At 42.9% G+C, this 232,239-nt stretch overlaps 4 protein-coding genes across 6 annotated transcripts; 1 reads left to right on the top strand and 3 right to left on the bottom strand.

Annotated features, from left to right (window-relative positions):
- Positions 1-12,531: 12,531 nt before the first annotated feature.
- LOC124406617 (gram-negative bacteria-binding protein 3-like) lies at positions 12,532-13,404 on the bottom strand. 2 transcript variants are annotated; one of them, XM_046882085.1, is made up of 2 exons: positions 13,046-13,404; positions 12,532-12,843 (listed from the first exon to the last, which is right to left on the bottom strand). In XM_046882085.1, the coding sequence occupies exons 1-2, from the start codon at positions 13,234-13,236 to the stop codon at positions 12,594-12,596; spliced, it is 441 nt and encodes a 146-aa protein (XP_046738041.1). In that variant the 5' UTR covers positions 13,237-13,404; the 3' UTR covers positions 12,532-12,593. The 2 variants fall into 2 exon arrangements, with proteins under 2 accessions (XP_046738041.1, XP_046738040.1); XM_046882084.1 differs by having other exon boundaries at positions 12,533-12,847; positions 13,050-13,401.
- A 5,170-nt stretch (positions 13,405-18,574) lies between these two features.
- Positions 18,575-19,070, bottom strand: LOC124406551 (gram-negative bacteria-binding protein 3-like). The gene is made up of 2 exons (XM_046881987.1): positions 18,956-19,070; positions 18,575-18,762 (listed from the first exon to the last, which is right to left on the bottom strand). Exons 1-2 carry the CDS (start codon positions 19,068-19,070, stop codon positions 18,575-18,577), a joined length of 303 nt encoding a protein of 100 aa, XP_046737943.1.
- Positions 19,071-40,269: 21,199 nt separating this feature from the next.
- On the bottom strand, positions 40,270-206,302 carry LOC124407019 (protein O-mannosyl-transferase TMTC2). Of its 2 annotated transcripts, XM_046882795.1 has the most exons (10): positions 206,187-206,302; positions 125,540-125,780; positions 123,934-124,227; positions 118,279-119,065; positions 115,590-115,704; positions 80,900-80,985; positions 67,208-67,452; positions 47,896-48,036; positions 47,182-47,266; positions 40,270-40,799 (listed from the first exon to the last, which is right to left on the bottom strand). In XM_046882795.1, exons 1-10 carry the CDS (start codon positions 206,270-206,272, stop codon positions 40,468-40,470), a joined length of 2,412 nt encoding a protein of 803 aa, XP_046738751.1. In that variant the 5' UTR covers positions 206,273-206,302; the 3' UTR covers positions 40,270-40,467. The 2 variants fall into 2 exon arrangements, with proteins under 2 accessions (XP_046738751.1, XP_046738752.1); XM_046882796.1 differs by lacking the exon at positions 123,934-124,227.
- A 21,617-nt stretch (positions 206,303-227,919) lies between these two features.
- Positions 227,920-231,447, top strand: LOC124406683 (nose resistant to fluoxetine protein 6-like). Its single transcript, XM_046882206.1, has 10 exons — positions 227,920-228,181; positions 228,343-228,706; positions 228,788-229,064; positions 229,331-229,491; positions 229,644-229,812; positions 230,060-230,262; positions 230,333-230,453; positions 230,548-230,737; positions 230,896-231,038; positions 231,108-231,447. Exons 1-10 carry the CDS (start codon positions 227,920-227,922, stop codon positions 231,312-231,314), a joined length of 2,097 nt encoding a protein of 698 aa, XP_046738162.1. The 3' UTR covers positions 231,315-231,447.
- The last annotated feature ends 792 nt before the right edge of the window (positions 231,448-232,239 follow it).

Genomic DNA, 232,239 nt, shown 5'->3' with positions numbered 1-232,239 from the left:
CCCATTTCTCACTTTCAGTAATATATGTATAAATATATCTTTATCTGAACCTTGTATATACAGATTTTCATGTTTCTGTTCATAAAAATTGTATAAAATAATCCCATCAACTATGTATTCGTGACAGTATTTTAATTACTGCCTATCTTTTAAAAAAAATTCCAATGGTACCGGTTCAGATGTCCCAGAAATAACAATCCAAATAAAAGTAACTGGTAATAAAAATGTCACACTTAAAATTTGATTGAATTAATTGTAATTTATGTTTCAGCAATTTTTTTCATGGTTTTTTTTTATCATTAGTTATTCTTGATAGTGTAATTTTTTACGCGAGACATTAAAGTCGGGCACCAATTGGAACAATCTGAACATGATTTATATCTACAACTGCTAAGGAACGCATGATATGGATATGATGAAAGATTGTACTGTATTAATCATTAAATACATGTGCAAGTAAACAAAAACATAGGTATAAACAACAGTGATTATTCATTTGCACACGGTTACTAATCTCATACGATAAAACAGTTGTCTTTATCCGATACTGCATCAAGACGTAATCAACTTAAATTACTGTATTGTATATAATTTATATTAATATATGTAGAAAATTGTATGTCTAGTTGACAAGTTTATTTGCGACAGTGATTTCTGTCGTATTTTTAAACGCGGGTCTTAGAAATTATATTTATTACTAACTAATATTATATAATTGAACAAACTCGACATATTTTTTTTCTGATGAAATGCTAAATTTGTTAAAGCATCATTTTACCGATCCTTTCAAGCTAGAAGTGCAAAGTGATCTCAAATTTTCATTCGAAATTCACAGACAAAAATTCAATCGAATAAATAGAAGCGATAAAGTTTATCCTGCGTTTTAGCTGCCGGACGTGAAAAATCACCGACGACGTGAAAACCCGTTGACGTCTATCGTAGTCGACCCTCGCAGAAATATAGCGAACACTTTTTGACGAAAAGTAATAGTGCTTCTGAACTATACAGGTGACTTTTCCCAGCATGACTGCTGATACAATCGAGTTAAGTATGCCGACAAATAACCTGGAGATAACAGGTCACGAATATTCGTCTGGAAACTTTAAGGAACTGTAGGTAAATGTGATTGGATGTAGGACGATAGTGTTATTTATACACACATTTTGGATTAAAGTGAACATTGCACAACGGACAGGACAGCTTGATTCATCTGTTCCGACTTGCGCAACGTTGCAGTGTGAATTTTTTAATATCCAAATGGCTCACGTCTCGTGACGCGAAGTCGTTCGCTGCATACTATGCAGGAATAAGTCGGAAGGTGTCGGTTATATTCACGGTACTTCACGTGCAACACGTACTTCGCGATTGACTTTCAGGAGAGTTTCGTGACCTAGGATCGTGAGTGGGTAAAGAACGGATTGAAATTCAGTAGCGAGAATGCCCGATGCGGATTATAGTTCTCTTTTAACCGCATGCGATATGCGACTGGGGTGAAATGAATATGTCTGAACTGAGAAAACGATGAGCGACAAATCTCGATCCGATTTCCACCCCCAATTTTTACGACAATCAGCAAATTCGGACGGACGATCGAAGGCTCGAAACCTGATTACCTCGAAGAACCTTACCTGAAAGAACCAGTTCAAGAATCAATTTTCTCAAATACAGCTGTCAGTCAGCACCGACCTGTTTAAATGTAATTTCCATCCATCGATTGCACGTTGGATGCTATGAGGGGTATTTTTCTGCTTTTGCAATAGTCCCGTGAGAGCGTTGAATAAATTACGCATCGGACTCTTATCTTCGACCACTCGGTACTTAGAGCGTAAGAACTCTATCCGATAAAAAAAGTGCGGCTGTCATCGAGGTTCAATTTTGTGGACATCGACTGGCGTCGCTGGTAAATGGTAAATTCCGCTCGATTTATACCACCGCAAAAATAGCGGCGTTGAATTTTCTTCTACCGCACGGCTGTCGGGAGTCGAAAATTTGATTCGTAGCCGTCACCGCAAATGTCAGACAATTTGGATCGAACGATTGGATATAATTTTTGATTGGCAGTTGCAGAAAGGGATTCTATTTCGCGAAGTATAATCATAGAGCTCGATCTCAACTCAACGTTCGATTGTATAATTAATTCTATACTATTTATTATGAGCCTTTTTACGACTGCGGGAATAATCGAGCGGTAAAGTTTTTGCGATCGTTGTTTGCACGATGCCACGCGGAGATAAAATTGCGGAGAATTGCGCCGCGGCGCGTTATCTTATCGAAAGTCGAACACGAGGCGCTTTTATACCTACCAACTTCTTCGGGTCTAGGAGGTGTACAAGTTGTTTTCTTAGACTGCGATTAAAACGTCTGGCGAAACGACTTTGGAAAGAATAAGAGGGGACCGCCTGTGTGTTACGCCGTTTCGGAGCTCCGCGCAGTGCTGCAACGACATGGGTATAGAGGTTTAACAGGTATGGGTACCCACGTGCTTTAATGCCCTCTCGTAAAATATATTTAGCAATAAACTTGGCTTCGCAAAGTCTTCCAGGGTCGAACATCCTCCCCAATCAATAAAGGGGGATAACGGGAACACATGTGCTCGCTATCATAAATCCTTGTTTACTAATTATATGGTCTTCAGGGTGGTGCGTCCGACTTCCTAGATTCCGAAACAACTTGCGATATTAATTTTATACGTTTTTCGCAATATCAAGGCAAATAAATAAAAGTTCCCCGACCTGCCGCGGAGACAACTTCAATTTATTACGATCGAGGAATAGGAGTAATCTTCGAAGTATAAATAACCAACGGGGTGAAAGTACGCGTACCTAAATAGCGAAAGGCAATTTTAAAACTGCACATCGCGAAACCGTGGAACAGCAACGTTTCACCGTAAAATACGTACCTCTCAGCACGTTCCGAGTTTCCGTGTTCTTTGTTTTTTCCCCATTGGTTCTATTGTAGCAAAGCCAAGCAAGCATCGATTTGAACTTCAAACTACCTACTGAACGTCAATTTACAACCCTCAAGTTGGTGCAAACAGAGCCTCATTCAAGCAGGTACGTATATATGTATATACCGCCGCTGTGTAGAATCGAGAAGCGCACTCAGGCAAATGAATATCCAACAATGTGCAACTATAGGAAGTCTCAAACTTGCGCCTGCAGATCTTTAGCACATTAGAATTCATGCGGCTCATTCTCGGTCGGTGTACTAATCTCTGTGCGTTCGCCATTTCGATGCGATCGATCTGTACTAAAGGACGCAGATAATTCGATGGCTGCGATCTATATTATGCGGTGGTAAGACGAGTCAATTTCAAACATAGTTTCTGTTTCTTAGTTCCAACCCTGGTGCAGTTTTCATTGCGTTATTTACGCATCAATCTTACTCACAGACTAATATAGAGTTCCGCATCTCAAAGTTCAAACTACGAGTTATTAAACTGATCTACGATCGTGATGGATTGCAGATTCTGCTGGTTATATCAGCTGCAGCTCGCCTCTGCAGGTGGTACCGTTCAGATAGTTAAGTAAGTTTCCAGATCAACAATTTTTGTTCAATTCTTAGTTCAGCAGATTAAGATGAAATATTCTTTGAATTGGGATTGTCGATAATTTGGTTTTATTTTGAGCCCCATGCATATGACTTTTTAAAATATCAGGAGAACATGAAAGATATTTGACAGCCGGAGCGAGTTACTGAGATATACTGAATATTACTAAAAACATACTAATTAACGTTCAACTCAGTCTATTCATCGCAGAGTTATATCATCAAGCAGAGGAAAATTTGTTGTGTGCGTTCACATTTTGTAACATTGTTAACTAAAATTTCGTCTGCAAACTCGGCTAATAATATTACCGCGAGCAGCATCCAAAGCAAAAGTGTAACTCCGGGCTGAGCTGATGAATAGTGTAGGTACTATACGAAATTGCGCATACTCAGTCCAGGATCCATTGAAACAGCTTTGAAGTTTACAATATTATATAAATAAAGCCTACGGCAGTGCTGTAATATGCACACGGAGGGAAAAAATAGAACAGATTTTTCTCAAAACCACAGGAAAAGAGAGACACAAAGGTTTTTGGTGAGAAATATGACTGTCGACTGTATTTTTTTACTACAAACGTAGCAGATTTTAGTCCGAATACAGTAGTTTTCACTGTTCTTGTTCAGTAAGTTGTGCATTTTAGAAAGTATATTTTATACTTGGGGTTTGGGGTTTGGGGAGAATCTAAAATCTGCTCTTTCATTCTCTTCGTGCATATGATATACCGTGTGTAATGTTTGGACAAGAACATAGTGATCGTCGAATGAAGAGTCGAAGGGGCAAAACAGGAGCAAAGCGTCGCCGAGGGAATGAAAATAACGTGAAAATCCTTCGTGTTCCCGGTATTATTCCATGGTTTAGTGACTCTCGAAAGAGGAGAGAGAGAAGGAAAGAAAGCTAGCTTTGCGGGCATTAGACGTATTTCCCAGGTGGCCCGAGCACCGTCGAGTCGCGACGGTGACGCCGACGGCGGCCGTCTCTCCGACGACAGAGACGGATGACGTCAGGCATCGCGAGATTAAACGCAGTCACGCGCCCGTCTGCGTTCTCTCTTACCTCTTTGTCGTATTTACCATACACAGGTGTAGCACACTTTCCAGTCTCTGTGTGAGATAAAAGACGAGCCGGGGTGGTTCAACCCTCCAACCGCTGCGGAATCCGCCCTCGATCTAGCTCCAAAATTAAAACGAGGAAAATTACACGGCTAGAGGGTGATTTTCGTTCGATAATTGGAGGACAAAAGGGGAAGTGACAACGTTAAATAAGTCAAAGGAGGTCCTCCTCGTTTTGGGATTCAAGCCCGGACAATGCCGCCGGGTATCAAGCCCAGTTTGGTACTCAGGTTGAACCGCGTCCTTCGACTTTAATCAAACACTCTTTAATGACACGGGCCGCAAGGGAGAAAAGTCCGCCCGACGAATCGGAAGATACTTCAGGAGTAATTGGCGCTCTAATTGGCCGATGAACCATCCCGGGAATCTTATCGTTCTGGAGAATTTTACACAGTGGTAAAATTCCCGCGTTCCGTTCATCCCCGTTTTAATATTCCCGAAAGAAGGAAAGGAATATAGATACAGCAAAGGAAACACGCCGTTATTGGCATACATCTCGGTATGTATTATTTTCCCTTTGAATTCAAACAGAAACGATCGCCTTTGATTAACTCGATATCTGATCAGAAACTCGGCCGTCAGCGTCACGTCAGCGATGTTGAAAAATGAAGGAAAAAATGGTAAAACCGCGTGCAGAGTGGACGATATTGTGCGTCGTGTAGATCTATACAAAAACGCCCCTCGAGGGGATTCGTTTAAATCGTAAAAGGATTACTGTCACCGATAATTTCTGGCATGGATTAATACGTTTCCTCTGTCGTTCGGTAAATCGCTGACTTTTTCAACCCCCGGTCTTTTCTGGCCCCAGGAAATTTCCGTTCCGGGGGTCGCAGATATCCTCGCACCCCTGGAGGTTCGATCGCGCGCGTTGGGGAGCCGCATCATTTCGCGCTCGCTTTAACTTCGCTGATTGAATCATGAATGTGGTTTGCCCTCTCAGCGTGAACCTGGGCTATGGTTGCCCGCAGGAAAACCATTCGTTATATAACTACCATCGAGTGCTCGCCGCTCGCTATTCACTACGTGCCGTGCAACCGGCATGTACCGCGAGTCCGAGGGGGAAACACGCATCCTGTTCACCCGACTGACTCGCTTTTCAATACTAATTTTCCATGCTCGCCATCTCCGTCGGCGCCCTTCGTCTATGGAGGGTATAGCAAAAGGGTCGCGCGCTTTCGACGCCGTTAATTATTCCAGAATTCAGTGGCGTGCTGCAGCCACTGGCCACTCAGCGACATCGTAATTATCCTTGGAGGAAGCAGGTATCTTCTCTTTGTTTCATACTTCATATTTGCGGACTTGATTTATATTCCTGGTCCGATTTTCTCAGCATCAGGTACGCCGCTTTGGTGGCTCCTTCATATTTTTCAATTCCTCGGGAAATATCTTAGCGGAGTGCTGTATAGTATAGTATAGTATATAGTATAGTAAACGTATATTTCTCGGGCTCTTTTCAAATACTCCGTGAAAGGAAACTCGGGGAAAATATTCGCCATTAGTATGCCGGGCTGCATATCCAGCCAACTCGTGGGTAAGTACTCGCTACCCATTTGTTGGCTTTCCAGTTACCAATCGATTGTCTACTATACCCCTCAGTCCCTCTCCGGCTATACTTACGCTTTGTCATTTACTTCTCAACACACAAAACGCAGTCTCTTCGCTTCGATTTCAATTTCCATTTGTGTGGCGTTAAGTCGATTGATCGACGACGTGTAATCCCTATAGTACGTTATGAGAAAGCACATTATGGCCATTATTTTCGCCGAATGAGTGGGTAAGTGATATCCAAGCTCCAAGGTGCTGCTTTTTCTTACCTGCCTTGCTCGGCTTAAAGTTACAAAGACGTCAACATAATTATTTCAAGATGAAAGTGTGCAACGATTAAACTTGGGGGAAGCTTGAGTCTCAATTAAAATGTAAATCCGGTGGCAACAGGTGCCCAGTGTTGGCTGAGTGACGAGCTGATGTTCATAATTATTATTGACTAAATAGAATTTTCAGTTTACTGTGTATAAATTGAGAGCTGGGTCAACGTTGACCTCGATCAGCTACTGCAAGTCACCGATACCATTGAGACGGTGACGCTCAATCTCATTGACATTGGATATTCACGGGTACAGGTTGGAACAATGACGTGATTACCAAATTTTAGTTCAAAGGTATTTTTCTGCTATGGAAGTAAAATCGATCAACGATAATGCCGGCAGCTCCGGGTAAAAACACGTTGAAGACTTCGAATTGGATGGACTTGGCTTGATGTTGGAGATGAACTGCTTTGGGTGATTCGAGATGCTGATAAACAACATAAAGTTTCGGATCTCCGAGCCCCGTCTCGAACCTTGTGTATAATGACTTAAGCGTGTTGAATAATTGACGATGAGCTGTGCCGAAAACTTTTCGGGTAGGTTTGCCGTCAGTGGAAGAGTTACGTCGCTGGCGTGTAACGCTCCTAAATTCCGTCACGTGCAGTTGGAACTCGTCAACTCAAAGACTTCCAAGCTTGTGGATATACTGAATAAATAACAATGTAACATTTTGTACTCTAACGCTCGACTACGACGATCGACGTTTTCTGCTCTTGACAGGCACCGGCGTCTTGTCAGTAGAAAACAGAAACAGATACGGAGAACAAAGGGATAGCAGGAAGAAGAAAGGGCCCGATCTCTTGCCGAGAAATAAGAACTTTGACGGCCGAATAAGGTGTCAGATACAACGACAGATAAAAGGCGAATCAATTTCATTCGAAGATGTCATTCATATTATATTCCAATTCGGGAAGGAGCAAACAATCTCGCTTGGTGAGATGTGCGACTTGCTTTTATGGGGCGTATAATGGTGTTTCAAAAAGACGGGCAAGAAATTTTTGCAGTCGCAGAAGTTGATAATTCACGCATAATTTTGGTTAACTCGGTTAGCTTCCACGACGTTCGTTATCGAGGGTTCCAAGTTCAGGAGGCAGGGAGAGCCTGTCATGTTCGATCGATTGGATTAAATCACGACTCACCGCTGACACTAACGGCATTTGTTGGCAGAACGCACGTGGAGAATGCACAATTGGGTCAGCCAGAGAATAGTCCGCTATACTCGAAAGAGGGAAATTGTTGTAATCAAACTTTGCCGCAGTGGAACTGCATCGCGAACGAGGTTCGTTCTGAATGTACACATTCACCTTTCTGCATCGGACTTGTCGATAGTTATCCCTGTTCGTCGAAGTCTATTCATCCAATGTTTATAAATTCAAGGGAACTTTGAGCTACAATCTCTAAATTCCAAGCTCACCTGAACGAGGTTTAGAATTAACGATTAGCTTCCTGAGCTGGCGGCTGGGAGTTCGTTAAAGGTCACGAGTCGAAACGAACTTCCCGGAAGTGACTGTTTATTCAAAAGTTGCTCTTCCACAGGCTTCGCAGAAGGAAAAGGTAACTCGCGTTGGGTCCAAGCTGGAAGCAGGAATGCTCGGATGGACCAACGACAACCGAGACCGAGGGTGAAAGACACTTTTGGTTACGGCGAGAGCTGTTACGTCGAATATCAAAGTTATAGATGGTCAAGAAGGAGCGTCCTAGTCTAAGTTTTCTACTTCGTTCGACTCGGTGCGCAATTTTCTTCCTAACTTCGGTTCACCAAGTCCTCATCGAGGCATTGAAGTACTCAACTGTGAGTATGCCCATATCCTGATAATTTCAGAAGAGTTGCTTCCTTTTCGGAGTTTTCAGATACCGTTGACTTGCACAGGTAATGCATGATAGTGATCAATGAACGTTTCGCGAATGACTTTGATCCTAGATGAAGGGGTTTCCTGGATCATTGAAGGCTCATTTTATGTGGACATGAAAGCGGAAGTGGCCCATCTGAAAAGGAGGCCTGGACGAAAGAGGACCAATCCCCTTGTGTATATAGACACACCGGGATGAGTCAAGAGCTTAATATGACAGGGAAAGGACGAAAGTGGATGGGTGGGGTTCTTCTCATATCCCCGAATGATGTACTACTAACTCAGTTTGGTCCCAACTTATGAGATGAGATGTTGCGTCGCAAAATCCTCGCTAGGCTTTAAGAGGTTATTTACAGCTACGCATCTGGTTCTCAAATATTTTCTGCGAACTTTCACCGAGTCCTTTAGTTTTCCATCCGTATTTTCTATGGCCAACCTTTCAACTACCTAGCTGCATATTTTTCCCACCACATCGACATTCTACAATGTATAATCCGGACGGTTTCACACCGTGAATTATTCTCAACAAATTTGAATCTATACTCGTATAACAATTCATCAATGAAAACTTCTAGTTAACAATAAATCACGTTTATTGTTATATTAATTATGATCAACTTCCATTCAAACCTGCATACCTGTAATTCTCTAATCGGTATATCACGGGGAGTGAACGTGATATCCGAAGCTCACAGCACAGAAGGGTAGGTAAATATGGACATGAGAAAATGAGGTTTTTTTATCATCATTTTTTTGTTGCGAAAGTTGATGGCTGGGATTCGAGATGAAATCTTTTCAGCTCGGGAGGCGAATGATGCGCGTGGGTTGAGTCGCGGGCCATGAAATACGTCTCGAATCCTCACAGCGCAGCCTATCATCGGTGCAAGAGCCGAACCGCAAAAGTGGAACGGGAGACGAACCGGTAAACCGTCGCACGAACCATGACTACATATCGTCTTCCGCTAGGTCTGTCCTCTTCCGCCTTATTCCCCGTGTCTCTTCATACTATAGGTATACACCCGCGCGTGGCTCCGCCCCAAACTTGAATCCAATTTTCCACATCACATCCCGCAAAAGTTACTCCTCCTTGCCGGGAGGCAAGCTGAACATTTTTATCTTTTCTTTGCCGGGGTAAAACAATTTCGGAACATATTGTTCACTCGCTACTTCTTCTCTACACTTGCTCGATGTAATATCACATGTACTTGCGCCCACCTTCTACGCCTTGTTCCCCGACCTTCGCTGCGTTTCTACACTCTCCGGCTCTCCCTGCAGTCTTTGCACTTTTATCCACCTCCAGATCCTTTTCACCTCACTTTCTATGCCGCCTCTCGGAAATAAGAGGGACCTTGGAATCCAATCCTTCAACTTTTAGGACTCACTCTATCAAGATCAGAGGACGAAACTCCACTCCCAAAAAAAGACCCTGTCAGCTTTCGATTTCCTCTTTTATTCCATCCTTCACGAGTAATTGTTCTTGTATACTCATAATCCACGAATGCCTTTCGCCCGCTCGACTATAACTCGAACTTTCAAAGATCTGTGAATGTCAGTGATCACGTCACTCCTCCATCTCTGCACGTTACTCCAGCGTCGGACAAGTAACGTGTTGTTGTAGAGATGGGTAGAGGGTCATAGAGAGAGGCCCAACGGGGTGGGGGGATGAAAGCTTTTGGCTTGAGTTTGGCTCGTGGCTCGCGTGGAGTGAGCTAGGTTGGAATTCAAGGGGTTCTCGACGCGTGGCAGCGGAAGGGTGTCGGAAGGACGGTGGCGGCACGAAGGGTTGCTCAGGGATAATTAGCTCGTTAGTGGTGCTTTGACGCGGCGCTTTAGCCAGTCCACGAGTCGGTCAAATGACAAGGACGAGAGCACAATGCCGGGCTGGTGAATGGCCGATATAATAAAAAGGCTGTACAGGGTGGTGCGAGACGCGGTCATTTTTGATTTCCCGTTGTGTGCAAGCTCGAAGAGTCCCAACGAATTCGCCCTCTTCCAAACTGGGATGCGCAAATCCTTCAATGACAAACTGCGCTACGAAGGCAGGTTACGCGTGTACCTGAAACGTGCAAGCAGCATGCCGGACGGGGTTAACAAGCGGAACCGGGGTCATTTGTCCCGATGAGAAATGGGGCTGAGTCATTCAACCGAGCCACGCAAGACGCTTCTGTCACCCAACGACGAGGACGGGGCCAGTGCACTTTGGCCCGTGTCGTGCACGCGTCCCGCGAAGCTTTGCAATATCGTCTTCGCCCTAAGCCACGAAAGCCAAATAAATGACCGTCGTTGTCTCGCGGTTTCATCCTGCGGGGATTCCCGTGACACCTCATTGTCTCCATCCACCAATTTCTTAATATTGCATTTGAAAAAACAGTAGAACGATCAGTCTTGTACCCCGGTGGAAGCTGGGGTGTAAAAAGCTAGCTCGGTTGCTCAGCGAGCTTCCGCTGAAATTGAAAGACCGATGAAAATGACGGGGGTTTCGTGACACGGAATTCCAAAAATGGAACAAAACCCGCCATATACGAATTAAACCTGCACCACACTTCTGCCAAGGTGTTCCAAAACCCGGAATTCCCAGAGTGTAGAAGAGGTCGGATCTTCGTGGGCCGCATTCCTGAAGACAGCCACGCGTCTACCTCGGGGGGAATCTTCGCCGGGAGGCGAGATCTCGGTGAGGGTGGAATCGGGATGGAAGGGAAGGTACGCGAGAAGAAGCCTGCACATGGTTCTCCTTCAGCATACGCGGAGCAAGGAAGATTACCCGGTGACGTGGGCAAATATTGGCTCTTATTCGAGTCAGTTATACAACGGTTAAATACGTGCGGGTTTCCGGGGGCGGCGGCGCCGCACTGCGGTTATATGTAATCGAAAGGTATTCGTGCCACCCCCGAGCTACGTGCGGAAGATGGTCGACTAGCACGGAGTGGAAGATGACGGTTGAAGGGGGGGGGGGGGGAGGGGGGGGGGGATTATGTGCATGGTGCTGGTAGAGCTGAGTTATTTTTCCACAAAACGCGAGCCTCTTCCGTTGTGCAGGTAGACGTGGACAAATTGAAGCGGAAACGGATGCCGAAGGTCGATCAGTGACGTCGGTTTTTTGCTCCTTCTGTTCCTCGCTCCTCGCGTTCCTCCATGCATTTGTCGTTCACGGGCGTCTCGCCTTGTCGAATTTAACGAAACGAGCTGCTGCTGCTGCTGTTGCTGCCGCTGTTGCATCGGGGCCGAGCACTCCTCGACGCGATCCTTGTTTATGCGAAATTGCTGCGCAATGCAGAGGCGGAGACGAAGTCTGCATGGATCGGACCGAGAGGTGGAAGAGCCGGGCTGTTTATGGTGGTGTGCAAATTGAATTCCGATTCAGTCTCCTTCTTGTTGTCGCACCTCGTCGATCATTGATTAAAATCCTCTCAGAACGAGCTCTGTTGTACCGAACACCGAATGATACATAGCCTACCTGAGAATCGGGAAATTGGACGGTCCATCACCTGCCCGACGTTGATTGGCCCTCGGGCCCCGTTGTTGCCTGTTGGCTGAACGTTCAGTCGTCGGAGGAAGAGAGTCGCATGCGACTTGCAGTTTAATTCCACTTAACGTTATGAGAAAGTCTCGGGACAGTATTAATTCGATACGGTATTCTGTTTTATGCTGACTCCGAGGGAAAGAGGAACGAGAGACAGCGAGAGAGAGAGCGTGATAGAGAGAAAGAGAGAGAGAGAGAGTGACTGAGGTTCCTTTGGGCGCGTGCGTCAAAGTTCGTACCTTTCATCTCCGCTTCAATATTTCCCAGCCCAACTCAAAAAGCTCAAAGCTAAGACAGAGTGAGTGAGCAGTAGACACTCCAAACCCCTCATCAGCTGAACGAGAGAGGAGTTGGCGTATCGCAACTCCGAAGACACAGTCAAGTATTTCCTACCAATATGCCTAATTGAGTTACGGGCTTTCATCCCCATGGCGACCTGTAGTATTACGACGTATTCACGTAAGTATTCTCTGGTTATCAAATCCACGTGGATGGTTAGAGAAGAGAACGAATTTACAACGTTAGGCAAGATGTACGAATTTTCATATCATTCAATGTCGAAAATGCCATATCTATTAATGTTGAAATTATTTTATTCCTTTGAGCCGTAAAAAAAGATTACACATTCAAGGAGTAATTAAGGGAATCAATAATGTGCAGTAATAATTGTTCGTAACTTCAGATCACAATCGATGATTCTTACGGAGAAAAAGTGAATACATCTTCATCTTCTGACTGAGGTTTGTCATCGTTTGAGTCACCATCATTCTCAGGAGTCTCCTCGGGCACGTGAAATTCTTGAAATAGTTTCTCGTATCCGACTCCATTGACACGCACGTGGGTCCAGAAGTACAGAGTGTCTCCTGGATTCAGCGAGGCCGTCGGATTAGTGTAGGTCCATCGTCCGTTTTTTTTTGTAGTGATGTCCACGGAGTACGTCCCGGCTTCGTTGCCTAGTCAAAATACATACTTCATTAGCGGAAATTGTTCGCTGGTAAAGAATGTCCACGCTTTAGTGCTCGTCCGTTTAAAATCCACCTCAATCGGAAGGTGGAAGGTAAGATATTCTGCAGAATAGTCCAACTCACTGACTCAGCGATTCTAATTCTGAATTAATACGTAACTCTGTTCTAGACTAGACGTCGTGTTACTTACCAACCATTTTCTCGTTGATGTTGCCGTGGAAAGCAAACAGCTCAACGCCAGGCGAGTCAGGAATTGATACGCGAAATCCGTAAGGCTTCAATACTTCAATAAGAGGCGTGGGCGTATCGTAACTGTCAACGTTTACGATAATGCTCGTGACCAATACCGCCATAAGGGCAAACCTTTTCCTCCCCATGATGATCGGCTGGATCGTCAAACCGCGATGATAAACAGCAGGAATCGAGAGACAAGCACTGGCTGATTCGCAGTCCGTCGAGCAGAGCGTGGATAACTGATCCCTGGTTCACAGATCACCGCAACTTGTCAGTTCGCCGCTTTTAATTATCGCTTCTGCCATCTCTCACGCAACAGAGACGTTATCAATTCGTGAAACCGGATTATTAATCTTCTCCGTTTACCAGTCAACCGTCTATGGACGATACTTCTGAAGCCGAAGGTCAAGTCGCCTGATATGAATTTCTGACGAGGCTCGTTAAGCGAGTTGGCAGATAATGTGCTGCTTCTTGACTTGCGATCAAACATATCTTGAGGCGAGAATCAATCTCTATTCGAGAATCAGGTTTCACAGTGATTTTCCAATAGAGATATAATCAAGTTCATTGGGAATGCAAATTGTCTATGAATATTTATTAATTATTTTTTCGACTCGCATTACTTCGAAAGCGGTCAAGGTTGGAAGTTAGCACAGGAGTTAGAAATGTTTGTGACTTTTGACCGCGGTGAATGAGATTAGACCAAAAGACAGATAGGAACAACGCACTCGAAAATTCTGGATAACAATCCAGCAGTGAAGTGGCGCAGTCGACGTAAAAGACTTGATGTAATCTTTTGATTACTTGATGATATCTTTGTCGAGTTTTGGTAACCCGGCTTAAATGAACGATATTGCAATTCGTGGAACTACAGTGAAAACGATGAGCAGGAATCAAGTCAATTTGTGGGATTCAACAGGTCAGGTGAACAACATACTACGAAGAAACAGCATTTATTTCATATTTATTATAAGCAGGCTAATAGCCCAGCGTTGGTTTAAGTGCCGGTGTCTTCCGGCCGGTAAAAAGCAGGCACTGTCTGACGTAATCCTTACTTGGCACTCCTCCGGAAATACAGATAGGCCATGGGTTGTACAGCTGGCTTCGCTTTTCTGCAACAGCTATATAATCCAGTCTCGTCGAATAAGTAACGGGTATTCGGTCCTATCGCAGGTCATTCAGCTAATTTTGTGAGCATCGTTTCCCGCTGCTCACAATCCGGTAGTTTATATTGATGCCTGAGTAGGATTTCGGGTATCCCGAGTACCTAACGAATACGCCTGCAACTACCGGGGGAATTTAACATGTACATCTCAGGGCGTTACAAGCATGCACGTTACTATATTGATTATGTTCTTAGCTGGCGGTGATCATACGGGTATCATGTGACGAGCTGTGACTCTAATTATGTAAGATTATTTATGAATTCGTATTATTATTCACTTGTTACCAACAATAAGTTAGCTTGGAATTTAATTTTGTAATCGCTATTTCGCTAGGCAGTTAGATAGTGAATTCACAATGAAATAGGGCAAAGGTTTGTAATGAGCGAAGCTTTGATGGAACTTGGAATTCTCAAACGGAAATACCAACACCAATGTTCTAAGAACAGTAAAACTATGACGGGACAAAATTAAATCCGGAGAGAATGAATTCCGCAACATCTTTACCCATCTCATGTTTCGTAACGTGTTAAATAATAAGAGCGAGGATGAATCATGCACAATTACAGATGCAAGAGCGGAGTAAACTGATGCGAAGTGCCTTCTGCAGACGTCGTAAGGTTGGAGCGTTGGGCAAGGAGAATTACGGAGAAAGAAAGAGCAATCGAGGGAGTGAAAAAACAGAGGGAGAAAGAGAGAGAGAATGACAGTCATATATCTTGATAAATTGAATACAAAGAGAAGAGGCTGTAGCGAGAAAAGAATGCAATCTGTTTTAGAGTCCAGGAGCAAAGGCAGTCGGCGAATCTGGTTGCCGAAAACTCAGAATGATGGCAAGTCTGGCGTCGTTGGGACGAGGACCACGAAACCAATATTACTTGAAGGAATTTATAGCGAGGTATTTAGAATAAAATTCCATGAAGCAAGGCTGTAACTTTCACCGTGACAACCGTCGCCCGGCTCGCTTCTCCTGCAACAACGAAGAGTGCAAATCCTATGGCTGAATCCGGCCTGCAGGTCCATGGCGATATTCGCGGTAGCATCGCGTCGTTCGGTACATCGGGATAATTATATAAGTGACGTGGTTCGTTGCAACAAGTTGGAATGAGAATAATTACCTCCGGTGAACGAGGGAATGCCACCCCTGAAATCACACATGGGAACGAGGTTTCTGATTCACGTCGCAAAGTCGAGGGGAAAAAAGGTACACGATGGATAAGCATGTGATCAGAATTTTTACGACGTAATCACAGATCGTCGTACCTTATACCGCAATTTCAAATCCAAAAGACCCCTCTGAGGCGTGGTACGTGATATTGTAGCCTTATGGAGAGAACTCGAGTCTTCGAGTATGTTGGCAAATTTTCTTTCCATTAATTATTATTCCCCCTGCTCGATGTAACGATCGTTTTCTCGGTTACGTTTCCGTCTGGTTTCCAGTCGCGTATTTCTTCCTCAAGTCGTTTATAAAAATAAACCAAGGTTGCACCCTGTGTTTGTTCAGCGATCACCAGGCTGGGTTGTTTTAATATAAGAATACAGCACTGTGCACAGTGCCCCGGGTATTTGCCCGGTTTTGCACCAGCGCGAAGAGAACCCGCTGGACCCCGTGCAATGTTGATTTTCATTATAAAATGAACAGCTCGTTCCTCGGCCGCAGACGAGAACGGACTTCGATGTACAATCTCGAGTCTCCGCGGCTGCAAACACCGGAACTATACCTGCGAACCGCTTTTCTACCTTTTCCTCATTCCATAATAAAATGTATACAACTCGTGTATATTTTACGCGAAACCGTCGGTCCAACGTACTCAGAGGGCTGCGAACATTGACCTGGATTTGAATTTCCCGCGCGCGCTTGTTTTGAACGGTTTCAAGTTGCAGGGCGAGAAAAGCGACGGCCCGTTTGAAACAAGACAACGGAGGGGTTGAGCGAGCGAGCTAGCGACGGAATCCCCGACGGGATGTAGATCACTCTAAGATAAACTTTCAAGTGAGTACAACGAAGCTTCGCAGAGCTTGCCCTCCCCCGCAGTTTGTATCTCGAAAGGTTCCCGTTCACCCCTTGCGCGAGGGGATCCAGGTGATCCGGAGACGGCTTTCCGAATACACGAATTTTACTTTTATCCTAGCTAAGTCGGGGGCGGCGCGTGACACTGGCGTTAAATCTGCGAGCCTGTTTATCAATCCTCGGGGGATACGGACGGGAATCCGGGTGAATGACGAGCAAGGAACTTCCGACGAGACTCGGCAAGGCTCGAATAATTCAGTCCCGCGGCGATTGATCACCGCTTGATTGATTTGCCCTCTGGGCTGATTCCCACTCCAACGATACGTAGAACGATATCTCGCCGGGTCGTATGAGAGCCGCGGAGGGTTGGAGATGAGAGAAAAAAGCGAGCGGATTAAAAAGGCAGCAAACAAAGACAGGGCGGGGGCGAAACTGTGATAAATAACGATCCCGAGGAAAGTAACGAATGGACGAAGATATTGGAAACGAGAAAGATATTCTCAGGGGATTTACACCTCCGTTTTCTTAAACTTGCGAATGCACTTTTTTGCCAGTTTCTCACTTTCCCGGGTAGTTGATGGACGGTACAAATGGCGCGTGTTTCTGCAAAAACACAACCGAGGTCGAGAAATAATAATTGCTGGAACAGGCGCCGCGGTCTTATGTATACCTATTATTCAGATCGCGCGACAAGGGGTAGTAGAACAGGGTGTAGAGATAATAGCTGTCAATGTCGATGCGCAGCTCGTTTCTCTCACGCTTTCCATTCGCTTCTTCTCCGGCTACCGCTGCCCCTGCCCGGTTCTTATGACTCATCAATGTCACTGCAGGGACCTGATACAAATGGCCAACAGCTGACGTTTGCATCGTAAAGTGGGTACCTGAGCCTAATTTACAACTAACGCGTAGAGAATTAGCCCCAGACAAGTCGTGCAGGAAATGCGGTTCCGGAATGTACCTGCATTGAATAAACTAGCTGCATGGACAAAAAAGCTCCGCATGAAACCTAATGAAAAATTGTGCAAAGGCTTAAGAAGGTCCGCCGATATTGGAATCAGACGTTAGTAATTTTCAAATTAAAAATAATATATATAAAAATAAACATAAAGTAATATTGAAGGATTTGGTAATTCGTTATTATAAATTAAAATGCATCGAACTACTGTTACACATCCTGTACACGTATTATGTAAATGTTTTTGTTATTTGAGAAAAAAGAATAATCAATTTTTCAGAATACAATAATATGTTATATATATATATATATATATATATATATATATATATATATATATATATATATATATATTATTTTTCCACTGACTGACACACACTATATTTTAATTTATTCAACGTACAGAAGAACGGACTGCAAATATACATATTTTTTTTTTTGATGTTCATAATTGTCGGACCAGCCGATTTCACAAAAAAAAAATGCATAAACCTGCTCTTCGACAAGAAACACCAATTTGAAAAATTTCACGAAAATTTTAGACAAATACTGTAAGACAAAATAAAATTTTTGAGCATTAACACACAGTGGGATTATGTTCTGCAATATTATAAGGTAGTACACGACGCTGGAAGACTGATTTTTTTTCAGAATTTCATGTCGTCCGTATTCTCCACAAGCAGAAAACGGTTTGACAAATACCGTTTCATCTGCTTGTGGAAGTACGCAATGTATTATTTGAGCTTCCGGTATCAGTATAGCACTTTTGAATCGGTTCTCGAGCATATCTTTGGCCGTGCGGTAATCGCGTTTCGTATTAAATGTGACCACAATATTCGGAAAATTAGTTGGGTGAGAATCGACTCAAAATTGACAGACCGATACCGGGAACAAAGGAAATAAATTGTGTACTTCCGCAAGCAGTATTCGCGAAACCGTTTTCTGCTTGTAGAGAACACACATGCCATAAAATTGTGATTAAGAATTAATTTTTCATCGTTGTATGTCTTGTACTATCGAATAAAATCGTTTGAAAAATACTTCCGCTTTGTTTTATGGCTCAAAATTTTTGTTTTGACATACACGATTTTATTAAGTTTTTGAAAATTCTAAGATGGGGCTTTTTTGTAAAAAAGCACAGGGTCGTCAATTTTTTTTTAGAGATCGATATGTCAAAAATGTCATATGTAGTAATGTTCAAATCATTTTATTCTTCTGGGCCGTAATAAAGTTATGAAAAATTACACATTCGAGGAGTAATTAAAGAAATGAATAATACGCAGTAAGAATTTTCCGTAACTTTAGAGGTATCGGTAATTCCTATCCAGACGAAATCCATCGTCCGAGTCACCTTAAGACGTAAGCATCCACTCGGGCACGTGAAATTCTTGAAATCTCTCGTGTCCGACTCCATTAACACGCACGTGGGTCCAGAAGTACAGGGTGTCTCCCGGATTCAGCAAGGTCGTCGAATTAGTGTAGCTCCATCGTCCGTTTTCTTTTGAAACGACGTCCACGGAAAACTCCCCGGCTTCTTTGCCTAGTCACAATACATACTTTATTAGTGAAAATTGTTCGCTACAATAGACGTCCGTTGAAAATCCACCTCAATCGGAAGGTGGAAGGTAAGATATTCTGCAGAATAGTCCAACTCACTCCAACTCACTGACTCAGCGATTCTAATTTTGAATTATTTCGTAACCGTGTTCTAGACTAGACGTCGTCTTACTTACCCGTCATTTTCTTGTTGATGTTGCCGTGGAAAGCAAACAGCTCAACGCCGGGTGCGTTCGGAATTGATACGCGGAATCCGTAAGGCTTCAATACTTCAACAAGAGGAGTCCCCATGGTGCTCGGCTGTGTCGTCAACACTGATCTGTATGACTGGATAGCTGATTCCCGTGGCAGTCCGTGCTCTAAGGATGGGCGTTGGCCACCGAATAATCGAATAATTCGATTATTTTTTTTTAATAATCGATTATTCGTGGCCCATGTTTTTGAAGTCCGATTAATCGATTGTCCATGTATTTTACCAAAAATACATCGACCGAAACGTAAAAAGGCGGGCAACCGGGAACACGACGAACGCGTGTCGTGGAAATTTATTGTAAGCTACATGAAATTACTTGTCACGCCATGGATGATCCTGAAATTAAAGATAGTAGTGAAGGTAAGACTTCAATTATTCCATTCTATCAATCGTTCGGATAGAATTTTGAATTTCTTACAGTAAATCCAGGTGCTGGCTAACGAGCAGTTGGAGAGCAGGATCACCATAACTACCAATTTTCCAAAACTTTGAAACTTGACTTAAAAGTATGTAATATGAAAGAATATGAATTGTAAATAGCAATTTTTTCATTGTCTCCAACCCACCATTCATACAAATTTCCATTGTCGATTGAATAATCCTTGTTTAGATGTTTTTTTTTTCAAACATCGATTTCAAACATCGATGCTTGTAAAACATCGATTATTTATAAGTCGATTTTTATTTCCAACATCGCCCATCCCTAGACTCTGTGCTACGAACTTATAATTCTTGACGCGTCCCGAATCACCCTAGTTTTCGCCGAAGGAACCAACGTAGTACCGTATGCGCATGCTCAACACGCAAAAAGTGAAATGTTTTTTCTACAAAATTGTATATATAAATTTTATTAGCTCTCCCATTTATTAATTGATTAAAAAAAAAAATTAGAATTAATACTATTCATGGATACGATCCAGTTATTCAGTCTGCAAAATTCATTTCATTATATTCTAGGATATACAATATATACCTGTATCCGAGTTATTTGTAACAATAAAAAGTTCAATCAAGTGTTCGCTTATTAGTATTTTCGCGGTATAAAATAATACACAGACGTCTCATTACGGAAATTATCATTCGGCTTGATATAATACTCATACATCCCATCCCGCATCTCTACTTCAGAATTAAATATACGTCATAAGTTTCGTAATCCTAATGCTGCCGGAATCGTTGACTGAAACGCATAAGTACAGATTTAAATTCACCGCTGTGACATACGTGTACGGTACTTCGTTAGTTCCTTCGGCGGTAACTAGTCCGATTCTGGGCGCTGAAAAAATTCTGAAGCAATTCGAGCCAACAGCTGTGCAGTTACATATAGATGAGTGGTCGACAAACTGCGATAATAAACAGCGGAAATCAAGAGACGTGCTCTGGCTGATTTGCAGTCCGTCGAGCAGAGCGTGTATAACTTATCCCCGGTTCGTAGATCACTTAATGATCACTTCTGCCATCTTCCTCTCTACACAGACGTTACCAATTCGTCAAACCGAATTATCAATCTTCTCTATTTACCCATCAACCGTCTATCGACTTTGCTTTTGAAACCGAAGGAGATTCGAACATTTGAAGAAAGCTTGCAGCGATTCGACGACTAGAAAGCAGGACGAAACTCGTGAGAAAAATTCAAAACCAGACCAGCATCCGTTTCGAATAGGTAAATTGAACTCTGGAAATTAAAGCATGCGGAGTGGCGGACGGGGGCGGTGTTAAATATGCATGGCGGGTCGCATCGGGCCGAGGCGCGGCATGCAGGGCGACAACAATAGAGGCAACCTAGCCCCACGTCTCTCATTCCCTTCCAGTTTTGCGACCCGCGCGCAAAACACACCCTGCTAATGGCACCCGAGGCACCTGGTCGGCGTGATACCCTCCGCTGTCCCAACGCGGCCCTCCCGACTCGCTTCGCCTCGCATTCTATCTCTCCGACCGCCACGATACACGCTAAAACCAACGAACAAGCTTATCCGCGCATAAGCTTTCCATTTTCAGTCGCCGCATCTCGGCATCGTGCAGGCCGTTGAGTCAGTACCGGATTACCGCCAGGCTCTCTGTGCGGCCGTACTGTACCATCCGGGTCTTCTTCATGCGGAAAGTTCCGCCTGAAAACCCTCCCCTCTTTTTCTCACAACCAAGAAGAGCCTCGCACTTCCGGAATTCTGACGCTGAAGACCTATTAATGCGTTACTGAAATATACGACAATGCGAAACTGGTCGGGCAGTATTAATCCGACGTTTTTACGAAATTTCGAAATTTCAGATGGTTGATACCGCAGGTCAGCTGTCATAATATTCTCTGTTTCAATGAAAATCATTAAACGTGTAATTAATACCGAGTGCGAGTCAGGCTTGAATTTAGCGTCATTTCTACAGAGAAGTTACACCAGTTGATAAAGGTCACGCGGTTTTCACTTCGGCGAATACTGCCACACGTATCATTTTAGGGCGACAGTGTTTCGCGTTGTGGAAAGTTGCGACGAATAAAACGGTAACTAGCAGAGCTTTGTCGCTGAGGAAACCAACCAACGAAGCCTGCCTATGTATAAAGCCACAAAGGGAGACAGAGGGATCCCCTGCAGCGTTTTCTGGTTTTTCGCCGGTGATTTCCGACGGCAAAAGTTTACATCTCGGCCGGAATAACTCGGGCATACGCGTTACATCTACCCAGGGAATGAATTCGCGGTGGAATATGTACAGCGTAAAAAGGATAAGGTCGCCTTGTTCTCATGTCGTCGTTATATTTGCCCTGTAAATGACAAAAAGCCTTACCTCTTCGACCCTTCCAAGTGGCAAAAAAATCGCAGTGTTACTTCGCCGGTGGATCATACCTCATTTTTTACTTAACAATTTGTAATCATTTTCTTATGTCGACCCGTGGCATCTGGTAATCCGTTCAAAAAGCGGCGCGTATGTTTTCTTCCATTTTCTCAGAGAAAGAAATTAGAAACTTTAGCGGGCTAGATTTATTATCTGCAGACTTCTCGCTCAACTGCTACCTACATCGATGACTTGACGATTACCGTTTAACTTATAGAAACTCAATGCTCACCACGGTAGGATCCTGAAAGCTGAACTTAATTGAAATTAGATACTTCATCGAGTTCATAATTCATACCCGTTAAAAGTATGAGCAATTTCCTGAGAAATTTGCGATTCATTAAAGGTTCATTATATCCTCAAACACCATCCAACGTCCTGAGCAGAGGTCGAAGAATATAAATATCGAGAAGCAGCTAGTATTGAAAATCTCTTTATATTCTATTTATTGATTATGATAATAGCTCTAACTTTTTCTATCAATTGTCTTACAACCATCAGGCTGCCCGTGTGAGATTTCGTGATCGCACATTTCTACATGTTAATTACGATTAGACTTTGGTCTGAAAAGTGGACGATGTGTAGAACGGGTCGAAGGACGAAATCAAATAAGGGAGAAAGCAGCCAACAGCCTCGGAATCTGAAGGGCAGTCCTTGATGTTCGATGGCCTTCTCAGTTCCCGCCTGATTTGATTACATCTCAAGGGTACGTGTCGATTTGCACCCAACGAGGGAGCGCAAGAGAGAAAGAGAAAGAGAGAGAAAATGAGAAATGACTTTAAACGACCACTCTGTAATATTAAACCGGTTGCCAAGTTGGAAATCGATATTTCATTTCGCCGCTCAAATCTTCCGTTCGCCATCGTTGCGCGTGTAGCCACCACATATGTACGGGGAAAGAACGAGGAGGTTGGAACCACACTCTCATTGTCACGGGACATGTAACTTCTCACGGATACTAGATCATTGTTATTATTCGGACAAAAATACAGCCGCTAGCAGGATACCGAATATGGCTAAAAGCTGGGGGGAAAGCGGTTAGGAGAATGCAGAACAGTTGTAGGTACCAATTTCATCCAATGTTTCATGTAAGAGAAGGACAATTGCAAAAAGGACAAAGGAACCGGTCCTTCGCATTGTCAATTCGACGGTGATACCCGATCCCGATCATCTACAGGCACGAGAGTGAGGAAAATTACTCGGCCGTTATGTAAAGGAGCTTTTTTAAATTCTGGAGAAGGCATCGATGCGATCCTCGGGGAAGGCAAACCCACCCTCCTGGTGGTCCCGGTAAATCGGAGTTCGGAGGACCGTCGGTGGATCGCGAATCGAATAGTTTTTAGTGCGGGATCCGGCGGTTCCTGCATTCCTCTTGGACGGTGGGACAGCATTGTACTCCTAAGAGGCTCGCCTCCTGGAGGAGCGGTAATCCATGCCACGGTATTGACTGGTTCGTGGAAAACTAGGAATGGCTGTTTAAGATGCGGCCGGCGTCCGCGTCTACTTCCGATCCATCTGGCTCAAGACGGGCGACAAATCGAGTTACCGCCCAGAGACCCAAGAGCCCAAGACCAAAGAGCCAGGCCAGCGAGGCCAGTCAGCCCTGCTGCCCTCTGGCTCGCCTCGCCCTCGTCCACCCTTTTTCCAGAGACACGAACCTGGGCAGGCGTTCGTAAGTGGGTGGGTGAGAAGGGTGAGTGGAGGACGCTAACCGTGTTTGGTCCGAGATCGCGAGTAAAACAAGTTGCTGCGTCGTTAGCCGAGGAGCTAGCCGGTCTTCTTCGACACTACCGGCGCGGCGCTGGGTCACGTCTTCGGAAAATGGTTCACCTTCGAAAAATTAGCTGACACTATTCAGCAGGTTTTGCGTTCATTGCCGATTGCCTCGGACCGCGTTTACAAACCCCCGAGTATCTCGGTAACTCCAAGTCTTGAAAATATCAGCCAGAAGCAACGGTATTTTCTGAAATTGAACTCTCTGAGCATAGAAGTCTCAGATATGGGCAGGATCGATCGATCCTAATCTACTATTCAAGTTCAAGACTTTTGGGTCAAGTACCGCCTACCAATAACTCGCAAGTAATATCATTGATTCATCGAAAATCTGATCTCGTAAATGTTCCGAATAACTTCATTTTTGTTCTAGGCTTAAAATTGATTTATGATGTTCAGGGTGAGTTTTTCCAATATGGATACCAGCTTACTAATTGTATTTGTATCTAAGTAAGGTCCGATTGTAATCACAGTACCAAAAGTATCGCAAAGCTGAACGTTGTCGGGTATTTGTAGAATTGATCAGAAAACGAGAGATTTAACTTTTTTATCTTGCGGCAGTAAAAATGGAACGAATACTAACATACTCGTACGGCGTACTTGCTATAGGTATGAAATCGATGAATTCAATACACGCTGAGAGAGGAATATGGCAGTATTCTGAGACAAGCGTGTAAATGACTGATTCGTTACTTCCGTGTCTGAAACTCAAAGAAATTAACTTCACAGCCTGCAAGAACGAGCTCTGACTAGTAGGTTAGTATGAGAGGGAAGCGTCTGCTCCCTGACATTTGAGTAATGACTAAAACAAACTACTAAACGTTCGACAAGGTAACTGAATGCTGCTGCTGAATAGGTGAAACGAGGAAATGAGGAAGGCAGGGAAGGATGTAGAGTTCAAAACGCCTTCCTGACTTCATCCAAGCAAAGACGAAGAATTTTCAAGTGAATTTCGCAACAACCTGCAAGCCTGGTATCTCCCCTTATGGATGGCTTCAATGATCCACTTGAAGTAACGCTGTAACATTGTTACCTTATCTTCCAGGCTCATCTCTGGTATCAAAAGTACGAGTGAGATAACTGGTAGAGCAGCGTAGACAAGAGTATACACGGTATGAAGGCAGGTACGTAGATCAAAGCTTCGAGGAACAAACGGGCACTCTGCGTTCTACGTCGTGTGTACATAGCTATAGACAAATAATTGTGGTCGTAGAGCGAACGTGCTGGAAGCGCCTGATGGAACTTCAATGGAGAATCCATGGAGGAACGTACGACGAATGCGCCATTATCGTAATGAGATCAGTGCATCCTTCTGCGGTCTGTCCTCCGCGTGTTTTCTTAACTCTTAAAAAGCTCGGCTGTCCTTCGTGAGTCGTTATTTACCTCTTTTCCGATTTCTTTCGCCTCTCCAGCTGTGCTACTTGATTCTAGCTGCAAAGGACTCGAAGAAACACAGACGCTCTGAGTAGGAATTGTAAAAATATACCCGACAGCTTCGTTTAAGAAAAGCAATGTTTTTCTGCTGGGACAGTGTATGTAATAATATACACGAGGATTTATCTCAGGAGATAAAACAAGATGTTTTTCTGCGGTGAAGAAGTAATTAAAATCGTCCACATTATCTCCGCGGGTTGACCGCGGGACGTTTGCTGTTCCAATGTACTTCGGAGATTACAGCATCACTTACAATTTGGAAGTCGCCCAGCCTAGTTTCTGGAACAAAAGTTATCGCCAGCCCTTCGAGGGTATGCTTTTCGAAAGTAGGACAAGGGTGCAGGGGGTTGGTCGTTTCCAGGGTTCTTTATCAAGGCCTGAAGAGAGAAAAAAACAGGAAAATAAAAAGACGAAGCTAAAGAACTTTGAATCCACGCAACTTGTACTAATTGTCTACATCTAGTTTTCCTCAATTTTAGAATCGCAAAAAAACCTGAAAATTATCAAACGTCTACCATGCTGTGACCGTGTTATGTGCAAGTCACATACCATATACAAAGTGAATTTACCAGCGAACGACTGAATGGTTCGATGCGCATGCGCTAAAATCCGTGAGCAAGAGCAGAGTTGTTTTCATAAATTGAAAAATGTTGCTCACCCTGTCAAAACAACTGCACTTGCTCTCGAATCTTAGCGCATGCGCATCAAGCCATTCAGTCGTTACTAATTCACCCTATATATAGCAGCCCTTTCTACCGATCTGCGCGGGGACTCGCCGATCGACTGGAACAACGTTCTTTTCGCCGTTATGTAATTGCAGAGATGGATGGGAAAAGAGAGAATGGAAATAATTGCGAAATAACAATAGACGGGGGATGAAGACAGATGAACGGGGATTGGCGAGAGGCTGGAGGAGCGACTGCGGGCAAAAATGGCGGCAGGCAGAGCGCCGGCAGGGGGGAGGGTCGAGTTCCGAGGCATAAACGGCTGTGTTTCGTTTAGTAATTTAATTTGTGTGATTAAAGCGCGGGCAATCCACCCCTGGCTCCTCACCCCGGGACGGGACCATCCGACCTTTCCAGGCCGCCCATTCCTATCTCCGCGATTCACTTTACCGCCTACAGTTGCGAAGGAGTCATTTATTTCATTAGGCTAATGAAAATTTTCTTTCATGATTGCCGCTAAACATTTTCCACTGCGCGGCGTCTCACAGCCTCCTCGGTTTCGTGCGCATAAATTTGCGTATTCATTCCTATCGTACCTGAGGGTCTTTCGAATGCGCGTAAATCTAAATACACAGGAATTTGCGTGTGTGAGAGTATTGCGATACGGTCCGTATTTCTCTACATCCAAATGGAGTAAATATGAATTTGTGTTTGATGCCCGTTGTTGGCGGGCGCACCGCGTGCGAAAATGAATGCCCATCACACCGGGCCTCTTCAAATATCACCCCGCGTTATACCTACAGGGAATTTATACTCATGCCTTTCGAAACTATTATGGGATTAAATTAGATCGCTACGGTGCGGAATGGCCGAGGCGATGGGGATAAAAATTCACACCCGCTAATTCACAATACGGAGTATTATTTTTTTATAAATTTTGCCTCGAGTACGACACTCGCGCTTCAGCTCCGATGTATATATATGGCGTTGGAAAAACCCGCCACCAGATGTATTATAATATATCCGCCGGTGGCCGTTCATATTTTTAAATTCTGCGCTAATTGACGAGCGATTTATTTCATTACTCGCAAAAAATTTCACCCAGCCCCTTATATTTTATCATAATTCGTTAAATTTTCGTGCGGAAAAACGTCTTCTATATTTTTATAGCGGGATAACGGTATATATATATAATAGTCAAGGTGGGTTTATTTTTCGTTGAAACAAATTACCCACCCCTTGATTGCAAATTAATGTTTCTACGCAAGCATCGCGACGGTACAAGTTTTTTTCACTCTCCCTCCATCTTCTCCAAATCATAGTACGTGCACGAATTACGTGCATAACGGATAGTCGTTAATTTTCAAAGCGTCACAACAGGATTATAAATTTACAGCGCTACGTGAAAAAAATATAAAAACAAGACAAAAAAAAAAACAAAACGTTGCCTAGCTAGCTAAACGACCAAGCAACGTAGCCAAAAGTCATTTTACGCGTTATTAGCCAATTTTTACCCGGCTATTCTAAATCATCCGGAGTAGGAAAGGGCAGCTATACGACTCGCCGTATCCGCATTCACGTGCAGGAACTCGTAGGAAAAATCTGGCAGTCGTAAATTGCCCGAAGAAATATGAAAGTTAATAAAGCAAAATTGTGTAGCCCTTTGCCATCGTAAAACTTTTCGTATGAAAGTTCAACGCGTTACGCGTATATCTAGGCACAAGTTACACAACCAATCAATAGACCGTCAATTCATCTGCTCGAATTAATAATACATATACGTTTATTGCTTTCACAGTCATCGAATCTGATGCGCGATAAAGTATGTAAATTAAAAGTGAAAAAGAACGAAATATGAAGTTTCGTGCAAAATTCCACACTACATGGTGCAATTGCTACCGTGTAAATTACTCTCTTCCACGTGGAAGAGGGTTTTCATGAAATTTTTATTGACTACCGCATCGAATGCGAACTCGTACGTAGTAATTGACCCGGAACTTGATGATGTTGACAAAATTTTTAACAACATGTCAGGGAGATGATATTTTTTCACAAAAAAAAATGCATCGTCGAATATTTCCGTGCACAATTCATCGTCATATTTTGCATGCATTGTGTGCAACGGAGAGTGAGAGGCTCGGTGCCTCTATCTGCGAACATATCTTCCTTGTGCTTTATAGCCTACACAACACTATACACGTGCAGGTACTCTTGGGATACGCGGTAAAGCCCGGATATTTCGCTTCACACGTGGATTTATATCGCAATGATTTACGGCGTTGAGGAGGAGATCGCGAAGGGGCGCGTTTCCCACTGTTTTAATTAGTAGCCGTGTTTAATTACGCCCAACTCTACCTAGAGGCCAGCAACCCAGCAGCCCCGATCCCGACGCCGCATACCCTTGAAACCCTCCGATTCGACCCCCATCCGCGAGAATTTCCCCAGGACTGGGTTTCAGGGTGGCGCCCATGACGTTGCCTCAAAACCTCCGGAGGAGTAATTCGGAATTTCGTTGTGCTGGGACGCGGCTCGGCGGACGGCGACAAATCTTAATTAAAAGTTTCCCCGGCATTGCGGTTGGTTACAAGACCCCATTCGGAGGTCGTATATAAGAATTTTGCATTCGGCAGCAGCTGCGCGGTGCAAAAAGCTCCATTTTTTATTGTTTTACTTCTACGTCTGGGCGAAAAAATCCCCTCAGCTAGTAATCGCTAACGAGGAGATTAGAGGCACGAAACAACGCGACACAGCAGCGCTCTCTGCGGAATGCGTCAACCGGGAGTTTTGCCATACTGTTACCGGCATTTCCGGTCCCTCGCTACTTCCGTCGGCCGGAACTCTAAGCGAAGCGCTTTGCTGGGGGATTCGGGTGCTGGAAGAGACGCCGGGATCTGCACCCCGATTCCGGGATTCTGGGTTCGCATTCTCACCGTGTTTCATCACCGCTCTCTGCATGCTACCGGTTCACGTTACACGCGCCTCAGCTTCTCGACGCGTTTGCCAATGTAAGTGAAACTACGAAGAATGATGGCGCCTGAAAATAATACCTCCGGAACAATCGAGAGGTCGAAAAATTTCAACCGGCTTTATTCTTGTTTGATAAGCTATATTCGTATCGAATTTCAACTTGCGTATTTATACTTGGGAGGTGGAAAAAATAAAGCGAACGAACGAAAGCAATAGTTTAATATTTTTTTTTTTTTTTTTTATCAATATCAATTTTCAATCTATACACGTTTATTTTGCCGACGAATTATTGAATTGCATGACTTTGACTTCTGATTATTTACTTTTGACCTACCGTAAGTGTTTCAATAATTAGATTAATGTTGTTTGCGCCGTTGTTTCGCGTGTGAGGTGAATAGGGGGAAAATGCGTGGAGTAATTAAAAGAATAAAATGAAGAAAAGTTTGTATCCCCACCTCCCTCCCCCCCATTAATTTGTGGCGAGTGAATCCTACTCCGCTGATAAACTTCTAACGCAATTATTTACCTTCAATACGGAGTTCACCCCCTCATTTTATACATATATGTATATATATACACCTACCCACCTTGTGCGTTAAACTACAAACGAGATTCTTCAATTAGCGGATACGTGTCGTGCCAACCGCAACTCAACGGCGAGATAAATAAAACAATTAGCCGAACACAAAAGTGAGGTCGAAATTCAGGCGAATCGAAAATTGCACGAACTTTCGTTGACTCGGTGAAACTGTCTTCGATACAAAGAATTCATCGGTGACTTCAGTCGACAGCTTCATCAGCTATAACTTCTGACAAAAATATTGGGAATATTTTTTCCTACAAGTTTAGCACGGAGTTTTATTTACTCTTGATTCGATTTTATGTATTACGTACTGACGTCCAATGTCAGTAAAATTTGATTACACTTTGATTTCAAACGATTAATAAGAACTCGAGTTCGTTCCATCAACTTTTATAACGCTCATGTACACCGATGTGATTTTAGTCTGCTTTTTACCCATTGCAATGTATTCGTGCAATCACAAATAGCAATTTGATCGTGGTTTCACAGAACAAAACTCATTTTTCTTCTTCGCATGTATTGAATGTACTGAAAATAGCGGTACCATGAATTTTATATTCGAAACACTCTGCCAGATATTTCTCGTGATTGATCTGTCGAATTAATTATTATTGGAAAAACGGCCGTGTTTTGAATCTCATATCACTCGAGTCTTGATACCTCTTTCAAAAAAATTCGATCAACAATAAATAAAAGTAGGTGCTATTACCACGACAATTGGAAAAAAAACGTTTAATATAATCGAAATCAGTAATCAGATCCGTCAAATAATCCCCGTGATTCGGAAGGCTGAAGGAAAAAAGTAACAGGCAATCATCATTGGGCCGAGAAATAAAGTCCGCGTACCTACAGTCTGCCACAAGCAGCTTGCAGCCACAAAGCTCGTTGTTATAGTACACCTATTACTGTTTGCCAAAGGCTTGAGGCAGGTGCGAATACTACACGATAAACCGCCACTCGAGTACCAAGGCTGCATGTAAATAATGCATTACAGTAGAGGGCTGACCGGGTTGGGCTGGGTTGGATCTAGTTCGCCAATATAGGATGGGATATAATGAAGTCTCGCTTGACCCGAGCCAATCTGCGCGACCTTTTCGCCAGGCTGACCCTTTTCTTCTCGTCGACGCGCCCTCCATTTTCAGGGTGTTTTCGTGTTATGGATACCGTGTCTCGATACATGATCTCTGCACTTTTGTCGTTGGGTGGAAATTGCGGAATTTTCTTACTTGTCATTTTTATAGAAATTCGAAACGTGCGCGTGGGAATGAATATCACGATAAAATATGATACTGCTGAATTCATCGTACGTGTGACGTGGTTCGGCTGGACGACCATCGTATTGCCACTCGATGATATCATTTTTGACGAAATTATAATAACTTGATTCAATGTTTTGCAGATTCATGGCGATGAATCAAATGCTGCGATTATTTTACTCTAGGAATTATTCAGCAGCTGTTATTGTCCGGCTGCTGTAGCTGCGGGCGACGGAGGCGAACGATGGATGCATTTTCTGGCTGGTAATTTGAAACGGAAAAACTCCGTGACGATATGTTTAACGGTAATTAATGTTCAATATTTAGGCTCGTTATAATAATTAACGCTTCCGGTTATGTGAGATTGAATACGTCAAATTTCTAATTCAACGTGAAACTGACAGAGGTTAGTGTATAAAAAATAATAAGGGAGAGAAACATGCGATCCTAAATTTTGTATCCAAAAAAAGATACAAATAATTTAACGTGTATTTAGAGCACTACTCCGACGTAGATTTGCGAGAGAAATCGATTCAGCGCAGTCCCAATAGGCTGCGAGCGACGCATCAAAAGTTACAGCCGCAAAACCGAGAATTTTCGTCGTCATTTCTCTGCTGTTGGTCCGACGCCATTTTTGATGTGTTTTCTGAGTTCCTGATGGTCGAATTACTCTGAAAAAGGTGATACAAATCGATTCATAGAGTAAGAATTTCCGACTCCGAAAATGAGCAAAAAAGTAAGGCTTACCCCTTTGGATTTTTGGCGAAAATTCCGACGATTCTGGAAAATGCTGCAATAAATTCCTTGGGGCACTATTCCGACGTAATTTTGCGAGAGAAATCGATTCAGCGCAGTCCCAATAGGCTGCGAGCAACGCATCAAAAGTTACAGCCGAAAAACCGAGAATTTTCGTCGTCATTTCTCTGCTGTTGGTCCGACGCCATTTTTAATGTGTTTTCTGAGTTCCTGATGGTCGAATTACTCTAGAAATGGTCATACAAATCGATTCCGAAAGTAAGAATTTCCTAATCCAAAAATAAGCAAAAAAGTAAGGCTTACCCCTTTGGATTTTTGGCGAAAATTTCGACGGTTTTGGAATGTGCTGCAATAAATTCTTTGAGGCACTATTCCGACGTAATTTCGCGAGAGAAATCGATTCAGCGGAGTCCCAATAGGCTGCGAGCAACGCATCAAAAGTTACAGCCGAAAAACCGAGAATTTTCGTCTCCATTTCTCTGCCGTTGGTCCGACGCCATTTTCAATGTGTTTTCTGAGTTCCTGATGGTCGAATTACTCCAGAAATGGTCATACAAATCGATTCCGAGAGTAAGAATTTCCGACTCCGAAAATGAACAAAAAAGTAAGGCTTACCCCTTTGGATTTTTGGCGAAAATTTCGACGATTCTAGAAAATTCTGCAATAAATTCTTTGGGGCACTATTCCGACGTAATTTTGCGAGAGAAATCGATTCAGCGCAGTCCCAATAGGCTGCGAGCAACGCATCAAAAGTTACAGCCGAAAAACCGAGAATTTTCGTCGTCATTTCTCTGCTGTTGGTCCGACGCCATTTTTAATGTGTTTTCTGAGTTCCTGATGGTCGAATTACTCTAGAAATGGTCATACAAATCGATTCCGAAAGTAAGAATTTCCTAATCCAAAAATAAGCAAAAAAGTAAGGCTTACCCCTTTGGATTTTTGGCGAAAATTTCGACGGTTTTGGAATGTGCTGCAATAAATTCTTTGAGGCACTATTCCGACGTAATTTCGCGAGAGAAATCGATTCAGCGGAGTCCCAATAGGCTGCGAGCAACGCATCAAAAGTTACAGCCGAAAAACCGAGAATTTTCGTCTCCATTTCTCTGCCGTTGGTCCGACGCCATTTTCAATGTGTTTTCTGAGTTCCTGATGGTCGAATTACTCCAGAAATGGTCATACAAATCGATTCCGAGAGTAAGAATTTCCGACTCCGAAAATGAACAAAAAAGTAAGGCTTACCCCTTTGGATTTTTGGCGAAAATTTCGACGATTCTAGAAAATTCTGCAATAAATTCTTTGGGGCACTATTCCGACGTAATTTTGCGAGAGAAATCGATTCAGCGCAGTCCCAATAGGCTGCGAGCAACGCATCAAAAGTTACAGCCGAAAAACCGAGAATTTTCGTCGTCATTTCTCTGCTGTTGGTCCGACGCCATTTTTAATGTGTTTTCTGAGTTCCTGATGGTTGAATTACTCTAAAAAAGGTGATACAAATCGATTCCGAGAGTAAGAATTTCCGACTCCAAAAATGAGCAAAAAAGTAAGGCTTACCCCTTTGGATTTTTGGCGAAAATTTCGACGATTTTGGAATGTGCTGCAATAAATTCTTTGAGGCACTATTCCGACGTAATTTTGCGAGAGAAATCGATTCAGCGCAGTCCCAATAGGCTGCGAGCAACGCATCAAAAGTTACAGCCGAAAAACCGAGAATTTTCGTCGTCATTTCTCTGCTGTTGGTCCGACGCCATTTTTAATGTGTTTTCTGAGTTCCTGATGGTTGAATTACTCTAAAAAAGGTGATACAAATCGATTCCGAGAGTAAGAATTTCCGACTCCAAAAATGAGCAAAAAAGTAAGGCTTACCCCTTTGGATTTTTGGCGAAAATTTCGACGATTTTGGAATGTGCTGCAATAAATTCTTTGAGGCACTACTCCGACGTAATTTTGCGAGAGAAATCGATTCAGCGCAGTCCCAATAGGCTGCGAGCAACGCATCAAAAGTTACAGCCGCAAAACCGAGAATTTTCGTCGTCATTTCTCTGCTGTTGGTCCGACGCCATTTTTAATGTGTTTTCTGAGTTCCTGATGGTCGAATTACTCTAAAAAAGGTGATACAAATCGATTCCGCGAGTAAGAATTTCCGACTCCGAAAATGAGCAAAAAAGTAAGGCTTACCCCTTTGGATTTTTGGCGAAAATTTCGACGATTCTAGAAAATTCTGCAATAAATTCTTCGGGGCACTATTCCGACGTAATTTTGCGAGAGAAATCGATTCAGCGCAGTCCCAACAGGCTGCGAGCAACGCATCAAAAGTTACAGCCGCAAAACCGAGAATTTTCGTCGTCATTTCTCTGCTGTTGGTCCGACGCCATTTTTAATGTGTTTCCTGAGTTCCTGATGGTCGAATTACTCCAGAAATGGTCATACAAATCGATTCCGAGAGTAAGAATTTCCGACTCCAAAAATGAGCAAAAAAGTAAGGCTTACCCCTTTGGATTTTTGGCGAAAATTTCGACGATTTTGGAATGTGCTGCAATAAATTCTTTGAGGCACTATTCCGACGTAATTTCGCGAGAGAAATCGATTCAGCGGAGTCCCAATAGGCTGCGAGCAACGCATCAAAAGTTACAGCCGGAAAACCGAGAATTTTCGTCTCCATTTCTCTGCCGTTGGTCCGACGCCATTTTCAATGTGTTTTCTGAGTTCCTGATGGTCGAATTACTCTAAAAAAGGTGATACAAATCGATTCCGAAAGTAAGAATTTCCGACTCCAAAAATAAGCAAAAAAGTAAGGCTTACCCCTTTGGATTTTTGGCGAAAATTTCGACGATTTTGGAATGTGCTGCAATAAATTCTTTGAGGCACTATTCCGACGTAATTTCGCGAGAGAAATCGATTCAGCGGAGTCCCAATAGGCTGCGAGCAACGCATCAAAAGTTACAGCCGAAAAACGGAGAATTTTCGTCTCCATTTCTCTGCCGTTGGTCCGACGCCATTTTCAATGTGTTTTCTGAGTTCCTGATGGTCGAATTACTCCAGAAATGGTCATACAAATCGATTCCGAGAGTAAGAATTTCCGACTCCAAAAATGAGCAAAAAAGTAAGGCTTACCCCTTCGGATTTTTGGCGAAAATTTCGACGATTTTGGAATGTGCTGCAATAAATTCTTTGAGGCACTATTCCGACGTAATTTTGCGAGAGAAATCGATTCAGCGCAGTCCCAATAGGCTGCGAGCAACGCATCAAAAGTTACAGCCGCAAAACCGAGAATTTTCGTCGTCATTTCTCTGCTGTTGGTCCGACGCCATTTTTAATGTGTTTTCTGAGTTCCTGATGGTCGAATTACTCTAAAAAAGGTGATACAAATCGATTCCGCGAGTAAGAATTTCCGACTCCGAAAATGAGCAAAAAAGTAAGGCTTACCCCTTTGGATTTTTGGCGAAAATTTCGACGATTCTAGAAAATGCTGCAATAAATTCTTTGGGGCACTATTCCGACGTAATTTTGCGAGAGAAATCGATTCAGCGCAGTCCCAATAGGCTGCGAGCAACGCATCAAAAGTTACAGCCGCAAAACCGAGAATTTTCGTCGTCATTTCTCTGCTGTTGGTCCGACGCCATTTTTAATGTGTTTTCTGAGTTCCTGATGGTCGAATTACTCTAAAAAAGGTGATACAAATCGATTCCGCGAGTAAGAATTTCCGACTCCGAAAATGAGCAAAAAAGTAAGGCTTACCCCTTTGGATTTTTGGCGAAAATTTCGACGATTCTAGAAAATTCTGCAATAAATTCTTTGGGGCACTATTCCGACGTAATTTTGCGAGAGAAATCGATTCAGCGCAGTCCCAATAGGCTGCGAGCAACGCATCAAAAGTTACAGCCGAAAAACCGAGAATTTTCGGCTCCATTTCTCTGCCGTTGGTCCGACGCCATTTTCAATGTGTTTTCTGAGTTCCTGATGGTCGAATTACTCCAGAAATGGTCATACAAATCGATTCCGAGAGTAAGAATTTCCGACTCCAAAAATAAGCAAAAAAGTAAGGCTTACCCCTTTGGATTTTTGGCGAAAATTTCGACGATTTTGGAATGTGCTGCAATAAATTCTTTGAGGCACTATTCCGACGTAATTTTGCGAGAGAAATCGATTCAGCGCAGTCCCAATAGGCTGCGAGCAACGCATCAAAAGTTACAGCCGAAAAACCGAGAATTTTCGTCGTCATTTCTCTGCTGTTGGTCCGACGCCATTTTTAATGTATTTTCTGAGTTCCTGATGGTCGAATTACTCTAGAAATGGTCATACAAATCGATTCCGAGAGTAAGAATTTCCGACTCCGAAAATGAGCAAAAAAGTAAGGCTTACCCCTTTGGATTTTTGGCGAAAATTTCGACGATTTTGGAATGTGCTGCAATAAATTCTTTGAGGCACTACTCCGACGTAATTTTGCGAGAGAAATCGATTCAGCGCAGTCCCAATAGGCTGCGAGCAACGCATCAAAAGTTACAGCCGCAAAACCGAGAATTTTCGTCGTCATTTCTCTGCTGTTGGTCCGACGCCATTTTTAATGTGTTTTCTGAGTTCCTGATGGTCGAATTACTCTAAAAAAGGTGATACAAATCGATTCCGCGAGTAAGAATTTCCGACTCCGAAAATGAGCAAAAAAGTAAGGCTTACCCCTTTGGATTTTTGGCGAAAATTTCGACGATTCTAGAAAATGCTGCAATAAATTCTTTGGGGCACTATTCCGACGTAATTTTGCGAGAGAAATCGATTCAGCGCAGTCCCAATAGGCTGCGAGCAACGCATCAAAAGTTACAGCCGCAAAACCGAGAATTTTCGTCGTCATTTCTCTGCTGTTGGTCCGACGCCATTTTTAATGTGTTTTCTGAGTTCCTGATGGTCGAATTACTCTAAAAAAGGTGATACAAATCGATTCCGCGAGTAAGAATTTCCGACTCCGAAAATGAGCAAAAAAGTAAGGCTTACCCCTTTGGATTTTTGGCGAAAATTTCGACGATTTTGGAATGTGCTGCAATAAATTCTTTGAGGCACTACTCCGACGTAATTTTGCGAGAGAAATCGATTCAGCGCAGTCCCAATAGGCTGCGAGCAACGCATCAAAAGTTCCAGCCGCAAAACCGAGAATTTTCGTCGTCATTTCTCTGCTGTTGGTCCGACGCTATTTTTAATGTGTTTTCTGAGTTCCTGATGGTCGAATTACTCCAGAAATGGTCAAACAAATCGATTCCGAGAGTAAGAATTTCCGACTCCGAAAATGAACAAAAAAGTAAGGCTTACCCCTTTGGATTTTTGGCGAAAATTTTGACGATTCTGAAAAGTGCTGCAATAAATTCTGTAAGGTATACAGAACGCATGGATAATAGCTAAGCTGATTATAAGTTTCGTTACTTGTTATAAAGTAAAAGCAAATGATATTTATAAAAATTAAAAGAGACTTTCAAAGAAAAATTACGAGCATATGGCCTCCGCGCTGCGTATACTTGGTAGGATTACGATGTTACCTTCGCAAATTGGAGCAATCCCCAAGTTTCTTCTCGCAAAGTCTCAAACTTGACTTATAAGTAAAGCCGCACTCGAAGTTCCGCCTTTGGCTTTGACTTTTATTGGGCAGTGTAGGACTTAATTAATTGTGGACTGTGACGACACACTGGCGTACAAACCTGCGAATACCACCGGGGATCATTTCGCTTCGGTTTCAATCTCTTATTTAACTTGGGATCAAAGATTGCGTTGCGAGTCCGAAAACAGCTCGCGGCTTAATGTAACTTTATCTTTTCCTCGTTCCTCCAAAAAAAAAAAGATAGGGTTCCTCCGTTCTAATGAGATCCCTGGCGGTAAAATCTGAAAAAATTCACGGTACGATGTTGCAAAACTACGTCAAATATTCGCAAGACAAAATTACCTCATTACCTAGATACTCTGTTTACAATTATATTATTTTCATCAGAGACTCGAAGAAAAATTCATTAGTCTACTCGGAAAATTCTCAGCTCGGCTACGGAAAATATATCCAATTCTACGCTTCTTCAAATTTGCACAACGCTTTAATACCAGATCTCATTTGAATTCAACAGCGAAAGAACGAACCGTTTGTCAGTTCCTTCGCAAAAATTCATAAATAGGTACTCTGAAATGACACGATAGAATGTGGATCATTAGTATTGGAAAAATGATTTTTAATTGACCTCTTACTTGCGAGAAATATTCTGCAAGTATGAAATTCAAGGTCTAATCGGTATTGAAGCGACCCAAAATTGAAATTATTAAGACTATTAATGAAATAAAATATCCCTAAAATGTGAAAGATTGCCTTGCTTCCATACTAGGAGATTTCAATTGTTGAAATAAAGTAGCAAATATTCGTATACTTGGTTTATATGACTATTCTACATCATAGTCAAGTAATGCATTGTCCGTAAATTTTCCTCTATACTCAATCATGATATTCAGAATGTGGTTATTTCAACCAAATATTTATCTCACTCCACGACATGCAAAAAAAAAAAAAAAAAAAAAAAAAAAAAACTTACGAAAAAAGGATTAAAACCTAGAAAGCACTGAAAAGCTTTTCTGTGCAGTAAGAGAGAGAGAGAAATAAAAAGGCGAATCTGAAGGTAGACGACCAACGGTGTATCAGCGCCTATACATACCTACATGCAGCTGCAAATGGTGAAGTAACTTTGGCAATTCACTCTGAGATTTTCTCGTCGAGGCCACAACTTGCAAGCAAAACTGTTAAGGCAGATGGGCCGAGGGGTTGGGAGAGAGATAGAGATAGAGATAGAGAGAGAGAGAAAATATGTCCTACGGCGATTGCGTTTGCATTATTGCATTTGCGGTGCCGGCGAGAGCTCACTCGGCCAACCTCTCTCATAGATAATGCAACAAACTGCCGGAGGGTATAGGCGTTGAAATTGCACGTTTTCGACTCGGATCTAGATTCCGTCTTCCGCGGGGTTTCGCCCTTTGTTTAAGCTGGCTGCAGGGCTGCTGCAGCATCCCCGAGCTACGCGATTGAATTCGTCGATCCGTCCGCGTCCGACGTTCGGTCAAAGTCAAACAATAAGATTAGGGCGAATTTCCCGGATTGTTTTGAATCTCTCCTACGTAGGTATACGTGTACGTCCGCACACACGTGCGGGTACAACTTACCCCTTACCTAGTGCTTCGCCCCCGGGGGTAGCGAAACAAACTCTAAGATTAACTCAGCCAACTTCGAAACTTTCCGTCATTTACCAGTTTCACCTCCATTCCGTCCGCGATTCGCGTGACTTGTGCTCGAAGCTCTCAGAAGCGTTACTCATCTCATCCAACGAGTCAACTGCAGTACTAATTGTAAACTACTTGACTCTGTGGGGAAGCTTCAGTTGCTCGCGTAGCCGTCGTCACAAACAGGTTCCTGGGGAAATTCATCTTCGGAAAAGTCGGTGATCTTCTTTCAAATTTTAACGATAAGAGGGAACAAATGAGACAGATGGCTGAAAACGTGGGCCTATTTTGAGGATTTATACTTGGACAAATAATTATTTGATTCTATTGTTTGTTTGTTTTATTCAAAAGTATGTGGATCGAGCTTCGTTTCAATTTTTTTTTCAGCTTGACCGATTAACTTGGAATTTAGAAACGATATTCTAGGACAGTTTATCTTCTTTACCACGATCCGAAATTCATTGGAAAACGTGAAGACGGTTTGAAGACGATATTTGATTTTTCATTGAATGTTTACGACTTTTGATTTAATTAATAAAAAAAAAACTTGACAAAGCGAGTAAATAAATCAAGAAAACTGTTTGCAAATTGGAAGTAAATCGTTTCGATGGCTTTTGAGAAATTGTCGGCACCGCGAAGCATGTCACCGAGTGAAGCGGTTGACGTTATTGTCAATAGCAGTGCTTGAAATTAGTAACGTTGAGAGAAAAAATAATATGTATATATACATATGTAATCGAATCTCGATCCATTTACTTTTGAATAAAAAAAAGTCCAATCAAATTCAATAATTGAGTGTCGAAATGAAAATTCCCGAAATTCACCCACTTCTTTCTACCCCCTTAATGAAACGAGTAAACTAACCGACGCCGACTGGATATTACACGACCAAATAATTTCCGAGTTACATTTCGCGCAGTGCAGGTTGACAGATTACTTGGGTTTCCGGGATAACGAAGCTAGATTTAAGAGAATAAAGGCAGCAGACCTGTCCGACGTCAAGTGTTTGAACAGCGGGTCCGGGACGCGACAGGTGGCACTGCGCCCGCGGCGAGTACTTATGTACTCGGGGACGTAACGTAAAATGTAAACTTGAATATTTCTACCGCTGCCTCCGACAGCTCAAATACACCATACATTAATAATATGCAAACAAGTGAATGCAGTTATGTACAGCGAGGGAAATATTTGACGTTTTATAATTGGATTTTACCTCGTATAACAATTTCGTGGGGGAGAAAGAGAGGGAGAAGAAAAAAACAGAAAATAGAGAAAATTACCCGGCTCTTACTTGCAGCTTCATCAAAACACCCTATTCAGTCCAATTTAAAAAAATACCGTCCCAGCATCTAAATGAAGTCACTCTGCATCTGTCTTGCGCAGATCTTTTTATTAGAAAATACGAATTTGAAAACTTCGCTGCTTCGCTCGATTGATATTTGAGTACTTGCAAAAGCTCTACGAGAAAAGATTTTCCATTCAAGATGTCAATTGTCAACTTTATATAGGTATACCGGTATACATATTTTCTTGTTCTTTGATTATGACAGATGAATTAAACAATTACGTTCTGAGGAGAACTCCCTCACTCGGATCGAAACGTCAACATGTATCGTTATCACTGACCTTCATATCCAACATTCACTCGTTCATCAAAAGATTCTTCATTGTCGATTCTTGCTCTTGATCCGTGGATGGATCCTGACGAGGGGAAGACGATGTGAAAGCGTATAGATGAAGTATAAAAACGATATTTTAGACAAAAATAAATGAAGCTTTATTCTTTATATATCATTATAGCAGGCGTACAGTTTAGTGTACATTTATTAGTACAACGATCATTGATACTTATAGATAAATAATTATTGGGAGAAATAGGGAGTAAATGAGGTGAGGGGATATAGTACATAGTTAGGGATTTGTATTTGCATTTGTATTCAATGATTACTGGTCACGCCAACAGAGCGGCCAGTTTATGTAGATTGGTCAATGTCGTTGCGTCGCCTGGCTGCAGCCTTAGTGCCTCTCCGTAGGCCGCGGCAGCCTGCTTGTATTTCCCGTTGAGATGCAAGATCGCCCCGAGATTAGTGTGGCTCCTTGCTTCCTGGGGACGCAGGATCGCCGCGTGTCTGTACCAAGTCTCAGCCTCCGCACGACGGTCCGATTGACGCAGCGCCGAGGCCGCAGCCACCGCAAGCTCGTAATCCTTCGTCGAAAGCTCCGCCGCGTTCACATGCTGTTCGGCTGCCTCTGCCAGGCGGCCTTGGGAAGTTAGAAACACTCCTGAAACAAAGACATGGGATTTTAAGTTTCCGCTTTCGAGATATTGGGGGTAGATCGGTGACACCGAGCGCGGTCAGGGTTTTTGGGGCCATCCTGAAACACCTTAGCAACGAAATCGGAAGCCTGACTGAGATTTTGAAAATCATGACTAGATTAACGTGTTTGTGAATTGATTAGTGATCAAACATTATAACTTCAGGATGCAAGAATATTTGTTGTATGATTTTTGCTGTGAAGCTTTGTGTTTTGTCGGTAATACGAGTTCCTAGTTCGGTCTAGCTAAATGACATCCAAATGGGGTTCAAACGTTTGCGGGAATTGGTCAAAATAAGATTGAAGAAAGGTTTTTAGAGCCAGGACCAGGAATGACCATTTCCATCTTCCTTCTCCAAGATCCTTGTCTTATAGAAAAGTCACACTAACCATAAACCCATCCGAAAACATCCCCTTTTACAAAGGCTGCTACAGTTCGTATACCTATACGCTTTCCAACAAATGGAAGAGAAGGAATCGCGTGATTCACGGTGTCGTAGTATTGACTGAGTTGAAAGACGGACATGTTTTGACAGGAACGTATGGCTCAAGCTTAGAGAAAGATTCTGGGTGATAGAGATGCAGGATTTAGTCAGGTGAAGCATGCACTTCTTTAGAGGTGCCTTCAGATTGTTTCCTGAGTCCATGTTGGATAGTCTCGTTACCCATATATCTGGATTGTCACGTTACGAATGAGGGTGATTTGCGTTCAAATTCACTCGCAGTTATCTTTTCATGGGTCATGAGTCTCAATGGAGTGAAATAGGGAGAGTCCATCTGAAATTTTAATGATCATTTCGTTCTCTTCAATGAGATATTCATACGCTTCTCAGGGTTCAGGCAAAATGTTTGTGCAATTCTGCACAAATAATTTCTCACTTACGTTTTTTATATATGACAGAAAGAAACATTTTCACGAAATTTTCAAATTAAAGAGTTTCGGCAGATGAATCCTGAAACGCGGAAGCATTTTGAAGGAATTTGTAACCATAAGCCTACGGTACTATAAACATCTATCTCGGTATTCGTGCAAGTTGTTACACCCACAGCGGGAAACAAAGCTGCCAGAGAATCAACTTCGTGTACGTATCTCCGTGTTGCAGGTATTTCGTGAAACATTTCTGCTATGTAAAATTGGAATTCGTACAGTTGAAACATTCGCTACCAACGTCATGGCTATCTCAGGAATCTCTCGTGGGATAGTTACACACTTACACGTCGTTGGAGAAGACCTGCGCCGAACAGCAGGGTGACTACGACGTTGATGAGCTTACCCAGTTGGAAAATTCCGGCATGGAAACGAAGTGCCAGAAACTGTCTAGACGATAAAACAGAAGAATTTCCTCTGGCATTCCAATTCCCCTGTGTCTTTTTATTTTTTCCTTTCGCCTCTTTATTTTTTTTTTTAATTTTTATTTTGGAATCTCCGATGACGTTCGCCAGATAAATGAAATCTGTTCGTGATACCGCACTTCATTAGATGACAAGCTTGTCGTATCGTTTACATCCACGCTCTTTGCCCTTGCAATCGGAAGGGTGTGCTGTTCGGGGCGTTTCACGGTGCACCCTCCGTTCTAACGTTGTGTAAAAGCGTTCCACAATGTGAGACCCTTCCTATACATATGTAAGTATACAATATACATGGACTGAATAAAAAGTCCAGCAGCTACCGTGTGACGCGTTGAAATTTTTCAGCAAATATTTCTCCACGTTCCTTAGATAGAGAGATCCAAGGCTGGTTTACCGCATGTATAAAGGTAGGTGAGTGCCTTATGTACATATATTTATATGAGATGTATACGATATATGTATATTGTATATATGTATACGTAGTTGCACCTGTAACGTGGCGGTGTGAATTCCAGCAGATTTCATTGCAAAATATGGAAAGACGCGGGACTGTAGGTATTTACATTGGAAATGACATTCCTCGCGGTTAGAGAATAATATCACCGGATTTACTGTAGTCGTAACTGCGGCGTGAGATGAGATGTATACCGTCGTTGCCGTATTCGCGAATTTTAGAGAACATGGAAATTGTCTCATTGATTTTATATAATACACTTGGAGGAGGGTGAAATTTTGTAGAGAAAATAAAGAGGGAATCCGATAAAGGAGGCAGGTGTATTCTATTGGAAGGGTCTTTCGACCCTCGGCTCAAGATTGAATCATAAATCACATAAACGTAATATTTTCCAAATCTGATGTTCGCTCTCACAATGGCCCGTTTCACCCGTTATTCTTTCCCGCGTATTCACAGGTAATAATCTTTCGAATAATAAAGAAATCGAATAGGAGTACAAAAATAAGGTCGAGCCAGTTATCACGCTGGATTTAACCTCGGTTCTCCAAAATCAGGGGGCTGAAGTCTCTCAGACTCAACCACTCGTCGAGTCACCCTACTTTTCTCGGAACTCTCAAGCACTCAACGGAGGGAAGTTTCAAATTAATACCTTTCAGATTTATTTATCGCAATTTTCTCCCTTTTTTTTCTCCTCTCTATCGATCATTTGATCCACCTGAGTCTGATGAAGCTTTTTTTTCTCAGTGCATAAGCTACATGCTTTAAAGAATATTGGAGCTAGTTCACTTCTATGAAAATGAATTTTTCGAAACATATTCCGATTGCAAAGAGATTCATAGAATTAGAATAATGATCAATTATTTTGTGTGTCAATATTTGCGATCCCGTTTTTTCATTCGATATAATATACGCTAGCGAATTTCTCGTTTAAAAAATCACTTTACAATCCTCTGGCAACATTTCTAAGTAATCCAGATTCTCCGTTGAATTATTCTGAAACGAAGTGATCAAATCAATTCTTGGCGTGAGAAAGAACACGATATACAATAACTTGCTGTCCGATATAAGTTTTTTCATGTTTAAAATTCCTGAGGCATCAGAAGGGCCGGTTCGAAGCGAACAAAATGCAGACTCTTCTCGTGGTCTAGTGTGTTGCCATAAGACCCATAGAGCTTCGGGGCTCGCGGACGTGAATAAACAAGAAGATGGGTGACAACCTCAGCAGTAGTCGGGTAGCGAAAACTCGGTCGGAATGCCTAGAGCCACACCACACACCCGGGTACACGGTAGGAATTTCAATTTCGGTCAATATTTTTGTGTTCTTCTGTGCTTCTTGGTAAACCAGATCAACCCGTAGTCTTCCTGTTCCTTGGAGCTGTGCAGCGGGTATCTCTCGTCATTTCGTGGCCAAGAATAAAAGGGATGGAGACCCGACCTTAAACCGTAATAAAAAATTTAGGAACGTCCCTCGCATTCCCTTCCAACCCCTAAACTTCCCCAGGTTTCGCCTAACTTATTTACCAGTTCTCATCTGGGACGAGAGTGACCTCTCCCCCGTCATATCTCAGGGGATGCGGGTGTTATATAGATATACGTATACCTACACACACGAACTAACGGACAGCAACAGCAGTAGCAGGTGATTCCTTCAGAGTTATATTCTTATGACTATAAATCCATGAAACTGAGGGCGAAGGGTAGGCATAACATTTCCAGTGCACGAAGTTAGGTCGATAATATAAAATCGTGATCCGTGTAGCGATTTTGCACTCGCGGTCACCCTGTACTTATTTTGCTTGAGAATGTTTTTGCAGAAGCGATGAACAACTCCTAGTAAAGCTGAGTCCCCGAAACTTTCGATCCGAAAGTGAAAGATTTCTTAACGCGGATTTAGGCTTTTGATAACGGTTTGCATTACACGGTGAAATGCAACCTTTCCTAGTTAGTTCAATTTTCGTTTTTCATAAGATGCACTTCAAGCAAACGGCTCTCTGTGTTTACAATCGTGAGATTCCATTAACGAATATCAAATCGCTGAGGGTGAAATGCGTAATCATTTTTCAGGTGTTAAAGCATCGATTAGTCGAGTCGTTGACTTCACTATGAGTTGCTATATCTTTCAATTCAATCAGTGTACGACCCGGATGCTTAATATTATACGAGAAACGCATTTAGAAAGAGAATAATAAAAATTGAGCCTGAATCGAGGAATTGTAATATTTTATTCATGCGGTTATAATTGCAGCCGCAGTTGTATAATGTTTTCGGAAAATATGTAATAGAAATTCTTGCAGTATATTGAACGGCCTAGAAATCAATGCAATGCTGACGTGAATGACCGCTGTTTCTTTCCTGAGCATGAGAATCATACGAGAACTTAATTGATTAGATAAACCTGCTGGCGTGTATCAATGTGATGTCACTGACACCACGTCGCTTATATCTGCGAGTCCAACTAGTACAATCACTGCCTCTGGCGCATTCCACCATTAAAACTCAAAACCTGTTTAAATGTATATGCAATATTCATTTTATAATTGAAGAATTTTTGTGCAGAAGAAATTCCTGTTGGGACATGAATGAAATACTTTTTATTATTCACCTGTCACTGATAAAAATTACGAGATTGATTGATTGAAGAATTAATGAAGAATTAAAACTGATCTAATCAATGCCATAAGATCAAGTCATCAACCATCGAAAAAACGTTGAGCATAAAACTGTGTCCAGAGGTTCTAAATTCCTGACACTCGAACACTTTCTAGCCCTCGCTGGATATTCGCTCAAGATTCAATCAAGATCGGTGAACCGACAACTTTTTTCATCGATTTTTTCCACAAGCTTGAAAAAAAGCGAGATATGATTACACATACTTTTCACGACTTCACTCTGGACGCTATTGACTTTCTATGTGACGTCGACACGCGGATTTAGAGTAAAGTTCCCAAGCTCCGGGGCAATGTAATACGCTGTCAGGGTGTTTACGAGGCGTGGGACTTCCCCGGAGCACCGGGGTGCTCTTCGTCGGCGTCGGAGGTGATTTTCGATGGACCGCATCTCGCCGTTGGATCCGCTATTCGGTTCTTGGCTGCCGCAGCATCCGTGTCCCGGCAACTTTCAACAACACGGTCAAATATTGAGCGTGGGGACACGAGCGTGAGAAACTTAGCCAATTTAATACGTGGAGGCAGGTTATATCGATGTACCTATCTCGTTGAAATTCTACTCTCGCCCTTGCCAAACCACCGCGGCAGCTTCCTGGTGGAAAAGCTCGTCTTCGCTTCCTAGTATCAGGAAACCCCGGAACGTCTAGATGCGCTACTTAATGTTTACGACTTAATTGCGGACGCCGGTGAGTCATGCGCATGATTGAGTGATCCATGCGCGTGTCTGGAAAACTGGAAGCCACATTGTCACATCTCGCTCTTGATCCATTTGGGAATAAAGGAAGAGAGAAGACCAAATACAGGATAATGTTCAGCCAGATAAGAAAACTCTGCCTTTATGGGAATGTCCAGAGAAAAACCCTGCATCAGTGTCTTTTTTGTTGCGAACAAGATTTGAGAGTCACTCGGATGAATAATCAATCAAACCTCACGTTTCATGTTACACAAATGATCAAACTAGTTGGCATCACCAGAACTCACCAAATGTTACAGTGTATCAATCGGACAGAATGAATTCATAAATCTTTCGAGTACGTAGAGATTTAGAATCAACGATAAATTATGATTTACGTTTTCAATAATTGTATTATTATTTAGTTACACATTTTACAAATTCACGAGTTACGTTGACTACGAATGGAATATGATCGAAGATAACTTAAAATTATTGAGTAACGCTAGTATAACCGTTCGTCAGTGTTTTTCCCTTGTTGTTGATATTTGGAATAGAATTTTAAAGCATGTAGAATTTGAGGGTGTCAGTTACTTCGTGTATTTTTTACTCGAGTTAATAACCACTCCCAACCCTTGACATTTTGATAATTGATTGCTGGACGAACTTGAAAACATTTGTTTCAGCACCGTGGTGAGGTTGTAGAAATGAAAAAATACTTTTGGTATCGTGACGTTAACGACGACAACTTGAAAAATTACGGGAGGTCATTACAACTAATCGATTTCTTCCAAAGTTGAAGAAATTTTGCATGTAACTGCTAACCGTTAGTCAAAGGCGTCCTGTACGATTGTGCTAGAGTTGACGAACTGGAGGATTGCTCGGTACTTCGATTGATACATTATCTCCGCTAAATCCGATAGAACGTCGCCGAAATATTTGACACCTGGTAACGTCTTTTGCAGAAAGACGTGAGAAGTTTTATTTACATAAGGCTTGACCTGAAGCGGAAAAGATTATTCTACGTCACTGACCGGCTCTCAGCGTATCTATACAGTTAGAAATGCAATGGACACTCTACTCTGGTTTTGTGTAAGCAGATCCATTGTTGTGAAAAGAGTAAGTGAGCGTAACGATGATAATAATGGTAATGATGATGATGATGATGATTATTATGATGCTAACGAAACACGCAATTGTACTCACCGTAGTGATGGTGCACACTGGAGTCTTGAGGAGCCAGTCGTTGTGCTCTAAGAAACCATCTTTCAGCTTCCAAGACGCGACTAGACTGCAACAAGAAAATAAAAGAAATCCTTGAATCGTTGTCGTTGTGGTACAGTTGACTTGACCGCATCCGTTTACCGATGTACCGATTTCGAATCCTGAGTATGAGGATGTGCAAGATCGAAAAGATCGGGTCTATCGATCGAGGACTTTAGATACGGACTAAATAACGGAGGGCGGGAGCAATCGAGGGAAACAAAGAAAGGAAGGAAGGAGGATCGAAGGAATGGGTGGGGAATTGGGGTTCGATTATTTTCACTTGCACCTCCGACTATCTCGAGCAATACCTAAATCCCGCAGAGCGTATCTTTCGCTCGGTCGCGGTCCAAGTTATGTCGGTTAACAAACTAACGGCCCTTGTCGCCGTCTGGTTCGTGCTCCATTGGCGCACGGTCTGCCTTCTAGGTTTCCGTAGAACCAAGGAAAATCGACAAAATCAACAGCACCGACTATCGACAGAGTTCAACTAACTTATGCAACGAACGGCGTTCAACACGCTCTGTTCGGTTCCGGTTCCGAAGAGTCGCTACGTGGTTGAAACGCGTTGAAAACCGTTCTAAGGCACAGAGATTCGTGACGCCATGAGCCTGAAACCAATTTCGCGAGATGTGTACGGAATAAAAAATGACTCACATTGCGAGCTAGAAGTTTCCCGTAAGTGATATGAGCGGGCACGTGGTCCGGCTGGCTGGCCAAACTGGCCTGGAACCATCTCTCAGCTTCGGCATACTGCTGCAGCCTGGACAGCGTCTCTCCTAGCAGGTTGTAAACACTCTGCAAGCAGAAAACAAAGACTTTTCACCCTCGTGTATATCGGAATATATAGAACCGAGATTATTTCAGAACACAAGAGACACCGGAATTCGTTCTCACTTCCGCCCAGACTTGTATCTCGCCGATTGTCCAAGATTGGACCGTGTGATATGCAGTCTGCGCAATTCTTTCGAGCAGTTTCAGCAAGATTGCAAGATCCGAGTTTTTGACCAGCTGTGACATTCGCAGTAAGAATTTTGCAGAAACTTGAAACACCCAATTTTCTCAGAACGATTCTTTACCCGAAAAAACTGTGCTGTGCTTTAACCAGAGAAAAACGATGCAAATTCAAAGATTTCACGTGTCCACATGGACAAGCCATCGCGTACGTGTAACATGCATAAGGATAATATTTATCCAAAGCGATTGAGACGTAGAGAGATCAAAGCCTCGATTTCGCCGTCTTTGCTCTCGGTACGCCCGTAGATAAACGGTATTGGAGACCGACGGTGGTGGTTGCTGACGATACTTAAATATGCACAGTCACGTGCACGCCGTAGTTTCGAGCCAACATATTCAGAGTCGTTTGCGAGTCGTTTGAATATTTGTAGACAGGTTGAGGCAGTCTAATGAAACGTGAATAAAGAAAGAAGACGAAGATGCACCGTCTGGTGCAGCATATGTGGTGCATCGAACGAAAACAGGCGAAGCAACAGTCTCGTTGCCTGCACAGCTCAGCGGATTTCCATCGTGTATTCCAAAAGGGTGGTTACATCCATGAGTATGAGTTGCCGCGCACGTGCGCGAGGTTTCCAGTGTGGGGGTCAGGATAGGTTGAGGAGGATTCCTAGCCGAGGACAAAGGATAAAGGACGAAACCCTCTGGCATACCAATAAGACGCACATGCATACGCGATGCGAAACTGCTGCACACGGACCACCAAAGAGCGGACAAAGCAAAGACCGAGAGAATCTAAATTGCACCACTCTTAGCCCCATACCTTATACACACGGGACGCGACGGGTGTGCGAAGGCTTTTTGCATGCAAATTTGACAAGCTGGTATCAAAACCCACAGACGCGGACTCCTTTGTAAGTTCCGTTTCGGGTTACCTCGTAAGCTTCGCCCCAAATTTGCCTCGCAGTGCAATATTCGAGGCAAAATCTTTCTAAGTGCCTGTTATTTGAGTAGCCACTCGTTAAGTGTCCGACACCTCGCTTTTGTCTCCAGCTCCTCTTACTTCGTAAGCGATGCAGATAGCAGTTTCTGGGAATTTCATCTGGTGTTAGAGCAGTAAGCTTGGAGTTGCAGAGAGTTTCCATACTGCAAATGTGTTGATATGTAGGTTCCCCTGTAATGAATTCCCGGAAATTCTCAGTAATATCAAAACTTTTCTCGATCCGTGGAAAGTTTTCAACGCCACGATATTAAGGCAATCGGTACAACGTAATTCGGAACAGATGTCAGCGGTCCAACCAAACGACTCGACTCGAAGCCTGGACGGAACAAAATTAGGGAAACTACTAGGCGCGACAAGAAGTAGTTCCCCGCCTATACCTGAGGGACATACGCAACGGCAGAGGGATGGACATGTGAGTCCCGAGGGATTCGGACGACTCTGCATACGGCTTAAGCTCTCGACCGGTCAGCAAATACCACTGACCACAATGCGACACACCGCACGGCTGGGAAATCCTTTTGGAAAAAGGTAATTGGGTTGCGCGAAGCCCAAAAGATACTCCCGGTTTAGCCCGGAATTTCTCGCTTCGAGGATTAGGTTAGGAAGTTTTCTGATTTCGCAGACCGGCTGCTGCTAATGGCTAGTGAAAACTCACACAGGCAGCCGGCGTACGCATCGTGCGTGGCTTTAACACCGAGGCTGTGGGACGACGCGATGGGGAGAACAACCACGTGACTAGCAGCTAGGCGCATCCCTCTGGAGTTCGGATGAAACTTTTATGATTTTGTTTCAAGTACGAGAATGGGAGATGTGCCGGGAGAGAAAACCTGCTCTTATAATCTCCGTTGGATCTCTGCAGCTTCGAACGTTCGGGTGTTGGCTGAAAAGATAATTTGTAAGGTGAAGGGTAACATCATCTGTAGATCTCTGACCTCCCACTCGATCTTATTGTGTGGAAAAACTAATTGTTGATGTGTTGAGTTTGCGATTTTTCGCAGCCAAAAATCGCGACTGAGAATGACTTTGGCATAAAATTTCTTGCCCTGAACTCTAGTTTCCCATCGTCATCATTTCATGCTTCAAGTTCTGAGCTCAGTAGGTCCTTGAATTCACTTTTCGCGAGTTAATTTCATCGTAGAATAATTACACCTGTCGCTACTTTCCTCTGTTCATAAACCGGCGTCATAAACGAGAGATTAGCGAAACACTGTAGAGAATTTCTTGATCACCACGATGTTTGCTGCTGGGTTAGCGAGATAAACTTTGTTAATCCTGCTTGCCACCCCCGTACGTTGCTAAGCAAAGGTAAGCTTGAAGTAAGTTTGGGAAAGCTTTTTTTCTGCGATAATTCGCATACTTGGCAAGTCACCTACAACCTTCAGTACCTAATCTTGAAACTTCAAACTTATCATCATCGGTATCTTGGCAAACTATATTTTTACAAACGAATGCTCAACAGGAATTCGTTTTTTCGAATCAAGCATCTTTCGTTACCTCATGGAACTATATCATAGAGGATGTTGCAGTAATGCGGTGAAAAGCTTGATGCCATTGTGTCCAGAAATGTGTCCTCCATGTCGTGAGTATATGCCGTGCAAAGTACGTAGCGAGTCGAGTCTAGCATCCTCAAAAAGTAGCCCAAGTGAATAATGGCCGAGTGAACAATGCGAGCTGTGAGGACGCAGACTGGTTGATACGAAGCTCTAAAAAGAAGACGTAACAAGCAAAGAACGTGTATTAATCCCTTGCATGGTCCAGCGGGGCGTTCACTTTTCACTTTTTTCCTCAAGTTACTTTAATACGTCCATCTATATTTCTTCTCTCCTCATTTTCTTCCGCACCTCTTCAACTCCCGCCCCGTTCCGTGGATACTACAGATTGAACGCGAGACGTCTTGAAATATGAGACGGCATTAGAGATTGCTTGTTCCCCGGGATTCCATCTTCCTACTCAGCCGTTGTTCAGCAGATATACAAGAAGAAGAGAAAATTTCAAATCGTGTTCAATTTTAGCAGCGCTTTTTAGCCAGACCTTAGCGCTGGCTCTTGGCTGTTCAACTTTGTTTGAGCTTCGGTGTTAATTTCACGGAAAAGTGCGCCGCCCCGCAGGTGCAAGAAGAACGAAAGTTGGCCGTAGAGCACAGAGGAAAGCGGTAAGATGAGGATCTTGAATGGAGCCGCAGGAACCTTTCCACCGGTTTAAATCAAGTCCAACGACGCCCGGGCTGAAAACACGTCTGCGTTAATCAAATTATTCTCACCGATTAGTTCTTGCGCACTCTCGCCGCAGCTGAGCTCCGGTTCCCCAGTTGAATTGCACGGTTCCCGGTTTCCCGGTTTCCCGGGGTTCCTTCTTCCGGCTCTCCCGCCAACACTGGGCCGCTCTAATTGCTTCCGACTTAATTGTTTTTGTTGAACGTGTGGGTCGACTGCCTTCCACCCTTTCGACCACCCTCTTCTCGTACGCTTCTTCTTTCATCGCCGGCTCGAGTCCCTGAAAGCTACGTGGCCTCCCAGTGTTCCCCGATCCTGAGGACTGCTTACGCAAACCGGGAGGAGCATCCCAATCATAACAGCAGGCTAATGAGGTCGGGCTTTGTTTTCGGATATGTTAACGGACGCGTGTATACCACTTTAGATATATCGTATGCCGCTCCTCATCGTGGCATTTCGTTTAAAAACTCCTCTCATTGTTCACTTTTGATGTGGGTCTTCCATTTCTCGTTAATTTACCCGCTTGTCGTACGCGAAATTCTCGTTGGTATTACAGATACTGTGTACTGTTCTCTGAGGCACTTGAATTCCGTTTTCAATTTCAGAGGGTAATTTCGGAAACTCACGTCTCGAGTCAAACTCAAACCATTAGCCGAAACTTGACGGAGTCCTGATTACACGAATGATGAGTTGTTCTTATTTCATATTTTCACTAAATAATATTATACTCAATTTAATATTATTCTGTTATAATCGTAGAAATAAAATTTTACTACATATATTATTTCGCACTTTCTAAAAATTTCTTTTCAAACATTACGACCACTAAATCAAATCATTAATAATATAACAAGTTGTTAGAGTTAGTTGTAGCTAGATAATTATACGCCGTTTTCTGATGAAACCCGTTTTGCCTTGCTTTTGCCTGCCGGCGAGGGAGACTCGAGCAATTCCATTTCTTTAAACTTCTCCAAGGCATTTCTCTTTCCCCGGTTTCGTTTCACTCGGTGTTCTTCCATCGCAGAGGCAGGTCTTTTTGCGAGTGCGGCAATAAAAGTAGTCGTGGCAGCAGCGTAGCTGGTAGGTTATACAGCAGGGTGTATATGCACCTACTTGCTGCAGAAGGTGGAATAATACTTGGCGAAGTTTTGCCTCTCGCGGACAATCGCGTCATGTAGCTATATTTCTAATCCGGCAAAGTTTTCGAAACGTCGAAAAGTCGGTCCATATGTGACCGCGAGGAAAGACGTCGCCGGGTAATATCCGCACGGTCAGGAACAATGATTTTCTCGTCCCATCCTTATCGCTCCTCCGGTTTTCCTTATCTCGCCTCGACTCGGACCCTCTCTTTTAACTCGGAAGATTTTTCCCACCCCGCAAAGAATCTATGGCCGTGTAAAAGACGAGCTCAGAAACGGTGGCGACGGCCTGGCTATCGCGATGAAAGAGCGGAACTCGGTGAAACCACGGCGAAACTGGCGAAACTTCGCTCTAATCTTTGCCGCAATGTTTTATTCCTGGTCTTCCTGTATGGGTTGGTCACTTGGGGAACCGCTTTGCGAGAGATCGGAGTCGATTAAAATCCCATTTGCTGTTTGTACTACGAGAACGCTGAGTGGGCAGGAATTTGGGAAGTTTTCTGCTAAATATCGGCAAAAACATGCGGAGGAGAATGGAAGAATCACATGCCGGCGTGTCCGCGATGAGAGGAAGAATAATTGACCAATTATCAAACTCCTGGAGCGAGGTTCGATCTGTTTTTATTTTATAGATCTCGCGGCGCGGGCGGCAGCTCGTAAAAGCCTGCACGGAAGCTGCTTGCTCGTTGTGAAAATGGAAATTGATGGTGTTATTTAAATTAATTAGCATCAGAAATCTCCTCGTTTAATTTAATGAACGATTCAGGATTAAACTCGTTTAGAAATATCTTCCTCGCCCTTAAATTGGCCGGTATATTATATCTTATAAACGTATTATGCTGCCTTTTTTGCTGCCTCCGTGGATTCGATCAATATCTCAGAATTCATGCGACGCACGGAACTCAAAATATGAACCGTTATTGTAATAATCAAACTTCAGAAAAAATCTTTATCCTTTTATTTTGCATCACAGCTGCCGTAATCTTTGCGCGATTAAATTAACCGGATCTGAAACGAAGAATATTCCAGCATATAATTATCGCGCAATTGAGCATGAGTGGCAAGAAATTACGATAAAGTGTATCTGATGCATTTCGTATTGAAATTATTCATCGTTATATAATAATTAAATTCGTAATTCATACGAATATTTTGAATAATAGGTGTAAACGATATTTAATCTGGTGCATTAATTTCGTTCAAATGCTGAATATATCCGTAGTTTAAAATCGGGGGTTGGAACGGTATAATATTACACAAAATAGTTAATGTATTCAAAGCTACATCGATTGCTGAGCGTATCGTGTAATTGTAACGAATTTCCCACGTCATTTATCCCTATAATTTGCAAGGTAGGTCCAATTAGCGATTTCAATGGGCTTGGAAATGGATAAAAACGAAAGTGGAGTTGAAAAAAAAATTACCGCATTAATCATCGTCACCCGACAGCGGTTAATATTTCTCTACATTGCCTCGTGTAATCATATTACACCTACAGGTATACCCAATTATAGTTCATGGAAAGTTGTAACCTATGTAATATTAACTAGTGTGTTGATGTGGAAGGTGAAACCAGTGAGTTGCAGCTGCACAAATTACTACATGCAACAGGCTAGCCCATTTAAACCTAATACATAATCATATTAAACGACAAGGAAGGTTTTCGAAATAACTGCGTCTCGAGTTTATATATATTCTACGTATTATAAAAATAACAAAAATAAAAATTCATTTAAAATTCGTTTGAGAAATTGCATTCGGTATTTGACGGTTGGGGACGTGATCTAAAGTTTAATTATACTTCGAATATTTCTGGCTTATTTATCCCAGACTGAAATTCAAAATGATGAAACTAAATTTCGCGGATCAACATGGCCTTTCGGAATAAGTAGAATAGTTCAATTTCCGTACTAAATATCAGACTTTGAAAAATCAAAGCTGATTTTGAATTACAAAGTAAAACTATTCAACGAGAAAATGAACCGAAATTGGTCAATATTTCAGTGCAGAACAAATTTTTTTTTACGAATTGTATATTTATATTCTACAACTATACTATGTATATGACTACTTTTTACTTCTTATTTTACTATTAAATTCAATTTCAGGCAATCAATTAGAGTTTCCCGATTCAACTAGAAATAATTCGGACTGACTAAGCCATAAAATATTCAAATAGGACATATTCCTTACTTCGCAAAATGCGTTGTAGCAATATGTCGCAGGATTGCGTCTCAGAAACAGCGCCGTACAAATGCATAGATTGGTATTCTGCGGTTGATATCGTCCATTAACGTCAAACTTTTATTGCGCGTTCGTTCTTGCCAACTCCTCCTCTTCCCATCACCGTAAGCTTCAAGGTATAACCCTGCTGAAGTTTTCCCCAGGATAAGACAGCCCCCACATCCGAGAAATTGTTTCTTGTAATCGTCAGATGGCAGTTAAAAAAAGCCACGCTCGCAGAATCCTAATTCCACGGTCTCTTCTTTCTGTATATCTTTTTCCTTATCCACCTCTTACTTTCCTCCGTTTTTTCTTTTTTCTTTTTCTTTTTTTTTTTCCTTTGGCAATTTTCTGAATTGCCCGAAGAACCGGCGAACGTGGCAGCGATCTAATGATCGTAGCTTGCCGGCTTTCGCGCACAGACAACTCGAAAAAGAGCCTCTTTTCAATATTTTCTTTGTGATGCTGCTCGTCTGCACCCTCACGCAAATAAAATTTCTCGTTCTTTTTTAGCTTCCGATAAAAACGATGCAGAATCAAGCCTACCTGCAATGCTGACACAGCACATGTTTCGTCACGCTTGCTGTACCGTTTTCACTTGCTGAAACTGAGATGAATTTGAAAAATTCTCGATTCGTTTATTTTTTCTTCTATCAGGTTGGTGGGATAATATATTATCTTCGAGCTTGTTGCATATTGACTTTAACCTGTTTCGTTGATCCCTACACATATGCTTAACGGAAGAATGTTTACTATTCCGTTTGTTCTTTGTTACATCGCTATTATTTTCGGCAACACGCCGTGAAATAGGTATTTAGAAACGCAGCGAAACGGTTGTTACTACACTTTAACGACCCAGCATTCGTGTCGAGCGGTGGATTATACCGGTGAAGGTCTATTCAAATGTAAAATCCAGACAGAGAATATAGAGCACGTTCTAACCTACCCTACAAGCAATTACATATTTAATGCAATGTTTCGAATAACATTCGGAGACTGATTACATTTAATAATGCTATTTCTTAGCAGCGTCTTACTCAGTTTCATCAACCACAGAAAATTTCTATACAATTTTACTCCACAATTTGAGACTAATTAAGAATGATTTTCCGATTCCAGGAAACGTTTCTAATGAAATTTTGCAAGAAAAGTTTGTAGAAATTATTATCTCTCGATCCTTCATCGTGATATTTTCTTCAGACTATACTCAGGTATGAAAATAATAATCTTCATATTTCGTAGAGATCCGTACATAATCAGAGACTGCGGCTATAATACCGCCTTCAGAATTGGATTCAGAGCTCGAGAACTTGTTTAATCAATCGCCATTGTACACGGAATAAACTACACCCGATATTTCTGTCTGTATTCCATGATAACTCGATTTACAATCACGTCCGTGGAAAAATTCAGTCTGTTATTTTATTTTTGTATGATTTCTTTTTATCGTTCGCTCGTTTTATACTTAGAAAAATATTTAAACATCGCAAAATCCCCCGTCGAGTAAAAGAGTAATTATAAAACATTCGAATTAGCACCGCACGGAAAAGTATTTCAATTTCCAATAATAATTTGGTGAAAACCTCCACGTTTTTTATTGCGGGTCAGGAGCTCGCTGCTCCGAGTATTCCAAGCCATTAAACCCGGGCCACAACGGAGATGGAACGATTCCCGGGGTCCTGCATTTCAGCGTTTCAACAAAACCCGTAGGAAAAACGCCACGTGTCTTAAATGCCTTGTCGCGACAGTTCTTCGGGCTGTCTCAGCCTTCTTTATACGGCCACATGATTCCACGTGACGTTTTTTCTCATGCCGGGAGATGTTTTGTGAGCCCGGTTTCATTTAAACGGTACGACGAATGATTAATTGATTATTCATCGTCGAAATATGGAAATCCTTTTAATTTTGCGACACAAGATATTTACGCCAGAGACAAATCAGAGAATGAGAGACTCGAATCACGTGCTGAGTAAGTCGGTTATAATTCGTTGACAGAGCCGATGATGATAATGATCAGTGAAAGGGTGAATTACGACGAATCGTGTGGCACCATAGATTGGCAGAAGTCAATTTCCATGACCGAGAGAGTTGGCATATCGCGGTCTAACACACCGGAAGTAAGCCGGATCATAATTGAAGGTAAGTCAATGGTTGGTTTCATATCGGCTTTCGCGAACAACAGACGTCGACCTTCCGGCAACTTGCCAGCCAGACCCGTTTCACAATGCATATTATCCGAGGGTGAAGAGAGCTAGGGGAGGGGGAGAGGAAAGGAGAGTCTCAAATCCGTCCGAATCATCCACTCATCGACGTCGAGACCGCCACGAGGAATGGCGAAGCGCTGATAAATACTTAATGAAAACTTCCCAGATTATACCAATCAGCGAGTTCGTCGTCTCTGAAGGGATTTTCCAGATCGAATTCACTCCACCCTCTCTCATCTCCGATTTTCGTTGTCATGGGTGCTTTTCCAACGCGAAGGATCGCCCTCCTGTAGTGGGTGATTAAATTAGGATAATAAAATCCTGCGACCCGTGTTCGTCAAACTCATTCTCAGGATATCGTCTCTCGTTTGCAAATGAAAAAAAACAATTTCAATATATCCGGATACCTTTCAGCAGTTAAAGTTGACAACATCCAAAATAATTTATGAATGTTTTACGTGAAAGAGCCTGTGTACTTTGGAATCGCGAATATTCATTAATTACTAAAGTGCATCGCGTGATTCTACGCTGCAGGTAGGTTTCATTATAGAGAGACTTCTTTCATGCATATATCTAGAGTGCTGTAGTCGTGTAATATGAATTTCGTAATAAGACAGCATCGTCATGAATTTATACGAGATTGAAGCCGACATCAAACGGCGTCGGTTATTACAAGTATATTAAGAAAATTCGTTCTCTGGTGATCCGAGTTCGTTAGATGAATCGCACGGTTTTCTGTTTGGTTAGGACGAATATCAAACGCATAATCTTTTTATAATCTTGTTAAATTAAGCTGTTCTCTACTGAATATTCAGAAGCCCGGTCTTCTGCACGAACCAAAAGGTGAAAAAGAATAATTGTGCTAATTTTACTGTTCAATATTTCGCTAAAACGTTTCTACCTCATACCGTGTGTATATATTACAAATTATTGTGCCCGAGGCGAGTTTATATTCCCTTTGAAGCTGTAGGTGGATTGGTTACAACGTACCTTTGATTTTTCTTCAAAGGAGGAATATTACAATTCAAGATTAACGCATTCATTATTCTCGAAAATCCATTCAGCTGACAATTTTTAAAATTCGTAATAAACTGACTGACTAGTCAACTCATTGACAAAACATTCCAGTTGTTCGTCACCGTTAGTGACGAAAACAATCTGTGAGAGGAAATGGGGGAGGAGAGGGAGCTTGATTGATTTGAGAGAAAAAATTTTCAAAGGAATTCATTGTGCGAAATATTTTATCTACGTACTGCAAAGCATTCTCTGTAATTACCGCTGCTGGATGATCGAATCGAATTTATATTACTGGATGGAAATGTCTGAAAAATGCGGAGTTTACAAATTTTTAAATAATCCACGCTGTCGTTTAATTACAGCCGATCCTGTAAAAGTAAATTCATTAAGTTTCTACGTTTCGCGTCTCCATCTCTCGACCCAGACCCACGAGCATTCTATTGTCACCGGCTCTTTTCCCAGTCTATTTTTCATCTAGCAATTTCACACCAGAGCAAACTCGCCAGCTTCGCACTTTTGCTTAGCAAGAACCCGGCAAAATAGACTCGCAAGAGCTGCCGGACTCCGCGGTTAGTTTGTCGTGTTTTAGTCGTGTTGAAACAGCTAACAAAAATGAATTAAAAAGGTGGACGTGACGTCGTTTCTGAACTCGCTCGAATTGTCCTCGCTTAATTGGCCTTCTTATATAGTCACGCGGACTCCTCGGCGGGTTTTTTCTTCCTTAATCGGTTCTACGTGTTGAAAGTGTTCTCGAAACGGCGCCGAGAAACTCTGAAATTTCAGAAGAATATTACCGCGGGTAGAGGAACGATTAGAATGTTTTTTCGCCGCTACAGATTTTTTGCAAAGTTTTCATATTCTTGTTGGAAAACTTCATCGCGCGATTCTGCAAACTGCAGCGTTGAATTATTCCTCGGATTCATATAGGATCTGTGAACACTTGATGTTGGGAAATGAAACGTCAGCTGAGGATTTCAGAGGGCGATATAGATATGTGCTGTGAAGTGAGGGGAAAAGAGAGGATGAGGTCGAGGTGGAGGTGGAGGCTCGAGTACGGAGAGGAGTAAAATTCGAACATGCAGAAGGGTAGAATTACCTCGTGTAGAAATACGTATTGTATGCGCAGTGCCTAGGGCTTGGAGCCTCTAATTAGTCACTCAAATACTGCCGAACAAAACCTCCCGTGTTATTGAAACGTCATATTCATGGAAATTGCGCATTCTCCGAGTAAAATTGAAAAAAGTCTGGCGAAAAGAGAGAGAGAAAAAAGATATAAAACAAATAAGGTTCCACATGGATTTTTAATATGCATTTTTTGCACGGGCATATCACAGTCAACAACATACTTTTCCACATCGTCACGCTAGACTTTTGTGTAACCAAATACAGGTTTTTAGTTGGACAGCGATATTTATTGTTACATTGGAAATTGGTGTTGAATTTATTATTTTTAGAACAAATTTAACCAACATTTATACAATCTGAGCTGTACACGAGAATTCCTTATGCACGAAATAATTATTTACTTTTTCTAAAGATTGTTAGAGACCAAAAAGGGACGCGATCAAAACCATCACCCTGTATCAATACGCTAACAAGCGAAATAAATTAAACATATCAAATGGATCAATTTCCGTCAGATCCGAGGGTGATGACGCTGTGAAAAAGGTCACCGAATCGAGAGTCGTCGAGTTTCGAAATGCGTTGTCAATTTCAGGGAGTGAAATTAGCCAAATTGCGGACGTCACACGTATACACGACGTAGCTGGTTCGTAGGTAGGTGAGATTTTCACCGTCACTACAATCACACGTGAAAGCGACGGGATTTTTTAATAATCACGTTTGCAGTCTAGCTTGGCGGAGGTAATATTCACCGGCAATAAATCGCTCTCAGCCGAGATCCCTATAATTAATACGAAACCTCGCGGCGTCCAACAGCCCTGCAACTATATGCCGAGGAGTCATTCATCCTGGAATTAATAACAAGGGTGGTATTATTTAACTGTAATGCGAAGACGAGCCATTCATCGCGTTGATAACGAGGGACCGGCTCCTCTTCACCGCCCATTTCCCATCACCCATCTGTCAACCGGACCGCAGACTATAAACTTGGCTAATTAATGCTCTCGGAGACGCGAGCCTCGAGCGCTGCGCTTGCATTTTGCACAGCGTCGGGACGCCGGTTCATTTTTGCAAACAAGATCTAGTGCAATCCGTCCAGTGTCTCCGTTATCAGCGAAATTCTATTCCAAGTTTTCTTATTTACCTCTAGCTCTCGGTATTTGCTACCCTTGTAAGATTCAGCTACCTTGATAATTTCAATTAATTCAGAGGAGATAATATATTGTGCCAGAAATTTGCGGGGGAGTGACGGTTTCGCGCGTGTAAATTCAGAGGTCGGAGTCTATACCTACCGAAGTTTCGTCGTGCTTGAAACCCTGTAGCTCGTCAATTCACCCACACGCGGAAAACGGTTTGAACGCAAAATTCTGCCTCGTCAAACATCGCGATTTTATCAGTTTTAGTTTCGAATTGTTTTCTTGAATTGCCGTGCGATCAGAGTTGATTGGTTTTATCCACGATATTGCAATAATTCCGGTTATATGCGAACTCCCGAAGAACTTGTAGGTAATTTCACTTTGTATTTTCACATTTCTTCTTTTACAGTCGAGAATCACGCTCAAGGGTTTCGGATCGTGAAGTTTTATTAGAAATAATGCGATGATATTACTAGCTCGATTGCTGCCTGAGGTATAACATTGTGTCTGAGGTACACTTACTCAATAACGATTCAACGTCGTCGCAAACTACAGTAAAGTTTCCGACTTCGAGGTCCAATACTTTCGGTATCCAAGGCGAGGTTTATTCGTACTCGAAGTGACGCTAACAACGGGAAACTGAATCCCGCGATTTTTATACCTGCCAAAAGTTTTCCGTATCCACGCACCTTTGCAGCTAACTAAATATCTATAAGAACGCGAACGAGAAGAGGAAGAAGTCTGTTCCTAGAAAGCTCGATAGAAGCTTTTTCCGCGTAAAGAAGTGACGCGGCAAAACGAACTTCCTGAATAAAGAATACCCTCTTCAATTATTTAAGCGTGCTCCATTCTTTCTGACGATAAATTCATTCGGCATACATGAGAGAGCCAAGCGCTTTGAGGCCGCCCTCTTACGTCACTCCACGGAGCGATACGATCCATTTTACCCCTGCGGGGGGTCCGCGGCTCTGCCGAGCACGTGTGCCCGAGCACATGAACGGCGGCGGCGGGGAAAAAACATCGGAGAAGAAAAATTGGCACCAAAAAGGCGGACGACGTTACGGAATAATATTTCGGCTAAAAGATTGCCCGAGACGCGACGGTCAGGTGCAGTGTTCCGAGTCAAATTTCTACCCACTTGAGGGTTGCGTTTTACATAACGAGACCGGAGGACGATGACGAAGTGCATGTGAGACGGGGAGAAGAGGAGGACATATTTTAAAAGGGGGATAATATCGAGGTAAGTACCGGAGAAAAAAAAGTGGCAGAAGCGACGAGCGCTGTACCTAAATGCAATATTCATCGACGCGGTTTCGTCGTGACGTAAGGCTGTGGGTGTTATTCCAGTTGGTCTGTTAGCGTCTTTTATTGCGGCGAACTAGTTAACCTAAAGACTTTATGATAATCCGTCAGAATGCATAATTAATTTTTTCCCCACCGCGTAATCGCGGCACATCAGAAATTCCGAAAGTTTGGAAAATTTCTTCAAACTTTCACGCGGAAAGACCGCGGGAGCTTGCGGCTGTCTTATAGCTTTGCCGAACGTTATAGCCAAGCTCTTAGCCACGACTGCAGCGATGAGATGATGACGGCATGCGGCAGCTTGCTCGTGGTTTCAAGTATACGACGAAGGCGGTGAAAAGTTTTGGAAAATTCTTACTCTCGACGCTACGGAATGCAGCTGCTGAATTTCACCGAATTTCAAACTAGCCCCGGCATTTATTAACTCTAAGTGAACAAATTACGCTCCCTTCAAATAACCGCTTTCACTTATTTTACTTTCCCTTCATGTACAACCATTAATGCGTTTTGCTACTTCTTTCTTTTCTTTTTCTTTTTATGTGAGTGAAAAAAAGGTTTCGAAAGAAATTCACTTTCCTTTACGGTGTTATCGCGTTGATACCCACCCTGGTTCACACGTATATACGAACAAGTTTTATACCGAGGGGAACAAAAGTAAAGTCAATTAACCGCGGCGATCGTTGCATGGCCTCTTTACCAGCTGAAATATGATTGATGTGTCCATGGGACATGCAGAGTGGGGAGGAGTAAGTCATGCATGAAGTGTAATAAGCTACGCGGGTTTTATAATCCAATATATAACATGACATCCGCATTAATAGGATTAGCTGATATTCTCCACACATACTTGTTGCGAGTATTACGTATATAAATGAAAGCTGGAAAAGTCGATACAGTCGAATGATCGTTACTCGCAGTATATCTTGATCTAAAAAATTGGTTAAGTCTGATTTCAAAGTATCATGAGAAAAAAAAGAAGACTTTTAATTCCAAATTTCAATAAAGGAAAAGAAAACAGCGTACGTGTTTGTAGATCGCCGCAATTTCCTGGGTGGACAATAAACGCACGCATCGATCGATTCCCAGTCTCGGCTCTGCCAAATTGATACTTCAAGATGCCTGGATGCAATTCGTACCTCCGAAGCGGCACCCTGGGTACTATCTTCGGATATACCGGACGCGTGCCTCCGCACAATGAGGGCTTGTAGCGCCGACCTGAGTTCCTTTCAGGCCGTATCGAATGGTTCCATCCTGGCCATTCTCGAACCCCATTACCTTGCGTGTTCTATTCCAAGTCAATTGGCCGGGAACAGAGGGCCACAGACCGCCGCAATATAACGGCCAAAGTCATTCAATCGCTTTCGTACATACGTATGTGGTAGCTATCTTCGAGAGCTTGAGTACATTGTTGGTGGTACGTTTTTTCTACCGACTTGCTGTTTTTTCGCTTCGCCATTCGAGACAGCGAATGTCCTCGATCTGATGTCAAAGAATTAATCCACGGTGTTCGCCGAATGATTTTATTTTGACACGCATTATTTTCTCTGTACAATATTTTTCCTTTTTATACACGTCAAGTGTATTAAAGTTTTTACTCGTTTACATTGAATAATGAGGGTAACTGGAAAAATTGTTTATTGGAATATGAACGTATTAGAAAATTTCAGATATGGTTTATAAATTTTCTTTCATCACGTACGCTAGATTTGACTAATAAGCAAGTGCGGTTCAGTTGTATTGTACGAAATGAAAGCTTTAAAGAATCTTTCAATCGCGATGAAAGTTAATTTACCAGCCTCAAAGTGAATTTATATTCAACTCGTGTTGAAAGAAATCATTTTTACGTCTGAGTTGAAAGCGTACGAGAACGAAGTACGTAAAATTTAAATGAATAAACGAAGGGAGAATATAGGTAGGTACTATAAAGCCGGTGGAGGGCTGGTGATCGTTGTTCTTACGTTTCATAAATTCTGGGTGGAAAATTCGCAATCATACTCTCGAAAGCACAATAATTTTCTTGGCACGCGCGCCACACTCGTTCGGTTGTAACGAGAAAATACTTTTCGTATAAATTGTCGCGCACTGGTGGCACCCGCGAATGCGACATCCAAAAGGACAAAAGCAAAACAAGTGAGCGAATAAGCGAATATCTCGTAAAAATGCAAACTTCTCCATCAAATCTGAACGCATTCGGTTGGCTCAGCGCACCTCGCGTGTTGTTTCCATTGTTGTTCACTCGTCGAGAACTTCAACAGTACCGCGATAAAGGATGTAAGTAAAACTGAGTTCAAAAGAAAACGAAAAGAAAAAACTAAATAAATAAATAAAAAGAAAACGTAGAAAAAACTGGAACGAAATATCGCCCGAAGTAGCTACAGCCCTGTGTATGTATACGTTTGCACACAGATATCGATATTCCGAAATGTGTGTAATCGAAGTGCATTCCGGATGAAATTTTACTTTCCAGCTCGGTCAAACTCGTCGCGAGACGAGCGAGTAAATTTATCACGACACCCCATATTTTTGCTTTTCGCATATGTGTGTCTTTCTGTCTCTGCACTCACGGCTTTGAGGACATATTTGTTTGGTTATACGCTCGCGCAGCGCATCCCGCAGTATCGAATCAATCAGCCACCGACATTCGCTTCGCTGAATTTTATCTGAGAGTAAACTTTACTTTCGATATAGTATACGTTTACCTAGAGAGAAGAGAATGTTTTCCTATATTGACATTCTCAAAACTATGTGATATATGTACGCTCATACCGACGATTCTCTCCAGCTGAATTCGCGGCTTTTAAGATATTCTCGGTTGTGAAATGTCGATGAAACTGTTCCTGCCATCACCTTTTTACGTCTAACATAGCGCTCGATAATTTTTACATCCTGAAAACGATTGTGTAACCGGAATAAAACGGCAAGCGTGACAATGGCGGCCATTTTGATTTCGTAAAACCGTTGATTAAATACGTTTAACCAATAGATCGAAAACATTTTTTTCTTCACAACGTGAGACGAGATTGTATACACATAGAGTTACGTTATTTCACTATATACGGTGACTTACACTTTAAGAATCACTTCTACACGGTAAAATTTCTAAAAATATTTCGGTTATATCGATACTCGTCTTCGACTAATGATTAGGCATAACCCGGTGCGTCGATAACCAAGAACGACAGCACGGTATATCTGCGTATATTATACACACCGTCATCCAGCGTCGTTACGTATTGGCTCGATTCTAATCCGCTCATTAAGACCCAAGCAACTGCGTGATCAGCAAGATCAGAGGAATAATTGACGCCAAAGGTAAGGGTTTGATGCTCTAGGGTGAATTTGCTTTGGCTCATCGTCATTATAGGTGTGTACAGAGAGCATTGACGTCGGACCTATATATGGAGTCTGCAAATACATCCAGACGTAACTTGATGACTTTGATGTCTCTAGTCACGCGGCTTTGACTGATGTCAAAAGCTTGAGCCAGGATGCAAGCGCTAAACGTCAAACGCTAAGTGCCCGGCTCAAATCCCACGAGGGCCAGAGTAACCTGAGGCTACAGCCGATGCAATTGATAGCCAATAAAACCGCCACCGGATATATTATATACATATAGTATATACATATATACCTATATTATATCCGCGTTTTACCACGTGACGCGTCTGGAGGGTTGGCAGGGACGCTTTAATAGTGTCACCCCTTATCGTCGGGCGCTCTTCTATCGATTTTGCGTCGGTATTTCACGTGGGAAACCCCCGATTGCTTCGCGTGATATTCCTCGGAAGGTTTTATTTTCGTTTTCAGGATTTAAAAAACAACGAGATGAAAAAAAAAAAGAAAAAAGAAAACAAACACGTCGGTATAATGAAAACGCAAAACGAACAGGAGAACGAACAGAACTGAGACGAAAAAAAATTGTCTCTGACACCGATGCGCACGGCTCGTGCTCAGCGACCGACCGCACAATAATGGTTTAAATAAATTCGCCTGCTCGAAAATCACCTCATATATATGCCTAACACCTTATACACACATCTACGCTGAGAATTAAAGGTGAACTACGGGTTCGTTTACATCCCTCTTTTAGAGTACGTACGAGGTTAATTCGAGACTAACTAGCATGCAGATTTTCAGTCAGCACAGCTGTAGTTTCAGGTACACGCGACAAGCTCGACGAAACGGTAATTTGTAATTCAAATCTTTGCTGAGATAGGATTTTTTCAGTTGAAACTGTAACTTCGATAATCACACCAATTGTTACCACAAATTTTCAAAAACTTATGAATGATCTAGGAGATGCGATATCGATAGTTCCGGGTTCTGCATTATCGATTATTACCATAATCGGTAAAACAGGATTACGATCAGTTTAGTCGCCCCAGAAATCGAGTGTTTAGAATTACACGCTTAAAATCATTGGAAAAACTGCAAATAAAATGAAATCGATTGTGCCGATGAGAAGTCTATTGTGAAACTTGTAGAAAAAATTTTTGGACGATATATGACGCAAGCGTTGGAGAATTCTTCGCGAAGGATTTCGTCGGACACTCAGATCCTCGGTTTCACGGTCGTTGGCTTCGAATCGTGAAATCTCCGGGAAGGTAAGAAATTATTCATGAATGCGACTGATTGCTTGTAGGTACTCTTGCGTAGGACGGAGGTTCTTGCGCCCCGAGGTAAAAGTGTATAAACTCAATATACCCGCACTCTTTTCCACCACCGCGACTGCTGCAGGGCTGAGCTGGAAAAGAGAAATTTAAGAGACTGGGAAAGAGAAAGGACGATTGAAAGAGTGCGATGGTTCTTCTCTCGACGACGACAAATCCGGAGAACGGGGGGAACTAAAAAGTTCAACTTTTCGCTCCAATTCTCGAGCCAGTGAATTATCTACCAACTCCTGTTTTTTGTCTTGGTTTCTCCCGTTTGAATAAGGATGATGAACCCTCCCTTTATACACAGAGCTCAGCTCTTAGTCAAGAATTTATTTCACGACAAATATTTTACGATTCTACCGAAAAACTCTCTTTCTACCTATATTTTCGAAGTTCGTTGAATTTGAACACGCGTAACTCAAAGTAGAAGCAGTTATCGACGATCGGGGATTCGACGATCAATTGAGTCATAGTTTCAAAACGTTATGATCGATCAGCCTTTTCACAAAAATTATCGTTACAAGACATCGCATAATTGAATTTTCTGACAAAAAATCTGACCAGCAAAACAAAGCTAGAGAATCCAGAATTACATTCTTGTCCCAAGAGATGAGGCACGCAGACTCGATCGGTGGTCCAGATTTTCTCCTAATACCACGCTGCGGGCGTTTAAAAAAAAGGAATTTTTTGCGGTGTACGAAGGGTCAGGACCTTCTTCAGATAGCCTTTACGACTCATTTCCTCTGCGGCGAAGCGCTGCGTGAGCCGGTTTTCGCGGACGGGAGAAAAACGATTTATCGAGTCCTTGTTACGAGAGGATCTCAAAGGAGTCGGAGACGCTGATCATGTCACTGGCAGAAGAGGCTTGCTACGCCTTTTGAACGCGAAATTAACGGGCTTCTTTCGCGGCCAATGAACCAAAATTCCTTTCCGTCGTTCCGCTTCCTGGTTCGCTGGCTTTTCACCGGCTCTCGGTTTAGTTTCGCTCAATTGATACTCACCTGGGGTGGATAGTGTTCCGGCAGAGCGTGCAGCGCCTCCCGGTAGGCGGCCAGCGCCCTTTGAAGACGGCCCTGGTCCCCGTAGAGGGCCCCCAGCTGAAGGAGGGCTTGAACCCGCGCCGCCTCGTGCGCTCTTCGGTCCTTCAGCCCTGAACCATCCAGGGAAGCTCCTGTTCTCAGGATCGCCGCAGCCTCCGTACCTCTGCCAGCGGAGATCAGGGCTGCTCCGAGGTTCACGTACGCTTCTGTAATTGACAAAATCACCGGAGTGCCTGGTGAGTGGGGCGTTTGTCGATCAGGAGTGACTGGAATTGAGTTACTTTTTACGTCTTATTTTAACCTACAGTCTACGAATAAAAGAGTGTTAGATGATATAAGGATTTGAGCGTTGAAAAGTCCCAAATAAATTATTGCCTCTTTGAGACGATTGGATATTATCAGAAAGAAAGTAGTAAGAAGATAATTTTTCTATCCTAGCAACGATCGATTCTAAAATCGTGAATTACGTAATTGGCAGGTATGGCTATATTTTATCTCGGAGCTTCGACATGTTCAAAAAAGATGTACAAAGTTTTTCTCAAGTCCCCATTCGGAGACCACAGAAAAACTTTTTACTCTCGTGCTTTTTACTTCAAAATAATCAATTCAAAGTTGATCGATGGAACGAATTTTTTTATTTTGTGTATCTAAATTACACGTGAAACTCGGAACTAAAACATCATATATTATTACGATGTACGTATGATATTGGAAAAATGCTGTATTCGTGACGTCGAAACTATAAGTCGCCTCGTCTTGCCGCACCGGATGCACGGAATTCGTTCCACGGTGTTATATAGCAAGCCCCACGAATACCAATAATTGCAGCCAGCGAAAGCAGGGTGGTGTTTCTTTTTTTGCTCCCTCCTTTCTTTCTTTCATTTTTCTTTTCTTTTTTCATTATTTCGCCCGAGGCGAGGAACACTTGCAAATTAACGGTTGCCATGCGAAATGTACCAGCCTGCCAGGACATCCTGTTCTCCAATCCGAACCGATATATACTCGCGATTTTCTCCCGATGAAAAACATAAATTCGCTTGAAAAATGGTCTGCAATTCCAGAGGGAATTCGTCGGGTATTTCGGAAGGCTTTTCACGAGGGTAGTAGAAGAAAATTAATCAATATTTAAGGAAACTGCTTAATATAAAAATGAATTATTTTAACGAAATCTCAAATCGCTCAAGATACCGTGATTTTCGGTCCGAACTATGGGATTGTTTAAAAAATTACTGATATCTAACGCCTGCAGACATACACGAAGGTATAATGAACTCATCTTCATCCGGCGCTAAAAACGTTGCCGGCGGAATTAGCGCTTCTCAATAATTTATCGGCACAGGAACCCTTGCAGCGAGACAGATAATTGGCCTGAGGAACTTGAGTGGATTTCATCGAGGGCTTAACGAGTGGATTACAGACGGTGGTTCAAACACACAGGTTGAGCCGGAGAACTGCCGTTTATGGGGGTTGCGGGGTGCAGCTAGACGGAACGAATGACAACGATAATAAATTCATACGTGAAATGATACGGCCGCCGTTATAACCGGCAACCAGAGGCGCAAAGCGGAAACACCGCAGGCATAAAGATAAACCGCGACGTAACACTTGACTGTTTTCCGATTTAAAAAGCTCTAAATCGGAAATAATGGGGGAAACCGCGAGTGGAATTCTCGTTGAAACTCTCCCGACCTCAAAAGTGTGTTTTATAGAAGACGGAGCGATCGGCTTGTATTGGAAATGCACCTTGGCTTGTAAAGGTTTTTCAAAACAATACCTGCAATGTACACATCAAACTCGAGTTGATTCGCTAGACACTGGAAAGACGGAAATATCGAGAGAACGAGGCGGGCGTATTTCTTCGCCTTTACGAGCGCTCCAGGTGGCGAACTCACCCTGCGAAGAGAGTTAAATTTCGAACGAGGTGCTCTAGACAGGCCTGGAAGGTCGAGAGTGACCATTTTTTATTTCTCCTACCTTCTGCTTTCGCAGCTCGGCTTGCTCACGATCGGAAGTTAGATCGGCACGAAAGAATTTCACTCGCCCCGAGCAGCAGACACGAGGAAAATGTCCTTAGGAGTGGTTGATTAAGGGTTGTGTTTCGACCCCGGCTGCGTCTCGCTTCAATTTCACTGTTGTTGATTGCCGTCGTTATTGTATGTTCAAAATAAACTTTGATTAATTGTCAAGCCTTTCCCCAACATTTTTTATCACAATTTCTTATCAGTCTCCGCATCGAATTCATTTCGTGCAATCAGTTATACCCGGGGGAGTTTTTTCCTCATTCGTTATATCACGTCGAAAGAGGAGGGAAAAATCTTTAGATTATGGTTACTTCCGAGAAGCACTACTTCGTCATTAAAACTCTCCGTGTGCAGCCCGATGTGTAGAAAAGGCAAAGTGTGTAAATCGAGATAAACTTCGTTCCATTTCTCTTGCTTAGCTGATGAATTGTCGAATGTAACCACCCGGGGTGAATTAGCTCGCTAGCAGGTCATTACACGGAATTATCAGATAACGGAATTTCCGTGTTATCATGTTTTTTCTTTATTCTATTTTTTTTTTTTTTTCAATTACGTAATTCTTTTGACAAAGTGTCGTTTCAAAAATCTGTTTCTGTTTCTTATCGCACTTCGCAACGCAACCTTCACGTTTTCTGATCGATTCGAAATATGCGCTTTCAATTTGATTCACGATTCCTAGATTTGTGTTTTCATCCTAGTTTTCCCCTTATCAAAAATCCACTTTCTTACTCGTGCTCCGCTGCAGCACGGGAATCCGAGATTCGCAGGTATCGTCTGCAGGTAAATAATTCTGTTTGCTGTGTGGCTGGTGATTTTCTCCGTTAAGCTTCGCGTATTCTTCACGTATAACGTTTCGGCGACGGGACCAAGCCGAATGGCAAATATAAACAGGAAACAAAATTGTTCTGGATCTATATACCAGAAGAGACCTGTGCGCTATTGTGTACTTACTCGAATTACCCCCACTCCACTACCGCTAAAACAACAGACACAGCTAACGGAATGTCCGCAGTAAAATAGGCAGCGGAGAATGTAAAATCGGGGAGCAGAATTTTTATAGAATTTTGCAAAAAGTTTCTACGTGCAGGTTTTGCTGTTTATACAATACGGCAGATGAAACGTGAAGTAAAAAAACCTGGATAAATGATCAATGGAATTGAAATTTGTTGAACGCGTTCTATTAGATCGTTGATTCTACTGTTAGTTCTGATTTCAAATCAATAATCGATTTGTATAAAAAGTTCTTTTATTCGATTATAGCATTTTCTTTTTTCTGTTTAGAAAAATTAGTCGACAAATGCATTAATTTTATAAAGCTAATTAATCCGAAAGTATTTTGTAATCAAGCTAATAATGAGTATCGATTTTAAACTCATCACCTCCTTCATGAATGTAGGAACATACGTTTTAAACGTTGCTGCAAAGTGGTGCGAAAATAATCAGCATGGAATTTCAGTTACATGCGTATGTGTGAATATAATAAAAGTAACGGAAATAGATAGGGGGGGATGGAAAGAAAAGAGAGAGAATTTCATCCCTCAGGTGGCATCACATACGTACATAATTCACGAAATTCAAGAATTCATAAAATAAATATACGAAAACATTTAACAAAAATGAAAACCCCAAATAATAGAAGAGAAAAAGAGAGAGAGAGAGAGAGAGAGAGAGAGAATTTCGTAATGAAGAGCAGAAGCGAGAGAATGAACGAGATAGCCGGGGGAAATCCGAGAGGAGAAACGGGAAGCGAACGAGGGAGCGGAAGAGAGGAATTCTCGTGTGTTATTAAAAAGCAGGGAGTGCTGGCGTGGAAAGGCAGATAACAGCCTCTATAATAAATTAGGCATGCCGAAAGTAGACACGCTCTTCGCATAAACAACTTTCGTGACTCTCCACATCGAAATTAGGTGTACGCGCTTCCTGGATCCTTGAATTCAAAATTTCGCTAAATGTTGCTGGCATCGTCAGCGTGACTGGGAAAAAGCAAAAAGTGCGTGATTACGACATGAGAATTTTTAATGCGTTACTTTGAATTACGCCTATGTAGGCAATTATAATTCTTAATAATAATAATAATGATAATTAAATACAATTATATAAGTTCGCAACTGTTATTTCATAATTTATAAATTAATCCTTTAACGCGCTTGAAAATTATTGAGTATTATGTTAGCTTGGTTATACAAGTGTTTGAAAATTTCTTTCGGATCGAATGAAAAGCAATTTATTTCGTTTCTCTGTATGCAAGTCAATCGGATTATCAGATACAAATAAGGTTTATCAAATTCATGCGTACAAGCGCTGAGGGAGAAACTCGCGTTTTTTCAATTTCTGCACACTTGCAAAATTCAGATAAGCGGCTATAACATTCCAGAGGGTCGAAACTTCTACGAGTTTTCGCAACGGATGATTTAGCTTTATCATATGACTGATAACGCCGCTTATATTCTTACCGAACGAATTCAGCCAAGCCATCCAATATTCCAAAAGATTAATTCTAGAGTGCATATCCATTTCGATCCGGTAATATAGCTCATAATATATTCCGCATGTTTATCCTGAGTATATAGCTAGCGACATATCATATCTATAAACAATTTTCCAAGTTAACTGAGAAAATGAAAATGAACTGTAGAAGAATAAAATGATTCAACGAATCGTCGAACAAATCGAAGAAACGAATGTGCAAAAATTTTTAAAATTATTTTCTCGTACCAAAAAAAAAATCTCGTGAATCACAGCAATGAATGGATTTTTTAATGTCTGACTGTTTAGCGCGGTTTAAATTTGCGTGAAATGAAACAAAATGAACGAAAAAGTAAAATGTTTGTCTAAAATCGAGTGATGCGAGACGAGTATAAGAGATACGGCATACAAATCGTTCGGGTATGCGATATTTATTGCGAAGCCTTGGTTCCCGCGAGAAATTTCATCGTTTGCCTTGATCTCAGTGGGAAAAGGAAGCTCCCAAAATGGGAAGAAATCCCAGACTGATAGTGAAGCTGGAACCGAGACGGCACGGTTCTTTATCATCGAGCTGATCCACGCGGCTGATCTATACCTCACATACAGTTACGACGGGGTGGAGGATCAATTTCTTTTAGCATTCCGTATGAAAGCGGCATACATAAAATAAACATGGAGCGTATATACCGCGTGCGGTTTCCGTCTGTACAAAGGACCCTCTTTATCCGACCAAAGGATCGTCAAAAGTCCACTGATATTACTTCGCGTTACTTCAGGATCGGTTTTGATGGAAATAAAGAGCCGCCCGTCTGCTGCGGCAATTTATGTATCTATTTTTATAGAAAACACGAACCCGTAATAGCGAGTCTATTCGAGTTATCGCCGCGAGCCCAGCGATGATAAATCGCTTCTATCCTCCCCTCTTTCCTCACTTTGTCAATTCGACCGTTTCTCCCCGTTCTACCCTTCTCCTCTTCCTCAACTCGACGTAGAAATCGACTCCTCGCACCTATTACCACCACGATCAGTTGCTTTTAACGCGACTTCGTCGTGCAAAATAATTCCCGATTTGCAACCCCTTCCCAATGCCGTTTGCACCTGCTTAACCCGCACTTCGAATTCCTTGCAGCCCATATTCACCACATTCAATATACTCAAAATCGTACTTTTCTAGATCAAGAAGCTTGTTCGATCGACTCTGGGAATTTCGCAAGCAGCTTATCAAGTTTCTATTCTACTTTCACCCTCTTTCACTCGGCCCCTTAATCAGCCAGAAGAGCGAAGGTATCTCGAGTGGATATTGCGAGCTTAGGAAGTAGCTAACCAAGCGAAGTCCAGCTGGCTGTGCCTACCCATATCCGAGGGAATTGCAAGGCTGACAATTCGCCCAGGGTAGACGGGGTGGAATCTTAAGTCGGTGAGGTGAGTTAGCGCGGATGAGGTTCGCCGGGTTTTAGCCCCATCTTCCAGCGGATGGCAGGCGAGTCACGCGAGTTGGCTTTCCCGGTAATTAGGAAGCAAACAGAGCCACGTCTTGCCAACTTGGCTGGCTCTGAGATCAAACAGCAGTTTCCTGCTCCTCGCGTCCTCCTCTGTTCTACTTTTAGCAAAATGCTCTCACAGCTTCCAGCTGTCCCAACCCGTCGCAACTCTTCGGGGTCCTGCGAAGGGAAGAAAGAGAATTAGGGGGAAGGGATGAAGGAGCATTGAGAAGGTTGACAAAAAGAAGGTTGCGACGAGTGTTCATTTTTTTTTTTTGTTTCTGTAATGAGAAGTTTGAAGCATCTCACTTTCTGTGACCGATATTAACAGCCTGCAGTTCAAGGTTAGGTTGGAAATTTCCGTGCTCAATTCGGTGTAATCAATCCTCGAGAACTGGTTTCGAAAAAAATCAGTTTAACCAAAGAGGGTTAATGTATATCAAAAAAGTTGAAACACGGAGCTGGGCGAGAATCATAAATATTCAGATCCGTTAACTTTAAAATTTAAAAATGAAAAGAAAAGTAAATGAAAGCAGAAAAAAAAGAAAACAGCCTAAGAAAGAGAATAGAAAGAAAAAATGCGGAAAGTAAAAACAGGCCGAAACTTTTTCAGGATAAAGGAGTGATGACCGGGGTTGATTTCGTGGCCCATCGGAAAATTCCAAGACTAATAACGAACAACTAATCCTGTTAAATTAAATAATAAATTATTGTCAAATCGAGCACTAAGCCCCTGTGAGTGAGAGAGAGATTCAGAAATTAAAGTTGAAAGTGAAGTATAGCTAATGTACACATGCAGTGTTACGTCACACTCTATACACACAAACGCGCACAAAACCACGAGGGGGGGGGGGGGCTTTGACGCGGTGGCGCGTTTGTAACCGGAAGACTTTTCATCCCGTGCGGGTGAAGTGAGAGGGAACCAAACAGAACGCGGAAATTAATCAGGGGGAAGACCGAGTCCGATTTTCTCTCGCATGTATACCTATATCTATAATAACTTGAATCGCGAGGCCTCCTCAATTCCCGTTTAACTCTCGGCCACCATCGAATGCCGGGCAAGTTGCGCAGTCTGCGTCCCATTTTTCAATATCAAAACTGAAGTATGTACTATAGTTATACGTGGAAAGTTTCCAGACTCTTACAGAGACCACTTGAGTGCCCCCCCCCCCCCCCCCCCCCCCGCCCCTTCACCGTCTTTCCTTACACCAATTTCTCACCCCCGTCATCCCCCTTTGAAATTGCCTCAATAAGCCCGTCGACGTGTTTGAGGACACCCCTTACCCCTCTCAACGCCGTGATTTAGTATATCTAGCTTTTAAAATACCACCGCTTCATTCCACCAATTAGCGGCGGGATCGGCCGCCAATTTGCGGATGGCTGCCGCAGGCCAAACTCCGACGGCCGAACGCGAGTTCGTTCGTTCCAGGGGATGAAAAGGGGTGGAAGTACGTGGGTGGGCATGACCCTGCACAATCGACGATCCGCCGACTGCCCTTATCGATCCGGTAGGCTTTGGGTATCCCGAGTGCAGATGTACTGCCTGGTTTGGGGTTGGTTAAAAGAGGGCTTGCCGGGAAAATTTGAAGCTGGTATCCGCTGCAGGTCGTGAAAAAGGGAAATAAAAAATAAATAAATGACACACGCTGCGTTGTCACCGGTAAATACCGATCATCGTCCGTTTTGCGCGTAAATTCCGGAGATTCGTAGCTGACATACATATATATTGATGTGTCGAACGCGCATCAGAGAATCGCGTTTATGGTGAACTGCAATATGTAGGAGGAAAAAATAATAAAAAATTTAGTTTACGCGAAGCGACACTGTTAATAAACTTGTTCTATCTATGTATTCGTTACACTGCACACAATGGCCGAATTATTCAGAACAGTTGATTAGACTGGCGCCGATAGAATTAGGTATGCTATATATGTTGTATAATTATATTAAATCTTATTATTAGGCGAAATGGCTTCGGCTCAAAACCGATTTCAAAGACGCCTTGTTACGGAGGTATAATTCAGAATTAAATATACTTACACGTCTGTAGCGACTCGTTATTCGAAAAAAAATTCCAGCGAAACGTTTGATTCGAAAATAGATAGAAAAGGGATCTTAAAAAAACGGTCGTGCCTTCGGAAACCGTCGCAGCTTTCTAGACTTTCACCTATTTCATCTTGATTCCACTATGAATTCTTTTATCATTCAAGTTTGGTTTAAAAACTCTATATTCCGTTCATCAGCATGATAGTTATTGTGCATAATTATTGTACTTAGACACTATCCTGACAAAAATATCCAACCTTGCGGGAAAAAACGAGTCGACAAGGAACAATATCTATGGGGGTAGATTATATCTATATACCTGGTTTACGTAATGGGAAGCCAGCCCCGATACTACGCGCGTAAATAAAAATTTTAGGGTTGCTAGGGAGAATTTGTTATACGCGAGGGTTGGTGGAGTTCAATTTCAGTTAATATATTGACCTGTATGAAACCTGAATCCAGGCAGCTGTATCTACATATGCACATGCATAGGAGGGCGCAGATAGCCGTTTCGAATATTGCATAATTGGGTTCCCCGTAAATTTTTCACTGAGAACTGTATTCATCGGTGGGTCTGGAATACATTGACGTACTGATTAATAATTAATGTCTCGATCGTCATCATGGCATAAAGCATTTTTTGTTTAGTTAGCTACATTCTTCAGTTAAATAATTCCTCAACTATCAACTCACCGTCACGAAAACATAGAATTGTCGCAATCGTTTGAAGAATAAAAAAATCACATTAGCTTCCCTGGTCACAGTAACAAGTTCAATTCTTATTTTGTACCCAGCGAAACCGTGCTTCTTGATTATAGGAAAAAAAAATGAAAATAGCTAAAGACCGTGTAGAAATCAGCACGACAGTAAATTTCTCTTAGTTTGTAATTCGCAGTTCATCCGTAGGCTGACTATAGAAAAGCCTAATTGTCGAAGAATCAAATTGCAAGTCAGAGGGAAGGGGTTGGTTTTGGCTCGAGGATTTCCCGGTGCGTGCAGCATCCACCCTGCAGCCAACGAACCAGCCAGCAGTCAGCCAGTCAACCAGAGGAGAGCCTTTCGTGGTCGATGGAGCGTGGAAATGGCATTTTGCCCGTCGCTGCTGCCTGCAATCTCTTTCAACCATGGGGGTTTATTTTCACATGACATTTTTCAACGATTCAACTCTGAAAATCCGACGCACCGTCGAATCTGCGGAACGCGCTTTGGTATTCACCCACCTATCGCTGTACCCACGCCTATAAATAGCATATATACATATATACATACAGGAACAAAACGCCCCGGGTGAGAGACTGGAAAGATGATCTTTCACACGACGATGTTGGCACGTATTCTGACGCGTACGGACAGCGGGACCATTCAATCGGCAGTATCCTGTTTAATTTTGGGCTCAAGCCGACAGGATTTTAGCGAAATTTCAACCGAAATCGATGGAAGGTTCAATTTTCAGCTTCGTCTCGATAAAACGCGAGTGTCCTCAACTGAAATCCGATACTTGGTTTCTTTAGCCGTTCCGAAAGCTTCTACATGATAGTGTGACGCGAATATGATGCGAGGATCGTATGTAATTTAATGCGCAGGGAGAATTTTTTTATTGAGTACTTCAATTCTGCTACATAATATTACTTAAATAATTTTTATCGTATGATATATACTAGTTATTGTGATATTTACAATTTTGTGAGTTTTAGCAGGCACTTAGAAATGATTTGAAAGTAACATTCTCGTCTGAATAAATATGTATGATGTATTATCGGTACACGGAAAATTTTCCACATCGATATTCCAACAAGTTTAGCTTCTGACGAAAATTATTGAAAAATAATTTTGACACCTGTGATGATTTCACTTGCCGGGAATGGTTTGAATCGACGAAAGTTTCATAAGAATATTCGCTCGTTAGTGAGTCGTGATAAGAATCCGAATCGATGTTAGCCACGCTACGTAGCATTCGACCCGTAATCAACATCTCAAACTTCCAAAATTGGCCGGGCTGATTGAGCACTTGTTATACACAAGTGTATTCCAATTACAATTACTAATCAATTTCGCCTGGTACACACATGCGTCATATACGTTTCATCTAATTCGACTCAATTTCCGAGCTCTCGGGTGGTAGAAAAAATCAACTCCTATACAGAAATTCCCCGATTGCTCTTTGATTATCGTATTTCAGCTGCCCTGAATGCAAAATTGTTTCTATAATCAGTGCGAGGATAAAAACTATCGTCACGATCCAAAAATACCAAGAAAACTGCGTTGCTTAACGTTCATTTATAAAATTTCCAACCATGAAACTGTAAGAAACCTGAATTCGAGCAGCGCTATTTCCAACTAATTGTAAGAGTTTTCGACAAATTCATTCGGCAATTTCACGGATTTCTGTTGATTTATCGTGCGAATTATGTGCATCAGGACACGGGAATAACTCGTCCTACAAATGTGAGCAATATGTGAAACCGTGGTGGAAGGGGGCGAGGGGGGGGGGGGGGAGTATCACACCACGAGAGGGGGCCAATTTGTTTATCGGTCGACGCAGCAGCCCGCGAGGGTTACAGATATAGGGTTTGCCGGATAATCGAAATCAATTTAACGACCGTCTTTTGTTCTCGATTGTTTTAAATATCTCGCAAAAGTCGGAGTGATATTAGGGGAGATTCATCCCTGATGGAAATCCCCGCGTACCCAACCAGCTATGCAACCACTAGAACCACAAATACCTGTTTGCCGATCGATTGGTGGAAGTATTTATAACCGAGTACGCGTGAATAGTGGTCATTGATAATTGAATATGCAGAGCCGGCAAATCGTCGGCATTATGGCATCCCTAAGCCGCGCTACAAATTCCGGATGATAGTTTAACTTGACAATTATTGTCATGGTTACGCGTGGTTGAACATGCTCGACACGAACGCTAATCCTCTTGGTCTATTTCGGAGGAAAATAATGGAAAAAAAACTAAGGTGAAGAAAGTGTACCGTCTGGTGGAAAAACGTTCAACAGGTTTCTGCAAATTGTTGTATTATTTGATCTTTTAAAAGAATCCTTGTCATGTGTTTAAACTCTGGTTAATATATTAGCTAGACCAAATAATGATGAAAGAACGGTTCAAAAGGAATCACTTCGATTCAATATAACAGAGAGATTTGAATTTACCTAATCGTAACAATTATTCAAAAATGAATTGTGGAATTTTAAGGCTAAACTGTGAAACTTTGGTTATTTCAATAGCCTTATAAATACTATGTTAATAGCGAAACCGTATCTTTCATGCAATTCTGAAAAATTAGGGTTCAGAATTTGGTGATCATAGTTGAATTCTATTGAGATTTTCTGCATAAGATAAAGAGTTCTGATAAAATTTATAATTGAAACAATTTGAACACTTATCTAATTGTAAGACAATTTATCATGTATTCAATTACGAATTGAATATATAAGCTACGGTAGTTGAATGAAGCCAATCTTATTGGTAAAACAATACAACACAAATGTTTCAAAGAAGAGATTTCTCTAAATATTTTTATAACAAAGACGAAACTCTCAGAGTTCCATTGCACAATTTTCTCCCCAATTTCTCCGCGAACGGGATACGGTTTCAGCGGCAACCGAAATCAGTATAAAACCCTAACGAATCCCTGCTTCAGACTCGGCCAAATTCACGCGTCCACGTATTTACAGAGTTAAACTTTGGCGGTGTAACAAACTCAGCATAGCCGTAGCCACGTTCACGCGGCAAAGTCTGCCGAATGCCTTAGAAATTTTAATGTTGTATTCTCGTCTCGTCGCGAACCTTTCACTGGAGAAAAGCAGCCTTATGCAGACTTGAAACTCGAGTCAGTCTGTTTGTTTCGGAGGGTTTGCTTTAATTGAGTCTGCTGCTGTGGAGTCTGAACAGTAACCGTGCCGCACTTCGACGACGTTTATAACTCGTATATGGCTTATTTATCCCTGAAGGGATTAAAAATTTGACCCCTGAAACAACTTTTTCCCAAGAATCAAGCGTCGATTCGAGACGAGTAAGTTCGCAAAAGCCGACGAGGGAGCGACAGAGTACCTACGTGATTTATGAAATCGGGTGACAGTTTCCGCTCCAAATATGTCAGCTCATCATTCCCAACAGTTTGCCAATGTAATTTCGCACTAGCTGTTGGAGTCCAGTGGATTTACGGGAAGTTACGATCACCGCGACCATCTGTCGCTGCACTCGGAGAAACTATTAAACTCGAAGCGTTGCTAAACTCTACATGTAGCGATCTGTCATCGAAAGCTCCTATCGAAACTGACGGCAACGAGCTGCGAATGCCCGATAAAAATCGCGTGCATAGTCAAAAGCTGGGTGTGACTGGATCCTCTTTGATCGGAGAACTGGGAAAAAAAATAAACAAATATTTTCACCGGGCCTTTCGTGTTCATAAAAATTCATGGGCTTCGTGCTTAAATCATAATTCAATGACCGGAGGTGGAACCTAGCAAAAGTGCCTGAAGTACTCGCGAATCCGGAGAGTTGGGATGAAGTGAGTGAAGCTATAGTAGCAGGTAAAAATAGCGAAAAGATGGCCAACACTTGTATAAGGAAAGAATTTACGCTCCAGGACTTTTGCGCTATTTCCTGAGCGAAGTGGGTACCTAACGTGAGGAACGAGGTCAAGGGTCAGTCGCCGCATTATGCGGCGAAGACCACCTCAAGAGCCTCGCCGTCCACGCCATCGGGTTACTCAACCAACCTTAACCTCCTCTTCGCATGGGTGCGAGTCTCTTGGTGCTGCACGTACAGGGCGTACCAAGTTGACATTTCCACTTTACCCTCGTAGGTATAAATTGACAAGATTGCATGATTGCATCGCTTGGTTATAATAGTAAATAACAGGTTGTGCAAGATATTCGATCCTGATACAAAAATTAGAACCAAAGATATTTCCAATCTGTTTTTGATTCGAGGTCTCGGGTGCCTAGTTGTCTTTCAATCTTAAGAAACACTCGATAAAATTCTTTACGAAGGGATATATTTTTCATGCTGACTTTTGGGGTGAGATGCATTAACTAATCACAGCATTCGAAATCTTGGTGGAAAACCTAATGAGCGGAATAGTAAACGAAATATCTCGACTTGAGTTACTTTTTTCGCGCATCACTCGGTACATACATCCAGAATTTTCCAGTCATCCGACCGAATGTCTCTCAGCCAACTATTTTCAGAGACGAGAAATCGGGTGAAGAGCCGGGTGAGGAAAACCAGACTTGAATGGACATTCGGATAAACGCGTCTCGCCATCCGAATTTCCCGACCAAATTACATCTGTAAGTCTATAACCGTCAGCAAGGCGTCGTGCCCGGAAATGCGGATATATTACATATTATTAACACCTTATATCTAAGAGTTAAATGCAATCACCGTAACTCTATCTGATTTGAAAACGCGAAGCTATCACTTGTTGGCGAAACATAAGTAAAATTAATTAAATTGGTGAACGGCAAATAATTCTTCATAATCCAAAAGTACCGTAAAAATATCAACTTCGCGTTTGGCTCGCACTCCATACAGAGACTATAACGATATTCCATGGTATTCCCTTGTACCGTTTACGCAGGTATTTGTGGGGGTAGAGGTAGGGGTTATGATGAAATTTACTCACGTGCCAAAGACGGCCTGAAGTGGATTGCCCGCTGATAGCTGAGAATGGCTTCTTCATAGTTTTTCCTTCCTTGTTGAAGGATCCCCCTGAAACAAACCAGATAACGAACACTTCAGTAACGATTCATACAAAGTTACAAATTTCCGGCAGAGTTACAAGGCGATATAAAATCCAGTCCATAATGATTCACTCATGATGAAGCTAAAATCCGAGGAATTAAAAGTTTGCAGCCACGAGATAATTTCTTCCGATCTGTATAGTATTACGCACCGTGTTTTTAAGGATTATACCTACTTCACTTTTCACCAGACTGTGAATTATTTCCAGCACGGTGCTACACGCCAATTAATACGTCTACAGCTAACAGAAGCCTAATTGATACACACGAATTTCGCTTTGACAAAGTTAGTATACGTATATAGATGTATGTACCTATACACGTAGGTATACTATAATATCCCTTCTGCGAATTTGAAGTCCACGAAAATAAACCGCGGAGGCCAAATAGCTCGAAGGGTGAAACGAGACGCAGAACATGATATTAATTAATCTCCCGTTTCTCACTAGCTGATAATCGGAACAATATTGATAACCATGATGCGAGGTGGGCGTTATGATATCGAGAGTGAATAGATACAAACTCCAAGAATTATAGGAGGGTCTCATTTGACCAATAGACGCCACTCCGCAGCCAATCAGACGACTGATCAGGCGGATTACATTGAAGTAACGACAGCATCGATATCGGAATGAATTTTTGATAGTTCCGGTAGTAGCAGTTAAAGACTACCAAAGTACCCGAAAGAACAACCAGAAATGTTTAAATACTGGTCTTCATGATTTCCAAACTCCCTGTTCAAACTGATTGCGAGAGACGTCTCCGTTTCATGCAAAAGTGACGTCAAAAGTTTTTCAAGTAACCAGTCAGCTCATTTCAAAAAAGTGAGGTTCGTAACTTTGACTTTGCTTCAAGCTGGCCTCCTGATCCTTCACCTCATTGGCTACAGGACATCGGGTATCGACACACGAAGCTCCTCCCATTCACGGAGTTTGTACTGAACCACCCTGTACATCTGGAAGCATACAAGAGCGCAGTCTCGAGAAATTCCGTGATGGAAACAACGGCGTCAGAAGAGCTTGCAGTGCGTTTCGGATGGCTGCTCAATTAGGCAGGAAAGCATTCTGTATGAGGGATCATTTGAAATTTGAAACCGTTCCGCATCGCTCGCTTTTCTCTGGACAGGGTTGTTAAAGGCCGTGGCTTGTAGCTACGGCGCGAGGGTAATTTACCTACATCAAGCGTCCATTGTATAACCGAAATCGCTAGGCGACCGCCGTTCCTGCGTCGGGGGTCGTCGACGCACTCGAACGTCGTGGTAATTAGAGGAAACTTGATTAGCGCCGAAAACGACGCGTAATCACGCCAATTATACAAGTCGCGAAGCTTGATGACGTAGGAAGTCGCGCCGTTTGGCAATACGAACTCGGAAGTCGCTCTTTCAGTCCGGGTTTCCGGTTACCAGCGATTCGTGCCGACTAGAGGGACGCGTTTCCGGATCCACCCTCCTTCGGCCGATCAGAGTCTTCTCTGAATTGCGATTAAAATTAATTTGCGGCGTTCGTCATCTAACGCCGATCTACGCTCGACGTAAATCGCTGTAAATTCGAGGCCCCCGAAGCTGAAAAGGCGGGGGAACGATAAGCCGCTGAGTGTTTCTCGGGGTTTCACACCCTTGTTATGAGGATCGATATAGTCTAAGTAAACGGATTACAGACCTCCGATGCTTACCTTCCGACCACCTTGTACCTACTTAATTAGCATTTGGCTCAAGTAGGCGGGTGTATAGACTAAGTGCATCCGTTCGCCACGGGTCCTCCTGGTACAGGCTTAAGGATTTCGGAGCTGTTTAGCGTAATCTCATTCAGCGATGTATTCAGCGAGGTATACAACAATAACAATAACGAGGATTATCGAATTTTCACCCTAAATCACGTGCCTATACTTGTGTGATGAGTTTAAAATCCGAACAATATAGTCTATATTCGTGTCGCGTTTTTGTCGAAATTTCAAAGATAACAGAAATCAACGCTGAAAATTGACAACGACGCGGTAAATATACCGAAAATCGAAAAATGAAGGAAGCTTTGATTTTATGTAGAGGAGGGTGAGGCAAAGTGGGCACATTAAGATTGTTGATATCCTAAAAAATTTGTGGGCAAAGTGGGCCCCCTGAATTTTTTCTAATACCAAGGGTTAAAATTAACCACCTCAACTTTTTAATCAATATGAATTATTCGGAAGTCATAATTACTCTAAACATCTTATTCTGATTTTAGGTATCATTCTCTTCCGGGGCCCACTTTGTCCCACCCTTCCTTATATATGCAGCAGAGATGAACCCTGATAAAATTTCCAATTTTCCGGATGGAACGTTCTTGACCGGCCGGATGACAAAACAATGGGGAGACACTGAGCGACGAATTACCTGCCAAGTTATTTCTGCCGTAAGATTACTCGGCGTAGCTAACTTAGAGAAGCACCCCCTTTCTTTTCACCCCCTTCGCCGCTTTCTTTTCCCGTTTCGCTGTGTTGTTTTTTTCCTCTGAATTCCAGCCTCTCCCTTCACCCCTGACAGGGCCGGCAGTGTAATGTTATTTGTGTTTACGACAAGCCGAGAAGGAAAAACAAGAGTTGACGAGAGGGAGGCGGTTTTCCATTCTTCTTTTTTACTATCTGGTAACGAAGCGACGCAAGAGACACGTCTCGAGGCTCATTTAAATAAAATTCTGAACAAAGCAGTGCCGATGAAGAATTGACCGACCTTGCTGGGGGCGACGCTCTGAATAATCAAGGAAAATTACTCGAGAAGAGTTTCTGAAAAACTCACCCTTGACCGCTAAATGATAATTCGATTGCGCCCAAAGAGCTCCAGGGGCGTATCTCTTTGGTGCAATTGAGACATGTCCAAATTTTTATGCTGCCTTTGATTTTCCGAAAAATATATGCGGATCTGAAAAAATTCAAAAAAATCCGATGTGACATACGAAAATGTTTCAGCAACCATCCATAGTGAAATGACTCCCACTTCTGATTTTTTAAACTTTTTTCTCGGAACAAGCTTGAAAACACTAAAAAGGAAAAATTTTCTTCCTCCTACTCTAATCTGGAAAATTTTGATGCTTGACACGCGATGTTTCAGAATTAAAAAAAAAAAAAAAAAAAATAACATTCAACGACCACCCTAATGTACACACATACATGCTTTTCTAACTCGAGTTACAAATGAATGTAGAATTAGGCAAGTTCTGAAATATCGTAGTTACGAAATTACGTTAAACTACGTGCATTGTACCCACCTATATAACACGCCTTTTACTGCGTCAAACAAAACAAGTTAGCAGCCGGCAGTGTTAAAAGCGGATTACCCCGCATCATATACCTGTTAGAGAAGTTTCGAGGCCTCCGCAAGGGATGTGCAGCCTCGTCCACTTGCTAAACGATCGTCTCCCAGGGGTGGTTTAACGTTTTATAATTACGGTCAGGGTGCCGGGCCTCTCAGGGAACGCGCGGTAAAGGTCAATTCGGCCCTGACTGAGTCGATTTTGAGCTTCATCTATGAACCCTTGAGATGCGTGTATTATTATGCCTTAGAATGGCGGGAGAGAAAGAGAGGAAACGGGATAGAAAATTGTTTTCATTGTGAAAATCGGCGTTGTTTCAACGCTATGAAAAATCGTTCGTTAATCGTCGAATTATCATAAGCCAAATCGAGTTATCGTAGCTTGTTTATTTCACAGCTACACAACTGTATCCGGTATTAAAGTTATTGCGAGCTTAATGACTCGTGAAAAATTATTACTCGCGATTGAATTTGTAGAAGATCGATCAGATGACAATTCGTGTTATCGAATGCATAAACTAACTGTTGGGATTTGTTTCCGATACATAGAGAATTTTTTCCATGTTCCAAGCAAACCTTTGTATTGTTATCTCTAATAGACGCTTCCATTCAGATCCAAAAATATATCACTTGTCTATATTAATCACTTGTAATATTTTTTCGTAAATTACGAAAGTTTCTATATTTGTAAATTCAAAATTACGTTGTAACTTTTCGAAACTGATGAGAACCAAATATTCTCGCGAATTCCGTCGGCGTTCTTTAAAAAAGAGCTTGAAAAAAGGATTGATCCACGATAAAGGCTACGGAAGTAAAAATCCCGGAGGTAAAAGCGAACGAATGGGAGTGACACAAAAATATCGCTTTTCGCATAGTTTCAATAGTAGCCGTGCAGCCGTGACAGAGCCGGTGGCATGGCCGGGATGCATTCAAACCTAACAAAGTCAATATAAAAACATGATGGCTGACGTGTAAAATGTATAGACATATACGTGTCTGGGTTGAGCTTGATCCACGAGGGAAAAGGTTGCTGGAAATCATCGAGATGATAACACGAATGGTACGGGGGAAGCGGAATAAACGAGCGAAAAGCAAGGTAGAGAGAAAAAGAGAGAGAGATAAAAAGAAGAGAAATTGAACGAGGAAAAAGAATCGGCGTATTATTATTTTTTTTAGATACTTTTATTTTTAAAGAGGACGAGTAATTGCTATACAGCTCAGGAATCGCGTCGTGGATCTGCACGAGAGATGAAAACATGTACACTTCGAAAATAGAAAATATTCCTCTGGTCTGGTGAAACTGCAGCGTGAATTGTTCGGCTCAACGCCAATTATAGGTATTTATCGGAGGTTCGTTAGTGCAGGTGAACGAGCCTGAGTGAAAGCAAAATCAATTATCAAATGCACGCTGGTATAAAATTGAATAGATAAATAAATTGGAGCTCAACCGCAACGGCACGTCTCATAGCCAGTATGGCGCCATGGCTGAAATGGTCGGATCACAAGGTCTGAGAGCCTTGCCGATGCAAAAACGAGGACAGGAAATCGAACGATTTACTAGTGTACCGCAGCACGCAATTTGCGTATCGCCTGAAGAAGAAAAAAAAAAAGAAGATATATCGACTTGGCAGGATTATTTTATACCTATGTTACACGAATCGTGAAAAGTCCGTATCGACGTTCACCGACCGAACTGGGCGTAATATTGCAGAAGTTTTATTGGAATCAAAAAACTTGGGAACGACACGACATCGCAGGTATTATAGCTCTTGCAATATAATTCTACACGATTAGGTACGCCCGATAAGTTTTTTTGAATATGGAAGCTTGTGTGTTTTCGTTTTTTCAACCTTCGGATTAATAATCAACGATGACTTTCAGAATTACTCAACGAAGAAGGTGATGTGGAAGATTTTAAAAAAAAATTCACAAGGTTTCAGTTAGATTTCGATAATTTTGAGACTTTTTAAGACACATATTTTTTATTTTTGTATCTGTTCAACTGATCGACAGAATTTCACACCAGAGTATTACACTAATTATAGATTTGCTGCAGAAATAAATCGTTTGAAAAATTACCGACACAATAACATATTCATTTGAAGTTCAGTTTATTGCTCACCCAAATATTAGTCACCTTCGATATTAATAGTGACACAACAAACTACTTTTTTGGTACGATGATACGCGTAACGGAAAATAAATCTGGGAATACCGGAAAGCTATTTTTATGCCTGCAGAAGCACTGTTGAACTGTAAACAGACCCTATTTTTTATTGCCTCAATTATTGTTGTTGGTTCTCTGATTTTAACCCCGTTTAAAAGGTACAGATATAGAAAACTGCAGAGCTGTGACGAAACTACATTGATAAAATAATAATAATAATTCGACTGGCGTGAATGAATTTTATAAAACCCGACAAGGGAGTGAAAAATTATCGAAGGTGGGTGAAATTGCGTCGCGGTTCTTGCCACGTGGCTAGAAAATGAGGACAAGGTTAGCGCTCGTTCGTTTGGGACGCGCCGATAAAAAGTGTAGGTGGTAGAGTAGAGAAAGGTGTGAACGATAAAATAGCGGGCATTCGGGCGGCAGTAAATGTTTACGTTCAGAGAACGAAGCCCATCCGTTCGGAATGCGAAATTCGGAATCCAGAATCCGCGTCGGATGCGCCGCGGGGGTGCAGAATTCAGATATTGGAAAGCTTATACGTCATGCAGACGGCTCGGAGGTGCGAAAATTGCGACGCGAGGTACGGAGGTGCGAGGTTAAATTTCACCCGGGTTAACGCTCTTCGATTTTAAGTCACACTGCACCCTGCAGCGGTTGCAGCTCGATTTACCCGCGATACAGTTGCCAAAATCCATTACCACAATCGAATCGGCTCGGTTACACGCCGTCTTCAATTCCTAGCGCTTAGCATTCGCCCTACCGAGTCTCAACCCTTCCTATTATAGCTATGGGGAAGTGAATCCTAGCGACCCTGTGGTGTTATACGTGTCGATATCTATACGTATCGGCGATATTGGCTATACGTGCAACGGTACATGCACCTCACGTGTATAGGTATGTAAATATGTAAATCCGTACATAGTCATGGGTATTTAATTTGCACATACGTATTTAATCGACGAGGAGTGATATGTGATCGTGAATGCATTTTACTTTTGTAATTGTTTAAATTCTGTCATTTTGCTCGACGCTCATATCAATGAAAATGACAACCTTTCATCCACGGCTATTGTGTATCCAGAGATCCAAATCGCGTGTGAAAAGGTATAATCGAGGATTAATTCCGAACCGAAACCGATCTCTTGTATGAATTATATTTTATTGCCTCTCAAAAACCATAAAATAACGGTTCCGGAGAAGAAAAAGCTTTATATAGTCATACTATTCAGACGAAAAATTCACAATGGTCTCAACGTAATAGACAATACATGTGTTAAGACTTTGAATTCAAAGAACACTGTGCTTATACGGTATATATACCGTGTCAAAAATTCGCATGTAATAATATATAAGAGAAATTTTGTATTTTAAGTACTTATAATGATACGAATAACATATTATTCGTTCAAGCAGTTGAACGAACCACCTGTAACATTTTACCTATCACGATAGTCAATTCGAAAACGTTCAAGAATCACACCGATCAGTATTGCATTATTAAATGCAGGTTAATACAGTCTCTATCGTGTGATAATAGTAAATAGAACGTTTGTCGATCATGAATAGTATGTGATGGGTTGATCATTCATCGCTCGAGTAAATTATTCATGAATCAAATTTCCTCGAGTGCCAGAAGCTGAGAGACACAAAATTCGAACTTGATAACCGTATAGCTGCGATCGCAATCTGGAAGTCATGGTTTGGACGCACCGTGTCGTAGGCCACGGTAATAAGGGTGCTTTGGGGTTGGAGCGTGTGTCAGTAAACACTTGCCCTGTTACAGGAACATAAACAAAGCGGTAATTTGCATAATATCGAACTTGATCAACGCCGGTAGCGTATAAACATGAGCCGAGGCTTGTGGTATAACAAACGCGTCTCGGGTCGCAGGTGCTAACGTTCCGCTGGACGTAAATATGATAATCTCATAGGTACGCCGTATAACTTGGGGGTACAGAATTCGAGCGATGATAAGCCTCCTGCCCGCACGTCTCCATCGGCTAATTGCACTTCGGTGCACCTCAGCTCGCGTGATCGAACCTATAAGAGTATACCTATATATGTATGTATGCATGGGTATGCGTCCCGATGCAATGAACTTGGGAACCAACGAGGCGTGTGAATTATTAACGAGGCACTACGCAACTTTTAACGATCATCGGCATTTCTCAAATTGCAGAATTCGTAACGACCAAAGTTTCCACGGAAGGCCGCCTCTCTTCGGTCAAATGATTCATGTGTACTCTCTGAAGTGCCGTCTTTCTTTTTAACTCCCGTCGATAATGATTAAAACTTTGTTGATCCATACGCTGGAACCGATTGAAGAGTCTCGTGATGTTTAGACCATGGTGCTCGGAAATACTGGTTTTACAGAATGGTGACTTCTTGGTCGTTTCTATATGACTCCTTCCTCTGGGAAAGGATCAGTTTCATATATCTGGATTGTTGGAAATGGTGAAAGGATGGATCGTGAATTGATACACAAAGTACCAAACTTTGATATTACCAAGTTTCCTAAAACAGTGAAAGCTTCTTCTTCTCTTCACGAAGTTGCCGTATTAATACCGTCGTATAATTGTACCGATAATTTCAAATATTGACTAAATAAGGACCTCAATGATTCCCGGAGACTCGACTCTGTCCTAAGTTCTACAGAAGCTTTAGTCGTACTTTGGGAGTTCGGAGTTTACGCCAAACCGCTTAGTCTCAAAGTAATAGAGGGTATATAGCGAAGCGGATTCGTGCCGTGGCCGTGAAGCCAGATGATGGAGAGAGCACGGAGGGTGAAGATCCTCCTGATCGCGGCTTATATTCGAATATTGTTAGCTGGGACCGTTTCGAAAGGACCACCGAGGAGGCCTCCGTGGTGTTAGTGTCACGATGCTGATAAAATGGTTCCACGTTCTATCCCACGGAGCACATTTCGATGCGAAATCCTCTTATCCAACGCAGACCAACGCAGCAGCGCACGTCTCACGTCTCACTCCAAAGACTGTCGTTTTTAGCCGGATCACAAAAACCACACACACACACACACGTGGCAAAAAACATCCCGGTCACGATACCGCATCGCTTTGGCTCTTTCACCGCCGTTACAGACGCTCAACGCTAAGACCATTTCGCACCACTTCAAGTACTGAGCGTAAGACGGAGCCTCTCTATTTAGGGGTGCAAAGTGCCGCATGCACTCGTCTATAATTCGCCAATGTGCCATGGATCAGAAATTTGTGATATTATGATGGCGTCGAGCCTTTTATCATGATACGCAATCAGCACGAGTAGCTTTGCCGTGGAGTCTTAGTAAGTTGTTGGGGTCGAGCCGGCTTCCGCTCTCGCAGGCTTTCCACGAATGTTGTTACTGTCGACAAATCTACTTATCATAAGGGATTATTGCCAGTTGGAAGGTACAGTGTGCTTTTTAGTCCTCTTCTTAATGAGCAAAGAGAGAGCAAATAATTACGAGAAGCTCGAGGGGCATTTATGCGTTTCTAAAGCTATCGTGATCGCTGCGCGGAGCACTGCAAAATAGTTGTAAAATAATTCATAACTTCAGGTAGAGTGTGGAATTAAAATCAAACTGACCCGACCCAATGCGGCTACAGTGTTGCGTGACGAGCATAGAAAGCGATACAAATCGCTAGGAGGTGAGCTTTCACTTTGTTCTTTGCACTTCCGGCGAGTCGAGAAGCTTCGTTTGAATCGATTGCTGCATCAAATGAAAATCTTAGGCTTTGTCCAGTGCAAAGGACGCGGAAATTTTTACGCGAGAAAGCGGCTGCAGGTTTCGTATTAAAATTGTACTAACGCAAATGCCATCAACATAATCGTCTTTCAATCAGATGTCAGTGCCAATGCATTTCGCAATTTATTCTCGATCGGTTTTCGACCGCTATTGCACCGCAGTAGCGCACCGAGAGGCCAGAAAGCAATCGGCGAAAAACATATGACAGCATAACCCTGCTTTTGGAATCACAGCGAGGGGTGTGTTTTGAAATTCGAAACGGTCCAACTCGAGACGGTGATTTCTATTTCTGCGAAGGCTTTCGGCAAGTATGAAAATGGTGTTTTCAGAGCGTGATGCTTTTGTCGGTGGTAATCGATACCCTGGAGCCTCAGGCGAATGCCTACTGCAGCAGCCTTACGTCGACGGCTTTGCGTCGAGGCCTGACGTTGACGTGAGTTCGCCTGGTGCTGACGACCGCAGAAGCTAGAAGCTACTTCGGCACTCGAGCCGAGCCAGGCCGAATCGCATGGCATGCCGTGTGCGCGATTCTCCGTTCAGATTGCGCCAACTATCGAAATTATGTTTCCTGTACACCGCGTAATTGGGCCCGAGCACGTGTTGACCTCTAATTGTGAGCGATAGATCAAGTCTCTTACCCTCCGTTCCACGACGCGTTTATTAAAGCATAAAGCGTTCGAACGTTACTGCGAAAGCTTATTCTTCGATGGGGATATTATAACCAATTTCACATTATCGTCTTTTAAAAATTTCAACGATTCAGGAACAGAGGGTTCTTCGTACTGATCTAGGCATATAGGTACTGCTGCGAGTCTAGTCCGGTTGGGAAATCGAAGCGGTGTAAGAGGTTTTGGGTTTTTTTTACAAACCAATTTTTTCCAGCCTGCGATTCCTCGCAGATATCCTGATTTCTTGAGCCTCGATTGAGCTGAGCAAACGTCTGCAGGAGGATTGAATCATGCATTGTTTAATGCTGATCCAGTCGTCAAGAATTCAAGCTCAATTTCCTTTGTGTTATCAGCCGCATTGTATGACGGAGTAGCTCTACCATTTCGTGTTTGTGGTGCTCGAATTTCAATTGTACCTACCTACAGACTCGAGTAATTGAGAAAGTAAACCAATATTTATTTATTTATTTATTTACTTATTAGCATTAGAGATGAAAGAATGAAAAATTCATGTGTGCCTGCAGTGTTGCAAAAAAGTCAACCAAGCTTTTTGTAATCGGATTGTAAGAATGCATCAATCATCAGCAAGGTGGTACGGTAGACTGTGTAACGAGTGATCAAGTCACGACACGGAACGATCGGGGAAATTTGAGTTTCCTGCAAAATCGCGGAGGCAACCTTTGACTTCCGTGTCAAGCAGCCCTCACTTTGGCCATTCAGAGTCAGTTCCACATCCATTAGGCATATCGCGTTGCAGAACGTCATTGACGTCCTAACAAGACGACTAAACCAAGGGTTGTCTACAGGCGTTGGGCTCTCCAGCCATCAGCCGAAGTTGGTAAGGACTATCAGAAGGTGAGATCCAAGTTAGTCTCGGGTTTCAGTCGATTGGTAAGTTCAACGACGAGCAAATGATCGCGAGAAGTTTGGCCGTGGAAATCGACGCGATAAAATTATAACAGCGTGACAAATTTTCGGGGTTTTTGGCAAGTTGACCCGATGATTCCTCATAATTTTATGATAAATTCGACCTCAACGCGCGGGTCTTAAGGTTACTTAAGTCGAAAGGTCTGCAGGTATGAGACGTGGTGAAAGCGCGAAGCCCCTCGCGTAATACGAGCTTGACTTTATTTTTGTCAGACCGTGAAATACACGGTATCACGATAATCGAATTGCGCTAGCTTTCGGCCGATTATGGGGTTTTGATTAATGGTTGTCGCAGCGCAAAGTGTTATCCACCTACCTGCTTTTGTCTCGACTTTTATTACCCGTGGATCAGCTGGTGTATAAGCTGGATTTCCGAAACGGGCTGTAACGAAGTGAAGTAGGGATGTACAAGGTGCGCGTCAAGAGTTAAGGCGATAATAATAACCCGCAAGGGAGAATTTCATTTCGGTTGAAAATCATTTGTAAACGTCGCTTCCGAACGCTCGGAAATGCTGCCCGACGGCCCCTCGTAACCCATTCGAGGATAGATATTCCGCCCGACGTTACCTATTTCACTCTACTCACATTTCCCCGTTCCCCGTAACACAGGCGACTTCCTAAGGGATGCAAAGTGAAAAGGAATTCCACGCAGACGCTACGCCGCCGCGTGTCTCTTCCAAGCATTTTCTCTCTCCACTTGTATATCTCCGTTTCGCAATATCCGTATATAACACACAGGTGCGAATGCGCACTGCAACAGATGTAATCCAGTTTGCGAATTTATTTTGCAGAGAAATGTATTAAGAGGGGAAAACAATTAGAGAAATTTGAGTCCGAGGGCTTTGTTATTTAGGTATATTTTTGAGAATATTTGAGAATTTTTTTATTGAAATTTATAACAATATGGCCACATGGTGCATATAAGTAGCGAACGACTTAGAAAGATTTCTTTTGAGTTAAAGTTTTTTTGAGTGTTGAAAAAAAATTTCCCTTTAAATATATACGATTATGAACAGAAAATTTCATGTTTCGATCAAGAAATTGCTAAGAAAATATTTATAAAAAAATGTTGTGATAGAAATTCAAAAATTCAGCCACGAGCTCAATTCGGTAAACAAGTTTTGAAGATTTGTCAAAATTACAAGTTAATCGGATAAAAATTGACCGAGTAATTTGCAGTAACGCAGATTAATAACACATTTTGTTATTTAATTTCAATAGAAAAATTTTTTAATATTCTTGAAACTTCAAATAATAAAGCCTTTAAACTCAAATTGCTTTAGGTTAAAGCTTAAAAAAAACAAAATCTTAATCCTCCAGGCTCTACCTCCCCTCCTTTAATTCAGCTCTGGAGATCATGAATTTCGCACCATGAACCGAACAGCAAATAAAGTCACGAACCGAGATTTCTTTGCCCGAAGTATTTCCACGGAGGAGAACTATCGCTGCACCCCTCGTCCCCTATCTGAATAATTGAACAGCAAGTTGGACTGGCAACAAAGTGCTTGCCACGTTTTTGCACGTCACGAACCCCGTTAATACACAGTGCAGAACGCGGTTAAGGGTGTGCGCACCGCAGTTGGTAATTGCTAAAATAGTTGCACGCCACGGGGACGAGTCTCTGGTACGCCAACGGGTATCGACCTGACCTGACTCAACCCGGTTGAGTAAAAGGTGACTGGAATGTATTCGGCTAATCCTAAGTGTGTGTAATAAACAAGCGAAAGAATTAAGTAAATCCTTGAAGCCTTCGTTTTTTCAGCTGCAGCAGTGAAGTGATTTGTGGGTTAGTTCGTGCTCGCATTCAATCTCTCAGATTCGTAATATATGCATGCGTCTGATATCTTGGTGAAATTACCGTCGTCAATCTCTTCTGCATAATTTCACGCCTGTTTACAGGAAATCTTTTGAAATTCTTGCTTATGTTTTTACACAGACCTTTCGCATATACCGTGACTTTTCTCAATACTGTTTTCCTCGCGGTAATATATTCTCCAAACTTTTCAGACGGAACCTGTACAGCGGCGCCTTGGATTCTATTCCAGCAACGAGCAAATTTCATAACCCGATTCTTCGTCGTGTTTCCCGATTTTGGGATTCATCGTTGCATGGATAATTGTAAATGAATTAGTATCCTTTTGCCGGATCTGCTTATTAGATTCTGGCGGACAAACGCGAAGTGGGGTTGTTTGAGGAATTACAACCTTATGATTAGCATAAAAAGTCGCAGCTCAAAGGGTCCATGCTTATTTAATTTCATTCCTGGCGGATGTTTTCTGATTATAACGTTATTTCCAGATAATCATTCGTTGATTATCTCTATTACGAGGTTGGTTTGCCAAAAATGACACGTTTCACCAATTTTATTACCACTATTTTCTACAACTTTTATATTTTTCAAGAGATCTTTGTAGCCTGCAAATTCAATAACTTGATAACTACTCGGTGCACGACTATTTCAGTGAAAATTTTTTGAATTGCCGATTTTTGGAGAACCAACCATAGAACACGAGCTGCGATAACTCGCGCGGTACTCGAGTCCGGAATATAAATGCCCGCGATTTTAGTAGGGATATTACAACCTGCAGCAGACAAACGTTATAAAGTTTCACATTATTGCACGGGTGAAGGAGTTTCTTTCATTGTCGCAGGGCCCCATCACCGGAAGCGAGGAAGCTAAGCACCCCCGCGTCTGTTAGGCACAGCGGTTATAATATAACCGGGGATGTATTTTACGCCGGAGGAAAGAGGCTCGGCCTGAGGGTGCAGCCGAACGTTGGGCTGTTGGTTAATTCTTCAATTTGGCATAAACCAAGTTAAGGTCGAGCCCAGCGCCGCGACGTTTCGGCGAAGCCCGGAAAATGTGCATTTAGAATGCCCGACTTCCCCTTGATCCTGCTGTATATGGGTATAAATAAGCGAAGCTTGCGGTGTCCCACCGTTCCGTTCCTTACGGCATGGCACCGTGAAATCGAGGCTTTGCAAGCGCGAAAGTGGGAAAATTCTTTCCCCTTTTTTCAGAGCCTAACGTCTCTCCTTCGAAATTTTTATCCTCGGCTCTGAATATTGTATACGTATATTGCTTATATACACACATGGAGATAAGCCGCGTAGCTGCCATGGGTGCTGGTCTATATAACCTCCATAAAAAGTTGCAATCCTTTCTTCGTGCCGCAGAGGATAACGCGGCCAATTAGTGCAGAAATCCCATAAATGGAGCACTAGAGAGCCGCGTCTGACGCTAATAGAAAGGACGGTTACATAGTCAGCTATAGTGTGTTCCTAGATCAACTTCGACACGTAATAGTATAGACTTTGAAGTCCGTCCGTCCTTTCAAACGCCAACCGGACACACGCGCTGGATAAAAAAAAAATTCACTTAAAAAACGTTCTCTCATTATTCGATTAGTTGGTTATCTTTTTTCTTCCCCTGGTCGCAAGAAGTCAAAGGTTCTCCATGTGTCACGTAAATTTGTCGGTTATTTTGATACTTTACATCATAATGGTGGGTTGGAAGACTGAAGAATACTTAACGTGGTTGTGTTGCTGGTACCATATTTGTTGTAAAATCACTGCAAATTTTTTCTGGACAAGAAGGAAATAGCGATTAGAAAAATTATTTGTATGAACTTTGACCACACGGCTTCTCACGATGAACCGTTATAACTCGATTTTCTGATTTTTTGTAGTAATTATAGAATTGCATATGAGATTTGATTTTACCACCATCCGTGGTCTATTTCTTCGCCATTGTTTTGCCTTCCTTCTATTTTCCGCTTATTATTTTCAATGCATCAGCATGAGGTTGCAACTGTTTTTGTATATTACTTATTTGAAGAAGTACCTGTCAGAAGCTCAGGATGCGATAACTTATTCAGGTGCGTTTTATGGAATCATACCTCCGCCTTTCTCGCACCCTTGCCTCATGGGAATGCAATAATGCGAGAATACGAAGAACCAAAAAAAAAAAAAAAAAAAACAAGGAAACGCAAAGCAACAGTAAAAAAAGAAATAACGAAACCAGCGTCTCGACCTCAACCAAGAGTCCTGTCGGAGCTCCTTCTGAAGAGCTTACGTTTTACCCTGGACCCACGCCAAGACGAGGCACCGGCGACTCGACTGTAACAGGCCATGGTTATATCCAACGATTGTTCAAAGTCTGCGGATGAAATTCTGCCTAAGCTGTATTTTCGTTAGATTTCAATCTATTTTTCTTTTTCATTTTTTTTTAGTCTCTTTTTCCGTTCTCTTTCCTCTCTTACACTTCTTTTACTCTCATTCTTCCTCATCCCGTCGGAAGAAATCTGCCCACGTGCTCAGCTCTTTTTACTGAAAATCTCCCACGATCCAGAAGGCTTTATAATAATAAATATAGTTGAAAATAGTAAGCAAAAATAAGAAAAAAAGAAAAGAAAAACAAAATCACATATCAAACCTATGGATGAAATCCCTGCCCAAAGGATGAAAATTGCTCTGTTCAAGTTCAGTAAAAGCCTGAAGGAAGGTTGAGAATTTCGTATCCCTTATATAATTTGTTTTAAAATTGAGGAGCGATATCACGTATACATATATAATAAATTTTTACGCACCCCTCTCGCGAAGATACGGAGACTTAATTTTGCGGCTGGATGCCGAGGGGCGAAATCAAGACACAAGATGCGTGATGCCGTAAAGTCAACACTACAACACGGCGTGAGTTAAGTGCTGTAGTGTGTTTCCGTGTTAATATCGCAGCCCGCCATTAAAGACTCGTTCGATCCGTCTTAAGTCGACGGTATAGGTGGTCGTTAGCGAGGAATATAGCGTGTCTTACAGACGTGATCTGCGCATGTACGTCAATGCCGGCATGGCGTGCAGCCGGATGGTTTAGCAATCAATTAAAAGGCGATCCCTCATTCAATGAATAAAGGATATAACCGATGGCGGCGAGTCTATACGCCCTGCGGAAATTAAACGAAAGGGTGGATCCCGTGGATCTCTGATATCTGATCAGCGAGAATATTTGGCTCATCCTGTACGGACGCTCGTGCATATTTGACACACGAATGGCGGCACCTCGTGTGCTTTTCGCACACCCTCGATTCGCTGTACGTACGCCATTATGCGGATACATTAGGCGGTAACCATTACTCCAGGGTGTTTTTCCCCTCTTCCATAACACCTGCTGTCATTATCTTTCCCATTTATATCAGGTTACCTCTGTTTAGCTTGTTCTTTCGTACATTATTCCGCCGTTGAATCGCACCATTGTCCCCGTTGACGGTGAAAGTATAAGTATACGATCTATAACAATAGCGTTGTCATTAGACGTTTATTGTTGCCATCGTGCATCGTGCAACACCGTAATTGGCAGTTATTATCAGTAAAATACGCCACAGCTTAATCGCCTGCCTCCATTTCTCCCGTTGTTTAAATTCTACGTTTTGGCCAAAGGATCTAGCGCACGAATTTCATCCGCCCTTAATGTTTTTCTTTTTTTTTTTTTTTTTTTTTCCACTTTTCTCGCCCCTGAATTAATTATTTCCTATCCGTTGAAAGCTCCGGGTGACGAATGTAATCAGAGAGAATTAAAGCTGGAGTGAGAAGCAAATCAGGAAACGTTGAAGTGAAAAGGGGTAGAGAAAGAGAGAGAGAGAGAGAGAAGAGAGAGGGCAGCTACTGGCTACTGCTAGTTGAAGGTGAAGCCGGAAGGTGTTGCGTGCTCGGAAGTCGTGATAAAAGTATTTGCTGATTCTCGTAGATTGGCGTAACGTAACGGGGCGCGTAACATGCGTGCGTGCTGTATCAGTCGTTAGCCAGTTCTCGTGAGCACGCCCGCGTCATCGCCGGCTTTGTAGACCAGCCGGAAATTTTCAACCGTATAAATTAAGGAGAAGCTCGTGTATACATGTTATATACATACACATAGATATATATATATGTATGTAAAACTCCATCTCAGGGTCGTTCAATAAACCGCACATCAACGCGTCAATTACACTAGAACTGCGGGGAGGAGTTAAAATTTCGAATTATAAAAGTTCCGAAAGAGCGAAATTTCCAATTTTTTCGTGGAGAAACTTGAAGAAATCAAACTTTGACGAAGCATTAGTTTCGAACGGTTTGAAACCTGACGCTCAAAGCTCCGAAAAGGCAAAATTCTGAAATGGCGTAACTCCGACAAGTCTAAAGTTCCGAAAGCACGAAAATGAAAATTTTTTTTAATCTCGACCATCGAATTCTGAATAATTTAAGATCTTCATTTCTGTGAATTTCTGGCTTGATAAAATTTTATTACTTGGATACTTCTTTGTTTTGGATTTTCGATATTTTTACGTTCTATTTCTGACTCTCGGTTCTTCTGATTTGTTGCACCCATTCGTTGAGTAAACTACGCATTGTGAGTATATTTTAATTTTCGGAATCTTACTCTATCTAAAAATTATTTTCCGAAATTTTTCTCCATTGGAACTTTACTTTTCGATATTTTGCTGTACTGTAACTTGAGAAATGAGTGGTAACTGTAGTGTTTAATTTATTATACGGAAATCGATGTTTCATGAGATTGGTATAAGGATTCACTGGTTTCATTGTCAGTGCTGCCCCCCCCCTCCCCCGCCCCCCAATTGGAAGGGCTTAACTTTAATGAAAACATGACGTTCAATTGGGTATTCAGGAGAAAAGTGAAATGAAATCGGAACGGTAGTTGAAGGGACAAAGGTTAGTATGTTAGGGGTTGGATCTAAAGAGTATTAAATGTGGAAAAGACCAACGGCGAGAGCTATTATTCTGATACGAGGGCAGGCAGAGAGGCTTTAGAACTGCCATTGGGTCCGCGCTAATTTTACATTGCGTAAAATTTATAGGCGGGATGTTAAAACGCTTATTAAAGCCGCCACACTGCCGCACGGTATAAGTTCTCTCCGAAGCTTCTGTAATGACCTCGCCCAGAGCTTTTTCTCTCTCTCTCTCTCTCTCTCTCTCGCTCCCTCGCTCTCCTCGCTCGCTGTTTTTGGCTAATTCCCGAATAACTTTTCTAATAAAACACGACTTTCGTTACTAACTTACTTTTCCTCCCTGCACGACAGCGCCACGTGCTCTTCGGACTTACACCGCCTGTTCTCGGCGGCAGCTCCGCGTCTACTTTTTACAAGAGCTTCGTCGTATTTTTTTTTTTCCTTTTACAGGAAAATATTGATCGAAAGCTGAGATATTATGTATACAACATCGTGATGTAGATCCTTTTGGAACAGTGATGATAAACTTTTTCACAGCTTGTTAGCATACGGTAATTGCAATTGAAAACACGGCAGTGTCTTTGCGATATAAAAATTCTAAAGAAAATCTTTTATTCACTATTTCTCTGAATAAACAGCGAGGAAGCGCGCTGCGGAGAAAAAGAAATGTCTTCGCATTTCAAGAACCTCGTTCGTATTTGAAAAGGAAATTCGAGAGAAATAATTTCAGGACCTGCAGTAACCGGCTCAAACACGACGCAAGTGTGACACGACTTCGTAGAATAGCGATATGAAGATGAAACGACGGAATTGGATATTCAGCAGGTCGGAAGGAGACGAAAATATCGCTTTGACTCCTTACACGATATCTCTCGCTTTTCACCCAATTTTGCCTAAAACGGAGAGGGAAGATATTTGGGGAAATTTGATTCTTTGAGAAGATAAGATGCTCGAAAAAATCTCGCGTCATCAGATGTGAGTGTTACAAGAACGACGATTCTTGTTGCAGAAAATTGGAACGACAATAAAATTCAGAGAAAAATAGAGAGGGATGAAAAGTTGGGTAAAAAAGTTGAAAGCGGGATTCAATCGTTCTCCGGGTTACCCACTCATGCCCTCTTCGTTTTCTCTTCACCGAGCTTCTGTATTTACTATTTTCTCCAATATTTTTTACATTTCACACTCGCTCGACTGACCAATCTTTCGTAGTCGATAAAGTACTTTCGACCCCGACTTCGGGCGCTGCAGTAATTTTTCACCCTGTAGTAGTACGTTAGGAAAAAATTTATCGAATATCGAGACTGAGAGTTTGTACAAGTTTGAAAATATTTTGAACTGACTTAAACATATCGCGAAATAAAACACGCGCAAAATTCCGTCCTCTTCTATAAAGAAATGTGCAAAATGTGTAACATCTTTTGATTTTCCAAATAGGATAAACGATTTTACAAAATCACTCACGTACAAAGAAACAGTTTTGTTTCAGATTTCACTGTTAGGTAATTATTTCATTCGACTAAATGGTGAAAACTACTGTTTTCACGTCGCAGGAGGTTTTGCTAAAAAAAGAAAAAATGAAAACAATTTGATCTATCAACCGATATTGATGTACAATCTCTTAAAAGCCTTACGTTAAAGTACCCCGTTTACGATTACAGACCCTTTCCGACGTTGGACGCCATAAATCAGCACGCCTAAGAGTGTTGAGTGTTGATGACGATTAATTGAAACCGTCAAAATCTTATGCGAAAATTGGGACTGTAGTACGCGAACTTGGGCAGTTAATTATGGAACATCCCATCCGCTCGCGTCTGCCAGAGGCGGCGTGGCGCCTGGCTAATCTTGACTTTCTGCACCTTCATCATGGATTCAATATCACAAAGCCGGATGTTAAGCCGAAGCACAATAACGAATCGACCTGCCCATAGCCGGCTGCTCACCAGGGAATAAAAAAGAACAAACGACCCAGCGCCACGAGATCACGGGCACGAGAGTTAGCCACCCACAAAGCACAGGTGAAAGGGGGGTTAATTTGCCCCGTTATTACACCCCCGCAATATGCGATCCCGTGAAACGAAGCGGTAACGGCAAGCGCGAAAGCGGCGGCATCACGTACTAAAGGTCAGGGGCGGCGGTGGAGGGCGCACATGACTCCTGTACCCGGCGGGGGGGGGGGGGGGGGGGAAGTTGGGACCAAGGGCCCCCAGAAGCTGCGCGATAAAGGAACCGAGACGGCGGGGAAGCGCCGCATGCATTATTGAGCAAGGCAGGGGAGTTTCGGGGAATCCGAGGGACGAAAGCTCGAAGCAGGCGCGCTCGATTTAGGAGACAAAAGGGAATTATAATCGTATTTCACGCAGGTAGTTTCCCGAGTAGGTGTAGGTTCGGCCCTGCTGCGGGGCGAGGAGAGGGTTTTTGATCCCGCGAACTCGGCTCAGGAGTTTGACTAACTCCCGGCTAATTAGGACGAAGGCGAGAATGTAATCCACGTGGCGATGGCCCGATGACGACGTTGGCATGCCGGGTGATCGCATCCTCCTCTTCTTGCCGAACTACGCGAATTATCTCTCGTCGATCCGCAAACCAGTGCGAAACGCTTCCTTGAATATCAAACCTCCCCCCGTCGTCCCCGGAATTCCGTTCCTCAAACGGAGATCCGTCCGACCCCGATCATCGCTCCGCGGTTCACACATTCCGCGACCAATTCTTCGTCTCTCTCTCTCTCTCTCTCTCTCTCTCTCTCTCGCCGGTATGTTGTCACTCTCTCGAATCGTGCGGAATTCCACTACGACCGATTCGCAACCCCTTCAAAATATACCCGGCAAGAAACCGCGGGCAGCATCAAATATGCAAAGGGTTAAATTGAGTGGTTACGTGCTAAGCGAAGAACAACTGTGCAAGCCGACTGAGAGAACCTATTTCTCCGATAATTTCATTATATACACTTAAAAACCACTACACGATTTCATTCTTCCTTCCTCAGCAAATTCCTTGGGTATAAATACCTTTTTGAAATTTGTGAGCTGAAAACGACGAAGCTCGAAACGGCTGACCGTAAGCTTCTGTAAATTCTTACCAAAGAGCTACTCTCTAAGTTCTTACTTATGCGTCAAGTGTATTGTAAGTTGGTGTGTCGACTCGACTGTCAGGAGGAAACTTTGACCAAGTGCAATTTGTTCCCATTAACTAAGTCGACTTAGGAATATTGATGTACCGAGTTGTCTGGCTTAAATTTGAGAATCCGATTTCCCGCGTCGATATATATATATATATATATACCTACCGTTGGTGAAAAATGAGCCGTGATATTCAAACATGACAGGTCATAAATTGTACACTGCAGACAAAGTTCGCGCGGCAAACAACGGCACCAGTCAAAAGGGGAACATCCATATTTCAGTCGATTCAGAAGACGTGTAAAAAAACGGTGAAAACAAAAAAAAAAAAAAAAAAAAAAAAAAAAAAACTGTCGAAATGAAAAACCGAGAGACGGATGGGGCCAGAAGTGACACGGGCTCAAAGTCGGGGCTCTGTAATAGATGAAGTTTGGCCGTTTGGCATGAGTGAATAAGCGATGAATAGAGCAGGAAGAGCGGTGAGGATGACGACGGCGCGGCGGCGGCTCGAAGGTGTAGAAGCAGAGCAATGCACACAGAATTAGGGGACACTCGGTGAACCCTTTGCCATCTCTAGATCTCCTCAGTGGCCGATGGATAGCCTCGGATCTCCGGCTGGCCGCTTTCATGTTTGCAAACTAATTAATTCACTGCAGTGAGTGTAAGAAGTGGGCTGCAGACGTGCGGAGAGGAGCTGAGCCGGTGGCTGGAACCACTCGAAAAGATGAAGGGGAAGATAGCCTTCTAAGCCGAGGCGATGCAACGGCCTCTTATTCGTTAAACATCCCCTAGGGGACTAGAAACTCCTATTAGAGGAGATTCTTCACACATTAGCTTCGACGCAGCTCTTCTGCGGCTGCCGCTGCTGCAATATGGACAGTGAAATTCCTACGAATTGATTAAATGATTGGCTGATTGATGCTCTTTTAGAATTACGACACTCCTTACGTCGTGTTCTGGAGTCTGTGATCGTTTCCGGCTATGGAGGGTAGAGAAAGTCTTCGTAAAGCAGAGGGAAATTAAGATGGCGTTGCTGCAGAAAAAGTTACTCTAAGTACCAATCAGATTGAACCCGATTGATTGCTAATCGCCAATAAGATTGTTTTCATTATTGCTCATGAAGATCATTCTAGTGACTTGTTGAATCACTATTTCCTGTTTTTTACTCCTCCTTACTTCTACCCTCCATATTGCCGGCTGCTCATGGCTTGTACAGCCTTAACATCAGGTAGAATTTAAAAGAGACATGGAATTGGGCCGCATTAATGTACCCTCGGGCGAAGTAAAGATGAATATTTTCCCCTCCAAGTTGGTCTCATTAACCGAATTTTAACCTGAGATTCTCCCTCACCTCCAGTCACGTTTTCACAACGTTTGCATTTCTACGCGCACAAATTTCACCCCTTCCTTCTTTCACCTTCCCGTCTCCAGGGGTCCATCCCACTTTCCGAGAGTTGTCGTAGCCTTTTGGGTTTTTTTTTATTCATTGTTTCGTAATTTTTGCACGACTTTGAAGCGATGATGATTTATCGTCGCTTTTTTATACAGTTTGATCAAATTCGGCCAACCTTGAAGTTCGAAAAAACGACTTCCCGCAAAAACACATCGTTAAATTAACGTTACGAACTTTAATTCAATCATACCGACGTTGATAAATTATACGCGCTGTCTAATTTCCTACAAATTAGTTCAAGCAATCATTTTCTCAATTATACCTTCCCCTCTGACCAGTCATTCAATCACAAGTATTCACCGAATCAGCTTATCGTGTCATTGCAAAGTATAACATCCTCAACTCGTCTTCCTTATAAATAATACACCGGAAATAAGACATAGAGATAAATTATCTGTCACTCATCTTTATACTAATTCCAAGACACCAACTTAAATTACCGTCACAAAAAACATAAAAGTTGTCAATCGAACTGTGGCTAAAATTTCCGCGCGGTATAAAAGCCTGCAGCATTACGATGAATAAGAGGGTGAATTGCATATTCGATCGTTAGGTACGTACGTGTAAAGTATGCGAGGCTTGGTGTCAGTCAGAGAAAGTTTATATTTTTACGATCCTCATTTTCACCCCACAGTTACCTTGACTTCGAGCCATTTCACCAGGCTAAAACTTATCCCCGTAGTTCGAGCCGGTGTTCGTCGCTCGCGTATCGCGATGGCTGTTCCTCCAAGTCGAGGGTGGGTAGGTATGAGTCTGTTTCCTCCGCTTACCCCTAGCTTTCCTCTTTCTCGCCCTCTCCGAGCCAAACAAGAGACACTGTCAATGCCGCTTCACCGTCGGCTCGCAAACTTTTGCCTTTCAGAAATTACAATCGAACCCCGCACTGGGATCACCGATGCCATTTCCTTTCCTCCCCCTCCCTTTCGACCTTTGATTTCCTGCAGCTTTGTCACTCCCTTCACCCTCCGACACTGCAACGAGCCGTCGCTGTATGCCATTTCACTATCTCTATTTATTCCTGTGATGTATCGCGTTAGCGTATGAGTGTGTGCGTGTGCGAGCGTACCAAACGCGTAGCGTCTACGCGACACAGGTTTGTGCTAATTGAGCGACGGCTGGGTAAGGTCGGCCTATCTCGCGCTCCGGGCAAAGCCCGTAAAGTATATTTGTATTACAACTGAATCACCAATAAACTATAATTATCATTGTTATTGAATAAATAATCGGCGTGCACTTATTTACCTAGTAGCATTACATAACAACTGGCGACGAGGATTATTGAATTCTACGTGTGTGGGCATAGGGCTAAATGTGTTAAAAAGTGCTAAGCCAATGCAAAAGGCAGATAAAAACTGGCTTTATAAAAGTGGAGTGACAAAAGCAGCAATTATAGATGAACTGAATAAAGCAAATATAGAATTTTCTGAAAGCGAAAATTTCGAGTCACTCCGGAAGAAATTAAGAGATTATTACGATGAAGTAAATACTGAAACAGCAGGTATAGCTAATGCCAATGAAACCCTCACGGGTGAGAATACACAGAATCGCGTTGTAAACACCGACAGTGAAGAGGAAGATCCCAACAGTAACAACATGTCGGACAATAAAAGCAGATTAGAATTTATTCTTGGAAAATCAGACTGGCAATTATTTATTGAAAGATTTAAATTCTACATCAAAAGAAGGAAAATCACCGAGGATGGGGACAAAGTAGCCACGCTGATCGACTTAATCGACGAGGAAAGCTTCAAATTGCTCAAACAATTAGTATCTCCGGCAGATGTGGAGACAAAAACTTACGATCAAATAGTCAAAGTTATGACTGACCATCTGCACCCCAAACCTTCGGAAATCATGGAAAGATGTACCTTCCACCAAGCAAGACAAGAACAGCACGAAAACATACAAGAGTTTGCCGCACGATTGAAAAAACTTGCTTTAAACTGCAATTTTCCAGATCTACAAGACACATTGCGCGACCAGCTGGTGTGTGGAATAAGGGACACTGAAACACGAATCAAATGTTTTGAAATTGAGAAAGCCGATTACGATGGAGTTTTAAAAATCGCGCTTGCAAGAGAAAAAGCAGTAAAAGATGCTTCGTCATCTCAAAACGCGTTAGAACATAAAAACGCGAAACAAGAACTTTACCACGTCGATACGAGAAATAAAAAATCGGGAACATCAAGCACGAGCCAAACGAGAGGTGGTCACCGCGGGGGCAGAGGTGCCGGAGGAGCATCAGCCACGTCGAGCGGCACAAATCAGCAGCGTCAAGGCCAAAAGAAGCTAGTGTGTTATTGTTGTGGCAAAGAAGGCCATATAAATAGAGAGTGCCAGTATAGAGATTATGTGTGCTCGTACTGCGTGAAAAAAGGGCACATTGAACGCGCGTGCCGAATTAAGCAAGCAGCAGTAAACACAGCCGCGAAGCAAGAGGTGAAGAATCTCCAAGCAGCAGACGAGGATAGCAGCGATTTCTCGGACGACGATCACGAAAGCGACTTCTTACACCTCAAGGTTACGCGTAATAATTATGAGAGTATGAATAAAAAAAAAACAAAGGTCACGAATGCAAATTTGCACATTAAAAAAATCGATGATAATGAATCGGCATTAGAGCAAAGTAAAAACGCGAATCCTATGTTTATATCGGTTTTAATAAATGAAACCCCGGTTAAATTCGAGATTGATACTGGGACTTACGCTACGGTAATTTCTGAAAGAATTTTACAAAAAGAATTAAAAGATTGTAAGATCATTAAAACGAATTTGGAATTAAAAACTTACGACGAAAGAATCTTAAAACCGTTGGGAAAACTAATTAATTTGAAGGTCGCTATCGACAACGAAACGCGAATATTAGATTGTTTTGTTATGAAAGGATCGGGACCGGCTTTAATAGGTCGAAAATGGTTACAAGCTTTCGGCGCTTGGCCTTTAATGTTGCCTAAAGGAAATATCCAGAATAACGAAAAGGATAAACAAATAAATAAAATGAACACGGAAAATTTAGAAAAAATTCTTTCAGAAAAATATCCGATTTTATTTAGCGATACTGCCGGAATGTACAATAAAAGTTCTATTAAGTTACATGTAAAAGAAAATACCCGTCCGGTAGCACTTAAGTGCAGAAACGTTGCACATGCGCTAAAACCGCTAGTGGAGAAAGAGATAGATAGATTAGTAGAATTGGGACATTTAAAGCCAGCAACGGCTAGCGAGTGGGCGACACCTATAGTGCCCGTATTTAAATCAAACGGTAAAATAAGAATATGCGGCGATTTTAAATTGACCGTAAACCCAAATGTTATCATAGATAAATACCCCATGCACACGATCGATGAAATATTTGCAGCATTACAGGGTGGTGAAACGTTTTCAGAGCTGGACCTGACGCACGCCTATATGCAATTTCCGGTAGACGAAAAAAGTTCCGAATTTTTAACGATAATTACTTCTAAAGGTCTTTTTAGATACACAAAAATTCCGGAAGGTGTTGCGCCAGCCCCAGCAGAAGTACAAAAAAAGGTAGATGAAGCCATCAGGGGAATTTCAGGCACTATAGCCTACCTAGATAATATTTATATAACAGGGAAAAACGCTGAAGAGCATAAGCGGAACTTGGAACAGGTTTGTGCAAAACTTCAAGAATGTAATTTGAGAGTAAACATTAAAAAATGCAAATTTATGCAGGAAAAAATTGAAGTATTGGGTTTTGTTATTAACAAAGAAGGATTGCACAAAGCTTTTTCCAAGATCAAAGCAATGACGAAGGCGCCTATACCAACCAATGCGAAAGAATTGGAGTCGTTCATCGGGCTGATAACGTTTTATGCTAGATTTCTGGAAAACAGAGCAAGTAAATTGAAACCACTTTACGATTTATTAAAAGAAAAAAAATTCGTCTGGACTCGGGAGTGCGATAAAGCTTTTAAGTGGGTTAAGAATGAATTAATCTCACCGCGCGTTTTGGCGCATTTTGACCCAAAGGAAGAAGTAATTCTTGCCTGCGACGCTTCCGACTACGGGCTATCTGCAATTCTTTCGCACAGGTATAAAGACGGATCCGAGCGACCAATAGCTTTTGCGTCAAAGAAAATACCAGAAAATGAATTAAAAAGAGCGATAATTGATAAAGAAGCAATGGCAATCGTGTTCGGCTTCAAAAAATATTACCAATATATTTTCGGACGCGAAATAGCATTGCGCACAGACAATAAAGCTCTCGAATTCATACTCGGTCCACGAAAAGGCATACCGCAAACAGCGGATAATCGGCTTCAGCGATACGCGTATTATTTATCGGGATTTAAATATAAGATTCAACATGTCAAATCAAAAGAAAATGCAAATTGCGATGCGCTGTCGAGGTTGCCGATAGACGACCAAACAGAAATAATTACGAACGAATTCTCGTACATTAATTTTTTTGAAGAAGGAACAACGTCATTTAGTAGTAAAATGTTAGAAATTGAAAGTAGAAAAGATAAAACTATTAATAATGTAATTAAATTTGTCAAGGCAGAATGGCCCAGCACGAAAAACCTGTCAGAAGAAGAGAAAATTTACTTTCATAAAAGGTACGAATTAACAGTAGATACCAATTGTTTATTTTGGGGAATGAGAGCGTGCATTCCCGACAGCATGCGGGCAATCATACTAAAAGAATTACATTCTTCTCACATGGGAATTGTCAAAATTAAAACGTTTGCGAGATCTTACGTCTGGTGGCCAGGCATTGATTCTGCTATTGAAAATTTAATTAATGATTGCAACATTTGCTCAGTACTTCGAAAAACCCCGGCAAAAACACCGTTAACTACTTGGCCTTGGCCACCAAAGGCGTGGAGTCGCATTCATTGCGATTTTGCAGGTCCATTTTTTAATAATATGTACCTCATTGTGATAGACGCACACTCTAAATGGCCTGAAGTAATAAATTTCAAAAATAATACAAAAACGTCGAAGGTCATCGAAAAATTCAAGACACTATTTGCTAATTACGGTTTACCTTTACACGTTCATTTAGACAACGGGCCCCAGTTCAAATACGGATTGAAAGATTGGCTAGAACAAAACGGAGTCCACGTGAGTTTCTCCCCCCCCTATCATCCGGCCACGAACGGCGCGGCTGAAAATTTTGTTCATACTTTCAAAGATAAAGTGAAAAAAATCGTTAAAGGGGGAGAGAGACTCGAAGACGCGATTAATAAATTTCTTCTTGATTACCGTAGCATACCACACTGTACAACAGGACGCAGCCCGGCGTTCTTAATGTTTGGGCGAGAACTGAGAACTCGTTTTGATGTATTAAGACCAGATGTTTCGATGACCGTTGACAGGCAACAAAGAGCACAGATAGTAGCTAGGCGAGGAAATAGGAAGGTAGATGTAAAAGCCGGAGACGATGTCTTGATGGACTCTCACAGGGTTAGGAGTAAAAAACGTGTTAGAACATAAAAACGCGAAACAAGAACTTTACCACGTCGATACGAGAAATAAAAAATCAAAAAAATTTACCTAGTAGCATTACATAACAATTCCTAATCGTTCAACTTTGCCAGGATTCGCGTCCCACAACTCGCAAGAACAGGGATAAAACTTGTTCCATTGATCATGATGCTCCCTTCTTCTCTCAGAGCTTATATCTCTTACCCACGTCGTATTATTCCAGTCCCTTGAATGCGATCGCTACATATTTGGCGACGCCTGGCTTTATAAGGGTTCAGTCATTCGCTTGAATCGAAGATATTTTTGGATGGCGGAAGAATCATTCGAGTGTAATGCATAGTATCGAGTCAAAAGAAACTGGTTTGATATCAGAACTGACGAAAAAGGTTCACGAGGACTTGACCTGTGAGTTTTCTCTCACAGTATTCTAACTAACACCAGATGCCTAACTCAGTTTCTTAAATTAGCTACAAGCTCAGTCTTGGGAATCAGCAGGTGAACCGATCACGTTGTTTGATTATAATCACCCTCGGTGTAATTCCCGGTAGGGTACGTGTAACGCGAAATTGGCGAGTGGGTAAATTGGCACAGAACGGAAGTGGGGTGCAGGAGAAAGGAGGAAGTGACAGGTATGCGAGGGTGTTGAGCCTCTCCTGAGATGTAAGCTTCGAGGCGTTCCGGGCTCTGGCATGCAAATGCCTCGAGGCATATGCATACACTCGAGTTCATATGGTATACTACATATATCTACCACATGTACATACATGCCGCATGTATGCATGTAATACAATCAAAGCTCAACGGCGATACGTATTCAGGTGGTCAATTGGCAAACACTGTGCAGGAGAAGGACCTATAAGCGAACGGAACTCACAATCAGTGCGTGCTGGCAAAGGTTGCGAAGGTTTAGGTATCCGGAAACAAGGGACAACACATACTGTCGCGGCTCTGGGTCTTGTACGTAGCTCTAAACCATGGCAGTCAAGAAATACCTACGCCTGACTGGATACGTTTGCATCGATCTCCAAGGGCAACAGAACTGGCCCATCAATTTCCCATTCAATTTGGATCGGTTAACCAGTGAACGAGGGGCGTGATTCGGGTCGATCCTGAGGCTGCGCCTCATTGCGGAGTGAAATGTATGGCTAGAAGACAGAGTCCCGAGTCGTCGAAAAAATTTGGATCAAATTATAACAGGATCAAGGATCGCTGACTGATTAAAATCGGAATTCTTGGGTAGGATAAACATTGCGATCAAATGTTCTGATTATCAAAGGGCCGTTATTCGGAATGGTTGGTATTTTCGAGAGGTCAAAGTTATTCGCCAGGTGGTTTCATTTGTTGAAGGGTCTAAATTCCGAATGGTTATATCGAATTCCAACATGATCAACAATCCCGATTATGACTTAAGTTAAGACACTTGCGGTCGCGAAATTCCAGCATGCAAACGATCAAGTTACATGATATTAAATATTAAAAAATTGTAATCATTCGGAATTTCCACCATTAAAAAATTCAAACTTATGAGCGTTGATAAAATACGATGTATCTGAAGTTTGTTGATCATCTGCAGTAGACTTTCCGCCATCAGGGTGGCAAACAAGGGCCGATAAAATGTGGAATTAGGGCTTATGTACATTTTTGTAGAAGAGCAGCTGCATCTATTCACAGTTTACGTCAATCGCGATTAAAATCGGAGCATAACTGCCGCTGCAGCGAGCCATAATTCGATTCCGCGCTTTTAACGGCCCGATTTAAACGACAAATAGGGGCTGGTAAATAAATTAGTCCTGGACGAGATCCCCGCGCGACCGACTAGGAGGTTTGGAATTAATTTCAACCTTTTGCGGCAAAGTTTTAAACTTCAACGTTTATTTCCAAACTTGCTGCGGGATTCAACCGACTGTGTTTTGAGAGGCTGCTAATTATAAGTGGCTGCACACGACCTTGCCGATTATGTGGGTACTTCAGTTTCGATTTTTAGTTAAAAGACGGTGATATTCACTGAGAATCCAAACACGATTCCGGCTCGATGACGGGGCTTGATCGTGATGAAACGCGGAGGGTGACACTTTGTGATGTGTACAATTGTAAAGCTTTGCTAAAGAATTTTACCAGGAAGCTGAAGCGAACGTGGAAAAATAAACCTCCCTAACCGAGTGTGGATGGGTCCGTGTGTACATGCATGTATTATATCTAAATGTACCTGAATTCCATCGACGAGAGAGTTTTTTGCTGCTGGAATCGAATCCCTAAGAATATCATTCTTCTGGTGGAACGGCAAAAGCCGCAAAATCATATGAATTAACTAAACACGAATAAACGGAATCGGCGGAAATGCTTTGACACTCGGGAAAATTCGTTTGTCAGAAGCAATGGTACTTATAGAATATACAGCAGATAACGAAGCTAACGGATCAGAATTTAGAAACTTTTTTCTACGTATACGTAAAATAAAGATTCTAAGCAAGAAAATCAAGAACTTTGTTCTTGTAAAGAATATTTACTGATCGAATCAGATTTCTTTATAAACTCGGTTTCACCTGTTTACTCATCTTCGTCTACCGCTTACGGGTGGAAATTTTGTGGATTTTCGACAGTTCTGATTAATGCTCGTCGAAAGGACACAAAACGCTCGCTGCGGCTTCAAACGAGTGCGACTTCGATGATTGTATTCAATATTCTCTAAGACAGCTAATCCAGGGCTGATTCGAAAACATGTACGATTCATGTACCCACTCGCTAAGGCGCTTCGCTATCCTGCTTGTGAAATTCCTTCCGGTGTCGGAAGGATGGGGAATAATTTGACTGGGGTTTAACGCTGGGTCCCCGGTCTTAGGAGTAATACCAGATGATACCGAGGGGTGGGTAAAGCGAGGACCTAGGAACGCTGCGGCTCCCGCATTCAACTTGTATTTAAATAAGTGGTATACACCAGTAGGTATATGTTATACGGAAATACACGTACGCCGGTATTTCAGAGGGAATAATTGACGTCAGATATTCAACGCTGTACGGCAAGGTCCTTGGAATGAACTGTGCATGCGAGATGTCGCCAATAAGACGTACGCGCGTTATCCTTGGCGCGGTTCAACCCCTATTGAATTCAGTCCTTTGGGTCAATTTCAATTACTGATCAAGCGGCATTCGCGACGCTTTGAACCTAATTGACAACAAAAGTTGACAAGAATTCATCCCGTTTGTAATGAAGTTGAAATTTGATTCGTCAGAGATTATAAATATTCTATAGAAAAAGCTTGATGAGGAATTTTTTGCTACGGAATGTGACATTTTATCGGGAATTGAACTTTAAAACTTTTATCTTCTCGTATATACCGAAATTTCTCGGGAAATCAGAAATCACAGTCTTTGAGTTAATCAGATTGCTATATAAGCCTAATTTGAAGCAATGATGTGCCTAACTGCTGTAAAAAGTTAAGGCCGACGGGATTCGCCGTTAGGATGGGATCGCCGATCCCTCAGTTTCTAACGCCGCTTTTTGCCAACTCCCGGTCAAACGACGTTCTTGATGCAAGAACTTTGCCTGCCAAAGGTTAGATCCGTCTTTTGCAAAACAATGCCGGAGTTTTGCATATTCAAGGGTCCAAATGTGACCTGAAATTGTCAGGAAATCAATGATCCGTTGTCGCATTTCCTCCGGTTTTAGCTGGAACTTTTTTTCCAGAGAGACGCCATCCGATTTCGACGCTATTATATAAGAATGGCTAACTTCTAGTCTGTGGTTACCGTACAGAATTTTATACCATTCTCAGTCTTTTTTTATTTCGACTAAAAAATATACTTTTGGATAGAAAATGTATATGAATTTTGTATTTCTATGAGTAGAAAATTCATTTTGAATTAGTATTCTTATCGATTGCGTTTATTCGAGTACTACTTATACTTCCACTTCACTTCAAAGTAACGCAACGTGTGATCCTTAGTCAACTGAAAAAATTCACTGATCTAAAGAACCTGATTTCGAATCTCTATAACAAGAAAAGAAACTATTAGTAATTATAATTACTCTAAACGGTAATACTTCTAAAAAAATTTCTTCCAATTTTAAGAACATCTCATCCGTATCAGCCCGCATTTTACTAAAATTTTCTATCGACAGTAAGAAATGACTTATCTCGCAGTGTGGACCGGAAATTGCGAGGCCCGGTTACACCGCGTCCTTAGACGATCGGTATTCTTTGGTACATTAGTTCGCAGGGCGAAGGAGTCCCATCCGGGGATCTACACATCTACCGTTCGCATTTTAGAGCGTAGATTCGCGAGTGTGCAGGAGCAGCAGGGAGGATAGGGTGATCGATGTCCGGAAGGGACCGTAGAAGCTTATCTGCTCGAACGCAGTCGACCTGGTCTACCTGCTAAGCACTCGCAGCTGCGCTATCGGTGCTACGCTGTTGTGACAGACCTGCGAACTGCGAAGGGCTCGAACCCTTCCAGAGAAAGGCCAAGGGGCCCACGGGCCCCAGCTTATCACGAGCTTGCAGCGGCTGCTCGACGCGGTGCAAGCTTATCGATGCTATAGAGGAGTGACGCCAGTAGTATTGGGTAAATGCTCGTTGTCGAGAAGTCACCTGGAGGGACTGTTTTTTAGTTAATTTATTAGGCGATAGTCGGACAAAAGGGGATTCGTTGAATTGATGTTTTTGAGAACAGGAAAACAGAGAATACTGGAGTTAGGAATAAACACGTAAGGATGTCGATGATTCGTTTTGAATCACCTTAAACTGGGTGAAAATTTAGTGTGGATTTGTTTGGTCTCAATCTAGGATTGCTTATCTTGTTTGAAGTTGATTGCATGTATTCGTTCGATATTGTTTACATGTGTTGATCGTAATACCAATATCGGCGTACCTAATCTTGTAAAATTGAATATTATAGAGCATGCCAACGTGAAGAAAAACAAAGTGATTTAGTTAGGTAGAGAATAATCTTGTGAGTAAACAAGACATCGTGGAGTGAAATGAAACAAATCTGATAGATTTTCAATCATTCTGAAGCGGTTTGGGACGATGATTTGGTTGATATCAGGAAGTAATAATATCACTTCCTGGTTGATATATGTTCCGGTCTTTTCAATTTTTTTACTGTTAAAGTTGTCTTTATAGTTTAGGAATACAATAGTTCGATAAATATTCAATATACGACCATCTAGTAATAAAATAATAAGAAGTATCAATTTTCGGAAAACAACCTGCTGAAATATTCATTTGAAAAATATATGAAAGTTCCGAGATTAAGACTGCCGATCCCGTTATTACCAGAATACATTTTCTTTGAGGGGATGAATTCTTTGTCTTGGTTTGAAAGGCCACTTTGCTCTTTTTTTTTTTTTATCGTAAAGAATGATTATTGTGTCAAAATTAAAGTTTATTGAATTTTCCAGTTAAAATCATTTCTGGAAATTCCGAATGACTATGCTGGACAGCTGCGCACGAAATTATAGACTGACGAAAATTTTATCACTGAAATTAAAAAAGGAAATTATTCAATGCATAATGATCCGGATTTCACAGAAACTCGTCAACTGCCTTGACTGCTAAGTAAATCTGTAGTATATCTGTTGATCAAAATCTAACGCAAATAAAATTTTTATGCAGAACTTTCTAAGCCCCATTAACCTTCCTTCGAATTCTGTGTTTTGAGAAATATTGTACACCGAGAAATGCGACGCATCGTTATACAGTAAAGCCGAGATTGTTCGACGTGCTTACATATCTGACTACGAAATGTGTGTATCCATCTCGCTGTTACGACGAAAGAGCATGGCGAGTAGGCAGGTTTTATTGTCTGCCTATTTCGTTTTGACGACGCGCAACATTCCGTTCCTAGACATATTTTCCCGCAGATTTACGAAATGACATATTGACTGAGAACGACTATCGCATGCGGCCTGCAATATATTTCGAAAAAGCCGTTTTTGCCCGTTCTCTTTATCTCTTCATGTTTAGGGGTAAAAAACTAGAATTGTCGATTGTCAGCAGGACCAGAATATTGAATTTTCATAGATGCGAAAATTTTATTCATAAAATTAAAAAATTTGTAAAATCCAAGTATAGAAAATTGTAAATACAAAAAGTTGAAATAAAGAATGTGAAACTATAAAAAGTCACAAGATAAAGAATTTGTATACGATTCTCTGACCTTTCTATTAATTTACTTCTCCATACTTTTACTTTCAACATTTTTGAATTCTATAAATAAAGTTTTCGTTTTAAGAATTCGATATTTCGGCCCTCAAAAGTTTTTATATCTCAATATTTTTACTCCCACCCTTTTCGACCCGCAGTTTGCTTTGCAATTCGGTGTTTTCTGCCCGTCGGATAGCTCGAATTCATCCCTCGGTAAGGTATGAAATATCTCAAAGCTGTAACACGAGTTATCCGTCGTATAATCACCCCCGCATTCATCAAAGAGTCGCAACTCGTATTATACCGAAGTCCCTAAGTGAGCCGCCATACACACTCGTACAAGCACGCACGGCGTTTGTCGCGAATCGAGTAATTGGCTTCATGAGCTCAGAGCACTTTACCCACAATGTGGGGTAATTTCCCAGGGTACCTGAAAAACACTAGAGAATGCTGAAGTGCGTGTAGAGCACGGGGTGAAAAGAGCGGACGTCAAAAGGGGTGGAAAATAAATCACTCGCGCAACGGAGACAAGCATGGCGATGGCGATTTTCTATCGGACGGATCAACCGCCCGGCGGGCAGTGCGGAGAAAAAAACGCTCGAGAAATGATCCGTCACGAGGACCGTCGGCCGGATACAGGACCATAAACCATAAAGCATCGGATGACGGGCCTGAATTTATCGTGAAATCGGGCACGGATTGATTCTCAGGGGTATGACGAAAAGAAAAACAAAAGTTGTCCGCAAAACTTTTTCACTCCTGGTGTTATTTACCGTTTTAATTTCCATTTCTTGTCAATTCGGTCCGAATTTTTCCCCCCTTTCCTAGGTTTTTTCGGCGGGAGTCACGTGACGGACGTCCCACTTAGTCGTAAACTTAATGTAAGAGGGTACTCACAGGTTGTAGTGGACATCAGCCATGTTTGGTCGATACCGAAGAGCCTGGGTAAAGGCCTCCTCGGCCTCGGCGATTCGCCCCTGGGCACTCAGCACGCTTCCCAAATTCCCGTAGGCTGAAATCGACAAGAAAAGCTGCAATTAGTCTCGCGTTACGAGACCGCAGGCTGATGGGTTCGGTAACCTGCCCACCTCTGTTTATTTTCGATCGCTGAAGACGACCTGGATCGTTCGTAACTAGGAAAAATTCCCACGAAAACGCTGATATCTTTACACGATTTTATGTAATTTCTTTCCCATCAATTTTAATTGGCAGTTTTTTGTGTTTTCAAAGGATCGAATGAATGGGATTTCGTTATTCGAATAGTTATTTCTACCTTTTTCGTTGATCAAGATTATTGTTTTGCAGTAACATCATTAAAGAATGAACTTTGCGGTGAAAGAGGAGCAACGCAAATGGCGATACAGGGTGAAAACGGCATTTGTACAACATCGGCATCCATTCGCGTACAGAATCGCATAATAATCTGAATAACGATACGCATAGCCGGTAATAAAATATTGACAGAAAGGCGTGCCTCGTTCTGGCAAAGGGTGTTATTTACGAGCTATATAAACCGTCGGAGGAAGTCTATTCGAGATCGATTCGCTGCCAGATCGGCTATTCTCAATCCGGAAATATATAAGAATTGACGACTACGACTCGCTGAAGTAATCTCGAGGCGCGTGAGCTAAATCAGGGTCGCAGAGGAATAATACAACGATATTGGATTCTGCGGACTGTACTTTTACCGCACCGTTCACATGTCGAGTAAAATTTTCAGCTCGGAAACTACACGCGTGTATATTGCATAAGCTAGATTTTCCATCCGTCACGCGAGGCCGATTCGACTTCTATTTGCATCCGACGTTCATTGAACCCATTGTCCAATGTCGATCCCTGGTACAATTTCACTTTCGCAAATGCGATTCCGCACGTTTATCGCGTACGTGTCGATTTGCACCTTCTCGCTTCATGGGCAGGTATAGCTATAACAATTAGAGAGGAGTTGCCGGAACGATTTCAACTTCCTGATTGCAAAGTGCAAATTTTTAGTTGTCCGTGTGACTTGGAGCTTCTCTAAAAATCGAACTACAAGCATGTGTTCCTCTTCGGAACACAGAATCAAGCGATTTCGCTAAACTCGATGCAACTCGAGTGGAGAAGGGAGCCATTCTTCAATTTCCCCCGATCTCACGCACGATCAAATCGCCTCGACCCGCAAAGACGTAAAAATGAAAAAGACGTCGTTGAGGGTGATCCGAGAGCTGAACTGAGACTGGATTGCTGACCGAAACTGGCTGCGGTTAACGGCTCAAGGTAACGCAGGGTATCTACCCGGAGGTTTATATCGTCCTAAAAACCGTTTATGTTTCCACCAAGTATGCAACCGCGATATTTAAACCAGAAGTAGCTACCCCCTCTCAAAAAACCGCCCTTCAGCCTACGGCGCTCTCTTCAACGCCGCTTTCAACTTTTCTAAGGGAGAATTCACCACAAACCGCGTAAGTTACTTGCTCCCTCGAATATAATACGCCCGAGTATAAACGCTCGCTTGTTTACCTTTCACAGTCGAGGAAGGCAAGTTGGATAAATACTTTTCGAAACTTTTGTTATTCTTGCAGTGTGGTGGAAAAATCCGCCTGCTAAGAGTTTCGAGCCTTTTCCTGTACGTAGGTTATAAATAACTCGTTTGTGGAATTTCTTCAATTAAAAAACCCTTTCGAATCCTTCCAGAGTTTAAAACTTGCGGCCGAGAATTCCTCATCTCAACATCGGAATTGTGTGTTGGAAGAAAATGAACGAAAAAAAAAATAAACAAAAAAATAAAATAAGATAAAAATTGAAAATGGGATACTTAGGATATTTTATTTCTGACTCGTGATCGGATTACAAGTTGTGCAATTTCAGCAGCATTTTGAAGGGCAGTTCACCTCATCCAGCTCCTCTCACCGTACTAAAAAATAAGTGCCAAAGAAACGCTGAAGACCGAATCACCCCTCCTCCAAGGAAAAAAACAGTTTTTCGCTCAACGCCTGCAGGGTCGTAAAAATAATCCGAATGAAAGTAAGGTTTTTATAACTTTCTCAAATCGACTCCTCGTTCCCCCGTGATATTATTTCAACTGAATAGCTGGGTATCAGCGGGCAATTAAAACTTATAGGTAGAACCGAATAAGCGAGAAAACAGCGCGGTCTGACGTTTCGCGTTACGTCAGGAACCAAGGATCCCGGGTTAGGTAATAGAAATAGCAGGTCCATCTGTCAAAATTGTGACGAAATGAAAAGGGTACTCCGCCCGAGACGTGGGAGGACTGAGAAGAGCTGCAGGATGCGCGGAAGGGTCTCGGTTATTAAATTCCGAAATTCCTTCCGTACCTACTCCGGCTCAGCTGCCATCTCCAGACTGCATATTTCGAGTCATCCCAGGGCCTCGCAGCGAGATCTGTCGAGTGGTTTGATTTCTTCCCTTCTCTTCTCTTTTCTCCCGTTCTTCCTTTGTGGAATAATAATTCACGCCTCGCGTCGAAACATTGGAAAAAAAAAAGAACGAGAAAAACGTCGAGCTCATCGCGAGACACGGATATAACGGGTGTCGTCTTTACTTTCTTACATCATATACTACAAAAATAATTATTTCACGTACTAACCTTTGGGGGGGTTGACGTGCAGCGCGGACCTGTAGAGGCTCTCCTCGTCGTGCCAGTCTAGATTTCTCCTCAAAGTTTTGGCCGCCATGAGGGTGAAGAGTACGGTGGCAACGGCGAGAACGATCCGTCCATAGGACCTGGACGTCCGTCTCACGTGACGATAAAATTTACAAAGACCGGCGCCGAACAAAAGGCATAACCCGACACTGGGTAGGTACAAAACTCTCTCGGCGATGACGAAACCAACGTAGAAGAAGAGGTTACTAGCCGGTAAAAAGGGAAGCCCAAGAAATCCTAGGGATATCGCAACGGCCGCGGGAATCTGCGAGGCAACGCTAGACTTCCTGGGACAATAGCAGTTGCTTATCGGTGCGTTGTTGTTGTTCGCCGCTCGGCAGCGGTCCGTATGTCCAAGGAACCGTTTTACGCAGCTGGAACACGAGGCGCTCCGGAGTCCCTTCGCCGCCCAGAAACCGGCGCCCGCAAGCGCGGCGTAAAGCGCCGCCGACTCCAGATTCCTGGAGTCCTTGAGCGTCGTTATCCTGGGAACGGCGTCCATCGACCAGTCGAAACTAAGGGTGCTGGGGCAGAGCAGCATCCTGGCGTTCACCGCCGGCAAATAGAGGAAGGTCAACCCCCTGGCGAAGCGAGAAGGGTGCCTTGCTGTGGGGTTGTCAGCCGTCGCAAATTCCGGGGGTGAGCCTCCGACCCGAAGCCGAACAATCAGAAGGAGGACCAGGGTCCCGGTGACGAGGCCGACGCTCCGACGGCGGGTCCATCTGGTTCCCTGAAACGGAATTGCACTTTGATAAATCACTTGATATGGTGCCGCAGAAGGGGGGGGGGGGGGAGGGAACGCCGCGTCACTCGCGAGAAGATTACGTGATTCAGTGCCGCGTACGTCCAGAACGCGCAATTGCCGCCCGTATTTCATCCTGCAGGACCCCCGGTTACATGCGTTGCATCCCGGATTTGAATCGCTTTTGCAGCGTGCGTGGTTGGCGTGCTCAACCACCCGGCGAATATCGCGAATGAAAATTAATTAACAAACGTATATGCGTACATGATTGGGCGCAGCTCTGCCTACTGTTGTTGCAATTGATTAAACCACCGCCGATCAGAAACTCGCTCTTGATCACCATTTTTGCAGAGTTTTATATATGCCAAGTACTGACCGTATCTTTTTGCTTCCGTTTCGTGCTATGGAATTCGTTTCAAATTGATTGGTACGCGTTTGCTGCTGCTGGATCACGGGTCGGCTCCTACGTAAATCACATGTTCGATATTTTACTCTGATATTCGACGATGGATGAACGGTACGTAAAAACCAACGTTTTTGGTTGATTTGGAAAAATGTACCATTTCAAAAGGCGGAATCAACGCAGCTTATCAAAACAATCCATGCTAACTTTCGTTACACGAATACAATACAAAACCGAAACCATTACCAGAAACACTCGACAGTTGAAAAGACGATTCTAAACACGTTTCTACAACAGTAAGATTGACTACTGCGGGAAGAGAGATTAGAAGTGAATCGAGCCATTGATACATCGTTATTATCCGACCGAGAGTGCGTATTGAAAGAACGAAGATGATCAAGGACGAGTGAAACCTTTCTGCACTACGACGACGAACGAGGGAAGTAATTATTTAGCGACAACAATTAGGTCGAATAGGTACCCGAAGATGAGGAATTGGTTTGGTAGAGCAGTTTGAAAGCCGAGGCTGTTTCCACCCGGAGAGAGGAACTCCGAGCAACAGAGCAGGTGCAGAGCTATTACACTAATTGTCCCACTCAGGGGCTCACTGACTGCATGGAACTCGGTCCATCAATCCTGAGGCTGAGAGGGTCTGTCGGTAGCCGTGTCGGTCCGCCCACCGACGGTCAGATGGGCAGACAGACTGCCGGGCATCCCTCTTAAGCGGACTAACTGGACTGGACAGGCCGAGCTGACCAAGGGCCGTCACAAGCCGACGTGCCTGCAGCCGTTTGATGAGGCCACGAGGTCGAAAGATGTAACATCGCCGGCACAGCAGGCACATCACGTCACGTCACGTCACGACGACGCCGCAGAGTTCATCATCACCCATTGAAAATATGATAATAGACGCCCTTCTCTTTACCACCCTTCGTTACGAATCTCTTTGGCGCTTTGTGCCCGCCCTTCCAATGCGTGAATAGGTGTAGAGGGACGTAAACAACAAGTCGTGGAGACACAGGGACACAGAATTCGACTTGGTGTAACGTGGATTCCGTTGAAAATCACGCAGAAATGTCACGTATCTCACCGTCACACGTGCATAGAGGGTGAACAACGAGTTGGAATGGTTTGTTCCTGCGCTACGTACTTCGGCTGTCGACCTGCTTCTTGCCTTTGTTGTTGCAACAGTGATCATCTTTGAATACGGCGTTAATTACTCTTTTCATTTGCCTCCACCACGTGCGCTCCGCTTCCACCTTATTCGAAAGCTCCCGTTCCAGCTGCTCCGAATTAAACTTCGGTGGTTCGTGTTTCTTCCTTTGAACATAGTCGCGAAATGAAAATTAAACATGGCGTTGCACGAGCCTCTATTCGCATTGATTCGATTTTAATTCCCGTTCTAAATAGAATTCGGTACTATTGTCGTATTTAACATGGTTGCGGTACGCAAATATCAACATAACAATCGTACGCGATTCTTTTTCATGCGCGACAGCATTGTGAGCCGGATTAGCTCTTTATTTGATGTTGATGTTGAAATCATGAACGGATGTCCATTAACGAATTGGAGCTTACAAGAAGATTTAATCCGCATTACACGTACGCCGCCGCTTTATTTCCCGTTTTCACCTCCCTCTATCTCTCGCTCGCGGTTTCATCCCCTAAAAATTTCTTGTGTAACTCGGGTGTAACGATCCAGGAATAAATACACCGGTCTACATTGGATTTTCGTCGTTATTATTCGCGGCGTGTGTATTGTGATAAGGAACGACAGGCTTCACAGTGATTGGCACTCGGCTGGGGTAGAGGGGTGGGGGAGGGGTCAACACGCTGTTCATGCATATACGCGAGGCACATTCGCCTCCGGCGTTTATCCCTGCAGCTTGTTGGTCGTCTGAACTGGGCAGCCGTGAAAAAAAGCAAAATAATAATAATAACAACAATAATAATGAAAAATCCCTTCCCGCCTATCGACTGGGGTTTCGAATATTAGTGTAAAATATAACAAGACCGGGTTTTGAATTCGGTAACCCTCTATAGAGCGCCCCGGGGGCCCTCGTTCTTTGTTATGGTACAATGGTCGAGCATTGTGATGCAAAGTCCTGCCTCGGTTCATGAAGAGTCCTATATATATATATATATATATATACGTATACCCGCCTGGCGGACGCGGATCGACGCTCTCCTCCACCGACGCTTTTTGACGCCCCTGGATAAAAGTCAAGATGGCCGACTGCCATTCAGATGTTTGGCTAAAGAGTTTCAACTTGACTGGCAGCAGGGCTATTTATCAGTTTGACGCTCTAATACCTGCCTCTCGTTGCCTGACTGACTTTACAAACTCATTCTTGTCTGTCACACCGCGGTATATAAAGTGAAAACTTTTGTCTTCCGTAAATAACGGGATGAAATTACTAACGACAACACTACGGTGCAAAGCGTTGAAATTTCATGAGGTTCAAAAGCCATTTCGAAAATCTACTACGAAATTTTCCATCAGTGGAAAGGTTTTGCATAAGAATTGCGTTCTTCAAGCTTAATGCAGCTTATCATTGTTTCGACAGGATTTCCAAATTCAAACGTCAGAAAACCCAATATTCTGATGGAAGATGTGTATGATCGTTGAACGAAACTTTCACTCAGAAACAGAAAAAAAAAAACTGACATTCTTCGCGACATTCAATGAATATTTACATAATTTAATACTTCAATTTTTGTTCTTCTTCTTCTTCAAGTATATACAATCCTGAATTTTTCCACGAATTTTGTACAAAGATATTTCAAATAACTGAATCCGAGCACAAAGCATTGAAAACATTCAAGAGTCGCCTCAGCTGCTCTCGTCTCTCGAAAGATGAATTTTTACTGTCTATAATCCTCGATGTGATATTCGCACCTCATAAAATTCTGGTTTTAACGCCGTACCTTGTATGCGGAAAATTGCTTTCCCTAAAAAACTACCAATGTGTAATATAATTGAGTCGAAGGGCATTAAAAAAAAACGCTATCTTATTGGCGGAACGAACGATGCACTTCATGACGTAAAAATTCCTTATCCGTATATGCATCCTGCTTTGCCTCAACGAAATCAGAGAAACGCGGGCTTAGGGGATGAAAAGAGAGAAGAGAGGAAGGGGAGGGGTAAGGGCGAGGTGCGAGGCCATGCGAACGACCCTTGGCACGCCTCCAGCCCTCGCAGGGGGTGCAACATGCATCACGCCACGCGTCTGGTGCACCTAGTGGAACGAGGGTGACCCGGGAGGTGGCCGTGCATCAGTTTCCTGTCCAGGACAGCTCGTGGAGCCGCATTGCGTTGGTGAAACCGAAGCGATTCCCGCCGCGTTTCGTATCATTGAAATTGAAACTATAGACTAGCTTTTCCCGCTAGCGAAGCGAAAGCTACAGGGTCGTTCGTTTCTCACGGATGTGTGCAGCGCGTTTCAGGGCATAAATTAGCGAGAAATTTGCGATCGATGTCCGGGGAAAGCTGGCTCTTGTACAACCCCTACGCATCACGCTCGCACCCCTCGCTTAATTACAAGACAATCATATCTTCGAAGGAGGTGGGTAATTAACGCTGAGAACACAGTCCTTCTCCTAACGGGTTCAGGTGGAGAGGAGAGATACGACAAATCTCTAAGTTTAAATCGAGCGAATATCCTCGGTAAATAATGACTTAACAATTAGCGGCTTTAGACAATGGAGAGCTATAATTACACTCCTGGCATGCCAGCTAGTATCCAACTTCCGTTATAACTTACGAATACACCGGTATAATGTATTGTTCGCATGATACTTCCCACTGCAAAACTTCCATCGTAATTGGCGTATCAGGTTGAAGTGCTGCGCTGCAGCTGCACCTGTATGGTATATATACCTACATACTACCTACGATCTAACTACTAAATGGTCTAGGTAGGTATACACTCTCGCTCGAAGGCGGCAATCCGCTCAATTTACTTCCCGCGTAAGAGAAATTGCCGTAATGTAGGAAAATAATCAGCAGGTATTTACTTCGTTATACCTACTACTGCAACGCCGGGTCTGGATCAAGGCAATTTTAATTACACAGGCAAACTCCGATTTGTTTCAACTTCCCGGGTGGAATTCGGAGCACCGTTATTCTGCTGACTTTGCTGACTGCTCAAGATTACAGGGACATTCATGCGAGCGAAAATAAAATGTTTTGTTCATTTATGTACTTATTCAACTAACTAACGATTCAATTTTTTATTTTATTTCTCCAAAGAACGAAGGTTTGTGAGGTTCACTGAATCGTTTAAACAGTAAACATGATTCACAAGTTTTTCCAATTCACAAGGACTTACAGTGTCCGAGAAAAAGAAAATCGATGTATATTTGCATCGTTTAATGATCAATTTTCGCGACTACTAATTGTTCCTTTGATAAAAAAAAAAAAAAAAAGGAGCAGACTCCGCGAATTCCTCACCTTTCGCCGTGGCTCGCCTCGACAAAATTCCCAGAGTAGACAGAGAGCCAAGGAGGCGATACCGGTCTCTTTGGCAAGGGTCGCCAAGGCAGAGGCGATCAGAGTCAGGAAGAGGGGCGCCGGCTTCCGGGCGTCATCGCGATGCGCCGCGTAGGCGAGGAAGGCCACCAGGGTGAAAAGACAAGCCAGAAGATCGGCTCGGCCAACAATTCCAGCCACGGCTTCGCTGTGAACCGGATGCACCGCGAAGAGGAGGCCGGCCATCGCGTGCGCTAAACTTTGTCCCGGAAGAACCTGGAGAAAACGGAGAAAAAAATTTGGATACATTTTTCATTTTTTTAAACATTTAGATATTGACTTTAACGTGGTTTCTGGTTCTAAACTTGAACCGCTTTTACAACAAAAGGTCTTACCGTGCAAACAGTGTGCAAATGTAAAATAAGTATTTATTGTAGGTAACATTTCGGTAAATTATTTAATTTCAATATTGAGAATTGAAGTTATATCGGATTAAAATTTATATCGCTAGTGTAATTCTCGTTATGTAATTACATCTCTACCGTGTAATCGTGTTCACTCGCTGCTCGAATGGTTACATGGTGAGCTGGTTACAATTAGTGAGGTCAGACCATTGTTTACAGCGTAGAGCTGGATGAACGAACTGATACATAACTGCTTATTGTTATCGTTTCAATGATGCGTGATTTTAATAGAATCACCGTTACAAGTGAGTTTATGAGTTGGTGTTTTCGGGAAAATGGTAAACCACATTTCACGATAGACTTCATTCGTAGCAGTTGTTATAAATCGTAATCATTCTATGTTAAGCTAGAGAGATTCAAATTTTTTTCTCTTTCACAAGTTTATCAACAACGCGATTTTCCCAACTCAATTTGTGAGATTCAGTGATCTTTTTTATTCTAGACGTACATGGTATGTTTACACTGATAGAAATTTTGGTAAATCGTTTGTCAGACGTATAATTTAAATCCATAATAATCTTAATTTAAGAAGAAACGAAAGTGGTAAATGAAAATTGAAAAATCACTCGGTCCAAATTTCCATAAAAGTTTGAATATGTTAATACAAAGATAAGTTTTATACGTCGTTCAATTGATGGTTCGAGACGAATTCAGGATCTTACCATTTTCCTCGTCGCATCTCCTACACTCGCATTTATCCTCTCTGCATTCTACTTTCTTATGTTTCAGATGGCATCAGCGATAAAATACCTGAACTGTCCCATTTCGTAACATTTCCATAAAACCGTCGTTCCCGGAATCTATACATCACATGCATCAGTGATCGCGGAACGATATTGAAAACCGTTCGAAAATATCCTCACGTTATCAAAATGGCAAAAATCAGTTTACGACGTTACAGTCACAATTCAAATGTGTTTCGATTCCAGTAAACACGAAAACTAATCTAACATCGTGCGTCACTTTTTATATCAAAAAAATGTAGTACCAAAAAAAAAATTAAATCAACAAAGCTCGTATCTTTTCGTGCAGCTCTCCGAGAATTTTTGAAAAAAAAATCTCGAGCTCGACAAAAGTTCAAAATCTTATTCCAGTTGTGACAATCGTATTGAGAGCGTGCTCACCTTTCTGGCAGCCCTGACGACGAGACCAGCGCATGCGGCGTGAAGTGCGACGTTGACCAGGTGGTAACCCCAGGGATCTAGACCGCCGGCCAAGTAATTTAGGCGAAAGGTGGCGACGCAAAAGGGTCGGTAGCTACCGTGAGACCCTCTTTCCTTCAACGGAGTACCCCAGAAGTCATCCTCGAGGAGTTTAGACCAAGGTGTGGCCGGAAGGAGGTCAGGATTCGTCAGGATGGCCCTTCTGGAAAGTAAAAATGTAATATTTAGAATATATACTTAAATTATAGTGACGACGCCGCCGTGGGTGGTCGATGATGCAGCCGCGGTTAGAGATTTTTGCGAGGCAACTAGTTTCGAGTGTCCTCGCGAGGATCGCTCGCAACTCTAAACCGCTTACGATATTAATCGCCTTTAGCTCCCGCAGCAACGCGGAGTTCCTCGTTTGTAAGGGGATCCGCTTTTTTCATCGTTGCTATGTCCTTTTCCGAGGCGGGAGATCGAGGGAAGAGGATAGAGGCGGAGGCGGCCGCTTTCGGCTTAGGATTCCTTGTGCTCTTGGTCCTCTCGGCACGACGACAACGACGACGACGACGACGACGACGACGACGGCAACGATGAGGCAACAGAAGACGGGCGTAAAGCCGGAGTTATAACTGAATTCCGAATAACCCGGCAAAGTTGAGAAACCATTTTGCCCAAAGGAGAAATCGATATCACTTTATGAATTCAATAAAGCCCGAGTTATAAAAGTGGTCCCGGAAAATCCGATCGTAAACTGACGCTTGGCTGAATAATTTTTCCTTCTTTTTTACTTCTATTTCACGTTCTTTTGCCCCCCCCCCCCCCCCCCCCTCCCCCGTTTTTGATGAATGTGGATTTTTTCGTCAATCCTCAAAATCTGTATAAACTGCCTGAAAATATAACATATACGTATTACGGAATATTATAAGAGCGGTGTGTGTTTCGAAGGAACCAGCCGATTGGCCAGTGATAATCCCCTGATAACAACGCTTGGCTTCCGTAACTTCGTTATACTGACATTAGGACAAATTGGAATTTGATAAGTCATTCAGGTGAATGATGGGCGGCTCCGCAGATCAACCCTTCGATTAGAACACAGTCCCTTAGATATCGCCGTGGCGATGAGAATTAAGGGATGCAGGATCGGGGGCAGAGAAGACCTCGGATTTTAATTGAAGATTAATATTCATGGAGGATATCTCGCCCGGGTCTCTTACTACGCGGATGGTTTATCCCCACCGATTCGTCGAGAGGAGAATCGCCGTCTGGTGAACCGGCAGGTCACGGAACGGTCTGTCAAACCAGCAACACTCTGTTATCCCTGACGAAGCGATAGGGGGCGAGGGTTGAGATTTTCAACGATTGAAATTCAGGCTTGGTTGTTAAGTAGAACGGTTACACCAGAATTCGAAATCATCCAAGTATCCGTAATCTTCTTTAAAATTTTTTTAAAATGTTGAAGTAATTTTTCAAGCACATTTTAATGAATTTTTTTATTAGCGTAAGTCGAATAGTTGGTTTAATTTGACTTTACAGAAATTTCATTGACATTTCATCAGTGAAAAGTTTCAACATTCACGTCGGTTGGTTGACCTGGGTTGAACGCGTGGGTATAGATTTACGCATATATATTCACCGATGGTACCTGCAATGATCTGCGGAAAATTAGGCATTCGCAAATTACGCCGGTCAGAATTTTTCTCGCATTCGAATTGGAAATTCCATTCGTAAATTCTGATCAGTTGGAATTTTTCATTTCGAACTGACGGAGAGTGGATACAAAGGCCAGACCGAGTTTTGACCATCGAGAGTATTGACCCGCACCCGAGCTTGCAATATGCCGACGCAACGTATTTCCGTAAAATAAAAGCACGTGGCATTGATGCCCAGACTCGGAAAAGCACGAGGTTTCGAGATTTGTTTTTGTATATACCGTCGAGTCAATGGGGCCCGCAGATATTCCCAAATCTGGCGAATATCAACCGACTCCCGGATTCCAATGCTGAACGAATTGTTCTCGAGGACGAGAATTTGGCCAGCCGAGCAATCGAGGCGGGGGATTTTGCCGGGCTGCAGTTGAGACATTGGTCTTTGATTCAGTGCGACAGTTCTCACCGATTGGCCTCTCTTATTGACCCGCAGCCAACTCACAGCTGCCCGCAGCGCTCTGCAGGGAGTAGAAACTTTAAATTATACACCTGCTGAACCGACACCGAGAAAGATCTGTAGGTACTATAGGAAGTCGCTCTGGCCTTTGGCCTCCGGCGGTGACCATAAAAATGGGAATAAAAAATATGAATACGAGAGAGAAGAGCTATACTGCTGGGATTGTTAATAGCAATCTGAATTATGGGACAGAAAAAGGCAAGCTTGCCTTGTTTTTTATCGATTCCATTTTTGAATCGGAGAACGTAATCAGAACTTTGCACGAGCGTCTCGTTTCTTCCAAATAACAAATTTTCGCTGTCGATAAATTTTTCATTATCTTCATGCCACCTGATTCTCTGGGCAAATCCGGACTCCTCGGTTCCGTTTCGATCACTTGAGTCGTGGACCGAGTCACTCGAGGTGAGGAAAATCAACCGGCGATTCGGCCCAGTCTTGCACGCAGTCCTGAAGCACGCTTGTGCCGGAACAGAGATCGTCCGGCTTACAAAGTACTTCGTTGCCCCGGGACGCTACGGCCCTCGAGGGAGCCACGCGATGTTCGGAAGGTGAACCGAGTGGCCCGATAGTACGCCGAATGCGCTGGGAATGGGTATCAGGGATCGAAGGTCAAAGTGCTAAACCAAATTTTGTAAAGTCAGTCGATCATTTATCCTGCGGTGCTTTGGGATATTTGGATCATTGAATCATTCCTAGATCAATCGTATGAATCGACCACCATTCATCAGCTATAAACGATGCTGCGCATAAATTTTCAATTTTTTTTATCATTTAGATATTTTGTAGTTTGTATTGGGATGTGAAAACCCAAAATTTTCAGGCTCTTACGGTTCGAGAGAAATTCATTGATCGATTTTTTAACTGCGAACAGTATTAACTTTCGCAATAGAACGTTTATCATATACCTATTCTGGATCAAAAATATGATCGAAGATGTCGGTAGACGCAGAAAAGTTTCATCATTCAGAGCATCGAAGCCATTCAATCGAAGAGTCAAGTCATCAGGAACCATGAAAAAACTTTTATCCACTAAACACAGTTAGTTTTTATCTTGAAAATTACACTTTTTATTAAAAAGCTCGCAGTTTTTTTTATACGAAACAAGTACACCAAGTGGCAGCTGCAATTGGTTGTACAAAGTATGACGTGCGTTTTTTCTTCTTATTTTTTTTTCTCTCTACAAAATATTTTGATTTTATTCTCACATATTTTTTAGAAGTACATACTACAAAAATATTACCGAAATTGCAGAGAAAATTGAATTTAGCCTCCGGATCGCTTACAGATAATTGATGGACCAAATACTAAGGTGAACTACTTTGAATTTATCTTTTACTAAAGTAAAAATTCTTCAAATATTCGGACATGTTTCGAAACCGTTGAGAAAATTCACGAACAGAGAAAGTTCCGATAATCTCAATGGATGCAAGTGAGGATATTTTTCAATCCCTCGTAATTGATGTTGAAATAGAATCTTATAGATAGGTATTCACAAAATAGAGAATAGAGAAGTATTTGATGTTTTTGTGCAAAAAACAATGGCAGAAAAGTCGAAAATTTTCATTTTGAACTGTGAAATGTGGTCTTTTGCAGTATTCAAAGGGAGAAATGCGCTGATGCAGGTCATCCAGGAATTCCAGTGCCAACAAAAGGTAAGCCTCATACAATCTGCGTGTCCATAGGTGAGCGAACCTTTGATACCGTTGATACGGATGAAATTTTTTTGTGATATCCCCTTTTCAAGCGGCGCGGCTCGGAAAGCTTAAGCCGGGATTGAAACTACGTAATATTACGTAATTCCGTACTGAGAAATGAACGGCTAAGCCTCGGAATTAATACGTACGCGTCATAACCTTTTCATTGTGAACCAAGCATTAGATCCTGCCCAGCAAAACTCTGACGAACGAACTGGATGGTCACAAATTGAATCTACCGTATCAAAAGTTCACATTTTCCGCAAATACGGAGGAACAATAATGTGTTTCGTACAAGTGTTTGAAAAAAGTTCTTCGCGATTGTAGCGTACGTATAATGAGACTCGATTTCTCTTATTCAAATTGCCTCGATTTTTCGCATTGTGTAGAATGTTTAGACACGAAACAGAAGAAAAGAAACAATAATTATTTTCATTTATTTATACAATTGCGTGTACAAGCAAGTTTCTCCAATTTTCGCTCTCGGAAATGTTTATTACCAAAACTGGGCTCTGAATCAGGACAATGAAATACGTGCGGAGGGTTCTATTGTTCAAAGTGACCCCGTGTTACGCAGGCAGCACAGTGAAGAGACTGTAAATTAATCATTGAAAAGGGTTATAAGCAATTAGAGCGTCAATTCTGCGGCTCGCGGCTGCCCCCGTGGGGCCAGAAATTTTGATAGCTATAATTCTGAAATACGATTGGGAACCGACGACCTGAGTAAACGCGAATTCTGTGTCTGCGAATTCGCTCAAGGTCTAATTTATGCCAAGCCTATTTTAACAGGGGTTTGCGTTATCGCCTCGTCGAGGGGCCGCTGCGCTAATGCGAACAGAGTGATAATTATTCTCGCTGTATCTGCCTCCCTCCTTCTCCTCGCCTCTCATCATTGTCCTTAAATTTCTTGCTAATTCTCATCCAGCAGAAATGAATGCTGAGCGGCTAAAAATGGCGGCGGATTCCGCTCTCAAATCCGTGCGACAAATTTAAGTCTCGATTTAAATTTCCTAGCACCCTCTTTCCCTGTTATCGCTGCACGTTTTGAACGAAAAAAGTTGGACAAATATTCGTAAGATAATCAATTCTAGCGCCAGAATTCACGCTGATGTTTAAATTTCCTCGTGTCCTAGAAAGGGGAAGTGAAAGAAAATGTGGGTGACCGTTAATCAGGCAAAGTACACGCGGGGGGATGTAGTTAGTATCAGCTAATGCGTGAATTTATCAGTTAGCCGGTGACCGGAAACGGTACACACCTTACGGGGGGGCATGATTGATTTTCTGTAGTATAGCAGTAAAGTCAGAGGTTGTACATAGGCACGTATGTATGTGCCGTGTGTTTGTGTTTGTATACATATTGCCAGCAGAAATATAATGACTTAATTTTACTTGGCTTTCAGCAAATGAAAAGGTAATCAAGAACAGGCCGGGTGGTGAAACACTGCGCGTTAGCATTCAGGAAATGATTTTGCGAATAGAACATTATGTTAAAGCTGGCTTCGTTATTATGCTTGTTAATTACGCAAAAAGTAATTAGAAACGCTTCTTTCGCCATCGGTTTGATGAAGAATCGACCGCTCTAGGCTCTAATACCTCTCCTCACGAAGGGGCGCGTCCTTGGAGGTATGATGGAATCGTGCATCGAGTATATCTGATCACAGGATGTAAGTAAATGAAATACTATAAAGTATCTGACGATAAATTTGCAATTTGATACAAATGCGAGCGATAAGGATCCTGAATTATTCCTGTCATTATTCATTCTGTATCAAATAAATTCAATCGAATTCTCAATTTCCAATAAAGTTCATCTCATCAAAAGTTCCCGCCCTTCGTCATCGGTACTTTCATTTACTAGTATTTCAACAAAATCCAACGTCCACCGGTCTCCGTTTCCTTCGCGACCTTAAAGTAACGCAGTTTCTTGCGTAGCGAAACGGAGGTCTGACCAAACTCGCAGCCTTACTACTGGCAGATCGGAAGGCTCGTAGTTTCGATTGAAAATGGCCTGCAGCAGGTAGAGTCGACGGTTTTAATTCCACGAGAGTAAGTTGCGGTTACACGAAAGTGCGTTCCGCGGGTGAAAACGTCGTTTATATCAATTCCCGGTTCCTTCCGTTTCCGGAATCGCCTGAATGCGGCCTGCAGAGCCCTCCGAGGCAGAGTTAGGAAGGAGGATGAGACTTTCACGAGCGTCTCGGTTGAACGCGTGGAACCGAGGAGATGAACCCATCAATATCCATGCGGCCAGCTGCGCGGAAGACATCGTATGCCTTAATGAAAATGGCGGCAGATAAAAAAGAAAAAGGAAAATGGGATGGGAGAGGGAGAGGGAGGCATACATATTATGAGGAACAAGATACCGAGCTACAATAAACTTCTGGAATATAATACTCGTCGAACCGTTTTGTCTATTTCATTTCTAGCTGGCTTTTCTCACCAATAGTTTTTCTGCTGTTTTGTTTTGTCTTGCTTTTTTTTTTCATTATTCTCTTCTTCGTTCGTTTTCGATTTCTTTTTTCTTCTTCTCGCTGTTTTATTTTGTCTCCAACTCGTCGGTGTCCTCTTACACTTCTTTTTTTGACTCGCTTCGTTTTTCATTCGTGCTCGCTCATTTCGCGAGTGCCGACCGTTTTACTAGCTCGCTTCGTTACTTAAATCGTTGATCCTCGCTACTCGGGATGGCTGAAACGTACAAATAAAAACCTGGAGAGAAATACTGAATATACTCATTGCACGCGCAGTGTTGAGGAAGGCTGACATCGTACATACATATACCTACTTTATACACATTAGGCCGGTTTTCAAAACCTTTTTTCATTTTCTTACGTACTCTTCGGAAGTTAGTTTTAAGCCTTAAGCGAAGCCATGTGAAACCGGAAGTCGGTAGTAAATCTCTAAAGGTTGACTCAGCCGGTTTGAATTTTTCAAACCCTCTAACCGAAATATCTCGAAAAATTATACAAGCTGGGAAGCTGTTTTTTGTTTCGTTCTGTAGATAATAAAATTTTCTTTAAAAAAAGTCGTGACTACTACGTGACATTATTTGTAACAGCTTAGAACACGGGTGAAATAAAAATTCACAAGGTAATTAGTATTATCATTCACTTACTCAATGCACTCAACTTTAAACGTTCGTATCGAATACGGAGATGAGCATTATGTGTACAGTAACCTGTATTTTTATTTTCAGAAAAAAATCTGATTATCTACAATATTAAATCAAAACAGCTTTCCAACTTGTATAGTTTTCGAAGTGTTTCGGTTAGACTGAAAATTTCCAACCAAATGATTTACCTTTTAGAATTTTATTACCAAATTTCGGTTTCACGAGGCTTCATTTGAGGCTAAAAACTAATGTTTCGAAGAGAACGTACAAAGAAAACAAAAATTAAAAAAAAAAAACCGGCCTAATATATAACACACATATATATGTTCGGTGATCTGTCAGAACGAGATGGAAATACATCTCATACGTCTAATCTCGCAGCTACGAGTATATTTTTTCAAGTGCTGTGATTTAAGTCCGTTTTCACTATTATATTCTAAACTTGAAGACAAAGCGTTGAAAACTCATTTCAACTTCAGTTCACTATTATTATACCTATATGTATGGTTACTGTTTGGATATAAGCCAATGGCCCTGAATTTCTGGAAAGCACTTTGTCCATGTTCAAGGCATAATTATTTCCAGCTTCCTCTAGCAGGAGCAATATCAAATAGACATACGACCACCTCAATGCCATATTTCCGCTCAAGATCACATCGAATGCCGACGCGTTTTCGGCGGACGCTGCGATGGCTGATAGTGGTGCCCAGCGTATAATAACAACCCAATTAAATTGCGAATGTAAACTTGAACTCAATCACAATATTTGCGTGGGTAGGTAGGTATTCAATGGCCCGCAAAGCAATCAACCTCACAGCTATGTATATATATATATAGATATATGTATATATGTCTATTGTGCCTTGTGTATCCCAATCTCACGCCGTTCTAACCCGTTCAATTTGGGAAAAAAAACATTGCATCTTCCTCCAGGATGAAATTTTGGGAACACTTCATTGAGCTATGCACTGCTGCCATGGTTTTGTGTTTTATAAAAATCAGTAGATAAATATCGTCACTTAAACTTATTCAATTAACGCTTCACAGTGTACAATGGGAGAAAAAAATTAAAAAATTTATAAATATTTCTGCGGTAAACTTGAGGTAGAACCAATCTTTATATACTTGCCGCAATTTTAATAGACTTAATTGGATCAGACTAATTAATAAATGTAACTAAAATTTATTGGTGAACATATCGTAAAAACGGCAGAACCTTGTTGCGAAAGCTAATTAGGTTCAGCCGCTTTGGAGCTACAATGTTTTAAAAACGGAAGAAATACAATCGCTATATAAGTTTCAGCGTAAATCTTGCACTTCGCAAACCTACACTTGACTGACTTTGATTAAACGAGAAAAGAAATTCAATTTCAAGATAAGGAATCGGAAATCGTTTAGAGGCTGGTTAGAAAATTATTGGTGGTGCTGTCAGATTAATTTACTGCTTTCTCTTTCTCGATTCTCTTTCCTTAAATAAATTACAATCAACCGGACGAAAATCATCATTAATTTGGTCTAAGCGACGCTGAAATCAATCGATATTCACGTAGGTACAATCCGTGATATAAAGACCGGTAACTGAATTATGCCAACTTCGCTTTCAACTATTCGATGGAAATCTTTATAGTATTTGATCACTCTTGAAACTATCAACCCGAGTAAATGTTCACTTTTTCAATTCTGTTTATGGATAATTCCATTTTACTTTTTTCACGCAGCAGTTGCCATATGGAATGAGCAGAGCTTGCGAGAAACTTCATCCCACTCAAGATCGGCGAATGACTGTTTTGCCAATTCATGGCTCTGAGCTATCGATTTCAGAACTACAACTACGAGTTCGAGCGAGGAAGTACCCGATGAGAAGAAAGTATGAGCCACAGCGAAATTCTAGACGAGCACTCAGCCTTAAAGTGTCTACATGCGGCGGAACCGATGCCTCTCACGTTTCGTGCTATGCGAAGACACGTCGGAAGTAGATCGACTCGCTAATGGATGTATTTTTCTCAGGCGCGATATCTTCGAGCCGGCGTTTCCGAGCAAAGGTGACACGACAGGCGGGGTGTCGACATTTGACTTTAATTTCCGCCGAGGCATTAACTTGAGCAATGTGAAACAGGCCTGATGGCGTCGCGTCGGCCGGAAGATGTTCAGGAGCTGTACACGATCCAGCTCGCTTCACCCCATCTCGTAAAATGTAAATATAAGAGCTGCCGCCGGATCTCGTCTACCTGCGAATTTGCCTTCCTCAAGGTAGTTCGCTCATCGACACGAAGTCGTTAACAGACGGGCGGAATTAATCGCCCATCAGCCATAACAACGCCAGCGTATAACAGTATCCTTTAATTTTCGCTACTAGCACCGCCTCGAATGGAGCTCGAAAAGGCCGAATCGACTGAAAAGAGCGGGGTGAATGTTTGACGAAAAACTTTGGCGAAAACTTGTCCCAGCGTATTTGAGCTTGCAGAAACAAATGAGATGGTTATAGGTATGTATAATATTTACCTTCAAACACGCTTTATTTTATCTATTTTGAAGACACATCCTCGACGATCTCGTGTCACCGGATTCGCTGCGTGTTTTGTTAAACCGCTGACAAATTCTCTCGATAAATTGTTAATTTATGTAATTGATAATTGTTGCTTTATTGCTTAACGAACCGGTATTTAATTTCCTACCACTCAAAAGTGTTACAATATTCATACGTGAACATCGGTGAAAAACTAACGCGAATTTTATAACCGAAACTGTCATTGCCTTATCCTGAAGCTTTTCTCAATCGTTTAAGTCACGCTATTTTTCAACTTTCCGTAAATTCTCCGATCGTATATACGGATTTCCGAATAAATCGATATGGCAACGGGTGCTCAAGCCACCCCGATGATCAAAATGAAAACAGACTCAGGCTAAAGAACAATTTTCCGAATCAATTTCATTCTTCCCCTTCACCCCTTCAAACCGATTCCCGGGATTATAGTTCTTTCAATTTGTACAAACACCTGACGACTGACATGAGAAGAGAAAATTTCACACCATCATTCGAACGCGTAAAAGAGCACTCAAGTTGCTGATGTTGTGGAGGAGTATATGAAAATAATTGTTACACACGAAATATTGGGAAAATCTGAGAATGAGAAGCGATGGAATACAATCGATTATCTCAGAAATCCCTTGACATATCCGTCAAATTGATAGACGTGACTTTGAAATCTGCATAAAGGAGCATTGCAACGGATATCTACGCGTCGCATCGCATCCCACATCCGCTTCACTTTCCTCCCTCTTATTCGTGCTTGTTCAATGAAGGACAGAAGCAAAATAAAGGAGAACGAAGGGAGGACCTGAAATTTGAGCGAAAACTTTGACGGCAGTCCCTTGGGAGCTGTCGCTGGCTGGCAGCAATTTGCACACAGTTCTCCGACGCTACTCCTGGTCTTTCTCTCCCGACTTCCGACTCGCTCCTCCTCCTCCTCGTATTCTTCGCATCCTTCGCTGTTGTATTTCTCGACTTCGACCTTCCTCTCGGCTCGTAAATGACTCGAGGAACGTGCCTCAATCGCGGACCAACCGAACCCTGCAAGGGTGTCTCTCCTAAAAGTACTGGCGATGGCCTGACGCTACATTTTGCCAGGCATTCTACCTCGCCCGGTGGCTTACAGAGGACCCGAGAAACTCCGTAGGAGGATCCTGGAAGACGACGCAGAACGCGGAGGGAACTCCAAATAAATACCTGGCTAAATCGTCCGGAAAACTCATTCCATTCCTCAACCCTCGAACCCTCGCCTCTCCACCCTTCGGTCTCAGACCTCAGATATCACCCAACCAGAAACCTCCTCTCCACCTCGCTGTCCTCAACACTCAACTCCGTCTTTTATGTATACTGTCTCAGCACACTTGCGCGAGCGACTGTTGCGCAATTAAACTTGACGCGAAGTATTGTTCACGAGCTGTTTCTTCTTGTTTTCGTAAGAATAAGCAAGTTCAATTGTCGTATTCCTGTTCTTTGATCCTGAACGGTTTTCTAATAGTTACAAAAAATTCACCGCGTGGTCCTTGACGTTCGATCCAGTGCTTCCTTCTGATTCCAAAACATCGAAGCTGAGCAGTCTCGCGTCCTCCGGGAACCCTTTGTCAAACGCAACAGTTCAGGGGTGTCGATATACAAATTGATCTATATTCCTGCGAGTGGACTCGGGATCAATTCGCGAAAGATTCAAGAGCGCGCGGAGGGCCATAATAGAAACCCCTGACGGGGTCAATCTCCTAACGGGGCGATCCGGAAAGCTAACCTACCCCCATCAATCACTACCCTAGGCCGTCGGCCGCCCCTTTCCACCTCGCTGACCGAGTGCCGGGGCGGTCAGAGAACAAGAAAAGCTGGTAACCCTATTTTCGCCGCAGCTATCTACCCCCGGACTTAACACACCTTCGTCCTACCACCTCAACCATGCGACGCATGAAGAGGTCACGCGTTCTTTCTCCCACCCCCATTCCTGATCTCTAAATTCTGGAGAATATCGCCGTCTCGGACGTAATTCGGAACTAATTTGCCGCGGTATGATGAAACGCTGTTCATTGGCGCGTAAAAACTCCTTTGAAACAATCGACCGAAGGACAACTCACCCTGTGTGACTGATGGGAGCTTCTTTCTTCATGAATCAGCCAAGAGTCCATAGGTCAAACATCGCAGCCCAAAGTCGAGGGTGAGTCGATGATTCATTTGAGAAAGAAAAGATAAAGTCGCTATTACACGTTTGTTTGTCGATCATTTTCTCGTAACCGGTAAATTAAGAAACTCCCGAATGCCCTTTGCCATTCTCAAAGGCTCAACGATCGCGGGTTAAAACCACGGTTGAGAAACGCGTTCACGTTCACAGTGCGGGCTCATTTGCTGCACAACCGAGGGCTGCAAGGTGAGACAGAAATTGCCTCACAAATTTCCCTAAATCCACGCCTAGAACGGCTTCTGCACACCAATTGACCAATTGACCGTGCGTCGGGCTGTAAGTTCGACGCGGCCATCGATCCTCGAAACAAAGCCCGCATCCCGATACCCACACATACATCGAGTTCACAAGGTCCGTTTGTTCCGGGGTGATTCGTGGTTGGAATCAGATGAATCAAACGGATTATCTCGACACGAGGTCACGCCATCCATCCGACACTCTGACAGGCCGGAGACCGATGCTTGTTTGTATCATTGAAAGATGGCGACGAGTGACAAGCCGTCGAGAAATAAGGCGGTATACCTACCAAGAGATATTTATTCCTTGCTCAATATTCACCCGCGACGTTGAAAGGCTATCGGAGGTACACGCCCTGCGCAGAATGGCCCAGAATTATTGTGCGGTGTGCAGCCTGTCTTTCCGCCAACCCTCGAGAGCAAGTTACGTGCCACATTTACGACGTCATAAAATTAATACCGTTTTTTATTCGCCGCTGGCGAGGCGTCGTCTGCAATTGCGCGTCGGTCTTCCGGAATGGTCGACCGGTAGCGAATGTATTCGAGGTTGCAGGATACCAGCTATCTCCTCGCGAGTTTCCCACCCCCTTTCACCCCCGCGCGTCACTCTCTTTATTTTCGAGTCGACTCCATCCCCTCGCGAAGGGTTTCTCGCCCAATTCAGGCTTCCCGTTTCTCCTCAGATTCGACGCAATTCGAACCGTTTCGACATGATTGGTCCGTCTTGATTATTGACTTGGACATTCCGCTATTCGGCAAGGGGCTTCTCAATAAGCTTCGTTCTCCCTTTGTGCCCGCTCAAACTGCGGAAGCACCAAAGCCGAGTGCCCCTCAGTCTCTGAGGACCTCGAGGCTCTCTCTTTATCTCGCCTCGCTCAATCTCTGACTCCTCCAAGCCGGTCTTTGCATCAAGTTAAAACCCGCAGCCCGATAACCGAGCCGAGCAATCACGGGGCGAAGCCTCGATTCGTCAAACTGAACGACCAATCCCAATCTCCCTGTACCAAATGGCCCCGCGTTCTTGTAAAGTAGGTACAAAAGGATCGGAACCTCGGTCATCGGGATTAAGGTATAAGGATTTTCCGAATTGCTTTACGGTATTATATAAGCCGAGATACGGAAAATGAGACCTTGAGATCGTATCTCGCAGCTCTCGCTACGAAGCGATCGCAATTTTTTCCCCTCTCGTGGATATTTTTCATTCTTCTTTCTCTCACTCTGGTTTTTTCATCTCCTCGGAATCGAGTGTATAAGGAATACGAATGGCACAACCGAGACTCGCGGCTATCCCGACAACGTCCTTGCCGCGTAGATTGTGCAGCCTTCCCGGTCTATTAGCCATAATACTCGTTCCTCCAGGACAGGTAATCGCTCGTCGACGGAAGCCCCGACGGAAGTAGACACACACAGGCGAACACAGACACGAGCGGCTTACGTTGGGCCGAAGGGGGTCGACGGGTACCAGGATGTCGTTCGCGGCGAGGTGTCGGGGTGCCAGGTGCGACGTCACGTCGCCCCCGGTTTCGCCGCTGCGGCCTTCCGCCGTCTATTCACCGTGTTAGCTTTTATTATCGCCTGCTTTTAGACGGCTGACAGATACAAATCGTTACATATTCTCGGCGCCATTGTTTTCCTCACATAATGGTGATTGTCAGCACCTCGCGGCGCTGCGTTCGATCGGGCCTCAGGGTTCCGTACACCCGCCTTACAAAACTCCTTTCATTACGTCCGAGAAGACAAATTGTATGCGGTGTCCGTAAGGTGGAATACTACTCTCCCCGGGGCTTCGATTAATTTTCCCTGAATTACTTTGCGCGTGAATTAGGATCCCCTGGGAATTGGCCAAAAGACATTCGGTTCCCATGCGTATATTAGGTATACGTCGGAAAGCCGATCGACAAATATAACCAAATATTCCTTGAATAAGGAGAATATTCGGTTTATTACACGCGTATTTCCCTACCGGCTTTAAGGGCAGTTTTTTTCCACACCCCACTTCGGTTTCTCCTACATAATTTTTACTGTAATGATACTTTTTTCAACGATAAAGTACCCCATCCATGTGGAACATAATGTCCGGATGGTAATCGATTTCCTTTCAACTTCGAATGAAATGAACTGATCTGATTACATTCCGTTCCAGTGTGTGCAACGTCGACGAATGTATGTAAACGAAAGAAAGAAAAAGAAATAGGAAACGATATCATAAAGTGGTGACGGCTGAAATACTCTACTTGGCAAGATTAGTCACTCTGGTGTTGGTACCGAGTTGGAAGGAGGAGATATTGATTTGACATTTCTATATAAGTAGTAGCTACCATTCGCACCCTGTTTATGGTCCGTGACTGACACGATGAGCCTCGCGACTCCTCGTTCATGTTCTATAAAGTATTATCCGAGGACTTGACACTTGACGGCGGGGGCCGAGACCGAGTTTCCGTATCACGATGCGCGATTCATCCGGCAGAGAGTGTGCACAGAAAGCGGTTTAATCAGGAATGGACGTGTTCATTAGCCGCCTCACTCTACACTTGTCAGTTTGTATGATCGAATGCTTCGCCGTTCGATTGATCGATTGACAATAAGCAGCCTGACAAAGGCTGGAAACTCCAACCCTCTCCGTAATTGAGCCTGACGCCGAACAACCAATCCATAATGACGAAGTACGTGAATAGTTTCGAGAAAAATTCAACCCCCCGACGTATCGGCGCCGCCATTGCACTCACGCGATATTCCGTCATATTCGAAACACGATGATGAATCGAGTGCACTGTTCAGTTTATATAGAAACACCTTAACCACCCCCCACCCCCCCGATTATTGACTGGCGCATTATGCAAAGCACCGAGATGCAACTTATATCCTCTAAAAGTAGTTATCGTGTACTTTTGCGCGTTACGACGATATATTTATACTACTATCGATGCATTCGGCTCGATTGGAATCCGCATACTTTGCTCCTACGGCTGAGATTTTAATATTCTGAAAGAAATTGATGGCCGATGAGTTTGCCTGTCGAATCCGCATCCTTAAACTTGCTAAATCATTGGCATTCCGATATTTGAACTTCCACCCACTCATGCGGAAGCATTATTTATTTCCAATCGGTAGTACAAAAGATTTGAGCTGCAGCTTCACCCGACTCATCAAGCATTCCGATTCACTAAAGGACGACAGGGAATCACGAATTCGCGAGAACGGGTGCATCAATTGTTTGTTTTGATTATCAGTGAGCCGGTGAACTGCATAGCTGTTGACAGTCGATTTGAGTATTCATCGGCCACTCCGAAAAGCGGAATCAATTATTCATATGACTATGAGCGGGCAGATTCTCTCTTCCGACCGGCGAGTGTTTCCCTATCCTCCCCTAATCGGGGGTCCAGGGTATTAGAGTACCGGCATCTTCCCCGAAGTTGCCTCACCCCTGAAATATCCATAAATGTTTATTAAGATACGGTAGAACGCGCGTAGGCATAGGAATTCCGTTGGAAATTACCATTTCAAGATTATAGGCATGTATATTTATAACTTTGGAAAAGCCCCCGCAGCGCTCGAGAGCCTCTTCCCGCCAAAAATTTCTACGTCCTCAATCTCTCCTCAGATTCTCCCGGAGGTCCCCGGTCGTCGCGAGGCTGACAAAACGAAGGAATTTTATCTACTGCCGCCAGTTTCACTCTCCCGAGTTCTAGCTGAGAAAGCGTCTTTCGCCCCCACCCCTGAAGCCGGTCGAAGAAGCCGCCCCATACCCGCAAAGTTCCTCATTTCATTTCATCAACTTGATCCGGACTTTTCGATCTCTCTTTCGCCCTCATCCCGCGTCTTTGCCGCTATTCCATCAACTAACCCCTCGCTTAACAATGGCGCTGGGTTTGAGACTGGAATCAACTCTCAATCAACAATACATTTTTCCTCCAGCCGAGGTGGATGGATTATAGACGAATGGATACGTGGATCAGTAGGCGTGCCGTTTTCCACGTTTTGTTGATCCAGAGGCTTCTCGCTGCTCGCGGAATTTCCGAAGTATAAAAGCGAGCCAGCCAGCTCGATGTCCTCGATTCTTGAAACCGGGATCCCCAAAGAGAAGAGGAGAAAGCTTTGAGCAATCATATGCAATCGTTTCTCCCGAAGATCCTTCCGTGGCTTGAGGGCGATTTCTTCGAGCAGGAGGAGAGAATGGGGTTCTCGATTCTCGACTCGTCTCCCCTCTCAATCCCGGAGTACCTACTACAACGGGCTTCCCGAGAGGATTCAATTTTTTACCCGAGTTAAAGCTCCGCGTTTGCCTGTAGGTATATATACTCGAGGTACGTTAAATGTTAAGCATCAAATGCCTTATATCCAGCAGCTAGCAGCCAGCAGCCAGCTCCCCTCGAACGCCGGAGAAATAGAAGGGATGATTTTACTCCTAACAAAATTCCGGTCGATCGGAGGGTCTCGGATCCCTTTAAAACTTGCAGCGCACCCGCTAAGCTGCGGTGTCGCTGCCGGCGGGCTCTTATCAGGTGTGGCTAATCTACACTCAGCCAGACAATTTATACAATATATACACGTCTAATAACGTCGTAAATAATTCATCAATCTTTCACAATATATTCCACGCCAGCCAGCGTCATTTGACCTTTCACCGCACAAAGCCGACCCGCCACGCTTAGTTCGATATCACAAGATGGATCGCTACTTCTATAGGCTTGCACGTACCTATCCAAGAGCCGCAGTAACAAACTTTTTACAGCTCACGTAACTCTTCCATCTTGATTTGTCCAGCTACTTCTTACACAGCCTTCAGACCAGGGTGCAGGCTGCTGCCCTTGTCACCCTAATGGCTTCGCACAGCAGCCTACGTAAATGAAATTTCAATATACAGGGTGAGAAAACGGCTGCGTCACGACTCGGATCTCACATTCTCCTCTTCCTTAAACTGGAACGTCAAGCTCTCTGTCAACTTGAATAAACATCGTCGCAAAGAATGCAGCCTGTTTGTATGCAAAGACGCATTAGCATGCACTTTCTGTCAACATTGTCCTTTACTATGTCTCGATGTTATCCACTTTGTCTCACATTGCATTGCGGTGTTTTCGAACTGTTGCTAAGATGCCCAGAATCAACCTCGTCATGCAGCATCTTAGTCTAGTTGGATCGTGACGGTATCACAATTTACACAGAGACATTAGGTATGAAACTATACACCTAGTCAACTTTAGCAGCAGCAGCAGCTCGTTTATATAACAGCGTAAGAATTTCCAGGCACGAACAAATGCGTCTGATCTATAATCTATTTCAAATAACGTGGTGTTCTGAACAGACACTTGTAAGGAAATGACTTTTTAGTCATGAGAAGAGAACAAAGTGATGGATAAGTGAGCTGTTCCATTCACAGTCGAGTTTCATGTTTGTAATTAAATTCGTGTATAAGCGACTGTACATCATCCACCGAATCTCAAATACATTTGATGAAAGAAGTAAAGGAGTTTGAGTGGCAGAAGCTGAGGGGAGGAGATATGAGTTTGGCATATTCAACGCTTGGAAAAGCAAACATCCGTGCATGTACCGATCTTCGAAAATTAAAGTCTAATATTTGTGGAAGAGTCTGCTTGGTTCAACATTGATTATCATTCGTTGTTTGTAATGAACAACGTGGGCAAGCCCCGTGCATAGTGAAATATTCGGGGGTGGCTTAGAGTATTATCGACGTCGTAAGTTCGCCAGTTGACGGCAGATTGGTGGCGTAATTAACTTTAACAAAATAACCGAAAAGTAACTTACGATCCCAAGGTGCGTACTCGCCGCGTGCCACACCGTTAAAATCATTACTATACCGACCACCAACCACGCCCATTAATTTCAACCAAGTTCAACACTTTTAAAAAATTTTTTTCACGAAAACAAACAATAATTTCAACCACCCCACTCGAGCTTGACTCTGGAGAAAAGTCGCATCTTCAATCACCTTTTACTTACTTAAGGTCTTGCTGATCCTTTTGAATGAGGCAGATAATCGCTGCTCGGATTTCGGAAAAATCAGTTCCTCTAAAAATCTTACGGTGAATATATTTCCTCGAAATTCGGTTTGGAAAGACCAATTTCCGGATAGTTGATGGGCCAGTTTTACATTCCCGTACAGCTAGATGGAATATCTAGGCCGATGGTACGAGGTCAAATTTCACGCGTCTAACCATGATGCCTTGTCATCTGTGAGGGATGGATCACTCTGCGATCTCGCCTATACTTTCTTCTCCGCTGCAATTATTCGGTTCTTCTATTTTCTCCGACGTCCTTACCGTATCGACTTTGCCATACACTGCAGAGTTCGACGTGCGAGCATTAGCTCATGTCATTGATGCAGTTCAATTTTCCCCTCCTGATTGTCGGTTTTCCTCAGTGTAACCGTGCCATCCATTTTCGTGAGAATAAGCAAGCGGTGGATTACGCAATTAGTGCGTACATCCACGTCGTTTTTCGAGAAAACTAATTGCTTGAGTCACCGTGTGAGAAAAATTCATCTAATAACGAACCCAAAGTGCAGCGTGATATTTGTCGAGCAATTTGGGATGTATAAAAAAAAGAAAGAGAGAGAGAGAGAGAGAGAGAAGCAGAGAAAAAGAGGGAACGAGGATTATATTAGTCCGAGCAAAGTAGGTATGCAAATATCGTTATCTTACAGCTAAAAGTTGTTCCGCGATACGAGACGTGCGTGTGTTGACGAGCTAATTAACTTGAGGAGGAAAGCTATTGCGAACCCGAAGCACGTCGCTATTACCGCGAAGTTTGCTTAGCGTTTATATCACCGCTGAATATGAATCATGATTTTAATATACTTAGGATTGTTCCGAGGCTTCAGCAAAGGCAGAGCCAAGAAAAAAAGAAAAGAGAAAGTGATATAGATAGATCGAAATTCGCGATAAGAAGAAGGAAAAGTGGCGAGATTTTCCAGCTATTTCGTCGGAAGGTCGGCACCACGTTTTGACTTATTGGCCGGGGACTTCTACGGCCAGCAGGTCTAATCCGGCCAATTTAGTTCACTTTCCACGGGTTTATTAGGGCACAGACCGCGAAGGAGTGGGTGATCATCGGACGTCCGCGTACAACGAATTCTCGAGAAGCTGAAATAGCGCGATATAAAACAAGGGACGGAATTTGTTACGTCGTACCAAATGTTTGACTGTAATATCGCCAAATTGCGTCGAGCACAATAAGAATACCCGGAACGTGCGCAACCCCACGAAAACTCCTTTCTCCGCCCTTGTATTACATCTATATGTATATAAAACGATACGGTTATCGTAAAAAGGCAACAAAGAGCCAAGCTGTGCTTAACTTTAACGAATAACGTCCCCGTAATCTCTCCTCCCACCGCGAACATTCAGACCAGGTTCGCAACTTCTTGGTTGTTTTGGATTAAGAGTCCGCTCTGGATATTTTTTAATCCTCGAAACACCTCGGCGGCCGAAACTGGATTGTTGATAATTTTTCAACCAAGTTTTTCGCCCGTTAGGTTACATTCGGTGGAAAGTATCGTTTCGAAGATCATAGTCAGAGGCCAACAAATTGTTAGGTAGGGAATGATATGATGATATAATGCGAAGCGTGAGATTCCGCGACGAGAAGTTGGCGTCTGTATCGGGATCGAAGAAGCTCCTTAACAGTCGACCCACAAACGAGCCAAATTGAGCAGAAGGTACGGGGATTACTCTGGCTTTGATATAATGAGTCTTGAACGTCGGAGAATGGCGTATCCCGACGATGGGCATCCATGGTCGACGAGTTCATGTACCTAGATTGGAAGGAAGAGGATCGGAGAGTAAAGGGTCTTCGTTCACCCGGCGAAACAACCTGCCTGCCCGGGCTTAGCTGGGAGTCTCCGTTTAACACCCAGACCCTGATGGCGGATTAACCTTGTCTGCGAAGCCGAACGACTGCTGATATTAGAAGCCTAATCCTTAGGGATCGTCGGGCAAATTTTTCCGAGGTTAGAAGTCAGTGGTCACCACAATTTCGGCGCCGTAAACACGTCCGTATCGCCCGATTCCGCTGCCGCCGTGGTAAACGTATCCTTAACGGTCCCCCATGAAAAACATGTGCGGAATAAATCGTTCGCACCGGATGACGTCGACGCGATTTACCTCGTTTCACCGCAGAAACAACCTCGTCACGTCATTACAGCCAAGCGACGGTAAAACGTGGCAATAACAAGTATTTATATACGTGATGTTCAATGCGAGTGTATTTATAAGAGATATAAACTATGCGCTGAGAGGTATATATGTATTGCATTTATTACAACGGTATTGTTCGGAATGATTTCCGGCGCGTTAGCTCCTCCCGGAGTGTAGGTGGATGTCCGTCGAGAAACGAGTGAGAAAGGAACTTTTTCCCCATCTCCGGAAGATGGTATATATACCTTATACACCTCCTCCTCCTCCTCGAGAAAACGAGTTACTACGTCTTGAGAACCGAGTTAAGAAGTCCTCGGGTGGCTTTCAGAGCCGGTGGCTCCGATTCGCGAATGACTTGGTGAACGAGGAACTGCCAAGGCACGGCAGTAGTGCCCATTGTTGCACCCTGATGTACTGCAAACGAGTAGTCTTGGTGCACCGCAGCAATAGCGCGTCGCCTCGACGAAACAAGGGCGCTCTGCACGCGATGCTGTAATTATGCCATAGAAAAATCTCAAACCACAGAGCTACGCCATCTCGATTCCCGTCGCATGTACAACTACAATTGTTAAAGCCGCAGAGCAATCAGCGGCCTCGTATTACGGTTTATTCTATGTGTTTGTCCGTTGTCTACGCGCGTGTTTGCGTGTTTCGAGATTCACGGTGTGAAGAAAAGCCAACAGGCGCGTAAACCTCGCTGCTTGAGAATTCTCGCCTCGTTCTGCGAACGGAATAAACAAGATCGGCCTACGCACTCACCAGCTTCCGAATCCTCCACTCTTACTCCATTTCACTTCGATATTCCAGCTTCGACTGTAACGAATACAATAATAATAATAATAGTAGTAATAATAATTCTCTCAGGAGATCGAACTCAACGTGTATGGTGCTTTGGTTCTGCTTGAGTATATAGTAAAAATTAGAAGATGTAGTGTTCGTTATATAGGCAACTAAGTAGTCGCTAATTAGTAATCTACTAGAATCGTGGAGCATGGCATCAATATCGTAAATCAGTAACGGTTGAACGCCGTCAAAGACAATCAAGTTTCTGACTATTTTCCACCAACACCTGAATTCCACGTAGTAGAAGTTGCTCATTGCGTACCAACATCGAGTCAGAGTTAGTTATACCGAATTGCGTTCTGTTCCAGGGTGATCCGAACATGGAGATGGGGAATCGAGCCAGTAGAATATATTGAAGCAAGAATTAGAGAGAAACGTTTATCTCTAATAACGAGACGATGATATTTTAGATCAAAAGTGGATAATTAAGCCCCATAAGACTGCAGATTTCACCCGAAATCGCGAAAATTTGAAAAAGGTGAAGTACTTGCGCGATTTGCGAATGAAGAGAATCCGAGATGAGTAACGGTTGGGAAATTTGCAATTCCTATTCTTCGCCTCGGTTCGCTTAGGTGGAATGAGAAGAAGGAAGAGCAGGAACTTCGCTGCAAATTCTCCTGCAGCGAGGTGTAATCTGCATGTAACAAATTCGCTTACTGCGTGAGACTTTTTCTCCTCGTTCTCGAGGCTCGGTAATGCCTGCAGCTCCGTCGCGTCGCGTCCCGGGGCGAAGTGTTCACGATACCCGATGAAGCTCTGCACCCTGGGGAGAGATGAAGAAGGAAGGCCAAGTACGCGGAGGAGACGAAGCCGAAGAAGCCGGAGGTCGCTCTACTCTACTTATTACAAAAGCGCCGTCGTGTCGTCGGGTTTGCTCCGTCCGGCTCTCCGTCGGCAACGGAGAAGAGGAGAGAAGGAGAGAAGAGAGGAAAAGGGAGCGGGCGGGAGGGAGGGAGGGAGGGAGGGCTCAGAAACGTAATCCCCGCTCATTGCAGAATTATTGGGAAATCCCGTTGTCTCACTTTTGTTCCCGTCTTCCACCGCGTTCCTTTCTTTCGTTTATTCTTCTTGCCTTTATCTCTACTTTTTCCTCTCATTTTTCTTATTTCAAATTCAACCATTGTCGTTTCCATCCTTTCATTTGTTTCTTTCATGCACCTCGATATAGTGAAGCTCGCTTATATTGTATCCATCTTAGCGAAAAGCCTTAATTTTAGCGGCATGTTTTTTACTTTGAACAAATTACGTCGAATACGCTGTTCATATAGGTGATTTAGAGAATTTTCACACTCACAATCACAGCGGGAACTGCGAATTCGATTCGTTCTACGTTTTATTCCGTTCAAACTGCAGCAATATGAGCAAAGCCAAAGCTGTGCTAAAATCGTTCCAGGATTAAATTTGACCGTATAACTATTCAGATGTTTATATGGATGCTGGAACGATATTTTTCGCATCGGCGATCGCCATACATGCACAATGTTGTAAGCAGAGCTCTGCCGGAAAAAGAAAATATCATGTATCTATAACATAATTGTACGTGGATCTTAAGAGTTAATTAAGGATTACTCACAACACTTCGAATTTGTGTGTCACATCAATTCTTCCTTATTCCTTGCTCGCGAAAACGATGTTTCTTTGAAATTTTCAAGCAGTAAAAATTATCGTATTTACCCGCTGATGCAGTTAATTTATAATTACTGCCTGTCTACCCTAATTATCGATAATTCTGCTCCAGATTTTCACAAGCACGAAACCAGCCGCGCCTAATCAAGAGTGAGTTCAAAGCTATAAGGCTGGAAATTCAACTTTTCGTCAGTTTTTTTCTCGTGTTGATATTAAGCAAAAGTTCATAATCGATTTAGACAAAACCGCGTTAAAAAACCACAAGTTAAATATAAAGTCTAAACCCGGTTGAAAGTTCAATGTTGACTTAAAATTTTTACTCATTTTTATCGGATGGATTTACTTGGGCGTCAGTTAACTTTAACCGAATCGTTATACAGCCTCTCCAGACTCGACAATTTTTTTTTGGTCGATAAATTTCAGTGACATCCCAGAGTCTGCGTTGTGCGTCATCAGCCGTATCTGGAGACTGCATATGTTGGTCCAGGGGAGCGACGGTCGGCTTACAGATAAAGCTGCTACGAAACGCGGCTGCAAATGCCAAAAGATAGGACAAGGAGAGACAGATGGATAGATGGGAAGTCGGGGAATGCCTGGAGCAATGCGGAACTCTCTATGCCGATCAATTGGCGAATCCGAATCCGTTTTGATGTAGACATATATAATAAGCGTGACACGTTGGGAAGAAAAAGTTCTCTGCAGGACTCAGGATTAGTATCCTTCATCGAAATGCGAAATACGGAAGTTTGAAAAAGTCGATTTTCTAAAACACTAAGCGAGATCGATTAGCTTGATACGTAAATGTCATACTAAAAAGCTTTCTAACTAATGCTGATTGTTTTTATCTAATGGAAAAAAATGTGACGCGAATCACGTGCGCTATAGGCTCGTGACTTTTGTATAAACGAAGGAGAAAATACCGAAGTGAGACGAAGCGAAAAGAAAAGTGAATGAAATAAAAGCAGACGAGAGGAGCTGGGAGAAAAAAAAAACGTCAGAAGCTCGCCCAGCCACCAAACTCAAAGAATTTCTCCTCCGGACAACGTCTAATGGCCGTGGAAGCTGAGACGGTAACAACGTTCATCGGCTTTGGTATCAAAGGATTCGAACAAAAGGCGAGACAGTTCATTTTTCTCTGCAGAGCTCGTGCCGCGACGCTGTGGAAAAAGGCAAGAATCGCGCGTTCTCACGGAATTTTATACATGCAATCTTAACGGAGGTGAAAAAAAAGTGGCATAAGAAAGCAACCCATCAGTATCGCAGGAGGGGAGGAAAATATATAACGGCATCAGACAGAAGAAGCCCGTCACCTGAGCCCATGCAGGAGCCATTTGCAAATTCGAACCTTTTCCAATAATTGAGGAAGTTCGGAAGTTAAAAGTCTCGAAAAAGGAAGCGAGTTGTTCGGTTATCCCTCGGCGGTTCAGAGCATGTACCTAATCGTCGGGAAGATTCGATTCGCGGTGAACCGAGTCTGCGACAACAGGGAGTTTCCGAATCGAACGATAACAGATACACAATGCATGCGACATATACCTATACCTATACACACATATATATATAAGACGGCGTCTGTACGGGGGAGAAGAAACGAATATGAAAGCAACCCACCCTCGCCACGACTGCGCTAGAATATATCTATACCTGTAGGTATGTCTTTGCGTACCCAGCGAGAAAGCTTCCTTACACATATACGTTTTCTCGAAACTTTCGAAGGAGCGTAAAAAACTTTGAAGAAATCAGCAAAACCGTTTCGACCAGATCAAGAGAACTTGCAGGATTCTTCTCCCTGTGTCTCGGGTGGTCCGTGTCAACTTTTACCCCTGTTTCTGCAGCACGCCTTATATTTCGTTCCTGAACATCCACGTAGACAATGGCCACAAGGTCTCCGCGAAAAACTTTCGGACGAGATTATTTTCGGTATGGAAGATAAAAGGAAAGAAGAATGTTTTAGGAGAAGAGAATAACAAAAAGTCAGATTTTCCTATACGCTATAAGGTGTAATGAATTACTTTAAAGAACTTAATTCAACAGCTAATCCATTAGCATTTGCGATGCGAGATGCTGAAAGACTCTCCCTGCACGGTTTGGAAGACGAACAGGAATTTATCAGCGATTCCACTTAACAGTAATTTGCTATTTGGACGAAAGAACTGCCAATTAGCGGTGACAAGCTTAACGAATGCACTGTCTAGCCAGTGAGCCAGAAGGTTACGTTGGTCGTAAACCCTGACCTCAACTGCTCCTGCCTTCGACTATTCGAGCCCCCATTTCTACTCGGTCCGATTTGTTCAAAGCTTCCGCTTCGCGAGGAACCGTTTCCGCCTTCCTCTTCAGAAGTCATTGTTTTCACATTTGAGTGCGAATGGTCGGATGAACATGAGCTGAAGTATTTAGCGGCGTGGTCTGAAAAGATATGAAAAAAAAAAACTATGTTGGCATTACTTTTATCAGTGCCGTTTTTTTTCCCGGGTGTATAATTGATATTGGAACGCCTAGCTGTTGAAGGATATTGTTGCAGTTGATGAAAACGACTCTTTTGATGTACGATATTTGAGTGAATATAAATTCTGAAAAATGGCCGTAAGCGAGTGACCGGAGAGCCCCTTTGGGAATGATCGATCGGGGCGAATCGCCGCAGGAATTCATCAGAGTATATCCATCAGCCTTGCTCACCCGTAGCTTGTACGTAAGTGCTCGCGGTAAAGCCTTCACCGCAGCACAACCTGGCCATGTTGAGAGCTCAGTGCATTCCCGAGGGCAAGTAATATCTTATGCATAAAGACCAAATTGGATTATGCAGAACGCTAACAAGAAAAGTTTAGAGCGACTCGAGCGTGCATCCTGGCTGGTAGAGCCGGCTGGTTGGACTCTATGGTGGGTATATTTCTTCAAAGAATATTGACTGTTGCAGTCAGTCCGCAGGTGGGGTTCAAAATTGTGAAAGACCAAAATTCAGAAGCCTTGAAAGCGTGATAATTCGAATGTGCGAAGTACCAAAAGACACACGTGTTCACTTGCTGTTGCTCGATCAGCGACTGATCGTTGGAGCTATCAGACTTATCGAATATTGCATCAGGGCTTAAACTTGGTAACTTTGGAGACTTTTTTTATTTTTATTTTGAATTCTAGAGAGCGAAGAATTCGTTTTTCGATTACTTTTGACTCTGGATCTCAATAAATCGGAGTTTTAATGAATCGGAATTTCGGACATTCCGTTTAGAAGGTTTTGGGTATCCGATCATCCGAGATTTTGGTCTTCCGGGAAGTCAGAACCCATTCCAACCGATGAGGGGCTCGAAACGAATTCCTCATATTTATTCGCTGGCGAAATTATACACCGCACAACTCACCGAATACAGCAGCCCTTGTGGAGGGTAATTTTGACCCATAAAGCCCAAAGCGTTTCTCGTTTCCCGCGCAGCTGCGAGTCACGGTTTTACCTCCCCAAATTTTCATGTCTCGGGATTTTCCGCCCTTTGGATGAAACACAGAAAATTACGTAATATCGAGTAAAAAAGTTTCCGAAATTCTTCTTCTTTTCTCTCATGAATATTGTGGCTGAGTTATCTTTCGCCTTACTCACTCGTACATCGATCTAAGTGACGTAGTCTTACTCGGACCAAGATATTTCGCCCAACAAGAAATGTCAAAACGATCACTACTCACGTTACTCACGTAGTCTGTACCAATTGAATAATTTCAAATCACGTCAACGTTCGGATGCAAAACATCACAAGGAATTACTTCCGAGTTACTTTTACTTCCCCATCATTCGAGAATAAAGGGTATAAAGCAATCAATGATTGGTTTAAGGGTGGTTATAAACCCTTACAAAGTGACTACGCGGTGAAAGCCTGCCACGGCATAAAAATGCGGCACCTAGTAGGGTGTCTTTGGCTAAGACTGGAGCAATGCCTGCAGCTCGTCCCGTATCAGGGAGTCTGCGTGATCTCAGGTACCATCTTCGGTATTATTACTCTCGCGATCTTAACGGGATTCAGGAGAGTCTAGCGCACGCTTATCCGGGGGCGTTTAACGCGCTGCAGAATTCCAATGCAGTTCTGCAAGGCTGGGGTGCAAATTGCGGGGATGATCTCTGCCTAACGCGAAGTTGCAGACGAGACGGAGAGAGAGGGAGGGAGGGAGGGAGAGGGAGGATCTAATTGCGAGCGTCGCCTTCTCTACGGCAGTTACAAACTAAACTTCCCGAGCATGGCGGATTATTTTAAAACTAAGATCCGCGATAAGTTCCCTGATATCGTGGGGCGAAGAGGGGGAGCGAATGAGGGCGGGGGAGGGGCCTCGAGAGGCGCTCGTTCTTAACTTCAGATTGCGAAGTTACCCGATCGTGTGATTGTGTTCGCCCTTCTCGACTCGCGCCACTCTGATCGGAGCCGAATTCCAACTTTCCGAATGGAACTCCTGAAATTTTTATAACCCCCGTTTTCCCTCTTTCTTTTTTTCTCTGACTCTCTCTCGCTTTTATGGACAATACAACGGATTTAGAACTCGTGTGAAATCATTGAAAATCGATCGAAAACGGCTGTGAAAAAACAGTGGGTATTGCAAATTATATCTTGATGCGAATTAAAAATTTTTTGCATTGTGAGAAAATATTCTTATGGATAGTTGGTATGAATATCGTTACTATGGATCAAAACCTGTGCGAAAAGAGATTAAACAAAATAGTTTAAATGCAGATCATTGATATACGAGTTCCCAAGATTATCGCGCAACGCGGAGAAAAGTTGCGCCTCAAGTTTTTCGCTCGTCTTTTTCTTTTTGCCCTGCAGCCGCAAGGTTATAATTACTATATCAATATCTCTTCCCTCTATAATATACTTTTCCAAGTTTTTCCCATCTCCTCAACCCTCCGCCTCTTTTTCTCTCTTTTCATACCACCCACCCACTTATATCATCTCACCCCTTTCGTTTACAAGACGCTTTCCGGTCTCTTCGCGACTCGATCTTTTCCTCTTAATTGTCATCCTTTTCTTCAAAAGCCGCGTTCAGCACCCGAGGTGACGGAAATTAATCGCGTTTCCATTCGCTTCGTTCGTTGCATTCTGGGTGACTGTTTTCATCAAATGCAATTCAGCGACGTGCAGCCTCTCCGACAGAGAGACTTGAGAGTTCTGCATTTTCCGCTCGGTGATTCCCCGCCAGCTCGGAAGTCGTGATATCGGAGGCCGAAGCGTGTCTGTCGCTCGTAACAGGTGAACATTTATTTAATTTCAATTTGATCCAGTAGTTCGGTCCTAGCTAATGATTATCTAATGACCGGGTTGAAGGAGCGACCCGAAGTCAGAGCTTGAGGTCGATTAAGAGGCTCGTACCCGCAGCTCCGACAAAGCTCGAGGCCCGTCACATCCGGTAGGCGAAAATCTTTGCTCCCAAGCGTGTACATAATACCCTGGAAAACTGAATTCCGGTTAGACTCGGTGTTTTGTCGTCTACATTCATTTTCCTTTTCCTTATTTCCTTCTTGATATACAAAGGTATTTTTAAACGGACGCTGGCGTGTCTCGGGGCAATTTTTAAATCACGCTTCCTTTTTATTACGCAGCAATTTCGGGTGTCCTTTGAAGTGTGTAGGTACGATTATTCAAGCAGCTCTACAACACGAGGCGCCACGAACTTTGCCTCGATCTTGTAATTACTTGCAGTTATAAAAAACGCTGGCTAAACTCGCTGTCGACGAGTTGTGTTTTGTATCCTATTATAACGACCACGGATGGCGAATATCGTGTTACGGAAGGTAAAAATATCGACTTATTATACTGTGACGTCATTATGCCTAGCGATTGTTGGGGAATACGTGTATCGGAAGGTAATATATTTGGTTTGATATTCAGTTTCTCCCTGTATCATCTTGCCTGTTATGAACAAGGAGGATAATATCTCGTCGTTATCATCGGCACACAACCTGCAGGTTATTCGGTACAAGGGCTAAATTTAGGGCGGGCTTACCCAAAACCGCAATAATTCGAGAGGGAGAGAGAGAGAAATCTCGAAGTCTAAAGTTACGACTATGACGTTAACACATAACTACGTAAGCAGATGTAGGCCCTCGCATCAGGCAGGTGTATGTATGTTATATATACATATATATGTACTTATAACATACAAAGCTAAAGGGGAATACATTCTATAAAATACGATCATATACAATGCCGGTGAAAGTTCACTTTGAGGATGCTTTTTATACCCAGCTTTACGCCACGGCCATCCAGCCGTGTGAAATATCCGGCATGAATTTCGCTGCAAATCAAAAGTGGTCAATTTTCCGAAAACAGTTTAGCAATAACTCACAGTCGCAAATTTATTCTAAGTTACAGATGCATGTGAAGTAAAAACGAGAAGAAAAATCATTTCCCGATCCAACAAAAGCTCTCAGTTATTTTTTTTTTCTTCTCACCTAACAGCAAACACGATGAAATATTTTGGCACGTAACCCGTTAGCAGAAGATAAAAAAAAAAAAAAAAAAACCAACAAAAATATTAAAACCAATTCGTCGATCGGAGGAAAACAAAATTCGTAAATTCTTGCCGAGCTTTCACCTTATTCAACATACTGCAGTGGAGCCTCTTTTTCGGACTAGCCGGTGGCGTGTTTCCTGGAACGGCGGTGGCGAGTGCCAGTAATTGTGGCAATGGTTGTGGCTAAGGTGAGGGTGGAGGTCCGGGTGCCGTTGGGGCACGAAATCGAGAGGTGGTCGCGCCTCGAGCATACATTATGCTAAGTCGGCCATTAGAGTGTGAAATATAGGTTGTGTGCCGCAGTCAGTTAGTGGCAACTCGGTGGGCAGCTCGAGAGTGTATTTCGCGCATTGCATTACCCCTCGGCACGGCGGACCCGAGCCCTTGTAATTATTTGCAACCAGGTAACGACCCGGAATTAGACTGAGGGCTGTTCGCCATTCTTCATCTCCTCTCTTCTCGGCCGCGAAATGCTTCCGTGGTTATTATGGATTCCGTTACGCTGCACGCGTGTAGAGTTCGACGGCCAGTTTGCGAAATTGCGTTTATTATCGATATTTATCGCGCGCTGCTGAAGTCACGTTCGATTTTCGAGATCATCGTCGGATCTTTCGCGTAAATATGTGTCTGCATGGTGATTTAAAACGTTGCTGTAACTGTTTATATCAGCGTCGTACGATCAGCTTGGATTCTTGTTAAAGTAACTTTCGAGAACGATCCTTGAGTTCAGTTCCAGTAAGATCTGCAAATATCGAATTCCCGTCCCCTTTTTCCCCGATTAATTAACTGCGATTTTACCCCATTTCACGATAGCTTTGAAACGATAACGATTCATACCCAACTGGATTACGAAAATTCGTGGAAGATACGCGGGATGGATCGTTATCGCAAAGCTTTGCATCAACCTCCCTGATCGTTTTGCGATCGTCTACCGCCGTGCCTTTGGTTCTCGTATTTTCTCTGCGGCCAGAAATTGCTTGAGAAGACTTGGAACCGAAAACTTTAGACAAAAGCGAAACTTGGATTCAGTTTTTGTTGACGAAGCCTCAAAATATAGCTTGTTGGATGTTCATCGTGAAACTGAAACGGCGAACACTTTGACGAGCTTCATTATCTAGTTTGTTTATTTTTTTTTCTTCCAAAACTCTGGCCTACTTGAGTTTCGAAATGTTGTAATTTATTCAATGGACGAAGTCTTGGGACTGATTTGGTGGAAATTTTGTAAATCGTTTGACTACGTTACCTTAGCTGATAGCTTTTGACTAGCGCATCGCACGTATTGAATGCATTATCAAGCTGCAGGTGAAGTTGAGGAAGTTTAAACGTTACTTGCTTGAAATTCTATAGAGCGGTATTCACGGTGTTTGTTTACGAGGTTGTTTCAAATTCAAATTTCAACGCTAGAATGCAAACTAAATAACGCCCGCACACCTACCTATGGAACGATGTGTGGAAAATCGAACCGCAGTGCAGCATACTATACAAATGTATATGAGAGAGAGAATATAAATGTCCGGGATGTTTGAACCAGGAACGTAATATAAATATATTCGGTAAGCAAGTTGGGTTTAAAAAAACGTGAAGTCATTTCGGCGGAAATGATGTAAACAGGATATTCGGAAAAGCGAATTGAGAAAATTTATGTTTATAGCTCAACGGCGAGTGAATTGAATCGGAAGAGATTGCACGAGAGAAAATAAATACATTTATTTATTTATTTATTTATTTTCTTTTATTTTCTGTCCTTTATTCCGATACATCCACCCAGAAACCGAAATTTATATTTCATGATCGTGCAGGCGGGCCGCTTCGATTCCATCGAACACGCGGCGGAGTCAACCTCACTTTCGAGACAACGTTTTAACGACACGTTTAAGGCTTTATTTTACGACTACGTCAAGGTATATAAATCTCTGACCATTTCGCGATAAAAGTTAGTATCCTGGGGTGTAACACGAGCCTCCTGGCCGAGGGCAATCTTGGATTTGCCAATTTTCATTCGACAACGACGTTCGAGATCGTCCCAACATCGCGAGGCTCGTGGTTCTTCATCAAAGTGATGGAATTCAATTATAACATGTATCGCAGGGTATGGAGAGCGAAATTTGCTGCATTGAAAAAATCTGCCCTGCATTTTTGCTCGTTCCAAAAGTTGAAAATGGTCCATTAATTTTGTAGAACATCTTATGTGGATACGTAATATGACATTAGGCTTCTGAAAGCATCCGGGTCTTCAGAGGCGCTGATTAGACGTACTCGTATAAGGTGAAACGTTTCACCCTCAAAAGCCATTGCACACACCCGAGCTGCCAGAGGCCATTGAGGGATCCTCAAGGATGAGGGTTGATCTTGATTAAAAGGTGAGAATTCCTCCTCCGCGGAGCTCAACACCTTTCGATAAAGGGAACGGTAAATCCTCGACACGGAGCATCCGCACCCCGACAGCGATATATCGCGTAGAGATCGAAGCCTCCGTGGGTATCGGGTGCCGATAATTACCCCTGCACACCGCAGTGACGGAGGAGCATGGAGACTTCTATGGGACAAGAGTATAGAGTCTGTAATATACGCGAGAAGCCCAGAGTGTCGATGCAGGATGTATTCGATGGCTCCGCAAGAGACTCGATCGATCTCTCAGGTTTCAGCCAGCTTCGCCGAGCGTAAACCGAGCCGCTGGCAAAGCCCGTCATCGATATCTCGGGGAGGATGGACCCGCAGGATCACGCCAAAAGGAAGAAGGACGAAGGACGGAGGACGAAACGGAGCGGGCTTAGAGGCGGCGTGTAATCGAACCTGCATGCGATAAAGAAGGAATAAAAGCACCGGCGGAATCAAGCTCTTCCCAGCACCCGTTACGCGATTATTACTAATTCTAAATCTCGTCTCGTCGCCTAAGGGATTATTAAATTCTATAATTAAACCGGGAATAACGCAGCCAGCTCTACGGTGTCTGCACGTCTTAAGGGTGGGAACGCGCTCGCTCCCCCCGGCGCGGCAGCCGGCGTCCTGAGGGCATGGCGAACGCGGTGCTGCCGCGCTGTTTGCAACGGGGGCCGCGATAACGAGCTCGGGGACAGACCGGAGGCCGCAGACTGTATTTCCGCCCCTGCGGCCCCCCCGCGTTGTTAATGTGTTGCTGTGCGAGGAGTGTGCGGATTTCCACGCGCCGCGATAAACCCCCCAACACCCGACATTCCTACTTATTGTGACTTTTGCCGGAAAACGGTGACCGGAAATGCATTTTTATATCAACGATGTGACGTATCTGGAGCGATCGAGCATTGTTTCATATTACGATTTAATGGATGCCTCAGAGCGCGATCGGTGAGTAATACAAAGCTTGAAACCTCGCACCCTTGTAGAGGGATGAGATTGAACGATCGAATCGGTTTCCAAAATCGTTATTCGCTGAACCATGGGACTGATTTCAGAATCACGTTTGAAAGCAAATAAAGCGACGATCGAAGCCGAAAGGATCAAAGATCATTTTTCTACAGGGGTCCTAATTCATCATCACCAAGGATGAGAATAACCGAGAAAAACGGTCGCGGCTTTACCGAGATCCGTATAAATTAAATATCGCATCGGAGGGAGTGATCGAAGGCTTTCTATCTCCTGAATACATAAAGTCATAGATCGAAAAGTACGCAAGCAACGATTCCCTGTTAATTAGCGAAACTTTTTGCTGCCTCAAAAAAGCGCGGCTCTGGCACCTTTCCGTTTCCCTATTTCCACCCTGTCACCGACCTTCCACTGCACATTCAACCCACGTGACTAGGATGAATCCTCGAGTGGTTACCCTGAATAATAACAATCGGCGTTGGTTGATTTTAGATTCCACGCAGGAGCCGGTGTGTAACTTCTGCCGGAGAGAGAGAGAGAGAGAGAGAGGCCCTCAGGGGAAACGGAGAGGAACCGGTGCCTAGACTCTATGGGCGACATCGCTTGAAACTTAAACATTTTTCGCCCCGTCCACGTTAAGTGTCCCTCAGGGGCAAAAGCGACTCGTGAAACATACTTGATAACGACGATGGCCGCGGCTGATTCGACGTCGAATATACACGTCGATCGACCTCCCCGACGCTACTTCTTCCGAATTTTGACGCGAGTTGCCGCAGCAGCCCCGAGGAACTGTAATTTTCACCCCGCGATCCCGTCGAGCTCGAGCAGTTTTGCGTCAGAGGCGTCAAGGGTCCCAGTGGGTCGAGAGACTCGGCTGAAAACGCTCTCGAGATGTAAGAGGGGCTCCTTGAAAAACAACAAGCAGCAATTTTCACCTGCAGGGTACCTCGTCAAGTCTCGATCGTCCAACAGCTCAGCGTCAACATAACCATAACCATAACCATAACCACCGCTGCAGAGATTATCAATCACAGGATCGAGGAGCGTCCCGATTTTTGCCTAATTCGTAATTCTCGGAGATCGACGTGGCTTAAAGCAAACCCACGTGACGTGGTGACGATGAAATGAGTAAAAATCGTTGGCCATTGTATCCGAGACGTCGTATCGTCCGCATACAACTACATAGGTACCAGGAATGGACCCGCGCAAATATAACTCCCGATGTTTATCGAGGTTTAATGAAACTACAGTGTCGACGGATCGGTTCCAGACTCAACGGGCGAGATTCAGATGAAATAAAGAGACGAGCAGGTTGAAAAGAGCGCGGAACTCTGCCCGAGGTGCTTTCAGTGTAACTCCAACTCTTCCGGTATATCTGTATGTCTGCGGACAGTGTCCTCCATATCCTGCAGGCTACCATGATCATCCTCCTCTTCTCCTCGACTCGTACAGCGTAAAATCCCGGCTAAGATTACTGATATATACTTACTTACTTGTGTGGGTGAATGAGCTGGTATACCTGGATATATATATACCGTAGTAGGTATGTACTATATATGTGAGAATCGCTGACTGACCGAGGATGTGAAGAACATCCTGTTATACACGTACGTATATACCTACATGTGCACACATATATATATATGTGTGTATACTTATAGGTATGGACGTATTTCTCTGAGAAATTCCGCAAAATCCGTGTTTTCTTCGTCGTACTTTTCCGTAAATTCGAGGACTCAATCAAAAAGAGTTCTCAACGATCCAATTGCGGTTCACTACCGATTATTGTTCGATTCTCTTCAAAGTAGGTTATAAAGCTGGACGATAACCTCGCGGACTCTATCGATGCCTCGAGTCCTTTGTACTTCGCGTGCACTTCGAGTCTGAATCCCGTCGACGTTGGTGCAGCGTCTGCAACTATTTTTCACGAGATGAGAATGACCCGGGAATCGGGATCTTATCCAACCAGGTTATGGATTACATATGTCGGGTATACATCGGTATTCGTTCCCTCAATCGTTTCGATTATTGCTCTCTACGTAGCTATACCTACCTACTTCCAAAGTCGTTGTCCTTTATCCAAAAGAGCATGCGGGTCAAAGTTCGGAATTGTCAAAGTTCAGACAGGCCGTTTATACATTGAATGATCAAAACTCCAAACGGTCAAAATTTCCAATTGTCAAAACACCGAACATTACCTGCAACTTCAGAAGTGTCCAATGGTCTCTCTGAACTTTAATAATTCTGAAATTCAACTCACCCCCTGAAACTATTATTAGCTTTCTTGTTAATTCCGAATATATGAAATTCACTGTCAATTCACTCACGTGACGTGAAGTCAAAATTTTAGACCCTCGTCAAATATTAATCCATATCCGACGATAATTTTTTTTTTTTTTTTTTGGGTTTTGAGTATTTGACCAACGAAATTGTGCCTGAATCGACGTAGCATGATACTCTCTGGTTAGTGTCGATGGGAAAGCACGTTCTGGTGGCCTGAGTGATTCTGTTGAGCCTCGAATACATGTGCAGGCTCGATCGACGTTTTTCGGTGAAATCTACTTCGCGGTACAGAGGACACGAAACACTTCCTTGAGATTCTTGTTCGTGCCCCGCGACAAGGTCCTGGGGGGATGCCTCGGCACGTCGTGTTCGAGAGAGAAGCGTCTGCACCCCGCGACTCGTACCCCGGAGCGTCAGAAGATGAGATGCCTCAGCCCCGAGTCCCACCCCCACCCTCACCCTCACCCTCACCTCGCCCCCACCTTAGGCTGAGCGGCTCCCTTCGTCCTTCGTCAGCTCTGTCACCGCGACTCGGCGACGAACTAATCAAAGTAATAGTTGCCAGAATTGCTTTTCACACGCGAGATTGGTTGGAACGATTTCCGCACAGCTGTGCCAGGTCGGCATTTCATCACCCGCTATGTGGAGGCCGCTGACTGATTTCAGGTGTCGAGTGGTACACACACCCACAGCCACAGCCACAGCCATATGCCTTGAATTCCACCGCCAAGAACCGCGGCGAAAGCTTCGCGGATTGATTCCACGTGAGTGCAAATCCGCGCGCTCGTCCTCGCCGAGCTGTATTAGGTATAACGCTCTAATGCCGCTCTGGATATATTAGCCGGTATCTAAATTTCACGGAATGAGAAATGCCTATTAGCTAGCTACTCGAGAGAGCGCCCGCGGCCATAACGCTTCCCTCCAAATCTCGGATTTGCATAATTTAATACGCCGCGCTGTAACCCCAGCAGAAACGGCAGCTACTACTGTCAGATGCCACATACCCAAAGTTATTTATCCCTTTGGCTTACAATTAGTGCGTTAGCAGTTGGCTGCGTATCTGCGGGAGATTTTCACGCATCGCTGAAGTTTCTTGTTTGCGAAAAGCGATACGATTGTGTTACGTACAAGATCACGCATGGATGACTGATTCGAAATCGTGCCAATTTCTTTCCTGCAGCGTTGCTTGCTTCGGCGTTATACTCAGATCGCAACTTCGTTCGTTTCATCTTCGTCTATGTGTTCATTCTCTTCCTAACTCTGGTTACATTTCATTTTCGCAAATCCCCTTTTCAATTATAATACAATACTCGAGTTTCCGCGTTTGTGCGACGAAATGATTAATACGGTTCCCAGTTTAATTCTCAGCATTAGGGAGCATCCGTAATTTGGCCAAGTCCCAGGCGCGCTTTCAGATATTTACCATTGAAAATTACAGTCAAAGCAATTCTCGGTACTCGTCAGAATTGCCCTCTGAATTCATAATAAACGTAAAACTCAATTAACAAAACGTTCAATTAAACCTTGAAACGACACAAATCACGATTAATTCTGTCGCCGTTTCTCGTCTGCTCCCAGTTGAGCCTGCACAGTTGTCCGATTCACTAATCAAATCTACGAATGGCCAATCTCTGGAGATCATGCTCTCGAAATATTCTCTAAATCTCTAAAAAAAAGTGCTATTTTACCTCGCGAAACTATCTGTAATCGTTAGTTCCTGCCCATAGAAAAGAGATTCTCGTATATCACGTGCTTATGTTCGTAACAAAAAAGGATATATGTTTACGCAACACGACGCACCGATCCAAATGATAATAATAATAATAATATATGAAACGGCATCGCCTTTGGTCGTTTTTCTCCGTACCATTTATCGCGACGTTTACCTTGCCTAATGAGGTGGACCACAAAGACTGGATAAAACGGTGTCGAGGTAGCGAAAATTCTGAAGAAAGTAATAGTTGGTTATGAAGGGAGAGAGGAAAAAAAATCGCAGCGAGCCATCAATCGCTATCTTGATCGCGCCTCGCGGTCTGCGGTAATGGACTCACCGGTATAGCAGCGGCAGAGGGACTAACGATAAGTGCGTAAGTATTACTGCAGGAGGGAGTTTAAGCTGATCGTTGAAGCGTGATAAAACTGTAGCGAAGAATATTTAGTGGGTGTGCCTTTGGAGGTGGGCCAATGGTGTTTCTCATTTGCCATCACCGTCGGAGGTGGAAAACGAGCCGGGAACTCAGGGCCGAAGCACGTAAAGGCGAAAGCTCCGGGTGGCTCGCCTATATACGTCACCCTCATCCCCCCTTCTAGGCTGCTGCTGCTGCTGCTGCTACTGCAGAAGCCATTCATTATTTCGTTTCTGTCTGCCTCAGGAGTTGAAGATCAACCCATCACCGACGACTAACGACGGAAGCGGATTAGAAGCAACTTGAAGCGTGGCCCTGATTTGCGCACCGCCTCTTCTTCGCCACCCTCTTCTTCTTCTTCTTCTTCTTCTTCGTCTTCTCCTTCTTTGATGATAACACTCCCGCTCACCCCGGGACGCGTTCATTTTCAGCTTCACTTTATCCCACGCAACTGTAATCCGGGCTCTTATTCATTTCAGGGTTCGTCTTGAAGCTTTATGGCAATTTGCAGAGCTGTTTCTATCGCCTCGCAAATATGTCAAGGGTCGGCGGCTATGATCGCCGAGAAGACCTCCTTGTGTACCGAAGACTCAAGTCAGTTATATCCTTCTTTCATTTGTCCTGTATACACACCCGAGCTTTTTGCGTCGCAAGTTAAAACGGAAATCCTCGATTATATATACTATAGAGCCACGTGCCATCTGCTTTCACATCAAGACGTCTAGCCGGCGATAATCAGTGTACATATATTTCCACACACATCTTGCACAGAGCGCAGTGAATGACGTGGTCCGAACTCTTTATCGGGAACATGGAATTACCCGCATCGCGAAGGGCTTCGAGCTGTCTCGTTGAGTTTGTCACTGTGATCAGAGGGCGTGTACTACTAGCTGGTTGTTCGATAAAAATGTCTCGTAGAAATAACGCGCAGTGGCAGTGGCACCGCGATGAGAAAAAGTTGGAGGAAAAGCTTCGCGGTTCTTCATAAAACATATAAAACCGTGCCACGGGGTGGAAGAGGGTGAAATGTTATAGGCTCGCGGAGAGTTCTACCCGCTATAGGACGCGAGAAACGCGAACGAGGAAGGAATTATTTCTGGTACGAGAGATATGCGGGGGTTTATTTCGTTCGGATTAATGACGGGAGATAAAATATGCAGGAGCAATATAGCCCGGCAACCAGACGTTCGCAGCGCTTGGAAAGACGTCGATTTGGTCCTGGGATCAGGAGGCATATCTTCCGCGCGATTTGATAGGCAATACGGTACAGCGATGGGTTGGGCGGCAAACTGGGGCACCCGAAACTCGGGAAATATCCCGTTGAAGGAGGGTGAGGAGGGTGAGGATGACGCGGAGGACGAGGAGGACGAGGAAGAAGCGCCTGCAACAAATCCTTCGCGCTATCCGAGGAGCCGAGGTCCACGGTCCAACGGGACGCAATTATCATCGTCATCTTCGAAAGATTATTACAGATACACATAATCCTGCAGGGGGTTGCTTGTTAGTTTTCCATTAGTCGCTCGGTGAGCCGCGATGCGTATTGACTTGGGTAACGGAATCATTCGATTTACGGTCTCGGGCCAATCTTGAGGGAATTTAGCCGAGCGGACGTAACACGGAAACCCTCGTCGTTTCTCTCTCGCTCTAGCGTACCTACGTTATACGTATACACATAGCTATACCTATGTATATACCTTGTGTATAGAAATACAATGGAAACTGCGCATTATACACACGGACAGGGAGAGACATATATTTATCAAGCCATGGGGCACCCAACCCGGCGCCCAGCTATCTCTCTCAACGATCTAGATGTACACCTGCGGATAACCGCCCTGCACGAAAGCGTAATTGAATATTAAAATATATCTTTGGCACGTTCCCTCGGGTACGTGAGCCCGACGCCCCTTGCCCAACTATACAGCACGCTGGTCCTTTCCTCTGCCCTACAGGACTAAATATCGAGACAACACCCAGGGAGATAGGGAGGAGAAATCTTTGAGTAGCACTAGCTCCGATTTCTTACATAAAACGAGCCTCAAGTCACTTCGGCAAGAAAAACTTTACAAGTACCTACGCATAATCAGGAAGATAGATTTTCACACAATGTCGATTCGTCGGATGGAATCGATTACAGTATAAAAATAGAAAGGAAAAGAAATAAAAAAAAAAAATGTCCAAACTTCATGTACCTACTCAGTCATCGTATCGAAGACAATTAGAAGCTTTCATTTTCAACTGTATTCTACCGATTGAACCACGTGACGAAGAGTTTTCCTATCGCAGAAGATCTGGTATCATAAAGTACAAATATTAAGATTTCCTTGATCGAGGCAATAATTTGTGCAAATAAATGATATGGTAAAAATTGATTTTCACCGCGATTGCATGTACACGTGCAAGATGAAAAATTTAGGCTCTGGTGGTTTCACGTGCGCTCCCGTCACTCCGTTTCACATCCGAGTTCTGGGGTTGGCTGTTGGTTCCCGTTGCTCCTTTTGCCAGGAAACTTTGTAGAGAATGTGGCAGAGCAAAATACATAAACGGGAGAAGAAGGACGCTCCGGGGTTCTCCTCGTAGTCGTCAGCGGTGCAGGGGCGCCCCGGTAAGCGACAACGTGTCTGGGAACACAAACAAAACAACGCTCGCAGCCCCCTGCGGGCTCAATACCATCAGCTTGTTGCCTTAACCAGAACCCCGGAAATCCCCTTCAACGAAACGATCCGCGATTTCATACTCTCGCTCCGATTCACCCCGCTCTCTTCTTCTTCTCCTATTTTTTTTTTTTTAGTTCCTTTTCTTTGTACCTTTGTATTCGCTTCAACATTTCTTCCTCGTTCTAAATATTTCCCTTTCTAGCAATTCTTAAGCAGAAAAACCCCTTTTTTCAGTTCTTGGAAATTGTACAATTAAAATAATAATAATAATAATCCCGTGAGTGCAGTATAAGTGGCAATATTGAGCCGAGCTTCAATGAGCTCGGATTGAACCGGAGATCCGATTCCGTCTCTCTTTCTCTCTCATTGTTTGGACGTAACCCATCTACACCCCTGCGGCTACCGCTTCGCGAATAAACCGTATAACCGCGGTCGAAAATTGCGAGGTGAATAGTGGCGTAGCCCGCATGACCCCATCCCCTATGCAATGGTCCGTGCGAGAGAGTGGGGGTGGAGAACGGGACCAGAAGGGATGCTGGGACAATGGACCGACCCAAGTAGCCTCTCGACTCGTCCAGAGACTCTCGACGTCGCAAACAAGCGCTTCGCCGCTGCGCCCCGTTATTCGCATAACAAACCGTTGGTATACATCCTCATATTGCGGGGGTAGCAAGGAATAATAATATGCCGTTGCACGAATGTGCAGGAAAATACCTACGGAAGAGGAGAAATCCGATCCGAACTGGAATCTGCACCGACTAACGATAGTCGGTTGAAGCAAAATAGAAGAGACGATCAGAGCTTCAATTCCAGCGGGAATCGACGGAAGGGATGAATTCGAGCCCCGGTGGACAGGGTGGATTAGGACGTCAGCCAGCGGAGACTTCCCGTCTGTTTTACCTCGCTACCGGGTGCCGTGCGTCTGCGGTAGGCTCAGGAATTAGTGATTAGAACCCCCGAGCTTTACCGATCAATCCATGAGCCGTATATGCACGCCTGGCCTGGATACAAACCGCAATCGCGTGTCCTCCTTTCGCGTATTTCCGGTGAATGATTATAATCGATTAATCGAGATAAGGGATTGCGAGTTCGTCTCGTAGATGGATGCGCAACGTTTCAATAAAATGAAACGATTGGTAGCTCAGCAGCTCCAGATTCTTTCTTCCAGGGTGATTCCGACTTCCGATTCATCGATTATCGGATCGTAACTTCAACGTCCTGCGCCGGAAGTTCGAGTTTTTTAATCCCGACCGGTTCAGGGTGTAAGATAAATCCTCTCACTCCTTACACCCGGGCTTCTTTCAGCTTTGTACTCACCTGAGTGGGATGCAGAAATGACTTTCTGAGATCTTAAGTTCTTATCCAGAAGCGTAATCGCGAGCCGAGTGCACACGAAGTGCTCAGGCTGACAATGAGTTCGATAAAAGGTCGAAGGTTGCTTACCTGGAACAGAGAAAAAAATTTCCGCTTAATTCAGGACGCTTAATTCACACCTACTCGCGAAGAATATATACTGGAGAAAAACTTATAGTATACAGAATACTGCTTCACCTTCTCTCGAGAGCAGATCAGTGACCTGATATTAAAAAGAGAATCGACCTCTGCACCACGCCATGCCGTACCATGCTTCGCCCGTAGAAACGAAGAGCTTAAAGCATTCTAATCATTGAGCTGCACCTTTAATCCAATGACATGGAAGTAGCAAAAAATGCAGCGTCGTTTCTACCTGCACCATGAACGGTTATATATAAGGGGTGAAGGAGGAGCGGGGTTAAAGCTCGGGGAAAACGGGTCCGCGTCTCGAGCAGCCTCTCACCCTCGCAACGGGCGGGTAAAGTAACCAGGACAATGGAGGCGACATCGATAGTACCGTTATCTGTGTACGCCCCGTCATTTATCCTGCATTCCTTCAAAGATATGGGCGCTGGGAGGCGCGGGCATTGGCAGTAGACAATCGGCTGCCTTCACCCACATTCTCGGCTTTTGTGTCATTATTTCGCACACGCGACTCCCACGCGTGTACATCTGTACAACAAATACATGCGTGTGCCTACTTCTATCCAACGGTGGTTTCGATATATAGAAACGCCTTCCTATTATTGGGTGAATAACGGGTGATTGGCAGCTGATTATCGGATGTGACCGAGTCCATCACCCGCTGCCAACTCACCGAATAGCTCCACTAGACCAATCAGGGGGCGAAGAGGGCGAGGGAAACGATGAGAGAGAAGGAGATAGGATTTAAAGGGGTGGTATTGAGGCTGCTTTATCGACTAGCTTCTATTCCCTTCAACTTTTTCTCTTCAATTCTGTTTTTGGTACAATTTTGCCGTGCCATAGATCAGAAACGTTTTCGCACACTATTTAGAAAATGTGGTAATAGATTACCAATAAAAGAAAAAGCAATCAAAATAACAGTCGAACAGACTAAGATTTTCTAAAAACAAATTGAAATTTACTGTCTTTGAGTAATTAATCTCTCAACTTCTTATTTGTAGTAATATCTGGCGGATTACTAAAAAAAAAAAAAAAAAAAAACAAGCGCTTTAGACTGGCCATAAGCAAGCTCTCGAATTTTCCGCTCTCACAATGCAAGTTCCAAGTTTATAGAGAAGAAAAAGAATAATATACAATTCGAATTTCGTACTACAAATTCAGATTCGTGCATGATTAACGCTTTTACAACCGTCACATCCTGTATTACATGAAAATAAGACGATTTATTTTATTTTTAACCATTGTAATTGATCTATCATTACAAATTTTCGAAGTTTTACACCTTCGCTCACCAATTTTTACCAAAATCGGAATATTTTTGGATTGTTTTTTCACCACATTGGATCGCCCTTTTGAATTTCGCAAATCTAACCTTACATTTGTGATAAGCAACCCAAAAAACCTCACGGTACTAATTTTCGTTCAAATCCATTAATCCATTCTCAAGATGTTATCATTTTCATTCGATCTTTCGGAATTTTGTTATTTAAATAATTGAAAAAGCACTGAACCGATCAAAGTCAAACTATAATCAATCCTGAGCTTGGAAAAATCGCGTCACTTGAGACCAAAATCATTGAAATCCGACAACTCGTTCTCAAGATAAGATCGCACAAAAAATTGATCACATACATACATACGTACATATATACACACATACCGACGTCCTTCTAAAAATGGTCGGGGGGGTGTTTCTCCAGACTTTGAAACGTCGAGATTTAGAAAAAACTCAACTTTTCATTTTCCGAAAAAAGCCTCTGAAAATATGGGTCGAGAAACATGCTCTACGCCTTATTGCTATAACGGGGATGATTGGCTCCCGAATGCGTTGCGTTGCATTGCTCCATTCCGATCATCGATAATATCGAGTTTCACGATCTCACGCTAGGCGGAGATGATCTCCCGTTACTAATGGTCGCGACGGTAATGGCCTGGCCACCCGATATGCCCCAGCAGGACGTCAACGGGGAAATCTGACGGCAATAGCTGTGAGGGTCGACGAGGTGTCCAGGTGAAGAGGATGATTTAACGACATACCGGAATATCCTGCAGGGAAAGAACCTAGCTCTCGTCTCTATATGGATAAGTCAGGACTTGTATGTCGGCGATCGGGCGAAGCTTGCAGGCAAGAGCTTCGGAGGGATGGATGGACGCGCTGTGCCGTCGTCGGTGTGAGAGCCGTTGAAAAAACACGTGCATGTATAAAGAGCTTTTTTCAACGAATTTTCCCAGCCTCTCTTGGAACCCGGCGGCCGTTATGAAAAGCTGCCGCAGCGATAGAAGGGGGTGGAAAAATCGAGAGAGAGAGAGAGAGGAATGAGAAAGAGGGAATGGGTAGATGGCTGGGCCGAGGTACGCGTAATGAAAGTAAAGAGAAAAAGAGGAGAAAAGAAGACGATAAAAAAATATATAAATTATAGCGAAAGATAAAATGTGAATTGAATTTTAAATGCATAATATCGAACACATTTTTCCTCTAGAGAATCAAACAGAAATATACTATGTATAACCCTATGTAACCATTAGTGCGGGTGAAATGTATTGTGAAAAGATGACCCCATGGTGTTTCGAAAAAGAAAGAACAAGAGAAAATGACGAAAATTATTAGGTACCTACCTCTCGTCATTTTAAATTCATTTTTTTATATCGAAAATTAAAACTCTGTACTATATATTGGTATATATATATATATATATATTAGGGTGGCCGTTAAAAAAAAAGTTGATGCTCCAACTTGAAAAATCTTGAGTTCAAGTTGAAAAAAAAATATCCTAAATGTTTCAATTCTCTATCTCGATTCTATATTCAAATATGATAAAAAAAAATTTTTATTCGTTTTCCTTATAAAATAAGATTTCATTTTTCGTCGACCCCGATTGTTTCGAATGTTATAACGATTGAAAAATGAAAATCAAACTGTAAACAAATAAATCTGGAATCAAAAATACTTTATACTCAAATATTTTCAATTTTTCAAAAGTGTTTTTGATCCCATATTTATTTGTTTACCGTTTGATTTTTTTTTTTGAATCGTTATCAAATTCCAAAAAATCAGGATCATATATACATATATATTGAAGTACTCTGAAAATGCGAAAGACTTGCGCCTTGATCGACTTATTACAATACATGTATATATGACATACATGTAAGGTCGTGAAATATAGCGTAGCGTAAATTTCTCAAATTCTCCGACTTCCCTCCGCAGTCGAAATAAGAAAATCCAGGGAAAATGAATTTCGGCACAGGATGCCCGAATCGACTTTGTCGATATATTTCAGCTGGCGAGAGGGCCGGGCGAAAGGAGAATACCAATTTGTTTATTAGCTGCTCCGGAGCTCGAACCCCGTGCGAATAGTGAAAACGTGTTTCCGAGATGTTGCCAGCTCCGGGGGTGGAGATTTCTCGTCTACAGGGTTGGGACGATCCGATCTAATTCGCGAGTCACTCCGATTGATTCGACGACGCCGTTTGAGAGACGCGTTGCACGCGAAACCAGCCGGCAGTCTGCAAATCCTTCGCCCACCTCGTACCCGCGAATTGCGATATCCCCTTACAAATTCGCAGCACGTTTATACCCGCTACGTCGATTATGCGACAAAAGCACGGCCTAAATATTCATTCGGAGCTTATAACTCCGATCCGCCGAGACGCAACGCGGAGTCGAAAAAAGCCGACGTACGCTTTAAATTAGCGAATTCCCATCTCGACGTCACTCAAAATCCTGTGGTTCTTACGGAAATGTCAATAATAAATAAGTGAGTCGAATAAATAATGATTGACGGATGAAGTGTTGAAGATATTATGTCTGCGAATATCGCTGCAGATTTATTTACTTTGCTACGAGTGGCATGGATGGAAGGGAAGCTGAATTTTTTCAAGCTCACATAAAACGGTAATGTTTTTTAAGCCCCGTACGTCCCAGGCGAATATTTCGAAAATTAAATGAGATGACGTAGTTTTTTCTAACGACCGGGATTGATGCTTCATTTTGACCGTAAGTCGTTGAATATATCACTTTTTTTGAATTTGTCTGCAGACCGACTATCAGTTGGTCTTATTCAAAACATGTCGTTCCTTAATTAAAATCACGAAGGTGGCGCAATTCACAAATCAACGCATATCAGCATTGGCTTTCACGAAATTCCCTTTCACTAATTTAATTTGCATTCGAACAAGAATTTAAGATTCGTAAGGATGAAGTCAGAATGAAATGAGTAAAATATATGAGAGATGAAATGAATATTTAGCGAATCGATAGTCATAAGAGCTTCGGTAATTCGACACCGCGAAGGCAGGTATTGGAATCAAGTATCAAGCTCGAAGAAACTGATCGAGTGAAATGAAGAGCCAAGCATTGTGATCATACCACCGAATAAATCGTATACACAAATCGGTATCGAAAAAGAGATTTCTTTTCTTACGCTTCACGTAGTAAGCTTCTTACCCTCGAGGTTGAACTGTGTTATACGTCAGCCGACGGAATTGGGTATACATACACAAACAATTTGTTTATACCTTGCAACTGCAGTTAAAAAGCTAACCAATTTTAGTATAGCAATTCACGAAGAGCCGGAGATAAATAGATCTCCTATCCCAAAGTAATACGCCCTCTTTTTCAAAGCGGCATCCACCCTTCGACCGGGGAGGATTTTTACTCGTGTATAAGAGATTCGAGACTCGCGTATAGAGAGGGGAATAGAGAGAAGGATGAAGAGAAGAGGGGGGAGAGGGGGGAGGGGGGTGCAGGCTACGTATACACGGATATATATGACTCTCTTGGTTGGTATTGTCATACGAGCCATTTGGCGTCATTTTTCATCGGTAACTTCCGCTTCTTGCTGTATGCCTATCCCCCCTTCGGCGCTGCAAAAGGACGCCGCGCTACCTTTTAGAGATGCAAGAGGTGATCCTCGTTTATCATATGCAAATACGGCGTATAGAGGCGAACGGATACCGAGGCGGACTCCCTGCTCTCCACCCCCGGCGAGGATCCCGCAATCTGCCCCTTCCGTTGTATAATACACATGCATATATATCTACCCTTAGAGAAATATATGAGTATTGAGATAATGCTCGTCGATCGTAAAGTTGATCTCAATTTCAGATGAACAAGCGAGGCGCGGCGCCCGCATATCGATAGAAAATTCATTTTTCCTTACGCAAAGCGCGTTCAACGTCCCTTCGACGAACTTCGACTTCTCCTTACAGTTAAGGTCCGAGCCTCTTGCTTCCGGTAATAGAAAACTCACTTGGCTTCAACTTGACTTGGCTTGGCTTGAAGGGGTGAAAAGGAAAAAGCGTTAAATCGACACGGGGGGGGGGGGGGAGAGGGGAGATGACCCATTCGAGATAATTAAAAAGGTTACGACAAACCGCCCCGAGGTATGTAGAGGACATATCGAACGCAATACCTCCTCCTCGACGTCGCGACGCCTCCGCCGTTACGAACAAATACACCCTACCTATCATTAAGGCAACTCGGTTACCGACGGACCAATTGTCGCCATGCTATATCGAGATTTTTTTTCTATATATGTATGTAATATATATCATATATACAGTTCGCAAGTTTTGTACAGCTATGCGGAAATGAGATTTTTCTTTCCCGATATCGAAAGATAAAAGAGATGTCTTTGTTACAACGACGTCTCAGATTCAAGTTCTCATAATTCGGCAGTAAAAGCATCGAAACACTGGCTGTTGATAGGCAGATTCAGAAAGATGAAAATTTGTGTTCACTGTCATATTTTGGATCTCATCAATTATAGGTTACGAGAATTTTCTGTAACTCATTATAGAGTCACTCAAAGTCGAAGATGAAAAGTGTTCTTCTCAATGACGGAAATCCGAGACGTGGTTTCCGCCAAATCAATGTGTGAGCGAGGGTGAAGCAAGGCGATTAGTGAAGTTTGGGGACTGATTTTAAGCAGTTTCACTTCGTCGTGTGTCACGTTTCGCAATTTGCTAACCTCAGCGGAGTTCAGCACAAGAGGATACGAAGGTTGGATCTGCGTAGATCGAGAGGCACACGCGGCAAGATTCCTATCTCCCATTCTGATGTACGTGCACACACACCCACACGCGCACACACACACATGCATACACCCACAGAGAAAAGTTCCGACCGCGAAAGAAGAAGGGAAGCCCCTCGAGCAACCCCACAACCACCTGGATGGGGTTGGAGGCGCAGAAACGACAGTGATTTAAGCTAGTAGGCATTAGCACTTCATAGGGAGGCGTCAGCCCGTGGAAGACCCGTGATACGAAGTTTAGGGCTACGGTATCGTGCCCTGCTCCGGGGCCTTTCGCTCTTTCGCCCCGTGACACCAAGATATCATCCCCAGATCCATGGCCTTCCTTATTTCCCCCCCCCCCCCCCCCGCAGGTATATGTATATACGCGTAACTTTTATTTCCAGAACAAGAAAGAATTCGACTCGGTGGAATCTCTCGATTATATCATGAATTTTTTTTTCTGTTTTTTAAAATTTATTATGATCTCTCAGAATTAAATCAGACGCTTTGTTCTTCGCTGTAATCTGCTAGAAACGCCGAGGTTAAACGTCCCCAGATTGTGGAGTCTTCTAATATTGATTCTTGGAAACTTTGCTTATTAAAACTGAACTGAGAAAAGATGAACTCCTTATAGCGATCTTATATAAAGGTATATGAGTCTGTGTGTCTTTTGTATAACCTGTACTTATCTATCTACTGTCTCTCATTTCAGAGACTAGAGTTTTCACTTTTGCTACTCGTTTGATTAATTATCTTTGACAAATTGACGACTCATCGTTTTACAAATTAGCGACGATGATAGTATTCACGAAAGATTAAAAAAACAAAACAGGTTTCCATTCCAAATTCTTATCGTTCTAATCGTGTGCAAGAAAGTGCAAAATCGTTGGGAAACAGCTCAAGTTTCGTCCGTGCTAAAGTAAATTGGAGAAAAATAAACGAGGTTCTTTCACTAAAGAGTGCTTGCAGACCGTCCTCTGAGCATTTCTGTTCCAATTAAGTCACAAGAGTTCTAGTTATCTATAATTATCCATGCCGGGGTAATGTGACGAAAAATGAAGTATAATAGCGTGAAAAGGGAAAACTTGGGTCGTTGAAAAATTTTAATCACCTACTCCTGATCCAAGGTGCAAAACCAAGTCAAAGTTTAACGAACACTTATACAGCCAATGAGAAACGATAAGTCGCCGCCTCCTTTGTCATTTTTACTTTGACCAGTATAAATGTCGGATCTGAAGTAAAATTCGTTATAAAAAGCTCGGCGGCACTTTGAGTTCGATCAAAGCCGCGGGATTCTGTAAAATGAGACGAATTATCGACTTCTCGATACTCACTGCCATTCGGTATCCCTACAGGTTGTACATGTATCAAGTATCTAGATAATCTAAGGACGGAAAAATTTTACCTAACAGTTCGTACCGCTTCAAGATTACAAAGTTTCAATTTTGTTGCATGTTTTCAAGTTTAATTTGGGCAAGAAAAAAACGAGACGAAACTTACAGTTCTCGTGATTAAGTTCAACCGCCGTATTTTCGAGCACCAGATAGTGTCGTCCGATAGACACGTCGAAGCCCAGAGAGAGATGAGATATGGAGACGTATAAATCGGAATAGGACGAATCTATTTTGCGAAAAACTGAGATGCGATGAAGATCCGGAAAGAAGTGGGGCGGGAAACGCGTTAGCCGCAATCCAATAGAGAAGTGATTCGAGAAAATTCGTTGGAGATTGAATTTTCGAACGTACATTACGCCGACTGTCGCGCATAAAGGGTTGAAGCCCGCGTCACGGCTTGGGTTCGCGTTTTCTCCGCGACATTGGCGGCCTGCAGGAATAAGAAAAATATGAAAAGATGTACCTGCACAGAGGCGAGGAGAAGGGAAAAGGAGGAAGGATCTTCATTTTCTTGACGCGAACTTCGGGACACAACAATGGATTCCCAGGCTCCCCGAGCACTCCGGGATGCGGCGAGGCATCCGCGTCTCGACCTGTTACCGGAGTTCAACGCGTATACAAATATCCTCTGGGCAACGACTCGACGACGGCAGCATGACGGTTACACACTGCACTGCAGTCTCTTTCTCTCCATGGAGTTACGCGGAATGACGGGAACAGAGACAGCGAAATGGTGGATCTGGTACTATACAGCTAGAAACAGGAGCGTAACACAAATACAAAGAGACCAGAGAGAGGAGAGAGAGAGAGAGAGAGAGGAGGGAGAGAGAGCACGAAGCTCGCCTTATTCCGTCGCCAGATACAAATTCAACGCCATCTATATTCATGCATTCACCGGAAGTGCGGGTGTACGCGTCGAGCCACCCTTTAGACCGCGACCCCGTGGATTTTCACCCTTCTCCCTTTTTCCGTTGGTTCAATTTCTTTTTTTTCTTTTTACCCTGTAAACTCACCTATTCGTCGCGAAATACGGCGTGTTAACCCAGCTCCAGAAACTCCGACAAAGCTCTGCAGACTATAAACGACATTTTGCATTCTTCGTCCCGCACTTATGGGCACCCGGGTTTCCAAAAGCTCGGATGAATGTTCCCGAGTTTGAAGCTTGGGTGCACGTGTATCTAAGGGTGGATGTAAGGGACGATGACACTGGTCGAGTCGACCCGGAAAAGAGACGGGGAGGTTAAACGACGGTTTGCCGCAGACCATGATAGCGATCAAAATGATTGCGACACCGTCTAAAGCTCTCAGGATGCTATGACGACGAGTTACCGGTTCAAGGATCGCGACCTGAAAAAGCTGAAAGTTTTGCTCTTAAACGGCGCACTTGAAGCTTTCAAATTTTGTAGGGTGAGGGGCTGCCGAGGCGACTTACAACTTTAAATTCACTCTAATGACGAAGCTCTGCATACTTGGGCCGAATGTATGTGTAGGAAAACATAACGCAACTTAGCCTTACTAGACTTTTCAAAACCTAATGAGCTTTCGCTTATAGTTCTTCTCAAACAATCCACCGTCTTGACGTAGGCGTCTATTTTTTTTTCCTTTCATGCCTTTTTTCTGCCAAGGGTAAACAATTTTTTTAGGTTAAAGGAAAAGTTTCAGGGATTCTCTGAGTGAAATCGAACATGCGATGTCGATTTTCGGTGATTTTTCGCCAATTTTCCTTACCTCAGACTTCATGTACCGCAGATTCTCCAAACGTTGGTATGAGGCATGGAAAATTTCATGTTTATGAATATTCGATAATGACAAATTGGAATTCCCACAACAGTTGAATAGTGATATACAGAAAAGAATGTTGAATCAAATTTTAAACACTGTAAACTAAAATTCAAAAACATTGAATCAGGGATTCATCGAGGGTACATTTCATCGTGACTTTTTAGCTAAAGTAGTCGTTTCATCTTTAAAGTTAGAAGCAATTACTTGAATACGTAAAAAGCGAGGTGTCGTCACCCCAGTCCTTCGAATCGAGCTTCGCCTAGCGCCTGAATTATTGATTAGAACCGTCAATAAAGACGAGATTGTTATCATGATTTTCATTCACGAGCCCCCGAAGCTGTTGGTGTATATCGAGAGTAGCGAAACCCTCTGCGCCACGGAGTGGAGCTTTGAATCAATTATTCAGAAGATAATCTCGTTTCTACGTCAGCTATAATCACAGGATAGTTGAGCGAGTGAAAAAGTGACGATAACTTGAAGTTAAAATTCGGAAGTACCAGTTATGTCCGTCCGACAGTCTTAACGGTCTCAACTCACATGACATTATACACAGGGTAGAAAAAAATATTATATCCGTGAACAAAAAAAAATTTCACGAAGAGGGAAAAAAATGTAATGTAGATTTTAAATCTCACGTGGTGAATCTACATCAATTGTGGTAGATTAACTTGAGCATATTTTAACTCTTACCATCGGATCCATAAATCTTGACAAAATTGCTGTAGATTTAATTACAAAAAACTTCTGTCTATGTAAAATCTACATTGTTTTCCTTTCCGGTGTATGGTGGGAGTAATGCGTTGAGGGTAGAAAAGGAAAAAAGAAGAAAAAAAAACAAAAAAAAAACTAGCACAATCGCCAAGGAGCTCTGCATGCGCGGTAACTTGGTGGATATTAGACAGTCGCAAAAGCTTTATATAAGCCTTTATTTTCCCAGCAGCTGGTCGGCACGTGGCAACCACTCGGAAACAGCCGGTCCAATATGGCCACTCAGAGCGAGGAGAGACTTGTCCGAATATTTCACGGGCTTAATAAACAGGAACGGAGCGATATTCTTGGGGGTGCTTCGCATGCCGCGGAGGCGAAACTAGAGGGAAAATTTTCGCAAAAGGCGAATAGGCGAATGCAGAACAGAAGGAATCCAATTATGTACTTTCCGCGTTGCGGGCTGTTACGACAAAAGTGCATGAAAAGAAGAGGAAAAAGAAGAAGAGGTTAAGAAGCTGCACCGAATCGCGTGGAATTCCACTCTTGGAGTCGCTGCAACAGCTGCTGCACGTCTTGTGTGACTTGCTGGTTTTATTTCGCGAGTAAATTGGGACTCCACACCTGAAGATCAAGGGCGGAATGTGCGCCCTTTGGAATTGAACTGAGCTTCGTTATTTCGAAACGATCCTTGACGTGACCCGGGATGGAGATTGAAGGTGCAGGATAGCGCTGCACTCAGGGACTGGATTTGAATAACCCGTAGGGATTAGGAAGCGGCATCGGATCGCTTCTGCATTCAATTTCACGTTTAATATCGTTATTAGGTTAACGGTCGACGGAAATAACGTCGGGGATGATGGAATCCGCGGGGCTCATGTCGCGACCAACTTTCCGTCGATATGTTCGAAATACCCGATCACCAACCCTAATGAACTTTTGATTAAAAATTGAATATTAGAGGGAACTGGGGTTCCGATTGGGAAATTAATTTGCCTGTTTCGAGATAAACGCGAACTCTGTCCAAGGGGCGAAAAGTATTCACTCGTGCAATCCTGTCGAATGTGTCGAATTTCAAAGTACACACACGCGTACACACGGAAAAATTCGGTTCCAATTTCAATTTGACGATAATAATTGACGCACTTCTCTCGCGTGTTACAAATATACGCGCATATATCGTTCCGTTGAAAATTACTGTGTAATCGTCGGTAGGATCAACATCATGGCCAATCTACACTCCCTCACTCCGTAATTGCAAAGTAACTGTTTTCCCCCTGCATTATTATTTACCGTTTTCATGTCGCAGTTGAAGATTGCAGGAACGTTTTGCAGCCACATTAACGCAAATCAAACAAACATTGACCATGTTGTTTTGTCGCTCGTATTCTCAGAGATTGAAGAACCCTGATTAGTCGATTAGTATTTCTAATCGTCCTTCACACGTTAAAAATGATTTTCCGCCACTGCAAATTGCGAATCCTTGAATTTTGTGGTCTGGGTGTAAACACCGCCGAGATTTCGCGGCTAAGAATTTACTAGAAACTCTCAACTGGAACAAACCTAGAAGTTGCTCATACAAGGATCCCTGCAGAGCTTAACTCTCCTGAGCTGGTCGCATGAACTTCGCGGGGTCAAAGAGGAGTCTCGTTGTTCACTCCTTTGTTCAGAATTACTCTGACGTTACAAAAGGCATACCGATAATGCCATACAGAAATAAGGCATGCACGCGTTCGCTCGACAGTTCATTTTACAGGAATGAAACCAAGCGTGGAAATAATTATGCTGAAAGTTCGATTAGAGTGGAACAATTCAGAACATTCATTTCCGTATTTCCGGGTTCTGATTTCCTCGGTTCCAGACATTCGCAAACGTGAAACCTTTCGTAGAAACGTAACGCTGCTTAGGAGTTGGAGGTCAGTTTTCAAAATCGAATTAAAAATTTCCCACCCAATGCGTAACGTTAAATGTGGAAAACATAAGAAAGTCTCAAAAACATATCAAACTAGATTTTTCACCAGCGAGGCAGAAGAATCCAATGAAATAGAACGAAGTGAAAATTATTTAAAATAACAAAAACACTTTCACAAAAGACTTCGATGAGATTTCGCTAATAATTTTCCAAAACTGCCAGAAGCTTGTCGGCCGTATTTCACCTACGTCACCATCCAACACCTTTCAGGTTATATACAGCCAACGTCGGTGGATGTATTCGCAGTCTGTTGGGGTGGTGGGTAGGTACTACGTCGAACCAAATGCGTCACGGGCGTCGCGACGCTAGCCTGCGGGGAATTTCACCGAAATCCGGAGGAGACACCTGAAGTATAATCAATGCGGTCTCGACGTGCCACCCCGTTTGTCCGCACCGAAATCCTAGACAGCCCGTTTAGATGCCACATTCAGGTATCTAGAAGCCTTTCGATATTCACCACCTGCGGACGCATGCACCCAGACCGTGTAATCGTTGTCAGATCTGTCAGTCCTCGAATCGCTTGATTTGGAAATAATCGTGTTGTTTTACAGTCCATTGGAATTAGTATCGATTTCCTAAAGAGGAAATTATCGTCTCATGCATGGGCACCCGTGTGACATTCCCACAAAACTCGCCTCAGAAGGACATATTTTGTGGAAGTCTTTCGGGGAAGCTCGAGAGGATTTTGGACCACTTGAGAGCGTCGTATTCTGAAAAATCTTGCGGGGCTGGTAGAAAATTACATGTGTGAGGTCACAAGGATCATTTCAGGAGGACACGAGTGTGTGATCTCCTGAAAACGGTGCTGAGTTATTATTGGCAACACAGCTCGAAGCCTGCAGTGTCGGAAAAGATGTTTTCCCGCAGAACTAGGTCAAAAATTCGCACCCAATAAAAACGTGAATTATCACATCTGTGCAGCTTATAGGCAATATAGGCATGTGTAATGCAAAAATACGACAAAACCGTTTAGACGCGTGAGTCAAGTTGAATAACGGTGAAAGCGAAAGAATTCTGTGGACATCCGGTTTTCCAGCCGCGCTGCGGCAAAAGGGAATAGAGCAAAAAACTACCCCAGGAAATCAACGTTTGAGTTAACCGCAGCGGGGAATATAAGACGAACGCGAAAAACTTTTTGCTGGAAATTTGTTTTTGTTTTTTTTTTTCCTCCTTTTTCATCGAGCTACGTTTTCCCGAAGCATTATATATAAAAACGTAGAAACGTTACAGCCTACGGCGTTTTTCCCGCTCGGAGAAAACCATCTTCTTATATAAACATCACAGATCCGCATGCATGCAAAATCGACCTTATTACGACTATAATTTAATCCTAATGCAATGAGAAATAAGTTTTCATTTTTAACCCTGTAAAAAGCTGCGAAGAAATTTGGAAACAGCGAACAAAGAAGAAAGAAAAAAACACAAAAATTACACCGATGATAAAAAAGCAATAGCATGAATCTATGGCGCCATCTGCGAGTGTGTATAATATTTTTATATCGCGGAGCTTAAATCATATTCAGCGATTGCGATATACACGGGCAGAGGTTCTATAGCTGTTGCTGCTCTCTGTGCCGGCGAACCGGGAAATGAGTTAATAACGAGAAAACATTGCGAAACTCGTGACGTTGGTTGTAACGATCGTACGGGCGATGTCGCGGGCGCGTTTCGCCTACGTAGCGTGGAAAAATTATCACCGTGAACGGCATTTCCAGTTTTTAATCATTTAAACATCGTCATGTTTCATGCGGGCTTAATGATCGTGCACACGTTTGTTCCGGGAATTATTCCCTCGCTGTTCAAACAATTTTCGTTAAAACATTTCCACCCCATCATGCATGCGGCTACATGTGTACTGACCGTGCTTGCCTATTGTTTATTACCCACGCACAGTGATCGAGCCACCCGGAAAATGGGTTTTCAAACTTGCAAATTTAATCGCAGAATCTACCTAGCAATTCCACGGCTCGTTTACGCTCTATATCACTGCGTGTCCTAATACTGCAGACAGCAAAATGCGCAATTTTTCACTGACAAAAGCAAGGTGTCGTCGCAAGGTCGAAGCAGACGGAAAACGCTAAGCATTAAGGGTGGCCGCACCCTTTACCTTTCCCTAATTGCACTTTCTCGTAAGTCGTCGCTGTGGCGCAGCCGCATTGTAAGTTTCTAATATATAGAGTGGTGTAGCCTGTGTAACTACCGGTCAACTTGATAAAGCTTGCTTAGACCTTTCTCTGGATCTTGGAAGTCAGGCCCAACTCTAAGAAGTATCGAGTTACGATCAACAGCAGCTTGGATGGTTGTCCTAGGGGGGCTAAACCCTTGTACCATTTTAGCAACCCGGCGATTTCCAGCAATTAAATTATCGCCCGTCTGCCTACCGTCATTTCGCCAACTTGATGTTAATTCGGTGGAAATTATGTCCTAAGATCAAAGTTTCTTCTGTGCGGATAATTTGGGTCGGTTATGTCAAATATAGCACTTTGGTGAAAGAGTAATAAAAGAAAAACGGTAAGCCTTGAATAATGTTTGGCAAAGAGTTTTAAGCCCAAATGAAGAAGACACCATAGGGTTACTTAAGCGCGGAATGACCTAAGCAAGTTTTAATTTTTCCTGAATAATAAAGTAGCGGGTGGTTATATACACAAAGTAAAAGAGACGTTGGTTGTACATATAAGGGTACAAAGATGGTGCTGCTAAACGACAACGACCAAGAAGAAAGGTACAAGCAAAAGGAAACTCGTGAACAACGAAGCGTCAGACACGCCCCTTTAACTAGCTCAAGCTCATCGTTCGTACGAAATTTTATAAATTTGCATATCCTTGAGGATCGACAGGTACAAAATCAGCCACATTGGTTTGGCCGAGGATTCGTGGTCGGCAGCGACTGAATTCGCTTTGCATTTGCAGCAGTTGGATGGGAGTAAAAGGGAGCATTGTCAATTCACTGCATCCCGAGCGACGGTGCCCAAGCATCTTCGTCAGCATTCAGATTGAGCAATAGAGCTGCACAGAGAAGCCTTCGAGGTCGCAGTAGGTATCCTCACCACCAACACTAGGTGAGGATGGACCTCCCGGGCGGAACTGGGTTAGCTAAGGTCGCCTAAGGTTAACTCATTGTCAGGCTCCAGGGTTCGGGAGTGAGTTACGTTAGGTGGAAACAGCGATAGGAAGACGGATCTACATTCGGAGGTTGGTTCTTGCCCTCGCTAGGTCGTACAACCGAACTCTAATGGGTAGGTATAGTCCCTCCATGCCCGAGGAGTGAATATCTACCGAAGGACCTGTGAATATTCAACCGGTTAATGGAATGGAAATGGGGGATGACCAAACAAGATACCAGAATTTAGACCCCGTTTACATTTCAGTCTCACAATCAGTTTGATACTTCTCCTTCGAGACCCGAGCGGCTAGTCCATCCCTCACTCGGCACGATGAGCTTCGACTCGATTTCCCTGCATCGATCGAGCCCACTTACTGACCTGTTAATCCGTCCTAAACCCGGCTGACTCTTGTCCTCGAGTCAAATTGTGGTTCAGTCTTTGACACTGAGCAGGATTGGAGACTGGAGTGAAGTTCCTTCGTGCGTGTGGCTCGCCGTGAAGTAAGCAATACATTAATTAAGTCTTTCCATTCGTCGATCAGCCCAAGTTCGTTGAAGAATTTATGACACGATGCAATTTAATTTACCTGTTCATAGTGCGATACTCGGGACAGAGTTGCCTTAACTACGTTTCCCTAAGGGTTTTCTCTTAGAGAAACTCAATCGGTGGGAGTGAGCGCAACGGAGCATCAGCATGAGCACTGCGGAGGAAGTTGACTACTCGAAATTCCGTAAAGTTGAGAATTATAGTGAGAAGCCATGCGAATACCTTCTCAACTGTTTAATGAGTCTCTGCTTTGGAGTCAAGTTGATTCGAGTTTAGTATCAAGTAAACGGCAGTAAGGAAACGTCTGTGAGACAGCGACTAGAGATGTTCTAGTAGACTCTGTCTGGAACGTCACACTGTGCAGAGGCGATAATAATATAGTTAAGCCTGCAGTTCAGAGGGTGAATTCGTACGAAATCATCTCCTTCTCATCGTCTTTCGATCTCCCACGTCACAACCCGCCCGACAAGTATTTTTGACCCTGTGAAGTTGACTCTTTAAAGAGTATTCGATCTTTGTCCCCTCGAAAGGACGAATCGAGGCAGAGCAAACAATACGGGACCCACCCTCTTCACTTGAAATGGTCCTTCACTCGACCGGTTTGCCGTAATTCGGGTCGACTTTACCGCCGAAGTTTAAGCTGCTTTCTATGTATGAACGGGAGTAGAATAAAGGGGCTTAACCAGGAACCACTTTCCGGCGTGGTTAGTTACGGTAAATTAGCTATAAAAGTTGGCCCCTTCCAGGTTTATTGAAAGGGACGAACATCATATTCAAACCCAAGTGCGTGTTCGTCACCCTGACGTTGACGATCGGTCAACAGGGTGGTTATATAATTATGCACACAAGCACATACCGTCTTTCTCGATATCTCCAACTACTAATGCGACCATTTTTTTTCGTCCGAGATTCGCCAATATTCTCTCTCCAGGGTGAATAATGGCGGTATTTCAAGTGCCAAAAGTGTTTCCTCATCGTTTGAGCAGCCCACTTGGAATGCCGACGCAAATTTGAAAAAAATCTACCGAAAATATGACGTTTCGCAGAGTGGAGAAGCTAGCGAGGCGCGGAGGCAGAGTTACTATAAGTCTTGCAAAATTACCAACGGACAGAAATGATTTACGGAGATTATGGTCCCGCGAATATGAAAAAAAAGAAGGTAGTCCTTCCGAGTGGAAATCCCTCTCGCCGGAAGAGTTTCTAGCGTTTTCTGCCGGCATTTCTCTCCTGACGTCGCGTCATTTGTTACGACGTACCTACTGTGCAGAGCCAGCCTCGGCCGTAGGGTCTGTCTTTTAGACGGTGTCAAGTCAAATGGTTATATTCTCGAACACCCATATGTGCCCATCTTCGTGTCGTCTCTTCTTCCTTCGGCGAGACACGCTAACAAGGCACACCCAAAATGAAGAACAGCTTCGAGAGTGTCAAACGTCCGCAGCAAAACGCGCCATTAAGGATCAAATCACGATACTATCAATTTCCGGACTACGCAACATCATGCGTTTGGTGAACGAGCAATATCGGCTGTGAATGTCCCCCAAAATCTCCTGACATGTGACCGAAACCTACAAGCGACCGATGATGATGGTGACCTCGAGATTGACTGGATGGAGGATATATGTGTAACTATAGTGACAGAGATGAGGAGGGCGCGCGGCGAAAAATTGAGGGAGATTCGTAGGGTAGGTATTTTTTGATTGGTAATCAAAAATATATGACTCCGCATAGCGGTGCGAAATTCGATACGGATCTTCGTGACGGTAAAAGAGCTTTCAGCCCGCACACCTTGAGGTGCTTCGGAATGTCAATTTCAAACGATCGATGAACCGCGTACGATGTACATACACAGTCGGTTGATTTCACATTACAAATCTTACATGTCTAACGTCAAACGCAACAATGACTTTAGTGTGATTGCCAACAGTTGAGGTGTACGGTAATTGACTGCCAGTTTTAACCTGGGAATTCCGGTGTTCCGTTAAAACGCTCGATGGGTAAGTGTTCTTTTGAAAAAAGGAATTCGAATGATCGAATTACCGAAGACGTGATAATTCGATTAGAGTATTCTGTCAACCTTGATAAAATGAGGCGGGTGTAACTGAAACTGCAATAACGGTTTACGTCCAATTCTAAAAGATTCAGAATGACAGTAGAGAAATCTTCGATTTCATTTCAAATGCCACAGTGCTAGTGCACCCATATGGAAAGGCAGGCAACGCTTCAAACAACCAATAATGTGTAATTATCGGATTCGCTTGTACTCATGTCATTGATATTTATTGCGTTTTTTTTCAAACTATTATCCCTTAAGATTCAGAGATTGTGCTTCATCTTTTCTAGCCTTGTTGTAGTTTTACCCCCAATACGGTTGACGCGACATAAACAAGGCTGGTCGAAAACTCAAGGTACCGGCATTTTTACCCGTACGATGAAGTTTAAATTTGAATAAACAGCGAACTGCTTATACCAGCTGAAAATTCATCTCTGGAGCGGAATTCCGTTTGTTGTATCCAAAACGTACGGCGAAATCGTGATTAAAGGAACGGGTCGTCGCGTCGGTGGTTGTAACGAAATAATTCGAGGCAGAAAAAGAGGAGAGAAGGTGACGGAGCTGCGGAGAAGGAACGCCCAAGGATCGCAAGGGAAGATATTCAGGAACCCTCTAAGGGTGTGTACTACTATGCAAATGTTTGCCGAGCGTTAGGGAATGAAAATAATAAGATGGCGTCCACTGCCACCCTCCCTTGAGTTTCACCCAACCCCTTGCGTTCCACGCGACCTTGCTTCTCGGCTCCGTCACAATCTCGTTCAGTTTTCTTCTAAAGAAGCAAAAAGGTTGCGCTTCCAGTAAAGAGGAGGAAGCTGTAAATAACGCACGATGCAATCGAAAGCGTCGGAGCATGGAAAGCGGCGATTCTCGATGCACGTGAATCCATTGAAACGCTTTTCCCACCTTGAATCGCATCGCGAAAGGGGGATGATTGGTGAGGCTGACAAGTCGAAGAGCTCAAGCCATTTCATCTGCCCGTGACTTAACGGGGAATAATACAGAGTGGTGGAATCGGGGCCTGTATTCGTGGTGAAAACAATAACCAAGCATTTTGGAATAGCCGGCTGGTTGGCTTGCTTGAAACGAAAACGTTTCACCTTTTTTCTTCTCTCCCAAGATGAATGGATTTCCAAGGAGGGTGAGGGCCGCTTTCGGCCTTCCTATCTCTTCTCATCTTCCGAGACTGACTCGATAAAAACTTCTCCGAGTCTTTAACGGTTTATACCCGGAGGTTAGTCATCTTAACCAAAAGTATTGCGAATGAAATCTTCCTCGACCCCGTGCCACGTTTTCAGTTCTTTCGATCCCCTCTGAGTCCACCCTCAGTCATGAGAAGACTTCGCATATTTCCCCGCCGTTTTTTGTAGTGAAAAAGTTTAAAGTTAATCTGCATGATTCTCTCCGATCGAGATCAACGTTCATTTTACAACCCCGAAGCTGTTTTATCGTTATTGCATGTACAGTGGCATGCTTCTTAACACATGTTACTTAAGACACTTTGCGATTGAGGTTGCAGAGGACGGAGTGATGTTTTAACTTTATATGATGTACTGTATGGTGTAGAATATCCTGTCTTTTCGGAGCCTGTAGTTTCCCATTATCGATATTATCAGTCGCGAAGCTCTGAACACCCCGGCGATAATATACGCAATATTAATTTTCTATTAGGGCTGTATTTGCATTTAGGTAACGAAGAGCAAACTGCCCTATTGTCGTGTAGCTGTAGACTCCCTATCGTAATCCTTGTGCTACGCTATACCAATTAATTTGCATTATTACCTCGTAACTGTGGTGTAACAATTTCCAGCAGTAGCACCAGCGCTGGATGAAGAGCAGATAGTCCGCACCGTCCATACGGCAACTGCCCAATATTACTGCCAATCTACACGATCAATAAATACTTCCCATGAACTGAAAACGAGTTTCAACCAAAGCAGACTCATTCATTCCAAGCAATGGAGGCATTGGACTCTATCGACTCCTGATTTATCATTAAAATTAGGCTCTTAGATAATATCCGAAGATTATACACACAACTTGGGCTATCTCTTATCTCGAAGAGGAGTGCAAGACGTTTTACAGCGAGCTCGCACCGCCACTCATTTAAATTTCATCTGGCAGCTGGAGTAAAATAGTAACGTAAGAGAGGTAAGAGGGTGAACGTGTGGCGCAAGTCGAACAGTAGGTGGGTGGTTAAAACATCAGGGGGCACCAAAAACCTGCAGCTGCAAGGTGACCCCGTTTTCCATCACCGACGCAGTCGCCGTCTTGGCTTCACTCCTGCATTATTAAGGTTGTCTCTTGCGTGTCCTCGTCGCGTCGCCCCGATTCAACCGACACCCTTGTATGTACATGGAGGAACAGCAACGGTCTACAGCGACGCCTCCGGTAACATGCAGGTAACTGAGATGGTAATTCCGTTACTCCAAGCCACGTTTGGGGGTGGGGTTTAATTATCTTCACCCCCGCGGGGCCCGGCGAAACGACGCGGCCAGGCGCGCCTGAGGAAAGAGGAGGGACCTGTCGACGTGACGTCGCCTCTAATTGCCATCCCTCGCTGATTATATTATTAATCCATGACGCGATGCAGCAAGCTCGAATCTCGATGCTGCATAACGCTTATAATATAGATATCAAACCGGAGCTTGACGTCTCCGATGCAAATTCGAATGTAATATGCAGCCCGGGTACTGCAGCTGTAATATTCGAGAGACTGAGGCGTCAAGTAGCCTGGCGGGCATTTGTCACGTATTTTTCGTTGCATGATTGGCATTTATCGCTTCCCTCATAATTGCGATATATTTTAGGAATAACACCTAGAACCTTATGAGCTTGAATGTGTGAGCTGTAATGGTACACAGCCATCTTAGACGTCTACTACACTTCTTTTTAAATTGAAAAACCTACCGACTACGTGATTTTATTCAACGGAAACCGTATCATGTTTACTCCGAGTAACTGCTGCATGTAATACTATCGAATTCGTTGTAAGCATTCGTACAGCTCGAAAGCACTGTTAAGGCTTGTGTAGCAGCTTGTGAAGAGTTCTTGAGCGTAAAAGTGGGAATGTTGAAAGGTCGAATTGCTGAAGGAAACGATCCAATGACGCAAACTTGTTAAAGTGTTACACGTTACTCGTTTAAAGTGAACCTAATTGACTCACGGAAGTCACGGTAAAACTGAAAACTCGCGAGTGACTATTTCAACAATCCATTTCACACACCTTTGCTACGGTTTATAAAACATTCTGAATATTCTGAAAAGATTTCTTGAGTGCTCTAAGAAAACCATCGCAAGACAAGATAACAAGAAGTACGGAACTAGTCGACTCTCGGATCGTCTAAAACGACAACAAGTACTACTTCGCATGGAATTTTCTTGAGGAATGAACACAGAGTGAAGCATTGTCGGAACGAAAAGCGTCAACTCTCTCTCATTTTCTGGACTTCAGAGGACAACATTTTAAAATAGAATAACAATAATCCACACAATCCACCATCCGCAATCGTTTTATGCTGCTGTATACGCGCAGGATACAAATACCCGAGTGCTTATCAATAGGAGACAAAGGTGCTCGAAAACAAGGCGTAGCTAATAAAGAGAGAACGGATGAGTGAAACAGTGGCAAAGATAAGAGGTAAGTCGATACGCCCAAAGCGTAACGCAAATCCCAGGTGTAAATTTAAACGTGACGATGGTTCTCCGGAGTGTCTAAAACGCGGCTATTCTTTGGAGTGATAGCTCCTCTAGAGTCAAGATGAAGTATGGTTTGTTGGAAAGGACGGATGATGGTAGCTCTGAGATGACGCTAAGCGCTGAGCTGTGGAGAAGACAATTCCTGGAGTTGGGACAATTCTGGGCTGCAGAGGTTGGCTCGTATCTCAGTCAGTCGCCAGGCGGCATTGGGCGGTGGACAGTCGCGTGTTTATCCATCTGGAACAGAGCTTCTGACGACAGTAATTCCCGGAGAATTCAAGATTAACGCTACCCTCGTCTGCATCCTCTTCAAAGCTCAGATCTCCACCGTCACTCTGTCCACTACTTTAGCGGTTTGTTCCGAGCGATCGACTCAGCGTCGTAGCCGGCCAGCCAAATTCCCTGAATCCTGTTCAAAGCTGCGGTTCCTAATCGCATCCTGCTGCTCCCCCATCGCAAACTCTCCTTATTGTCACGACGCGGCCAGGAGGACATTCGGAACTTGAATCGAATGACCGAGTTATCGGCGATCGTTTTCGCGGAGCGACCGTTCCTCTCCAAAATCCGATTCTTCATCCCTCGATTACCAAGGGATAGGTAAGTACGCACGTACCGACTTCCTGGTTGATTGCGCCAACAGCATCCGGTTAGCGGCTGGTTACGGGACTCCTTGATGCACCAGAAGCGGGCACACCGAATGCACGAGAGCTCTTCGGCTTCAACACACCGTTCACAAAGCCGCAGTGTTCATCCTCATTACAAACAATTCCCTTCGCGTTACTTCCGAGCAATTTACCGACTGTCAACTCTGCCGTTTATAGAACCGTTCTGCAAGTGCCACTCCTTCGTTTCAATCCTCTCGTGTGTATAATGAGGCTGATAAGAATTCAAGTGCAACCGCTAAGGGAGTGTCAGATTTAACTGGTTAAAAAAGACAAAATTTATACAATCGACGAGGAGAACTTTCACTTTTCAATTTGTTTTTTACGTTAATTTACGCCGTAAAAATCACGAGAATGAAACTTGAATCCATCGGTCTGTTTCTTGAAGATGAAGAACCTCGATAACGTCATGAAACCGGGTGAACAATGAACTGAGAATTGGGTCAATTGACAGAGAAGTATAAAGTTCCACGTGCCCAGAAAGAGAAGTCTTATATAAGAGCTTGAGAGCTCGTTATTTCAAAAGTTTCAGGATATGAAACTAAAGTCAAAGGAATTGAACAATCGAAGAAATTCAACTTTCGCATCTAGCGGTCCACAGTTGAAATGCATTCCGCAGGTGTTTTCATTGCTATTGTGTTATACTTATTATAATCCCCGAGAGAGTGAGAGAGAGAGAGAGCTGATGCAACCAAGATTTTCTTAATTTGTAAGATAGTTTTACCTGCCGAGAGATTTAAAAAGGGCAGCGAAGGATAGCGGCTGGAGGAGTTGGGCGGTTATAAATTGTTTTCATAAAGGATCCTCGAGTGCTCGCGATCTCAAAGAGATTTGCAACAATTCTCGATAGTTATTACGCGAAAAATAAAGCAAAGTAGAATGCAACAGCACCATTCACCCGTCCAAGTCGACCTTAAACTCGGAACAGCGGAGCTGGCAGCTCGTAGCGAAACGAGCGATTCATATTGCATTGTTTGAATATTTTCAGAAGAAAGCGAAGAGAATTGCGTATATTTTCCCATCTTTAGTCCCTCCCCGCACGGCTTGCCGCCCTGAGGAAGTATGCAAATAACGCAATATTCGATATGAAAAAGATCGCCCCGTGACTCTGGAACGGAATAAGGACGAGAAAAAGGGAGACGAAGAATAGGGAGAGAAGAAGAAAAGAAGGTCCGGAGAAATGAAGGATTTTCTTTTACGGCTTCATCCAAATTCTGTATATATATATACTTATATCTATACATATACATACATATGTATGAATATTCGAAGGATTCCCAGCAGAAATTGCCGTCTTGTCGTTTAGTCGCAGCTCTCAAAGTCTTCTTCGCGTTATACTTCGGCAACTTTCTCTATACCAATTCGCGTAACTTTTTCAACCCTCTCATGCTCCCCCGCCTTTCTCTCTGTCTGGCATTCACCAGATTTTTGAGAGAAAAAAGAACGGAAGAAAGTAATTTTCTCTCTCTCTTTGCTACGTTCAGGGATGATTAAAGCGATGGGCATTAGTGACGCGGGTTGTATACGTCATCTTTGGTGACACAATAACCCCAGATTCCCAGATTTTTTGCCCGGAAGTTTGAGCCCGAAGTTTCGAAAACCAATTCGCTTAACACTGCCGCTGACATTTATTCGCAAGTGTTTTACTCCTGTCATTCATACAGAGTGAGATGGAAAAAAAAAGGTTGGAAAGGAGGGAGTTTAAAATTTCAAAGACACTTTAGCCAAGTCTCCCCCGGCTCGTTAATGGCGTAAATTAAAGTGACAAAAGAGCGGCGCCGGGGTCTCAAACACGTCTGAAAAGTTATCCAATCCGGCAGTAGGTATCGCGGCTCCTGTTTCCCAACCCATTTACACGAGATATGATTCTACCTGTATTTTCCCTTTCACAGGAACTTTACGAAAATGGAATAAGGGGAGGAACTCTCTCTCTCTCTCTCTCTCTCTCTCTCTCTCTTGTTGTTTTCTACGGCGCATTTCGTTTCAGTTACGCCGGCCGTAAGTCAGGGCGAAACTTTGGCTGCGCGTGATCGTTTAACACGGCAGAAAACCGACTTATATACACCCCGGTTCACTCCTCGAGTATATAAAGTGGAGTCAGACGGCTTCCGTCTGGAAGTGAGTAACAGCCTTTTGCCCGTCTGCACGCAACCTGCAGGATTTCGCATCCCTTTCAAGTTCAAGATGCGTGCGCCTAATTGAGTGCAGCTGATAGATATGCGTGAAAAAAGCCGCCTTTTACCGCCCTTATGGCTCTAACCACGCGGATATTCCCCCTTGCGATGCTTGTTACCGGAAAGGATATCGCATCGATGGGTTTTCTTTTTACGAGAATCTGACGCTGCCGTCAAGATCGAAATATCGAGTTAACGACGCAGCAAAGACGGGGTTCAACGAATACACAAATGGTTCTAATTACTCGGGGTCGTTTTATGAGGGTCTTTTTAATTGGAACAACCCTCACTCTGCTCTGCAAGGTAATCAAAAATTGATCAGATAACGGCAATAGCTTTCAAGAATCATTACGATACTCTTGTATAATAAGCTGCCGCCGAAGGAGTTTGCAGTTTCTATAATCCGATATTCTTCTTCCCTTCTTCGACCTTTTTTCCTTGGCTAACTTTGAGTCACGCTTCAGTTTATACACCCTGCAATGTCTCCATGCTCCCCGCCATCTGTTTATCGCTATCCGCTAAATTCAAACTTTCCAACAATTCAGTGACACCCCAGCAGCAGGAGTGTGCTCCAGGCCCTTGAACGCAATGCCGCGATAAAACCGAGTTACGATCAATTAAATAATTTTATAGTTATCGTTCCCGATCAGCCGGGATGCTGGATGAAAATTGCAACATCCCTTAGGACGGCTTCGGCGTAATAAAAGGAAACCGACCTTTCTGCGAGAGGTCGGTTCAATTGACATATCAACGATAATTGAACTTTCGTTGAAAAGAAAGGGGCTGCTCCTGTACATATACATATATACATATATAGGACTTGATCGTGAAGAAAATAATCCCGCAAAAACCTTCAGATAACTTCACTTCCCTGCATATTCAAGCTTCCCGAATTTCGACCAAATCGTGATTCGCTTTCGGTAAACATATATATGTCATGTATATAATATTGATAAATAACGGTTCTTTTCCGCGAATAAAATTAGGAAAGTGCAACCTGAAGCTTTTGGCCATCTTTCATCATCTACAGGAATTTCCGCGATACGCTTCGTCGTCGGGTCCTCGCTTTGTACCCTGGTAAAAAAAAACCAGCACAATAGTGCCAACAATCATTCAGGTCGGAGGCAAGCCACCGAAAGAAAGTGTCGATGTAGAGGACTTCATACATACATACATACACATACATATATATATATAGAAGAGGTCCTTCGCGAGGACAATAGCCTTCGCGTTCAGGACTAGCCTCGGCTTATTTTTTTGCCCTTGATAACATCCACAGCTGGCAAACGGAGCTTTCGTCCGGCGAGCTTATCGATTTCATATGGCCGACGAGGGGTGGGTAGGAAATAGGTGAGGGGGTGAATAAGGAAGGGGGCTTCTTTGCTGTAACGCGCGAGTTTACGATAAGCGATGGAGATAGCATTGTTGCAACGTTATGTCTGGTTACGTCGGCTTATGTGTTACGGTTATGCCGTCTTACGTAGCGCGCAGGCCACCTTATTTCAGCTCGTAAACCAGCCCCTCGTTTACAAACGACCACGCGATAGGGTTGAGTGTTAACATAACTTCCACAGTCCGAGCGGAGGAAAATATGCACTTTCCATGTACATCATACCATCAAACTCGGCTCGCTTGCTGATTGAACTACACCAGGTACAAAAAGTAAACGTAGGAAATTGGAAATTAACATTCGGTCTCACTAAAAAGTTCTTTTCAATCATCGTTACCCCGAGCAAACAGTTTATCTGGCAAAGTGGCCTAAAGGTGTCTCCGAGGCAGAAATCTTTGCGGAATTGACGTTCATATTTATATGAGTATTCCTTTGGAGTATGGAGGATGAAACCTCAGAGCTACACTAACGGGACAATTGTTACGTGAATACTGAGAGGATGGATAATCCCTGAAATCTCTTGGAATTAGATATCACCTATACGTCTAGGCTCAGCCATTATGCATTTGACTATATGTAGGTAGGTATATTGTACGCTTTGAGCAGCGGTATGTGTCTCATTCAACCCTCTATAGACCAATGCTGATCCATACGAGTATATTACCCATTCTCTGTTAATACGATGAACGTAATTGGATACGGTTTTACTTCAAATGACACATATTGGGCCAATTATATCTGCGGACTTTAAGCGACGTAGAACGCGATTTATTAATTATGGATGGTGGTGTGTCGTGTGTTTACCTCATACGTAACAGTGTGTTTTGAGGCAAGTTACGCATTGCAGACATTTGATTATATGTTACACCGCCATCTCAGGACATCGAAATTCCGATGAATTTCAATTCTATGGAAAATTAAATTTCGACTTGCAAAGAATTTCATTTTAATGGCTAAATTTTCTGACAGTTTAGATTCCAGTGACAATTTGACGATTCGAGTTGAACACCCCAAGGTTGTTAAATCGAGGGTACTTGGGCGGGTGGAGAGAAGCAATTATCAAACGTACCGAAGAAAGGGAGTGAAAGAAGAGAAAGAAGAAGAAAAAAAAAAAGGTAATAATTATAATATCAACGGCATGAGAAATGTTATTCATTTTCCGGAATATCTTTTGAAATAATAATTAGAGTTTGGCCCGAATGTCCAAAGTTTTCGCGGGAGGGACTTTCGAGTTTGAAGGGAATTATATTCGCGAAGAAGATTCCTCTCCCCACACTTTTGGTGCAGAGCGGGTGGCGGCGTATCTCTCCTTTGTTTCCTGCATCTGCGTAGTCGGTAGATAAGCTCCTCGCTAAGCCCCGTTCATCGGGGAAAAACCGTTTATTCAAGGATTTCCCGTTTCGCTTCAACGCCTTCGGACGCCGGGGCGTCGCGACGACGCGATCCTATACAGCATCAGCCACGTTCCCGAGCCTGCAGCGTCTCTCGGCTCATCTAGCCAGACCTGAGAAACCAGAAACGAAACCCTCGGAGCTGTGCTTAGGCCCAAGTTTAAGCAAAGTTGACAGTGAATGTGTTTACGCTACGGATCTATATATGTATATGTATATTGTATATATTATATATATTGTATATTCCTGGCACTAGAAGAGATGGGAAATTAAGAAAGACATCCTCCCTTGCAGGGAAGACTCACTTGAGTCGAGTCTTTTCTAACACAGAATTAATTTCCGTCCAACCCCATAGATTCAGGGGATAAAATTTGTGCCAGATATTCTCGATCTTTTTCTTATCGATAATCTGGCTGCTCGTGATGCTAAACTCAGTACATTCTTCAGATCACCTGAGCTGTTAGACTTGAAATGATGACATCATTGTACAGTTTAAAGATGACTTAGGTGGCTTCGAAAAACACTTGAATAGTCCGTGACTATGAGTAATTCTTACCGAATTTACACCTGATTACGAGCACATAGTAACCCCTCTGAATATTCGTTTAACTAGTTAAGAGACCAAGTCACGCGATAATTTTGGCAAACTTAATTTACATTCGCCCATTCAATCTTTCGTTCACTCATTACCGGCATAACAAATTATCCGGAATTTTGTGACAATTCAACCGGGAAGGCAAAATTTCATCTTGGTGACACGGGATCGCGATATAAGGATAACTTTGATGAGCTTAAGGCGAGCGCGAGGTTTAATCAGAAAAAACGACGGGGTGGGGAAGGAGAAGGGTAAGGGAGACTTATTATACAACGATCAAAGGTATAAGGTTCTACGTTATATAAAAATATCGTTAACCTAGACCGTTCCAATTTAGGAAAGAGTGCACTTATCCGTACTTCTACGGGAGTGCACTTTGCTGCAATCTTCAAGAGGTACACGCCGAGGTGAACTGAACGAGAAAAGCAGGAAGGAATACGGAGGAATGAAGAGAGAAGCGAGGCTGAGATGAGAAGAGAGAGTTGAGACTGCCCGATTTCTCATTACGTGTGAAGCTCTTCGATAGATTAAAAACGGAAATAGGTAAGAGGAAGGCAAAAAACAAACAAAAAGAAACCACAACAACAACAACAGCAGAGTTTGACGAGAAGCAAAAACAATACCGAGAACCTGGAAACTTAAAAGCGCTGGAATAATCCTGAGCTGTAAAGAAAAGCTGTACATATATACATATGATGGAATTGGCTTCGAGTACATATGTATGTATATTGGGCGTTCCACGTTAAATTAGCAACCTAAGTACCTCATCCTTTTCGGTTTTAATCATTTTGCTGTATGATGTTCATACCGACCCGAAAAGGTCTCGAATTTTTTTTATTCAGTTTTCTTTAGCTACCGGTGAAATTTGAAAAAAATCGAAAAACCAGTTCTGAAACCATATTTTTTCGTAAGTTTTTAGTTTTTCCATGTCGGAATCGGAGTTTGTTTTAATTTTTTTTTTTTTCTATTCCCCTATCTAAATAGATCACGGAGTCATAAAAATAAACGGGATTCTGCAATCTATTTGGATGGACGGACATAAAAAATGAAAAAGAGGAAAAAATAATTCCGATATGGAAAAATTATAAAAAAAAAACTTGCGAAAAAAAACCGTAAATATTGAGATTCCATTGTCATGCGTTGTTTAAAATTTATATTTTAAATCGTAGAATCAGTGTGAATTTCAAAAAAAATCATAAAAATTGTAAAAAATTGCTTTTTCATAATTGGTTTGGGGATTTTGTATAAATTTCACCAGTGGCTGAAGAAAATCTGAAAAAATTCCCAAGACCCTTTTGGGTTGGTAAGAACATCTTACTGAAAAAGGATCAAAATCGAAAGGGGGGTGAGACGTGGAATGCCCCATAAACCGGTGTGCTCGAGGAGCTTTTTTCACCGTTGGTAAATCTGTCTTTTTATTTCTTTGGGAGCGTCTGAAAGACGGTTCGAAATAAATTTATTAAGAAAGAGAAAATTTCCCGTCTTTCCCGAGGTATGACAACGCCCGCTCGGTGGAAACCATTAAATATTTGCCTTTTAGAACGACCGACTAGGTTCCCAAGTGGCGAGCGAATTTAAGTGCCGGAGCTTTCCGTCCGCGGCTAGAAGAGAGGTGTCATGGACGAACGGACACAAAGTGTAGAAATAGGACGGCAACCGTACGATCGAGTGAGCCTCAAAGACACGAGGGGATGTGGGAAACTCGGGGTTGATCGAGAATTGAGGATTCGAGGGGGAGGCTGAGGCTGAGGCGAAGTGAATTCATTGCCGGAATCCTCGGGAGAATTATGTAAATATTTAGTGGCTTTGCGAGACATGGTTTGAGGCTTCCAAGTGAATTATTTTATGTAACACTGGTATGGTTCACGCGGGCACTTCTTTTTTTGCCAGCGTTCCGTGCGGAAAGTAATCGTTTCTGCATCAGTGCGAAAAGTGATCATCGGCGCACAAATAAGTGCATTTTTACGTGCCAGGATTGAATAAGAACACAAGTGTGGTCCTCGGTTTTGTCAATCAGAATAATGAGAATGGAGAAAAAGAAATTCAAGAACATATTCCAAAAGCTATGAAATTATACGAATACAAACGAAATGGCATCTAAATTATTTTTCATTACCGCAAATGGTGCGTCCACCAAAACTTGGCGGCAGCCTGTGTTTGGTGTCCAAACTTATACAATATATATATATAGATATAATACGTGTTAACGACTGAGGGAAAAGTTTTGGGCGATAAAAGTTAACCCGAGCGTCCGCGCCCTTCGAATGCCCGTCGTTTAACTTATCCAGATCTTATTATTTTCTGGCTTATCGGACGTATTTCAATTATTTATTCATTATAACTCACCGCTCCGAGTCTTATACGACACGCCAAGTATTACTCGTAATGAGAACGATCTCCGGTACGAAAAATTTGACTTCATACTTTTATAAGCGAGAACCGGCAGCTACGATTAGGGGTAAAAAATTCCTGTGTAAAATTACTTCATATATCCGTTGACAATGACTTTGAACAAAAGATGAAGAAAACAATTCTCGTTTATCTTATCGTGTAACGAAGTGTAGGAGTTACAGCTAGAAACTAATGGGCAAAATGAGCGAGAGATAAGACGCTGAATTAAAAATGAGAATCAGAGTTTAATTCGGGTTGAATGTTGCTGGATGATCTCGGAGTGATGAAGAGTAATTTGGTGAATTTGTATACACGATCACACGGGTGGGAGAATCGAAATGACAAATTACCACAGAGGCACCAAGGAAGAGAGAAGCGAGGGAGAGAAGGGCGGAAAGGAGGGAGGTGGAGGGGGGAGTTATTTCGTAATGGTGTATTTGCGAATCACTCTCGATCATGGCAGCAGGCTGGAAAGATCCAATCAAGTTGATTTGTTTTCCATTAAATAGTAATCGAATCGCGTCCCGCGCAGCCGGCACAGAACCAACTTAATCCAACCTTGCGTGACGTGATCCCGCCGACCGCTAGTAGATACCGCAAAAACGATTATTTCATTACGTTTATCGTCGTGGTCGTCGGAGTAGGAAATTAAACTAATTGACCAAAACCGCTGGTGATCATCCCAGAACAAAGAAATAAAAGGACGAACGACACGCCGTCACGCATCAAGACGACGAGTTGCTTTTTTCCTTGTTTTGAGGCCTCTGTCGATGTGAAAGTTTAATTTTTTACAGTATGATTACGGGACGCGTGGTTCATACGCAAATTTTTCTATACAAAACGGAAATTTTTTTCACGCAAAACTCAAGTTTGCCTTTAAATGGGTTCAAACTTCCACGTCGATCAGACGCGTAAACAGTTTTGACGAGAGTAAAGAAAAGCCCGTCGAATCCGGTACTCTTGGAATCCAAAGTTTGGTCAATACGTAGTAAACTAATGCCGGAACCAGTGCTTGAATAATTTCGTGAAAAAGGTTCATCGTTCCGAAAAATTTCATTCCCACATTTCGAGACTTCGGACGATCCACGGTATTTCAGAAATTTCATATAGCTACCCACCTACGTCTCAGACTTCATCGTGTTACACACGAGATTGCGTAAAATCCGGTGAAATTCCGGATTCTGGATTTCATCAAGATTCTGAAGGATTTAGTACATACAAGACACAATGATATTTCACAGGCATATCGCAAGATTTTACAAAACGCATACTTAATTTCATTTACAAAGTCTTGTCTAATTTTTACGCATGTTTAAAAATTCGGTTACCAGTATACTCTCTCTTATTACAATACTTCTCGTCGTTTCCTTCTCACTTATTGTCGAAGGGAGATCCGACTAACAATTCCTCGAGCAACGAGTCGGTTTCACGTAGGTCGTTTGACCAGTTGAAAAATTGACCAACCAATTGACAGAGTTATACTTGACGGTGGGCCTGGCAGCATGACTAACGGCTAAAATGTTTCGTCCGGCATATTATACCGAATAAACATTTCCTAGACGACCCCGAGCATGTGTTCAATTGCCGCAATTTCACGGTGTCACAACCGAAGTCCAGCAGTGCGAGCAGAATATCGAGTACATACTTGACTTTAATTCGAAATAACGCAGCGGGTGGGGATGCAGGAATTTTTTAAACTTTACTCTCCTCGTGACGTAACGAATTTCCTTTTCAATCACCGACGCTTCGCTTTTTTCGGAAACCCCATTCCCCCCAGCCGGTGATGAGAGATGGGTTTCCAGGCTTTCCGGAGGATGAACAGCATAGGTCACGACGTGTTCCCGGCGAACGGCGACCTCCTAATTGATAATTAAAGAAATTTTCGCTCCCCGCTGTGCCGTTTAATGCGGACTGCAGACGTGATAACGTCTCAAGCACGTGACGAGGCTTGAGAGACGTTCAGAGTTTGCCTTTTAAAGTGAAATTTTTAGGGCAAACTTATTAAATCACGCACAGTCGAACGGGTTTCCCAGAAATTGCACCGCGTCCGTTTTATTTCACGATTTCTCCGATATCTGTGCTCGACCATTTATCGTTGAATATGAATTATTATTACATGTTGCGAATAATTTCGCGGCAATCGTGTGCTTCGTGTAAGATACATCGAGTGACGGCTGCAGGGTACGCGGTAATGAGATACCAGGTGATGTAATTTCAGTAGATTGAGAAGCCGCAGACGTTCACGAGTCACCGACTGTTACGAGTCGATTCCCTTTTGCTTCGATACGAAATGAATACGAAAATTCTTTTGCAAAGATTCACACTCGCCGATACAACGGACACCGCATAAAGTCGCTCTGCACCACAGTTCGCAGCCTCTCCCTGGACCACTTTATTCTCCCTATAGAACCTTTCACTTTCCATACAACATCTCATCTGAATTTCGAACACACTTATACCTCCCTCTCTACCGTTCTCCCTCACCCTCAATCTCGCGCTCTCTCTCTCTCTCTCTCTCTCTCTCTCTCTCTGATTTATTTATTTTATCTTTATTTATTGCTCACTTTCGTTCTTTAATTTAATTTTATCTATTTTTATCTCTATTCTTTGTTATTCTTTTTCAACTTTAGTTTTAATTTTGTTGTTGGTTTTGTTATATTTTATACCTATAAACATTTTATGTAGAATGTATGTTCTACGTAACACTTGAGGGGACTAGTCCCAGGGCGAATAAACGCTTCTCTCTCACTCTCCCTCGGACAAAGCATACCTTCGAGATCAACTGGTTTATTACGGGAATAAACGCTCACCTCTCCGATCTCAGACGCAGACAGGAATTACAATCGAGAGAATTAAGGTTCAAAATTTGATATTTTCAATCAGACTGATTTTTCGAAGATCGATAATTTTTGTCAACTTTACTACGAGATGATAGTCGTGCATTGATTATTTATCGAATCATAGTATTCATCAGCTACGATCAATCTGAAAAAACAAACATAAAATTTTTTTGGGAATTCTTGTAATTTCACTCTGCTATAGCTCGTTTCACTCAAAGAACCATATTTTATAAATCACTTAAAACTTCGTTTTCAAACATTGCGTTGATATCGATTTCAATTAATCGATGGCAAGATTGAATGTACTGTCGAAAAGAGAAACTTTTCAATGAATTTGTAGAAAATAATATTTTCAATAAAATGATCTGGCTTTGAGTGAAGTCAAACGAATCTGCTAAATTTTAAGCAATTTACAGCGGTATGAAATGAAACATCGATATCTAGCTTTCCCATCTTAGTATTATCAAACAGATCTTCGTAGTCTAGGAATAAGAATCTAGATTAATAAATACTGAGTGTATGACTATCTCCTAACAAAATGAATAAAAAGTACCTATTCTTGGCCAACTGCCCTCGTCAAAGGTGAGAGGAACGAAATGAAATACCGATATGTGAATCTTGAAGAACATGCGGATCGTTGAGGGTTGTAACTGAGTCGCAGAGGCTGTTATCCTTTTTATTCCCCATCTTTTTAGCGCTCCTTGTTGTCGTTTCTTTTTTTCGTTCCTTCTTCGCTTCGGGAAGCCGTGCATAAACTATGCAAATAAATACGTTCGTGTATTCTTTTCCTAGCCCATTGTAGTCAGCATACCGCAGTAAAATACCGTCCCTTATATCATATGAGTTTTTCATGTACCATATACCATGCCACAATCCGAGCATAAACTCGGGGACGGCCATCTTTTGTGTTTCCAAGCACGCCCTTTTCCTCCCGCGGACAACCGCCGCCCAAAACCCCCGGCGAACCCCATACCTATATGGCCTCTTTCTTTTTAAAACCTCCTTCCTCCCTCATCCCTTTTACCCTTTTTTACGGTGCGTACTCCGTCCGTAAGGCATTTTACTTTCAGTGTAATTTTGTTTGTTTTCAGTTGTTGTTTTTTCTTTTATTTTTCCCCCCTTTTCCCTTACTTCTTTCCCCACCCCGTGATGTATTTTTTATGGAGAACGCGGTATTTGTTCTAGGGCGAAGGACACGGCGCTCAGCGAAGGATGAAGATCCCTTTCTCGAGGAGACCTCTTTCATGTTATTTATTTGTTACATAGGTGATCGAGTTCCGATTCGAAAACAAGCCGCAGGGACTGCGGATTAAAAAGAGAAATCTCCGCCCCTTGGACCGAATTTTCATTACTCTACTTTCGTGAGGACGAAACGCGACGCTGTAGGGATCAACGGCGAAGGAAACTTGTGTCCCTGGAGAGGGAAACTAATAAAACTGACTGACGTCGGGGTATCGAAAACGTCGGAAACGCCAACTATGAGGCTTGCCGTATTTAATCAAGCTTAGGTAAACTGGATGAGGCCGAAGTACGGACAATAAAAGAACCGAAAGAATTTTCTTTTTCCTCTTCTTCTTCTGCTTAGGTCCGCCGTTTTCTCGGGCTGGCTATGCGGCGGACGTCTGAAACCTGTCCGCTTCGAAACGCATGCCAAGGTATTTCCAAATTTCATTTACATCATCCGGAATATTACCGAATACAGAGACCTTTGCCAAAACCTTTCACAATTTCCATACGATTACCTCCAACTCCATTTCGCTCTCGGATCGCCTCAGCCTGCCTGTCTGCCTGCCTTTTAAAGAAGGGCGTACCTTATACGCGAGGGGGTTGAAATCCGAATTTGGAGGAAGAAAAGGTAGAGGAAAATTCACCCCATTCACGAGCTGAGTACACGGTGAATCCATTAGAACTGGCGGGTATCGGGTATACAATGCTAAAATCTAATATCGCATCTACAAATTGATGGGAGAACATGATCAAGGTGTTTCGACTGCGTAGAAAAAGTCGAGAAGACGCAGAACTTAAAATAAAATGGAACCAAAGTCCTTACACACATACTTCTATTCGCATAATGAACATGTACGTAATGAAATGATTGTCTATTGAACGTTAAGTGCAAAAAGAGTGATGCAAGAAAAAGAATCTGATCAATCGAACGAACACCGTGCAGTCGAGTCAAGGTCCATCAATGTCAAAACTTTTTTTTAATTTTATTCAAAGAGTAAAATGAAAGTGCGGGGTCGAAAGGTTCTGTTGCAAAAAATACTCCGAAGTAAAGGAGGTTTTTTCAACACCCGCTAAAAGTGCTATTTCACGCTTCAGAATCGGAGAAAGCTGAGCAGTAGTTTCACACTCGAATAACCTAATGCATCAATTGACAGACGAGATTCGACTGTAAAAATGGATTGTCAAACCCGGTGGACAAACTTATTCTCCATCGATTCTACGGATTCTGCGTGAGCGATCATTAAATTTGCGCTTTAGACTTGATTCATATACGCACGTGAATTACACCGATTGACGATATATGCTCGTATCGAGATTTCAACCCCTTCGGACACGTTTCCTCGTCACCAAGTTAGGCGTGATCACTTCATCCCATTCTAATTATAGATTCCACTTTGAATATTTCTCGCCGCCTTATTCCAGCGCTGAATAATTCAGGTACCCTTAACGAAGGCCATACAGCCGAGATGCACCGTGTCGGTGAAAAGCTTAATTCCTCTTCATTTAGAAGTGATGCTGCATTCCGGTGCTCCCGACTTCGCCTCTTGCATAAATATAACAAACTACTCACAACACGATGGCAGACATCCTGCACGCAGGACCGCCATATTCAATGTCAGTTGAGGCAATAAAGGACCAAGGGGGCTAGAAGGGGTCAAAACCGAGGGCGCCATGCCCGGGATTCGGTTAATAATCCAGACTTAATTATGGCCACTATACCAGCCTGTTGGCGACTGTAACACAGCATGCCTCGTGCAAAGGGCCGAGTACAGAGCGATGGCGGAGGAATTGGGGCGCAGCAGAATGGCTATAGCCACAGTAGGATGGTCGATATAGAGATGAAAAATTGCCCCTGCATAATGCGTTTCACCATTTCCTGCCCTCCACGTTTAACCACGTCAATATGCCCGCGTTCTTCTGCGAGGTAAAACCCCTAAGAAAGGAGAAGAGAGACGACGCTTTCTCGATCGCGAGTGTCTAATAATTACAAATATCCCGACGCGCCCTTGCACACACGTGGGGATGTGCCAACAGTCTGTTACTTCAATCCCTCGAATTTATTGCCCGGCTTTGAGCTACAGTTACTCGGTGGAAGAGGGAGAACCTAATTCCGAAGGATGAAAATAATTCATTGTCTTCTTTTCTCTCCGGCTCTTTCGAAGTTTGCTCCACAGCGTTTTTCTTCTCACTCTTGTTCGGGGGATGGGGGTGAAAGTGATGGAGGATGAATATGCGGTCATCGTTTATCGCGAAAACAACCAAAAATCGAAAATACAGGCAGCATAAGGCTATAAGTAATGATTCTGTAAAGAAGTCACTTGAGACCTGAACGAGGATGGAAGTAGTTGACCAGTCATGAGTGGTTCGTGAACAGGAAGTGACTCGGTCGATTACATATTTCCAAGAAAGTTGCTGATATCGTGGGCAATTTGTCGCTGGTATTTGAGTGCAGGCTGCGTGCAGATAATTGCGAATTGATACTGTACACATTAGGCGGTATAGTGAACAAATTATTCAGCGATCTTTAACGCACTCTTTACAAGGGGCTCAGTGACGAAGAAGAGAGAGATATAGAGGTATAAAACTAACGAAGGGAAAAAGTTCATGGAAAGCGATTGCATCATGAAAAAAAAATCCATGACTCAGGAATGCGTTTGCGAAATACCGTCATCGTGTTTGTTTCCGTTTGCGAACGGTTGAGCATGCAAATTGAAGTCGACGATGGCTGAACGAAGGTTCGTAATAAATTTATGTAAAGTCGAAAAGTGTTGTATGCTTTTCGTGGCGTCGTCTCAATTTGTGCAGAGATAATTTTTCCACGGAACGGGGCGAAACGGGATAAAGAATCTGCTGAATAGTCCGGGCGCGACCTTACAGACAAAGGATGAGGATAGTCCGTGATAAGAAGGGTTCCGAACTCGCCATTTCGGAGGAACGGAAGGGGAGGCGGAAGCCGATCGAGGGATGGGATCGAATTTATCGCAATTCAAAAACCCCTGAACCCGATATCGCGCGAGCAGCATGGAACAACTCTTTTCACCCCAGCGCAGCGTCTGCAGGAACAGGAGGCTGAGGTTGGTAGAATCCTGATTCAATCTCAATATCAATGCCGGTAATCAACAGTTAATCTAATCTATTATTGTACAGTTATGCGACGGTGAGGTACAAACTAATTTTGTTAGCTCTCAGAAGGGGTAGGTATGAGAGATATTCCAAAGCGTAATAATTCATACTTTATTACACTTTTAATGAGACATTTCCGAATACAGATATTTCAATGCCCACTTTTACTCAGAGTTCCGATCCCCTCGCCGCTGTTATTAACAAACTTTTCCTTACTCCTCGACATGACCTTAATTGATATCAATTTTTCTTTCACCTTTTATTCTTTTTTCTTCGCACTTACTTTCCCAGATTAATCAACTGCGACAAATACACCGTTTGTACAATGTTGTCGTTACGACTGTTTCGTCTCTTTAAACTCGCACCGGAGGTTCGAGTTTCTCTTGCAAAATTATCCTACTTTTGCCGCGTTCAGTGTCGCCATGTTATAGGCCTAATTACCCCGTTAATTAGGATCAATTACCAACGAATGCTTTTGCCTGGGGACGACTAATTCTACAGTCGTAAACTACGCACGTGACTGTGAACAGTTTTTTATTTCTCATCATCACGTGGAGAATGAGAATTTTTGCACAGAGCAAAATTGGTGGGTATATTTTCGTCTCAATATCTTTATCGTCGAGCCATCATCGTGGCTAGAGGACAATTGTTTTTGCCATATCAGATAATATAATTCATAAACAATTACGCCAAATTTCAGGGTTATACAAAACCCAGTAATTTCGCGTCACGAAAATTCGACCCTAATGCAGCTATCGAGTTTCGAAATACCGAAGTGTCGGGTGAGTGTGGAAGGTAAGTTCGGAGGTCATGCGGAAAATTTTCGCCCTCTGTATTATACACACATCGCGGGTGCCAGAGAGGAGTTTAAAACAAAAGTTTAAATCACTATATGGATAACGAATTATTGTGTACGGTTGATGTTCTCCATGTATAGCAAATTCTGCTGCCCCGGTTTATACAAACGATAATTTGACGTTCGAATAAATCACAGTTAAAGAAATTAACCGGAGATCTGCAGTTTGCTGGATCAGTTTTCCGGACCACGTGCATCGCGCGTTTTTTTCCTGGGAATTAAAAATACAGCTCGCATCGAGCTTGCACGCACATGTCGCAGCTGGCAGGTTTCGCGATAAGCCCCTTCATCTGAGGAAAACTGCGGGGTGGTTGGTTCAAAGTGCGAAAATATATCTCGTTTAGGTTAATTATTCTTAGGGGTCGCGGTATAAGCTGGCGAAGAGAAAGAGGGAGTGCAGGGTTGAAAAAAAGAAGGCTTGGCCTTGCCTCAATTTAGCAGGGTCATTCTGGGGAACAAGTTTCCGGGATAAAATTTAACCAAGAGTAACTTGAGCGAGCTGCCGAGGCCGACGAGGACGAGGACGACGAGAAACCGCGCATATAATCTATTCCGTCAGAATGACGTAATACGCGAGAGGGGAGGAGAAAAGCTTCGATGCTTCGCGTATAAAAAAAAAAAAACTAGCTTAAAAAGTTGCTCGGTTATTCTCCTGCACGAAGTTCCCGTTTTAGACGGTGTCGAGTTATATATACCTCAGCGAAAAAATTTCGACGTTAATCCAACCCGAAATTCCTCAAATTCTGTAGCCAGATAAATTTCCTCGATCTTGTCTCACTTGACAGAGAATTAAACTTTTCACGGTGTCGTTTTCGATGGATTAACGTGAAATGAAGCCGACTGTGTGTGTTTTTTTTTTTTTCAGAGGGTAGTAAATGAGGCAAAATGGTCATTCTCATTATCGAAAACGAACTTTTAGCGGAAAGAAATCAGAAGCCAAATCATTACGTGTGTTATAAAAGAATGTCGGAGGAATGGAAGTTCGTTCAGTCGATGGTACGAAAGAAAAAGAAGGTGAACGTCGTCGATGTGCGCTGAGAGTATTCTGCGGGGGTTAAATCGAGTGTGACGAAGTCAGGCAGGGCTGAGCGAAAAAGGGGGCTGCGGGGAACAGCGAGGGGTGTAAGCGCAACAGTGAGTTGTTTTTCGAAAATCCGGAAATAGAGTGAAGAAATAGAGGGGAAGAAAAAGAGAGGTCCCGAAACGAAGTGCGGCGATATTCCAGCCGGAAGAACAGCACGGTTCTGAGAATGAAGCTTTCAGGGTAGGGTATCGTTTTTTCCATCAAAACAGCGACGCCTGTGCGTTAAGCCCCCGGCGAGGTTTTTTTTTTTTTTTTTTGTTTCCCAGTTTTCCCCGATTTCCCTCTCTCTTGTACTATCCTCCCCCTATTTTTATTATTCCTTCTCCTCTTTCGTTGCAAGTCGAGCTTTCGACCCCTACGTACAGGCGATATTTTTCCCGCGTTATAGACATTCGCGTGTGAGATCCGTTTTCGTGAAAAGTGGCCCAGAAAAAAAAAAAAAAAAAAAAGAAAAAGGGAAAGATGAATAAAAAATATGCAAAACGTAGCCCATTATAGCCGGAATAAGCTCGGCAAAAAGTAGCAAGGGCTTCGCGTGAGTGGGAGAAGAAGATAAAGCTCGACCGCAGGTGCGTGTTTGCCCCGAGAGAAGACCCGAGGAGAGGAGAGGAGAGAAGGGCGAACAGGTGGCTCGAGGACCCCGAGGCGACGCGGTGCGTAGATCAAAGCCAAGGAAGGTCCGACTCACCGATCGTCGTATACGAATCCGGCATCGAGGGTGTTGCGGTAAAGGGCTGCGGCGGCAAGGGCGCAGGCAAAGCCTAGGACATCCATGTCACATCGCGGCGGCCGCCACCCGTCCGGTTTCCGGTCCTGCTGAAGTGTATTTTCCCGGTGATGCCGGGCGGCAACGGCAGCGGAATTTCCGGGGGCCGCGCACCGCCGTTTTTGCTGCGATCGCCTCGCCGACGACGTTTGGGACGCCGACGACGGGGGCGAGGAAGGAGCCGCCTCCGCGGGGGCGGCGAACCGAAGCAACGTCGCCTTCCTCGAGGCCGGGGGGGCGGCGGGCTGCGGCCGGTGCCCGCGGGACGTCTTCACGATGTCCCACCCGGGGTGGATGAAGAAGAAGTGGAGGAGGGACGATATTCCTTGTAGAGACTCCGTTATGACGGCTTTTACGATGACCGACGAGCAGTGTAGGCAGTGCCGTCACATTCACCCCTCGAAGCATATGTCAGCGGACGCTGTTGGAGCCGAATCGCGCGGTTTCGCTATCGTTTTCGTTTTCGTTTTCGTTCCTCGATTATTCAAGCGCACAGAAATCGCGACACTTCACTTCACAATTACCGACAAAACCGAACAGCTCCAACGTTAAGGAAACAACCCTCCCGACGCGATGAACCGCACCACCGACCAGCGAGTTTACGTTCAACGTTCTTCCGTACTGTTATATCATATTACTCTTACACTCAGGCTCGAGCAAGGGCCGTCTCTAAGGGCTATCACCGCTGCCCGTTAAGCTCAAAGCTCGGTCTCAGCCTCAGACGCGATTCGGAGTCGCGACGACGCATCCTCGATATCCGAACGCGGCTGACTGTCGCGCGCTCGTGCCGAGGAGAGCTTTATACGTAGCTGACATCGATTCTCGAAGCGCGTGCGCCCGACACGCGAACGCGAGACTCCGGTTGGCGAGTTTCATAGGTTTCAACCCGGTGCCGGCGCTGCTTTCGTACCCCGTTGTTGCGGCGATCAGCGGGGGTAGCGGCGCCGAAGAGGGATGAAGGGACTTCTGAGTCCGAAGAGTCTTTCGCGCTGCACCCCTTCCGTAAGTGAGGAACCGGAACTTCCGGGTTTCCCCCTTCCCGGACGAACGTTCTTCTTGCCCCCCCCCCCCCCCCCCCCGTTATTTGTCCCCCGGCAAAAGATTGAGATAACAGGCTAATGGGGCGCGTACAGTCGCCCGCGGGGGATGATACGACCCGAGACCACGCGACGGTTGTGACCATTCGATGTCCCGCTGTCCACACCGCCGGGGAGGGTGGTCGATATCGCGAATTTACCCCTTTTGCGCTTTCTTTTCACATCGCTCTCTCTCTCCGCTTTCCTCGGTTGCCTGACGCTTTCCGTATCGTGGATGTATACTTATATCCTGATGTGTGGACACCGATATGAGATGCGTGACTCGTACGATTTGCTCTGCATTATATGTATACGGTTACTCGGCTCTATCGGGGGCGACACTTTATTCCTGATCCTTGAATCCCACAACAACCAGGATACATTTTGCTGATGTATTGGATAATAAATTCACGATTTTAAATTACAAACGTATGCTGAATACAAATTTTGTACACGATGCAGAGGAAGTCAGAATCGATGCAGCTCTCGTTTGTTTTTTAATACAAAAGTCATTGCAATTTTTAGACGGATTTGAATAATCAATTGAAAAATATTCACAAAAAAGGACTTTCACGTATTACATTTACTTAATTGCTTGCGTTTTGGACTGCAGATCCGGATCCGATGAGTTAAAATTAAACAAACAATAAAATGGAAGTGACATTGCGTTATTCCTTGTATGAATCAATAGTGTTCTAAGAAGATCAAAAACGCAACGGTTTTCGCAAGTTCTTGGCAAGAGAATTTTCGTGGGCGAATGTTGTACAATAATAACCGTCTGAAGAGTTTTATATATACAACCCTTATTGTGAAGTAGATAAAAAGGACCATGTTATGCCCGAAGAAACTTCCCGAGGTGGGGATATTCGGAAGCAGAATAATTCGTAGCAGGAAGTCGGGAAGGTGTTGTCACGGTGAGAATATTGGAAAATTGGAACCGCTGGAACTGATATTCCGCAAGGGGGTATATATTACATAGGTGAATTCGACCTCCAACCCCGAAGCAAGGTTCCAATATCCGGTTTGCGAGCACAACTCGCCAATATACTCCTCTCAGGGGTGCCTACCCCCGAATTTCCATATTTATTCTCTCCCTAGGCATAAAAAGGGTAGTAGGTGTACGCCTCTCCCCTCTCGCCTCTCGATCCTCGCCATTCGAACCGAGCAGAGTTGCCCTTCGGGGATAAAAAGTTCTAGCTGCTTCGCTACCAGGTGCGCCGAGCCAAAGGCGAGAGGATTTTCCTCGAGGAAACCACAGCCACGAACCAATCGGCCAACCTTGTTAAATATTAACCTGAATTCCGTCGAGGTGATTTCTTCACCGCTTGGCCAAAATTTCACCGCCCTTGCAGGAAACTTTCGACCAATTGGAAATTAGTCACGTTTTAGGAGGGTAACAATGAAACGAAACAGTATCAATTTGCTCTTTGCCAATACAATGCAGGTACGTCCGTTTCTGAGGATTTAATTATCGCCACCGTTATGGGGTATTTGGATATTAGGATTTGCTAGCCTACATGCGGTGACGTAATTGATAGACTCGCTTCTGATCCGTATGTTTACTTTCAATATTGTCGTAAATTAGATGTTCAGAAACTAGTATCATTAGTTTAATATCAATCTTTTTGAGAAATTTTTGGGCAGAATGATATCGTAATATTGTTCATATTGTTACTGCTATCGTTGTTTTCCAAATACCTTCGATTCAATGGAAATTTACCAAAGCAGAGCTTGCGCAAATTCCAATTATATAAACCACTTCGACAAAATCGAACATTACAATACTACTCGGTGGAGATATTTTCATTACCGTTTACTACGAAACGTGTTGTATTCCTGCGGACTGGAAATTAACCTTCATCCAGCAACGCGTATGAAGCTACAATTCATTAATTAATATTCACAAGGATAAATAATTATATTAATAATAAACTAAAATTTCCTGAATATTATTCGGTTACATTATCGTAATTATTACTTTCTTTTTTTCTCTTTCAAAGTTTCGTTCCGTTCGAATACATCGTTCGTTAAAATCCTTCTGCCCCATTTCTCAGGAAAGAAAAAATCCCAAACTATTCAATACTTCGCCTTCATTCTGCAGGGTGATAAAATTTTGTTTCTTAACATTTGAAAATCTATCCAAATTTACGGTATACTTATTTCCGGAACAAACATCGACGCGCGTTTTTCGTCCATTACCCACGTTTCGAAACTCGAGCTTTCCGACCCTGAAACCTTGACCGGGAAAACGCGGAACGAATTCACCCCTCCATTGCAGTGCCATCTTCGTATCGGCACGTAAGGGTCTTCCCCTTCGGGGTGAAAGCGTCACCTGCACAACCACCCCTGCAGCAGCCACAGCTAATTCCAAGTTTCGCAGATGCTATCAGCACGGCAACCGCTACTAGTTTCGTACAATTGCGGAGGTAAGAGTACCGGGAGAGTCTTCGCGGTTGCAGGGAGAGGGACTTTCGAGTTCGTTGCCAAGTAATTTAATCCGCCGGAAACTCGCTGCGGTGCGGCATAATACAATGCAAATCACGGCCGCAGGCCGACGTCGCCACGTGCGGTCTAAGCGTGGAAACCTGGTGGATTTTCACCTCACGTTTCCAATTTGTGTCCACGGTCCCGCGGTCAGAGTGAGTGCGAAGGTGATCGGAGGATCTCCGAGCCGAGACGCCGGCTGTCTCAGGCGCTATTCTCCGTTCCTTCCCCTGCTTCGGGTCGACAGGGCGCCGGCGTCGCTCCCCTTCGACCCGGACGTCCCACCGAGTCCCGGACGTCCCGGAAAGGAGGAATGATGCCAACAGGTATCCCGTTCGGGAAACCATCCTGCAGCGCGAATACCTTCGCTATTGACCTTCGCGTGACCTTGTTAACTGCGCTCACTTCCTCGGCCCGAAGGTTCCGAAGGACAGGATTAAGGGTGGATATTCAAACTGCCTGTAACGTTTGGAAACAGGTTTTCATTACGTTGAATTGCTCCAGAAATTGAGACTATTTAGGAATTCGGATCACTCCGAGTTTTGATGAGTTGGAATGATGGAATTTGGTTCTATGATGTCGATTTGAGCTTTGATTGGTGAGGCTTTTAATCGACACGTGAGTCTCTGCAGGCTGTGACCACCTTATCAGGATCAATGTCCACGAAACCCGACCATTCGTGATGGTTTCGCTGTGAAATAGGGTGTATAAAATCGTTTCGAAGGCACTTTATTTTTCGACCCAATTAAGTCGACCTTAGACTGCGTTACTGAGTCGGCTCCAGATCGACGCGATTCATTATTCTCGTTCCCGAAAGCTCAACAATTACTTTTCTCCGGGCTCTTCTACTTGTCTTCTTTCCTGCGTTCCTTTCTTCATCTCCATTTTATTCATTATTCGAAGAGTATGCAAAGACTCGTCGCATGTTTTGGGACCGTTGCTACTTTGACTACGTTTTCTGGAAAGAAGGGCGTCTTATATGGCCCACAGTAGCAATGGCACAGAATTCAAGATCAATGTAATCAGAATTGACAGTACATGTTAAACGTTAAAAACTTATATTTGCCAAAATTTCGCATTCTGTTTGTTCGCGGACGGCGGGGGGCTGAAGATTACTTTCCGTATTTCGTTATCAATCATCTTCAGTCATGGCGACTTCCCGCTTCACTGCGTCTTAATTTTTGGTGCTCAAGTTATTTACTTATGTTTCCCTTCGAACTTCGGGCCAACGAGCCATTCCCATTTTTAAATAATAAAACGAAATGTAAACAGACTCAATTGATCGCTCTGATAAGATCTTGGCAATGGCATAGACACTTACTTTAAGCGTTCATTGTCGCACAATAAATATGGCGGAGGCAGAAGGGGAGTTGACACTTTAACCGAAGAATTTCAGTGTAGCTGTAGTTTTATTTTTAAAACTAACTTCCTTCCGTGCGAATTTGACGGCTAATTCACAATATTATAAAACTTTGTTCAAAGAATATACAATTGTTTTTCAAATCTTTTAACCTCGTGGTGTGAACGTCATTTATTTGCAAATTTTGTACAAATTGTTCTGGATGTACTAACAATGTGGATACTCGAATTATACGGATACTCACTCTATCCGGTTATCCGAATTACCCTGATACTCGAACAATTCGGGTAGGTACTCGAACTATGTATCTGGATTTGAAGTTTCATAAGTAACGGACCCGAGTAATTCGGATATCCGAATAGCTCGAATCCACGCGTAAACACTAGTACAAACTATTCTCAAATTTTCCCCGAGAAATGAATTTTTTTTTAGGATTCATCGAAGATCTCAATTTTTTTCATAGCACCAATGGACATTATTTACTATCAACATACGACAAAATGAGCTGTTTTCGACCCTCAGGAGCTGCATCCCTTATTTTTGTGGGCTAAACGTTACGGTGGTGCTTAAAAAAATATGTGCCCAGTGTGTTTAACGTACTACGTACAACATTTCAAGGAATGAACAAAATCGATGAGGCATACCTCGGATACCTGCCTTGTCAGCGCGTTGGTTGGGATTTTGAAATCCGTGAATTAAACACAGCTGGAGAGTATCAGTCTGGCTAAAACCACGGCGATCTCTGATCTATTTGGCGACTCGTTCGGGCAGAGAGATCAGCTGATTGGTATTCCGACTCTCGAGACCAGAACAAACAGGCGAAATTCGAAATACCGAATGTAAATCTGCGGTCCCGATCCCTTTGTTATCGCAAGTGCACGGGTTTCGTGCGAGAAAGAAAAGCGCGGAAAGTGGAAAGAATTATAAAGGGATACACTTGACCATGCAATAATGGAGGTGAACAAACACCGCGTACTACCATAACAATAACGACCCACAACCGTAGAAACGGGTCGAAGTCTGCGGCAGGACGATGCCGTGAACGTCGATGGGGTTGAACGAGGGTGCAGGTTCTTTGGCCGGTTTAATCACCCACCTTTACCCCCTTTCAAGCCACCCTCGCATTGTCCTAGCTCGGTATCTGCCTTGCGAACAATGCGATGCGCGCCCAGATGGAAACCGAGCCCCCGTGGCTAACAATCCCCATGGCTCCATACCGCTGTGCTTGGTATGTGTTGTCATTCTGCCGTCTCTCTCCACCTTCCTCTTCGCCTAGCTGGTTAGCCTCGGTCCCGTACGGCATGCATATATATATATATATATAACATAGGTGTGTTCACTCCGTGCAGAGCTGATCTGGCTGCTCGTCGATATGGAGACTCGATATCGCGACATGCATCTGGGGTTTGAGATACCCAGAAGGTTGACCCCGGACATGGTGTACAATGGTATCAACTCCGTCTCCCTGGAATTAGTGGTGGATGTATGGAAATTTACCTCGACTTGAACAGAACCTCATCTGCGTCGTGATGTATCTCAAGTAATTTGTTTGTACGATATCAACTGCAAAACGATAGGTTTCTGTTAGTTATTGCGAGTGGTCGTTTTTTCGACTATATTGCAGAGGTGATACACTTTCACGTGAAATTTTTTGATCGAAAATGTGGATTAATTGTGTGAACTGTAACAAAGATGATCAAACTTTTAGTTCAATCAATGGTATCCATTGTATGAACTGAAATTTCTATCGATCAAGCTTTATCGAAAAATTTCATAGTAAAGTCTTGAAGTGTAAGTGATTCTTGGTTATAAACTATTTGAAACTACAAAATGGCCATGTTCAGGATGAGTATTGGACTGATCGAGATTTTTTTATTACCATGACCCAGAATGAGGTGAAAATTTTGTTTTCATTCGAGCTTGATTGATGGAAAGTTCAAATATTATTTTACGATTTGCGAATGACGTGAATTCCAAACCAACAAACAAACCATGTTTGACGAATACTTGAACCTTGGGGTTGATTTAGGTGCCTCAATTGTTGCATAATTTTACGCGGAAAATTTCAGAACGAAAATTAAGGCCCAGAAAGACAACTTGAAATAATTGACAGAAGCTCTTTCGAGTCGAGAGGTGCACCATAATTATGCATGAGCCTACAATGGTGTATTCTGTATAAATTCAGATCCAAGGCACGTGGCGTAAGGGTTACGAGGATCGCGAACGCGATATCTGAGTCAAAAACCGCGTTGAGATGGCTTTTAAGCTCTCGACGCACGCGGCGGAAGATACCTTCCCCCTTTGTCTTCTCCTCGATGTTCTTCCTGCTTTGATTCCCTCTCACTTTCTTTCTATCTTCATCTCTTTCTCTCACTCGGCCAACCTTTCACTAGGGGGGAAAGTTTTCGGGGACCACTTTCCAAGTTGGCTACGCTGAATAATTCGTTGCATTATCTGCGAGTGCTCTATCCCCGCGGAACTTAAACGTACTCGTAAGACTTACTTTATTCCAGGTCGATTTTTTTTTCTACTCTACTTATTCATCTTGTTCTTGTTCTTCTTCTCTCCGTTTCCGCTTCTCGCCACTTTGGAATCCCACGGAATCGACACCCTCCTCGTTTTCAAAACCCTCATCAAAGCTGTGCGTCAAGGATGCACGATTCAATCGGCCGACGGTGCTTTACACTGATATCAATCGTTCACAACGACACTTTGATCCATCGTTAAAAGATTATGGTTCATGCTTACCTCGGATAAATCCATATTGATTTTCATCCGATAATTCGACATGTTACAGCATTTAGGTACCTTGTAATATGCAGCTTATCCAAGAAATTCCGGAAGCGAATTGATGTAATGGTTGCAAAACACTTACTATGACCGAAAAAACGAGTTCCCTTTCTCTAACCATCGCAAATTGGCGATATATGGTTATCTGCTCTTTCTCAAATCACTCGTTGCTTTCGCCCACCAGACGTTGAAATCTGAACTCCTTGGACCCTCCGAGGTAACAGTGGGTGGGAAAAAATTTCTTACAATTATACTGATTCAACATACATCTCGGAAGGAAATACGAAAATTGTAGAAAAAAGAGAACATTATGAATTTACAACCACAAATGAAAAAAAAAACTGCTAGCTTCGCGCTCAGGTCCGGCTGCGTGGATAGCGTGACCACTTTCAAATCCAAGGAATCAACGAAGCTCGTGTGCATCGATCGCGTGAAAGACTCGGCGTGAATTGTCGTTTGAAAAAGATTGTATGATCTCGGACGTTTAGATGGCCGTTTCCATTAGGTAATTAATGGGTCAACGTTGCGAGCGTGAAGGGGAAAGATAGAAAAATGGTTAGGGATCGATAAACAGGTCCCCGGATGTTACCGTCGTAATAACGTCCCGTGTTCAGCAACGTTTCGAGAGGCTTACAAATGAAACGCGTCGCGCATTTGCATTACGGCTACTCTCCGTTTCCAATGAGGCTACAATGCGAGCTTTAAAGGGTTGGACAGCGGTTTCGATTCTGATAATAATGATCTTAAGACGGAGCCCGAGGGACAAGCGCCCATCCTTACGGTTGCGGGTCTTGGCTGATTGTTCGAGCCGCGAACAGTGAGCCATGGATGTATGTGTATGTACCATGGGCGTAGGGTGGAACCCAGAACAACCAGCACGGTCACCCCGTACATCGCGCTTACCCAGCACCCCTAATTGAATTTTGGTTGTAATAGCCCGCAAGCCATGGACTTCCGCCTGCACCCCTTCGCCCATCCTTTACCCGTCAGGGTAAATAAACATTCGTTTGCTTCTGATTAAAAGGTGCAACAATACCGCTCTACGCTTCGTAGGTATAAACAATTACGTATTCCGGACGCAGTGCCTGCGCTTGATGGATATTTGTTGTTATATCACAGTTGTTGTCGTCTTACTTTGAATAGCGGAAATCGAATTTTCGAACGCACGAGAAGGCAGCTGTGAGACACGTGACGATGCTTCTTAAGTGTGCTGAGCCCCAACCCCAGGAATCATACTTTACGAATGTAAAAGCACGACCCATTAATTCGACGATTATTTTACGTAATGAACCCTCGCGAATACACGTGGCTTTGTGATACCGGCTTATTCAATTTGCAGGAACGCGTTATACGTGAAAGTTGCATATATAGTAAAAATATACCCAAAAGTGGCATAAAACTAAACATTGCGTTTCTTGGACCAATTAATAGACTGCAGACATCGTTCACCGGCATTCCCGATGGAAGGTGGTCCAAATGTAGAATTTTTTTTCCGACGATTAAAAAATTTGACCACATAAGTACTCGACAAATTTCTATTGAACAAAAAACTTTCATTACCGTAAGAAAAATGTCTTTATTAAAAGTATCGAAAATCTCTAATAAAGCTACTGAACTTTTAAAAATATATCCTTTCGAGAGAACACTGCAGATTATAATGCAACAGTTTCAATAACACAGACGTGTGCAAGAAATATAGCAATGTCACGTGATTCACATATCGAAGTGCTCCATTGTCGTATTAAACTAATTAGACCTCATTAATCTATATCTTAATTTTGTTATTTGGATCCAGAATTCGAAATATCTTAATCTAAGATCGTTAGATGATTAAATTCGAATTAAGAATCTCGACGTTGCCTGGACGTCAATGTACAACATCCTGAACTCAGAGCAAGGAAATACACCCAAAGAAATATATTATATACACGATGAAATTTCAACCCGTGACGTTCCTCCCTCGGCCATAACACTTTAAATTGGACTTTATCCCTCCTACGCTGGGGCATACGGTAGTTTTTCGACACGTTTCCCACTTTTTCAAATCCACCCCTCCCTTCGCCAGCCACGCTCGTCTATTTTTCATGGCCCCTGGCGAATCCACCCGGATGCTGTACCTCGGTCGCTACCCGGCTTTTATCTTCGAATGTCTCGACCACCGCTGACCACCGCCGGACGCCAGAGGACGACGCATAGCCGTTTCCAGAGATTGATGAGACCGGGTTTGGACCCGCATCGGGTCCCCTGATGAGACGATCTCTGCCTATCGACCATAAAAGGATTCTCACTTTCTCGTTGGAGGACCGCTTTCCTCCCTCGCGCTATTCGATCCTGATCTTCTCTCACCGCTTAATCGTCATTCTACCAATTTTTAACCCTTTCAGTCATGCAATTCAGTTTTCAGATAATAATTAGTTTCAGGATTTTGCATGAAAAATAAAAAACTTGGGAAAAGAAAAAGAAAGAAAAGGTTAACCAAAGGGGAGGATAGCGACCGGAGAAATGAACTGCCTAGAACCATAAAATTTTCGATTGACGTCTCTTTTAACAAAACATTTTACCTTCATAGTTTCGAGAAAATTATTCAAGTATTCCACATTTTTCATGTTTTAATGTAGCCTATTAAAATAAATATCCACATGGATTTGAGAAAAGTAAAGATTTTTTTTATCGCGAAATGTTTTTTCTGGGTGAAAATACGTCAAAAGTAGCAATTTTGAAAAATTGCAAATTTTTATTTCTTACAACCGAATAACTGAATTTTCCGGTGAATTCTTGGTTTCGAAACTTCCTTTGCAACGCCCAAGAACTTGTCAAATTTATAGAGAGTTTTGCATTAAATGCAACGAACTTGTTTAAAAAAAACAGCCCTTTTCTTAACGTGCCAAATACCTTTTTTTCGTAATTTCTATTTGTTCAAGTCAAAAAGATGAAATTTTTTCACTCCATTCGTAGTTTAATTCGTACAATCATTTCCAATAACGAAGGTATACCTATATGGCTTCTGTTGAAACGGGTATAATACCTGGCTATCAATACCTCAATAACAACAAATCTCCTCCCTCAGGCTGAGCAATTCCGATAGAATGTTCCTCGTATCAAACAAAAAGCTGCGCAACGTCTTCAGAACGAGAGCGAAGCCATCGTGACGATATTGACGCAAGAAAGTAAGTCGCGTTTCAATCGGAAACTGCTCGACCGAAGGGAGGCTCTGCACGCATTTCTTAATCATCAAAGTTTGGGCTCCGAGCAATCCGGCCACGCAGCTGTTCATCGGTTCACGAGCCCGTTATCGAATCCCATCCGCAGATTGTCGCTAAACTTCAATAACCCCGGGCTCCAGCCCAGGTTGCATTGACACGTGACTACCAACCCTCTCAAGATCGGAGGAGCAAATCGAGGAGAATGCCTTCTATTCTCTTTCGAGGGGGATATGATATGTCCGTACCGAAATGAAACTTTTCATCACCCGGCAAACCTGACAGGTAAATATGGAAGTTTTTTCCCCATCGGAAAAATATACTTCAACCCTTGACGATCTGGATGGTAAAAATAATTTTCGAAACCACGTTAATAAACGCACGTTCCACTGTTTTTCTGGAGAAAAAAAACTAGTTAGCTCCACAGATAGCTCTTTGAAAATTTTTTCGATTTTTTTACCGATTTTTGTGCCGCAGAATCAACACCAAAAAGATTTTGTTTAAGTCTACACGAAGCGCCCCATTTTGGGGTACAGCTGTTTTTACATTCCCAAAAACCATTTAGGCAATTTACAACAAAGCATCTCTCTTTTTCCGCCACATTAACTATTTTAGATTTTATTCAAATACCAGATTTGAAGATATTGAAGAAGGTGAAACTTCGCGAGTCACGATTTGTTGCATCTCCTCACTAGAAACACGAAAATGGAATCTCTTTTCATCGAACAAACTTTCTATATACCATTTAAACACTTGTATACGCTGTCCCTGAGTGATTTTTTCAACTTCTTACCTAATTTACACCCACAATGAACCGAATTAAAATTCTCGCGTCCCCAGCTCTCCTGACCTTGATTCGTCCCTCATTTTAACACCCAGCTTCAGCCTCATTCCAGATGCTCTGCCCTGTCACTGTAGCTGGTATAAAGAATTTCATAACTCCGCGTAGCCGCCATTTGCATGCGTGAAAATTATTGCACTAGCAATGCAGAGGGACGTGAAGAGTCGGCGATGGTGTGCAGCGTGCAGCATCCTGCTATCATCCCTCCTTCGACCACTGGCAAAACCATTTCCAGAAACACCAACGACAGCGAGACTATAGCCTTTCAGTACTCTTCCATCCCTGGCCGAGTATCCAGGTCCACCGGGGAGAAACTTAATCAGCAAAGTGGGTAGGAATGTCGCTTTTTGTTTGTCCCTCTCGTTTTCTACCTCACCTTGCACCACCCTTACAGGAGCCAGTAACGAGCCTTTGCCATCCCGTGTCGCATGGTCAAATTGGACTTCCTTCGATAGACGGTAACTGATAAACTTCAATTTTAACGAAATCAGTTACTGAGAGGCTTGGAGATGTTTCGTCGCACAATCAGCTGCTCTCAATCTTATTTAGACCGCCATTCTTTTGGACCATTAACATCTTTAACGCACCTTCAAAATATATATATTAGCAAATTGGATCTTCATGTTTTTGGGAGTAGTAAAATCAAACCCGTGGTCGAAAAAATCTAAAACTCCATAAAAGATGCTCTTTTTAGAAACTCTACGACGCAGATCGATTTGAAGTGGAATGCCTCATATGCACCCCGCCGTTAATATGTCTAATAACACATTTTCCGTCTTTTTAAAATTGTAACATTCACCTGACATGGTTTTTTACATTGTCCAATGTTTTTCCTGATCGAGTTCACCAAGACGAACAAAGATGTAAAGAAGAGAAGGAATAAAAGCAACGTTGAATCCGTGCTATACGTTTCGGTCAACTCTGGAAAGGGAGAGGAAAAAAGTGCTATCACATTTTGCCTGAATGACCAATTGTTACGACGGTATTATCCGACGCAGTTTTATCCCGACAGTCCTGTGGAATACCTGGCTGTGCTTTCGTATCTTGGAGCTTTTATGTGTATATACCGTGTGTATGTATGTATACCGCATGACAACAGATGGCAACCTATATTTACAACACACTGTTCTATCCACGTTCAGAAAGCAGGAATAATTCAGAGTCTGTGCATGACCTACCTACGCATCTGTACAGGATGTCCTACTTTCGTAGAAATCCTCCGTCATATTCAACATCGACTTCATTGTTACATGCAGTAATGGCAGCGTTTGTTTTACTCATTCTTTTACTTTTTCTCTTATAGTTTTCCTATCCATTTACTCTTGACTCTGCACCCTTATCTCGAATCGTTCTTTTAATATCTATTTCGAAAGCGTTTGAATCCCAAGAGAAATCTAAGTGATCAATCCCAATCACGATTCGAAGTAAAAAAAATTGATAGCTAAAAGAGAAAGAATTAAATTCCGACTGTTTGAACAACCGGTTTCTGTTTAAAATAATACAACCTGACCCGCGATACGCAGCGAAAATTTGAATTACATGCTTGACAGTAAAAAAAGAGAGAAAAAAAAACAAGGATAAAAAAAACACACACACACACACGCTGCTCCACGGAATAAAATTATTATTCAAATTTGAATATTGTTTGTGCTTCGGAGAGAAATTTTTTATCTCCCCCGTTCTACCTCACGTTCCGATATTTGTAACCCAAAATTCTTGCTACAATATTGGAAGAAATTAAAACACGAGCCCATCATTTCTTATTTCCCAATTTAACTCCCGGAGCTAATTAACCCTGTTTCAACAAAACTTGAAATATATACCACCCTGTGTTACAGCCGCTGAGAATTAATGAAGGGTGGTTATTTCCCCGTGACACCCTGTTTTTGTTCCGATATTATCGCTTCTCTCGGTGGGTGCGCAGGCGTAGGCTCCAATGCCCATCCATACCCAGCTGTATACTTTTCAGAAGGGGGGAGGGGGGAGGGTGTGTAGAGGGAGCAAAAACTCGGGGTAAAACAACTTAGCCAGGACCTCCGCCGCAAATGAAACGCGTGATGTAAAAACACTGATATAAAAGTGGTCCAAAGCACCATCTACTTACCACCGGGTTACGGCTCTCTTTCTCCCTCCCTTTACATCAACCGAAATGTGCACCTGACCCCATTGCGGTATCACCGCGCCATTCTGTCACATCTCTTATACATATGAGTACATCTGTTGTCATGTACATGCGGAATTTGAAAATGAAATTACATTTTCATAGGATTCAAGCTCGATGTTGTTTAAAGTTTTCTCTTGTTTTTTGAGAAGAAAATATACAATTTTTATTGCTTTGATTTTTTACCATTATCAAAAATCATAATTATAAGCAAGAATTGAAAAATATAATATCACACTCTTTGTGCTAAGATGATTGATTGTTGATAATTATTGTGTAATTATACTTGTGTAGTCATTTGTTATCATATTATCAAGTACCTTTGTTTAATATTGTACCTTAGGTCGTGACAATATTGATTTAGTAAAATTTTGCAGTTACCTAATATGGTGGGAAAGTAATATTTTTTTCTTTATAAACCTTGCAAAGGTGATAAAAAAAAAATTTCTCCCCGTATTTGGGTACAAATTTTATTTAAATTTGATCATCTTTCGAAAAGGACCCTTTTTTTTGCAACAAACACGTGAAATTGATTGTCGAAAAATGATAAAACGTCGAAATAACTGAATTTCTTTCAGAGATGAAATCCTCTTTCGGATGAAAATAACGTCAAAATTTTTCTCCGTCTACACGCGAGAGGACATTAGCATGCGAAAAAAGAATGGCGAATGATGTGATTGACGCGCACAGGTGAGGAAAAAGGTTTTTATTATTTACAAAAATGTAATAAAAGTAGGGAAAAACAGGCATCGTGAACAACGTATAAAGATAGCGTGCTGCGGGTGATAACGATTCTAACGGTGATCTGGTCCCCACGTGCAACGGAAAGCTGCATGCTGGGTAAATGACAGATAGGCTGCAGAGGAATTGCCGCGAAACTCTCGTAAAATCCAAACTTCTGACACACCGTGCACCGTTTAGTGGACAGCGCTTTTCAAATTAACGATAAGTCTGCGTTTTACGAGCATGAAAGGCCGTAAGACCCGGTCTAGAACGCCTTTCACGAGTGCCCCATAAAAAAAAACACGAAACAAAACGAATAAGATGAGCAAAAATAAATTGAGATCAACGCGAAGGAGTTCAAAACGAAAAATGTTCTTTAACGTAAATACAAAAATCAAAACGAACCAACGGTTTATCAGTTTTCTGCGATTACTAATTTCTTTAAAAAAAAATTTCGAAATTAAGAACGGAACTTGACTGCCGCGTACATTGAAACAAGCAACATTTGACGGGTTGTGGAAATTGTCGATCAGGACGAAACGTACAAATCAAGGGAATCTTGCAGCCGCGAAACCAAATTCTCGATGGTTCAAAGAGTTGTCTTAATTTCGAGATCCAGGTGAACGGGAAAGGAGAATGCTCGTGTCGTACGTGCATGTAGGTGGATGAGCCCCTGATAACAAGGAGCGAAGGACCCCATTCGCTCGAGTTACCAGGAATCACGTGAATTCGCTCATGCAATTCAATTTCAGTTCGCCACCGCATCGTTTCCCGAAGGTACCAAGAGTTAGAATCCATATCAAGAGTATACACAATATAGTATTACGTTTGCCAAAGGATTCGCGTCTTATTAAACATTGAATAGGGTGTATAAAATTTTCGTTTTTGTCTTAAAAATCGTGTTATTTGATGATCGTTTGTCCGATAAGAAGAAGACATTTTTAAAATTCATCATTACTGCAACGCACTCTTTTTATACAAAACAATTTTCCGAAAAAAAGATGGAGGGTCCAGATGCTGGAGTAACCGTGACGATTCAGATTCAACGAAAAACGTGACCATGGCGTCGATAAACGAGTGTGCATAATTGGTTGGACAAGGTGCAAGTGAGCCCCCCCTCTCCCTCCCACTCCTCCACCCCTCGCGCAAGGGTGGCTTTTATATTCGGAGTAAAGAAGCGGGGAGGCGCCGCGATTCAAATCGCGAGTCTGCGGGGGAGAAAACTGGATACGAAGTTGGGGGAAAGGGGGAGGAATACGCGAAAAGAGGGACAGAGACGAGGAGCGAGAGGTCGCGTGCGGTGTGCATTGATCGCGAACCTCCGACGCCTCGGGCGACGCACCACGACTTGTTGAGCGCCATCTGTCGCGATGTCTCCACCTTCTCGACCCGTTTCCCGTTTCGTGTAAAAAGTCACCCCCACCCGCCCTCCAAACGCACGACTAGAGCGCGAAGAATGGAACGCGGAGACGAAGGGTGAGAAGGGAAGGATGAGCCTGCAGATGAGATGCAGGGGTCAGTCGAAGGGTCCTAAAACTTGCACTTTTGTTTTATTTATACACGACTCGAATTGACGGCGCCACTCTGAGGGGAGATCGAGCTGCGCTAATTGACGGCAATCTTGATTTTGTCACGTTTATTATTTCTCAGGTATACTATACAAACTTCATGAAGTATAAGAGACGTTTCTATACCGGGTGACTTTTCTTTACGATGCATCCATCTTCAACCACTTACGATTTGTATAGTTCCCCGTTTTGCAGCCGAGTTTCTTCAGCCGTCTGCAACACGCTCTCAGATCATCCGATAAGACCGGAACTAATTATTCCCTATTACCGAGTGTTAGCAGCCTCGTATTATATAGCACTATCAAAAACACTGAATGAGATCTTGACACGCCTGTTAAACTTTCGGAAATTCGATACGTTGATACACGTCCACGTTAACCTGCGGACTCTTGAGAATCAGTGGATGAAGCAACAATGTTTCTTAGATACTAGCTGGTAAAAAAAAAACATTCATAATGAAAAAAATTTCAATTTATATTGGTAATATTCAGGGTCTAAATTAATATGTGAATGCATGTTTTTCATTTAAATCATTTTAAAAAAGATTGTTCACCTTCAAATATTAAAATTAAAAGCTGAAACTTGAACAGCATTTTCTTTTCGTCATTTGGAACAACATTTTTGACTTGAAATTTGAAAAAAAAAACGGTCGATTTTTTTAATACATTCTAATGTACATATTTTGTAATTTTTAATACATATCTATCCTTGTCCTATATATTACGGTCTGAGATCAAACATTTTTTCTAAGATCCTTTTACTTCAAATTTGAAATAGAAAAGCAAATGGATAGCTGCAGATCAGAGGTTGCGCGAATTTTCGTATTCACGTAATACGTAACAAGAAATCTCAACAATCAGCAGCATCAAATGCGTACAGATTTTACAGGCGTAAGCGGCTTGGAAGACAGAAGGAAATTATTTCGAAGAAAAGAATTATCTCTAACAATAAGATGTATTCTGACACAGAAAATTCTCATTATAACAGGTATCTAAATTGTTTTTGGAAATACTTTCCGCACCGTGCTTCAGGATCAATAAATGAAGGTCTATTCGGTGTCAGACACAATAATCGAAGGAGAGCAGAAATCGCAAGAATGATTGTTTGGTTCATAATTGTTGGGAAAATTGACTCTGCCTGATGAATAGAGAGCTTTCTACAGCGTCTGCTTTCGATATAGCAAAGAGATATATTAATGAGCAATTTAGATTTCCGAGCTTTCATTAAAATTCGGCAAACAGGGAGGATTTAAACTTTAAGCGGCTGAGCGCTGACTTTTACAGCATGATTTTGAGCGACTAAAAATACCAGTTCATCCAGATAATGGAACTCGATCGAATATCGGCGAACTCTTTTCACGCGTCCCAGTTCTTAACGATGCAAGTCTCCGCTTTAAAGCCGCTGAATAGATGTACCGCAGTAAAAGGATCGGGATAGGAGATGAACTGTCTCTGTCTGTTTTCGTTTAATCAAAAACAAACAATGAAAGCTTGCCGCATGAAGGGGATGATGATTCCCGGAAACTCGTCCACTGAAACCACATCCGCGGAATCTGAATTCCGGAGGCTGTCCCAATCGCTGCGGGTAAAAGTCGAAATTGTCGACGATCCAAGGGACGCAAAGTGACGTCACGAAGAAATTCATCTCGCTGCTTTACTCTGCTTGTATTTTACCCTTTTTCCATCTTTCATTCTTTCTCGTGACTGTAATATTATTCCCAAAAGGCATGTGCCAATTTTTCCTCCCACTTCTTTTTGCACTCTCACTAGACTTGCTTCCTAGAAGAATGAATGTGGAATACTTTTTACACTCTGGTCATATAAAACGCGTCTCGATTCACGCAACAGTTCTTCCGCAGCCACGCTCTGATAAGTCGAGTCTTCTTGCGTACAGAACTCAGTTCCAGAACTTGCTCTGAGCGCATTGCCACACATCTTGATACCTCTGCATATGAAGGGTGTCATATTTCACGTGGATAAACTAAGCAACGTGTGTTCCGGAAGGTGGATATTGCGTGGCAAGCTAGATTCTGGTTCGACTGAAGTGCTCCTGTGCATATCAGAATCGGTACTCGCCGATCGCGCCAAGCTTATTAAAAAAAACAGACGCCCCATTTTTTATCGCGATGAAAAGCCTTCTAACCCATCCATTGAAATCAATTCATCGAATCACTTACGATGAAATTATAGATTTTAAGAGCTTTTATTTAGCTCTAAATCAATACGATCGATGCACGGAGAGCCGAAATATAACAGTTGTAATATTTCCAACATCATCAAAATCGTCATTTCGACCAAGAATTTTAAACGGCTGTCAATTCTCATGACTAGATATATGACATATGTATATACGCTTGTAATGTATATAGATATAGGTATAAGGGAAACTAATCCCGCATTCTTCGTTTCGTACGTAATTCTGTATTTTTAGTGTTGATTTCTTATTTTTGCTAATAAATCATATACTTAGCTGTAGGGATTTTTTTTTTCTTTTGTTTGAGGGAATTTTTATCGGATCTTTGCCTTCCGGGCGTTGTTCAACGATTTAAAAAGAAAAAAAAAACACATACGAATTTTTGTCGTGTCGCTCAGTTTGCTAACGGCGAAAGTTCCGATGTTTTTCTTCTCTGCATTCTATATAAAAATTGCTATTTTTTGTCTATACCAGCATACGACCGTTTGCACTTACGTTTCATACTTGCTAATTCCGATAAATCTATATATTTTGGCATTTTTGAAACGAATGCAACAAAAAAAATTTACATACAAACCTTATGCCAGTAAATCGCATTTTGAATGCTTACGATCTTTTGTCATCAGATACGTGATATTAAATCTCAAAGTCACCATGCACACAAAAGGACTTGTCTACTATGTGACATACATATCACATGAAAAAAAATTTTTAATGATTTAAAAACTACGAGGTCATTTTTCACTATGTTTGAGGTGGAATTTTCCCTAGAGTCAGATTTTTTGTAAGTGGGGCTATGAAGGGCGGGTGAAGCAGGAAACGCAAGATGTGTCAATGTGGAACAATAATTGCCTGAGTAAAGCGTATTAAAAGGCGCTATTGAATGATTACTCGACTGTACAGTGAACGAAAAATTAGGTTTGTGTACGAAAAATACAATAAAAACTTCTTTAGTTAAACACCTTTATCGTAATACTAAGCACTACGAGATCGTTTAACCTATGATATTTTATTCGCGGACAAACAATCTGTTACTGTGTTACAAAATAACTTGAATTTATGACTTAAAATGAGCCATTAAAATTCATAAGATAATTTTATATTGTAAATTTCGTTCATAAATTCATGAAAATTATAATAACTATAAAAACAAGTATATGATTATCAAAAAATTGATCTTGTTTTATGTGACAGCCGTAAGGCGTGACGTGACGTCAGCGACATGTCGAAGTCGCAGATATGAGTGAGTGCGAGTGAGATTTAGTGCGTGGAGGTCAAAATCCGGAAAGACTAGACAACCCACTGGCTGAAAACCGAAATCGAGATACGAAATTCAAAATAACGAACGATCAGTGAACCGAAATTGGTATTTTTGATAAATCATCCAGTAGAATAAAAGTTGTCCCGAAAGTTCATTCAACCAAAGACTCTTTTATCGGAAAAAGTATTTTCGGGATAGTTGGCATTTCGAATGACCAAAGCACAGAATAGGGTGATACAAAAAAATTAAAGGTCTGAAATTGAAAATTAAGAGCGGCTAATACTTCTAACAGCGGCGAAACCGAAAAAATCAGCCTCGAAATGCAGATGACGCTGAAAGCTGAACGGCCGCAGTAGATTTATGCTAAATAGCACTAGACACCGGTCATCGGATACTTCTGGCGTTGCAGAGAGAATACATATATAAGACTGTGAAGCGACTATTTTTTTTCGGTCTCATACATAACGTATAATAACGTATAGTTTATAATTTTATAAATTAACGTATAACGTATAATTTTTCAGGAGATCCTATTACAAACACAAATTTTGTTAACTACAATCTGGAAATTTCTGACGATGGTCAGCAACAATTTGTAGTAAAAACTGTCCCTGTTCTTCATCGTAAGTGAGACTTTCGTTATATTTATTTATAAGGGCAACACTCCTTTCAGCGATGTCATTTATAACTTGAAATAGGTTCTCCTGACAAATTATAACCTTTCAAAAATTAGAAACTGAATCGAAAGAAAAATTTCTGCAAATCCAGAACATCGCATTTGCCTTCAATGATATTTTCTCGGTATTTTATTGTCATAGAAATTGTATATTTGTGTCAACAAAATATGAATTTTTTATAAATAGTATTAGAATCTTAAAATAATTATTGTGAACAATATTTTACCACATAAAAATTAATGGAAAGGTTGAATGAAAAAAACGTAAAAAAGGAAAGAAAAGTATTGTCACGAAAACCGTTAATACAAGTAGCTTAAAATTAATTTACTTACTTAAAGTATAAAAACTATTTCTTTAGATCATAAAGCTTGGTAAAAAAACTGATATCAATGAGCTTTACACTTAAGAACATTGTTTTGTAAGTGTTTAACAATAAATATGAATGTAAATTTATACAAAAAATTAGGTTTAATTGACTCTAAAAAAGAAGTGGATGATTTTTTTAATTCGATCAAAAGTTACTTTTCTACAGACTTTAATTCCCTACAAAATGACACCTTGATATTTTTTTGATCGATCATATTTAATGAATTATAGAACATAAAGTTGAGGGAAAATTTTTTTTTCCGAAAAATTCTTATTTATACTAGCCCTAACCGAAAAATGGACATATCGAGTTGAAACTTCACCAAAATTTGTTTTTTCCGAGAGACAACCTAGTTTTTGTGCGGAAAAAAATTTTTATTTTTCTACAAGTTCGTATTTATGGTCTTTCTACGTTTTCAACTGTCGGTAATTTGACTTTCGGAATTTCGTCCCGTCGACTTTTTAGTCTTCCGCATTTTTGTACCCCAACCGATTTAGTCAGTCGGACTTTAGCCATAGAGGATTCGTCTCGTGCATTGGAATAAATATATCAATACAATACTTAAATCAAGCATCGGTACTTCTTCATTCCTCCTCATCCCAAGATTCCTCAGTTCATCATATATTTTGATGTTTTTTATAATAACGTATAGCGACCCTCGGATTAACCGACCACCCTCATGGCTACGACGTTGCTGCAAATGGAGTACGCAGACGCTATTTAGCCATTTTTTCTGTAAAATTTCATCATTTCAATATTTCAACAATTCTGCGTATTCAGCTTTTACACGAGGTCGTTTCTCCCGACCGGTTTTATTAATTCGTAGAAAGCATTGAATGTTTAGTCTGAAATCTGTCCTTTGTTAGGTTAATGAACGGCCAAAACCAGTTATTTAAATGCTGAAGCTAAAACGTATCGTTCAGTCTTCATGAAACCAACAAACTGCCAGGAGAAATGTTTCCTCATCTAAACGTACTCGTGGTAGTACTTTTCGTGACTTTGATGATAAGTTTGGGCTTTGCATCCATGGAAATGGGTACATCTATCCATGGCTCGGACCAGACCAGGATGTGGATCAAAAGGATTGTTAGATCTTCACGAGGGCCATGGATAGAAGGTTTCAAATCGTTTCTTAACACCTCTGAATCTTCCTGTGCGGACGAAGTCGCGGTGTTTATCGAAGCCATCGAATCTGACCAAGAATGGGCCTTGCAAAGTAAGGAATAAAAGCAAATTTTTATCAAATATTAGATATAAAGAGTGTTCTGCTATTATAGAAGTAAAAGAGTCTCTCCATTCGCTGAAGTTTGCCCCATAAAAAATATATAAACCCTTGTGTGATTATGCAGTTCATAGTAATTCTATTTTCCATTACAGTGTTGGATGCCTCGTCGAGTTTGCAATCAGGACTTATGAAAGGAAACTTTAGAGACATCGGAATGTACGACGAGTGCATCGAAGTCAATGAGCAATACAACCACCTCGGTATCCGGGCTAAGCACTGCATGGTTTCTCTGGGTTCGATGTCTCCCGATCTATCTGCGATTATCGATATAGATTATGTCCGCATTTTTTCATCAATTTGTCTTCCATCGTCGTGCAACGAGACGCATGTTGAGCAGATCATTAATGCCATTATCGCAAACACACCAGCCATTAACGATCTAGAATTTGAAACAAGTACCGCGTCCTGTGCGCAAGTGGGATCTGATGACTTGAGTGCTGGAGAAATTTACACACTGTGAGTTGGCATTGAATAATGAATATAGTTTTCGGAAACAATCCCATTTGATCATTCAAGAAAACAATGCATTGCTTTCAGAATTTTTGTCGTCGCCGTTATCGCATTTATGATTGCTTGTACAGTCTGCGATTTTGCGAGCAGACGCAAGCCGACAGAAGCATCTAGTTTGATGAATACGCTGTCAAAATTCTCTCTCTACACCAATGCACTCGCTGTGTTAAGCACGGAAGTAAAACCTGATAGCCTGCAATCGCTCGACGGTATCAGAGTTCTAAGTATGTGCTGGGTCGTACTGGGCCACCGTTTCCTCACTTCAAGCATCAGGCCGATTGTCAATCTATTCGAAGTCTATGAAGTAAGTTGAACTGTACACTCGATATGCAATATAGATCATAATTGCTCCAACAATTGACGGCTGCTTTATTAGCATGGTGGTACGAAAAACGTGCTTTCAATACAACAGAGTTCGCCGTTAGAATGTACAATACTTTTCTGAGTGTGCGATTTGCATTCTAGTAGAGATGATTATTAATACGTAAATTCGCGTTGTTGAAGAATACAAATTATTTACCCAATCACGCCAAGCAAGTCTATAATATTGTTGTCACAATCGATCCACAGTGGTCAAATTCATGGACATCTTTGTACCTGGAGGCTGCACCACTTGCTGTCGAGACCTTCTTTGTAGTCGGCGGATTTTTGATGGCTTATCTGCTTCTTAAAACCATGAAATCGGGAAAACGAATTAATTGGCCACTGCTCTACCTTCGTCGTTACCTCAGGTAAGTTGTGTAAGTTGTGTTTTTTTCACAATTCATTGACCACTTAACTGCCTAGGTATCATAACGGCGTAAAGTACTTCCATGACCACGTAACCGCCGGAAATACCGGAATGGCGTCATAGACTAATTCAATATTTGTATTTTTCTTATAGACTCACGCCATCCTTAGCAGTCGTCATTTTGTTCGTTTCATTTCTTACAAATCGTTTTGGAAACGGTCCCGTATGGAGAACTTCGCTTACTGCAGGCGTAGAAGGTTGCAAAAAAAATGGGTGGTTCAATTTATTGTATCTTCAGAACTTGATTAATCCGGAGAATTCGGTTAGTATGGATCCACGCTTTTACTAGATCGGACATACGGCCGATTCTGTTCTTACTACTAAGAGAGTAATGAAAAATTTTACAACACTCGCATCCAAAAACGCGAGTTTATAGGATACTGTTGAAAGCTTGGATGTACTTTGGTACTTGTAGTCCTACGTGAAATGTATATCTTATTCGTATAATAAAGCAGAAAAGGCTTAGGTTTTGAATGTTAATAAATTCGACTAGCTCATAAAAATTGCAGTGTTTAATGCACACCTGGTACTTGGCTGCTGACATGCAACTCTTTTGGATATCGCCAATTGTCATATATCCACTGTACCGCTGGCCAAAACATGGAATCCGAATACTTTATTTTTTCATCCTCGCCTCGATTGTTGCACCAACCGTAGTTTTGATTATCAATGGTTACACTAACAGAATAATCACTATGGACGTGGATTTGGGGTAAGTGAATATTAACGAAGTACATTATTCATCGAAAAAAAGATGTTCATTATAATTATTTCCACATCAGAAAAATAGTCGTAAATGACTTCATCGACTTCTATATGACGACTTACAATCGAGCCTGCGCCTACTTTCTCGGAATCTTATTGGGTTACGACGTAGCGACTAAGAAGAGGCAGCTTACGAAGGTATTTCAGGCAAAGTTTGTGCATCACAAGAAATTTCTATCCTATCTCGATGATCGACTGATAGTCTAATGTCGAAATATTTTCTGATTTCGAGGTGAACGTATCGATCAACTGGATTGTAACCGCTGTTCTTTTCCTATTTTGTGCGTGCGCTACTCATTTCAACTACAACAAGGATTTTGTCGACAACCGTTTATTGGAAGTTGTACTCGTAGTCACGTTACGTCCATGTTGGTCGATTGCCATTGCTTGGATCATTTATGCATGCACTCAGGGATATGGAGGCAAGTATCTACTTTATTTCTCGATGCGGAAGCTGCGCTGAATTGCAAAAGACTGCAAAGTCCTTAACTTGAAGGTTCCAAATGCAGGCAAATGGGACTCTAGTCGAACAAAACAATACATTGATAAAACTTATGGTTTAACATTGTTAATTTTTCAGGCCCCGTTAACAGATTTTTGTCCGCGCCGTTCTTTCGGCCCCTCAGTCGGTTATCGTATTCTATTTACTTGTTGCATTTTTCGATCCAATCTCAGAGGAATGCTGTTGCACGGACTCCCGTGTCGTTTTCAAATTCTTTGATTGTAAGTTTTCTTTTTCACAACTTCTATTTTTCACCCCGCGCATTTCAAATTCAACCCATCTATTTGCAGATTTATGAGTATTTGATTGATTTGGCGCTTTCGATCGTCGCGGCCTTCGTCTTCACCTTATTCTTCGAATCTCCATTCGTTGTGTTGGCGAAAATTTTCGACAATCCCAAATCAGAGTCTAACCAAGTCACTCTGGCGCGAGGCACGACCAAGGATCTGCCGGCCAAAAACCCAGAAATTCGAAATAAATCGAGGAAGAAGGACTGATGTTGCCGTTTCCTGTCGACCGTAATATTTTCGAAAATATTATTTCGAGAATTGCTACTATTATACAGTAGTTCTACACATTCTACTCGTACTATTATTCAAGTCCAATTTTTCTGTGTCCGACGAACGTTACAACATAATTATCAGCTGTATCGCATTGTACTTAATAACGCATGAAGAAATATTTTCTTCGAATAAAAATTATTGGCTGATTTCGAATCTATGCATAACTTTTTCAGTTCGCCGCATGAAATCAAGTGTCTGCTTACTGCTTTTTTGGCACCAAGCATTCCCTTGTATCAATTTCATCCACCTCAAAAGGTTCCACCCTATCGACTGTTGTATTCAGATAATACGTAGTCGAAAATTTCCCGTTGAATTTTAATTATCAAGCACGATAATTACTCTAAAATAACTATCGAATTACCGAACGTGAGTATCGCGTAATGATCACCGAGTAGGTACATATGAGCCGGGTCGGCAAACTTTAGTCGGTATAATTTATTTCATTAGACGCTCCACGTAATTACAACCCATGGGACGAGTACTGGTATCTCAATTTGATCAGTAGCGGAACAAAACCTGAGAAGGAAATTGAACTCGATTATAACAGTGATCGTATTGCGTATAATTTTTTACGCGAATCGGTTAACGATTCGAATAATCGTCAACACAGCAACGTGGAGTTAAGGCTTGTGAGAACGGAGAGAAGCAGAGAGAGGAACAGAGAGTCGGAAGTCCCATGCCTAACCTGGAGCTAAACTAACTTTATTAGACGGTTTGCCGGACTGTCGCCTCCTGCAGCTTCGCCCCTTTTTCCCCTCCTCCCACTCCCCAGTGTCCGAGTTGTCTTCCTGGGCGTGAAGCGATTAACTCACCCCATGGATATACGGCTAGCCGAGCTCGGGGGTCGGATTACTTTACG

The sequence above is a fragment of the Diprion similis genome, chromosome 6 (assembly GCF_021155765.1).
Source record: "Diprion similis isolate iyDipSimi1 chromosome 6, iyDipSimi1.1, whole genome shotgun sequence".
Taxonomy (NCBI): Eukaryota; Metazoa; Arthropoda; class Insecta; order Hymenoptera; family Diprionidae; genus Diprion; species Diprion similis.
The sequence above is the reverse complement of the archived record's forward strand: the minus strand, read 5'-3'. Positions and strand labels throughout refer to the sequence as shown.

Excerpts from the sequence above, each read along its gene's own strand:
- LOC124406617 (XM_046882085.1), bottom strand. The coding sequence starts at position 13,236 with ATGGGGAGGAAAAGGTTTGCCCTTATGGCGGTATTGGTCACGAGCATT. Across the intron at positions 12,844-13,045 it reads AACGAGAAAATGGTTGGTAA|CGAAGCCGGGACGTACTCCG; the intron begins GTAACACGACGT and ends TTGACTAGGCAA.
- LOC124406551 (XM_046881987.1), bottom strand. The coding sequence starts at position 19,070 with ATGGGGACTCCTCTTGTTGAAGTATTGAAGCCTTACGGATTCCGCGTA. Across the intron at positions 18,763-18,955 it reads CATCAACAAGAAAATGACGG|GCAAAGAAGCCGGGGAGTTT; the intron begins GTAAGTAAGACG and ends TATTGTGACTAG.
- LOC124407019 (XM_046882795.1), bottom strand. The coding sequence starts at position 206,272 with ATGGATGTCCTAGGCTTTGCCTGCGCCCTTGCCGCCGCAGCCCTTTAC. Across the intron at positions 124,228-125,539 it reads TCGTCAGGGCTGCCAGAAAG|GTTCTTCCGGGACAAAGTTT; the intron begins GTGAGCACGCTC and ends CGTTTTCTCCAG. Across the intron at positions 67,453-80,899 it reads CTTCAGGCCGTCTTTGGCAC|AAGCGTACGTGAACCTCGGA; the intron begins GTGAGTAAATTT and ends TGTCAATTACAG.
- LOC124406683 (XM_046882206.1), top strand. The coding sequence starts at position 227,920 with ATGTTTCCTCATCTAAACGTACTCGTGGTAGTACTTTTCGTGACTTTG. Across the intron at positions 229,813-230,059 it reads TGATTAATCCGGAGAATTCG|TGTTTAATGCACACCTGGTA; the intron begins GTTAGTATGGAT and ends TAAAAATTGCAG. Across the intron at positions 230,454-230,547 it reads AGAAGAGGCAGCTTACGAAG|GTGAACGTATCGATCAACTG; the intron begins GTATTTCAGGCA and ends TCTGATTTCGAG.